Genomic DNA, 288,358 nt, shown 5'->3' with positions numbered 1-288,358 from the left:
ACGACAAGTAACCAAACCAATCATGGAAGGTCTTCATGGCAATTACATGTTTTAGCACCTTTCGTTTTACAGGCACACAGAGAAACAGATGTTCAATCAATACAATTTTTCTCATTAATAACTAAACGGCTTTCCAGAAAATTAGTGACCCTTCTTATTAAAGACGGACAATTTACAATGGAAGACCGAGACATGGAGGTAGGACGCTGGGCGCTGACCACAGACTCAACACTTTACAGCTAAGAAATAAGTCTGAAAATGCCCCATATTTTCTGGAGGGTATTTCACCCTTCCCCAATTTACATACATGCTGAGCTTCAGTTGGAAACCCATTCTTGAAACTCAGGGGGGTTTTGAGCCCTCTCATTTTGCAAAACAGAAACTTTAGGAAACAGAATGGCTCTGAGCTAAAGAATTACATCTCAACCTGCTTTACATGTAGCTTATGTCCAAAGATCAAAGCTGAAAGCCAGCTCTCTGGTGGACACTGCCCTAACACAAACCTACCCCAGCAATTTTGAGGACTGCCTCTAGACAATCTCCAAGCTGGGGATGAATGCCACTTTGTAACAAGAGTCTTTTAAATAACTTGAATAATAGATCATTAAAAACAGTAATATTTATTCTTTATTGATATGTGGATTTGAAAAACTAAAGATTTGGAGTACAAAGCTATGAATGGGCTCCACTTAGCACCTTGCTGAAAACCCTTCTTAGTGCTTTGCTATCTCTCAGACATGTATGCCATACTCTATTTATTTACAATTTTGTGGGTGCTGTATAGTTCTGCATGTATCAGTTTCATCTCCAGCACCCCCTTTAACTGGACAAATACTTCCCTGCTATTATATTCTGTCTCATTCCATCTCATTTCAGCAGGTTAAGTCTTCTAAGGGCCTAACGACTGTGGTATTTAAAACAATACAAGAGGTCTAAACAAAGACATAAGCCTATTCTTTCCAAGTATAAGGTCTTATCTCTATATTTTTCTTAAACTTTGTAACAAGAGAAAAAAATAAAATTTTTTCCCATGCATTTATCTTTTTTCCATGCAAATTCTTATTGCTGTTCAGCTTTTCGTCTTTCTATATAGCTTATCTCACTTCTTAGCTTTGCACGGCCATGGAGTGGATTATGTCAGAATGCCCAGTGTTTCTGTATCACAATTTCTTTTCGAAGCAAAACTCATAGAAATGCATACTGATGCTGAAAACTACTTTTAAGTATCGATGAAAAAGCATATGCAAATTCTTAAAAACAAGTATCAAAAGTTTCTTACCCAAGATAAAATATCATATAATGCTTACAATGGACAAAAAGGGTTCATGCATTCTTATCTTATAACAATGCTTTTTTTTCTGGAAGTAATTTAAAAACAATCAAGAAACCAGTCTAAATAATCCAGGTAACATATTACTTATATAAATAATAGGCATTATTTAATCAAAGATTATACTCTATTTATTTATAATTTGGGGGTCTTGTATAGTTCTCCATGTGTCAGCTTTATCCCCAGCATCCCCTTTTCACTGGACCAATGCATCCCTGCTACGTATCTTTTGTTTCATTCACGTGGAAGGCCAGGCATTGACAGGGCAAGCCAGATGATGTTTGCAACTACAAATAACATTCAAATTCAATTCAAATTGGCTCCTTATTTCTGGCATGCTTAGTGACTCTTGGGAGGCATGAGGAGACCGATTTCTTCTTGGATTACTCAGCCATTGCTGAAAGCTCACGGAGTCAATGAGATACAGGATTGTGATGATTTCCATTGGATGGTCAGGGAGTGGGTTGAACTGAAGGCCACAGGACTCACATAGAATCAAAGCTATGTAACATAGCACAGACAGAATGGATGCTAGACTAGCAAACACAGTTCTACTGAAGCTCCATTGCAGCCAATCTGGTATTTAAATTGACTAAGGAGACAGAATACTTTCAAACAACCTGCCATAACCACAGTTCTGCTGATGTTCACAGATGAGGGATTAAATGAGTCACCCAACTTCTTGCTCTACTGTCCTGTTAAAGAAAAAAAAAATAATAAAGAGCTATGAGGTAAGGAGTCTTAAAATTCCATTAACTGAAAATTGAGCCATGTTTTTTTCACCATTTCATGGTACTTGACAAAGAATTCTCATTTCATAATGAATGACTCCAATAAACCGCAATAAATTTTGTAATGGCTTTTTTTTTTTTTTTTTGGATAAGAAATCTTGGGCTAATTTGAAAGGTAACTGCTGCCACCATAACATCATCTCCACCAGCATTTCCAAAGTTTATTTCAGATAAACATAAATAAGTTCAACCAATGCACTTTGTAGGCAAACATAGATCCAAGCTAACCCTTTTAAGTCCTTGCCTTCAAAGAGAACACAAGTGCAAGTTCATCAGTTCAAGCTCTGCACTCAAGAGCACGAAGCAGGAAAACCGTGAGTTTCAGGGGAGCTTGGGCTACATTACTAGATCATATCTCAAAACAACAGTTAAAATGTAATCACTGCACTTACCTCTTTTATATCAAGTCTGGAATTACGAAAGGTTGTGGGTCAGATATTATCATGGAAACAAATCTTTTTTTTTTTTTTTTTTTTTTTTAAGTGAAAAGCTGGACCAGACCAAGGGCCTATCACATTCAAGAGAACACTAAGGATGGGCATATCTGAACATTATATATATTTACATTGTGCGTGGGGGGGGGCAAAACAGCTTGACCACACAGCTGCCATAACAGGCTTCTAGGCCCAGCAACAGCTTCTGGCAGACTCTACCCAGTGGGGCCTGTGTCTAAGGGGAAATACCTGAGACCAGGACACAGTTCCTAGCAGGCAACACCTGGACCCAGGAAGAGCCATAAGCTGTCCCCACCCAGTGGGGCCTGCATCTAAGAGGAAATACTTGACATTCCAAACATTCCCTTTACCCCTAGACAAATGTCAGCCAATCCGGGTCCTGAACCCTGGAGATCCCCTCACCCTAACCTCTGCTATGATAAAAACCCCATCCTGCCTGGGCTCTGGGCTCTCTGCTCTCACCACTACATCTGACAGACAGAGAGACCAAGCCCCAGAGTTTGAAAATAAGGACTCTTTGCTTTTATATATGGGGTTCGGTCTCCAAGGTGGTTTTTTGGGGATTGCCATAATCTGGACCTAACATACATATCTGAAATATTTTTGTGGAAAGATTAAGAATTACTCCCTATTAGTCAGGAATGTAATCATTTCCCCATCATAAGGGGAAAATGAAAAACTGGAGGCCCCCTGAGTCTAGGCTTGTCATAGCTTTCTTTCCTTAATGAGAATATTTTACTTACCTTAGCTCTTCTTGTGTAAGCCCACCAAATGTCAACTAGCTCTTACTGTAAGAGACTGTTTACTAACAAGTATCTGCATATAAATGGAGAATAACACCAATATTTAAAATGGTATTTTCTGTAATTTCCTCATCCTGTCCTTGTTGCGCCCAGATTTGATGAGGATAATTTCATGTCTTCCTTCCCAAGTTAGGTGGCACACAACTGTCTATAACCCCAGATCCAGGGCATCTGACACCCTCTTATAACCTCCATGGGCATCTATACTCTTGGCACATACACACACACACACACACACACACACACACACACACACACACACACAAATAAAGTAAATCTAGTAAAAAGAAAATTTTAAATCTCTATAAAAGAGGTAGAAAATATAAAAAATAACCATCCTAATGTGTTAGATTAAACTTTGACACCTGAATTTGCATATCATTTCCACTACCGCCCTCTATCTGACCCACAGAAAGTTTCTTAGGCTTCTTTGAGCTTGTTTTGGGAGTAACCAGTTTCCCTCGGATTGGATTTGAGGCTCTCTCTACAGGAGATGGGAGGGCGGCGATGAACATATTTGGTAGTGAAAGCCTAGCTAACAGACCAGGACCGGGGAGGTGGTCGACTCAGGCAGGGAACATATTACTAATGTGTAACTAAATCAGTAAAGCAACACTCTTCTAGTGGGATCTCCCAAGACAGATCCCAGTCATAAATCAGAGCAACCTCTCCCTGGAAAGAATGATGGCATACGCAGAGAACTCATGACTGTCCAAGATGCAGAGAATCCATATTTATTAGGCTCAGCTGTAAATAAAATCCTGTCCAAGGTTCAGGGATTATTTCAGAACAGGTGGTGAGAATTATTTAAAAGATATTCGTTGAGGTATAGGGCTTATGAAATGTACTTCTCTACACTCTACACAACTGAAGCAGTGATTAGCTCAGAACAGCTATTATTTACCTGTTTAGGCCCACACAAAACCAGTCCTGTCCATAGTAAGTCAAGGAAGGACTGGTGACGAGGCCCCCTCCTCTGCTACTGAGCTCCAGGCTAGTGATAGAGTTACAGAGAGGGGGATTCACTGTCTTCAGTTGTCTCTCCAGTGCTGAGTACACCAGGCTCCAGCAGATAGCTCCAAGCCCGTGGTCACACAGTCAGCCCCAGATAGTATTAGTAGGCCACAAAACAAAACAAATAATCATGAGTGTGAAAGAGAGATTTGCGGGGACAAGAGAGGTTGACTGGTGTAATTTCGAGGAGAGGGTGGTCCTTATGTATTGTGCAGGTATAAAGTTGCCTAAAAACAAATGTAATCAATAAACAAATATGCACAGGATGAACTGACTTTTTGGAGGCCATTACCTAGGGTGGGACACCTTGCACAGCCTTGATGCAGTGCGGAGGGGCTTTGACCTGCCTCAACTGAATGTACCAGGCTCTGCTGACTCCCATGGGGAGGCCTTACCTTTTCAGAAAAGGGGATGGGAGGCGTAGCTTGGGTGGGGAGAAGGCTGGGGTGGGGAAACAGGAGGAGGGATGCGAGGGGGATCTGTGGTTGGTATGTAAAATGAATAAAGATAATAATTAATAAAAATAAATATGCACAGATTGATGAGATGGGTCGGCAGGTAAGAACACTTGTTGCTCTTACAGATGACCCAAACTTGGTTCCCAGCACTCATATGGGGGCACACAAATGTCTGCAGTACTAGTTTAAGATGCTGCAAAGTCCAAATTCTTCTGGCCTCTGTGGACACGGGGCATACAAGTTCTGCACATATATGCATGCAGACAAATGGATACACAAAATAAATCTTTTAAAACAAATAAAAAAAATGCACTCATGTTCCATTTTGTCTGATCATTCATGGATAATGTTTTAAAAGCAACAAACTCCTATGATCCCCATAAGGCATAAACTCTAGCTTTCTGGATTGTCATTGACAGGGTTAAGGAGAGTACAGGTATTCAGTGTCTGAGGAAGCCACCCTGTGAGCTTGTTAAATTCCCCAGTAGGGCCCATCATCCTCTGTGGCATAAGGTAATCTGAATCTGGCAACTGTAAAAAAGACACAGGAAAGGGCCAAGCCAAATCACGACAGGGTCTCTCCTGATGGATCACATTAAAAATCCCTAGGAGTCCATTTGGGTGGGCTTCAAATGCTTGCCTGTGCCATTGACTGATTAAAAGAAAATATTTACTTTTGATTTTTCTCAATAGAAAAATATGCTAGTCAAAACTCCGTTTAGGTAACAACATGATTTATTTAATATTGCATTAAATAACACTAATTTAATTGGCAAAGAAGTTGTAAAATACACACATATAAAAACTGCCAATTTGAGTACCAAGCTCTCTACAAGAGCTCAAGTTTTATCTGATTCAGATGTGGATGCTAACAATACACACTGGAATGCCCCATTCAAAATCAGTTTTCCATGGCAGCTGTTTTATTGAAGGCTTTATTTGTGATGATAATGTAATTTAGTTTTGGAATACATGGTGAACACCACAGTACAAGAGGTCAAACTAAGTTTCAATTTTTGTTTTGAAAAGAATCAAGAGAGGATCTGGAAGGATATTTTAATAAAGGTCCTAGTTTTCAGGGTTTATTTAAATTTATTTTCAAAAACCGATAGAAACTCTTTTTGAAAAACACTATAGTCGGCAAGTTCAAGTTATCTTAAAAGCAAGAAATTACTAGATGTCTTATTTTTAAAAATATCTATGCAAGCCATATATATTACATCTATACAAAATCATATATACTATGTACATATGTACTATATATATCTTGAGTTATCATATATAGCAATATGGTGCTATTTGCAGTATAAATTGTATTGGTGCTAAATGAATATGTATTTGTATACTTGAGAGTTCAGACAAACTGATAAAATCTTTTTGTCATCCTGACTAAAGTTGAATCGATTATAAACTGACAAATATAATGACATTCTTCAAAGATCACCAAGGAATAGGCAAATTTGAGGTTTTATAAACCATCCCCACTGAATAAGAGTTAATTTTCCTTAGGCAAAATGTACTTCTCCTCCACATCTGTAATACTTCAATAGCAATTAAAGATGTTGAGTCGAGATGGGTGAGAAGTTAAGAACACATACTGCTCTTGTAGAGGACTGGTGTTCAGTTCCCAGTCTGGTGAGTAATAACTGCCTGTAACTCTGATTCTAGGGGCATCTGATGCTCTCTTCTAAACTCTGAGGGCAAAGACACTCATGTACACACACACACACACACACACACACACGTAAAGAATAAAAATAAATCGCTAAAAAAGATGTTAAGGTATAACCCACAGGGCAGCAGAAACGGCTCACCTGGTAATCTGTGCACAAACACAAACACAAACATGAAAACCTGAGATTTGGATCCTCAGGATCTATGCAAAGAGCCAGGCACAGAGACACTCATCTCTAATCCTACTGCTGAGGAGGCAGAGATAGGAGGATTCCTGGAGCTCTTGGCCAGCGATCTTGTCAACAGTGAGTTCCACATTCAGTGAGAGAATTGTTCAAATAAATAAAAGTAACTAGAGAGAGATGAAGACACCTGCCATCACCCCTTGACTCCCCAAACACACACATACACGTGCATACATATGTACACACACACACACACACACACACACACACACACACACACACACACACTACATCCAATAATATAGTCCACCTTTTTCTTCTTTTAACCTATTCTGGGGTTGGAACCTGAGAGTATGAAAAAAAACACAGAACTTGTTTATCTTACCTCAGGCTTTCTGTACCTGCCCTAGAATTTCTTGGCTTTGATTATATTTCCCTTTCACACATACACTGAACTTGTTTGCCTAATTAACTAGTATCCTGCCTCACAAATCCACAGATTTCAGAGTCCACCACTGCCATATTTTTATTTCCACTGTGGACAGTTACTATATTTACCTATGGCCCACAACTTGGGGGAAATTGTTTGAGTGTAGAAATTAGAGACAGGGAATGAGAATGTCCTGAAGTGCCTCCTGCCCTTTTTCAATCTTTGTTCAAAGCATTTACTAAAGAAAACACAAGCTCAGGATCCAGTTATATGGCCTAGAGGTTAGGAGTCATTGCCTCCAAGCTTCAGTGTAGCTGAAGTTTTCCTGGTCCTGCTTGGCCAACGATCAGGGCAAATCTCTCTCACCTGCCAGTCCCGCAGTCAAGTAAACACAGAGAGACTTATATTACTTATAAACTGTATGGCCATGGCAGACTACTTGCTATCTTATATCTTATATCTTAAATTATAAGATATAATAATATTCTTATATTTTAAATTAACCCATTTCTGTAAAATCTATACCTTGCCATGTGCCCAAGCATATTGCTAAAAAAAAAAAAAGGATGAGTATTGGTGAAATTATTAAGGCCACTCCACGTTGTTCAAAGGGAGGTTTATTTTGTGGGGTAACTTACAAGTGAAGGGATAGGCTACAGGGTCTGGAAAAGTTGTAGCACAGTCCAGCAATGTTCTCTGGAGAACTCTGCTTGGTCTACCTCCAGTGTCCAGGGTCCAGGAACCAAGAGAGCCAGCACATCCTGATCTCGGGTCTTCAGGGTCCTCTCTCAGCCCTGGCTTGCAGGTGTGACAGTTACTGAAGCCTCAATGGGGGTTGGTATATACTATATATACTAAGTTGTAACTATAACTGCTAGTCTTCAATCCCATCAAAGACCTGAGAAGGAATATAATGGTACCTGAGAAATGGAAGATGGATACAAGCAACTTTCAGGAATCTTGCAAGAGTAGACAGAGACAGCTCGCAGCCTGGACAGTCACCTAATGTTTCTCAGCATTGTTGGTGCATTCAAATTGGCTACAGGCCTAGAGCATCTGACAGATCATTTTCAGAAGCAGGAATTCTGAAAGACTATCTTACCCTGTCTTGGCAGAGTTCAGAAGTCACTTTTCCTTGTGTCCCGCTTGTCCAGAAGGACAGCACTCGTATTGTCAGCAGTTGAGGCAAGGGTAGTTCTTTGCCCAATAGGCCATTTTGTGCCAAGAAGACAAACTTCCAAATAGAAATGTCTTAGAAGCCCAACATTCTCTCAGGATCATATTGGTGCAGCCAGAGCAATTGTGTCTCACGTCAACAGAATTCTAAGTTATTTAAATGCCATATTCTCTATGTCTATGAAGTGTTTGAAGATTACCTGTCCATCCGACCTATGTATCTCTAAATCTGGATAATCTAACTAACATAACTATAGAGATGACAAGCATAGGTGACAATAAATCTATAAGTCTTATCTACCTAAATAGCCTAAGGACTAAGGCTTCATGTAAACAAGGTAAACAGTCTATAAGCAAATGTATGGTAAACGACGATGACTTCAAAATTGTGACAATACACAGGATATTTATAACAGAGGTAGGAATGTATAGGGCAATGTGCAATATGACAATAATCTTAAATATATATCAATATACATAATATCCTAAACAGAAGTAGAACATACAGTATGACAGATATAAATTTACATTTGTATCAATATACAAATATTTCAAATAAGAGTAGAAATATATGTACATTATAACAAATATAGTTCTGTATTTGTATCAATACACAAATTATCTTAAACAGAAATATAAAAATAGTTTACATTTGTATCAACATATAAGAATCCATAACAGTAAAAATTACAGTGCAAATTATCTAAGGCTGCTATTTTAATAAATTTGCTTACTAGTATATACAATAATCTACCATAATATGTTATACCTATCCATTCCATTTCTTCTTTTCCCTTTTTTTTGAGACACTTTTTCTTTTCTTAAGGAGAATACTGAGTTTAATATTTTCTTCCACCCCCAACCCTATAACCATCATCCATAACTCTGAGAAATATGAAACCTTAGGGAGAAGGGGCATCGTTTTCTTAGAATTGCTTCCTGCTGTTTAGGGGGTGATGGTATCTCTGTTGGGTACTGTAAGAAAGCTCAGATAGTTAAATCTCAGTTAGACTAACTGTAGATTCAGCAGCAAGTCTCAGAGTAATGGGTAAGATTGTCTGAAATTCTGGCAAGAAGTGTAGTATGATGATGATTACCATGGCATCATTCTGGATTGGGTAGAGTTGTTGTTGTTGGGGCCCCATCTTCCTTCTGGAGACTTCAGAGATTGCTATTGGAAAAACTTATTTTTTATCAAAATGGAAAGTTTGGATATAAAGATGACATGACATGCAAGAAAGGATTCCAAGAAATCAAGAGTAAGCATGGAGAGAATTAGAATCTTGAAGACAATGGTCCCTTTTCATTGGTTTCCTTCTGTCCCACACCAGAGGACTCTTCTGATATGGGACTGAAGAATCTCTCAACCTTTTCTTTTAGCAGTATACTTGGATTTAGAGAAGGAGTGAGCCAATTCCATCTCCAAAGCCAGCTTGGTTTATAATTAAATTGGAACCACAACTTTTCTAGATTGATAGAAATATAGATGTTAGATAGTGAGATTTTACCCTGTGTAGATTGGTACCAATAGATTCTTTCTTTCTGCTAGAGACATTTGGATATACAAGGCCTTATGATTTCTGGAAGATGGATATTTCCATTATCCTGGAAAGACAAAGACAGAATCCTACTCCAACCTTTGATTGTTAAATTTTTCTTGCAACTTGTAGAGATGTCACATTGGTGGATGAGCTTTTACTTCTCCTCATCAAGGGATTTCTCCTGTTTGAATCAAATTTTTATTAATTTTGTTGGTATCCATAGCTTTTCTTCTCCTCTAAGAAACAAAAGCAAAACCCTTACCCAACATAGGACATATCCAGGTTTCCATTCTGAGGTCAGCACATCCTTGAAATAAACCGGTTGGTTTAGCTCAGGAGTTTTGTCTGTTGTCCAGTGTCTCTCCGCAGCTGTTGTTCCTTTCTCATCAGCATTGAGAAAATTCAAGGTTAATAAGGCACTATGCAATCTATTTCTAGGAGTCATTGTTACCTGTTGCTGTTTATTTAGCATATCCTTTAAAGTTCGATTGGATCTTTCTATGACTGCTTGGCCTGTGGGATTGTGTGGTATACTTGTAACATGCTTTATATTGTAATAAGCAAAGAACTGTCTCATTTTACTGGAGACATATGCTGGGGCATTGTCTGTCTTAATTTGTACAGGTATTCCCATGATGGCCATAACTTCTAATAGGTGTATAATCACAGAATCAGCCTTTTCAGAACTCGTAGGAGTTGCCACTGAAATCCTGAATAGGTGTCAATGGTATGGTGTACATACTTTAATCTTCCAAATTCTGCAAAATGAAACACATCCATCTGCCAAATTTCATTTCTTTGTATACCTTTGATTGTTCCCTGCAGGTAATGGAGTTTGATTGTAGAAGGAACAAGTAGGATATTTTTTCACAATATCCTTAGCTTGTTGCCAAGTGATGGAGAAATCCTTCTTCAAACCTTTGCTATTTACATGGTGTTTCTTATGAAATTCTGAGGCTTCTAGCACATTACCTATTAGTAACTGATCAATCTCATCATTACCTTGTGCTAGAGGTTCTGGCAGACCTGTATGGGATCTGATATGTGATATATATATATATATATATATGATATTCCCTTTTTCTGATGATTTCCTGCAACTGTATGAATAATGAAGTTAACTCTGTATTATCAGGAATAAATTCAGCAGTTTCAATATGTAAAACAACTCTCTCTGCATATTGAGAGTCAGTGACTATATTGAGGGGTTCTGTGAAGTCCATTAGTACCATAAGAATGGCATACCGTTCTGCCTTTTGTACAGAGCTGTATGGACTTTGTACCACTTTACTTAAGTCTCCTGATTTGTATCCTGCTTTCTCTGATTTATTTGCATCAGTATAGAATGTGAGGACATCAGAAATTGGCTTTTGTTGTACAATGTGAGGAAGGACCCATTCAGTCTTCTTTAAGAATTCTATTCTCTTGCTTTTGGGATAATGGTTATTAATCTCTCCCAAAAAGTTACTGCAGGCTCTCTGCCAGTATTCATTATCTTTCCATAGTGATGAAATTTCCTCACTAGTTAAAGGTACTACAATTTCTGCTGGGTCCATTCCTGTCAACTGGTGAAGTCTTAATTTACCTTTTTGAATCAAATCAGAGATCTTTTCTATATAAGTCTTTAATTTCTTATTTGATTTATGTGGTAGGAATGTCCATTCCAATATAATATCTTCCCTCTGCATCAAAATACCTATGGGGGAATTTCTGAAGGGAAATATAACAAGAATGCATTTAAGTTCTGGATCCATACGATCCACATGTGCTTCTCAAATTGTCTTTTTTACTAGAGCCAATTCTTTCTCAGCTTTTGCTGATAATTCTCTTGGACTATTTAATTCTTTGTCCCCTTCTAGAGTATTAGAGAAATTTTGTAGTCCATCTTTGGGTATTCCCATGATACCCAGCAAGTTGGAAATGCTTCCTAACAACTTTTGAAAATCATTAAGAGTCTTCAATCAATCTCTCCTTAGTTGTACCTTTTGGGGTCTAAGTTTTTGTAGCTCTATCTTCTATCCTAAGTAATTAATAGAATCTCCTCTTTGTATTTTTTCAGGAGCAATTTGTAGCCCCCAGTGAGGCAAAACTTTTTTTTTACTTCTTCAAACATGCTTTCTAATGTGTCTAACTTTTGATCAGCTAATAGCATATCATCCATATAGTGATAAATTATGGATTGTGGAAACTTTACACGAATTATCTCCAATGGTTTTTGCACAAAGTATTGACACAAGGTAGGGCTGTTTAACATTCCCTGTAAGAGGACCTTCCATTGATATCTCTTGACTGGCTGGGAATTGTTTTAATTATGTACTGCGAAGGCAAATTTTTCTCTATCATTTTCTTGTAAGGGTATGATAAAGAAACAGTCTTTTAACTCAATAACTATTATAGGCTATTCTTTGGGTAGCAGAGAGGGCAAGGGCATCCCAGTCTTTAGAGAGCCCATTGGCTGAATTACTTTATTAATAGCTCTTAGATCTGTCAGCATTCTCCAATTACCAGACTTTTTTTTTAAAATAACAAATACAGGAGAATTCCAAGGGCTGGTAGATCCTTCAATGTGTTGAGCATTTAACTGTTCTTGAACCAACTGTTCTAAAGCTTGTAGCTTCTCTTTTGTCAAAGGCTATTGTTCAACCCAGACAGGTTTATTAGTTAGCCATTTTAAAGGTAAGGCAGTTGGTACTTCTGAGAGTTCAATAGCAGTTGTGCTCTGTTTGTGTACAGCCTGAATGGTTGGTGACTGCTTTTTTATAGCATGTTATGATATTATTCCTAGAAACATGCATTGGCCTGTATTCCTTTTCTGAGAGTGTAGGAATTTTAATCTGGGTATTCCACTGTTGTAACAGATCTCAGACCCAAAGATTTACTGCTACATTTGCTACATATGGCTTCAGCCTCCCTCTCTGTCCTTCTGGCCCTATGCATTCAACCCATGTCGAACTCTTATCTGAGATAGGGTTCCAATTCCTAGAAGTTGGACATCTACCCCTTGAAGAGGCCAATTCGGATGCCATGATTTTGGTGTAATTATAGTTACATGCGCACCTGTGTCTACCAGGTCCTCCAGAACCAGGCCATTAATTTGAATTCTAAGCTTTGGTCTTTGTTCATTTATGGAAGTCTGCCAAAATATTTGTTTCTTTGTGTTCTTTGGAAATTGTGATTCATCTATCAGAGCTGTTTTATCATCCATTGCAGTATCGGTTTTTACATTAGGCATTGGTTTATTCAGTTGTCCTGGAGAGGAATTTCTTCCACAGTGGCTGGAAATGTTTGTACCATGTTTGATTTGGGGGCCTGCAAGAGGCCCCCTGAAGCGTTTCCCGCCAGTAAAGGGTTGCCTCGTATATCTATTTTTGATCTGCCCTCACTGGTCCAATGTTGGCCTTTGCCACATCTTCTACATAATCAAGAAGGTTGGGGTCTCCTGTTTGGGCTATTTCTAGAAGCAGTATTACCTCTAGGAGCATCCCATGTACAGTTTTTACTTATATGACCTGGTGTACCACATTTAAAATATTTGGTACCATGGGGCCTTCTTTCACCTCTGGGATTTGTCTCTCCTATCCAAGCCTCATTACTATAGTTAAGAGACTCAACACCATTAGTATACTGAATCCATTCTTCCAAAGGAGCTGATCTGACCTTTAATGGTGTAAGCATTCTTTTGTATTCTGCATTAGCATTGTCAAATGCCAAGGACTCAGTTAATACTTTTCTTAATTCTTTATCTGACACAGCTTTTGTTATAGCTGTGTTCAGCCTTTGTAAAAAATCAGTGAAAGTTCGTGTGGTCCCTGAAATATCTTTGTGTATACCTCAGTTGGTTTTCCAGGTTCTGGAATTTTTTTCCCAAGCATTTAGAGCTGCTGTATGGCATAGGGATATTGTTTGTTCATCATAAATGGCTTGTACATTCCTGTCAGCAAATCATCCCTCACCAAGTATTTGATCTTGGGAGATCTGAAAACCTCTGAGTTAACCTTGTTGTTCTAAATTTCTTGCCTCTTCTCTCAACCAACATTTTCACTGTAACTGCTGGCTGTTATTCTATATTCTAGAACAGCTGAAATTAACTGATGCCAGTCATCTGGGATGATTCTATGTGAGGTAGACCACGAATTTAACATCTGTTTTACATATGTGGAGTGTATCCCATACGTAACTACTGCTTCCTTTATATTTTTAAAGTCCCTTGTTCAAATTGGTTGCAATGTATAAGTCATATACGACTCAGAGTATGTATCATCTGCTGGCTTTTCATGGATGATGACAGGATAAGCCATTGTATGAGAGCCATTTGGAGATGTTACAACCTGTATGGTCTTGCCCTTCTGCTTATTAGGTCCCTTGTCATGTTTACTGAGAGTTTCTTCCAGGGCTTGCAGACGAGCACCTAGGGTCTGTTCTAGGGAGTGAACCTCCTCTCTTGCAAGGGGTTCCAGATTTCTCATGGAATCATGGAAGTTTTTATGTTCTTCAGAAACACATGATTCCGTGGACCTTATCTTATCAATTAATGATAATCTTTCTTCCTTATATAGTGTCTGAGTAGCCACAACTTCACGCTGGAGAGTTAGTGTTCTATCCATTAAATATTCATATTTATTATCAATAAAATCAATTTTGGGTACAAGCCTATTTTGTAAATCCTGGTTAGCAGAGAAAGAATCTTTTTCTGTAAGTTTTCATTGCTATCTTTTAAAGCCTGTAAATCCTGATTAGCAGATTTCAGAGAAAGAATCTTTTTCTGTAAGCTTTCATTGCTATTTTTTAAAGCCTGTAAATCCTGGTTAGCAGATTCCAGAGAGAGAATCTTTTTCTGTAATCCTTCATTGCTATCTTTTAAATCCTGTATCAGTCTCAATAATGACTCATCTTTGTTCTTATTATTAAACCAGTATTTGAACACTGTGTGAATTATTATGATAAATGCCAAAATGGTACAGGTCAGATACACCTTAGGAAGGGCGTACATTTCCAGGAAAATGTCATTCATCACACAGGCCAAAGGTTTTTAAATTCTTGTAAGGTAATGTTGTTGGCCATATTACAAAAATTACTCAAAACTTGTTAGTCAGTTTTAAGGTGTAAAATTATCAAGTACTTTTACTTGAAATAAGACGGTGGTTTCCTATCTTACCTTTCCATAGTTTTGGGGGGTGTAGTAGCACTTTTCAGCCAGCAAGAGGCATTGGTATAGCTCCAAAGCAGGTCCTGTTGAATGCCTTGCTGGGGGCAGAGTGAGCACAGGCAGTAGGCAGTTCTTCTGATGACTCCCTGGAGCTTCAGGACATGGAGAGTTCCAGGCTTCTCTAAGCCCCTCTCTGCCTCTACAGACAGGAGGTCTGCCAGCAGATACATCTCCAAGCCCTCTCTGTGCCTAAGTAGGGTGTCTGTTTTAACTAGGTAAAACTGTGGAAGCCTCGGGCTAGGGTGGGAAGCTGGCACTCAAGGAGGAGGGGGAACTGGTCTGGGGGTTAAACTTGCCATGGAGCTGAGACTGGATTAGCTCTTTTTCAGGAATGAAACCATGTAGGTTTTTCCTGGTTTTATGGAGCTCTGCAGGCGGTACCCTGCAGCTTCAAGTACCTGCCAGCCGGGGAGGAAGCTGAGGGTGGGAGCTACCCAGGCCTTTGGAATTTGCCCCACATGAGAGCCAGATATTGGTGAAATTATTAAGGCAACTGGACCTACCTGGACTGAGTCTACCAGGTTGATCTCAGTCCGTGGGGGAGGCTTTGCCCTGGAGGAAGTGGGAATGGGGGGTGGGCTGGGGGGAAGGTGAGGGGGGCGGGAGGGGGGAGAACAAGGGAATCCGTGGCTGATATGTAGAACTGAATTGTATTGCAAAATAAAAATAAAAAATTTTTTTTTTAAAAAAAGGAGGTTTATTTTGTGGGGTAACTCACAAGTGAAGGGATAGGCTACAGGGTCTGGGAAAGGTATAGCATAGTCCAGCAGTGTTCTCTGGAGAACTCTGCTTGGTCAACCTCCAGTGTCCAGGGTCCAGGAACCAAGAGAGCCGGCGCATCCTGATCTCAGGTCTTCAGGGTTGTCTCTCGGCCCTGCCTTACAGGCGTGACAGTTACTGAAGCCTCAACGGGAGTTAGAACTTCCAGATCAAAGCTGGAATGGCTACCCACTACAGTTGAGAGATTTTTCTGTCCCATATCAGACCTCAGGACCTGAGCACTTGAGGTGGATCCCCAGAGGCCTAAAGGGGGAGGGAATTAACTGACACTTCTAATCTACCTCTGACCTCCACACATGCATCATGGAGTATACATATACACACACACGCATGCACACACACACACACACACACATACATCATCCACTATAATATATAAATAAATAAATTATATATACATATATATAATTGAAAAAGGGGAAAGTACATTCAACTAAGAACTATCTTAGCAAATATGACTAATTTATTTTGGCTAATTCTATATTACTGTATTACTAAATGTAAAGCTCTAGACCCATTCACATTTAGCGTCTTTACTCTGATGTCCTTAGAAGCCTAAAAATTTTGGAGGTCAAATGATATAGGAACAAAACATATTCACAGAAGCTTTCTATTTAATAAGAAAATGAAAGTCTTGTTTCTAATAGTTAAACCATAGCTTATAATCAATATCAAATATTTACCATATGTGCTAAATTGTATTTAACATATATGTAGGACACAGTTAAGTTGCCATTAAAATTATATTTGCATAAAGTATTCACTTAGTAACTGAAAAAAAAATAAGATTTAATTTATGTTGTAATTAAAGCAACCGGGGAATAAACAAAATAATAATAACTTTTTTAGGATGGCCAGTGAATTTTCTTTCACTTAAAAATATTCTTTGTTTTATTATAGCCAGAAAAAAGAGATAAACAGATTAACGTATAGCTGATTTTTATGTGTGTATCAGATATAATTAAATATCACATAGTATTCTGAATGGATCATAAATTATAATAGGTTTTATTAGTATATGTGTTTGGTTGCTTCAGATAAAAAATCAGAGGTCAAACTTAGCACTAAAATTCTTGTATTTTTACATTGCCTGAGTCACATAATTCCATCCTCTAATTCCAGGCTATCACAACCAATGAGATTTCTAAAACCTAGACAGAGTTTCTTGATGTTCCAACTTGAGAGGAACTTTGTTGAATTTTAGAGTTGAGAAACTAGAACACGTTGGAGAGAAGGATGGCTCGACCCTGTCTTACTCTCTTTCTGCTTCTAAGCTTCCTTTCTACAGTGGGGCTAATAGCCAAAGATAAACTGTTCAGTCACAGAATGTCCCAGATAGCAACCCATCTTAAATAGTGATCTAGCCCCTTATTTCTGTCTATGTCCCTAATGAACCTGTAATATCCATATTTTTAGAGTTGTTAGGAATTTAAGATACTCACTAATGCAATCTTCTCTATCTAATATTGCAAAAAAACATTGTGACGTGCATGCTGACTTGTGCCACACTAATCACAAGCTGGTGAGTATGGAAACTATTTAAAGAGAACAAGATTTACCTCAAAAAGTGACCTTTTGTAAGCGATGGTTCCATGACATAAAAATTTTTGTGTCGCTGGATTCCAACTTTTTTTCTGTTTTGTTTTGGTTTGGTTTTATTTTTCAAGACAGGGATTCTCTGTGTAGCATTGTGCCTTTCCTGGAACTCACTCTGTAGACCAGGCTGGCCTCGAACTCACAGAGATCCGCCTGGCTCTGCCTCCCGAGTGCTGGGATTAAAGGCATGTGCCATCACCACCCAACAATTCCAATGTTTTCTAACTGTGAACTTGTGAAGTAACAGCTCTAATAGTCTTTTTAAAAATGAAAAGAATGTGGAAAATGACTTGAAGTGGCTTAGATGCCGGAAAGATGTTTAATAACTTTACTGATCATGCCATGCTTTTATTACTGGCATGGATTTAAATATATTGACAACCAAATTGAATAATCACCAACACAAATTTTAGTTCTGTATCCTTGTTCTTTTGCCATCTCCAAATCAACAGTGAAACAAAACAAAACTCCCCAGAAACTGTGATTCATAAATCCTCCTTAGTGTAGAAGGCAAACTAAAATGTAAATCTAAACGTGTACCAGCATTTGTTCATTTTCCAAGCTGTTTATATTTATGTGCATATTGTATTTTTCTGTTATAAAACATTTTATCCTGTACTATTTCCTATTCTTGCTTAAAGAACTGTCCTGTTCTTGTTTAAAGAATTGCTTTTAACACTGTTCCTCCTCATATATTTGTAGAGGTACTTAAAGCCCATTCTTGCATGTGAGTAGGTGATAAGCGCTTTCTGGACGGCAATCCCCCAGGAGTACTCCTTTTCATATGCTCTATTTCCTGTTACTCCCTTAATGGATAGTGACTTCTGTCACCTGTCAAAGCAAAACATGACCTTACCCAGTCCCAGGAAAGCTTGGTGGTGCTCTGTGACTTAAAATCCCATCCCAGATTACCAAGCATTATCTAATTCAATAACTTTGATCTAGTTCTTCAATGTCCCGACACACTATGCATTGATGCTAGAATACTTGGAGCAGACATAGCTTAGTAACAAAACACAAGCTGTCCATCAGGCTAGTGCTGATCCAAATTCATCTTTCCCATCTGCTCTTTGTTGTGCCCTGGGTGCTAGACCCCCAAAGAGACCACCAGAGACACAAACTCACTGAAATGCAAAAGCAAGGTTTATTGAAGCAATTCAAGCCACTGCAGGGTTTTCATCAAGCCATCCAACACAGTAGAGGCTGAAGGAGGTGCCCGCCCCTCTGCAAGCTCAGTTTTTAAAGGCAAAAACCACAATGTTACATCATTTAGGGGTGCGAGTACAGGTACAATTCTGACTGGCTCAAGTTTTAGGGGCTTTTCAGAATTTCTGGGTTATCTTACTTTGTAGTTTTAACTGGTTGTTTGTTAAACTTTATAGACTACCTCTGGCATTGGGGCATTCTATGGTTAATCAGTTGCTACAAAGTACATCCTGACTTTGTCCTTGGACCTATGTCAGCAGCTCTGAGAATTTTGAAACTCAGGCCTGTTTCAAGCTGTGGGTGAGGGGCTTGCTTGAAATGGGGGGGTTTGGTTCTTCCCTCTTCAATAAATTCTTATGGCATCTTGGGCAATGACCTAGGCCATGTGAAAAAGTAAAGCTGGATCTAGAAAATTCAATACTGAGTGAATAAAATATCACGATGTTTTAAATTATTGTTTTCCATTATAAGAATCACTTAGAATTCTGGGACTGTAGAATTTATTTCAATCATTTCCTCTATTTTGTATTTTCCCCTGAAACTCATGTTTGTGTTGATTTCCCCACCAACAATTGCTCAGACTTTACTAATTTCTTTTAGTTTGTATAGAGCATTCAGTTTGTTTTCTCAATGTTAAAAATTGTTCTACCATATTTTGATCATCTCTAACAGTTAAATCTAAATCCACATCTAAATCCTAGAATCCTGAACATCAATAAATGTCAATTAACCCCCTGGCCTTTTGAGAGCTAAACAGTATACTTTTCGATTTGTGCATACATGTTATGATTTTTTTTTTATAGATGTCTTAGGGTCCAGTTGAAAAGAGAAGATAATAGTAATGCATAAACCTGTTAATGGTGAGTAAAATTCTTTTAAGTCTGTCACACAAGGATAAGAGAGAATTTGAAGGTATGATGGGAAATAGTAGCAAACCACAAAGAGAAGTGGAAGCTATGAAAACTTAGGGGCACTGACAATGAGTCCCAGGACTTTGAAACATAATTAATACTAACATGTGCTTGCTACTCAGCTGGTGACATTATGTGTAAGTTTACAAGAGGTTCCTTGGCCTGGCTCTCTTCTTTTGCCTGATGTGTAGAGCCAACATCTGTGAGAAGATGTCATATATCAGTCTTTTAAAGTATGGAGAAAACCACAGAATGGATTCACCTGGTGCTATGAGGAGGAATTGATGTCCCCAGAGTAGAAATAGTCACAAGGGCGACACAGGACAGAGAAAAGTTGGCTATACATGGAATTATAGAGTGGCTGATAGCAGGGACAGAACTGTACTTAGAAATCAGGGTGAAGTTGGCCGTGCACTGTTGTTGAGGGCCATGTCACTGTGGCCCAGACAGACCAGACCAGCTACCACCCAGACTCACATCCTGGGCCTTGGGTTGGCCCACCTACTATCTACCCCATCTATGATCTGCTGGAATGTGTGAAGGGAATGATATGGAATGATAACTACAGGATCCCATGACTTAGGGCAACAGCAGGATATCCTAGAGGAGGTCTAGTGAGCGTCCAGTGATGATGGTGTGCCAGAGGCCTTGACCCAGACCAATGACTCATTGTGATGAACATTTCATGGGTAAGGCTGATTGGACAAAGAGTGTATTTAGTGACACTCCTCAGCACCCAATGCCACTAGGATGAAAGAAGAAGTGTTGGAAGATGGAGGAGAGAGGTGGTGATGTAGTTTTCATTTGTTTGTTGGTCTTGTTTTTGAGAGGATGCCAGGGTTACAGCCATCTTAGAGAAGGGTCAGACAGGCCCTTGGACAAATTGTTCGAAAAAAACCCACCAGAGGATACGTTGCCCCTTTGCCCCTAGACCGAGACAGTTGGGAGCTGCACACCAGACATTTCCTGCCATAACCTAAGGGCTATGATATAACGTAACTGGTATAATAAACAAAGCACCAGATATGTCCTGTGGGATGTTTTTTGCTGTTATAGATTGTTTATCATAGCTGTCAGAGGGAATGAGTTCCCTGCAGATAAAAATGAGATGTCTATCAGAGGAAATGGGTCTGCTGGTGATATAGATACAATAACATAAATTGTTAGAGGATATGGCAATTTCCTTGCAGCTGCAACTCTCCAATCAGTTCAAACCAAGCATCTCTAACCTGAGGTAAGCATCAATCCTGAGCTTGTAACTATATAGAGTTGGAATTCTCCCAGATCCCCTACCATAACAATTATAAAAACCCTGCTTTGCTACTCAGGGTCTCTTCTGCTCTGCTGCTATGTCAGACGGGCAGAGAGGCCTGAGTTAACTCAAAACAATAAAAAGACTCTTTGATTTTTGCGTTGGATTTGGTCTCTTGGTGGTCTTTGGGGAACTCTGGGTACAACAGTTTTTAATTGTTTTGGGGGGGTTGAGGAGATGCTACAGGGTTGAGGGGAGGATATAGAGGGACTGGAGGTGAGTGAGATTTTGTGCATGATGTAAAATTTCCGAAGAATCAATAATTATGCAATATATATACTATATTACATACATGCATACACACATTATTATTATTATTATTATTATTATTATTATTATTATTATCATTATCAGTTTAGTTGCTTCCTGTTCACAAAATAAATGACAAGAAGGCCACAGGTTCCACAAAAAAGTAAATCATTGTCTGATATATGATGCTGACAATATTTTAAAATTTTGTTTGTTTATTCATTTAGTGTGTGTGTGTGTGCGTGCATGCACATGCCTTGTAAAAGGCATGTGGACTCTGAAGATCAAACTCAGTTCAGCAGGCTCAGCAGCAAGTGCCTTTACCTTGTGAGCCAGCTTACTGGCACAGTGTCGATGATTTTTGCTGTTAATTATTTATAGTGTTTGTCATGTCCAAAGGAAACTCCCATTCACCCAAACTCCAAAAGGCAGTCCAAATATCCAGAAATGGGTTCTCTAGGAGGATTTCTGGTGGTTGGATAAAAGCCAGCACTCTTCTGGAACTTTCGAAGCAGGTTTCCCTGTACCAAAGGAGTCATTCCCCTAACCTCTGGCCCAAGGGATAGCATTAACATATCAAAGCACATGGTGGCCTCCAGGTGTCATTAGTATCATAAGTACCTCTTACACATTTCAAAGTCCTTGGTAGCATCCTAGTTCTTATGTCCTCCCCCATCCTAAACTCCAGCTCACTGGCTTCCCTCCCCTGCTGCTGCTTATTCTCATAACCCTGCCATTCTTGCTATGTTCCTCTCTCTCTCTCTCTCTCTCTCTCTCTCTCTCTCTCTCTCTCTCTCTCTCTCTCTCTCTCTCTCTCTCCCTCTGCTCCTGCTTCTCTCACTATGCTTTCTTTACCCTCTCTCCCCTGCCCCCCTCCCCTCTCTCACAGATAGCTCTGGTCATGTTCAGTTTGCTTCTTCCTCTCTCTCTGCCCTGGACTCTTCCAGGCACCTTCGGCTATTCTCTCTCAAATCAGCAACAAAAACCTTCCCCATAACAATGCCATGGAGCAGTCATGTCGTCAGTTTACACAGGGTTGGTCTTGAATATTTGATGGGGTCCAGACTCACTGAGGAGATGAGACTCTACACATGTCCCCGGAGGATTCCCTAGATTAGTTTAGTCTCAGAGTGTGCTGTAGCTAGAGTTTTCCTGCCTGGCCCACAGTCAGGACAAATATCTCTCACCTGCCAGTCCCACAGCCGCTCAAACCTGACCAAGTAAACACAGAGACTTATATTGGTTACAAACTGTATGGCCGTGGCAGGCTTCTTGCTAACTGTTCTTGCAGCTTAAATTAATCCATTTCCATTAATCTATACCTTGCCACATGGCTCGTGACTTACCGGCATCTTCACATGCTGTTTGTCATCGTGGTGACTGGCAGTGTCTCTGACTCAGCCTTCCACTTCCCAGCTTTATTCTCCTCCTTGTCCCGCCTACACTTCCTGCCTAGCCAATGGCCAATCAGTGTTTTATTTATTGACTAATCAGCAACACATTTGCCATACAGAACATCCCACAGCAGTGTGCTGATGAGGGATTATATAGGTTTGGATTATATAGGGTTGTTTGTTATATGAGGGACTATATAGATTATTATTTATCTCAAGTAACCTTTGAAATGGGAAGACCTGACTACTGCGGGCTCCACCATTCCATGGACTATTGCTCTATATTGAATGAAAAGGAAAAAGTAAGCTGGGCTCCAACATTTCCCTCTTTGCACTTCTTGACTGAGGACACATGAGCAGCCGCCTCACCTTCTGTCTGGTGTGCCTCCATTCCGTGACGGGGTGTGCTCTCAAGGGGTGAGCCACAAGTTCATCTCAGTTACAAGTAGAATAGATAATATGCATGGTTTGGGCCAGTTTCCCGACTTGGAAAATACAAAGTTTGAATACTGAGAAAGACGTGATGAAATATATCTTTGTTATGGTGTCACTTTTTGGGTTTGAGGTACTGTCACTCCGTGGAGAAATGCTGAGCAGGGCATTGAACTAAAAGTGGAATACATTGCAGATACACATTTGTTTTCATTAGCAGGTACAAATTATTCGCTGAAGGTAGAAATTAGAATATACATAAATAGTTAAGTGGTTTTTCTGAATTCTGCTGGTTTTGACCTACACACGAACTATACAACATATATTTTATACTTTTCAACTTTAACCTTGTAATCGTTAAATTTTCTAAAATAAACACGCCCTACTTTTGGAATTAGATGTATTTTAAGATTTTTTTTTATTTTATTTTTTATATGCATTGGTGTTTTGCCTGCATGCATGTCTGTGTGAGGGTGTCAGATCCTCTGGAACTAGAGTTATGAGCTGCCATGTGGGTGCTGAGAATTGAAACCTGGTATTTTGGAAGAACAGCCAGTGCTCTTAACTGCTGAGTCATCTCTCCAGCCCTCTATTTTAAAAATTATTAAAATTCACTATTGAGTTGACATGATTATACTGTCCAACAATGCCTATTTTGATCACATTAATAATTACAGCTGACAAAGAGGCCTTGACTTAATAACTTTGTTTTTTTCACAAAGGAAAAGCCATGAGAATTCATCTAAGTATAGTAACATTAGTAGAAAGGGTGATCGCCAATATTTAAAAAAATGAAGAAAAATATAGTCCATATGAAACTGATACACCATTGCTGTTTTCGTGTTAGTGTCAGAGATAATGCATATCAAGTATTTTTTAATAAACTTCATATCTCTTTAAAGTGGTAAGATTTCAAATAAATTATAATTAGTGTGCATACAGGTTTTAAAAATAGACATCTAATATCCATTTGTTGTCTTCCTCTCAGCAGGGCCTCTGCAGTACAGGATAAAGAATTCCAACCAAACATATGGTCTGAAAACAAGTCCCAGCATTTATGTACAATTGCTAATGGGTGAAAAACAAAAGTCCCATGGGTCCATAATTAGTTGTTTCCTCAAACATGTGCTGTGAAAGCCATAAAATTCAGACTAGAACTTGGGTGAGTTTTTGAGAAAGTTTTTCGATATTCCCATGTCTCACCTCAGTGTCAAAGATAAAGCCCCACAGTAGCAGAAGTGATAAGAGCAAGTTTTAGCCAGCAGTAACTATGGCAACGGACAAAAGTCCAGAGCGAAGTGATTTCCAACTAGTATGGAGATGAACTAGTATTTTTAAAGTGACAGTGAGTCAAAAAGAAGTAGTAAGGAAAGGTGTATGGGGGCAGGCTGATAGCGTCAAGTTAAAAAGAAAACCAGCATTAGTTAGTTATAGTTGAAGACTAGTTAGGATAGAAAGTGAATTAGGTACATTTTGGACTTACCAAAATAGGACAGATAATGGAATTATTTTCTCTGAATTTGTCAAATACAAATGGACTAGACATTGTTTAGGTATTTATTACTTGTATATAGTTAATGTACTTTTGTATATAGTTTTTCTTATGTTAGTTATAACCTTTTTCCTTTTTTCTTTTTATTAAAATAGAAAAGGGGAAATATGGTGATATTTTATTTGTACTGAAATGTGATTTTATTTGTATGTTAATAAATAAAGTTGCCTGGGGGTCAGAGCTAATAGCAAGCCATAGCAGAGCTGGGCATTCATGGCGCACGCCTTTAATCCCAGCACTTGGTAGGCAGAGCTAGGTAGATCTCTGTGTGGTCAAGGATACAGCCAGCATTGGAGACACATGCCTTTAATCTCAATACCAACCATAGAAGACCTGGAGGTCTGTACAAACAGGCAGTGACGAAGCGGTCATGTGGTTGGGTTTACAACCAATGAGAAGGCAGAACAGAAAGTTTATATAAAGACAAACACATAGGAAGTAGGTCTCTCTTGACTAAAGTGGCTAGCTGCAGCAGACGGGTAAGGCTCTTAGCTCTGATCTCTTGGCTTTCTTCTTTGCAAAAAAAAAAAAAAAAAAAAAAAAAAAAAGAAAAAAGAAAAAAGAAAGAAAAAAGAGAAAAAAAAGAAAGAAAAAGAAAACCACAGTCTGTTGTTAATGTGACTTAGGGCAGCCCTGTCCACAAACAGATGGTCGTAAAATTGTCTTCCCATAGCAACAGGCTAACTAGATTGCCAAATTGTCTGGAATACATTGTAAACCTTTTTAATAGATAATGGGTCACTATGTAAATACCTATAACACAGTACCTGAGGTAAGCTAATTTTATAAAGAAAGGAAATATCACAGTTTCGGAAGTTCCAGGGCATGCCACTGGTATTGGCTTAGTTTTGGTGCTGGCTTTCTTGCTTGCAGAGTCCTGACAGCACTGGACAATACAAAGCAAGAGACAGGATTCACACCTGTCTGTATCTGGTTTGTGCCCCTCTCCTTACAAAGCCACCAGACTTAACTATGGGATATTTCACTATAGTGACCTTATTTAAATCTAGTAACTGTCTAAAAGGCCCCACCTCTCAAAACCATCACAGTTGAACTGAGTTTCTACCATTGATATCATTATTGTGTGACTTGAATGGCCCAGTTGTCTACATTCAGGGATAAGTCACATTTAAACCACAATGGCAGCCTGGAGATTTCTCAGGCAGCTCCTTTAAAAGGAGAACTATGGCTTTTGTGGGATATGGCCTGGAGCTAACAGACACTACTCTAGTGTAGTTTTCAAGCTTTTACAGATCAAGGTTGCTGCCTATTCAAGAAGGGGGCTTATACCAGACTGATGAGTTTCACCATGCTAAACCAAAGGAATTAAAAGAATGACCTCCTGAATTTAGATCATGCTGATTCTTGGACCTGATTCTTGCTTTTAAAAAAATCTACAGGGAAAAGATTCACTAGAAGAACCTGTAGCAAAGAGCAAAAAGGAAATACTTTGCCCATGGCCTGCCCAGCTATGGCTGTTTAGTCATGTTTCCCATCGTCCAGACTTTGCACATGTGCTGTCTTGGGAGGGTGTTAGTTGCTCAAGATCACTAGAAGTGAATGAACCAAGAGAATCCTTGTGGAAGGCTGCCAGAAGCCAAGAGCAGTCGTAAGAGGGTCAGCTGAGATCTAGTTCATTCACTCAAGGAGCTAAGAAACAACTCGAGAAGACTGTCTCAGAAATAATCAGCACTTGGTATCTGCTACCCCAGAGGGTTCCACCTGGTCATGCTAACTATCTCTTTGAGTGTGAAGTATTGTATCTCAGCATTCCTTATCCCAGTTCTGACTTCTATTCCCGACTCTTAAAGGGTCAGAGGCTGCAAAGTGAGGGCCAGGCAGTAGAAGCTAGAGATGCCGAAGAACAGAAGTACCATGCCAAAACAACAATAACAACAACAACAACAACAACAACAACAAAAACGAGCAGTATCCTCCCTCAGCCAGGCTTTTCTGCAACATAATTGAAGTAGGCCAAAAAAGATTTAAATCTGTTGTGAGTTTGACAGTTTTATATGAAGGAGCAATTCCTCTAAAAACTGCCACCATTCATTAATTCATGAGAATGGCTGGAAAAGCTGCAGCATCTTCGTTGAGGAGAGACGAGAACAACTTAATGGAACGCATTTACGAAAGCATTTAGGGGGAAAAAGCAAAGGTGCTTCGTGGCTACTCCCATTCCCACTTCACTTGTGCAATAAATTGGTCACATGAGTACCATAAAGAGCAATAAAAAGCATTTGAAATCAAGGAAATGACAACAAGGAAAAGAAGTTTATCCAGTAAACAATTAGGCTGAAATTATTCCAAAGATTTTTGTTTTTGTCAAATGAAGTGGAAAATTTCACATGAAAAACACACTGTTTGAGAAAATGCACTGCTATTTGTGGATGATATCAGTTTTAGTGAATTTATACCTATGTAGTTTTGATGGAAGATGAAGCTCAGCCATTAAAAATAAATGCTGTATTTCACAAGAAAAACTACACCCTTCCATGCAAATTAGCCATGTCCATATCTGATTTAAAAACTCCAGAGGAACTTTATAATGGATGAATAAAATAAACATATCAGTACTTATTATTTTCACCTGTAGTTTAAAGGGTGAATTAAGAGCAGTACAATTCATAAAATCTGGAGTGTAATGCTAAATTTGAAAGAACATTTCCCCAGCTGTCAAGACTGAGATCACATGCTTCCTGAGGCTAGGGAAAGATGGAGCTTGTGTCTCGGGGAATCTCCCATGAAAAGGACAGCAAGTCCAAACTCAAGAGCAGTGAGACAAGAAAACTTGTGTCTTGTATAATATTAGAGGGACCAGCCTTAATATTAATACTTCCCAGGGGCTCAGGAGAGAGAACTACTAATGGCAAGGACTATTTTTGGGAAATAGAATCTCAGCACACTGAGCTCTATAGTCCACTTGCTTTAATTCCTCTGACATAACATCCTATATACACAGCTTCAGTTCTGTTCTTGTGCCTAGCTCCTTTCTTGCCTGATTTCTCTCTATATTTATCTACTGCTCCCTCTAAGTTCTATCTTAATTCTCTCGTCTTAATTCTGCCCCATCTAGGTCCTTTTCACCTTGTTCTTACCCAGCTAGTACTTCCCCATTTGGCTCTTCCTCATCTTCCATTTTGTCCACATGTACTCTCTGGTCAAAATCCTCCTTATCCCTCTCCGTTCTCTGTCTCTCTATTCTCCACATTCCACCTAAGTCTCCCAGGAATCTAGCTATAAACCCAAGCAATAGCAAGCCCCTGGTCAAGCAAGGTCACCAGGCTTGAATTCCACAGGGTCATAAAGGCAGGTAAGAATTTTCCTCAGGCAGTGACTACCAGGCTTTCTTTTACAATCCAAAAGGGGAGTGGTAAAAGAGAAGGTCAATTGAATGCTAATGACTGGTTAGTATATCAAAAAGGGGATCTATGTGCTCAGTCTTCATTGCTAGAAGTGGTTAGGTAAGAAGTTAGGGTCTATTAATAAGGTTGTATAAGAAAGGTGGGTCTCACCCTAAATTGCAAAAGAAATAAAGTTATCCGCCTGACCTAGGAGGCAGGTGTTGTTTCGTATAGCCTTGGATGCTTGATAGGTATTTTAGATAAATACACTGTTAGGAGTTCTTGGAAGCACACAAGAAAATCATTTTAGGAACCAGCTAATGTATATACAAACGCTAAAACCAAGACTCCTTAAGCCATGGCTTGACCTTTGGAGAAGTCCTTGACTTTTCCAAGTAGCAGCTTTTGTGATAGTAGCTGAATTCCATTACATTTTCCTGGGGTTTGCAGCACTTGTGTCTCTGAAGAACAGTCTTGTGTCCTTTCTGAAAGTCAAGATGGGAGTCTCTGAGCACTTCAAAGAGAAAAATGGGTCTCCATTTGAATATGAGATGTGAATAGACTTTCGGGATCCAGTTGAGGTGCGGGCAGCAGCATTGGAAGTAACAAGCATTGAAGACTTTCTTATCCACATTCTCTTCTCTCAACAGTCTTAATGAAGAACCAAAGCACCGCCATTACAAGGAAGCCCCTCGCCCACAGCTTGAAACAGGCTGGAGTTTCAAAATTCTCAGAGCTGCTGACATAGATCCCAGGAAAAAGTCAGGATGTTTGAAGAGCCATCTGGTAGCAACTGATTAACCAAAGAATGCCCCAATGCCAGAGACAGTCAAAGTACAAAGTCAGAATGTTTGAAGGACTATCTGGTAGCAATTGATTAACCACAGAATGCCCTAATGCTGGAGGTAGTCTATAAAGTTTAACAAACAACCAGTTAAAACTACAAAGTAAGATAACCCAGAAATTCTGAAAAGCCCCTAAAACTTGAGCCAGTCAGAATTGTACCTGTACTCACACCCCTAAATGATGTAACCTTGTGGTTTTTGCCTTTAAAAACTGAGCTTGCAGAGGGGCGGGTACCTCTTCCAGCCTCCGCTGTGTCGGGGTGCTCGACCAAGGTCCCTGCCATGGCTTGAATTGAAATAAACCTTGCTTTTGCATTTCAGTGAGTTCCTGTCTCTGGTGGTCTCTTTGGGGGTCTCGTGCCCAGGGCACAACACTAAGAGAGATGAGCAGTGTCTCCACTAGATAGATTAGGAACCGGAGACTATGGGAGGATCGCTGAGTCAAAACTTCAAGTGTCACAGGATTATGAAGCGAGAAAACGTGGATTAATGTCTCTCCTTCCTTCCTCCCTCCCTCCCTCCCTCCCTCCCTCCCTCCCTCCCTCCCTCTCTCCCTCCCTTCTTTCCTTCCTTCCTTTGTCTGTCTTTCTGTCTTTCTTTTCAGTGCTAAAGAATTGCACTTACAATCTCACACATGCTAGGCAATCTCTCTAGTACTGAACTATTATTCCCAGCCCATGTTCCTTCTTGGACCACACCACAATATTCGTGTGTGTGTGTGTGTGTGTGTGTGTGTGTGTGTGTGTGTGTGTCACACACACATGCATCCATGCATGTACATACTTGCTTGTGATCATACAAATGCATTCATGTTCATGTGAAGGCCAGAGGTTAATTCTTCAGGGACTATCCACCTTTATTTATTTATTTATTTATTTATTTATTTATTTATTTATTTATTTATTTATTTGTCAAACAGGATTTCTCTATGGCCAAGAACTCTCCAAGTAGACTAAACCAACTGAATGGCAGGACCCATGATCCTCCTGGCTCTTCTTCTCAGGGCATGGGTTATGAGTGTGTGCTATAATGCACAGATTTCTCATATTGGTTCTAGGGACTAGGCTCAGGTAGATCCTCATTATCAGAAGGCAAGTGTTTTCCTAACAAAAGCCCACCAAACTCATCCTCTTTATACATTGTGTTAATTACTGCTTCATTCACTCATTTTATTTATTTAACAAATAAATGTAATGTTGTTTATCTGTACTATGATGTTTTTAGTTCTCCAAATCTTTTAAAAACAGAAACAGAGTAAACCAAAAACCAGAATTCTAAGGCAGCATATAGAGGCAGAGTGGGGATAGTCTAGTGGGTAGTTCTAAGTGTTCACAAACATGAACCATAAAGTTGATGACATAACAAACAGGAAACATGACTTTTATGACATTGAGAATCAGACTTAGACTTTGTGAATGCTGGGCCACCACTCTACTTACTGAGCTATATTCCTAGCTTCAAACAAAATTTTCATTGATTCATATTATGCAAAAAAAACCCAAATTGAAATAGAGCAAGAAGATTTTCCAGAATGAATTTTCCCATGAAGACAACATCCAAGTCAAGGAATTTCCATCAAAACTCCAGCTCTGCCTCCTACTTACGTTCTTCTTCATTCACTGCTTCTAACATGGCAGATGAATTATCTGTCTTTAAATGTCTTATTTTGTGTCTGGCTTTTCCCACTGAACATTAATTTTCAGAGTATTATTAATTCATTGAATCTAACAATAGTATACTCTCTTCCTGATACTTGCTATTCCATTCTATAATTATACCAGAATCTACTTAAGTCATTACATTATAAAGGGTCACCTGGGTCTTTTGGTTTTGTCTTTGACAGTGTGAATACAAAGGGTACTGCAGTGTTTATTCTCCTGTGTTTTTTGGGGGGACATTCCTTAAAGAAGGATTGCTGAGTTCTAAGATTTACCACCTTTAGCTTTCATGAGTCTTTACAAGTAGTTCCCCAAGTGGGCTTTTAGCAAATGCCACTCCGTCAAGCTGTGGTTAAGAATTTCAGTTGTCCCACATTGCTACCAATGCTTGATAGTGTTAACAATTTCAACTTTTCTGGTTAGTGTTTCCCGATAAAATGCAGTGTATCTGTTTACATTTGAAGTACTAGAGATATACTTATGCTCAAATATTGACAGCTCATCTGACGTTCAAAACTAGTACATGTGACATACTGCAAATGTGTCACACTGGTGACTATTCTATAGGTAGAGGTATTTCACTCTGATTTTAGTCTACATGAACATGATGATTTGGACATTTTTTTAAATAAATATTTTAGTCAGTCAGGTATAAAATTCTGTGATGTCCTTGGCATTTTTTTTTCTACTTTTCTATGAGGAACCCAGGTTTTCCTTGCTGATTTCCAGAAGCTCTACAAATATTCTTTATTTACAGTCTTTGTAAGGTAAGTCATAATTGCTTTTCCACAGTCTATATTCAATATTATATTCAATAATTATGATGAAATCTTTTGATGAATAAAGATTGTGGTATTAGCATTTCTCTTATAGATAATTGCTTTAATTCTTGTTAAACAGGAGCCTCCCTCTCCTAGGAACAGAACTTTCTGACCTGAGATGGATAGGATGTTACAGAAGGGTAGTTACACAGAGGAGGAGATGTTAACTAAGACACAGCTTGATTTATTTGACCTTCTTGCAAATTCATTGGCAAGTGTTTGTCAAATTAGTTAGAAGACTTATGAAATTAGCTAGTGGCATGTTCACAACTAGTCAGCACGGGAAGTGAGCAGACAAATCCCACGGCGTATACAGCGCATGAGAGTTGGGAGTTAACATTAAGAATTGTGTAGGTAGTCTAAATCACTAATAGAATCTTTTCTCTCTCTGTTTCTGCCTCTATATATGATATACATACAGTAATAGTAAGTAATAATAGTAGTATGATACATATGAATATAAAAGAGAAAATACTTCAAAATGTCTAAAATATTTGACAATGTGTTCCTCTGGGGAATAGACATGGGTGCAGAGAATACCATGTGGGGAGGCCCTGCGTATGTGCCACTTTGGATCAATCAGATTGTCATTTAAAAGTGAGACCATAGTCTCCACCAAGCACTTCATATTTAAGAAACTAAAAGATGAATATAATCTTCCCTTTTGTTCTTTCCTTAAATTATATCTTATTAATTAAAGCTTGCTCAGTTTGATTACAAACATTTTTTTTCTAGATAAAGGACCTGCTTTAGCTTTTCATTACATTAAAAAAAAAATGCCTGAAACATTCATTTGATAGAGAAGAGGCTTATTTGTACAACTTGTGGAATTAGAGATTCTATTCAATGATGAAGGCAACTCAGAACTTTTTTTTTTGTTTTTTGTTTTGGTTTTATTGAGACAGGGTTTCTCTGTGTAGTTTTGGTGCCTGTCCTGGATCTTGCTCTGTGGACCAGGCTGACCTCAAACTCACAGAGATCCACCTGGCTCAGCCTCCTGAGTGCTGGGATTAAAGGCGTGCACCACCACCACCCAGCAACTCAGAACTTTTACACCACTAGATGGGATGTCAGATGATAATAGCAGGGAGAATATTCAAAGACAAAAATCTTCTCATCTTATGGCTGCAGAATTAGAGGAAAATATGGGGACAGGGTCCCACAACTCCCTTCAAGGGTAAACTCCCACTCATCTGGAGACCTCCCAATAGACCCTACCTCTTAACGGTCTCATGACTTCCCAACAGCACCATTCTGAGGACCAAGCCTCTGGGTGTCTTTTGAGTGACATTCAACCTTTAAACTATACAAAGACTCTTACTAGCTCCATGATCTTGGACTTCCTAGCTCCCAGAACTGTGAGTCACCAAATCTTTGTTCTTCATAAATTATCTAGTCTTCGGTATTCTCCTTTAGTGGCTCAGACTAAGACAAATGCACAGCATTATGCAAAAATCAAAATTTAAGAGGAATACATTGAAAAACTGGAGGGGTGGTTGAAGACTTCATTTATTATGACAGCTGAGTACTTTTAATTTGAATGTTAAGAGGGAAAAACAAATGGCCTATTGAGATCAAAGGATAAAGCTGAGTTGGAGGCAAAAAAAGGTCTTTAACCACTGCTTTCAGTGATTTGGCACAACTGCTTATTCCAGCATTTTGCAAATCATTTTAAAGATATTGTTCATTGTTCTTCAAAATACATTTGAAAATAAGCTCATATAAAACATGTTTTGATGTTATAAAAACATAAGTGCAATATAAATCAAATTGTCTTTATTCAATGCCAAGTAGTGCTTTGTGGCCTAAGGAGCTATTTTCACTTATCATTGGCTCACACACATATCAGTTGACTTGGCTTGGTTTCTAGAATTCTTTGGGTTTTATGTGAGGCGCCACAAATCTATTTCCATTAATTGAGCCATACACCCTTGATCTCCGTGAAGCAAAATGTCGTCAGTGGTCAATTCGGTTAGCTAGAATTCAAAGAAACTACTGCTAGTTAAATACCTAACCAGAAGAGAAAACATTAAGATATGATCAAATTCATAACAGACATCCAAAAGTATTATAAATGTCCTAGTTCCATCCAACAGCAGAAATTCTGTAAACAGAGGTGGGGACACGTAGTTCGCGGAAGCTTATTGGAACAATCCCTGTCTGACCTGAGCTTCTTTGGCCCCAAATGCCCCTTGTATTTTCATTCATAGCACTGTTGTGTGTGTGGCTTACTTTATCCCAGGTATTCGATCCTGAGTTTACTTGGCTTACACTTCCACATCCCAGTTCATCACTGGGGGAAGTCGGGGAAGGAACTAAAGCAGAGACCATGAAGGCAGACTCCTTACTGGATTGCATTCCATGGCTTGCTCAGCTAACTGTCTTAGTCGGGGTTTCTTTCACTGTGAAGAGACACCATGACCACAACAACTCTTATAAAGGAAAACGTTTAATTGGGGCTGGCTTACAGTTCAGAAGTTTAGTCCATTATCATCATGGTGGGAAGCATGGTGTCATGCAGGCAGACATGGTACTGGAGTGGTGGCTGAGAGTTCTACATCTGGTTCCCCAGGCAGCAGGAAGGGACTGAGCCACTAGGCCTGGCCTGAGCTTCTGAGACCTCAGAGCCCACCACTTAGTGACAGACTTTCTCCAACAAAGCCACACCTACTCCAACAAGGCCATACCTCCTAATAGTGCCACTCTCTATGAGCCTTTGGGGGGCATTTTCTTTCAAACCACCACAGCTACCTTCTTTGTACAGCCCAGGACTACCTGCCCAGGGGTAGCACCTCCAGCAGAGGACTATGCCCTCCCACATCAATCACTGATCAAGAAAATGTATTCCCTAAGATGTGCCTGTAGATGTGCCTAAGATGAACCTCAATTGAGGTTCCTTCTTCCCAGGTGACTCTAGTTTGTGTCAAGTTGACAAAAGCTAGTCAGTAACAACTCCTTCAAGATGTTCTTTCCCTTCCACATACGAGCAATGGCATGCCATCCCCTCCACATACACATACACAGGCTCACAAAATAAATAAAAACATAATAAAAATGATTTTTAAAGGCTGTCTAGGAGGTTCAAGAATATAAACAAAGTATTTGCAAGGAGATTTGGTATTGGGCCCGTAAATTCTCACTGCTTTATTCAAAAGTGAATTTACACATCAGTATATATTTAAGTAACTCAATAAATAGATGGGTTTTAAGAACAGAAATATCATTTCATTTTCTCTAAACAATACTGATTTGTTCGGGAAGAAACGTGTTTATTTCAAGGTTATGGAAGAACCTGCTTAGCCAAGAAAAGCAGATTTCTGAGTTGAAGAGAAAGTTAATGAACAGCCAAACTGTAAAGAAAAAGGAAATTTTCTAAGGAAGAAGTGGTTATTAGAAAGAAAGGTGTTTCTAGAAACTGTACAAATGAACTTTAAATCATACAAAGGAGGGAAGAAATACAACTAAGAATTGAGAGAACTTAGGCTTGTCTGTTCCGAAGCCTTGACTCCATTGTTAACTGACTTGCTGGCTGCCTTAATCATCCTCAGTGTCTTCATAAATAGACTTCTGTGAATCATGGGTAGTTAAAAAAATGTGTGCTGCTGCATAATAATTTTTTCAGGAGAAACAGAAATTTACAACTACTGAAATGCCCACTTTTCCACAGTCTCTTAGATTTGTGGTAAAGGGACGTAAGCAAATTAAATAATAGAATGTGTAGACTTTTAGAACAGAAGGTCTAAGGGAAAAAAAGCGAGGGGGGGGGGCTCGATTTAGTTCTATGAAGAAGGTTACTGATGAGATAATATAACAGAAGTTCATCCTAAGTGTTTAAGGAATATGATATTATTAAAAAGTTAATATGTAATGTGGCACTGTTGGACTAATTTCAACTATTGAATGTACAAAGGAAGTTATAAGTGAGCATTAAAACTGTAACAGTAAGAAAAGAAAACACAATGAAATATGTCATGTAATGTTAAATGAATAGATGGATATCTATTCAAGAACTAAAATCATAGACAATATGGACAGTATTAGAATTACATGTTGGGGTGAAACTTGTTCCCCAGAGACAGCATAGAAGATGGATCTCATAACACTAAATGACATATGTTTAAACCAACCAATCCTACTCACACAGCTATACAAAGTGTATACAAATCTGGAAACTCCACCCTAGTTCACAAAGGCTAATGCACAAATAGGTTTAAATTATTTAAAGAAATCGTTCAATTTTCAATGATATTTTAAACTCACATTATTTCTTCAGACATTTCAGGGACACAGTGTTCATAGGATACGCCAGTTGCCTTCAAGAGTCCAAGGACCAGTTGTAGAATGAAAGGCCCCACCACTGGGAAAAAAATAAAATAATCATGCCAAGATGGCATATTTTGGAGTACCATATTGTGATCCTTTTGGTGGCAGCAATAACATAAAAATGCAAATTAAAAGCAGAATGATATATTAGTACATACCTGTTAGAATGGCTAACATAAATAAGTTAATATATAAAAATGCAATTGGCTTTCTCAAATGTTGGACATGGTACCATGTACTAGTAGGAATTTAAAAAGATGCCACCACTCCAGAAAATATTTTTCTCATTTACTGAAAAGTTAAATGTATTGACTACCATATAAACCAGCAACTTCTCTCCTATATGTTTGCCCCAGAGGAAGAAAAGTATAAATCTACCCAAATACTGATTTTCCTGTGTACCTAATGACATTGCTTGTGATAGTTCAAATGTAGTCTAACAAAAATACCTGTTAGTAGACCAATGAATTACAAATCTGATACATACAAAGAAACACATGCTACTTGGTAATGAAAGAAGTCCCAGTTCTGTGCGTGATAGCATGAACATATCTCAAAATAACCATGGTAAATAAAGAGGTAAACATTAAGGGATGCACACTGAATAAATTCCATGTATATATCATTCTAAAACTGAAACTAATCCATAGTGACAGCCAGCAGGTCAGTGTGTGTCTGTCGAGGAAAGCAGAAGCAACACCTAGGGAATAATGGAAAGCGCTCTCTTCATGCGTGAAGAACAAGTTTGCTGTCCTGGTGATCATTTCACAGGTTTATACACATGTCAAAAGTTCATACAGCAGCTTTAAACAGTGCAGTGGATCTGTGATACAAGTTGACTAAACCTCAATTGCCAGAAAAAATAGGTTAGGATTTCAGGAAAGCGCTCCAGATTATTCTAAAAGGTTAGAGGGAGAGGAAATGAATCATTGTGAAATAGGTTTTTCTTCTTCTCTATTCCAGTGTGTGGACTAAAGCAAATACAAATTGAAAACAAGAGATTTGTGTGAGAAATGTCAGTGCATGCCTGGAACCCCAGCACTGGACTCAAGGCTAATCCACAGCAGTCTCAAGTTTAAGGCCAACCTAGACCACACAGTGAATCAGAAACCCACCAAGGTTATATAGCAAATTCCACCTAAAACACACACACACACACACACACACACACACACACACACACACACACACAAATACAAGGAGGAAAGACATTCCGCCCCCACCTACTCCATACATCAATCTTTATAATGACCAAACAAGCCTCTGCTAGTCTCACAACTCAGAAATACTTCCTGGAGGATCTATGAGCTATCGAATTTCAAATGAACTCCAGCGGGCAATTTGTTCCAATTTGCAATGAGAAGTTTAATGTCTCCTGAGGAAAGTCAACTCAGGGAGTCCTTCCAACTCTTGTGATGAAATCAGGGGGAGCTACATGTGACAGAGGCTGTGCTGAGGTCCTCTTTAAGAACCGAGAACACGAATGTCATTGGTTTCATGTCTTGGAGAAATAAGGGGAATGAAGCTCCTTTCTGTGTCTTTGGTGTGAAGAGCATCACACTCTGGATTAATGCTTATTCAGTAACAAAATCTGCCTTCTGTCTCTATTGCCTAGGAAGAGGAATTCCATGTTCAAAGATGTTTGCTTTTAATTATGTGTTACTAGTATTAGACTTATTTACTCATTTCAGTTTGAATTTTTAATTTTAACTTTTCATTAGAATAAAAGCAAATGTAGTCATTCATCTAGGATTTTGTCTTCCTAAATGTTATAAAGCAAATTACTATTGCAGGGTTTCCCTGTAGTCCATAACTCCCAAAGAGTACATCTGTAAAAGAGTAGTAGGGATGAAAAGTTGTTGCAGCTATTGATGGATATGGATCATGGGTATACACACACACACACACACACACACACACACACACACACACACACACACACACATATATCTTCTCCACTTAGTGCTGCTATGTATATGTATATGCATATGTATATATATGTATATATATGTATGTATATGTATATTTATTTAAAGCTGATCACTTGGGATTGGATAACCTATCAGGAGGCTTATCTCTGGAAAAGACTGATCTACCTCCCTCAGCAACCATTAATTGCCTATAGTTTTTTATCTAGAAGAAATATCTCGGGGTTCCACCTCTTGATGTTTCCAGTACATTTGATAATTTCTACACTAAGTGATAGGCCATGGTTTTTATAAACCTCTGACCACACTCAAAAGATGCTGGAAATGTTCAGAAGAGACCTATGTCTCTTTTCAAACTGTTTTGAACAGTTTCTTGAGTTGTTTTTTTATTCAACAGTGATGTCATTCATCAGACCATGACATGTCATGGAGGAACACCAAAACCATATTACTGCTGATCTACCAAAGCTATGACAGACTGCATGACTCCAGCTCTGACATTTCCCAGAAGCCAAACTGTAGAGGCTGTAGGGAGAGGGGAAAACAGGAGAATCACTCCAGATGTACATCCACATATCTGAATATGCATGTAAGCCAACAGTAGTTTCCACACTACGCTTCTCAGGAGTGAATGATGTCTGAGTGCTGGTACATAAATTGTAACAATGTGTCACAGTGGTGTAGACCATTGGCAGTAGCCTAGGGTGTGGATGGGAGAAGACACAGGGAATTCTCTATACTCTTGGCCCAGGTTTGCTATGAAACCAGTCTAAAGGAATGTTACTCTACAAACATCAGAGTTAGGAATGAAAGGACATACCAATAATGTCATCCTACCCTGCATAATTTCCTTCTACCCATTCCAAGGACACTTGTTTGTCCCTTCTACACTTACTGTCTAGGACATCTTTAGTAAACTGCAGAAGGATTATATAAATAAATACCCTGCAAGGATTTTGACCAGTGCCCAGGAAGTAGTGGCTGCTGTCGACCTTGTAATCATCATCTATTCAAAGATTCAGTTTGGCAATGCATCAGCAGTGATGTTCACAGCTGGTAATCCTGGCTAGTAAGTAAGTTAATCGTGGCTTCTTCCTTTCTACTCCTAAGGTAGACAACTGCAAACTTTTATGAGAAATAAAAGGGTTATAAAAACCCTAACGTTTATTTTTAGACAAAACCTATATTTGCACAAAGGTGTGTGGAGGGAAAGTCTAACAGAGAGAGACTAGAGGTACTATGAGAAAGAGCAGAAGTATTGAGGAGAAAAGCCAAAAGTCACAGGTCCGATTTTGGGGCATTGAAAATAAGAAAAAGGTTGTCTTCTGCATAAGCGAATGTGGCCCTACAACACAGAAGAATAAATAAGGAAGCTGTCAGTAATTAATTCAGCTCACCCACAAGCATTTTAAAGCCTATTTAGTTTGACTGAATCTGAAAGCTGAGTAAGACCTAGACTATACAGAAAGAATACAGATATAAAATACCAATAAATTAAATTGAAAGGAAGGATATAGTATCCACATTGGAATTATAAATAACAATTATTTCCAAGTCCAAAGGAGGATTACAGTAATGTTGAAACATAACCCAATATATGAACTCCTCACTTCAGAACTTGAACAACTTCTCACCTCAGTGCAAAAACATGACCTTTGCCTCTTGCAATCTTTACAGTGATAATATTGTCATGGAACCCAAATGGACTACAGTGTCGTGGAAGCAGAACTTTGAAGAATCCTTCACTCCTCTCTAAGTCACAGTTAGGAAGCTGATGCCAACCTTAAGAAAATACTGTTCTGTTCATATACAGTCTATACCTTCCTCAAGTTTCCTTTTTTGGTCTTGTTTACATTTCCACATTCCAAGTGTAGCTACACTATCACTATTTGATGTTCTCATACTTAGAATCAGCTTCATAGGCTACTTAAAATGTCTTCAGTAATGTTCAGTGTGTGTGGATTTCCCCCTTACGTGCTGTATTAAGATTCTTTAGAGCTGGGCGGTGGCGGCGGCAGCGCACGCCTTTAATCCCAGCACTCGGGAGGCAGAGACAGGCGGATCCCTGTGAGTTCGAGGCCAGCCTGGGCTACCAAGTGAGTTCCAGGAGAGGCGCAAAGCTACACAGAGAAACCCTGTCTTGAAAAAACCAAAAAAAAAAAAAAAAAAAAAAAGATTCTTTGGAGGATAAGAACTACTAGAATGAATCTGGACACATTAAAGGGGAATTTACTAGAATGGCTTACAGGCTGTGGTGCAACTCATCTAACAATGGCGGTCTCCTCACAGCAAGGCTAAGGATCCAGTAAATGTTCAGCCCATGAGGTTGGGTGTTTCAGTGGTTCTTCAGTCTATATTGGAATCCTAAAGAAGCTTCTAATTTGGCTGAAGTAATGTAATGGCCTTGGTAGCAGGAAAGATGAATTTGCCAGCGAGAGTGAGAACAGGCAAGCAGAGAGAAAGCTTCTTCCACACCCCTTTACATAGACTGTCACCATAAGGTGTAGGCTAGATTTAGGGTGGGTATTCCCATCTCAAGTTATTGAATCAAGATAACCCTGCAGTGATATGCCCAGATACTTGGGTTTCAGTTGATTACAGATGTAGTCGAGGTGACAATCAAGATTAGCCATTACATATGCTAGAAGCAGATCACAACGTCTACTTAAAATGATTGATGTTTCCTAATAGAGAAGAAATAAGGGATTCCTACTGTGGTCTGAACTCAGTGACTATAACTTAGTGATGTTAAACATGACTCAAGATCCACTGTGAGAAGGTTATCTAAGGAAATTCCCACCCCAGCCTTGGAAACTACAGTTTAGCTCTATGATATTTGCGTCAATCAGGCTCTGAGCTGATTAATTAATAGCAGTAATTAAAACTCTCACTATTACTTGCACTGTCATTGTTGATAACAGTAAGTTAACTTTGCTAAGTGGAGATCTACTAACATAGCAACTGCCCTGATGACTTAGGTCTAGCTTCCATGTATTCTGACAGCAAGAGAACTCAACAATGTATAGTCAGCTCTAGGGGCCTAGGAGTAACTGACTGACTCAAGTACCTCTCACTGAGACCAAAATCTGAGGATAATTAAGTCGCTTATATAAAACAGCATTTTTGTTTTATCTACTCACATCCTCCTAAGTATTTTAGTCATATTAGGTTATTTAAAACTAATTCAATATAAACATTAGGGCTGGAGAGATGGCTCAGTGGTTAAGAGTACTACTGGCTGCTCTTCCAAAGGTTCTGAGTTCAATTCCCACCAACCACATGGTGGCTCACAACCATCTATAATGAGATCTGGTGCCCTCTTCTGGCCTGCCGGCAAGACATGCAGGCAGAACCCTGCACGCGTAATAAATAAATGGAATTAAAAAAAAAATATAAACATTAGTTCATATTTGCTACTGAGTATTGTTTGAGTATTGTTTGGGGGTTAACAACATGAAGGAGTATACTTTACTCAGGAAAAGCACAATCATCATTGTTATAATTGAATTTTCTTTTTAACTTTTTTGTTTTTATATAATGTTTTCATACAATATTTCAGTCATATTCTTTTCCCTGCTACAACACCACCTCAGATCCTCTATCCCTCCATACCCACCCAACATCATGTTTTCTCTCTCTCTCTCTAAAAATTAAAAATCTAAAATCAAAACAAACAAAACACAAAAAAATACCACAACAAAACAAACAAAACATAAATCCCACAAAAGACAAAAACCAAACAAACACAAAACTATGGAGTCCATTTTGTGGCAGCCAACTACTATTGAACATGGGGCCTGCTTGGTATGTGGTTGATATAATCAGTGTTATTTCATTGGAGAAAACTAATTTTTCCTTATCCAGTAGGCATCAACTGCATACAGCTTGTTGGTTAGGGATCTGGCATTGTCTCCCCTTCTCAGTGCTGAATTTAGTCTGGTTTGAATTTGTGCAGGTCCTGTGTGTTAATGTGTATATTGATCCTGTTGAATATGGAAGAACTGTTTTCTTGGAGTAATCTACCACCTCTGAGACTCTTCCACATATAGACGTCTTTAGCTTTTAGGAGGTTGGTTTGATATTGGTATCTCATTTAGGACAGAGGGCTCCAAAGTCTGTCACTCTCTCCACATTGTTCAGTTGAGGGTCTCTGTGTAACTATCATCCACTGAAAGAAGGAACTTCTCTAATAACGGCTGAGCAATGTATTGATCTATGGGTATAGCAGTATGCCATTCTGGCTCATTGTATTGCTGTGTTCATTTACAATTATAATAATAGTAAGTTTTTCCATAATCTCAGATTCTTGACCCTTTTGCAGCATCGTGTATAGATTCTAGCTCATGGAGTGGGCCTTAAATCAATCAAAAAGAGGTTGGTCACTCCCATAAACTTTACATCACATAATGTTCATTTGTATGTGGGCCATGGTTGTAGGTCCCAGAATTTGTAGCCAGGTGATGTTGATGATTACTCTTTTTCTCTGGCAGTGCACAGAGTACTTTGCAGCACTGTGAATGCAGGTCAGTAGGGGAGAAGCTTCTAATGGGGCACCAGCTCAATTTCTCAATATTTGATGACATAAGTCAATGGTGTCTTTAGCAATAAGGCATTACTGTCAGACTGTGGAAGGCAGCCAATTGCGTTGGCAATGGTCTGTGATTTGTAGCCAGGGAGGCAGAGGGGGTGGGACCTATGGGACCTCTTTGGCCAATGACTCAACAATTTGTACCCCATTTCTGGCACTGGAGATTTTACTTGGTGACCTAAAATATCTAGTTGGAGCACCGTCTCTGCCATTATATGGTGACTCAGTTTCAATTTCTCTCACCTATACCTTTAATTTAGGAAAATTCAGCAGTAGTACATTTGCATTTAGCTTTTCAAAAGACCTTTATTGCTCGTTTCCCTCCCCATATTTTCCTTTTTTACTCTCCGTTCTCACCCCTCTCCTCACTTAATTCTTCTATTCTACCTTTCCCTTTATCTTTTTACAACAATGGACTCTGTTGGTAATTTCTTTGAATATACCTTCCTCCAACTTGATCTGTCACAAGCTAGCTAACCTTATCTTACCTCAGTCAAAATGGCCAAGATCAATAAAAAATAAATAAATAAAAATAAATAAATAAATAATGATAGCACATGCCGACGAAGTTGCAGGGATAGAGGATCACTTATTCATTATTGACAAGAGTGCAAACTGGTTCAGACAGTATAAAATTCAGCATGAAAGTTCCACAAAAACTGAAAATTGACCTACCTCAAGATCCTGCTGCATCATTCTTGGGCATACACCTAAAGGACTCAAGGTCTTATCACAGAGATACTTGCTCAAGCAATCTCTTTGCTGCTCTACTCACAACACCAGAAGGTGAAACTAGCCTTGATGTCTATAAGCTGATGGAAAGATAATTAAAATATGGTATATTTACACAGTGAAACATCATTCATCTGTTAAGAAAAAGGAAATTATGGAATTTGCAGGTAAGTGGGTGGAGCTAGAGCAATCATCCTGAATGAAGTAACCTGGAAACAAAAGATCAAATATTGCATTTTTCTCTTATATATGGATTTTAGTTTTCAAGTTTTAGAGGTGTATGCTTCAATCCTTTCAATTAATCTTCCAGTCTTGGGTTGGTTTTATTCAAAGCCATGGAACTCATAGATATTCCCTTTCTTTTATAGCATCTTAGGAAATATAAAAAGAATGTACTTGTGAAAAATAAAAAGCAAGTACAAGGAAGAAAGAAAATAGCCCAATAAAAATTAAAACAGTAGGAACAATAATTCAAAGGTTCCACAAGAATTATTATGAAGACATGAATGGCAACATGGCTGATTGGGTATTGGTGCTTGCTACCAAATCTGACAACCCAAATACCCAGGACTCACCTGAGAAGTAGTGAGCTGACTCCCACAAGTTATCTTCTGACCCCATGTCCCACATGGCACACTCACTTCTGTACACACACACACACACACACACACACACACACACACACACTGTAAAGAGTTATGAAGAGAAATTCTTTCGACACTACCATAACTTAGAATAAAATCAGCCCTTTGAGTGGTTAGCCTTCCTATCTGAAAGCTGTGGAGGACTCTGAAATGGAACTAGAAGAAGTCTTCATGGTGCTGAAAGAGGACTGAGGGTGGGTGGTTAGGAACAATGATTACGTGCTAACAAGAAGAGAGAGAAAAGAGCCATAACTTGTCCCAAGAAATCTCTGGCAGAAACAGGGTTAAGGGCAATGGAATGCAAATGTGAGGCTAGAAGAGAAAAATCAATAACTCTATTGACAGAGGCAAAGGCGGGCAAGTTAACAGCAAGGATGAGTGGCCTGCCAGGACAAGTGAGAAAAATAAGACTGGTTGTTGGAGAAGGATAGAAAGTCCCTTCCCATAAGTGCTTTTATACAGTCATACTTTCTCTCCCTTGAAGTTTTAAAATTGTAATTCTGCCTACAAGAACACAGAAGCTTCCGGAGGCATGAGTGTGTGATGACATTTGTTACATAAGTTAACATAGTTAATAGGCTTCCAAGGTATGCTTGAGATGAACACAAAGAAAACTAAGCCTGTCCAACCTTCATTCAACGTTTATTTCCTTTTAACTAAGCTTTTATCATGTTTGGCATAAAACAACTTCCTTTACCTTTCAATGTTCTAAGATTTTGAACCACTTCAAACCGTGGCTCTTCTGGAAGCAGTGTCCAAGATTCGACATAAAAAGAATGGCAGTAATTAATGTATTTCATTTCAAAACAAAACTTATATGACTCACAACAAGAAGGGTGCAGACCATGCAAAACAAACCTAAAGGTCACGTGTCAAGTGCAAGAAGCTCTGAGACGCGACAAGTGTATTGTTGCACAGAGGAAACACGATGTTTCCTTCACAATTACACTGAATGTTGTCATTTCTCTCTGTGATCAAGGTCCTCTACATTTACAGACACGATGCTTTAAAGGACAATGACACGATATTCTTTTTTTGAAGTAATTATGTTGGGTTAGCAAAATTATTGTGAAGGACGTATGTCACGAATTAACATAAAAACATTTGACCTAAAAAAAAAAATGTATATATTGGGCTGGAGAGTTGGCTCAGCATCTAAGATCACTTGTGTCCTCTTGCAGAGGATATGGGCTAGCACTAATATGATGGCACACAGCAGCAGCTTTTAACTCCCATTGCATGGTATACATACATACATGTCGGCAAAACACTCAGACATATAAAATAATAAAAAAATAAATCTGAAATAATTATAATAATTATTACTAAGAATTCCCTCCACAATTTGAATGTTTCCTAATGTAACTCCAACCTCAATAATGCAGTAACTCCAGCCAGTATTCATACTGGCTTACTACCATAACATTTTAGACTCAGACAAATCCCAATGTTACATATAACTATTCAATGAAAACATGGAATCAAATTATATTAATTTCTGCTATAATGTAAACATTGAGTTGCTATCAGCTATAATAATACAAAATACTTTCTAAATGGCCTTGATACTACTACTCAAGCATTGAGGCATTAGATAACCATATTGTTAAATCATACTATATTTTTTCGAAAACTTTATAAATATATACAATGTGTCTTCGATCATACCTCCAACTGGCTGCAAGACTCTCCAATGATCTCTTCTAACTTTATCTTCTCTTTTTGTATTATTGATTCGTTTACTTTAAATTTGTAACTTATCCAGTCTAATTAGTGCCACTATCTACAAAGACCTGGCATCCTCCATGGGAGTATAGGTACCTACCAGTGGCCATACTCCTAAATGAAAGTGGTTCTCCTTTTTCCAGCAGCCATCAACTGGCAATATCCTCTCAGCTACCCCTCCCCAGTACCCATGAGAATTTTTAACTGGTTGGCTCTCTTGCAGATAGTGTGCAGATAACCACAGCTGCTGAGTTCATGTGTTCAACAGCCATGGCGTGCTTAGAAGACGGTTTCACAGCACCCATTCCCATCTTCCAGCTTCATTATCTTTCCAATTCCTGCATCACTGAGTCTTGGGAAGGGAGTGTTGATAGAGATGCCCCATCTATGGCAGAGCATTCAGTCACTTCTACTCTCTTGGTTGGCTTTGGGGCCTGTTCCATAGGAGGGGAATCATGCCTAGTGCTTTAAGCATGGTCAAAAGCCATCACTAGGGAAGTCAGGGACCCTCAGGAAGAATCCAACAGCATAGTTATTGTGACTAATTTTGGAGAAGGCTTCATGAGATGCTGAGAAGAAAGTACATTCTTTAGTGTTTTTGGGTAGAATATTCTCTAGGTACGCTAATTTAATTTGTAACGTTTTATCTCCAATGTTTCTCTTTTTAGTTTTTGTCTACAAGACCTGTCTATTAGTGATAGTGGGGTATTGAAGTCATCCACTATCACTGTATTAGGGTCAATGTGTGATTTTAGCTGTAGTAGTATTTCCTATATGAGCTTAGGTGCCCTGTGTTTTATATATAAATATTTAGAATCCCTATATCCTCTTGGTGTATTTTCCTTTGATGGGTATGTACTGTCCTTCTCTATCTCTTCTAATTAGTTTTGGTTTGAAGTCTATTTTGTCATGCATTAAGCTTGTTTCACCTGCTTGCTTCTTGCATCCATCTGTTTGGAATACCTATTTCTATCCTTCTATTCTAATATGGTATCTGTCCTTGATGATGAGGTGTGTTTCTTGGATACAGCAGAAAGATGAATCCTGTTTTCTGATGCAATCTATTAGTCTTTTTTTTATGGAGAATCGAGAACTTTAATACTGAGAATTATTAATGAACAGTTAACATTGGTTGATATTATTTTCTTGTTGTTCTGTGGAGTTTTTACACCTCTTTTGAGTTATTGTTCTGGGATTATTTATTCTAGTGTCTTTTTTGGTGTAGCTAACATCTTCATACTCATGTTTTCTTTTTAGTGCTTTTGGTAGACATTGTTTGGTGGGGAAATCTGCTTAAATTAGTGTTAGTGTGGAATTTTTTTTTAAATCTGTGCATTGTGATTAAGCATTTTTCTGGACATAGTAATTTGAGATGGAATTTGTGGTGTCTCAGAGCTGTTGAACATGCTTCAGGCTTTCAGAGCCTTCGTTGAAAAAAATCAGCTATAATTTTAATGGGTCTTCCTTGATATATGACTTAGTCTTTTTCTCTTGTAGCTTTTAATAGCATTTCTGAATTTATTATATGTTTAGTGTTTCATTATTTGTCATAGGGAATTTCTCTTCTTGTCCTGTCTGTTTTGTGTTCTGCATGCTCCCTGTACCTAATAGTCATCTCTTTTTTAGATTGGACATATTTTCATCTTTAATTTAAAAAAAGTATCTTCTGTTCTCTGGCCCAGATTTCTTCTTCTTCCTCTCCACCTATTATTTGTGTTTTTGTTCTTTTCAAGTGTTCTACATTTCTTAGATGTTTTGTCCCTGGATTTTTTTTTCCAAAGATTTAACATTTGCTTTGACTCAGCTTTCCATTTCTTCTACCTTGTCTTCAAGACCTGAAATCTCTCTTTCATGTCTTTTAATTGGTTGGTGAGGCTTACCTCTGAGATTTTTTTTTGTTTGTTTGACATCCCTTTCCAGTTATTTAAGTTTGGTTTTTCTTTAGTGGCTCTATTTCTTTGTTAAATTCTACTTTCGTGTCTTGAATTGTTTTCATTATTCCATTCAACTGTTTGTGTTTTATGGTCTTTACTAACACATTTATTTATAACCTCCTTAATGGTCTTGAACACATTTACGACAGCCATTTTGAAGTCCTTGTCGTGTGCTTCAGCCAAATTGCTTTGCTCACAGCCTATTGCAAGAGGGTTGCTAGAATCTAGGCATCTGTATTTATGGCATTTGGAGTGCTTCCTGGCATAGATATCTGGTCTCATGTTTGTGGAATGGGTGTTCTGGTTTTCAGTTGCTGTTGCTCACTCTGGGTCATTGCCTAGTCTGGTCACAGGTGGTCCTTTGTAAAGATTGATTCTCCAGGTTGGCAGGTGTCACAAATGAATGCATATAACTAGAAGGAAAGGCTTAAGGGGGAGGCAAGAAAAAACTAGGCAGCTGTCCGAGCAGCTTTTTGCTATAGTGGGTGGTAGTCAATGTAGGGACACATTATTGATTAAAGCATCGCAGTTGGGGAAGCTTATTATTGAATAATTTTAGAACCGGTGTGCTTTCCATTTCTTGTCTTTGAATCAATCTCTCATTAGGCTGAGTCCAAACTCCTAATGCATCCAATGATGACCCTGAACTTCTGATCCTCCTGCTTCCACTTCCCAAGTGCTGATGTGTACCGCCACACTGAGTTTTGTGCTGTGGGGGGCTGAACTCAGAGCTTTGAATATGGTAGGAAGGCACTCCAACAGCTAAGCCACAACATAAACCTATAGACATAATTCTCTAAGGCCCAAATCGCATCTTCTGATTTGGAACCCTCTTTTACCACAGTGACTAGAGTTATTTGTATGTTAGCTACTGTATAATAGATGTGCATTGAAAGTAACTGCTAGGGATTTTGTATAGTGATCCAACACTTGACTCCTTATATGCTTATTATCAAAGGAATCTATTATCAGTGAATGTAGAGATTTTTCAATAAAGTAGAAAGCAATATCATCAATTAACACTTACTTTGCAACTTCTAATTGAGGGTTTCTTTTTATTTTCTTCTTATACACAGTTATAGCAGGAATTATGATACTAATTCTTGATTTGATTATTATTAAATTATTTTTATTTTAATATTATGAATGTTCTAAGAGGAACCAAAAGAAATCCTGTTAAAATGATCTTTTACATAGTTTTTCATGGTGACATTTTCAATACTTCCACACTTACTATTTGCCTTGTGAGTTAACTGCTACAAAGTTAAAATCCAAATCTAAATTGAAACTTGTCACTCCAAAAATTCCATGCTCTGAAATAACAAATAATTTCAATATTCTATGCTAAGAATAATTTTCCAGGTATAATAAAGCCTAGTGCCAAGTTGGAAAGTCTGAGGAATACTTTCCTGAACTGTCTTTTTTTTCTTTTGGGTATAATAGGGTAATATAAAATGTGAAAATACAGTGCCTTACTGTGCCATCTATTACATCATTGCTGTTAGCTGAATACACTCCTCTATCCTTGTGTAAAGAAAGGAGATGAGTGGGACGTGCTTCATGAGGAAGTACATGCTTTAAATAGATAATGTATAGAGTCTAGACTATAGGTCCTGAGACATATCTTGCACAAAATGCTTATTTTTTTGTTATGTTAAATACTACTCGTTATAAGATTTTCTCCAACAGAGTGACACTGAGAATGTCAACCACTCCAGGACAAGCCCCATGTTCAGGCCTACTTGACTAATATAGGATGAACTCCACAGTTTGTGTGTGTGTGTGTGTGTGTGTGTGTGTGTGTGTGTGTGTGTGTGTGCACGTGTGCTTTCATTTGGTTACAGTTTGGTGGATTTTTTGGGGGGGATGTTTTGCTTTCTTTGTTGTATTTGGTTTTTGTTTGTTTTTTGATGAAGAACATAAAGTTGACTGGGTAGGGAGGGGGAGAAGATCTGAATGGATTTGGGGGAGGGAAAGAATATGATAAAAAAATATTTAAATTAAAAAATTATTTCACATAATTAAAATATGAATTATGCATTCTAGACCTTATTATAATATGAACTACGTGTATCACACTTTAGTAATGTATGCTAAAATTACATGCAATACTATATGTACATGTAATACACATCTGTATTGTGTATGAAATATTTTCATATTTCATATTAATATTTATTGTAAGTTCTACTCTTAATGGTATTTTAATTATCACTACTTCTCTTTTTTTGTAGTACTATATCCCTGTGACATTTATATTTTAGAAATAACTATATCTACAATAATGTAAAGCGTTTTACAGGTTAGCCAGTTATTGGAGTTCTATGTTGATTTCCAGTTTACATAACAAGATACTGTCCAAAAGGGATGAAAAAGAAAATTTCTGATACTGCAAATATTCTTATAGTGTGTTTTAAAGAATCCGTCTCCTTCAGCTGTGAGGCGAGAAAACTCTTTAGGAGAAAGAATGTGAATTGAAATGGGAAATAAAGCTGCCAGACTGAGCAAATTGATCCAGTGGTTTATCGTCTCTCCCCTGGAATCCTACACATGTCGGCTATGATCTCAGTACCACGTGTGTTAGTTGTACCGTTCAGCTTCCACGGATGGACTGGATTTGATCATGGAGACTTGTGAAATCCTGCCCTTTACAGTGCAAGTGGGAAAGAAATTAAGAATGGTTATTATCGTTTACCTTCACTGCCAGTGTTGTCAGTTACAGGACCACGTTCATACTGTCATCAGCTGAGATTAAAGGTGGAGTTAAAGGTCTCCATACATCAGAAAGCTAAAGGAGGAATAATAAGGGAGGGAATCCTGTGTAAGAACATTTATGTAGCTCCAAACAAATGGACTTCTCTTCCATCTTTTTAATTAAATAAGCAGCTGACTAGGAAAGCCACAGTCCTTAGGGATTTCGAATATAGCACTTTCTCTCCATGGAGCTCTGGAGGCAACAGGATATGAAAACAAATGGAAGCCAGGATTCACTTCTGGCAGGAAAGCCATGCATCCGGATTCTGAACTGTATGAGGGACAGAGATTGAACAAACATCGTTTCAGAGTAGCATTTTTTACCAAGGACAATGCGTTATTTTACATCTTGACTGGTTTATACAGAAAGAGCTAGAAACTCCAAGTAAATGCATTTGGCTTAAAGAAGATGGAGTATACTTTAATTGGTGTATTTCTGGCAGCTAAGTAACATTTACCCCTCAGAGCTATCATCACATCAAAAATAGGTAAGTTGGTTAATGAATTTTTCTGAGTCCTTTTTTTTCTGAGTAATATCATTGACAATACAACATTTATGTATATTTTCCCTATTATGTTGGAGGAATTACACATATCTGGGTATTATTGTGCTGTTTATATTAAATTTATCCTCTAGTCAGTCACAATCGCACAGGACAAATGAAACTTAATTGTGAACTTATCATTTCAAAAACAGCACTTTTCTAAAATTCAGGTTGCAATTGAACTGTCATCCTATCAGTATCAGGTAGTGAAGACTCCTGGTGGTGATTTGGTCATAAATATTCTATCTTTTTCAATGGCTGAATGTCTTGACTCAAGTATTGAGTCCTCACCACAGCAATGGATTCCTGATAAAATCAAGGCATTTGGCATAACTCCCTGTTTTGTCTTGAATACGTCACTTTGTTCATATTATATCAGGACTCATCAAGTGTGCTTTCAGATACCAGCAGCATTCCTTTGGACTTCCCATCTTCCAGAACTGTGAGCCCAATAAATCTATTTTTGATAAGTTTCAGAGTCTCATGTAGTCTGCTATTGAAACACCAAATGAATTCCCGTCAAATCCAAGGAGGGAAGTATCTCACAGGACTGGTAAAGGCAGGTAAGGTTTCAGAGGAAGACTCTGAGAGTCAGAAGTAGTCTTGGGTTGTTATGCTGTAGTAAGGGGTAGAGTTTAAGGAGTAAGGAATAAAATTCAAAAACTAAGTAAAAAAATAAACTCCCCAAATATTTCAACACAGAAAATGAAGCAAGATAACAAAGTCTCTAGAAAAGACAGAGCCTTTAGTCAGCTGTAATGATAGAATCAGTTCACCCCACTCATTACTCCACAACACACATATCGGAATTTTGTGTTCAGATCTGACACATTATTTATAGCAAAATATATCCAGAAGGAAAAAAAAATGATAAAGATAGTAAAGAGATGTGAAACCTTATGATGAAGATTATGTGAATATCTGGGCTGAAAAATGTGGCTATTTGGGAAAACACTTCTAAGTATTGAAGAAAAACATGAGGAAAGGGAACTGGAGTTTTTCTGTGTCATCCCAGGGGATAGGATTAGAAGAATAGGTATTTGTTTTCGACCTAGGAAGTATTTTGTTGTTTAATACCAAATTAGCATTATATTTGCCTCATGTAACTAGGGAGAGATAAGTCAATGGAGGTGTCAAATGAATCCTAGCTTACAGTTAGAAAGAATGCTGAGGGACCCAAACACAGGTGACTATAAAATGCCAGCCTTAGGATCATGATTATTATACCAAGACTCTACCACTCTACAAACTTAACTGTAGCTGAATTTCACTCAGTTTAATCATACAAAAGAGTAAACTAGGAAAGGGTTGACATTTCAGCTAACATTGCATACTGAACTAGCAAACCCATGAGGGTCTTCATAATTTCCCATCCCTAAGTTCTCATGGAGAAATTTATTTAAAAATATGATCAGGACATTTTAATCATCTCAAAAAGATTCTATTATTTATATTCAGATTTTAAAACAACTTAGCTTGGAATTGTCAAGGTTCAACTTTGGTTTTTGTGTCTTTTTTTAATGACAGACGCAAGCTGGCATGACTTCATTCTGGTTCACACATCTAAGAAGTCATTACTCAGTGCCTGGTTCCCAGGGAACAGAACAATGGAATCTGAGTTGACTTACAGAATTTGAACAGGAAGATCAGATCTGTGGTTAATGTTGTAGAATAAGTCACAGTAATAAGGCCTTTTGTGTTCTCCATAATTTTTAGGAGAATCCAATAGTCTTAATGCCCAAACAATTAAGACTTACTACTTTATAATGCACTTAAAAAATAATTAGACAATTGTTTCATTGTATGGTTATGTGCCAATGTATTAAACCAGTAATTTATAATTATTTGCTTCTCTATTTTGTTAACCTTAATGAAAATGATCTGCCAATTGACATTTTCTTAGCACCTTGGAACTTACTTAGAATGTAACCTAACTGACAGTTCGCTCTTCTCTCCCTCCCTCCAGCTGCCCTCAACCTCTGTCACCTCTCTGCTTCGCCAATAGGACTTTGTTATGTACTTTATACCTAGAAATCGGGTACAGATTTAGAAATGTCAACACTCTTTTAGAAATATCAACACTCTGCCTCCAACGCCATCATGGTCCTAGCCCTCTGCCCACCACTTCTCTACAGATAACTTTAAAATATAATTCATTCAATCACCAAACCTAGTCTCCATTTTTCTTTTCTTTCTTCTGCTTTTTCTTCTTGAAACATTGTTTCATTCTTTTGGAATAGACTTACCTGGAAGTGGTGGTGATCCTCCAGCCTCAAGGAAACCCCTACTCAAAACTCTTATTTGTCTACTTTATCTCATCCTTGAAGACGCAGACTTCAGCTCTTTTCTTCCTGTGTGAGAGCCAGCAGAAAACGGAGACACATAGGAACTTTCCTTGCATTTTCTTCTTTATAAATTGTGATGGTTTTTCTCTCCTGGCTTTTTCCTCTTCTTCCCTCCCAGTCTATAAACTCCTTGAGAGGAGGGCTATGTTCTATCTTGATCTGCTTCATATCCTTAGCATAGAATAGTAATTGACAGGCAATGATTTGGTGGATGTTTGTTAAACTAATGATGGAGGAAAAATAAGGTATTCTACAAAATGACCTGTGTATAATATGTCATCTAGAGTAGTAAGCAGATGGCTTAGGGTGTAGGTCTTAGATGTTTTATACTATGCTCTTTTAGGAATCCCTTCCCTTTAAGAGTGTCTTATTGAAGTAATAAGTCTCATTATAGGAAAAGTATAAAATATTCAAACAATTAGAAATTAAATTGTTAGACTATCTTACTGAACTAATGGAACTTATTAAAAAAAACATTAGAACAATTAGAAAGTAAAAATCACTTCAAGCTAAGAAGAACACCACTGATTCCACTATATTTTGTACCCGTTTGTCTTACAGGAAGCATTACTGTGTATTAATTGTAAGTAGTGATTTTTCATCTAGATAAGGAGAGGATGCCTCTCTCTCCCCTAGACTCAGATTGGCTGAATGGAGATCAGTGGTGGAAATATAATGCTACTTTTCAGAATAACTCTAGAAAACCAAATTATTATGCATGTAATGTATGATTGACATAAATGATGAGATGCTATGTGTTAGATTGTGTCCTCCCCTCCGCACACCAATATGTTGAGGAGTTTATTTAGAAATAAGAGTTCACTGAGACTGTCAGTTATGCTTAGATCCGTTCACACTAGAATCAGGTAGGCTCTTAACTCACCAGGACAATTGTTTTTGTAGGAAGAGAGCAGTATCAAGATAAAACAAGGAAAATGCCATGTGGCCCGGACAATGCAGACAAAGACACAACAATTGTAAGGTCAGAAATGAAAAAGCTGCCAGCAAACCACCAGAATCAGATGGAGGCAAGGAAGCGATCCACTCAGAATGAATGTGGCCCTGCTAACATCTTTATTTTAGACTCCTACCTGCCAGAAACAAGAAGCAACAAATCTGGGGTATGGTATGTCAGGCAGTTTATAGAACATAGTGTAGCTTTAGCAAATACAAAAAACTGTTAAATGTTCTTTCTTAGATCTTGGGAAAAAAGCCAGGATTTTTATCAGGCTAAATGTGCCATATAAAGGATGGAATCAAATAAAACCCTGTACTTTCACTTTCTCCTTTATTTCTGTGGTTGATTCAACTCTAGAAATGCTGACTCTGAACTTCATAAAGTTATGAGTGAGACAACACTTTCATTTATTAAAATTTCAACTAAGATAGCACTTTAATGGGAACGAGAAAGAAATTGACCAAGGGATTTTGCATATTTGTTTATTTATTGTATATTTATAGATACAATACTCTGAATATTTATGCTTACCCATACTACTTCTACTTGAAATATAAAATTAAGTATCTGAAGAATATGATACCTTAGCCTGGCATTTTGTGCTTATGTTGGAGAGGGATGATCTGGAAAGCTTTGGTGGAACATCCTAAAAAGGAAGCACTTTAAACAAGTTCCATGTTCTCTATTCTATAACAATACTTGTTCTGAACATTTATGACAGTATTGGCAAATGTGTCCTATAATGAGCTGAAAATAGACAGATTATCTAGATAAAGGGGATTTTGCATTCATTATTACATATAAGCATCACAGCCATAAACAAAGTATGAGACTTCCAACAAGGGCCAGGTGGTTGAAGTTTCAAAAGCATATGGAGCTATGCAAAGAAACAGGGGCTTGAGCCTCATAGAGAAATCTGGCAATAAGTTATGAATGGGGGAGGATGAGAAGTCTACTAAGAACAAAAGTTGCCTAGTTTGTCGTTCAGCTTTCCAGGAAACCTTTAATATTTACTTGCCGAAGAACAAATAAAAGTTAGCCTGACATTGGTAATGTCCTCCAGTGTTTTCTTCAGTGGCTGTTAATCCTTCCAGGTTATTTAATGAGTTGCTGAGACACTGTGGTAGTTTGAATGTAATTGGTCCCCCATAACGTCATAGGAATTGGTACAATTAGGGGGTGTGGCCTTGTTGAAGTAGGTATGGCCTTGTTGGAGGAAGTATGTTACTGTGGGGGCAGGCTTTGAGGTATATTTTGCTCAAATTTCACTCAGGGTAATAGACAGTCCACTTTCTGTTGCCTTCTGAACAAGATGTAGCCAGCACCATGTCTGCCTGCATGCCTGCATGATGATAATGGGCTGAACCTCTGAACTGTAAGCGAGCCACCCCAATTGAATGTTTTCCTTATAAGAGTAGTTGTGGTCATGTTGCCTTTTCACATCAATAGAAACCATAACTAAGACAAGTTGGTACCAGGGACTGGGGTATTGTTGTGATAGGCCTCACCATGTTTCTGTTTGGAAGAATATGGACTTCGGTACTTTGGGTTAGGAAAGCAGTGGGATGCTTTAAGCACTGCTTAAAGGGCCATACTAGTAGGAGCATGGAAGACAGTGGTGCTAAGAGTTATTTGAACTGTAGGGGGTCTCACTCAAGAGGTTTCAGAAGAGGAAAGTATTAATATGTGATGACCTAGAGACCAGTCTTGTGATATTTTGGTGAAGAATGTGGCTGATTTTTGCCCTTGTCTGAAGAGTCTTCCAGAGACTAAAGTGAAGAGATTTGGATTAATTCCATTGGCAAAGGAAATCTCAAAACATCCCAGTAAAGACTCTGTCATGTGGTTATTAGTGTTAACGCTGATAGAGATTTATAATGAAAAGCAGCAAGCTGAGTAAATAAAAAATACAAAATGTCTAGATTAAGAAAAGTAGTACTAGGAAGTGGAGTAAAGCTAAATCCTGTGTTCAGGGAGATAAATGGATTAAGAAATGGAATAAAGTGAGTGATGACTTCCAGGCAAGATTATACCCAGCTAAGTTTTCAACTTGTGAAAAGGAACTAAAGGAAAGCTTAGAGCTGTGTGTGGTGATGCACATCTTTAATCCCAGCACTGGGAAGGCAGAGGCTGGTGGGTCCCTGAGTTTGAGGCCAGCCTGGTCTAGAGATCCAGTTTCAGGGCAGCCAAGTTTAGGCAGTGAATAACAGAAAGCTGGTCAAGAGATAATTGAATGAGGTGGGCCATTTCCAGCCCCAGTAAGCAGGAGAATTTGACAGCTTTGGCCATGTGGTTCTAGCTTTAGAGTTAAGGATAGAAGAACAGGCTATGGAATTGCCTCCATGCCTACAGAAAGCCATTGAGGCTAGGTATGTGTTAGGGGTGTCCCCAAGTGGAGGCCTAGAGAGGCCATTTCATGAAACTGTGAAGTTGAAACTGAATTGCCTTGGAGCCCCCAAGATGTTAGAGATTTCAGAGTTATGTGAAACATGTTGAGAAAAGCTGCTAACAGGGAGTGGAACCAGCTCAAGAGAAAGAAGTGTTTTGCAGTCAACAAAACTGAACAGAGTTGGAGATCTGAAGAGCATTTTGACATCAGACATGGAGATGCAGAGTTTGGAGTTTGCCTACTTGATTTTTGGTCTTGCTTTGGTACAGTATTTCCTCACTATTCTCCCTTATTTACCTTTTGAAATGGTAATGTATATCCTGTGCCACTATATGTTGGAAGTTTGTGATCTGTTCTTTGATTTTGATTTTATAGGGGATTACACTTAAGAGATCGCATGAATCTCAGAAGAGACTTTGAACTTTGGACTTTTAAACATTGCTGAGACTGTGATAGACTATGGGGACTTTTGAAGTTGGACTAAATGCATTTTGCATGACAATATTGTTACAAGCTTATGGGGGCCAGGGAGTGGAATGTGGTAGTTTGAATGTAATCGGCTCCCATAACCTCATAGGGAGTGGCAGTATTAGGAGGTGTGCCCTTGTTGAAGGAAATGTGTCACTGAAGGGGTGGGCTTTGAGTTCTCCTATGCTCAACAGTGTCACAGTCTACTTCCTGTTGCCTTCTGATCTAGATGTAGTTAGCACCATGTCTGCCTGCATACCACTATGGACATCTGTCCTTAGTTTCATATTTCTGTACCCATAGATTAATGCAACTTTCAGAGCTCATCAGAGAAATTTGTTTGTGCAGTGGATGGCAGTAAATGAACACATTCATAATTGTTCAAAGTACAGAGAACTAGAACTCCACTGAGTGCTCAGCCTCAGCCACATCTGTATCACATCTCTCCACACAATGATTAGGAATTATTGGGGAAGATAAGGCAGAGAGACTGTAAGAGCTAGAAGTCAGGGATGACTGGAGTGAGACAGTGTTTTCTGGAAATGAGTGGAGTACTACATCATGGATTCACAGCAGCTGTGGTTGCCTTACAAGATCCATCTAGTCACCAGTCTAGCATGGGGCCTGGGAGACTCTTGCTCCAACTCGACAGCTGATGCTTCTGGAGAAATGGTCAGCAATGGCTCCTGAAAGCTCAACCACACCGCAGCAGGTAACCCCTGCTCCCCAACACTCACAAGTTGCTGTGTGCAACAGAAATAGGACTCCATGGGTTATAAAGATAAACAAACAAAGAAAAAAATAATCCAAACAAAAAGAGGAGTTAGGAGGAGCAGTTGAGGGTAAATACAAATATATTGTATGTATGCATGAAATTCTCAAATTTATGAAAAAAGTTTTTGTATAAGACAGAAAATGAAACCCATCAGTTAGTGTAATTATCATATTTGTGAAGGATACTATGACACTACAATGCAGCTTCCTTCCACAAAGAATTTGTTCTCTTGAACTGTTTGCCTGAATCAATTATGATTTTGGTGTTTCAATGGTCATTTTCAATTTTCCTGATTTTCCCCTTCCTGGATTCACTGAAAAATGCAAATTAGTGAAACATTTGTTTAAAAATGGAGGAAAATTGTGACATGAGTTATAAGTATAGGACTCAAACTCTGCCCTCTAGCTCCATGAAGCACTTAATTTGTGACCTTCCATTTAGGTGTCTGAGCTTAAGTGACTTCGTATCTTTAGAGACCCACTTCAAACTAAGCTGAATGTAATTTAAGATCTATGCACAGGATACCACACACACACAGTCACACACATGCATACACACTCACACCCACACACCCACACCCAGATACCACCTCACTGACTTTCTACAGAAACTATTATTATTTTTGAATTTGTAAGTATTTTTAATATAAAGAGCTAATTATTTTCTTGATTTTATGTTGATGCTCTAACGTTAGGTGATATTATTTTGAAAGCACATAGCTGATTAACCTTACACTACTTGTCTGTCAAAGGCATAAAGAAACATAAGCTTTTACACAATTAATTGTTTTCCATGCATTCAAAGTATAAGACACTGCATAAAACCTATTTCCCCCCAAAAATGATGATTTCCATGTCTTCCTGAGGGTAAGATAAAAAGTGTACAAATTCCGGAACTCACAAAACAGAACTAAATGAAATTGCAGAATACATTGAATTATATGGCAAGGTACATCATTTTTTCTGTTTTCTCCTTCTTAGCCATGGATCGTGTCCATTGATTGCATAAGATGTCCCGTGTGTGTGTGTGTGTGTGTGTGTGTGTGTGTGTGTGTGTGTGTGTGTGTAATCTATTTGAAAAAGCCACAGGACTAAAATTAGTGGCTGGCTTACAAAATAATAAAATCCTCATTTACAAAACATTTGAAAAACAAATGGCGTAGTCATTAGAAAAGACAGTAAAAGCAACCCCACACAATGTGTGACCTTTATCCCCAATATAATGGATTACAGTTGTAACGACAAGGTCCTGCATTCATTCTTACAGATCACAATCCCTGTGAAAGGTAGCTTTGTATAGCCATTTGTTCCTTTCTTTTAAAGTTTAACTATATGTACTTAGGATCCAACTTTGTTACCGTGCAGGGTAAATTGAAATTGGTTTCTTTAAGACGTGATCATTAATTGTTTACTAGGAGACTTAATCAGGGAAGAGGGAACAGAGAGGCTCCAGATGAATAAAAAATAGGTTGGGGGTTGGGGATTTAGCTCAGTGGTAGAGCACTTGCCTAGCAAGCACAAGGCCCTGAGTTCGGTCCTCAGTTCTGACAAAAAAAAAAAAAAATAGGTTGATAAAAATGATACTTGAACTAAGTTTTCTGTGCAGCTGGCCCTACCGTGAAACGGAAACTCCGTGAATATTCATTACATAAATTTTAATTATTTTCTTGTGGAAAATGTGCAGAGAGAGAGAGAGAGAGAGAGAGAGAGAGAGAGAGAGAGAGAGAGAGAATCACCACTACTGGCTACAGTGGAGAGTTCTCATTAGATGAGAGAATCCCATATAGTCAAGCTTTTAATTCAGAACAGCATCTATTGCTGCCTGAATGTTGACACCTAATGTCTCAGAACTGTCTTTACGGCCATTTTCATCCGTACGGTTTACAAAGACATTGGTCTGAAGATGTATTTTTTAAAAGCTCCACAACTGTCAAGATACTGTTTTCACACCAGGAATCCTAGAAAAATACCCAACTTCTACATGCAGGAAGTCCCTTACCAATAGGCTTCCTATTGGTGAATTAATGGCACTCTTTTTGCATATTTAAGCCTGAGACCAAGGGAAGTGTACCCCCTGGCTACATCTAATGATTTTTGTAAGAGTGACTAATGAAGAAAATATGCAAAATACCTGCCTAGTACTTCTTAAAACTCTCAAGGACCTTGGGAAAGAAATGCCAACAGGCTGTCACAGCCATGAGATGTCTAATGAGACATGGCAGCAGAAAGTTCTGTAGTAACTTTGATGGGATCTCGAACAGAAAAAGAACATTATGTTAAAACTAAAATATCTGAATAATGTATTGGCTTTTTTAAAAACAATGTGTCAATACTGGGATATTAATTCTAATGTATTATCCTAGCATTAGCTATCAACAGCAGGGGAAAGTGGGTATAGGAAATATGGAAACTCTCTCTACTGTGGCAATCTTTCTGTACTTCTAAAATAAGCTTAAAAATTAATTTTTTATTTTATTGAAAGTAGATTTTTTTCTCACATAATATAACCTAGTTACAGTTTCTCCTCTTTCTATTCCTTCCATTTCTTCCTCACCTCTCATCCCATCTAGATCCACTCCCTTTCTATTAGAAAGCAAACAGGCTTTTAAGGGATAATAATGAAAAAAACCCTAAAATATGATATAACAAGATAAACTCCAAACTAATACACTGTAATTGTACAAAACAAAACAAAAAAACAGAAGGAAAAGAGCCTAAGAGAAGGCACAAGAAAGAGTCCCACTCATTCTCACACTCAGTGTGAGAGCCTGTTTTCAGGTTCCTTGTGGCTTTACCCAGCAGGTCTACATAGAGAAGATGATTAGGACCACGGGCCTGAGTACAGGTGTCTGAGATGGTCTGCACTTGGCTGTGCTACGGGGAGGTCTTTTGCTCCACCCCTTGGCATCTCTATAAATATCCTGGGGCAGAGACAGTCAGGGCCCATTGGAATAGGTTCCAGGCCCTCTCGAGGCTATCCTTTATTTTCTATCTGTTTATCTCCACAATCTAAATCCTTCTAGCTAATATTTCCTGCTGCTTGCACTCAAGAAAACTCTGGGGAGCTGTGGGGTTGGTGGATAAACACCCCACAACAGAAACTTCATAAAAACTGGAAGCCATACACACACACACACACACACACACACACACACACACACACACACACACACACACACCAGACCTGTAGGATAAAAAAGAAAGAAGAAAAACATATATAAATCTAATAAGAATAATATAATGAAATTAAAAAGGAAAAAAGAAACAAAGGAAAACCATGACATGACATTATGAGACAAGGAACCTCCAAAGATGCCATTGAGTTAATTTTCTGTTGGTCATCTACTATTGGACATGTAGTCAACTCTTAAGAGTAGTTTGTTTCTCAAGTGAGTCTCCCTTGGGAGGAACTAAATTTTCATTTACAAGTGGTTATCAATTGGAGATAATGTCTGGGTTAGGAAAGGGGGCACGTGTCCACTTCTCCTTCCGTTCAGGGGCCTCATCTGGTGAAGACATGTGCAGGCCCTGTGGAAGCTTCCTTAGTCTCTGTGAGTTCATATGTGTGCTGATCATATTGATTTTAAAAGGCCTTATTTTTTTGGTGTTCTCCATTCCCTAAACTCTCCTCTTTCCTCTCTTCTTCCTCAAAGTTCTCTGAGTCTTGAGGGGAGGGATTTGATGGAGAAATCCTGTTTAGGGCTGAGTGTTCCAAGGTCTCTAACTCTGCGTGTCTGGATGTGGATCTCTGTATTTGTTTCATCTGCTGCAGGATGAAGCTTCTCTGATGATGGCTGAACAAGGCACTGATCTATGAGTACAGCAGAAGATCATTAGGAGTCATCTTATTGCAACATGTATTTCTATTTTAGAATAGTAGTGTATGGTACTATGTTTCTGGGCTACCTAGTCTCCATTTCTTCATTACCCAAGCAGTGTCACGTATGGTTTCCATCTTGTGGAGTAAGCCTTAAGTCAAATCAGATGGATAATGGTTTAGTTAATCCACAATCCACTAGGATAGCTTGTAGGCAGGATACCATTGTAGATCGAAGGGTTTGTGTCTGGATTGCTGTTTGTGGTTCTTCTTGGGTAGCATCCACAGTACCTTCCTTTACCAAAGACATAGTAGGGATAAAGGCTCTGTGTTGGCACCAGCTGGACTTCTGCATGTTCAATGAGTTCTGTTGATGTTATCTTTAATAATGAGACAAACCTACAGTCTTGGCAACAGTCCAGATAATTATTTAGGGATCCCCATGGGACCCCTTTCACCAACAACTCAATTAAATGTAAAGCAGTACTGCTGCAGCAAGCTTCATTTGATGACAAGAGATTTCTAGTCGGGGTTCTACATCCCCCATTATTGAGCAATCTCAATTAGATTGCCTTCATATAGGCATATATTTTAGGAAGCTTCTACTGTATTAGGTTTCCATGTGGCCCCTCAAATGACATTTAATTTTAGCTGTCTCTCCCCATATTCCCTCCCTCCTTATCCCCCTCCTCTCTAACCTGCTCCTCTTGATCTTCATATTGCACCAACCCCCATCTGTCCATAACTATCTTTCCCCCTTTCTTATGGAGATGTATCTGTCCTCTCCTAGTTTCTAACTCTACACTTAACCTCTGTGGTTCTATAGATTATAGCTTGGTTATCCCTGACTTAACAGCTAACATTCACATATAAGCAAATATAAGCCATGCTTGTGTTTCTGAGTTTGGGTTACCTCATTTAGGATTTTTCCTAGCTCCATCCATTTCCCTGAGAATTTCATATGACCAAGAGTGGTATAGCTGGATCTATCTTCCTAAGAAACTGCCACACCGACTTCCACAGTGATTGTACAAGTTTGCACTCCCACCAGCAACAGATGTGGGTTTCCCTTGCATCCTCGCTAGCCTGAGCGATCCCTTATTTCATTGATCTTCATCATTCTGACAGGTATAAGATAAAAATCTCCAAATAGTTTTGATTTTCATTTCCCTGATGGCTAAGGATGTTGAACATTTCGTTAAGTGTTGCTCAGCTATTTGAGTCTCCTCTTAGGAGAGTTCTGTTTAAATCTGTACCCCATTTTAATTGGATTACTTTTTTTCCTCATATTAATTTTTAGAGTTCTTTACATATTTTGGAAATTAGCCCTCTATCTAATGTCGAGTTTATAAAAATTATTTCACATCCTGTAGGCTACCACTTTGTCCAGATGATGATGTCTTTTGCCAGATAGAAGTTTTTTATTTTCATAATGTCCCAGTTATTAGTTGTTGATCTTAGTGTTTGTACTAATGGTGTCATGTTGAAAAATCTTTTCCTATGCCAGTGAGTTCAAAGCTATTCCCCACTTTCTCTTCTATCAGTGTATCTGGTTTTATGTTGAGGTTTTTGATTCATTTGGAGTTGAGTTTTGTGCAGGGTGATAAGTATTGATCTATTTGGATTTTTTTTTTTTACCTAAAGCTATCCAGTTTGAACCAGCTCAAAGTGTTGAAGATGCCTTTTTTTTCCAATGTGTTTTTCTGCTTTCTTTATCAATAATCTGGTGTCCTTTAGGTATACAGATATATGCCTGGGTCTTTAGTTTGACTCCATTGATCAGTGTGTCTGTTTTTGTGCCCAAACTATGTTGTTTTAGTCACTAAGAGTATGTAGTATAATTTGAGGTTCCTTTGCAACACAAATTTCCAAAGGTCTTATTAAATAAAAAACCTGGAGCCAGATATTGGGGTTAAAATCTGAAAGATCAGAAAAGCAGAAAGAAGCCAGCTCTGTTCTCACCACTTGGAGATCCTCAGCCAAAGAGAACTACTTCCTGTCTACCCACACCTGTATGCCTTTCTGTTCTGCCATCTCATTTCTTCTCCACCCAGCTACATCACTTCCTCTTCCTGCTCAGCTCTGTCACTTCCTGTCTGTCTGTACAGACTTCCAGACTTTTATGATGAACTAGTGTTGGAATTTAAGGCATGTGCCACCATGCCTGGCTCTGTTCCCAGTGTGGCCTTGAACTTACAGAGATCCATATGGATCCTTGCCTCCCAAGTGATAAGATAAAAGGTGTATGCTACCATTGCCTGATTCCATGTTTACTATAGTGGCTGGCTTTTTCATCCGATCCTCAGATAAACTTTATTGGGGGGGTACAAATAAAATATCACCATATATATCTCTAGAATTATGGAAGTTGTTTATAATGTACTTCCTGATTACTTCAGTAATATTATATCCATCTGAGGTCTTTGATATTGTTGAAGACTAAATAATTATAATTTTCCTTGGTTATGATAAAAGACAAATTAGATATGAAACTTTAGAAACACAAGTATAGGATAGATGATAGAATATTTTCTTTAATTTTGCAAAATATAAATAGACTATTTATATTACTTGTAACTGTAATTCTAGCTTGATAACTGTTCTATTATATGTAATTTTACTATTTTGAAATTAAAACCTTCCTTTTTGATTAGAAAGAAAAGGGGAAGTGCTGTTGGATGTCTTTCTATATGCTGTGAATATGTGTTGCTCTAATTGGTTGATAAATAAAGCTGTTTGGCTTATGGCAAGGCAGCTTAGAGGCTGGCAGAAAATCCCGGAGAGAGACGGGAAGAAGAAAGGCAGAGGCAGAGGAGATGCCACCCCGCCATCCAGGGAGCAGCATGTAATGGCACACAGGTAAAGTCACGGAATATGTGGTGACATATAGATTAATAGAAATGGGCTGAGTTTAGTTATAAGAGCTAGCTAGCAAGAAAATTGAGCCATAGGCCATGGCCATGCAATGAGTAACTGATAATAAGCCTCTGTATGTTTAATTGGGTATAAGAGGCTGCAGGACCAGGCAGGACACAGGAAATCTTCCAGCTACAGTCTGAAATAGTGATACCTCTATCAGTTCTTTTACTATTCAGAATTGTTTTTTTTTTTGGTTTTTCGAGACAGGGTTTCTCTGTGTAGCTTTGCGCCTTTTCTTGGAACTCGCTTTGGAGACCAGGCTGGCCTCGAACTCACAGAGATCCGCCTGGCTCTGCCTCCCGAGTGCTGGGATTAAAGGCATGCGCCAGTTTTAGTTATCCTGTTTTTTTTTTTTTTTTGCTTGTTTGTTTGTTGTTTATTTTCCATGTGTGTGTCTGTGTATTTGTGTATGTGTTTCCATATTATGCTGAAGTTTGTCCTTTCAAGATCTCTGAGGCATTGTGTTGGAACTCTAATGAGGATGGGTTGAGTCTGTAGATTGCCTTTGGTAGGATGGCCATTTTTATTACACTAATCCTACCAATCCATGATCATGGAAGATCTTTTCATGTGTTGATATCTTCTTCAATTTCAGCCTTTCAAAGTTTTTCTCATACATATTTTCCACTTGTTTGGTTAGATTTACCTTGAGACATTATATATTTCTGAGGCTATTGTGAAAGGTGTTATTTCCCTGATTTTTTTTTCTTAGTCTGCTTGTCATTTATATATAGGAGGGCTACTGGTTTTTGTGAGTTAATATTATATCCAAAAGAAATACATACCAGTGGTATGCACATTGTAGAATATACACATTGTAGAATACTTTCTGTTCATCAGAAAAAAGAAAGATTTATACACACTTACATATACACATTATACATAGGTTATAGAATTTTTGTAGAATATATGGGGTGGGGCTTCATGTAGCCCAGTTTGGCCTCAAACTGACTATGTAACTGAGGATGACCTTGAATTTCTTATCTTCCTGTCTCTACGTCTTGAGTTCTGTGAATACAATCAGGTTCATCTACACAGAATTTTTTTAGTTCTGAGTCTTAAACCTAGGGTTTTGTGTACATTAGGCAACAACTCTGCCAACTTAGCTCATTTTTCACCCCCTTCCCTTCCTGTCTCCCACACCCAATACTGCCTAGCCTGGCTTTGAACTTGCAGCAATCTTCTGTGTCAGCTTCCCCAGTACCAAAATTATCGACATGAATAAGTGTGAACTACCACTCCAAGTTAAGAATATATATATGTTTTGTGGAGTAAATGTTGGTATAAGGATGCTACCAATTGGGACTGGTGGGATCACTTAGTGGGTAAGGAGCTGGTCACCAACCCTAACAACCTGAGTTTGATCTTCTGAATTCATATGGTAGAAAGAGAGGACTGATGCCTGCTAGTATCCTCTTGAGTGTGACACACACTCATGCGTGTGCTCACATGTACAATAAATACAAACATACATACATACATACATATATACATATTAAATTGTTATCACTTGGCGAGTGTTTATCATTCTTAATTACTACTTTTTTGGTACAATCTTTGTAATAATTATTTTAGATTTGGTGGGCAGTGTTTTGCTCCTCCTGGGGTTCTTGGATATCTTTTTTCACTTTCTCTGAGAGCTGAAAGCTCCTTATTGTTACAAGCTTTAGATACAACCTAGGAGGCTCGTGTTATGAGACTTGCCCAGGCCCACTGAAGCTAGTGTGTCCGCGGAGCAATAAAAGATCTCCCCAGAAGGTCTCTACCGCCTGACCTTCTAGCAAACTGCTCCTGAGAGACTGTTGGCCATAAAAGGCTAATGTTCACAATGCCTCTGAGGTGTACCTTTCAGCTCTTTGGCTGCATCAAGCAGAAGCCTGCCTATGGTGAACTCATGCTTGTGACCACGTGTGCCCTCGCCTTCCTCCTGTCTTTCTGACTTGCTTTCTCCATTTCCTGACCTACCCCTTCCAAGATTTCTGCTTGGATGAATCAATTGCTGTCATTTCCACCTTAGTGGCTGCCTCTGGGGAGCCAGACCTTACACACTCATCTTGCTGTGCTATTATTACTCATGTGTTCTTTCTTGTTACATTGCTTCTCTTAAAATACATCATACAAGAAATAAAATCAGTCAGCTTATGGGAGTCAGTACACATGGATCTTTAAAGCAATGCATAAACATTATTACCTGGTAAAACAAGTTACAAACTTAGACTGGCTTTTTCCAAAGTAATGCCAAATTCTCATAAATAATGATATGATAGGACTATTCCAACTAGGATATTGGCTTCTTTCCCTCCAATCACTCAGGCAGTGTGCCTAAGGCTAAATCCATGAGACTTTTCGTGGGCTCTCTTGCAGTTCCTTGCCAAATATGGTTTGTTTTATATGCCAATTGTTCATTAGAACAAGTTTAAAGCATTTACTAGCAAACAAGTACCAACCAAACCCAACAGATAATGGTGTTCTAGGCTGCGTCCCAGAAACTCCCATTTTCCTGTCTATGAGAGATTTTTAAGTAACAGGAATCAATTTTGTGAATGACTTTTGGACTGCTTCTGATTAGTTAGTTCCAGTAATCATAACTTGAAAGCATGAGATGAGGCTAGTTCTCAGAGATGACACTGTCTACTATTGAAAGTTTGGTGAACTCTGTGGACTTTGCTTTAACTATTGCAACAAGCTTGGTCATAATCACTTGATAGAATGTGTGCCAGCACAGGAATGTTCTGCTCATAAAACAGGTTTGACACCAGGCCAAATGCATAGTTAATGTATTTCTAGTTTACGGGAAATTCATCTTCCTTAGAATTTTATTTTGGGTGTTTTGTAGTCATGGTAAAAATTGACACATGCACAAATCACACACTGCACTATTTATTGACAGCTCCTTCCTGTTTATTCAAAAGAAATATTGGCAATCTGTAAAACCATTGAGGGTTAATGAGTTTTAATAACGTACATATACCTTATCAGGAATTGATCATAACCATCACTCAGAAGAACCCCTCGACCACAACACTCTTCCCAGCCGGAGCTGTGAATATTATGACTTTAGCCACAGATTTTCCTGTTGTAGACCTGTGCGTCAATGGATTCATTTGCTATATCACTGTTTTAAGTCTAGCTTTTCCTTAGCCACAATTCTTGGGATATTTTTCTATGTTATTGAGTGTGACAGAAAATCATTTCTTTTCACTGTTAATAGGTTGTCCAGTGAATTAATATACCAAAATTTATTTATGGAATGCCAATGTTCATGATCATTTGGGTTGTCTATGGGTTTTGGTTTTTGTAAATAAAGCTGTTACAAACATTCATGGGCCAGGGATCATAGATGTATGTTTTCATTTCTCTTGTGCAAATAGATAGGGGTAAAATTGCTAGGTCATAATGTAAGGGTATGTTTAACTTCATAAGAACTGCCAAATCTTTTAACAAGTGGTTTGTACCAATTTACATTCCACCCAGCAGCATGGGAGGCTTTTGATTGCTCTCCAGCCTAAGATTCTGTCTGACATTTGATTTTAGCAACTTTCATCCTTGCATTCACAGTGGTTTTCATTTGCATTTCATTGATAAGTAATGAAGCCAAATAAAATGCTTTTTAGCCATGCATATTTGACTTTTGAAATGTAAGTTGTGCTTCCCTAATCCGAGAGCTCATAATCTAATTTACATAGCAGTGTCCTTAGGACAGGAAAGCCTGAAGGAACTGCTAAAGCATGGCACATTTATGTGTATCTGACAGCCACCAGAATAAAGTAGAAGAGAAAGGACAAATGAATGACCGGGCTACAGCTTTTGTAGGAATGCTGTTGAGAGCTATACTGTGAGGGAAGAGAATAGACACTACTGGACAATCAGTGTCTGCTGTGGATATCACTCTGTATAAATAAAATGCTGATTGGCCAGTAGCCAGGCAGGAAGTATAGGCAGGACAAAGAGAGAGGAGAATTCTGGGAAGTGGAAGGCTGAGGCAGAGAGACGCTGCCAGCCATGATGAGTGCCTACATGTAAGATACTGGTAAGCCACGAGCCATGTGGCAAGGTATAGATTTATAGAAATGGGTTAATTTAAGATAGAAAAACTAGATAACAAGAAGCCTGCTATGGCCACATAGTTTGTAAGCAATATAAGTCTCTGTGTGTTTACTCGGTTGGGTCTGAGTGGCTGCGGGACTGGCAGGTGAGAGAGTTTTGTTCTGACCATGGGCCAGGCAGGACTGGAGAAAACTTCAGTTACAAATGTCACTTTAGTGATTTTGCTAATTGGAGTTCACTGCAGCTCTGGTTACCAGTCTGTGATCAAAGCTGCTTTACAGTTTTGGTGTGAAAAGGACATCTCTTTCCTAAGAAAATCTTTATGCCATGATACATGTAGGAAAATACAGGTCAAATGGTGCTTTCTGAAATTCTAGTTCCTTAAGCATCTTCAGATTTAAGTAACCATTACCCCAGTTTGGAATATTTTAAGATGGTCTGTCCTTAGCACCTTCAAATCCAAACACCCAACGCAGCCTGCCATGCTGCTTCTGCAGACCCCTCTTTTCTCTGGCTATAAACAAAACCTGCCCACGTGTTGAGGAGGCATTCAAAACCGTCTTTTGTCTGAAACCCCATCTTGGTCCAAAGCTTGTCTTTCTCTAGATTTTGATACATTTGTTTCATTTCAGATTTTTCTTTAACCTATCCGGAAGTGCCAGTTAGTGGATACAAAATGTCTCATGGTATTCACTTGGACCAACCCATGGTCTCCTTCTTTTTTACTCTCTTGAGTCTACTCCAGCCTTCCTCCACTCACCTTCCCTACCCATCTTCCCTTACAGTGCTCAGCCCACTGCACACTTCGGAGCTGGGCTCACCTGGCACTGGGCTCTTTCCCGGTCACAGTTGCTGCAATCATTAAGTCACACTTTCACTAACTTTAGCTAGTGCCAAGCTCTGCTTATTTTTAACAACTGTTATGTAAGTTGTGAGGAACAATTTGCTTTATTCATATTTAATGGTACCTATGAGATCAATTTTAAAGATCTTTGCAAATCTAAAGTATCCATAGTTAACATAGTTTTAAATGTGGCCTTTTGTTTAGGCAATACTAGTACAACTAAATTTTTAGTTGCGTGGAATTCTGAAATAATATCTATAAAGATGCTTTCTGTCCTAGTTAGTAATAACCAGGACCACCATCAGATTTATTTCATGCTAGGTTTTCAGTGTAACTTTAAGGTTTATAAATACTTCTCATTTTTTTTTAAGGTCAATTGCTTTGGAATTCACACTATCCAGTACATTTGTTATAGTTACAGAGCAGCTAGGACAACTGTTTCATCTAGGGAAACTAAGAAGGAAGTACTTCTAAGGGTAATAAACTTGTCACCGTTTCGATAACCCAGGCACATTCGCTTCTCAGTTTGTTTATTTGTTCATTTATGTTTTGAGAGTTTTGTGTTTGAGTTGTGTGTTTACATCATTTCTCCAGTTTGCCTCTCCAACTTCTTCAGAATGCCAACTATCTCTGCAAATTACTTCAGTTTCAGAATAATGCGTCCTAAGGACACAGATACAAGTACAGACAAAAATGAAGGTACTGGGCTGGAGAGATGGCTCAGCGGTTAAGAGCACTGACTGCTCTTCCAGAGATCTTGAGTTCAATTCCCAGCAACCACATGGTGGCTCACAACCGTCTGTAATGAGATCTGACGCCCTCTTCTGACCTGCAGGCAAACATGCTGTATACATAATAAATAAATCTTTTAAAAAAAAAAAATGAAGGTACTAATTTTAACCCAAAATGATGAAGGAAAAGAGCTTATATTCAACCTAAGATTTAAAGGGTGGGTAACCAACATTCCATTAAGTCCCAAGTTCAGGAAGAGGGAAAATAAAAAGATGAAATATCTTTTTGTACATTTTGACAGGACACCGTGGGTCCTTCCCTCACTTGCTTTTACAGTGTGTAGAAACATAACAGACCAGAGCGTCATTGGGTTATAGTTTATGGAGAACCCCAACCAAGACTTGTTCATAAGTAAAATGCTATTATATTGTATGCAGTGAGTCCACAGATATCCAGAGGAGAATGAGATTAGTTCTTGCTTCTCAGATTACATTTGTAGAGGAGACAAACTTCTACCCCCATTTTCTCACGATTTCCATGTAGGTCTGAAAATTAAGTGAGTATGAAACAGATTAATAGAAGAGAGACGTATGGGTTGTTACGTGCTTGTGGGAGCTCTACAGGAAGAGAAGATCCAAAGAAATAATTAGAGTTGAATAATCATATTCTAAGGTGAACAGAAAGATGCAATTGTGAACAAGTAACTACAATGTTCAGGGAGTCTAAATTAAAGTGAGAATTGGTTTCAACTTTATTACAAATATTTTCAGCCTTGATTCCTTCCATTCCCTACATCTGGTTTAGGAAGTGTTTTTTTATTTCCTGGTATAGGAAGGTTGGCACATGAAAGCTTAAAGAATTTAATCACCCTCTGTTAGTGAAAAAAGGAGGAGGCTCAGTTGCCCTTGTTCTGACTGTTATTTAATTGCCTTTTGTTCAAAATAATTCTCAGGACAAGCATATTTTATGGTGGCCTATTCTTCTACACAGTAATGTTTTCACATGACTTACAGTCACTTTTTTTATTTTATTATTTTTTCACATTTTTTAATTTCTAGTAAAAGACTCGGTTTAATAGTGGGTTGTAACACACATAAAACTGTTCTTACAATTTTTATTATAGAATGGTACGTAGACTCCAATTTCTTTTGGCTTTCAAGTGTAATGCTAAATCAGAGTAAGATTTTGATACTTGAATTGTATTCTTAAAATCTGTATGAGAAAATCCGTAAGAAAGAATATTGGTTAAAAATTTTCAAAGACAAAACATATTTAACTACTGTCAATAAATAAAAATATAAATTATTCTATGAAGAACAAGTTGATATAAGACTTTATCTGAAGGGCTTTTGCACCAGAAAGCTGCTAAAATATTAAGAAAATTTTCTTAAAAAACAAATCTAATTAGACTTCCACAGTTTTTAAAAAATTCTCTCTCTGTGTGTACGTGTGTTGTGGTGTGTGTGTGTGTGTGTGTGTGTGTGTGTGTGTGTGTGTGTTGTGATGTGTGTGTGTGTGTGTGTGTGTGTGGTGTGTGTGTGTGTGTGTGTGTGTGCGTGTGTGTGTGTGTGTGTGTGTGTGTGTGTGTGTGTGTGTGTGTAACTGTCTATGGGTGTCTTTATCTCTGGGTTTCATCAGACCCTGACATTGTTTTCTAACTTCTGTTTTAGGGGAAGCAGCAAGTGTGGTAAAGATTAAAAACTGTTCTAATTTAGTATTTAAGTTCCACAACAGAAAGATTAAAACAGTTCATTTAGAAACATTTAACCAACTATAAAGGGAAATGAAGAGAGACAGGACATTCTAGGTATTCCAGTATGATCCTCAGTTTATTCTATCCACAACAGAAAGAATTAACCTATGAAATTATAAGAAAGAGAAGTCACATGAAGAGAAAGAAGGCTAAGCTCTCGTGAAACTGCCCTTCCAATCCATGTGATGTTTCTTCAGTACAACCACATCGGGGAGGGCTAAGGCAGCAAGATGGGTTTTCTACGGTGGGAATGAATGAAGCTTAAAAGGTTTTGCATGGAGATGAAATTAGAACCTGTTAGGAAGTAAAACAGATACCTGGAATTACAATAAGCTCCTCTCTAAGTTACTGTTATTGTGAAGACACTAACTGTCTTAGAGTTACCATTGCTGTGATGAAATGCCATGACCAAAACAACTCAGGGGAGAAAAGGTTTGTTTGATTGACACTTCCATATCACTGTTCATCATCAAAGGAAGTCAGGACAGGAAGTCAAACAGGGCAGGAACCTGGGGGCAGGAGCTGATGCAGAGGCCACAGCTGTAAATGTGTAAATATAGGTATGAAATTTATGTAACTATAAATACAAATTTGATATTCATAAATTTTTAAAAGTTATAACACTTGATAAAAAACTAAAACTTTTAAGACATATTTTCCTCCTTTAAAGAAAGTTCACCCAATTTTCCATGTGGCTTGCTTGTCCACTTAAATGTCTTCTATTTCCTTTTTCAAGAATGTTTTATTATTACTTGTATGCTAGACACTGTTTCAAATGCTATTCATGCTATTCATATAAAGGGTGGTGGTATGTAGAAAATTCTAATAAACACATAATCAGTGTTAGAGCAGACTGGGGAGATGGCTCGCTTGGGAAGAATGCTTGTTGTACAACCATAAGAGTATGTATTCGAGTCCCCAGTACTCATAAAATAAACCAGGTGTAGATCCATGTGCACATGTAATCTTTGTAGTCTGTGTGTTAGCAGAGGAATGTGAGAACAGGGGCAATTCCTGAAGCTTGCTGGCATCTAGCTCCAGATTAGTGAGGGACCCTGAGTCAAACTAAGACAGAGAATGATAGAGCAGGTCACCTGACCTCCTCTTCTGGCCTCCACATGCTCCTACATGGGCATACATATTTTCACACACACACACACACATACACACACACACACACACACACACAGGTATACCATGCAAATACATCACACACAATTTAAATTTTATTAAAGGTAAAACAAAACAAAGAACTATAGTAAATGCTAGTAGTATAGAGAAATGATTAAATTCTTGTCTTTAGGGAGATCATCCAGTACAAACAGGCAACAAGACCTACAAATTGTAATGCCCTGCCATAAACATGAGGGTAGAATAGTAACAACAGCTGCGGGGATTTGGGAAACTTAGAAAAGAAAAATTTAATCTCTAGGAAGAGGCTGCTATGATTCAACTACGTTGCATCTGGCATTTGGAAAAAGGTGCCTCTATTTAAACTGATTGGAAGAATTAGAACACACTGGCCAACTGAGAGAGGGAGTAAGTTCTCATGAAAGCATATAAATATGAGGTGACTTGACAATGTCAAAGTCAAACACTCTAAGCATGACTCGATCCAGGCTGCTCATGGCAGATTGTCACAGTGCAGTTCCGGGAGTCTGAAGGCAATGCAGCGAAGGAACTGTTATTCTGCTGAAACACAGTCCAGTGACTTCTCATCACACTCAGTGTTTCCATTTCTAGGTGTGGTATTTACACCTCACAAACTGTTTTGTGGCCATTCCCTGCCTGCTACTGAGATGCCCCTTACTCCCTAAAGCTACCTCATGCTGTCCACCTTCCTGCTTGCCTCCTAAATAGTCTGGATGCCTTAAATACTTTGTTGACGTCAAAGGCTCCATGGGATAACTTCCTTTTCATGACCTCTTTTTGTTTCTTCATGCCATAGTTTCAGTTTTACTTGTCTGTGAAGCCTTGTGCACATGTGTGGTCAGGGTACTCAGCAGACAACAGTACCACTGACAATTTTCCATGGGGAGTGGGACACAAAACCGGGTTTCCAGCTTCCCATGTAACCTGCACACTCTGAATGAGAATGCACCCTAAGCAGAGGCGTGCATTTCTCACTAGTCCATTCTTACCTCATTTCTTCCTGAAACTTCCACAGTTCCCCAGGAGAGAGAAGAACAGGTTTTCTCTTGTTCCTTATAGCAAAGATTTTCTTTCAGTAAGATGTTGTAGGAGGGTAGAAACTTTAACTTTACTCTCTGAGGGTAGCAAATGGTCTTGAGAATTATATTGACATAGGACAAGTAGAAGAAAAACATACAAATTTTGTTGAAGTTTTGTGTGACACAGCAACCCTTTTTCATAAGAAAGGAAAGACCCAAAGATATGGCGAAGCCCTCAAGGCTTTGTTTTCCAGTGAACACAGAAGAGCAGGTGTGGAGAAATAGGCTGTGGAGAGACTAAGGGAGTTGGGATTATTTTAACAAGCTCTGTGGAGAAGTTTCTTCCTGTGACATCGCTGAGAATTCTTTCTCTTCCCCTGGTACCGGGAAAACATATTTCACAGGGGAAGCTTTATCTGCCACTTGCAGGAAGAACAAGGGAGATTAAAACGCCTCTCTTAAATCTGCTACTTTATATGTTCCTTTAGCTCAAAATAATCCTCAGATTTGAGAGGCATAATTTGGGCTGCAGGAAGAACATTCTGCCACCTTTTGTGGGTTTTTTTTTTAATAGCTCTGGATTAGGTGAATCTTAACAGTAGACTTGACCAGATTTGGCCTTCTTATATTTGGAGGAAGCTTCAAGTATTCTGAAAATCCTTCTCTTGGTAAAGCCTTCTGATCTAAGTCTCTAATCTGATTGTAGTATAAAAACATTATCCTATACTTTAATAGGTGGATATTGAGTCTTTCTTTACTTTCTGTTCTTCCTCTTCAGTCCTGATACAACTTGAGGTCAAAGACCGCATTTAATAGAAAAGGAACAGGTTTAGAGAAATGATACCCAATGGAGAACGCGATGTTCCTGCTGTCCTCTCCGTGTTACCCCGCCGTGCCGGCAAGGCTGCAAAGATGCAAGGAATAAAGCAAAGCTTCTGGTCCTGATCACGTGATAGCAGAGTCGGAAGTTAGCGGCGAAGGCTGGCCCGGCGCTTTAGCAGGGGCTCTGTCAAGACTGGCCAAGGTTTCTGTATTGCCACTGCAAAAATGGAACAAAAAAAAAGTCATCCTCAAAGGAAACACTAAAGAAAACAAACAAAGCAGTGTGAGGTTACAATATAGATGTTAGCGAGTGCCACGGACCGACCTGAAGACAGCATTTACAGTATGCTGACGCTGCACTTCCCACTTACTCCTCTTTGTTGGCTCTAAGAAGTAAGGTGCAGGAGAGAATGATTAGATGGAAGGGCATTCCTGAACTAAATATAGTCATGTGAAAGTATGCTTTTGTAAATTGGGGTGGTATTTGGGTGTTTTATGTTATATGAAGAATACATATTTACAAGTTTCCGATTAGATTTAGACCAGACCCCCCCAAAAAAAAAAAAAATCACATAGAATGAGAACAAATCATATAAATTTGGGGCTTTTGAGACTAAAATCCCTTGCATCAGTTTTTTTTTTTTTTATCAAAGTAAAAAAAAGTTAAAAATTCATGTAGAGAAGGTCCAAGGATGAACACTAGGTAATGAAAGACTGAATTGGACTGTAAGCAGAGCCCTAGGAGGGATTTGGTTCACACGTGTAGATTTGCACGTATGTAATTCTGAATCAGTAGCTGCCCAGGTTACTTTTAATAGCTTGTCTATATAGTCTGTTTTTAATGTAGACAGTTACTTCTTAGTCATGGCCGTGGTTCTCCCTGCTTTTACGAATCTTGACGTCCCTTATTTCTTTTCCTTCTTTCATTTCTTGTCAAGGGACCCTGGTGCATTGTTGACTTTGGCTCTTAGTTGTGCTGGACATAGTTTGCTGTTTTCTCTTAACGTTATGTGGTAGTTAGTTCCACCAGCTTCGGCAATAATTGTGTTTCTTGAGGAATGTTCACACATCATCTTCTCCGCCAGATAGCTCAGCTTGCTCACATTCTACATAGAACTGTTGGGAGTATATTGGTCAGCTCCCGGGAGAACGAAGCATCTCAGATTTACACAGAGAAGTTCATGGTATGTCAGAGCCCAGGAAAGGGCAAAGGCTGTAAGCAAAGAGGCAAATATTATCAAACTCCTAGACTCATGCCAAGAAGTCCAGGACAAACAAAACAGCAAGAAAAAAGTGGATAAAGCTGCCCCAGTCTGTTCCTTGGAACAGGTTTTGTGGTTTGATACTTCCTTTTGTGCGTAAGCCACAGTGGGTGTAAGTGGGCACTGACATAACCTTAGGTGAGACCGTCATCCATCTCAGTAGGAACCAGGAAGAATGAGTCAGGCTGAAGCAGGCAGAAAGCTATCTCAATGGTAAATGTCTCCACAGAGCATTCTGCGAGTCTTGCAATTTCTTCCCACTTGCTTCTGTCTTCTTGGATGCTTTCATTCTTTCTGTACCAGGAGTGTTTGCTGGATGAGCCGGGGACCACTTGGATTTCACATTTTCTTCTGGCCTCTTGTCCATTTGTACCGATGTCTTTGTTTCTCTGGACTTTATTCGCAGCTTCTTCTCTGTCCACATGTTTTTTCTGCTGGTCCTCAGGTACCAGTTTCAAGTTGTAAAGTTTGTCCAAGTGCCACTTCATTTCCTGGCTTGTGGAACAGGAACAGGTACATCATTTTCACATCTTGTAGTTTGATCCCAAGAAGTGAGTGGTCCTCTCTTCATGGGTGTGGTTTCCACCATTTTAATTACCCACACTGGACCACCAGGAAGAGAGAATTTAAAAGTTTTAAATATTGTCCCCCCATTTTTTCTACATAGCATGATTCACTCTAGGCACAGCATGATTAGATCTTATGTTCTATTTCAAATTACATGAGATCAGAATCACTCTGTGAACACCATATCCACAGTGTATATGCTACTTACCAGTTAGTTACTTTTAGTCATTTTTGTGGGATTGACTATTGTGTGCAGTATCACAGTATTCTCTTCGAGAAATCCCTGATTTTAGTGATACCATCACTAAAGCAACCTGGTTGTGACACTTAATTTGGGCTGCCAAGGGGTGCAGTAAAGGACTCCCTTTAAGTGAAAAGGTGGAAGTTCTTCACTTAGTAAAGGAAAAAAGATTAGAATCTGTTCAAGTTTTTGTGTTGTCTGTGATTGGACTTCCACTAGAGGTCTTGGAACATATCCCTCATTTATAAGGGAAACTACTATATATATTAATATATTCGTAACCCTAGTCATCATTTGAAGTATTGCAATTTTTATGAAAGAAAAACATCTCATCTCTAAACCCAAAACATCCAAAGATCAATGTTACAGTACTTGAACAAGAATTTTATAGTACAGAACATGAAACTTTAATTTTGTTTAATTTTAACTTTAATATACATATATGAGCCGGGCGGTGGTGGCGCACGCCTTTAATCCCAGCACTCGGGAGGCAGAGCCAGGCGGATCTCTGTGAGTTCGAGGCCAGCCTGGGCTACCAAGTGAGTTCCAGGAAAGGCGCAAAGCTACACAGAGAAACCCTGTCTCGAAAAAACCAAAAAAAAAAAAAAATATATACATATATGTATATATGAACTATTGTTTGCATAAGACTTTCTCATGCTGTACAAAATATAACAATTTAGATTTCAATCGAAATCACAATTAATTATACAATAATTTGTCAGCATGTATAAGATAGTTAACCTTGGAAGCTTACAGTCCATGGGCCTCATCTTAGAAACAGAATACCTCATGAAAATAAAATAAATATCGTCACCAGCGTTGAGTGTTGTGGACATACCATGACCCTGGGTGATTTCCTAATTTGGTATGCTAGAACTGACTTCAAATTTGGTCTTCGTTCTGTTAGGAAATTAAACAAAGGTATTTTTTACATTTCTAGCCTCTCTAATCCTTTCTCATATTGAATCAAGTTGACGATGGAAGCGTATTGGCAGCAGCATGGACATTTCATTCTCGTCTTTATAACTGCAGAATGGATTTCTGTAATAGTGACAATAAGATTGAAGTTGACATTTTGTCTTAAGCTTTTGCCATTTCTCAGGGTTTGCAGTGCTTCTCTCTAACAGGTTCACCATTTCAACTATTAAAATGTTCATTGAATCTTTATTCGCTTCCATATGTTATTCATACAGATGTAAAAATTCCAAAATGCAGTGTTAGTGATTTCAAAAGTTCTGAGGTAAAGTTGGGGAGTCATGAGAATAAATGACAGCACCACAGCTACTATAGTAACTGCTTACAAGGGGCATTTTGGAAATCAGAAACAGACCATAGGGCAAAACTTTGTCATAATTGGTATGTTTCTATAATGCATTTTATAGTATTTTCTGAAGGGAATAGAATACTATAAGGTGGCAATATTGTGTTAACCACACATATTAGGCAAAGTAAATCCTGTGTATGAAGGATAATGTTTAGAACATTGTAAGTAATTTAACGTGTCTGGATTAAAAGGAATGTGTGTGCATTCACTGTGAGGCATGTGACTGGTGCTAGTTTGCAGATGATGAAAGGCTTCCTGAGTATTTTTTAAGCAAGGACATTTAACTGGAGTGCTTCAGTGACCCATTTTCTAGAGCCAGGCCCTAGGCCTGCAGTTAAAACCTGAGATAGGGAAAACAGTTTAGAATCCATATGTGAAAAGATTATGAACTGAGTAGCAGAAACATCAAGAGGAACAGACACCCACCAATGGAATTCAGAGGTTGATGGGAAAAGTGAGAAGTTTCAAATAACCGAAAAATACACCATTTTCTGATGTTTTGTTTGATAGATAAGAAATATGGAAAATTATGGTTTTAGTTATGGTAACTGGTTTTAGGAATGATATTTTTGTATTTATAAGGGAGCCATGAAAAATTTGAAACATATGTGAATTGGGTTCTTAATACCGAATGGAGATTTGTTATAGCATGGGTAATTGTTGAAGCTTTTAAGAGGGTGAAATTTACTGAGAATAACACATAATGTGATATGAGAAGAAAGCTAAAATTGAATATGACATAGACATACATACACAGAGTGATGAAATTTAAAACATAGCAATGCCTGCTAGGTTTGGTTGTTTAGCAATTCCTTTGGGAGGTAAGCATGGTATGTTTAAGGACAAATATGGTGTGTATAATAATATTGTATTGTTTTATGAACACCATACAAAGTCTTTGAGTCTTTTTTTTTGAGCCAGGTTGTGTTTATTTAAATGTAATATTTTTATTGCTTGAGAATTCCATAGATACAAACAATGCATTTTGATCATATTCACCTCCTAACTCCATCCAGATCCAGACCCCCATTTTATATCCTCTTCTTTTTTATTATTAAGAAATTTTTTTATTCATTTTATATACCAACCACAGATCAATCCCCTCCCCTCCCTCCTCCCCCATCCCACCCCCATTCCCACCTCCTCCAAGGCAAGGCCTCCTGTGGGGAGTCAGCAGAGCCTGATACACTTAGTTGAGGCAGGTCCAAGCTCCTCCCCCTGCACCAAGCCTGTGTAAGGTGTCCCACCATAGGCAGTGGGCTCCAAAAAGCCTGTTCATGCCCTAGGGATAGGTCCTGATCCCACTGCCAGGGGCTCCTTTAGAAGATCAAGCTACATAACTATCTCGCTATGCAGAGGGCCTAGTCCAGTCCCATGGAGGCTCCACAGCTATTAGTCCACAGTTCATGAGTTCCCACTAGTTTGGTTTGGTTGTCTCTGTACATTTCCCCATCATGGTCTTGATGCCCCTTGCTCATAGAATCCCTCTTCTCTCTCTTCAAGTGGATTCCTGGAGCTTGGCCTGCTACTTGGCTGTGGATCTCTGCATCTGCTTCCATCAGTTACTGGATAGAGGCTCTATGATGACATTTAAGGTATTCACTAATCTGATTACCTGGGTAGGCTAGTTCAGGCACCCTCTCTGCTATTGCTAGTGGTCTAAGGTGGGGTCATCCTTGTTGATTCCTGGGAACTTCCCTAGCACCCTGTTTCTCCCTATCCCCATGATGTCTCCCTCGATAATGGTATCTCTATCATTGCTCTTCCACTCTGTCCCTGTTCTAGCTCAACCATCCCCTGCCTTTATGTTCTCTTTGATTCTTAAATTTTAACCCAAACCTACTTTAAGAAATGAGCAAATTGCATGGGATTAACTTGCAAACAGTACTGTTTTATGATAGTTTTCCATAGTTTTATTTTTGTAGTTGGCTTTCTTAAATTTGATGTGAATTCATATGAATTAAGTACTTAAATTTGGTACCTATAGATTTCCATGTTTACAACTACTATAAAGAGTTAAGTTCAGGCCAGGTGGTGGTGGCACACGCCTTTAATCCCAGCACTCGAGAGGCAGAGCCAGGCAGATCTCTGTGAGTTTGAGGCCAGCCTGGTCTACAGAGCGAGGTCCAGAGGTCCAGAACAGGCACCAAAGAAAGCTACACAGCAAAACCCTGTCTCTAAACCCCCCCCCCCAAAAAAAAGAGTTACATTCAGATTGCCTTGTATTTAAATCTTACCTTTTCAAATATTGTCAGTTTCTTACTGTATTATATATTTGAAGAGAAAAGTAAAGTACAAATTTTGACAGTTTTCTAAGATTTTTATGTTAACACTAAATTTTAAAATCTTAAAGAACAAAACTACCCATTCTCCAGTCATACACTTTGATTGAATTTTAAACATTTTGTATTTGTAATGCTTACATACTAAAAATGAGGTAATTTTAATACATGATGATTATAATCTTGTTTATTTATTTACTTATTTGTGGATTTTCACGTGTGCATGTTCATATGTGTGAAAATGTTTATGAAAATTCCTGTTTATGTGTTTGGAGGCCAGAGCATAACTTTGGGTATTGCAGCTTGGGAGCTAGCTAGCTACCTCGTTTCTTGAGAATTGGAACTGAAGTCTAGGGACAGTATCTGGGAAAGCAAGGTCAAGAAAGCAAAGACACTGTCACTAATCTTAGCAGCAGCCAATTACATGCAGACTGCATATGAGTACCTTAGTAATGAAACCGTGTATAGAGCCATGAGAATGTGATCACATAGTCAGTTATTGCCGGTGTTTGCTGTAAGTCTTGATTGACGTCACAATTTCTAGAAATACCAGCTTTGCAATGAATACTCTATTCACTACTCATTCCACAACTGCTTCTCAAGGGACTGTTGGTCAAGTGCATATTTTAAGAAGAGGGTAAGCTAATGAATCATGGATGTATCACTTTCTTGAAGTTTATATTCCCATAACTACGATCATTCATAATTTTGTCCATATTTTCATAGCAAACATCACCTTAACTAATCCAAGTGTGCCTTTGATCCTGGTAGTCTGAGTGTGGCATAAAATGATCTTTTTTATTTCATTTTAATAAGTATCATTCTATGATATTTTTCAGATACCGATGCAGTAAATTTTTTACAATATTTGTAAAACCATCTTTTTATTGTTTATTTTTGAGAAGTGAAAGCAAGAGGTAAGATTTTATGAACAATGTCTGTGCCATCTATTATTATTAGATGTCTTCCACCTGTTTCTCTTTCTCCCAACCTAGCTATTTGATTGAGGTGGTGAGGTGTCAATACTGCTGGTCTCAACAGCATTTCTGTTCTGCTCTTCGAAACAAACATGACAGAATCCACTTTCTGTTCTCAGTGGTCACGTTTAGAAGCACAGGATTCTATAATCTACTACCTGCCTTTTATCTCCTAATTAGGTCTCCAATTTCCAGCCTCACAGCTGCATACAGTAAAAGAACTGAAATCTTGTTACACATTAGTGTTAAGCTCCTGGTTGCCTGGGATGCTGGCGACCTCAGAGTATAATGATTGGTAGAAGAATTATTCCACAACAATGAGATGTTTGTAAAATTGCATAATGTAGCATATGCTAATATCATAGCGAGTCATGGTGACTTTCAGAGGAATATACACATTAACTAGTCTTTTGTTTATGTCATAAGTTGTGAGTCATAGGGCTGAATTGCTGTAACACACATAGCTTTGGGCATGAAGAGCAATTCTAAAAGATTACTTACATTGTTATGTAATACTGTTGAGAAACTTTTTTGTATTACTTTGTTTTTGCCCCACAGAAAATAACATTTTTCTATTTTCAATTGATTGTTTTATGATGTGAAGATTTATTATGTGGTTGAAACTATATACATGTTTTAAGTGCACACATAACATCAATCTGACCTCCATCTCCCCGCTTCATTGTGCTATTTTAGTATATGCAAAGTATCAATTTCCACTAAATTGCTGACATATTTTCAGCATGATCCATCTTCTCATTGTTTTTAATATATTGGATTGTGATACAATTTACTGTGACCTCAGAATCAACCACAGGTATATGCAATATTTATCCAAGTAGCCACATTCACGCATTGTTTGTTCAAATTTTAAGTTACATGTGTTCCAGTAAAATGCACTATTACAAAAGGATCCTAATGGTCAAGATACTCCAGGTGGCTTCCAAGTTTATCCCGTTGCCAAAGGAACACAATGCAAATGTTGGTAAAGCTCTTACTTGTTTTCTTCACGTCTCACCAATTAAATAAACTCCAGGGCGATAGAATTAGAAGGAATTGGGGTAACAGAAAAGATTAAAACAGCTTCAGCCTTATCATGGCAACAGTATGTGAAAATTTAAGTTTTGGCAACAATATGAGCAACATTTAGAAGTCAGTTAAAGTCTGCCTTACAATATTTTTTTTGTGATAAATTAAAGTTCATATTTTAGCAATCTTTTAAACCACATTAAATGTTTACTCTTTTATTTTGATTTATAGTTTCTTTTACTCTAAATTTCCCTTCTTAAAGGTATGTGTGAGGCAGGCCATAACTCCTGAATGTTGAGAAGTGTTTGATGTACACTAGTGATCGACTTGATTTATTAAAAATAATAGTGCAACTTTCTCTAATATGGAAGGACTTGGGGACCAGGAAAATTCACATGCTGTAAACTAGTTTGGTGTTATATCCAGGCAAAAATATTTACAGTTAGCTTAAAACAATGACTAAGGAAGCTAAGCTAATGCCCTGACACTGTCTCTGTTTTCATAATAACCAGCAATTATTAGATGGGCAGATTCCATTGATTTATTTATAAAATGACCATAATTCTTGCTGTTCAGGTTTAAAGAATAAAATAATGATTGGTTCTACTAAATAATAAATATCCCTTCAATGAGAAATGCAATTTTAATGGTTGTACAGTGTAAACAAAGAAAATATGTATTGTGTAATACTAAAGTTATAGTTCGGAGTGAACATGTGAATTTTTGGTTGGTCCTGATTCTTATCCCTAAACTTTTTTTTAAAATTCCTCCATTGATGGAGATTGTGGAAACCATTAGTCTTTAGCACCTAAGGAACACACATGTTCTTTCTCGATTTTTAAATTGTTTTCCCATTAGAGAAGACTGGAGAGAAGCAACCTTGTTTAGAGTTAACAAGAGACACTCCTCCCTGAGTTTAGATTGCTTTCTGCAGACTCACTGTCTCATTCAGTGTGAGATTTTTCTTTGCTTAGCATTTTTTTCATTCCACTAAATGTCTCCTGAGCAGGGTCCTTGGATCTAATTAGTGTCATGTAAACTTTAAAACCCTGAGATGACAAGGGCAGGGTAAATGTGGAAGGGGCGAAGGAGCAGAGCATATTTGGCTGACTTTTAATTGAACTCTTGTCTTGCTGAATTTATAATAGTTCCTAACTTGTCAGTAGTCATGTGAAAACACTTTCTGTTGTAAAACCTATGTGGCTTATTTTAACCATCACTGTCTTTTCGATTTTGTGTTTACTTTTCAGGTTTTGAAAAATGACTGCAACAACATTTTAGGAATATTTTATTAATAAATATACTGAAACTGAAAGTAAAATGGCTGCAACTTTCATACCAAATATCAAATAATAAATAAAGTAATTTCAGCCTCTTAAAGAATAAACATATACTTAAGTAAATACATAAATGTTTAAGGTGAACAACTCTAAAATGCTCAAATTAATTTATAAACACCATTTTATTTCAAGTGATTTCCTGACCTCTCTTTCTCCGGGAGATGCATCTTCTCAAACTCAACATGGGTTTTCATGGCTGATGTCAATTGCTATGTTTTTCTGTTGTGATGAAGTTTGCAGGTTATTTACTTTTTAAAACCATATTTTATGGGACTGGATAGATGACTAAGTGGTTAAGAGCACTTGCTAATCTTTCAAAGGACCTGAAATCAATTCCTGGCACCTATGTCTGGTGACTCACAGCCACTAATGCTTATAACTCAGGGGATCTGACACTATCTTTTGACTTCTGTGGCAAACTGCACACAAGTACACCCCCCCACCCCCGACACACACACGCACACACGCAGATGCATATATACACATGATTTGAACTCTATATGTAAACCATGTTGGCCTTGAATTCATAGAGATCCTCCTGTCTCTGCCTCCTGAATGTTGGGATTAATGGTGTATGCTACTACACCCGACACATTTTTTAAAAAAGGTATTTATGACTTAGAGATGAAAATTATGTGTGTGGTGTATGTGTGTACATGTTCATGTATGTGAACATGTACGTGGAGGCCAGATGTTGATATCAGATGTCTTTCTCGATCGTTCTTCACATTAGTTCTTAAGACAAAGTTCTCCATTGAACCTGGATGTCATCAATTCAGCTAGACTGACTGGCAACCAGGTCACAGAGATTCTCCTTCCTCTGTTTCCCCAGTGTGAGGATTATAGGCACTCACTGCTATACCTGAGTTTTTAAGTGAGTGTTGAGGACTCAAATTCAGTTTTTCATGCTTGTGTGGAAATCCCTTACTAAATGAGCAATCTTTCCAGCCTCTGGCAGTAGAGATTTTAAACCCCATAACAAAATAAAACAAATAGTATTACATAGTTGGAACTAAAACTGATTATTTTGATAACATATCTTAGTATTATATATGTATAAATATGATTATTTATCATACATATATTACAAACCTGGATTGCATTTTCTGTAGTATTAGTGGTGATTTAACTTGTTCAAAGAAATTTGACCAATTAAGTCAATATTTTAAGATGAAAATTTCTCATGCTGGAATGTTGGAGAAACTACATATGAATTATCTTTGTTTATTCTACTTCTCTTTTAAAATGAAGTTAACTTCATCTAGCGTTTCCAACTTTTGGCATCGGTCAACTTTAGAAAACCATGAATAAATCCCAGAGAAGTGGAACATGGTCTAATGTTAGGTTACACAAGGTGACCAGATCTTTGCACATTTTCTTGACCATAGTTTATTACACACACACACACACACACACACACACACACACACACACACACACCCCAGAACTGAAAAGCAATTGGAAGAGAAATTAATGGCTTGGCAGATTTTCCACTGTGCCATTGGGATTCCTTTTCTTTTACAATTTACACTTCTCTGAATTTTAAATTTTTCACTGTACATTTTTCTTATACTTCATGGTAAATTGGTACTATAGGAAATGTTCAAGTTTTTTATTATTTTATATTCTCTAATCCTTCTTACTACAATGTTAAGATCAAGAATATATATTGACATTAATAGTTAGTTGACTGCGAATATTGATCAAAATTGTTTCATTTCTTTAGGTTCCATTTTATTACTTGTAAAACAAGACCTTTAAGTTGGTTACTACCCAAAACTCTTACTTAGTAACATTAGTTAACATTGTTAACATTGTTATTTAGTAATATTGTTAACACTGTAGAATTATCTGACTCATTGCATATGTTTTTTTTTTTACTTTAATATAGTCCTTTATGGCACACCACTGCCATCAGTCATCAGTGAAATTAGACTTGTTGTATTTTTTGAATGTTATTAATCATTTCCATACCACTGAGTCATCTTGTGGTTTAGGTTCTTTGTAAATTTGCAAGATATTAAAACAGTATTTGCAAATCTAGTAACTTTAGGCATATTGTGCATGTGATCTAAAATTTCATATTACAAATATGCAAATCTACTATCCTAAATGTGCAAATTGCTCTTCATACACTTCAGATGACTTGCTTGCTTGAAGCTAAAGTTGTGCAGGTATAGAAAAAAAACTTATCACTACCTGTAATATTTACTGATGTGGTGAAAACCTTTCAATAGGAACCAAGTTGGTGGCTGTAATGCTTAGCTAAAATGTTACAGGAGTTTCAGCCACTTCACTAAGTAACATAGAGAGTAGAAAATAACATTATTAATAAACAACAAAATACCAGCTCTTATTCTCCTTATAGTACTGAATCATGAGAATCAAATATTTTGATAACATAGGAACTTAAACATGCAATGATAGTATGTATGTGAGATCATAATATTTTACTTTTTAAGAACATAAAATTGGCTGGTGAAAAGGCTCAGCAAGTAAAGGTACTTTCTCCACAAGTTTGAGGTCATGATGGAAAGAGAGATGGAAACAATGATGGAAAGAGATACCTAATCTTAAAAGTAGTCCTCTGAACACTCATACACTACCATATTTCCCCATGCTCTTGACTGTGTACACGCACATATACATACACAAGTAATAAATTTAATTCAATTAAGAAAAGAACATAGAATATAGTGCATTGAAAGGCAGATGTGGTTGGTAATAACAGAGCAATTAGTGGAACTATATTAACAACATTAAATACTACCACATCATTAATTCATCTTTATATTTGATTTTATAATATATTGAAATGTCTGTTAGTTATTCGAAGATGATGTTCTTCTGCACATTTCTTTATCACTTAAAATAACAGCGTCTTCATGAGTCATTCCAATCTTTCACTGTTTAACTTTCACAGTGTAAACAAGCTATTGCAAACAACTAATCTATCATCAGTAAATGAAGAAAGATGTGATTTAAAGTCAATTACATGGACGTTTCTACCACCACTTACTTCTTGCAGTTTTTCTTGGCCCTTGAAAGAAAAACAAAACAAAACAAAACAAAACACAAATCTAATACTGGATTGGCTTTAGACAAAGTATCAGTTCAAATCCCATCATTTTATAAAACAATTATGTCTTGGTCAGGGATTATTGATTGTGAAAGCCCTAGCAGTAAAAGCAAATCAAATGTCTTTGGATTTTTGTTTTATTTTGTTTTGTTTTCCTGTGTCTCGCAGTTCCTTGAGATGTTATTTCCTTCTCTGCCTTGCTTCTGAAAGTAGAAGGAGCCTGACTTCCTTTGCATGGACTAATACTAAAACACTAAGAAGACAAAAGAGGCACCAAGAGATGAAAACAGTTATGCTTCTTACGTTGATTCTGCTATTTATGAAATAAAATATAATGGAATACAGTTACATTTTTCAAGGGATTTCATCTATTTTAAGGAGCTTTTTGACATGTAGAACTTAAGCTTTGAGCTCTTTTTTTTTTCTGTGTCAGAAAGTTTGACAATATAAAAACTCTGTTTGCTATTTTTATCCCATGTTCTTCGATTCTTAATACATGTTTCCATTTTAAGCAACAACCCCCACAGGATATAGGTTTCAAGTGAGGTCCATTTGAAAATGAGGAAATGATCTTGCTCTCTCTGATTCTCTAGTTTGCCTCCCTCTCCTTCTCTGTGTTACCTAAGTATGTAGACATACGTGCTATGGGATGTCTTTCTGTGTGCTGTGAATATGTGTTGCTCTGATTGGTTGATAAATAAAGCTGCCTTGGCCTATGGCAAGGCAGCTTAGAGACAGGCAGGAAATCCAAGCAACTATATGGAGAGAAGAAAGGAGAGGAAGGAGAGACGCTAGTGGCTGCCGAGGGAGCAACAAGATGTCAGCAGACTGGTAATGCCAGGTCACATGGCAACTTACAGATTAATAAAAATGGGTTAAGTTACAAGAGGTACCTAGCCAGAAGCCTACCATGGGCCATACAATTGGTAATTAATATTAAGCCTCTGAGTGATTATTTTATAAGTGGCTGAGGGACTGCAGGACTGGGTGGGACGGGAGGAATGTGCGACTGAAGGGTCAAGCGGGACCTGAGAAACCTTCCAGCTACACATATGTGCATGCATTTGCAATATGTGTTTGATTCTTGGAAATAAGAATGAGATCAAGCCACACAAATAAATGACTATTTAGGCATGGGTGAGTAAATTTGTGTCAATAATACCCTACCCATGGAACTTTTGTAGTATTTTATTTGGAAGAATTTTATGTTTCTTTCCTTCCCCAAAGAAAAGCAGCATGCCATTGGCATGGAAAAAAATGAATCTATTATGAATGGTTTGAGAACAGGTTTTGTTTACAAGATCAGGAAGTAGAACGCTGCTCAGTGGTGAGTATATGGCATTTAACTTTTAGTTATTCATTATGTGGATAACATATTTTCAGAAAAAAAAACAAACCCTTGTACCATATAAGCAGATCACTGAGGGACATAAAACTCTTTCCTTGACCAAAGTTTGGTCCTTTTTTTCTCTGAACCCTTTGTGAGTACTCTCTAACTTGATAATCTGTTCTTGGACTATGTAATTCATGTTTAGTAAGGACTCTGGCAAGTTATTTAGGTTTTAAATCCAACTACCCTTGATATCCGGTAAAACTTCATTTCCTCACCCATCATATCTTTCCCGTCACCCTGCCTTCATCAAGAATGTGGCTGAGTCAGTTTGGTTAGACTATCTCTGATACTGATGTTTCCTCAGTGGTTTTTCTACCTATTGACCTCTGCCTATGCACCAGTCCCCAATTGTCCTTGTCGTACTCAGAATGGAACCCAGTTTTATGCCGAGAAATGTTTATTCCTGTTGTAAATATTCTTGGATGAAGTTTACCTTCAGTACTTTAGATTACACACGGGGCTGGTTTTCTAGACAGCATGCTAGCTTGGTTTACTCGAGTGAATTTTCAGAGGCTAGTAGAGTAGTTGACAAGAACCAGCTGTGGTTTCAAACAGGAGACACTATAAATAGGTAAGTATTTCTAGCATACCACAGTTCTACACCTATACATTCATTCTGGTTTAAGATGCCATGAATGAGTAATTGGCCACACTGATTTATAGAGCGTAATGAAGAGGAAACAAAATTCAAAAGTCATTTGATTAAAGGAAGGAAGCAATTGTTGGCAAAAGTCAACTGAGAATATCAAATAATATCAAACTAAATGTTTGGTGTTAATGAAAATGGTAAATATAGTCAGGATAATGATGGCAGTTTTAAATACTAGTAATAAAGCTGACTTGAAAAATCCTAATCCACAAGTAAATTTCTCTATATTGTTAGTATAATCACAATTCATTTGCATTTTTTGCTTACATATTTTATTGATAGATACCTCTAGCCCTTATTTCTTGAGATGATTTTGCCCAATGCCCTGGCTGTTTCACTCAAGAGATTTTACTGATATTAAAATGAGAGCCATTATAACAGTTAACGAAGACCAACTTATTGAGGAAAGATGTATCAGTTTAGTAAGGAATTTCCAATCTGCAAATTTTACTGAATCTTGTGCAGCAAATCTATAAGGTTATGTAAAAGGATGTTAAAAATAAATTTTAGGTTCTGCACCAATAAGAGATGTGTTGTAATCCTATACCCCACAATAATAGTTTTAAATTATCTTATACGTGAAAGTTTCTATCATTGGATATTGTACTATCAGTATTGTACTATAAGCATTGTACTATCAGTACACTCAAATTTCATTGTGTGAAGAACAAGTGAAAGATAAATTTGAAGATTAAAAATATAAAAGATTACCAAAAACTACATCTTGAAATAATGTCTGTGAATAAAACAACTGAAAATGATTTAGCCAATAAACAAATTTCAGGGAAAGGGCTCTCAAGCTAGACATTTATGCAAGGTCTTTTATTCTTTGTTAGTAAAAAAAAGAAGCACCCTGACAGATATCAATCTTTCTTGAGTGATATATCCTAGGCTTTAAAACACCAGATGTGATAGTTTCTAATAAGAGAAGTATAGTATGATTTTTAAACATAAGATAATGTAATTCTTTGATAGAATTTCTCTATAGATAATTAGACAAAAAGAATCACAGTCTTGAAAAAACATTAATTTTTATTATAATTTTTATTAAATTATCTGCAGTTACATGAGAAAGACCATATATTGTTCATAGGTTAATGATTGATTAGAGAGTTTGTTAGCTGCAAAATGAAACTAAATGTAATATAACAAAAAGCAACTTGATAAAACCGTGCATCACATTTTAATATATTTAAAGCTCAATGTCTTGAAAAATGTGACATCAATCTACACAGAACAACAGACTCAAATATCCCACTCAGGAAGATACACTTTAGATGTACAGAAAAATAATTAGCATAACAAAATAGCAATACTTTTCTGTGGAATAGTCTTTTAGAATATTTTTCTCACTAATATTATGAAGTCACTACACATCATGTAAAGAGATTTCATCAAAAAATATATGACATGACTTCTTTTTATTTTGTTTCCCACAGTACATTCCATAATGACCCTAAAATGTCAAGAAGCTTCACCACTCTTTTTCAAAGTATCATCACTCATCATACATTTAAATATAAGCTTAAGGAAAAGCCTTTGCATAATTCATAAAGATGAAACAGTAGAGAAATGCAAAATTATTCAAACAAGTTCAAGTACAGTTTTGCATCTGAATCCACTTTTTTGGCATTTAATTCAGAGTCCCTTACCCCTCCAGTACATTAACAAGCTTGGACAGACACTGTGTGTGGAACCAGTATTCTCTGAAGATATCTTTGTTTAAAATAAAAACATAATTGGTCATTATATTTTAATTACGCTTTTATTCTAAATAAGAATCATTATGTTTATTTCATAGTTTTTTAAAAAATTTGTATTTCTTTCCAGGATTTTACATATCTTTATATCTGAAATATATTTCGTACATTATTAATTTAAAATAATTGCTAAGTTAGAGGTAGAAACTAAAAGTTACTGCAAATAATTTACATAGAACTTTTGCCAATTTTTTTTACTAAATAAACAATTTAATAATTCACTATTTTGCAAGACTGAATACATCCTACTATTTGACAAAGTGCTGCAGTGAATTTCTTAAATAAATTAATAGTAATTAGGATATTGAATGGTCAAAAACAGTGGCAGTGGTTATTAGGAACTGTACAGTGAACTCTAATTGCAATGAAGTGGAATTTCCCTCTAAGGAAGGAAACATCATTTTGGGATTACAGCTAATCTTTGCTTTCACAGATTATGCTACAATGAAACAGGCTGCTGCCCTCTCTCTCTATATGAGAGCTAGGAGACAGTCTAAATGGTGTATTATTATGATCAGTAGTGTTGGATTGAACCCTGGGTCTTATATGTGCCAGGCAAGCACTCTTCTATTGAGGCACATTCCTGTGGGAAGTTATGTAGTGTTATGGATAGAATTGTAAGACCCCAAAGAAAATGCAGTAATGAATTCTGAAGGCATCGATGAGAATATGACTCAGTTGTTATATTCAATATGTAAGTCTTTTATAGAATTCTAATTTTTGTGTCAATACTTTCCACTACCCATTCATTATTCACATACATTCAGCTAAGATGGTCTTGTTAAAATTATTTGAAAAACACTGCACTTGGGAACTTGTATGGATTTATTGGTGCAGGCTAGACAATCTTGGGTCCAGTTTTATAGGACTTTAAATTTGACATTTAAAATATTGTGCAGTTTTGATAACTAAATTCTTTCCCCAAATGCACAAAAGCTAGCAATTTACTGCAAGTTTACAGTCTCCTTGAAGCCATAGAACAAAAAGGATTGATACCTCTAAAACAGCTCATTGCTCAGCCTTAAAGTCAATAGGCAATACAATCAGAATCATCTTGTTAAAAATGAATACAAATTAACAGGTCAGGAATATGTGTTATAACTGTGCTCGATTGGTAGGTATTAATTAAAAGAGCCTTGCAGTTTCAAAGATGAGATAAAAGTTCTTTCAATCACTACTATAACAATCTCCTCACTGTGGTAAAATACTTCTTATGTTTATAGGTTGTATATTCACTGATTATAATTGCCTTGGGTTGATTGTAAAATTAAATTGCCACATGGTTAGAAATCATACTAATGTGTTCCTAATATGCTAATCAAAATGTCTACTGTCTTATTGTCTTTGTCTTTTTAGTATCAATGAATACTGACCAATTTGTCTGAGAAAGACAGAGCATATACTACTAATTTTAAAGAGTTTATGATGTTGTCTATGCTGTAAAATGTGTGAAATCTATTTTGGAGTGGATTGCATTGGAGTGCTTCCATTGTCAAAATTTTGATATTAAACATATTTCTTGTTTTACTTTTCTTACCTCTCATATTCTCATAGGTCAATTTCATGGAGTGTACATTTTATAAATAAAAGGAAATTTAGTGGCTATATTCTATTCTTCCAATTAACTAGCAGGTTAAGGTATATCACAATGAGAATAGAAGACGATGTTTTCATAAAATGAGATGAATGTAGTTTTAAAACTACATGAAAGATACTCCTAATTATATCCAAATAATCTGTTTAGTTATAAAATTATTAGAGAAGCTAAGAACTCACCACCTTCTGTCAAGAATATTGTTTACTTTTTATAATTTTCATTATAACTTCCAATATCTTATATAGATACTGGACATTCATAAAATCAATGCATGTGATCATGTAATAGGTATGTATGGATTCTCATGCATTTATAATTCAAAGTTTAAAATTAAGTTTATTAGACTATATCCACACAATAAGAATTTATTATGGAATAAGGTAAATATTTAAGCCATTCATGATACTCTGTGTGTGTAGCAGAGCTGAGAGCTGGATAAGCTTTTTCGGTATGTGTTATGGAAAAACTTCTGGAGAGAATTGAAATGGTGTTAAACATCTCTTTCCCATTTCTGCAGTGGTTCTGATAGCTACCATGAGTCATAAAGAAAGATCTAGATCTTGTAGTGATTGGGAAAGTGTCAGAAGCCATGCAGCCTAGTCTTGATCGGCATATGCATGCCTGTCCAGTGGATCTCCATGAGGCAAGACCTGTGGAGATCATGTCTCACTTGGTAGGAACCTGTGGATCACACAGGTCTTTGCTGAATTTGCGCAGCTTGTAGGCTCTTTTTTCTCTTACCATGTTGTTGATTCCATTGGTGATTTTTTAGTTTTACTTTGTTAATCATGCACACAGTAGCTGTCATTTCCACTGGACATTCTGGGTTTTTTGTTTGTTTGTTTGTTTGTTTTAGTTGTTTTTTTTTTTTTTTTTTTTTAGAATTTTTTTCTTAGTATCAACAAGAGGCTGATTTTAAAATTTTTTTTTTAATCTGGAATTACTAATTACAACTCCTAATCCTGGGAACTCCTTTGACTCAATAGAGGCAGTTAAAATTAATGGATCTTGCTTTTAATAATTCTTCTAAGGAAAAGGTAGATAGGACTGACCACCTTGTGGAGAAGAAGACTCATAGAACTGTAGTGGCAGGAAGTAATAGGTACATATGAAAAAACAACACCTGGAATATTAACCATGTCTTACAGTTCTGGAAAGGAGAGTAAGACATGCATACACAAAGTAGGAAAAATGCCTCAGGAATATTCATAGTGTCAACTGTTGAGAGTAATTTCCCTGAACACCAAGCATAGAATCATTGGTAGGATCTGGTATGCTCCAAGAGGAAAAAATACACTGCAAAATGGAGGATGAATGGATCCTTCTTTACCATACATAGGAGTTTATATTGGTGGAAGAAGTAAGCATGGTGGGATGGGAAAAGAGTGCCTTCTCAAAGTCTGCCTTTTGTAGAGAGATTGAGATAGGGGACCCTCCTGTAGATAAGGAAGCTGTATAAAAGCATATCTTTCAGACATAAAAGAATTGTTTGGGTTTGAGTATTGCTGTCTTTAAAGCATTGTACCCATGTCCATCACTTTTTAGCTTTGTAACCGCAAGTAGTTGCCAGCTGACCAAAGTGCTGTGAGAGCAGCATGTGTCTGGCTCGATATTTAGTTAAGCCTGCAAAAATGCTGCACTCTATGTCTAGAAAAAGGTTATGTAGGGTTTGGGGAAGTGTATTTGGGGAAGCATAAAGGGGAACAATGACAGGTTTTATAATGATTAGGATGTATTTCGTAAAACACGGTGTATTTCTTAAAAGTCAAAAATAGGAGGCAATTATAAAGCTGTTCATGTAAGCCTGGCAGAAAAACACTCTGTCAAAGTATAATTAAAGATGGCTCGAGCTTTTCGGAGTCACTTGAGGGCAATTTACCTGGAGGTCAGAATTTTTCCTTGCACCAACACACCTTCTCAGGACCTGACCCTGAGCCAAGGCTAGACCCCGGAAGAAAAAAAAAAAAAGAAAAGTAAAAGTTGTGTATATCTACACTAAAAAGAAAACAGATTACCTAAAAACGTGTGTACTGTGGAACCAAATATTTCAAGTTAAAATGCATAAATTTTAATATTAAATAAAATAAACATCATGTACAACCTCCTCATAGCTTCTAATATGGCTAATTCAGAGTTTTTTAGAGAGTTTGTACTGGAGTTCCATCTCAAGTGAATGGCAGTGTATATGGTATCTAAATTATTTCTTACCATTGATATTTTTCTGATTTTCATTTAAAAGATTCTGGCTTTGGACTCTGGTTGGGGCTTAGTAATTTTTCCCTCAACATTTGACAGACTCTGCCTCCAATCCTTAGTACTAAGGGGAAAAAAAAATCTCATTTGACAGAGGCCTTTTGAGGCAAATACTTCAGGATGTTGTTATTATTCCAGTTGTAAAGGTTCTCTAATATCTCATTGGTTCATTACAGGGTATACATTCCTTTAAGCCCCTTCAATTCATCCCTGTTTGCCTTGTAAGGATTACCTCATAAGAGAAGGCTATTTACAGTGTTTGTGTTGGAAGACAGGGTAAGTGTAATGAAAGAATTATTTATAAGGAAAGATAAAGAAAATGTACTTTTGAGATAGCAATATTTGTATAGAATTAATGTCATTTTTGACAAATTTTCTCATGGTTCATATATTACCTTCCAACTTCAGAGATAAAAAGAAACCCCAGACATTTAATGACCTCAAATATGATGGCTAGTCACACCTGTGGTTTTCTTTGGGGCATATGTGTGTTTGTGATCATTATTTTTTTTTTTTTCTGTTTGCTTCTGGCAGGATTTACTCAATTTAAGTAATGTCAGAAAACTTTTTAAATAAGATATATAAAGCACAGAAAAATGAATGCAAGCATTTTGCCAACACTGAAGGCGTGTAGTTCATCATTACTTCAAACCCTCTGGCTAACTCTCAGCATAAACAACATATCTTGTTCTAATATTTAATACATGGTTTTGGGTCATAGATGGCAAAGGATGACATGTAGGTTTAACTTTTAGGTGTGTATTTTTTTAAGCAAAGGAAGTACACAATAAATTATTTTACTTGTTGGCTGCATATAATCACAAACATAATGTTCTTACCGTGTGTAAATTACTTACAAAAGTGATATTTTGCCTTTTATTAGCAAACACTGCTTAGCATGAATCATTTTTTAAAAAGTTAATTTTAAAATCTATGGTTGGGTTCATCAAACTACAGAGACATTGACAAGTTTTCAGCTTTAGATGGCAGTTTCTGCTTTGAGTTTTCTGAGTGGTTGAACGTCAGAAAATAGTACCATTTGGTTAAAAAACAGTTGATTTTTCTACAACACATCCGAGATCTTTTAAAATTTTTGACGGTTTCACTTTATATAATTTTATAGACTAATCAATAATTAAAATATCTAAAATCACTCTGAAAGTTTTTCAAATATGATATGAATGGCAATCATAATTAAGAAAATGAGTCATCAGAACTTGGATTAATTTTGCCGAGAATTCTGTTACACACTTTCTCCTAGTAACTGCTGTGTGACTGAAAGAGTAGGGCACAGCAGCTGAGATCATGCCATGGGCCAAGGATAAATTCCAAGCAAAGTTGTTTTTAAATTCCTCACAACTTGTGAATGACTACATTTTGAATTCATTAACTCATAACGATTAAAGCAATCTCCCTGGATACAGTTGATACGTTTCACTCATTTAGGATTAAAACCCATGGTATTTGCGGCGCATGTAACTTTCATGAGAAAATGGTTCTTATTAAAATTCTTTCATGAATCTATTTTTACTTTTCCTTGAGTTTGTTTATATCAAAATGTAAGTACTTTAGTATAATTAATATTTAAAGTCTCATTCTAATCTAAATAGAAAAATCTTATTGAATTTTGTTTAATTACATGAAATCACCAAACATCCAGACAAGCTACTATTAAATTTAACAACAACAACAAACCGTGTTGGCTTAAAAATTTCAGTGTTTGGCACTAATTAAAAATGAATGTAACACTTATTTACAAACAAAGCCTGTCTTCAGTATCTTTATCTTCATTCTTAGAGATGCAAAGATACATAGAATTTTTATATAACATGATTGCTTAGGCTGTTTATTTTAAATTTCCACGGAGACATATTTAATATCCTAAACAGTGGCTTTTATTTTGATCATCCAATTTAATATTTTGTTACTGTATGTTGTTTATACAATATTCCTATGGCTAATGTTCTAACTGAAGTGAACTTGCCACTGAGTGATTTTGTTACTTTCACTTTTAAATATACTATATACCTCAAACTATTACTTTTTATTATCCTCATCACTTGTTTCATGAATTTTACTGTGAAAATCTTGATTCCACATTATTTGCTATGATTGGATTAAAAATCAAGAAATGCCAAAGTAGTTATCATATTTACTGTATGTGCTAGTATAACATACACAACATACATTGACACTGTGGAGAAAACAGATCATCTTGCAGAAATATGAAACAGGACCCCACAATGTATATTTTGTATCCCTTAAAAGAACCAATCTTTCTCATTATGTTACATAGAAAGTCAAAATAAACTCTTTCCCCATGTGCTGTTTGGATGCGTTGGCTATCACTTGCATATCACACGCACACCCACCCACTCTGATGGCAGGGAAACTCCCTTCCTGACTACAGTGTTTTTGTAATGCCTTCAGAGACTTAATCCTGCTGCTGATGAATGTCTTCATGCCTAAGAATTTTATAGATAACCCAGTAGAAAATGTTAAAAATCAGAAACGCCAGTGGAAAGCAGGCTCGGGAGATGGTGTCAATCTTCTTGGCTCGGTCGATGAAGACCTTCCTCATTTCATCAGGGCTCTTTGGCATTACCTGGGCCGCGTGGTTGGGTCCTTTGGGAAGCACACCATCTTTTGCTTGCAGACATGGCCCCATTCCATAAGCTGTGAAGCTGAACCGGCTCTCCCTCACCTCATCTTCCTGTTTATAGAAAATAGCAGGAGATGTTTTAGTAAGGAAGCAGGGCATGCAGTGCAGGACTTCAGAATCACGGCTTAGCCTTTATCATGACATATGTTTGCTTTAATATGAAGGACAGATAGCTGAAGCACATGATGATGAGTTGATTTGAGGTTGTCCTTATCTTGTTACCTCATGGAGGAATGCTCATTAAATGACACTCCCAAATGAAGTTTTAATAGAGAGATGAAAATTCTGTGGTATTTACATGTCTCAAGTATCTAAATGAGAGTAAGAAAAAAGCTATTGAGAGATTTTATTATAAATATGTGTATCTTAGAATTTTCTAATTATGAGTTTAAATGTACAAATACCCAACAAAAGGGAAATACACACCAGAATCATTGACTGAGTTTTTCTCTCTCCTGGAGACAACCTTTTAATATTTATTTCTTACAACTTTAGCTACTTCCTTGGAAAATACAGCCTATCAGAAAATGCTGCTTGCTTTGTGTTATCTTTTATGCTGTGTCTCTATTTTATACTATCCTGTTTGCAAGAGCTGCAAGATAAGAACATGCTCTAATAGGTGGACAGCTACTTCACAGATACTGTGGTTTGGTGAATTATGAATAGAATTTGAAAGAGGTTTACTCCATGTTCAAACAGTAAACTTATTATCACTTTTTGCCTCTTTGGCTAAGATCATTTGTAAATAATAAACATGTTATAAAGTTAAAATTCATAAATAATGTTTGAAATTATGCTATTATTTCTAAATATGGTAAATGAAAGAGAAATTCCCATATATTTACATAAAAAAACTAAATTTGGGGCTGGCCAAATGGCTTGGCGGTTAAGTGTACTTGTTGCTCTGACAGATGTGAGTTTGGATCCCAGCACCCACATAGTGGCTCATAACTGCATGTAACTCTGGCCTCAGGGGATTCACTGCCCCCTTCTGGCATCCATAGGTATTGCAAGCACACGATACAAATAAACTCACAAACACACATACATACATATAAAACGTTTAATTAAAGACTATAAAATTCAATGTAAAATTAACAATTATAACATCTTTATGATAGAGAAATATGTTTTAACTAATTATATATTATTATATATTAACTAATATATAATAAAATCAATGAATACTTTAGAATATGAGAATAAATGGTTACTGATAACAAGGGTCATTTTTTTTCTAGTAAAACTGCAAGTTTAAAGGTACTGATTAACATATTTTATAGATATAAATCTTCTATGACAGTTTTTTTGTATTAGTTTAAGAGATAAAATAATCATTTGGCTCAGCTTGAAAACTGCATTAGGTCTACAAACGTAGCTGCTCAATAAAGTGTATATTATAAAATATGAAAGTGAGAAATAGAAATAATTATGGACTGAAAAAGTGAGAAAATGAGAAAGGTTGACTCAGTAATGTATGAAGCAGCTTTCTAGAATTATGAAGGTGAAGCAATTCCACCTGAAAGACAAAAGCATATAATTACTGGAAACATTTCAATTCTAAGTTTCATTAAGCAATTGGATTTGGGTGGAAGCAATTAAAATATGACAATTAAAATCACCTTAAAATAAAGCTTCCTTCCTGTGACTACTGTTGTAATTTGGCAAGAAAAAAGAAAATGGAAGTCATTTTTTTCAGGACTCTAGGAAATATGTTCATTTATGTGACTATATTTTGACTCCCCCAAAACAATTTTATGGCAAATTTATTGCATGCTTTGAAATTGTCTGTCTTTAAAAAGATATATATATATATATATACACATATATATATACACATATATATGTATATATATATTTCAGTTGTTAGTATGTAAATTGTATATTATCATCTTCAGGATTTAATAAATTATGCAGGAGTTTGCATCCCTGAATGGAAACATGCTATCTCAGTAACTTAAATTATGTGTGCAGGTCATTTAATGTTGAAATATAATGTAGTATTTAAATTATGTCAACCCCCATGTTTAAAATACATCATTAAAATGAACAAAATAACCTTCTCCATGAGTATTCGCTTATATTGGCATGTTAAATCGTAAAGTTCATTATCAAAATACTAAGATTTCACGATTTTACAATATATGTTTAACAAAACAATTCACTGACTACATTTCTTACCATTCATTCTGGACTATTTATTTTAAAGTCTTTGAGACTCAAACTGCTCTTCTCAACTAAAGGTTTTTTTTCATTGAAAATTAAACATAATGAATGAACAACCATTTTTTTTCTATTGTGTCTTTTTATACAGCTGTCTGTGTGTAGTGGATTGACAGCAGTCCTGAGCTGTTAGGACATTCTGAGAACAACCCTGGTTTCTAAGGCATAATATTCTTGAAAACATAAACTTAAGCTAAATGGCAAACAGAGTGAGTCTCAGTCACTGTGAGTATCTGAACCAGCAGGCAAGGGTCCAGAGGGCTGGGTATAGGTCTGTACAACTTCAGCCAGTGTGATGGATGGCATAAAAATTTGGTTCGAAACAAACTCTATGACTTCGGTGTGTAAAGGCAATCACGTACCCCTTGGCTTTTGTGCTCTCATCTATGTGAGTGAGGGGTGGGGGGAGAGAAGCTGTGCTCTGGAGAAACAGCTCAGACTCCTGTAAGACGATGGTGGTGCTGAACTTAGTTGAGCGATTGCTGTTGTTTAGAGAGTGCAAGTGGCAATTCAGTCCACACTTCAGCAGTGGACACAGAAGACATGTTTTAGAACAGTTTTTACTCAATATGCCTAGAAATTTTTCTTCTGATATGCTCTAAGGGGAATCGGATGCTGATCTGCTCTGGGTTTTAAGGAAGCAAAAAGATGTGCAGAAAACTATCGGGCCTGAGTCTTATTACAGGAATATGGATGGCACAGATTTATGCCCCGGGGAAGTATTATGTGGAAGAGCAATGAGATAAAAACTGAAGAGGATGTGCCTCAAGATCCAACGACTTCTTTCTTAATTAACCATCCTCATGAAATTGGAACCCACTGGTAGTAGTAGCAAGTGAAGAAAGCAGTTGGTTTTCTGACCTGGCTCAAGGTGAAAGCTTGAAAGAATATTTTGTTTAGCCTTGATTACAGCTATACCCACTGGCAGGCATCATTTGAAACTAGGATTTATAGTATATTGTGCCCAATAAAAAATATATGAGCCTCATGTTAGCAAGTTACAGGAGGTAAGCAGTTACTTTTAATTATAAAGTTGGAATTCAGTATGTCCAAAGTAATATTTCTTCATTTGTACAACATATAAATTGAAAATTTTCACCTTCTTAATACTAATTCTTTGGGAATCTGGTGTGTACTTTGTATTTATTGCATCTGTAAATTCAGACTACATTTCTAGTGTTTGGTAGCCATACATTGCCAGGATCTACAAATTGGGCAAAATAGTTGCGGTATAATCTTTTGGGTCATTTTGTAGAGTTAGCAAAGTTCTGTGTGATCCATGCTTTCATGAATCTTCAGGTTAATTAATGTAGGAGCTAATGATAGACTTCCAGATGATGCAGTGTTCTTATTAATGAATTACTGGCCTTAGTGATCATTGGCCAGTTTTTGAGTAACGGATGTGTGTGGTGCTGTTAATCAATCCTGAGAAGAGAACTTGTTTCTTACTTCTGTGAAGTGGAACACTCCTGTAGAAGTGTAGATTTATTAAATTCAGTAGGCAGTGTAGGCCAGCCACATTATCATCAGAATGTTTGGTAGAAATGATGAATTCCACCTTGCAGTGTTCTTATTCGTGAATTACTGGCCTTGATGATCAAATCGCATTCTCTAATCTAAATTCTCTAGAATGACCATGGGTAGGGGAGGTCTGCCTTTACAGAAAGTGGGAGGACATGTAGATTCGTGGGCACATTTATTCCTGTAAAGATCATGCTGGGTAAACTAGTGGGAGGAAAATATCTCTTGACTATTTAAATGAAAGACCATTAGCACGTAACATATGGCTGTTAAGAAACTAAAAGACAACAGTGAAAATGGGTAGGATTCCTGTGAATGATTTTCTGGCACATCTGAGAATCTGGAAATGGGCTTAGTTTTAGAAGCTACCACACTTAAGCAAGTCTACTAGATTTATTAATATCAGACATTAGAAGCAATGATAATAGTGGAAAATGAGGATAAAGACACTGAAATAATTTCTTTAATTCATCCCATCCCTTCAAATAGATCTAATTGGACAAATGAAGTTAAGGCTGTTGACACATAAAGATTGTCTTGAAGGTCAGGATTATGTTGCCCAACTCCGAGTAGGAATTCAAGATAAAACAATATTTAAAATGGAAAGGTCAAGGAAAGTGAACACAGATTTTTGAGATACTGGAAACTAGTGGAAAATGTATACTATTAGAAAGGAGCAAGAAGGCAATAAGAGAAGATGAAGAGAAGCTGGTGGAGCAGCAGAGGGGGAGGCAAAGTGGCTGGCTGTGGTGGGAGGTTTCAGTGGTCAAGAAGAGTCTAGGTAGGAAGAAAGAGTACAGAGGGGACTTTGACTCCATGTGCAGTTGAAAGAATAGAACTTTGCTGTTTCTGGTCTGAGACTAATGTTGATGGGCCATTTTTTTTTAGTATATATTTAATTGGATGTATTAGAATGGGACCGTTACAATTATCCAAATCTTCATCTGAAGTAAATATCAAACACTATTGGCTGAGAGATGATACTTGGAATCCTCATCTCTGATTAAGTGATTGGAGGCAGGGTAGTAGTCCTAATAAGCTTTGCTAGAACAGTCTGTCTGGCCTTTGAATGAACTAGACAGATCTTGGCAGGCTGGCTATTATTTGTGTTCAGTAAAGAATTCCTACACTCATCTTCACACTCTGGATGTGGTGAAACTTCTTGAGAGTTCTGTCAGGACAAAGGAAGTAGTTATGATTTGACTGATGTTTCTAATATTTTCTTTTTAATCTCAATCTAATAATAAAGCCAAACACAGTATACATTTATGTGGGAGAGATACAGTTAATATCTCTTTTCCTCCCAGAGAACCTTCATTCTCCAGCTTATTGCAGAAAGCTGATGAACATTTTGTAGGGAATTACAGTTAAAGTTAATCAGTTAATGATGAGTGATAATTTTTCTCTTCAAGGACAAAAGTCAGACAGTTTTGGAAGCTTTGGTAGCACATGTGATTCAGTAGTAGAAACCAATTAATCCAGACTCCGGGTTCAGCATCATTGGCTTACATCTAGGATTAACTGAGTCTAAAGCCATTAGATGCAATCCACAAGAATTGAAGGAAAAATTGCTATCTTGTCTGGACTCAACTATGAGAAAACCAACTACTGAACTCTGTTGGGTCTATTTTGAACTTTTATTGGCCCCTCTGTATAATGTAACTAGAAGATAAATTATATTTGAAATGGAAGCAAGGACAAACTAAGAGACTCGAGGCTCACAGCCTTAAAATTCACCAGCTGTGGTGGTATCTATTATTAAAATGCATGTAGACTACAGTTTCTGGGAAAACACAAATAATGGAATTTTAAAGGGACTGAGAAGGTACAGAGAATTAAAACTCCTGGTGCTGTGAGCAAGATGGTGCATTTCAATGATAGCTATGGGAATTCTCATAAACTCTGATAAAAACAGCCCCAAAACTGAAGCAACCAGAACGGCATCGGTCCACAGATTCTTCTGAGATATTTGTATAAGGGGATCATGTGAAAAGAGAATTCCAATCAATAGTCCCTTATAAAACGAGTAGCCTATATTTAGGGAAATTGTTTTTTCAGGAATTTTCAGAGAGGTGACTTGGGTGGTTTATATCAAATTCACATAAAGGTAGTTTATCTGGCAATGAGCCCCAAATGGAATCTCCTACTGAGCTGCCAAATGTCCTCTGAACTTCATAATTTTGTCCTGCTAAGACAGGACAAATCACTTGCTTAACTAGTGGGAAGTCATAGTTTAGAAAATATCTTCCAAAGGTGTTTTTCTACTACCACAAAAGAGTCAAATGAATTTCTGAAGTGATTTCTTGCAGTTTTCCTGAAAGGCTGATCCTAAATAATAAAACAATGGTGAATCTGCCTTAGAAGGTTATTATTATTAGGTTATATAATATTCTAATATGAATTAGAATATGATGTGATACAGTAATTTATTATAAAATTAATTTTGGTTTTGAATAACTGAGACATAAAATTACCTAGTGTTGGTAAATGTTTCTGTTGATCTTGACAGTTCTATTTTAATTACCTCTCAAATATTTTGAATATACTTCATATTTTGAAATAGCTTCAATGTATAATCTAATGAGCTGCATGTCACAAAAGCAAGTAATTAAAGATTATATATTGGACTGAAAGGCTTTGTGCATATTAGCTATTATCTAGTGATCATAAAATTACTGCGTGTTTAAAACACAGATTATATAGAATAAAGATTGAATAGAATGGGCTAAAAATAAGCTATAAAACATGACTGTTTAAAAAAGGGAAATGAAGAAATTAGTTTAATTTACCTGGAGACAAACTCCCTTATTACTCCTTAAGCCGTTTCAAAGTAAGACAATGAAAAATTTTAAATGCCACTTAGTTATTGTATAATTTCTTTTCATAAGAAGACTTTAAAAAACGTTTTAAATTGGGAACAGAGAAAAATATTTTAGTAATTATACACCAGAGCTACACTGTGAAAATTCTAAGTGCCTTTTCACTGTATGTGAGGCGACTCATGTGACTGCATGCTGCTGATTGAAATGGGAGAGGTAGACTCAAAGTGGTAGCCCTGATGTAGTCCTTTGGCAAAATCTCCTTGTCTCTGTCATCACAATGGTATATTCCCATACCTGTGAGGTCAGAACAGTCAGAATGAACTTTTATCTCATTCTGGGTCTTTAAAATGATAAATCAAAACTATAAACTTGGAATATGAAAGTGATGAAGGCAGGAAAATTGCCACTGAGCAATCACAAAACATTTAGCACCTAAGACACTAGGAAATATGGATTATGCGAATTATAGTAAGATATAGTGAAATGTAGTAAGATTATAGTTAGATTACATATATAATTTCCACCTTAATGTTTTTCTAGTAGATATGTTTCAAACATTCTTTACACACTTAAGATAATGAATAGATAACTGTAAATGTCTACTTGTTTAACTAATTTTTACAAATTTATTGTCAAATGCATAAGTAGCAGAGAATGGCAACTAAGTTAACTTCCACTTAGTTGGTTTTTAAATGTGTGGATTTAAAAAAATTGTTAGTAAATACAATAATTGCTTATTTTGCTGAGGAAACATTCGTTTAGAGAAGTCTGGGATCAGATAAAAGATGGTAATATTTTTTAAATTAGTATAAGATATTATTCAATGTACCTATACATGTTTCTGTGCTGTTTCAAAAAATAAATCTTAAGAAAATAGAAGTATAGTCAATCAAACTATTTCATAGTTGAAAGTCAAATGTCAATATGAAATTCTTTGAACACTAATTGAAGGAGAGCTTGGCATTTATTAGAAATGACTTAGCCTCAGAGCTGAGTGCATGCTTGATGTATTGAAGCATTGTAAGTTTTCAAAGATGAAAGTTCAGGATCTAGATGAATTATGAAAATAGAATATAGATATTTTAAGGGAACGATGAGAAGTCCATAAAATGTTTTTAAAAATATATCCTTACTTCTGGTGTAATATTTTAAATCATTATGGTGAATAGTAGTTACTTATTGGGAGTTATGAGATTAGAATTGGTGATATGTGGAAAAGCAGCATGCTTATTTTAATTAACTTTGAGATAGAGGCAATTTTGATGCACTTTAATTTCAAGTAAGAAGGGATTACATTACTTGGTTCTTTCCTTTTAATTTTTTATGTGTTGACCTATTAATTCTGTGTGTGCTTGTGTGTGTGGATGTGTGTGTGTGTGGATGTGCCAGGTGTGGAGAGTGGAGGCAATTGGGGGAGTCAGTTCTCTTCTCCCCACCTTGGTTCTGAGAACAGAACTCAGGTCAGCCTTCATCCATTTTCATATCAAGTGCCCTTACCTGCAGAGCTGTTTTGCCAGCCCTACATTACTTTATCAAATATTATTTTCATGAATAGTATTCAAACTGCATACACCTCAAAGGAGCAGTTTGCTTAACATAAATTCTAAATAACTGTTTTGAGAAAATAGTCAAAATCTTGTAATCTTTATTCTACTTGAGGAGGTAAAATTTCAGTGCCTCATAAGAGTCAGTCTTTAGAAAAGAATTTTTTCTGGGTTTGAATTATCGAGAAACCACTTTTTAAAGGTATACATAAAAATTGTAAGTCATACTTATTTAAAGAATATATTAAGTCTAGAATATAGCATCAATAAATCTGGAATGGAACATACCAAACGACTTCATGTATGTGGGTACCATAAAGTTTCAGCCACGAGGTTTCATCTTTTCAACCAACACATTAAACATATAGTTTATATTTGTTTTAAGACGGTAGAAATGACAAAACACAAGACAAAAAAAATAGTTTACCCATTCGTCTTAAAAGTTATATTGAGCTACTTTAAAGTAAGACAACAAATGAATTTGCAGAAAAAGTAATTTTAAGGTATTACACCAATTTTTAGTATAATGCAGTTAATTATATCTGTATTTTATAAAGACAATGGTTGGCCTAGCTTAACACAAACTTTGCTCATCATTTCTTGAGTATAATACTAGTTCATTTCTATTTTATTTGCATATGCAGATAATTCTTAGGAAGACAGAAGTTCTAGAATATTGTGCAGATGAATTTTCTCTTAGCAAAGCATTGAATCATCGCTGGAATGTGGAGTAAGCTACATGAAATGCGTTGAAGCAGTCCAATGTCACTCAAAGCGCTCAACAGCTAATGCATGTTCAGAAATACTACAGTGTCTGTGTATCTCTCCATACATGGCAAGAGTAACCTCTAACCATGAAATTTTCACATCATGCATACACCCACACACATTCAGCACTGGAGATAGCATCTATGACATGGCGTAGTGGGAGTCAGCACACAGCAGGCTATGACAGTGTGGGGTGGGGAAATTTGGATGCAAGAGCCAACTTTTACTCTTCCAAATAGGCAAAGGGTTCTTTTGTTCCTCTAAGAGAAAAGACGTGTCATTCCAAAGATTACACATTAAGTTCTAGCGAAAACTATAGTAAGTTATAAAAACAACATTTCTGGGAATTCCATCTGCACTAATGTAAGATCTCTTGTAACAAACTTTCTATAAAACAGGCAATTTTGTTTACTTTGGCTAGTGTTCCAAGTTAGCATATGGAGGGACACTCATGCAAATTATTGCTTGAGAAAATAGACACACTGTATTCATTTGGTCTTACTGTGATTATGTGGATTTTAAGACTTGGATTGCTCAGAGCCTGTCAAAGCAGAATATGTAGTTTAAGATGATAAAGAATTTGGGCCGGGCGGTGGTGGCGCACGCCTTTAATCCCAGCACTCAGGAGGCAGAGCCAGGCGGATCTCTGTGAGTTCGAGGCCAGCCTGGACTACCAAGTGAGTTCCAGGAAAGGCGCAAAGCTACACAGAGAAACCCTGTCTCGAAAAACCAAAAAAAAAAAAAAAAAAAAAAAAAAAAAAAGAATTTGGTCAGCCCAGATCGTCATTAGTTTGAGAAAGATACTTTACAAAAGTCAAAGTTTCCATGTTTGTTCAGTGCTTATCCTACTTGCTAAAAATAGGAAGTTCATACTTTTCTAAAGAATGTGTTTACATTACTATATTGTTTTCCTATTGAAAACTGATTGTGACATAAGGGTATATTTTCATTAGAAATCTTTATAAAGTCATAATTAATAGAATGTGCAGTTTTCCTTAAATAGTTTCTGAAATCTTTTTAGTTACTAATGATATATAATTATGCAGGCTTTCAGAGACAGATTTTACATGGGTATATATTATTTATTGTATATTATAATATGTATGCTTTCATATGAATTTATATTGAAATCACTACATCTGATTATTCAGATTTCATGAATTTAAAATATTGCTAATAGGATAACTATAGTCAACAAATCATATGACATTTTCAAAGATAAAACCAAGAAATATTGGGGTTGGGATACAAATTTGGTTAACAAAGTAAACTAGTTAAGTGATTATAGATTCTAGGAGAACTTCGTAAGTACTTGCCTTAGTTAGAGTTTGTATTGCTGTGATAAAACAGCATGACCAAAAGAAAGTTGGGGAGGAAAGAGTTTATTTGGATTACACTTCCATGTCATAGTCTAGCTTTGAAGGAAGTCAGGACAGAAACTTAAACAGGGCAGGAACCTGGAAACAGGAGCTGAGCAGAGGCCATAGAGGAGTGCTGCTTACTGGCTTGTTCCTCATAGCCTGCTCAGTCAGATTTCTTATAGAACCTTGGACCACCAGCTCCATGATAGCATCATCCATAATGGGCTGGGCCCTCCCCCATTGATCACTAATTAAGAAAATGCCTTAGAGCTGGATCTTACGGAGGCATTTTCTCAGTTGAGATTATCTACTTTCGGATGACTCTAGTTTGCATCAAGTTGACATGAAACTAGCCAATGCAGTACTTTAAAGTAGTACTGGGTCAATATAGTCTGTTAGAAAGTAGAGACGCTAAAATTGTTCATTTAAAGTTGTTTCATTTGCTAGATTCTCAACTGGGGATGTTAAGAATGCACAGCGGAATCCATCTTGGGAGCTACTTTAAAAACACAGTTTATCCAAAATTTTCAGCTTAGCAAACTAGTCTATTTGTAATGTAATTTCATGAGCCACATTCTTGGCTTTGGTACATTTATAAATCACCCATGGATCAATAATCTAGATATCCTTCCTAGATATTTACACATCATGTATGGATGTGTGTTTTGTGATATCTTTATGTATTTTTATTTACAAATTTGAAAATATGTGCTCATTAAAACAAAATTGTTAATTTCTGTATATAATTTTTTAATGAACAGATTCTAAAGATACAGAGACTGCACAAAAGCATTTTGGACCTCATTTTCAGGTTGCTTGTACAGCTGCTCTTAGAATTGTGTGTCTAAATGCATTTTATATTTATTTCCTTACTATTTATTGTGATTTATTTATTTATTGACTCTAATCTCACTTTATAGCTCTGCCTGGTCTGGAACTTGCTGTGTAGGTTAGGCTGGCTCAAACTCACAGACATCTGCCTGTCTGTGACTGCCTCTGCCTTCCTAGCACTGGGCTTAAAGGTGTGTTCCACCATACCCAGCTCCAATTTATTTTTAAGTTAATTTTCTCCAGTTCTATGATTTCCCCCTGTAAAGATTACTACCAGATATATATGATATTTTTAAAATATATATGCTAAAATCACTTTGACCAGTTATGTTGAGCTATGAACAAAATGAATCATAACTTAGCCTCTTATTGATTGAGGAAAGATAAGAGTGTAGCTCTTAGGAAAGATGATTGTCCCTAGCTGAAGAGAAATGCTGTTTGCTTAGCTTTAAGTCAGAAAGGGGCTGTGTTTCCCCACCAAACACTGCCTCGGAGCAGAATATGCTGTCTGCTTTTTATAGATGATCACATTCCTCTACTTAGAGTTAAGAAAGTCCATTTACCGTGTCTGAGAAACGGTAAAACTTCTCCAGTGCAAAAGCTTCTGTCTGCGGGAAGGTAAAGTGGACCAAGAGGAGTTGAGAAACCAGAGAAGCAAGTCACGTATAATTACACAATTGATTTCAATCACATACACCATTTTAGCATACATATGTATCAATTCATTGATGTTCACAGATACAAAGTATCTATCCAAAAGTATTGAATCAAAAACAAGTGGCTTTGTTCTGCATTAAATTTTAATTACCTTTAGTCACATATGCTGCTTGGATATTTCAAGTAGTGATGAGAGAATGATAAACCATTATAATTCTTGTATTTCTTTCTAACTTTTCCTGGCACACTAGTCTCTGAACATATTAATCTTGCATCTTTGAGTGAGCTAAATAAATAATAACAGACAATCAAGTACATCAAATATTTTTATCTCACTCCGACTTATGGTAAAATTGAATAAAGAGGCACTTCAGTCAAAAGATTTTTCTTGAAAAGAGGAACCAGAATTGAATATCTAAATTTGTGGTCTGGTTCATTATCCAGTGATTTTAGTGTGGAGTGAGTATAAGATAACAGTCATTTCCTGTTAGACAGCATATGCATGATGCTTCTCATTTCTAGTCTAGGTGGCCTGTGGTTGAAGCATGCTACAGTAGATAGGAAAGAAAAGGGAAGTAAAGGAATGGAAAAGAAAAGTGCAAAATCGAATACTAATGATAAGGAAACCGAGTATTGCCCCAGTTATAACAAACAATGATCAGGAAAATTCTGAGTCACTAACAGAAAGGCATGTGCTTTGGCCAGGAAAGCTGTGGTTCTGTTACAGTGTTTCCGTCAGTCTAAGAGTCAGGAGAGAAAGGGCAGCAGAAGTCTGTGTGACGGAAGTGATGAGGAGAAAGAGAGGGAAGGGGCCAGGGTGGGGATAAAAGTGGAAAGATAGAAGGAGAAAGAGCTGGTAAAGAAAGAAGAGAGGAAGGAGACAGAGGTGGTGGAGAAAGAAGAGCAGGAGGAGGAGCTGGAACAGGACAGGGAGGAGGAATAGAAGAGGGAGGAGGAATTCAAGGGGGAGGAGGGGGAGGAGGAGGAAGGGGAGAAATAAGAGGGGGAGGAGGGGGAGGAGGAGGGAGAAGAGGAATAAGAGGAGGACAAAAACATAATTGACCAAAGACAAGAGGAGGGTGGAAGGGCAATATGAAAATTAATCTCCTCATCACAATACGTTTCAACATATGAATGGTATGGTTTTGTTTTCATGGAAACTTAACAAATGAAAAATCGAGCATTGTTTTATGTCAATATAATACTTTCTTGGGGCTAATGCTCCTTTCCTGCAGCCATTTGTGGATGTTTACTGGGCCTTGATAAGTTTTGGAAGTCAGTTGCCTTAGAATATATTTAGTACGAAGTGTACTTAAGCTGACAGTTTAACGGCTTTTGCTTTAAAAATAGTTACTAAATGTATAAGTAGTAAGTAATTAATAAATTATTGAGCCCTTAAAAATCATTAAAACTTCATATTGTATAAGGCAGACCATTGTCCTTCAGAGTTACGTTTTGTTTAACTGTCTCAGTATGTAGAACTGTGGCAATACTTTTCTATGACTCTGACAGTGTTGTGCTGAAGGAAGGTTTTCCTTTAAGTTGTCATTTGGCACATTTGGACTGTAATAAGTAACCAACAGATCTACCGTTGAGAGAGATTTTCTGTTATTATAAAGGAAGATACCATAACATAATTTAACAGAGGAACAAACACATTATACACAACCAAATTCAGCTAGCATGTTACTTCCACAACTTTCTATGACTTCCTAATGGCGCTCCGAATGCATTTACTTATGGGTCTATCTTGGATCAGATATTAGCAAGGCAACAATAGCATTTGTTTTGTTTACCACAGGGCTTCAGAACAAAAATGCTTAAATATGAAAATGTGCATAAGAAGGAGATTATACTGCATGAACTCATCATGATATTAATACTTCCATGCAATTTACAGAAACAACCTATTAGCTCAGAAAAAAGAACAATTTTCATAATTAAATCTGATGTCTGTATTAAGTGATGCTATTGGGAATACTCCAGCATTGCAAGTAGGAGATGGAATATTTATCAGATGAAGTATAAACAATGTTGCTCCTGGAAATACATTAATGACCTTCATAAAGTGTATCACATCATCAGGCATGCTACATAAGTATAACTCAATACTGCAGTTTCTCCCTGAACTGATCTTTACACAGTTTTTAAAAGTACAAAAGTGAGAGAATATCATTTCATTTAGTCTCCAATCCAAATTTTTCTCCTAGACATTTGCATTAAACATAACAAATCACTATGCACTGCAAACTGATATCCCATTAAACCCAATAAAAGTAATCACTTACCTTATTCTTTCTCTTTCGTCGAAATCTCAAAAGTTCTTTGTGTTGTCTTGATACAAAATTCACTGCTGCATACTCCAGAAGTGCTGAAAACACAAAAAGAAGGCACACTGCCATCCAAATATCAATAGCTTTGACATAGGAAACCTGGGCAGGAAAGAAGAGCAAGAGAAAAACTAGTAAGAAAGTTAACTTTGACTGCTATTGCCCTGAAAAACGAAATTGATTGTTAGTTTTCTGATTCTAAATATGAATTATAAATCAGTTAGAAAAAGTAAATGAAAAGGATATATTCACTAAGAATTTCCAAGATATTATTTTTTACAAATTTTATGGATTAATCATAAATTTGTAGGACTTGAATATATTTTGTTATTATTTCCAAGTTAGGAATTAACTCAAATACAAGAAAAAAGAAAGAGGAAATATTCCATATTTGAAACATTATCAAGAGGATACAATTAGGAAAGAAAGAAGTCAAATTGTCTTTATTTGCAGATGATGCAAGTTTATACATAAAAGACCTTAAAAACTCCACCAGAAAAACTTCTAAAGCTGATACATACTTTCAGTAAACTATCAGGATACAAAATTAACATGCAAAAATTAATAGCCTTCCTATATACAAATGTCAAAGAGAAAGAAAAAGATATCAGGGAAATAATGCCTATCATAAAAGCTAGAAAAAGTATCTTGTGATGACTCTAAGCAAGTAAGTGAAAGACTTGTATAATAAAAAGCTTTAGAAACTGAAGAAAGAAATTATAGAATTTAAATTAAAGAAATTTAAAAAAGAAGATATCAGAAGATGGAAAGAATTCCTATGTTCATGGATCAGTAGGACTGATATTGTGAAAATGCCCATTCAACCAAAAGCAATCTACAGATTCAACACTATCCCTGTCTAAATTCCAACAAAATTCTTCCAGAAATTAAAAAAAAAACTTTCAATTTCATATGGAAACAAACAAACAAAAAACAAAAACAGGAAAACTTAAATAAGCCTGTACAGTAAAAGTCAAAGGAATCATCATCTCTGATGTCAAGCTCTATTACAGAGCTATAGTAATAAAAACAAGATGGTTTTTATTGGCATAAGAGCAGATATGTTGCTCAATGGAATCAAATTGAAGGTCCTGATCTAACTCCACATACCTAAGGATACCTGATTCTTTCAAAGAAGCTAAAAATACATACTGGAGTCAAGACACCATCTTCACCAAGTGGTGCTGGTCAAACTGGATGTCCGTATGTAAAAGAATGAAAATAGATCCTATCTATCACCCTTTACAAAACACAACCCCAAATGAATCAAATACCTCAACATAACACCAGGTATCTCAAATCTGAAACATTATAATTCTTGCAGTTACATTGCACTTAAGTAAGTAAATAACTAACTAAATAAATGTGTATATGAGTGTGTGTATATACATGTATATATGTATGTATAAAACAATGTTAACTTTTAAATATTATATTTTCACTATTTCTTTTTTACTTAGCAATGATTTTATTTTACAAATAATTAATTCACCTAAAATAATTTGTTCTCTACTTCAAAATTTTTCTTAGGCAACCCCTAAGATTAGTAAGTAAAAAGAATCCCTTGCTTCCTCACCTGCTAATCTGACTACAATTATTATGATGTGCATGTATGAATGTGTATATATATATATATATAATATTTACATATAAATAGACATACTTTGCACCATATATACATATATATGTATATATATGTATGTATGTTTCTCCACTATTGAGCTATCTGCATGTAATTTGAAGACAGTGCTAAACACTCAACACTATTAGCAATTATCTACTCAGGGCAGCTACTGTCTAATCTTAATACTCAAATAGCATTCTATCAAATAGCCTGACTTGTTGCATTTTAATTTCAGGTATCATTAGTGTTCATTCACATTTGCTCAATCTTTCCTTGTTTTTGGTGTTATCAGTAGTTTTAATGAGTCAAGGCTAGCTATTTTACAGAGTGCTCTTCATAAATTTTCCTTGTTTTTGCTTGTTTGTTAGTAATGTCCTATCAAAGTTTCACATCCATTCTTTACTGTGCATTATAGCAGGGAGGAAAAAGTGTTAGTCATTTGGATATGGTGAGGCCTTCCAGTTTTTTGTATTTTAAAGGTTACTGAGTTCCTCCTGAGTGTAATGTTCTGAAATTATGTTGACACAGCTTTATTGTAGAGCATGCATTCGGCATACATGAAACATCTTGTTTGATCTCTAGCACCAACCTCCCAAAATTTATTCTGAATTTTCACAAGGTATAGCTAGTATTCATTGATGATTCTAAGGAAGTTGTGACATAGAAAATGGCAAAGGCTAGAACAAAAACCTCAGCAGCTTTTGACTTGTCTGGACTGTCCCTTTTGAATGACTCCTGTTTGTCCCTCAGATGTCAGCATAAACTACTTTCTCAAGAAATCTTTTCCTAAAAGTTTGTAACAGAATAGCGCTCTTCACTATCTTCCTCTTCCTCTTTCACAGTTAGAGGCAAAGTTCCTCATTGTAGAGGTGGTATTGAGACCTAGTGAAATGCCTGCAAAAAATCACAGAGCTACCAAATGGCAAAGGTTAAGATTGGCATTTAATTAACCTGCTATAGTAGACCTATAATTGGTCTGCTTCTGGAGACCATGAACACGACTACTACTCTATTACCTCCCCTTTTGACTGATTAAAATCATCACTACAAATTAAGAACAACACTGAACTTTGGAATTTGATTTGTGTTAAAACGTTCATCTTTAATTTTTCTCTAATAATTAAAAGTCAAAGTTCCTCCATGTGTGTTTGCTTTGATCTTAAACCCAGACTATTCCCTCTTTACCAGATAGTGTGAGAAAGGAGATAGGGTCTAGGTATTTACTAGAGAGAAATAAAGTGTCTTTTGACCAGGAAAATGAAAACTGTTAAAATCAGAGAAACATTGTATCCTTCAAAATGCAGTGAAGAGTGCCCATGATTATATAAAAGGAAGCAAGGCTTTTGATCTAACTGGGAACTAGGAGATAATTTTCTATTGAATTTATATTAATATAGGGAGGCATAGTCAGCTTGATAACTTAATTTTAGTATCAGTGGAGTGTTTAACCATAAATGGGACATCTATATTACCAGTCCCCAAGGCTGGTGGACGATTGTGGAAGAGGGTCCCAAGAGATTGGAAGAGCTGAAAGTCTGGGAGGATCAGAATGGAATAGTGTTTTCTGAACACGACAGAAGCACTGCACTTATGAACCCTTAACAACTGTGGTTGCCTGCGTAAAATCAAGCCAGTCAACATTCTAGTGAGAAGCAGGAATGATTCATGAACCTCTACCCTAATTGTGGCACTAAGTATAGTTGAGGACTTTGGGGTAGAGAGAGTCAGTTTTCATTAAATTGATAGTTACTGGTAGGTTGACCACACTCCAGTGAATTATCCCACACTCGGGAGTATGTGGCCAGCACAAACTGGTCTCAGTGGATTGGTAAAAAAAAAATGTCATGCAAACTGTTTCTTCTACTTTCAGCATTCTTTAGCTATTAGTAGCCTTTTGTGTAGGGTTTAAGATCTTGAAAGAGAGCAAGGAAGAATATATGGGGGTGGTTAGAGAGAGGAAAGGGAACAGGGGCATGTGAAGAAAAGGGACATGGAGAAATGATGTGATTATATTATAATCTCGAAAAAGAGAAAAAAATCAGGCATGAAGTTGGATGGGGTCGGAGATAGGGATGGATGTGAGAGGAGTTAAGGGAATGAATGAGGAGTGAATTTGGTCAAAGTACATTGTTGGAAATTCTCAAAGAATTAGTAAGCATTTTAAAAGTTTATAATATATATTCTGTAGACTTCTGTGCATATTTCAGAAATACTGTGCATTTCTTATATTGTTTAATGTCATAATTAGGAAATAGAGAGAATTTACATTACAAATAACATAAAAATATATGACTGAATTGTATCATTATTGATGAGTTCCATGGATATCACAGACAGAGCCAAGTCACCTTGGTTTTGGAAAGAAGTCATATTTGGGGAGCTTACCTAAGTACGAATTTCTCTATGTTTCACACTTAAAACATAATATAATGGAAGTTGGCTTGATGAGAATCTGCCTATGATGCACTATGTTAATAGAGAGCATTGAAGTCTCAGTGGCTGGAACTAATGTATGCCAGGTCCACTTTTGTTGAAATGTGGTCCTGGATCCGTGCTGTCACTGTGACTCTTTCTTGTGGCACAGTGGTGGAGGAAATACAGGGCACTTGTGGTTGTCAGCTTGGGTGATTAATGGTACAGGCTTGAGGGGGCACGGGTCATTTTGGTTAAAGTTCAGCCACCAGAACTGCTCAGAATCAGTCTCAGCTTAAAACAAAACAAAAAAACCTGCCAAGCTTTCCAGGTACCTGGCGGGGAAAACCCAGCGGGAGCGGCACAGCATTGCCCTGAGACAGAGGGAGTCAGAGAAGGACTTTTCTAGTTTTCGCTCTGAAACAAATGCAAGCAGCCCCACCAGTTCAGGAGTTAGGATATTTGAATACTTTAAGATGATAATATAAGCGAAGATTCACTGAAGAGCCAAGGACACTGCCTTCCAGGAAAAAAGCTATCAATTGTGGTGGCAGACGGGATAACTCAGCTAGGTCTGAAACATAGCTGAGTATTCTAAATCCATGCTGTCAGAGAAAGCACAGGAAATCAGTCATAAAGAGGTACAAAATCTGCCTAGAGATGGAGAGTAAAGGCGAAGAGCTCCATGCTGCTTCACCCATGAGACGACTTTGTTTGAGCCACACAGTTTCAGAGAGGATGGAGAGGGAATAGAAGAGAAGAAGAAGGTGAGAGAGGACAGGAGCAAAGGAGAGAAAGAGAAAGAGATAAAGGGAGGAAAGGAGAGACAGAGTGAGAGAAAGAGGGACATACTTAGAATAGATGACTTTACTATCATGCTCATTCCTCTCCCAGGTGATCACTTGTTTGTGGATTTAATCCTAAAATAATTTCATTTGTTCCCTCTGATCGTGAGCGATAGGTTATGTCTGTCGTTGGACACCAGTTCACAGGTGCGGTATCCCTGTGCAAGATTTTGATATTATCAATCAAGAGCAATGTTTTGGGTTTTGTTGCCTGACAAGCACATTGGAGGAACTGTATTGCAGAAATGGAACCATATGCTAAGGCTGAGAGGCCTGCCTAGGTACACGCCTTTACAGTAATCTACCAAGTTGGTCAAAACCATTACCATGAGACCAGTAATTTCCTATGCTGAAGCTCATAGATACAATGTACTAATGGATGAAGATACATTGGATGTGGCTTGCTAATTATTACTCAGACTTGTGCACATCTGTCATTTCCACATATTAAAATTTAGATGCATTTAAAAAGCTTCAACTTAAGAAGAGGAAATTAATTAAAGCAGAACCCGGCCTAAGCCTGCATGTAGACATCTGTCTATAAGGCAAATTTCCATGGGTCATTTAAGAATGATTGCTTTGTCAATTTTTTCTTCAATCTAAATTTGCTTTACTTAATATATATATATATATATATATATATATATATATATATATTACAGAACATTTTAGTGTATGCCTTTGGGTAAGGTAATCTGTTCTTCCTTTAGTGGCAATCCATCTTTGTAGATTTCCCCAGTTCCAGAAATGTCAAGTGAAACATGATGAATAAGTTTGACTGTGGAATAAGACAAGTGGCTCAGGCATACAGAAAAATATGTTTCTCAAAACATGCTGGGAATTTATCTACTTATGTGTTGTTTTCTTTTCTGAGTTTTTAAATTGCTGGTCTCTATGAATTTTACTTAATTGTTTAGTTTATTCACTATGATGGGAGAGCCTGCATGCAAAAACTTTACATTTGTAAAGTTTATAGGAGAAATATTAACCTGAAATGCATTTGGATGTTATCTAATGCCAGAGATGAAATAATTACAAAAAAGAGAAAGAGCAAACAGTGTGTTAAAGTCATAGGCTAAAGCAAATGGAGTTGGTATTGAAAACATTGAAGGAGAGCACCAGGCACTAGCCAGTGATGACAGTGAGAGACATTCAGAGCTTTGACATTCTGGGGTGACCCTCAGTGATGCTGCATTCACTCTGATTATATGCAGACCCATAGTAAATGCACGATGTTTCTCATGCAACATTTATCACACTCGTGAAGGTTTTTTTTCTTTAAGGGTTAAAACGCAGTGGAGAAGCTTTTTGTCCTGAGCTGCATTATTTCTAGTGACTAGAGGTCATCCTTCCAGTCTCCTCAGGAAAGTGCAACCAGGGAAAGACGAAAGGATTGTGAAGGTCACAGCTACCTCAGCTTCCAGATTCAGTTCCCAGAGCTTTACTTCCATATCTTCTATCGAGTGTGACTAACGTTTTCTAACATTTACAAGAAAACGCAAAATCAATCTAGACGTCACTAGAGAGGTTTCCTGAGAGGATGTACTTAGACTTCCTGGCATGCATAATCTATTAACGTTTGACCTATTCATTTGAAGTTAAATTTAGCATGTAACTCCTTGCTCCTGTTTTACGTGTTGGAGATTTTGCACTCTACTTATTATGACCATTTTCATTCTCATTCCTTTTGCTCAGATGTCTAAGAGTGTAATTTATGACTTCAAACTAGAATATTGGAGACAGATGATGACTATAAGGGCCCTTTAAGGACCTATTTTTGAGGAAGTTCATAAATATGGTCTGGGGTATTTCTCTATATCTATCTATCTATCTATCTATCTATCTATCTGTCTGTCTGTCTGTCTGTCTATCTATGTGTGTGTCTCTGTGTGTATACATATGTATTTATACATATATATGTGTGTGCAGTACAGTATGTAGTAAAGGAGATTTTTAGTTTAAAAATTGCATATGCAGTTTTTGCTTTTTTAAATTTAGCTTTATCATGAATCCTTGTATGGTGCTGCTATGAAAATGTAAACTTTGGAATTTCTCTTAAACTTAGAAAATTTATACTTATGTGTATACACATAGATTCATATAATAGCAATCAGTAAAAAAAAAAAAAGGCCATGAATTTGAAAGATAGTAGGGAACATAGGTATATGGGGGGAAAGGGTAGGGGGGAATTCTGTAATTATAATTTCAAAATAAAAATAAATAAATTGAAAAAATATACAGCAGATCTGTCTATATGTCAAGTAGAGAGAAAATGTTTATTAAATGCTAAGTTTTATACTTAAAACTCAGTAAACCTAGTAATTGTAGCAAGTTGAAAGGACAACTGGAAATACCCATCAGTTCATCTTTTTATAGGTTCCATCCATGCTTAGAAATTATATTCGTTGTAAAACAAAGGATGACTAGACTGCTACTCACAACTCCAGGGATGCTACCTAGAAAACAGGACCCCAAAAAGACACAGGGATTGCCCAATGACAGAGAAATGGATGAGATCTACATGAGCAAACTGGACGTGAAGGGGGGTAATGAAGGGCAAGGGTCGAGGGAAAGAGAGCTTAAGGGAGCGGGAGATGCCAGCTGTATCAAGAACCGAGAGGGAGAACAAGGAATAGGAGACCATGGTAAATGAAGACCACATGAGAATAGGAAGAAGCAAAGTGCTAGAGAGGTCCCCAGAAATCCACAAAGATACCTCCACAATAGACTACTGGCAATGGTCGAGAGAAAGTCCAAACTGACCTACTCTGGTGATAGGATGGCCAAACACCCTAACTGTCATGCTAGAAATCTCATCCAATGACTGATGGAAGCGGATGCAGAGGTCCATGGCCAGGCCCCAGGTGGAGCTCCAGGAATCCAAATGGCGAGAAAGAGGAGGGATTTTATGAGCTAGAATTGTTGAGACCAAGATTGCAAAAAGCACAGGGACAGATAGCCAAACTAGTGGAAACACATGAACTATGAACCAATAGCTGAGGAGCCCCCAACTGGATCAGGCCCTCTGGATAAGAGAGACAGTTGATTAGCTTGAACTGCTTGGGAGGCCCCCAGGCAGTGGGATCAGGACCTATTATGGTACAATAATAAAGCAAAAATGAACCCAGACGTGTTGTATTTTTTCCAGACTTGATTGAAGTACTATCAGTTAACTATATTTTGTATTTAAATAGTAAGGACAAAAGCCTGCTGGCTGGAGTAGCTTTCCACTGCTATAATAATAATAAGGTCTGATTACTATATGCTCCCCTCAGTCCATTTATATTGCCACAAACATATAACTTACTGTTTAAATCCTCTGAGTATTTTCCAGACCATTAAGAGTGTTTGTTAATTAATTTTAAGAAACCAACAGTAAATATACCTCCTTCCATTTTTTTAATCTTTTATTCTTTCAGCTTAAATAACCCACAAATAATCTGTGTGACAATATAATTAAGTATTAAGAAAACATAATGATGCACTTTCAGTTTATATTAGCTATAGTTTCTTCTATAGTTGGTAGTAAAACTGTTTCATATTTTCCAAGAGCTACTGTTTTCCTTATACAGTAAGGAAGATAACTGCAAGCTTTAAATTCTTTTTCATTAATTTTGTGGTACTCTAGAGTGAAACAGAGAGAAGCAGGTGAAGTTTAATGCAACTGAATTTTCATGCTACACCAGAAAGATAAAAATGGTATAGCTTCTTGCTTTTTAAAGCCAAGTATTGAGTAAATAATTGAAAAGCTCATGTTGTTTAAATGTGCACATGGTACTCAGTAAACGCACACAGACGTTAGGTTCTGAGGATGGAAATGTGTAAAAGATGCTTTGTCCCCTCATAAAGCTACTTCTTATGGTTTTCACAAGCAAATTAAACCAAAGGGGAAAAAAAGAAGAAAAGAAAAAAGAGGAAAGTAATTGAAATATCATGTTCAAGGTACTGGCCCTCAACCCTTAAAAACCCTTTAGTCTACAATTTGCAGTATATTTGACCAGAGGCTTCTGGGCCTCTGTGATAAATTTAATTAATTAGCTGTCATTAGATTTTCAAGTGTTCTTTGTCCTTTTATGTGTAGCAACTTTTTGTAAGTAGGATAGCTGGAGGGATAGGGATAGAGTGGAGAGATCTACATAGAATCTCCCTGTGAATTTCCCACCTCTTTATCTGCATTCCTTCTCACCTTTTGTATACTTTCCTAAAACCTATATGAACGAACTAGAGTGTCATCTAAGAAAAGACACAGGGTTTTAGCAGACACCATTCTTTGCTTGTAACCACTTCTCTCCTTTTGTCTTCCCCAAAGCTTCCTTGGGCATGGAATACATTCCCCATCCTATCGACTTTGGGTTTGGCCATGGAACTTGTATAATTTTGTGGGATGAGAAGAGAACTTGATTCTATGCCAACTTTGTCCCAAAAGGTTTTCTTGTACCTGCTTCATTTCTAGTATTCGTGCACTCCCCAATTGGGAGGGTGGAGCATATGGCTGGTAACCATAGTTACTCATGATGAGACATAAGGAGCAAACCAAACCACCCCACAGTCTAAACTGAAGGCCACTTTCATTCAGCCAGTCTCAAGCTAGCCTTGAAGAGACCAAGATAATTCATCACTTTATGTGCAAGAAAAAAGTCACTAAGCCACTATGATTTTGTTGTCATTTGTTATGCAGAATAATTTCAAAGAAGTAAGACCTAGATGACACATAGGGCCAAGAATCTTAGATTAGTTAGTGTTGAGAGATAGAGTTTGGATGAACTTTCTTTCAATCCAGGTATTTTCAGACCCTTGCTGAGGTTGTACTGTGATGGAAACAAGTGTATGGCAGAAAAGTACCTAAAGTTAATCATTAGTCTTTAGAAAATAGATGTTTTTTGATGTTGCTATCTGAACTAGATATTAAGTTAAAATCATGTGTGACTAACTCTTCTTCCACTCATGATTTTCATCACTTCCTCTTAAGGATGATTGCTTTTCCATATTTGAAAACGGATAACACAATGTTGAGATTTGAATTTGAACATCTTTGGGTAAATAAGTTCCACCTTTAAGCAAATGGACCTATTTTGTACATGACTGGAGATGGACCCAGCGAAAATAAGAAGGAAGAATGAAGTCTTTGAGTAACTTGGACCAGTCTTTAGCTGGAGGAAGATCAGTCACAGTCTCATTTTGTTTTTTTCTCATTTCTGTAGTTTACTCTTAAAAGTCAGAGGCCCGGATTTCCTGCTCAGAATCTCCGGAGCTCTCTGGCTTTGGCAGTTCCATGTATCAGCCTTATGAATGTATCAAAGGGAAAAAGGAACCTCAAACCACACTCTCTTCCATCATCCTGTGTTGCAAACAACTTGCCTCTTGTATGTCCCTATTCCACCCTTGACTTCTGCCTTTCTTTGACCCTGCAATGTGCCATTCATAAGCCCACCTTATTTCACCTCTAGAATTCTCAAACATGTCTACTTTCCAAATCTATTTACTGTCCTTACCTCTGCTGCTGGCCGGCCACCATCTACAATGGACTATCCCAAGTGGCTTTCGGTTCTTTCCACTTGAGTTTGGCTCCTCCTTTCTCATACTCACACAGAGTGAGAATGATCACTCATCTTTCTTCAGGCTGCCCTAACTGTTGTTGATAAATCTAATTATTACAAAGAACTATAATGCTGTGTAGCTAGAGTTTTCCTGCCTGGCCCACAGTCAGGACAAATCTCTCTCACCCGCCAGTCCCACAGCCGCTCAGACCTGATCAAGTAAACACAGAGACTTATATTGTTTACAAACTGTATGGCCGTGGCAGGCTTCTTGCTAACTGTTCTTACAGCTTAAATTAATCCATTTCTATTAATCTATACCTTGCCACATGGCTTGTGGCTTACCGGCATCTTCACATGCTGTTTCTCATCATGGCGGCTGGCAGTGTCTCTCCGACTCAGCCTTCCACTTCCCAGCTTTTTTCTCCTCCTTGTCCCGCCTATACTTCCTGCCTAGCCAATGGCCAATCAGTGTTTTATTTATTGACCAATCAGCAACACATTTGCCATACAGACCATCCCACAGCAATGCTGTCCATGACTTGACCCCATAATAATTACCACTTTTTTTTTGCTCATTTACAATAATCCCACAGTGCAAGGAAGCACTTATAAATGTAAAGTATCTTGAAGCTTTGCTGTCAGGAGAGTTCACATGACACCTTTTCTGACCAATTGATGTATGCACTGCCAAAGAGCAAAATAGTTCCATATTCTGATGAAAGGACCACATGTGCCTTCTTGCTTTGGCGTATGATGTGCTTGACCTAGCATGGCATTACAAAGTCCAATCCCATTGATCATACTAGGGAGGCATCTCAAGGAACTGCCTAAATATATTCTAAGATTCTTTTGTCTGAGTCTTGACTAATTTCCAAGCTTCTTCTATCCTACTGGAGATGTACTAGCATAGAGTCTATGTTAAACACTAAGCAATTATCATTAAGTTAATGATGTTTTGTTTCTTCCTGTTATTTAATAATCTATTGTTATTATAAGTCCTAAATTGAATTTGTTTTCTACTTCCTAGGATGTAGCAGTAGGAAAATGGTGGATATCACAGTGCCAAGATTGACTTTTGTGAGCTCTTGGAGATTTTAAACAGCAGATGGGAATCTGTTCCTTTAGGTGACTGTTTTTAAATGTACAGGTGAATTCTCAGTATCTATCTACTTTACTACCCCTCAAACAAATATACAAATAACTCTCTCCCCAAATCAGAATGCTAATTTCAAGAGATCTTCTGTTCTTTTGAGTAGACTAATCCAGTATGTTAGTGATTGTTGTTTACACAGATGTTCAGAGTTGGCCCTTCTGAATTTTAGTATGTCTAACTAAATATGCTAAATCTCTTGTTCTTTATTTATAACATGTCAAAGATAATTTGTCAACCTTGTCTTATGACATAACTACCCTTGCATTCTTTCTGTAGGTAGAAATTAAATTTCTTGTGGGACAGTGTCTCTATTATCAGAATGAGTGGTCTATGTAAATGAATATGTAAAATTGAACTCCTGACTGAAAATTTCTTCTTTCTCTGAAATCCTGATGAAATCAATGCCTTTCAACAATCCCTATTTTATTTGTATATAGAGTATGAAGCTGTCTCAGACTGGCCTTTCTAATTTGCTTAAACTTGTATCCCTATTTTACCATCTTAATTTTTTGATTTCTTTATTTCTGATTTTTCTACTCACACCTTTCAACTCTCTCAGTCCTGTCCCATTCTGTGTCCTGAATACTTCTCTTCCTCACCCCACAAAACCTGTAAACTCCTAAAATGGTGCATATTCTGTCTTTTTTTCTAACTAACTTATGGATCAAATAAGATTTCATTTCTAGTTAGCTCAGGTATGAGACAAATATGAATAAATTTCCATTACAATTTGACCATGGAATTTCTACTATCACCCAGACTCCTTAGAATATTCATACACAAACTCATAAGCATTGAAAATCAGGTTAAACAAATAAGCAAGTTTGTAATTTTCACACGGAGTGTATATTATAAAAATGCAAATTGATTTGGACTATTTAAAAGTTATAATAAAGTGTTACTAAAGGAAGATATTTTGAAAGACAATCACCAATTCTTCCTGAGAAAGGTGAACTTCGTTCAACACCAAATTCTTTCTATCTTTTTTTTTTTTTTTATTTTGCAATACAATTCAGTTCTTCATATCAGCCATGGATTCCCTTGTTTTCCCCCCTCCTGCCCCCCTCACCTTCCTCCCAGCCCACCCCCCATTCCCACCTCCTCCAGGGCAAAGCCTCCCCTGAGGACTGAGATCAACCTGGTAGACTCAGTCCAGGCAGGTCCAGTCCCCTCCTCCCAGGCCGAGCCAAGCGACCCTGCATAGGCCCCAGGTTTCAAACAGCCATCTAATGCAATGAGCACAGGACCCGGACCCACTGCCTGGATGCCTCCCAAACAGATCAAGCCAATCAACTGTCTCACCCATTCGGAGGGCCTGATCCAGTTGGGGACCCCTCAGCCATTGGTTCATAGTTCATGTGTTTCCATTCATTTGGCTATTTGTCCCTGTGCTTTATCCAACCTTGGTTTCAACAATTCTCGCTCCATAAACCCTCCTCTTTCTCGCTAATTGGACTCCCAGAGCTCCACCCGGGGTCTAGCCATGAATCTCTTTGCAATAATTATCTTGTGACCAAAGTCACATATTTTAACTTAATTAATTGAACCAGAATTCATTCATATAAAACACTAAGGGGACTGTGCATACATTTATAATTTACCTCAGGTAGCAGGTACAACATCAAATGTTCATGATAAACTAATATTACTTTATTATGGTAAAGTTCATCATTTTAAGAAAAATAATAGGTTATGGTGTTGGAAACTTTAGAGGCTTTCTTTAGATCTGTGGTTCCCCACCTGTGGGGCATGACTCCTTTGGGAGTTTCATATCAATATTCTGCATATCATATATATGTATGTATATATAATGATCTGTAACTAGATCGTATTTTCTATAACTAGCAAAATTATAGTTATGAAGTAGCAATAAAATAACTATGGCTGTGGGTCAACACAACATGAAGGACTGTATTAAAGGGTCATAACATTAGGAAGGTTGAGAACAACAGCTTTAGATAATAGACACTTTGTAGAAATCATCTTATAAGAAGAAAATAATATTCTATTTCTATCTAGCTACATAGATAAGCAGAAGCTCATACTTATCTTTCAGTGTATCTTACTGAGAGAGGTATTGAAACTTTTACAAATTTTATAGAGCAAATGGTTTAATTCTGGGTGATTAGAATGCACTCAAATTATAGACTTGGGTAAGCACTCTTTCCTATTGACCTACAGCTGCCAGGAGCCAGGAGGTAGGGTCACAAGGTAATGGAAACCAGGCTGTAACACTATGGAATTGGCTACAGTTCTTGATGGGGAGTAATTACTATAATGTTTTCCTGGAAGCAATTTTGTAATACATTATCAACGCATACAGCTCTCAATGTCTCAGTTTATGTTCTAAATATATATTAAATAAATAGTATGAAAAAGTTCTCCACGTATGTATATCTATGCATTATGCCAGCATTTAAAATTACCATGTACACAAATTTAAATATTTTTTCAATATATTTTAAGTATTTAAATATACAGATACAGAAAAATTCCATGGTGCATATGATGACTATTGACATTTAAGTAACAGGAAACTATTACACATTATGTAGCAGATATCACTGATTTACTGAATATTTTCCTTCAATAGCTTCATTTTGCAAGAATTAGTGCTTTAAAATCAATAATTAATATGCTGAATGAATTTTTGAACAATCTAACAACAACGTTTTTATGCACGCATTACATGCATGTCCCCTCAGAACACTTACCTTTGGTAAGGAAGCCCGGGATCCAGAACTCTGTGTGGTCATAGTAAGCACAGTGGTGATGCCCAAAGCTACCCTAGCTGGGGCTGCATCCATGTTAATCCAGAATGAGACCCAAGATAGAATAACAATCAGAAGGCTGGGAATGTACATCTGGATCAAGTAGTAGCCCATTTGCCGCTCAAGATGGAACCGCACTTCTATGCATGTAAACTTCCCTAGTTGTTCATAAAAAAAAAAAAGCCACAACAATTAAAAGTCAAGTTTTGTTCTGCCATCGAATATGACTTAATTTTCATAATAATTTTACTGTAAGAATTTCTACTAAAATGAAGAGACACATTCAAATTGGGTTTTGTCTTTTAGATATTTTTTTTTCAGGCTTGCATCTGGAAACAGTGTGACAAGGGAGTGAACTTTTCCAGGAAATAGTACGTAATTCTATTTTCATGTTCAAATAGCTTTTCATACTTGCCAAAGTCCTCACAGATTTATTTTTTCGGTTTCTAACACTTGTCTGGAGGTGTATAGAACAATGCGTGTTTAGTATGCAAAGGTTATCTATACTTTCTGTTTCTGGAGCTTCCGTATACTTATTTAGTCAGCTGCTATTTGGTTCAGAGATCTTTACATTTCCTTTAAGTGTTAAGAGATAAATGCAAATGGAGATGAGTGGTTTCATAAACAATACTACAAAAAACTAAATATATATTATTTTCCATCAATAACTTTTGAGATAATCTTAGAACACATTGAAAAATAAATGAGTTATATTCATTGTATAAATGTATGCCTTTGCAACTCTGTTATATACCTCTGTTTCTGCAAATACAGGTTATGAATGTTTGACTCAACATTACATTAATATTTCTATCTATCCATTGGTTTTACTTCTGTTCATTTATTTTGACTGCTTTGTTATCAATTCTCCAAATAAATGGTCATCTAAGTGATTTGATTCTTGGTTTTATTGTCTGTTATTTTGAGTATGGTGATGTCAGAAAGTTCATATGCTCCTTAAGTATCATTCTCTGATATGACCACAGGAAAAAGATATTAAAGACCATGACTGGGAAAACTGCTGATGTGTGGTGAGGGGAGTGTCCCACGCAGAGCTCCTGTTAATGTAATGAGCTCATAAGTGATGGTAGAAATGCACAAAGGGTACAGCTTCTGGAGGAGAAGAGAAGTGATGTCAGAACTTTAACATTTCAATAACAGCTTGCAAGCTCTGGGACAGAGGAGTCCACTTTTTAATATGTAGCAGTCAGAACTTGTGCAACCCATACATGATCCTTTAGTCAACTTATCGATGGAATGATTAAAGATTCCTGCTGTATCTGAAAATATTTTGATTTTTAAAGCATTATTAAGTATAAAATTTAAAATACTTGCTATAAAGAAAATGAAATAGAGCAAGATTAATTGAGGTATTTCTATACCAATATTAATCCAATAAGTAATCTTACGACAAAAGTGAAAGTCACTTGCTTAGCATTTGTTCTCCAGGTTTCATATAATTCTCAAGGAAAACACAAGCTTTCACTGGGTATTTATTTTAAAAGCACTTTATAAATATATCTAGGCTGGAAAATGAAGTCATACACATGCAAGTATTACGATTGTACTTAAAGGCACATATAAATATATATGTAGGTATGTGTACTATTTCTGCGTTTGTGTACATGTGCGTTTTTATGTGGTTGTGAAAGAAAAAATGTAATGTTGGGCCACAGTGAAGAGAGGAAACTCACTCACGCAGAACAAAATGGACACGTTTAGCAATAGCAGGAAAAGAGGAAGAGGAAGATTTTAGAGGAATTCACATGAAACTGATCACAGGATCCTGAAGTAGGTAAACGTTTAGATTTGTGCAATTTAGGTTTTGTTGTTGCTGTAGTTTTTGCTTTTTTGGTTTGATTATTTTGATATAGTCTCACTATGTAGACCTGATTGCTGATTGGCTTGGGACTTGCTATTTAGACCAGGCTGGCCTGGAAGTCATGGGGATCACCTTGCCTTTGCCTACCAAGTGTTGAGATTCAAGGCATGTGCCATCACCTCCAGCTATGCAATTCATCTATATCGAAAGAATGAATAACTTCAATAATTTTATTTCCTTGGAAAACTGGACATTTATAACTGAGGATTTTTGCATATCCTTTTTTTCTTTTACTTGCAGAGGGAATGTGCGATACATGAGCTTACATTGGAAAACAATTAAAATAGAAGTCTTGTATGTTGGGGGCATAATATAAAAGGGAGTTTAAAGTTTGATACAAATTAGTCACATCTGTCAATGAAGACATTACCAGATGTTTTTTTTATCATTTTGAGCAGTGATACTTTGGGCATATTTTCATCTTTTATATTATACAAATATTAGACAACTAAGTCTTCTAGAAAACTCCTACCCAGTTAATTGTTTGACGTAAGCACTCATAAATGTGAGCTGAAATATAAAAGTATGTGAATGTACTTTCTGCTAAGATGAGTCTCCTGACCCTGTATCATCAAAATTCTCCCCCAGATGATGTCTACAGAGTCATCTATGTTCTATGTTGAATGTGTCCTTCTAAAAATCACATCCTTGGAGAATCTGTGAGTTTAACTTTATTTACAAAAATTGACTTGAAGATATAATCAAGTTAAAATGAATTCTTTATCTGTATTAATGGGACCCTATTCTAATATCACCAATGTCCTTGTAGGATGAGAGATATTTGGCTGCAGAGACAGGGATGCATGCAGAGTTCAGCATGTGATTATGGAGAAAGAGACTAAAGTGATGTATTTGTAAGTCAACTAATGCCAAGAGCTGTCAAAAATAGGAAACTAAGAAAATGTCAGGGAAGGAACATTCCTTGGAGCCTCCAGAGTAAACATATCTTTTCTGATACCTGTTTTTTTTTTATATTTAGCTTCTAGAGCTTTGCAAGAATAAAATTCTGTTGCTTTAATCTATGAAATTTATGGTAGTCTGTGATTACAGTCTGAGAAAACTAATGTACTGCCATATACTACCTCTAGAAATCTTTTCAATATATCCTAAAAGAAGTTATCAGTTTCTCTGTCCTTAGAGAAATGGGCAAGGGCACCGCCATTGGCTTGCCAGTTCTTTAATTTTATGCTTAGATGTTCACCTTGAACTTGCTCATAAGTTAGATGACATCTTCATCTGTGAGTTGAAAATGGTAATTAAAAACTTAGATATTCTGAGTTAGTAAAGAAGATAAGGGAGACTGGGGACTATGTGGAAGGAAAACAGAGCTCCCAATTCTGGGAAATGCCGAGGTCACAATGAATCCTACTTTACCATAATAACATAGAAAGAGTAACAGCTGATATTAGCATGCTGGCATCAGGCCATATACACCTCTCTCTAGGGGGAAGCTTGGCTTGTGGGGTAGATTCATGGCATTTATAGTTGGAATATGTTTATAGGAATAGCCTGCAACAGTTAGAAGTGAATAGACTTCATAAGGGTACAAACACCACATTGAGTTTGTTAACCCTCAGTGCTAGTTGTTAAATATGGTATCTACTCAAGACACAAGGTTCCTCTATCAGTCCAAGAAGTAACTGAAAATGGAAATTAATAAAAATATTAGAATAAATAGAAAATAGAAAAAACATTTTGGAATGCCTGAAAATATGGCAAATGATATCATTATTTAAAGCAAGTCCTTTTGTTAACATATACGGTATTTACTTCCAAAAACAGTTTAATTTATTTTCCTATAGAAGTAAAGAAACATGTTTAGAAACATGAAATTACCCATATACATGTGGCTCCATAAAGAATTTTCAAGTGAGCATCAAGCATTTCTTTGGACTCATACAAATCAAATACGACAAGAATCAGTGAGTGAAAGCATACATAAATTTTGAAATTGTCAATTTGTACTCCATGAGCTAAAGAAGTTAAAATTAACACAATATCATAATTTTAACAATCTGTATATTGTAAGATCAGAAATCATAATCATAGAGAAAAATACTCAGTCCCTACCTGTATTGTAGTGTTTAGTGCAGTATCGCAAATCTTTTTCTTCTTTCAACAGAAATTGAGGCAAAGTGAGTCCTTCGGCCACTTGTACTGGTGCCTCATCTTGCCATTCAAAAATGAGATCATTCATTGTGTACCCAACTAGACAAAATGTTATAGAAATGTTTGTAGCCAAAGGAAGACATTCAAATAGAGACAATAAGAACTTTCCTGCATAGTCACATGGAATGAAAGGCTCATTAAAACCTAGTCTATCAACTGAATAGTGTATTTCAGATTCCACTTCCCAAAGTCTATCAACAGTGATGTAAGAAAATGAAGTCCACTTGGAAGAACACAACATGGATGCTAGAATTTGTTCTCTCATGAGTATGGAAAGCTCTTGGATTAATTCAGCAATTTTTTACATTAGTCCACAACCTTTAATTTCCAGGACTACTCAATAAAACCAAATAGTCCCTGTTTAGAAAGTGAATTAAAGTATAAATATCTCTGGGGGAAACTATTAATGCCTGATGCCTTTCTTGCTTTAATCATCTCAGCTTATATAATCTGCTTCTGGGTCCCAAGTCCCAACATGGACAAAATAATTTGAAAATACAAGCTTGTTCTATTCGATAAAACATACACTTCGAGTAGTTTGACACATGGTTATGAGCTCAGTATAGACTTACAAATGAGTTTTTCAATAAGTCACAAGTGTTTATTAAGTTAAAGTATCAGATTTTGCTTTGGAGGGGCTTAATATAAGCAGAATTTTATCTTTTCCCAGCTGAATGAAAATTATGGAAATGTATGCTTCAGTGTTATTTGTCGTGGCAGAATCTAAGTGGATGTGAAGAGGACTATTTCTGTTCTCATCAGTCAATTCCATAGATTTAGAAGGAGAAAGGAAACATGATGTGACTCCTGAATTAAGTCAACTGGTTAAACCCGTAAGTTATTCCTATCTCTGAAGCTGTGTACAGGGGTGTTTCTAGAAAATATTCATGCAGTGATTTGGCACAGCTTTTGTGTAAGTTAGACAATGGGTAAGAGGTGAGCTCATCACTCTCTACTCTCTTTTAGAATCTTCCAGAGATAGTGGAATCTGGTCTAATTGCAGAGGCCATCGGGCGTGTGCTCTATGGGTAGAGGTGACCATGGTGACAAGTGTCAGTGATCAAATCTGCTTAGATGCCCTAGGATTTGGCTAACAAGTTTTCACAGGCACCATCAGTGTCTCGAGTCTCGGTTCATTATGGAGCAAGAAATATTTGGTAGCATCTGTATGGTCTTACAGATTGAAAGATGTCATGTCTGAATTTTGGTTCAAAAATAGATATTTAACTACAAGTGGTTCTCAACTTTCATAATACTAGAACCCTTTATTACAGTTCCTCATGTTTTTGACTTCAATCATAAAATTATTTTCATTGCTACTTCATAACTGTAATTTTACTATTATTATGAATCACAATGCATATCTGACACACAGGATATCTGATATACAACCTCAAAAGTGTCACTACCAACCAGTTGAGAACCACTGCTCCAGACCTAATGGTTGGTTTATTTATCCTAGAATATCTTTCAGTGAAACATGAAATTAATAATGATTGGATTGGTAATAAAATAATGATTCACTCTTTTTGTTGCTGTTTTGTTTTGTTTTGTTTTCGAGACAGGGTTTCTCTAGGTAGTTCTGGCTGTCCTGGAACTCACTTTGTAGACCAGGATGGCCTCGAATTCACAGAGATCAGCCTGCCTCTGCCTCCCTGAGTGCTGGGATTAAAGGCATGTGTCACCACAGCCAAGCAAGAATGATGCACTCTTATTCATAAATCCCTTAATATGTGCATTATAGATCACACTCTGCTTAAAGACAACACAGATGCACATTTCTCAGTGATCTAAAGACAGTAAGAGAAGCTCCAATTTTACCTGCTGTCAGATGAGACATGTATCTTACAATTCATACAAAGAATCACATAAGACAAAGTGCCCCAATTTAGATAGATGAATGAAAAGATAAGCTAAACCTTTTCTGTTTTGACATAATAAAGGCTTCATAAAATCTTCTGGAAACGGAAACTAGCTGTCTGAAGTTCCATTGAAGCCAAGCTCTAATTTTTCTCTCATCCAGTTTATAGGAGCACATATAGCTTGTTATGTGGTGAAGAACTATTCACATCAAGTGATGATGAATGGACATTTTACAGCCATATTACTGTATTTATTTACAACTCACAGCAGGTTTAAGCTTGAAAGTGGATGATGGTAAATAATAAGATGATCCTGTTTAAAGAACATTTCCTTTATTCTGAGTAACATGTCTTTGAAGGAAACTTAATGGCATTATTGCCTCAGTAAACCTTCAAACAAACTTTAATAGATTCTCTTCCACAGGGTTCAAATTGTTTTTATATTCTTTTCTTTTGGCTAACAAATTTTTATAGAAGCTTAAGAATATTAAGGAAAACAGATTGGGTAATGAGAGCAAGGTGATAAACTTATTTGCCTTATATTGCATAATAATATCACAACGAAAAAATAATTTACACAATGAACAAAGATTTTAACCTGAACATGTCCAACAACTTCATTTGAAGACTATGGTGAAACCTGTAAACGGATGTCTCAATTCTTGCTTTTCAACAAGTATTTATTGAGTACCAACTGTCAGTCAGTCATTGTGCTCCATTTGAGTTGGACCTTGATAGCAAAGAATGGCCCCCAAATGAAGAACACAAAAGAAAGAGAACTTAAGGGAAATGGAAAAGCAAGTTTGTTTGAAATAAATTAAAACACCCTTGGCTTGTAATAGATATTAGTAATAGCTCTTTTCATTCAAATCTAGTTTGCATAAAGAAGTATGTGAAATGGACAGACAAATCAATACATGTTTATGTCAGGTTAGATTCTGAGTTGAAAAACTGACTTTTTAAAAATACCTATAAGTAACATTAGGTAATTGGTATCTTTTGAGAAATGAAGTGAATTTACAAAATAGTGCTTTATACACATGATATCATGATTTGTATGAAAGGATCTGGCGGGTGTTGTGGTGATGTATTGTGTCCCCAATACATTGTCCACCCTAATAAAGTTTATCAGAAAAGCAGAACGAAGCCAACCATGTTCTCATCACTTGGAGATCCTAAGCCAAAGAGACCTACTTCTTTTATACCCACACCTATATGCCTTCCTGTTTTGCCATCTCATTTCCTCTCTCCTCCCTGCTACATCACTTCCTCTTCCTGCCCAGCTCTGTCACTTCCTGTCTGTCTGTACAGACCTCCAGACCTTTATGGTTAGTGCTGGGATTAAAGGTATGTACCACCATGCCTGGCTCTGTTCCCAGTGTGGCCTTGAACTCACAGAGATCCAGACAACTATCTGCCTCCTACATGATAGGATTAATGGCGTGTGCTACCATTGCCTGACCTCTATGTTTACTATAGTGGCTAGCTTTTTCCCATGATCCTCAGATAAACTTTATTAGGGTGCACAATATATTGGGGACATAATACATCACCACAACACCAGCCAGATCCTTTCATACAAATCACAAGGCTCAAATAACTTTCATGGTCATAATGACATATTATTTGTATTTTTCATTGTTCTAACATTTCCCCTGATGCTGAAACAGTGGTAGGTAATGTTTTAACACAATACAAGCAGTGGCACCAGGCTGTGCTGGAAGTTACTGTGTACCTAAGTGCCGTATCCCTTGGGAAAGAACGCCATGTTCATTTAACTATGCCCATGGCTGATGAAGTAGTAAATAATTTGTGGTCAAAGCAATGCTTCAAAGGTGTCCTTGATCCTCAGATTAGTAACAAGTACTAATCTACTAAAGTTTGATCTTTATGTAAATATCTTTGAACTCTGTGTGGCCAAGTTGGAATCCTGTACAGAGCACTCATCTGCATACTGTAAATATAAGGTTTCAAGGAACAGTGTTAGTGGATTAAGGGACAAACTGGACTAACTTTTTTTTCTTGATTTAGGTGGGTGCATATCATTTTTACTTGAAAAGTGAAATGATCTACTAATAGTGTTTCCTAGATACTTGACAGTCCACTTTTAAAAATATGAATGATATGGGTATATACCATGGGATGGAAACTGACAATAGCAGTTGTGAATAACAGATTCTGAAATTTCAAGCCAAAATTAGATGTTTGGAGAAATTATTTTCTGCAAAGCTACTTGAACAACCAAGAACCTGAGACTAGATAGCTCAGGGACTAGGTAAAATCAAATACTACTATTCTACTAAAAGAACATAGGAAAAAAAACTCCAATAAAACATTCTATTATACACATTATACTCATAGACCAGTGTCTTGCTCAGACATCATCAGAGAAGCTTCCTTATGTAACAGATGGGAACAAATGCAGAAACCCACAACCAGACATGATGCAGAAAGTAGAAGACAGTCAGGCCTAAACAGGATGTCTCTATCAAATCCCTCCCCTCAGGGCTCAGAGAACCCTGCGGAAGAGGAAGTGGAAAGAGTGTAAGAGCCAGAGGATACTGAGGACACCAAGAAAATAAGACCTTCTAAATCAGCATGATCGATGCACATACGAACTCACAGGGACTGAGGAAGCATGCACAAGATCTGCAGGGTGTGCACCAGATGGGGTCTTGGAGTTGAAGGGAGAAGTGGACACGTGTCCCACCCCTAACCCAGAAACTATCTCCAATTGATAATCACTTGCAAATAAAAAAAAAGTTTTCATCAAGTGATTCTCACTGGAGAAACAAACTACTCTTTCCTTTATTTTATTTATTTATTTATTGAGGCAGGTTCTCACAGTGTAGACTAGGCTGGCCTTGAACTCACAGAGTTCCTGGGATCAAAAGCACATGCCACCATGCTGGCCAAGCTCTGGATCTTTAACACATGGATTGACAAACCACTCTTAAGGGTGGGCTGCATGCCCAGCAGTAGATGACCAACAGACAATGAACTCAACGGGGCATCATTGGAGGTTCCTTGTTTCATAATGTATCATGGCTGTTTTTGGCTTTTTTTTTTTTTTGTTGGTTTGTTGGTTTTTGTGTTTTCTCTCTCACTCTCTTTTTACCCTACAGGAGAATATATATGTGTGTGTGTGTGTGTGTGTGTGTGTGTGTGTGTGTGTGTGTGTGTGTGTATACATACATACATACATATATATATAATGGCTCCAGTTTAGTGTCTCAGTGTGTGAATGAGTGAGTCTCTGTATTTATATCTGTTACATGTGCCTTCTTTTGGGCTTTTTTTATTTTGTTTGTTTTGTCTTTTTATTTTGTTTTATTATTGTCTCTTAGGATCTTGTTTGTTTTTAATGAGAAACAAAAAGAGTTGGGTTCCGATGGGAGAGGAGGAAGGGAGGAACTGGGAGTAGAGGAGGGGAAACCCTAATCAGAATATCTTATGTGAGAAAAGAAAGCTATTTTCAATAAAAGGGAAAAGAATTCTAAAGTGTTAAAGGAAGCCTTTTCAATCTTTTAGGATTTCTTTGGTTTTTCCTTTTCCTAATCAACAAGATGTTATTTTTCTCAATGGAAAAAAAATAATAGTTCATCCAGCAGGATCAATAGACAGTGAGAAATTTAAATTTAGTAACAAATATTGCAACTTTGAATCCAAATGATTGTGATTTAATTTTAACTTTGGAAATGATTTAAAATAGGATTAGAGCTACTTTATTTATCCACCAATATAAAAGCTTTTTAGTTAGCAATATTATATGAGAACAACAGCGTAAATGTTTTCTTTGTCCTTCTTTTGCTTTTAAAAGTAATCCACATACAGATGACAAGGTCTTCTCCTAAGAGCAAAAGGATTCGGTCCCTTAGCAGATGTAGAGAGCGAGAGCTTCTTGGATACATATGTGTGGTAATGGCTGTTTTTTTCTAACCTTGCTACAGGATACACGATCATTTTTCTAAGGCTGGGCCCTAGCATCCAATAACACCTGAGATGGGTACAATTCATGGTCATTGATTTCTATCGGCACTGTTGTGCTTTGAATGTTCTCAAAGCACAACAGTGCCAATCAACAGGGAGACAATTTCAGCCACAACCTCTAAGGAATCCTTATTGCCAGTGAATTAGCTTTCAGTCATTGTTCTAAGATAATTTTTATCCTTTCCAAACAACAGGATATGGAAGCTCTTTATTTTAAATCCCTTGGTAGATGAGCTAAGAATTGAAATTACTAGCTCAGAGTTTATGGTACTCTATGGAACCATCTAGAGTCTAGACTATTTCCAGGGAACACAACAGTAATAAATCAAACCAAATTTTTTAAAGAACTGTTGGTTAGTCTCTTTGTTTATTTGTTTCCCAGCCACTCAGTGAAGATCCCACCTATATATTTTCATCTATTCACTTCATCTAACTCAACATGCCACATTGACGTAGGTCATTTAGATGACTGCCTGTGTTGACACAGGCCACCTGGCAGGGAGATCTCAGAATGACTCTTACAAAATCTGAAGAGAAACCTTACACACTTTCATTTCCAATTCCCTCTAACTTTCTGAAGCTTTTGCCATCTTATCAAGAGTCCCTCTGACTCTCCTGACGACCATACTACTTCAGGGGAAGTCCTTGACCATCCCAACAGATATCTTTCCATATTATTTCACTTCTGAACACTTCTCATTAGACACTAGAAAATTTTCTATTTTCCAATATTATTTCTGGGAATTCACCTTTCATCCCATTTATGGTCTTTTCTCCCATTACTTTATCTAGTATAGGTTATTCACCTCTTCTTATTCCTAAAGAAATAAGACAAAAAATATTTTCAGTGTAGTATCTTGAGTAAATGAAGACTTTAAATATCACCACATCATTTAAAGTTGACATGAACATGTGCTTATGAAGAAAAGTAAAATTTAGATAATGATGGAAAGACAGAAAGGTACGAACAGTGAAATGTTATGGCCTTGTGCAGAGGTTCACACTGTTGTGAAACCTCCCTACCAAAATTGATCCATAACTTCAACACAACTTAAATGAAAATTTTACTGTGCTCTTCAACTGGTAGTTAGTCTGAAGTATAAAAACACAAACCACAGTGACAGTAGAGAGAACAGCGTAGACCTGCCAGAAAATGAAAATCTAGACAAATAAGGCTATGGTCTTTAAAAATTGATCAAGTAGAGGACTGCTCCAGAAAATAGAACTCAGAATCAGACCAATGAAGGAAGACGTAAGGTAAAAGTTACACTTTAAATCAGCATGGAAAATTTCTAATAAATGATAACAGAAATTTTCTATATGCCTAGAAAATCAGAATACAATCTAGGTCCAGATGCACAGTGAATAGAGGTAATTCTCTTCTCTGAGGATTTGATTTTTATCCCTGGAACCCAAGGTAAAGGCCAAGCACTAACTTCCAAAGGTCGTCTTCTGACCTCAAGACCTGCACCATGGCATGTTTGTACCTGCATAGATACACATGTATGCACATACACAGAGGCAATAATAATACTTATAGTAGTAATAATAATAATATAGTAAATATTTGTTAAAATAAAACAAAATTTACTTGTATTTAAAATAGAGGTATAATCTATGCTATTAAACTTCTGGGTTAAAACAATAACTTTTGGGATCTAGAAAAAATTATCCTGAGTGAGGTAACCCAGACTCAGAAAGACAAACATGGTATATACTCACTCATAGAAGCATACTAGATGTAAAACAAAGGATAACCAGACTGCAACTCACAACTCCAGGGAGGCTACCTAGAAAACAGGACCCTAAGAAAGATACAGGGATCGCCCAATGACAGAGAAATGGAATGAGATCTACATGAACAGCCTGGATGTGAGTGGGGGTAATGAAGGACGAGGGTCGAGGGAAAGAGAGCTTAGGGAAGCGGGAGATCCCAGCTGGATCAAGAACAGAGAGGGAGAACAAGGAAAAAGAGACCATGATAAATGAAGACCACATGAGAATAGGAAGAAGCAAAGTGCTAGAGAGGTCCACAGAAATCCACAGATACCCCCACAATTGACTACTGGCAATGGTCGAGAGACAGCCCGAACTGACCTACTCTGGTGATAGGATGGCCAAACACCCTAACTGTCGTGCTAGATATCTCATCCAATGACTGATGGAAGCGGATGCAGAGATCCACGGCCAGGCCACAGGTGGGGCTCCAAGAATCCAATCGGCGAGAAAGAGGAGGGATTGTATGAGTTAGAATTGTTGAGACCATGATTGGAAAAAGCACAGGGACAAATAGCCAAACTAGTGGAAACTATGTTTCCACTATGAACTATGAACCAATAGCTGAGGAGCCCCCAGCTGGATCAGGCCCTCTGGATAAGTGAGACAGTTGATTAGCTTGAACTGTTTGGGAGGCACCCAGGCAGTGGGAGCAGGACCCATGAGTGCATGAGCTGGCTGTTTGGAACCTGGGGCTTATGCAGGGACACTTTGCTCAACCTGGGAGGAGGGGACTGGACCTGCATGGACTGAATCCACCAGGTTGAGCTGAATCCCCGGGGGAGTCCTTGCCCTGGAGGAGATGGGAATGGGGGGTGGGCTGGGGGGGAGGGAGAAGGGAGAATAGGGGAATCGTGGCTGATATGTAAAATTAAATCAAATTATAAAATTAAAAAAACAATAACTTTTTTGTATAATTACTCTGCACATAATGATTTATTTACAACATTATAGGTTTAATTACACGTGCATTTGAAACACTGTGCTATGAAAATGAAATAAAGTTTTATGATATTACTAACATATCTAAAATAGAAATATGCTTATTCAAATGGACACTCTGGGCTAAGAATATATTTAAATTTAATTGGAGCTTAGAGATTTATTGATGAATTATAAAATCACATTTAATTTTAAAAGTAATTCAGAAAAGCATTTGGCCTCGCTGTCTCAAATGTTTTTAGGAGAAAGACAGAAAAGTATTTCTAGTTTGACCTAGTTTGCAAATTCTTGTGTTCTTAATCAGCATCTGGATTTTAAAAAACAAAGGGGAGAAAATACCCACTCCTGGCTCGGCTGATTTTTGCTGGGAGAAATATTACTCAAGTCACTTTTATGGACTTGACAAGGAACAATTGCTGTGTCAAAACGCATTTAACTAAGTTTTATTTTTTTATGATTTGTGCATTTGATTTGAAATCCTTTTCCATAACTCACAGTGTCACATGTGGTTTCATTTAAATTGGTAAGTCTGCTAAATTAAGTATCTCTTACTTTCTCTGAAGCCTTCTGGTATCACTGACTTCTAACTTATCTTAACAAATACTTTGAAGACTAGAGTTACTTTAGCTTTTTCCTTGCTGTTTGGCATCAAGGTGGAAATGTAGAGAGTTGGAGTCTTCTTAAATGCCAATCAGACAAATCATTTTGTTCACATTTCTCAAGGTTTCATAAGATTGATACACATTTGAACATACAGTGTTCAAAGTTCTTCCAGGAGATCTCCATTAAAATCGGAAAAGGACCTGACCTTGAGCTAGACCATGTTAATGAGAAAAAGGTGTGGTGGTTAGCTGGATTTTTGCAGGAGGGCCGGTTGCAGAAGGACACTGCCTGCCTACTTCTTTGGAGTAAACCTCACGTGGTGGGAAAGCAATTCGGTGTGACTGTAGAAGGTCAAAGCTTCAAGACCATTCAAATTCATGAAAAACCTTGTCTCGGAGGCCTCGTTCCACACCAAAGAGATCCACTGTGAGCCTAATCAGTGTGCCAGTACCTGGCGGTTCAAAGTGTTTGGAGCAGCGACTAGAAATGAACTGCATTTATCTTTTTGAGATTTCTTATGTTTGATGTTTCACGATATCGCTATTCACTTCTCAAAGACATAATCTAAGATAGTTCAAGAGGAGATTTTCTTTTGATGCTAAAAAGGAGACGAATTTCAGAAAGTATTTAAAGAGTGTCCTGAAATAGTATTCATAGTGCTATACAATTCAATTTTAAAATGATTGAATAGATTAAGAAATAGAAAATACAATTATAAAAATGTAACATAATTACTCTACAAACTGGAGTATTATAAAATGCCTAACATTATAATGCATTTAGAGAGGTCTAAGGAGAAGTAAGCAGCATGGTATTGGTCAGATTCCAGACACTGAAACTCACATTTAATTCATAGTGCAATAAAATCTAGATTTTAGTGGAAATTATTTAGTGTTCCGTAATTTGCCACATTAAAGCAAAACCCTTCAGATGTAATAGCACTTACAATTAATACTTTCCCATTCTTATTAAAACTCTAACAAAAAAAAGAGTATTGCCAAAGACAAAACATAGATGATGACTTCCACCCAAAGCATATAATGTGAGGTGTAATTATAGTAAAAATAACTATTGTGTCACAAAATATTCAAGTAATTAGAAGTAAAATTCTGTTTCACTCAAAATAATTAAGTTACACACCAAAATAGGTAATGACTGAAAAAAATACAGGTTTATAACACATCACTGTGAGAATTACTGGGGTAATAAAACACCCCTAGGCTAGTCTATTTTCACATCACTGAAAATGTCACACCAGGAAGACTTAGCTGTTGAAATGAGTCTTAATTAACCATTAAAAACGCAACTGAACCAGAAGTTCAAAACAGTACTTGGTTTAAATTGTGCCAGCATTATTTTCGAGAATTAACACATGACAAATCATTAACACACCTATTTACTTATCCAATTTTGTTATAATGTACATCTACATGATATTTGTGTATGTGTGTGTGTGTGTGAGAGAGAGAGAGAGAAAAGAGAGAGAGAGAGAGAGAGAGAGAGAGAGAGAGAGAGAGAGAGAGAGAGAGGAGGGAGAAGAAGAGGAGAGTTCTTGTCCACTGATTCCTAATTATATGATGATTTATAACAGGTAAATACTAAAACTTAATCTTGGGTGTAAAGATTTTATATCCAGGGGATACATTATGCTTACATTTCATGAAAAAGATAGAAATAGAAATTGTATTTACATTAAAGATGGAAGTTTGTGGTGATATTTTATTTGTGCTCTAATGAATAAAGCTTGCCTGGAGATCAGAGGAAAAAGCCAGCCACTATATGAAACATAGAAGTCAGGCAATGGTAGTACATGCCTTTAATCCTATCATTTGAGAGGCAGGAATCTGTCTGGATCTCTGTGAGTTCAAGGTCACACGGGAAACAGAGCCAGGCATGGTGGCACATGCATTAAATTTCAACACTAGTTAACCATGGGGGTCTGGAGGTCTGTACAGACAGACAGGAAGTGACAGAGCTGGGCAGGAAGAGGAAGTGATGTAGCTGGACAGAGAGAGCAAATCAGATGGCAGAACAGCAAGGCATATAGGCGTATGTATACAGGAAGTAGGTATCCTTGGAAGCTGCCGAGTTGGTGAGGCAAGGTTAGCTGTGGCTTTCCTATTCCTCTGATCTCTCAGGTTTTCACCCCAATATCTGGTTCTGGGTTTTTATTTAATAAGACCATTTAGCAATTTGTCTACAGAAGAGAAGTTTAAATATAAATGAGCATCTTAACTACAATGAAAGAGAATATTTTATTTTCTTATGTCCTGAATATTCTCACATAAAATTCTTGAGTTCAAAATGACTATGTGAGAAAGATGAGACTCTGACTTAAGGAAAACAATCTCTGTCCCTATAAAATATTGTATCACCTATAGATAGTTTAATTTCATAGTATTTATATATAAAGACATATTATAGAAAGTATTTGCGGACTTGCACATTATAATTCTTATGTTAAATCGACAGTTCTTTCAGAGTTCTGTCAATTCTAAAATGGCATGGAACTCCTTTATACTTTTCAAGGTCTAACAATTTGCCGAGTGTTTATCTTATTATATTTTTCTCATTTCTGCCCTGGATTTTCATCTCAGGATTTTCATCTTACCCAGCCTGAGAGAAACAAACAAATTACTAAGAACTAGATGTTCCATGTTGGATATATTTTGAAGACTAGGACATGTGGGACTATTAAGAGTGCATAAAATTGAGCAGGCATTTCTTAAATACTTCGGAGACTCTGAAATTCTCTGGAATGTGAAGACAACTCCTGTCAAATGACCAGAAAGAGCCTAGTGATGGGGGTGTTAGGACATGGTTGCCCAATGGGACAGCTAGACAGCAAGTAGCCAAAGACATTGATATCAGTTTTCACAGTTCCTGAATGGGGACCTCAGTGGATACTCAAATGCTTCTTAAGTTCACCTCATTAACTTATTAAAATGTCACTCTTCAGTCACACTTTTGTGTGCCTGTAAAAAATAGACTATTGTCTCCAAAATTTCAACATTCTTTACTTACTTTCATTTACTTTTGCTTTTCTCGTTTCCTCTTAATTATAATTACAGACATCTCATAGGGTGTTTGTTTACTGGTTGGTTTTTATATTCTTCTTGATCCATAATGTGAGTATTCTACCACCTCTAGATGCACCTCTTAAGTTGTAGCTATCAGATTCATAATCTTGTATATGTATCTAAAGATTTTATGGACTCTGAGATTGGAGATGACCTTTGTAGCATCTAGTGTAGCTCATTTGTCTTACAAAAGAGACACACAGCCTCTGAAAAATAAATGAATTTAGAAAAGTCATGTAATTCTTAACAAAAGACTTGCAGGCATCTGTGTGGGTTTTTTTCCCCTCTGAATTCCTCTGGCAGATGCCAGTGGAGTCCTTGGCTTAAGGGGTATTTGTGATTGTTCTGTAGAGTCATGTCGAAGGAGAATGTTACCCAAACTTTGAAAGAGGCTGCTTGCATGAGGTCATTTGTTTGAGTAGAAAAAAATAGAGTTAGGGGGACTGAAGTTACCTGGAGAATTAACTAAAAATGGAAATAAATGGTGACAACTTTGAGCAGAGAAGAACAGCAAACTCAAGAATCACAGGGGAAAAAAAGACAGTAATGATTTAAAATGGAGGTGATCTTTGCTGTTCTAGGGCAATTTTGTGGAATTAGCTTTCTTTTTCTACCTTTGCATGGATTGCTGATACTGACCTTAGGTCCTCAGGCAAGCACTTTACCCTCTGGATTATCTCCTTGGCCCTGCTTCTGTACGATTCCTGACTGGAAAATCCTAAGCTCTAAAACGCAATGCATGAAGCCACTTGTCTTTGCAATGATATTGAGAGATAAATATTTCAAAAATAATCAGACTATGAGATCTCTATCCCATAGGTAGTATGACTACTGCTCTAAGGAAGACATTCAGCATGCCTTTGTCTCTTGACCCTTTTGGTTTTGAGCCACGGAAAGACACAGCAAGCAGATCCTGCTGGATATTGGTATCTTGATCTTGGACTTGGAGACAATACATTTCTGTCTATTTGAAATTACCCACTATGCAGTATTGTGTTTTAGCAGTACAAAATGAATCAAAGCATGTACTTTACTACAATCAAAACCATTTTTTTTTATTTGCACAAGCCACCTCTCCTGGGTAAGTATAGCTACCAGCCCTCATCAAAGCCTCTTTTTACAGCAAATGGAGACCATCACAAAAAATCACAACCAGACACAATACAGAAATCAATCGATCATGGGGAACCTAACCCCAGTGGATACATCTATTTCATAGCTCCTTTGTGTGTGTCTTGAGGGAACATTGGTGAGGAGTGAGAGGAAGGATTGTAAAAAACAAAGTACCCATATGTATTCAGTGAAACAGTCCGTCCTAGAAATGGCTGTATAAACAAGACCAGAACAATGGCAATAGCAATGGGCACATTAACATGGAAGAGAGAAATATTTGTGAGGCCCTACCCTTAGACAAGGCATTAAAGGCAACTATTGACTTCTGGAAAAAGGAAAACTAGCCTCTCTTAGGGATGAGCTCCCTTATCGGTTGTCCAGTGCAGAGCGATCAATGCCATGTGCCTCACACACATCATGACAAACACACGTAATAATAATAAATAAAATTCTTAGGAGCTGGACAGATGGCTCAATGCTTCAGAATACTTGCTGCTCTTCTTGAGGACCTAAGTTTGGTTCCCAGCACCTATACTGGATGCCTGTAATGCCAGCTCTTACGGATTTGATTCCCTTTTCTGGCCTCTAAGGACATCTGCATTCGTACACACACACACACACACACACACACACACACACACACACACACTAAAAATACAACCTTATAAAGTCAAATAGACATTAAAAATTCTCAAGCCGGGCGGTGGTGGCGCACGCCTTTAATCCCAGCACTTGGGAGGCAGAGCCAGGCGGATCTCTGTGAGTTCGAGGCCAGTCTGGGCTACCAAGTGAGTTCCAGGAGAGGCGCAAAGCTACACAGAGAAACCCTGTCTCGAAAAACCAAAAAAAAAAAAAAAAAAATTCTCAAAAGGAAAAGGGAAATTTCCTGAGGGTGGAGAACTGAAAACCACATTGTGGAGAAGGCCTTGGTGCAGCATTAGGGGAATTGGAAGGAACACCAGAAAAATGATGTGAGTTCACATTTGCAGAGTTTCCTAGGTAACAGGGATAAGGAAAGAAGTGGAACAGGCAGTGACTTGGTGTTCTTATTTGTAAGAATCCTGCAGTTCAACATGAACTCAATTGGACTCCACTCTGCTGCCCTGTGCAAGACGTTTCCATATTAACCACTATAAAGACGGAGTATTATCTTAACTTCACTGGGATTACAGAGACAAACACTGGTGAGCAAGAAAGATAGTCTCCTAACTCCATAAAAAGGATTTAGTAAAAAACGTAAACATTTCAGATAAGACATTGTGAAGGAATACAATGTAGCAAGTGATTGGGGAGCAGAGAAGTAAACATGGAAAAAGAGTGGGCGGAAGTGACCTTGTAAAAGTATACAGATAGTCAAGCATTTTCATCTCTATCTCTGAGGAAATATAATATTCTGAGAAAGGGGGATGGCCTACAGGTCAGATAGAAGATGTGATGTTGCATCTGAGAAAGGTGAAAATTAACTGCATAGGGTTCAGTATATTTTATTTATTAAGTTTATTAAGTGGCAGGTGCTGAGTTAGTGATAGCAGAGCTAAGTACTGAATCCCAACAACATTAAAAGAAATTGCAGATGCGAAGGCAGAAAGAAGTGGTAACAGTAGGAACCTAGTTTGGGATCAGAAGGGTAAAGCCATGTTATACTAATATGACACCATAGTCTTGTTATCAGCTCTCCTGGATTGCTAACTGACTATAGAGACACTTAATTTTTACATAGATATTTGGCATGTCATAATATTTTAGGATTTCAAGATGATTTGATCACCAGTCATTGATGATGGTTTAAGTGGCCTTCAGCTGGTGAAATGGCATTTTCTCTCAAGGGTAACAAAAGAGAAATATCTGTAGCATATTGTTGCCAAGTTTTCTAAGGTTTTTCCTTTGGGAAATGTGTAATGGTGTGCGGTTCATGTCTCTGGATGATTAGCCATATCTGGATGACCGGCTAGCCCAACAAGATGATTTTTTAACTAAGGAAAGGGTAGAGACTTAGTGTTTATAGTTCCCGTCAAACGTGGTTTGCTGCAGGCTGATGCCACCAGGAGGGGGCACCCGACTTGGGGATTGAGGCCAATTTTAACACTTGGGAAAATAGTCAGGAAGAGAGGAAAAATACAAACCAACCCTTTCTTTTCTTTTCTTTCTTTCTTTTTTTTTTCGAGACAGGGTTTCTCTGTGTAGCTTTGCACCTTTCCTGGATCTCGCTCTGTAGACCAGGCTGGTCTCGAACTCACAAAGATCCGCCTGGCTCTGCCTCCCAAGTACTGGGATCAAAGGTGGGTGCCACCACTGCCCGGCTCAAACCAACCCTTTCTTACAGTATTGGGTATCGATAGCTTGTGGATGTTGGCAGCAGTAAGTTTGCTGCCTTAATTTTAAATGCCCTTTTTTGTCCTGTCCCAGTTAAGTTGTTTGTGTGAAAAATGTGCAGTTGGGTTCCGGAGGGTGCTGGGGATCAGTTCCCCGGTGGTTTTTCCTGTTTGGAAAACAGTGTCCGGCTTGCCTCCGGATACAGAGTAACCATTCCTTGACCCCTGCTGTTAGAGGGGCATATAAGCCCATGTTGGTACGAATAAAGGGAGCTGCTTCCCTGACGAACTGAAACTGAGTGTCTAGAGTGCTGTTTAACCTCGGTGTCCCTCGCCAGATTTCGTGCTCCAGCTGTGCGGGCCGCAGCATGTGGAGAAGACTATCATTGTGACAATTTACAAATGGAACTCACCAGATAGATGTAAACATGACTGATGTTTGCATCATGTCTTTGAGAGTTTCTAAGTCATCGTTTGTTCTGTTTATTTCATTGTTTTATGCCATTGGGAAAGACAAGATCTTTAAGCATTGTTGGCTTATCTTTAAGATAAAAATAAACCTATAGTGCGAAACCTAATTGGTTTTAATAATAAAAACCCAGAATCAGATATAGGGGTAAATGCTGAAAGATCAGCGAGACAAAGGAGCTAGCCAAACTTACCTCTTACCTCACCAACTCCTCAGCCTGGAAAAGGGGGGCTGAACTCCTGTCTCCTTCTGTCTTATATTCCTTCCTCTGCCCAGCCATATCTCTTCCTGTCTCCACCTCCCTAGTGCTGAGGTTAAAGCTGTGTGCTTCCCAAGTACTAGGATCAAAGGCAGGAGATCCCAAGTGCTGGGATTAAAGGCATGTGCCACCACTACCTGTCCTCTATGGTTAACTAGTGGCTAGCTCCACACTCTGATCTCCAGGCAAACTTTATTTATTAGAGCACAAGCAAAATACTACTATATAACCTTATTTCATTAAGTTGTGGTTATGATTAAAGCAGGTAATATATTTGAAAGATTTAACATCATAATACTATTGGTGACATCATCACTTTATAAGCCAGTGGCTGCATTCTGTTTTTACTGTATTGCCTTATGTTTGGAAAATCTGGTCACTGGAAAATCCAATTTACAAATATATGAAGTAAAGAGGTCACAAAAGTCACTGCTTTTGTGAGGGGTGGGATCATTACAGTTCAAATCGGAATTTATTTTACAAGTAACACATTCACCCATTAATACTTTTGTCTTGAGAGAACTTTTTTCTCCTGACTCACATCATAACTACAGAGATTAAGTAACAAATACTCCGGAAACAAGAACCATCTGTGTCTGAGTAAGCAAACGAAAAGCACAATCTTATCCTGAACCTAATCCAAACTCCTAAATTATGAGTTTGGATAGCAGTAGAAATTATTAGGACATAATTGTAAAAAAACAATCACAAGCTCTATTATTTTTATAACGAAACAGCATAGGATCCCAAATAAGCAATCTGTATATCAGACCCAGCTATAAAATCTACTTGACAATGTCAATAATAAAACCCTTCCACATTTAGAAGCTCTATCCCAAAGCTGCACAAAAGCATAGTCTATTTTCAGACATGTCTATTCCCAAATCCTATTAAAGTATATTTCAAAGGTTTTTTTTTATTTTTTTAGTGTTTTCTCTAAATTGATCCTCAAGCCCCTTCAACCTTTTCAAAAATATTTTTTTTTAGTGATTTAGGGCAATGGTTGAGAAAAAATTATATTTCTTTACTACTCTGTGTAATTTTTTTTTGAGATTGTAATTTACTTTCAATATTTTTCTCTTCCTTTTCCTCCTTCCAAGCACTCTCATATACCCCTCAAATTCCTGGCCTCTTTTTTCATTAATTGTTGTCACATGTATATGTGTATAATTTCGTGCATGCGTGCGTGCGTGCGTGCGTGCGTGCGTGCGTGTGTGTGTGTGTGTGTGTGTGTGTGTATTCCTAAATATAACATGTTGAATCCGTATAATGTTACTTGTACCTTATATGTATGCTTTCAGGGCTGATTTTTTGGCAGTGGCTTTCTTTTGTTTCTTCATTTTACTTTTCTGTCACCAATTGGTATTTATGTAAATACCCCACATTCATAATGTCTTTTCCCTATGTTGTCTGTGCTAGTCTTTGGATATGAAGCACAGGATTAAAGTTTTGCTGCTGTGATGATAATTAAGGAGGCTGTCGTCTTTGACAGACAACTGTTATTGCCAGCAGGAGAGGCAAATTTACAAATGTCTTATGCTGTAAATAAAAAGCTAGAAATCAAATACAGGAAGCGGCAAGAAGCTCTGTTTCCCTGTATTCTGTTTCCCTGTATTCGGCTTTCGATGTCTCTGGAAATGTTCTGAAGAAGGCAAATACATGAAAGACCCTGGGTCCCACAAAATAGTATGATTAGCTTTCCTTATTTATTTTAATAATATTTTATTTCCTGTTTGAACATTTCATGTATGTATATAATGTGTCTTGTTTCACCCCCTTCTTCCTCTCCAGTTTCCCTTAGAATGCTAAACACATTTCTCTCTCAACTTCAATATTTGAAAAAAGTACTACTATTGACCCACTGAGTCTAATTATTGCTGCCCACGTGTGTCTGAGTATATGCCATCCACTGAGGAAAGTGCAACCCACTCGTGACTACTTTTTCAAAGAAGTATTGACTATTGTTCTCTCAGAAACCCTCAAGGACTAGTAACTCTTCAGTTAGGCATGAGACCTTGATGGCCCTTCCCCACCCTAGCTGGAATTTTTAACTTTCTTGCTTTCATGCAGGTCTTGTGCACAACAACCACAGTGGCTCCGAGCTCTACAACTCAGCTATCCCTCAAATGCTGTGGTTTTGCTCATCTCTTTATCAACTAACATTCATAGACTACCAGACCTCACTCTTCGCCCCTGCTCGCTCATCACTGCATCTCCTTCAGGTTTGTAGAATTTAGCTTTGACCTTTGTTATTCTCATCACGGTGGTTGTTCAACAATAACACTGGTTCTGTTTCCCATTCTTTAAATTCCATTCACTGTAGTTGTCCAATGTACCTCCTAAGACTGAGCTATATTGAGTTTAACTTGTCATCTGTGGCAACATTTTTCTAGAATTTCTTCCCAATAATATATAAATGAAAGGTTTTCTTGAGGGTGCAGTTCTTGTAGTGATTTTGCTTTCTTTCAGTAAATTCATCTGAAATCTTGAGCCAACATTCACATGTTTTCTTAATAATTTATCTTCAGTCCTAACTCCCTTTGACTGTAGACTTAAATATCCCAAACCACAAACATGTTAATATTGCATTTATTAACAACCCTATGAATATTTCATTTTCATATATTCCAATTATTTCTTAATGTGTTTGACATTATCCTACTTATATGATTGTTTTAGCTCTGACTCACAGGTACCCAGAACCTTTACATCCGCACTATATCCATCATCTCTATTGACTCCTGTTCCTTCCACATTCATTCCCCTTTGTTCCCCCTTTTCATATTTTCTTGTTTTATTCATGGGGGAGATAATTGGAATTTTCCTCTAGGACCTCCTTGAACATGCTAAGCAAGTGCTCTGTCTCCCCCTGAGTGATGTCATAAGTTCTCTCTTACGTTCTTACTTTTAAAAGGGACTCTCTAAGGAGCTCAAGATTGCCTTGAACTCATAATCCTCAGACCTCAGCCTCCCAAATACCTAAAATTACTGAACCACACTGTCCTGTTTTTTCCCCATTTTCTATTCCTATTCTTGGAATAGTATGAAAACTTATTGCATAATCTTGGTTCGTTGGTAAAACAATCTTTGAGGCAAAGCATCTGGTGTTAGCACGTGGCTCCATTGTCAAAGTGCTTGTGATCCAAACACGGGGACCTGATTTCAATCCTCACACACCCATAAGAATTTGAGTGTGCCTTCAAGCACAGTGCTGGGAGGTAGAGACAGGAAGATCCCTAGCGTTTTTTTTGGATTCCCAATAGCCAAGTCAGTGAGCTCCTAGCTAAAAATACGTAAGCAATAAAGTCGAGAAGCAATTGAAGAAGACACCTGATGTCTCTAGCCTCCACATGTACACATTCACCTGCACACATGTGCTCGCACAGGCACAGGCACGCACACACATGCAATAAATAAACAAGTAAATAAATAAATAATTACCAAATAGTTTCTTTGCTCCTTAAAGTTTGGGCAGTTCCCCTCTGACCTCTGAATAGCTTTCAGTAACCATGGTGCTGATGAACTGTTTTGTCCTGTGATCTGTTTTGCCAATTTGTGTGTGTGTGTGTGTGTGTGTGTGTGTGTGTGTGTGTGTGTGTATGTGTGTGTGTGAGTGTTGTTTCTCTATGTCCTAACATTGACCAAAATACACAGTCAACTGTCCTCAGGTTGCTTTACTTTGTTGCACAGAGTCCAGTGAACGTGCTGCTAGTCATTTTTCATTACTCAGCCTCCACTTACATTACTAAATATCTGAACACCCCAATTTTAGATTGCTTTGTTTTCAACTGCTTTGACATTTTATTCATACCTGTGTTTAATATTTAAGAGGCACTTACAGAATAAACTATTTCAAATTTAAAGTCAAGAGTTATTAGCAGAGAAATAGATATTTATAGATCCTGAAGAAAAACAGCTTTGTGGGGATGCAGGGGTTGGGCCATGTTCCCCCATGAGTTTTGTACGCCATCTAGTGACAACTCCACCTCACTACAAGACTCTCCTGTAAATCTATGAAGTCTGCAGATAAATTTTTCGATTTTCTTCAGGAGAGATTTCAAAGTAGAGCTTTCTTTAATATATATTACATAGAAATAAATTCTATATTTACTACTAGTTCCTTTTGATTAAATACTGTAAACCATTTTACTATTTATACAGTAATTACTACATACATATTTATTATTCATATACTATTATATCATTTATATTATTATAAAAATGTTTCATGAAACATGCACCTGGCACCTTGTTGTATGTTAGCATTAATCAATGATGTGCATGGGTCCATTTACCAAGATGACATTTGGAGGAAATCTGAAAGCTCTAGCGAGTATCTGATGCATTCAAAAGTCCTTTCTCCTGATGTGACACACACAGCAAATTCAGCAAAAATATCAAACACTGATTAATGGAAAATATAAAGTGTGGATCCAGGTGACTAGTTTCCATCAACTCTGGCTGTATACACATTACCCAGACACTCTACAGGATCATTTTCACAACTGAAAACATGGGGAGAAGTAAGTTTTTGTTGCAACTATGAGGTGACATGCAGAAAATAGACCTTTGAAGGCTTTCAGCAAATATAGATGGCATTTTGTTTCTATTGATGTGCCCATTTTACTTTTATTTACTCAATAAACATGTGTCCAGAGAATTACAAAATAAATGATCTGTCTAGCCACTAAAATGTTCATCCCCTCCATTTAAAAAAATGCTCAGGAAGAAGTCAGTTGCTCATACTTACAGCTTTCTAGTTGCATTATGCATGTTTGTACGTCCATTGGGAAATTCTTGAGATCCATTGGACAGGACAGTGTTAATGTTAACCTGAAAGGATGAAAGGAATTCTTTTAAAGGCAACTCTTTTACACCAACAAATGAATATTCTATTGCCTAGAGAAAACATTTTTTATGTTGACAGTGACGAAAACTGTACTGCTGATTTTTTTCCAACTTAAGAATGTTATTTATTCTGAAATATCTATGTATTTACAAATTAATCTGGTTTTTTTTGGCAAGAAAGACAGTGAAGTATCATTACAAGTATAACATTCTGTACATTTACTTTTTCATCTGTTTATTATTTTTTTCTCTTAGAATATAGTAGAAATGCCTAGAAGAGGCCTTTCCTTCAAAAAATGGTTTCCAGAAGATAAATCTGAGTGTGGATTCTATAGAATTACCAAATGGCAAAAGGCACATTTCATTTAAAATCCTATTACTACAATTTAAGAGGTCAGTATATTCTGGAAAAGTGAAATTCTAAATTTGGAAAAACGAGGTGTAGAGGAATAATCCTATATGACAAATCTGGTCATTTTTGCAGCTCTCTCTGGCAAGTTGTCAGTGGATAGAGAGGCGTTGAGCACAGCAAATTTGATGAACTTGAATGTTTGTTAGTAGAGTGAGCAGTGGTTCCTGCCTCTGGCTTGAACATTCTATCAGGTTCCACAGGAGCCAGGAAATAGTTCTATAGAATTGTGACATAATTTCATGCTCATGAAACCAGTTTCTGATTTTTTATTCACTTGAAGGAAATGCAGAAGTCCTACACCAGCATCCTGCCCTTGTAACGAGAACTCTTGCACCCCCAGAGACTTAACAAGTATGTCCCATATGATCCATTACAAATATATATATATACACATATACATATGCATGTGTATACACATATGCATGTGTGCATACACATGCATTTTATATTGTACATATATTAACACACACATGTATATATACATATATATATGTATATATTAAAATATATTACTGGTATATCTTCCATTTTTACCAAGAATTTGTGGCTTATGAAACTGGGAGAGAGGAAGAGAGGGAGGTCCAGATGCATGGTCAATATTCTTCCAAGTTTTTTTCAGAGAAATCCCACTCAGCCACTTTGATTAATTTCTTCACTGACATCCATTGTACTAGTGAGCATGCCACATGGTTAGTTTGCTTAAGCTTTGTGACCAGAGGCATATTACTCCAAACTCCCTAAACAATACCTTTTTCATCTCTAAAATGAAGATGGCAATGGTGTCTATTGGAGAATTGAGATGTGTAATCATGAGTTGTGTGTGGAATATTCTTTGATAAGTGTTTGACACATAGGAAATACTGAATGCTTATTAAATTTAAATGATTAACTGTTGACTCCCCCATATTCTCTGCCTCAAAATTCTAATGTATGGACATAAAGATGAATTAATTAAATAATACATGGGAATTATTTATACTTTGACAAAAAAATAACTAGCAATCTAACAAATACAGCTATATTCTCTGAAATGGCGTTTTTATGTAGACCGTAGACATAAAGTTACAATGATATATAGTCTCTAGTGAATATCTGGCTGACATAGGTCCAATTAGAAGTGCTGGGGAGACATAAATGGACAGACAAACGGGATTGCTGGATTTTTAAGAGTCCCAGAAGGATCATTGGGTAATTCGTTCAAGTTAGAGTCCTTAGCAAACTAAAATAATCAGAGATCTCGATATTCAAAAGCAGTACTTTTTTTCTGGTCTTCCTAGCTAGGTTAAGTAATACTAAGTAATAGAGTGTATTTACAACATACTCTCTTCAAAAGACAATTTTAAAACTAGGCAGACAAGATGTTCCCTGCCTTATGAAAGGGTTTATCAGGAGAGAAGGCATGTGCTCATTCTGAAATGCACACATACTCATTTTCCAAATATCCAAGGCTCTTGCCAGCCAGTTTCCAGCACTGACTTGCAGAATGCTCTGACCTTTGGTGAGGAAGTAAAAAGTATTTTCAAATTCTTCTCCACACTCTCACCATGAATGTGTTGTCAAATTTATATCCTGGCTATTTCTCTGGCATAAGACAGGAGCTGTTACATAATTCCAACAGCAAAAAAAAAAAAAAAAAAAAAAAAGTTCAAAGGAATTATTTGACTAAGCAAAAACCATTTGCGAAAAACCTGTTGCAAATCATAGTCTATAAAATCCTATTTTTGACTTTGTTTTCTTTTATTTAATGTAAAATATTGATTAAACAAAACACTGATTGAAAGCAAGTATCTGCTGGTTGCAATATTGAATTTGTTTATCAAAATAAGACATGCAAATTTAAGATGTGTTCTGACCTGTGTTCTGACCACATCAAAGTTAACTAAGTAAAGAAGCAATGACTCATGTTCTGTTTGGGACTTGAATTACTACTTGTTTAAGGAGGACACTGAGTCCTCTTTCTGAGACAAGATAAGTAAACAGGATATGCGCTTCTTACTGCTCCCTAAGAAGTCTTGAATTACTGAAATAGTGACTTTCAAAAGGCTGACTCATCTTTGAAAATCACTGGCCTCATTAAAATTTAATTATTATCCATTTTTAAAGTAACATTGCTTATAGAGTTGTGTCTGTCCCAATGTCTGAAATTAAATATGTTTTTGACCCCACCATAGCTTTTTAACTCAAAATAAGTATGTTTATGTTTTATTGATATATAATTAATTGCAATAATAACATTTTTTGCTCAAATACATATTACAATATTTCCTAAAATTTTGTAATTTGCTTACATAAAGACAGTGTCTCTTGCTCAATAATGTAAGGAGCTTTTTAAGAGTTTCTGTAATACTATACTAACACATTCATGGCACTTATTTATTTTGTAGTAGGAAGGAGTCCAAATATTTTGTAGATAATAACTCATTGCTCTGTAAAACAAATTCACAAGACAGGTAAAAAATATTCACCCTCTTTAAGTGAGAAAACTTAAGAGTTAACATAACTAACCTGATATTATGTAACAGAAATGGGCAAGGCAGAATTTACAACTTGATGAGGGTATGTCTAACCTATATTCCAAGGTCTTAACCTTTAAGAAAACTGTCACTCAAATGCATTGGGTCATTTCAGTTTTATATATTATAATAACACAAGAATTGATAAAAATGCATACACTTAGTTCTTAAATGTGAAGTAAGACAGATAAATAATCTTTTTACAATAGTTAGAAAGATGTGATTAGGCTGCAGGAAGCATAAGAAATTTCCCCAGTGATTTTACATAATTGTGTGGTTTGTATGTGATAATGAATGATTTCATGGGGAATAAATAACTGAGAATAGATCCAAGTATAGGAACACCAGGACAGAGATCAAAAACTGTTACGATGAATTAAATCTGGGAGGAATTTTTTGTCAACTTATCATTGAAAACACACAAATCTAACCAACCTATCACAAAAGCAATAGTATCATTGATGATCCCTGTGGGAAGTTTACGTGAACAAATTATGAATCTTAAAAAAAAATGCTTGTTTATAGACATGCTATATTCCCAAACATGTATTTTTCAGCATTATAAATAGACTCTCCAATGAATGAACAACATTTTAGGAAGCATGAGTTGACATAAGTCCCTTTTTTTGTTTACATCCATTAGTATCTTGTCAGTGATCAAAAATAAATATATATTCTGCAGGTATACTTTAATGGCTTACACAATTAAATTTCATAGAAATAGAAATTTTATCTGGCTCAAATTTCAGTTGAAATTGTGATCACCGAGGTGCATGCAACACCTCTGGAAAAAAATGTTCTTGTGGTTTGATTTTAAAAGAATGAGGCATGTGTGGTATTAGTAGCCAAATTGCAAGTGTGCTGATGGAGTAGCCAGTATTTAATATTGAACTGACTCTGATGTGCTTCAATGCCTTCTGATGAGGATCACCCTTTGGTTGGCTTTGTTTGCTTTCTCTTTTGGAAAGATTCAAGTGAAAGCTGTAGTGCCTATTGTATGCCTGACACCATGCTAAATGGTTCCCCTTCATTATTTGGGGCTTGATTTAGTTGCTATTATTGTTTTCATAGATAAAAGGAAAATGACGATTTCTTTTTTTTAAGGAAAGAGCCTTGTCTCAAATCACAGCTAGTAACCAGCAAAGTCCAGATCAGGGCTGGAAGATTGTCGTCAGTCTTCCTAGGGTCTCAAGTCTTCCCCACATCTCCTGCTGTGCATACCAAAACTGAGAGGCATGCCAGAATTTTACTTGTACCATGTCTAAGGATTAAAGACTCAGCTAACATTCTGACATGGGAACACACTGTTCACTTGGAAAAAGAGAAGGCTTGTTTGCAAGTTTGCTTTAAAAATAGTGTGTTTTCCAACTCTTTCTTCCAGAGTCGTCACGTAACTGGCTGTACACATATATTCATCCAAATCCATTGCGCTGGTCCAGGGAGACTTGTGGAGATGGGAGAAGTATTCTTGCTGTTTGCTTTCCCCTAATCATAAATTCTGTTATTTCTGACTCAGGAATTTTGTGTTTTCAGGAACCATAAAACAGATAGAGGTTAACTTTATAAGCAGGATAAAATACAATTTGAAACTTAATCTTGAAGCAAATGTCTGACTCCAAACCCCTCATCCAAACGGCAATTTATTTAACTGTTTTTAGCATAATCTGTAGATATGATTTAAAATTTTAAATAGTTCTATAAATCATAAAAACCAGTCACACCAAAGCTGGAGCGTTGGCTCAGTGATTAAGAGCACCTGGTGCTTTTTCAAGGACCTGTGTTTGGTTTCCAGAATCTACATGGAACCTTGTAGCCATCCATAATTCCAGGGGATCTGATGCACCCTTTTGACTTCTGTAGGTCCCTGGCACACGTGTGATGCTTATATGTATATACAGGCAAAATCCTTATACACTTAAAATAAATCAATCTAAGAATATATTTCTTTAAGTTCACAGCTTTATTTCACCCCCTTGTACCTCAGTTCTACTTCCTCAGTGTTACTTTCTTCAGCTATTTTTTGATTATTTATGTTAATATAGCTATGCTATTATAAAATGATTGCATGTGTTATTTAGTACTTGAAATTGTCTGTGTAATAGCCTATAGGGGAAATATAAGATTTTTTTTAAACAGTCTCATAACCTATTCTATGCATACTTAACTTCCCACCAAGCCCAAAACATACTTGTAGTTAAACAAATATCACACAATTACATGTTAGGAGTCTGTGATTAATGTTTGTGTAATGGTTGGTAATTCGCATAATTACTGCTCTTGCATCGTGGTTTTTTTTTCCCTTTATATTAATAAGTGTCTCATGTTAACCATCTTTACATTTTTGTATTCTTATGGCTGCTTCAGATTCTACTCGTTCTCACTGCCACTTAATCCTTCTTAGTGGCTGAACACAGCAGGGCGTCTGTATGTGCTGTTTCAATGGAAATTCCTCCTTTTTGTCTGCTCCGCCTTTCAACTTATGCTTGGGCTTCTTTACTGATGCTCAGATTTTTACATTCTTCTGCCATCTGACTCTGTGTGTGTGTGTGTGTGTGTGTGTGTGTGTGTGTGTGTGTGTGTGTGCTTTGATTCTACTTTCTTGGAAGTTTCCTCTATCTTACCTAATTTTTCCCACTGCTTGCTCTTATAGTGTATTAATGTCTCTATTTTCTTTTTCATTTCTAGAAGTATCATTTTATACATGCAATTATATTTGTCCAGAGAATGTATAAATACTCTTTTTTGCCCTTTCTTCAGTCATGTCTTTGTTAATGTTTCTTTTACTTTTGTTTTCTCTTTCTCTTTGCTTGTTTCACTGGTCTCTACCATTTAAAAAAAAAAAAGAAGAAGACAAGATATTTTCAAATGGCTGTTTCGGAGATTGAGACACTAAAAGTTATTTGGAATACAACTGAAGTGAGATTGTTTATTGCATAATGCTCATAGCTATAGGATGATATGGCAATACAACTGCCAGCATCTATGGCTCTTTTCGCTAGGGCAGCTAAGTTCCACCTTGAAGTATATTTATCTGTGTACTGCACAACAGATGTTTCATTATGACTTTCAGAATGTTAGTGTTCATCAAGGCATGTAACTATTTCCTTTACAACCTCATTACATTCTCGTGTTCTTGATTTGATGTTTTTTGAGAATTGCAGATGATGTCTATATCTTAGCTCCTGGAACCCTTGGAAACACCCCTTGATGTTTTCTATCCTGCTTCTGTCCAAGTCTAAAAGCAAGAAAAGAAATCCTTGATTGAAGAGCACAGGTGATGAAATCACAGGAGGTTCACTGATGTCCCTGAGAGTTTAAATCCACTCTCCTTTTCTTTCTTCTTCTTCTTCTTTTTTTTTTCATTTTAGTTCTTTGCTATCTTGCAGTTTTTTTTTTTTTTTGAGGTCCTTCTTGCCTAAAATTCCCAAAACTTTGAAGATCTTAATGGCTTTCTGTCTTCTGTTATTTTTCCACTTTGTCTTGTGTTCTACCATCTCTGTCTAAGTCAGTTCTCACATTCATTTCTGAGCTTCCTAGATGACGTTCTCCCCATGTGGCTGTTGCTGATTTATTGTCTGATGGTTTCAACTTCCTGTGCACCAGAGCCGTCTTTCTCTGTCCCTCAGTTCAACTAATTATCTTAGTGAGATTTAAAGAGAAAATGCAGGTGACTGCCCAAGTTCACTGGCTTGCACTTGCCAGGACCTTCTGCCTTCTTCAAACAGGCAAGGAAGCCAGATCTCACAGGAAACAGCATGGATGCTCCATTTGCAAACTGAACAAGATTTGTTTTCCAGTTCAGTTGTTTTTCTAACAAAGAAACTGAAGATTTGGAGCATTTGAAGATTTCAAAGTCCTGTGATATATCCAAAATCAACTCACAAAAAAATATTTTTTGTTTGATCATTTGATCCAGGATACAGGGATGACTATGAACCAAAAGACCATCTGTTTCATCTGAATTCATACTGAAAGATAAAAGACACATTCTGAATCTTTCCATAGCCCTTTCTCCAAATATTAGAAGAAATACAAGCTATCTATAATGGATGACACCATTTACAAAACAGAAAAAAAGCATCATCATTCCTCTATTTTCAAACAAAATACTTCAGCATTTACAAGGGACACAGTAATAAGGTCTTGATAATTATATATAAATTCTCTTTTAAATAAACGTTAGTATTTTTAGCATAATGTATTTTAACTGGAGGAGTTGTTTTGGTCTTAAAAGTATACAATAAATCTGTTTTATCAGATGAATCCCAAATGGACAGACTTCATTGTTACACGATTTCAAGATATCATCTTGTTATCAAAAGTTCCTCCCCACAAAGAGGACTCTTTTATTTTAATAATGTGGGAATGTGTGAGAGCTTAGCTCTTACTTATTAATTACCATTTTAACTTTCAACAGATTTGTGGGGGGAGGGTTCCCTGCACATTGTGACACACATGTGGAGGTCAGATGACAACTTTCAGGAGTTGGTCCTTTTCTCTCAGCATATGGGTCCTAGGAATCAGACTCATGTCATTAGTTGCTGTGGAATGTGCCTCAACCCACTGAGACATCTTGATAGCCCCATTTTCTGACTCCAATAAATAAATGCCCATCATCTTATTGGATACATTTCACACACACACACACACACACACACACACACACACACACACACAAAATTTCAATTCTGTCAAATGAAATAATCAGCACACTCTAATTTTGCCAAAAAAAAAAAAAGATTGTCCCATGATCCCTGGTGCTATATATTATAAAGAAACTTTACTTAAAATTTGTATTATAATTAATTAACTCATTAATTAATTGGTGCATGTACATGGATGCATGTGTAAATGGGCATCCCATAGCACATGAATGAAGGGAAACTCACAGGAGTCAATTATCTCTTTCCACCTTGGGAATTGAATTCAGGCTGCTAGGCTTGGCAGCAGGCGTCCTTCCCTGCTGAGCCATCTTGCCAGCTCTGGTGACACGTTATTGTTATTTTTTTTTTAATAACCTGTGCCACAAGAAAGCTATCTGAGAAACCCCATCCAACTACTGAGGGATCTGGATGCAGAGATCCATGGCTAGGCCCCGGGTCGAGCTCTGGGAGTCCAATTAGCGAGAATGAGGAGGGTTTATATGAGCGAGAATTGTTGAGACCAAGGTTGGATAAAGCACAGGGACAAATAGCCAAACGAATGGAAACACATGAACTATGAACCAATGGCTGAGGGGCCCCCAACTTGATCAGACCCTCTGAATGGGTGAGACAGTTGATTGGCTTGGTCTGTTTGGGAGGCATCCAGGCAGTGGGACCGGGTCCTGTGCTCATTGCATGAGTTGGCTGCTTGAAACCTGGGGCCTATGCAGGATCGCTTGGCTCGGCCTGGGAGGAGGGGACTGGACTTACCTGGACTGAGTCTACCAGGTTGATCTCAGTCCTCGGGGGAGGCTTTGCCCTGGAGGAGGTGGGAATGGGGGGTGGGCTGGGGGGAAGGTGAGGGGGGCGGGAGGGGGGAGAACAAGGGAATCCGTGGCTGATATGTAGAACTGAATTGTATTGCAAAATAAAAAAAAAAAAAAAAAAAAGAAAAAGAAAAGAAAGCTATCTGGACAGGTTAACAGTTTTAGCAGAAAACAGAATGCTACAATTGATAAAGGTATGCATGTAAGTTTCTTGACATTGCACTCAGGAGTTTTTACATACCGAGCTAGCACTCAGCCACGGCAGGACACCAGCAGAAGCACAAATACAACCTTTGATTAGCAGGGAAGAATTACACTTGTTCCATGTGTACCTTATCATGAATTTCTTGGTAATCACCATGAGTCCGCAACACGGAAGGGTCAGGATGTTGATAACGAGCTAATGGAATCTGTCACATACTGTATGCATTTATTTTCTAAGTAATACATAACTCATTTTAAAAAATCCGAACAACATAAATTTACTTAGGGTAAAATTGATAGTTTTTTATTGCGGCATAAATCCTACCTCTCATTTCTGTAATTGATCATTTTTAATAAATTTATGAGTTTCCTTCTAAAGTTCTTTCATAGATCCGTGCACATAGGCATGTGCTGATTAAAATTGTGATAGATTTTTAAGAAAGGTATCACCGATTGATTTTGTCATTCTGTATACATCACAGGACATACTTGAGTAAGCCTATTAATAGATGGTGCAGCTTATTGCACATCTAGTGTGCATGATCCATGCACTGTACGTGTACACAACTGCCAGTGCTGTAGACCCTTGACCCCATCCTTATCACAAACAAGTGAGTAGTGCATTGTGTGGCAATCCTGCAATGGTCACAATGCCACTTGATAAAAGGAAATTTCGGACTCGTTACTTTAATTTGCTTTTAATTATTTAATTTAATTCGTGTGTTTGTACATGTGCATGTGCCTGTTTGTGACTGAATGTGTACTTGTATGTATAGTTGTGTGGAGGCCAAAGGATACTCTTAGTGAGTTGCTCTTCCTGAAACCTCAGCCACCATTCCCCCTTGCTCTTTCCTTTGTTCTCCTCCTTCTTCTTTTGGCCTACAAATCACTATGGAGACTTTGCCAACTAACTAGCAAGGCCCCAGACCTGCCTGTTTCCACCCTCCTAGCAATATATATATATATATATATATATATATATATATATATATATATATATATATATCATGTATATGTGTAATACTTTAAATACATTTCTCTATAATTATAAAATTTACCCTCTTTTCTTCCACCCAGACTCTCCCATGTATATCCTTAGCTTGCACTCTTTCAAATTTATGGCCATTAAAATATATGCATATATATATCATATATATATATATATATATATATAAACAATCTGTTCCTTACACAAGCAGAATTATCAGCATAAAGCATTTCTCTTAACATAAATGTATGTTGTAGGCTGATGTTATTCAATATATTCATGTGTACCTTATACAGAATATTTAATATCATGAACCTATCATTGGGTTCAGTCATATTCTTTCTTAAAATTCATTTCATGATTCTATAGGTATGAATGTTGGCCTACATGTACATTTGGGAATCACATGTGTGTCTGGTGCCCATGGAGGCTAGACGAGGTTGTTGGATCCATAGGAAATGTAGTTATAGATTATTGTGAGTCACCATGTTAGTGCTGAGAATTGAACCTGGGACATCTAGAAGTGCAGTCAGAGATCCTAACTGCTTATTAATGAACATGTAAGATACCTTGTGTTATTGCCACAAGGGGTACCTTTGTATGTAGATTTTATATACACACATTATGTATGTAATTTAGGTCCCTAGAAATAAAATTACCGAATTGTGGAACACATAAATCTTGTCATGTTTTAATAAATCACATTGCCAATTAATAATAGCACCAATATATGCCTACTGAGTCCGTAGTTGCCAACACTAAATAGTATCAGCATCATTAATTATATTTGTTATAAAAACAACAGCCTGATTGATGTTAAGAACCACCATTGACTTGTTAAAGCGTATTTTCTGTATATGTCTTATTTGTTAGTTTCATTTTCTTTCTGCATCAGTTATCACTTGAGCTCAACTGTCGAAGGTAATTTAGTAAGCTCAAGATAAGAAGGAAAAAAAATACCCTATTGTATCTACCCAGTTTCTGCTGCTCTTTTTTTCTTGTTGAAATTTTATCGTCCCTTCCTTCACTATGTCTTCCGGTGAGGAAACTTCCTCAGCTATACTCTCAGAATAGATTTACTTCTGATAAATTCACCCAGTTTGTTTCATCCACGAAGGCTTTCATTTCATCTTCATTTTTGAAAGATGTTGTGTTTCTAATGCTAAAGTTCTACTTCTTTGTGATACTTTGTATCTTTTATCTAGGCCAAGCCTATTTGTAACTGCTCATTGAGAAGTTTTTACCATGACAAAGGCCCATCCACTATTTAATGTCCCTGCCATTTTGATATTTGGCATTCATTTCCCCTCTTCTGTGATTTTTCTGGTCCTTTACGTGATGAATGAATTTTGACTAAACTATAGACATATTTATATTATTTTGTTGGACTTTGGATCTTATTTTAACTTTCTGTTTTAACCAGATGTCTTTGAAAGTATAAGGTTGCTACTTGGTTACTTCCATGTATAAGTAGAAGTCAAAGTCTTCTAACCAATCTCATATTGATCTGTGAGGGAATAGTTTCTACTTACCCCCACCTACACCACGGATGGACTGGCCTTATTAGTGAAAGATGATTTGAAAGTCTTGAGTGTCCATGAAACTCATGGGACACTACCAACACACAGAGGAGGGACTTATTTCTGATGGAAGAGAGATGTTCTGTATGAGAATCTTTCCTGATGCTTTAGCCTAGGAGGGTGATCACAGGCTGTGGCACTGAAAGGTGAGCTGACTGTTCTTCCCTTACTGTGACTCAGGTGATGGGATATATCATTGTGGTCTCTCTGGATTGAAAGCCTAGGCTCGCATCCTGAGCATGTTGACTTTGAAGCTGGACTGAGGTTGTGTGATCTTTCTGTCATTGTTCAGTATTTGGCTGGACTCTTGAAATTGGTTAATGATTTTCTCTTGTTAGGATGCTGCTTTCCTAAGCAGACTAGAAGGAAAAGCTAAGCTTTAGCTGGACATATTTTGTCAGCACCTGTTGCAACTTCTGGGTCAACAGCTTCTTCACTTCCAATTCTGCGATGCATAAGGCTAGAAGAAAATGTCAGGAATCATCCACACAGCCTGGTCCTCAGGTTTCAGAGCCCATAGTGAGCTTGTCTACTTCATCCATCTCTGAGTATTTCTTACATCTTCTTATACATATTGTGTGTCCAGTGTTTTTAGTTGTGTTTAGGTAGAGTAAGGAAATATTTGTCTGACACAATTTCCCAGAAGTTAAACTCTTACTTTTCTGATTATTTATTTTGATAGTTTCCTGAAAGATTTCAGAACTCTCTTGTCCAGAACTGAGGTCACCATGAAGCTATTCTTCTATATAGGAGTTGTCTTAATTAGGGACAAGCTCTAGCACTTTCTTTATATCATGAATTTCACTGATTTGCTGGTGTTCAGAAATCTGAACAAATTAACAGCTAATGGAAAACACTTTCAGGATGCAAAAGAAATCTATTAAAGGGAAATATAGGCACATGAAAGAGGAAAATGTAAAAAGGCATCAGAGTACAACAGGATGAAGAGATGAGAAGCTACGCAGAACAACGTAACTTGCAAAATCCCTTGGCAGGAAAGTTTTTAAAATCATCATGCCACTAAGATTAAAAATTCATTTTTTTGTGCTTATTCTACTACTTGGCAAAAGTAGAGACACCTTTGATACTGGAAAGATAAGATGGAAATGAAATACCTCTGTTCCTTGCAAAAAGAACAATGAATAAGAAGAACAAAACTAAGACAGAAAGGGAGTTAATTTTAGGTTTAAAGCCTAAATATGAAGTCTAATTTCATTTACAGTGAAGAACATGATACTGTTGATACAAATATTTCAACACAGCATGTCAGTTTAAGCAGGGTATATTTCTCATGTGTGAAAGATGGCATGAATTCTGTCTTTAACCTGTTGTTTATCAGAGCTAAGAAAATAACTGTAGGATACTTTTTTCAACAGTAATTCATATATTTTGGAAGAGTCTTAAAACATGAAGCTGATTAAGTATATCCCTGTAAATAGCTGTTTTCTCTATCTACTGAACCTGTACCTATTTGATATTTAATGACCTACCAAAGTCTAATGAGTTCTAGAGCCTTGATATGTGACCCAGGTGCCTATCAATTGTGAATCCTGCCAACTTGTTTATTTTAATAATCATCACTGACTTGTTAAGATAGATTTTTGGAATTCATATTTTCCCTGGATTAGGTACTTATGATTGTTGTTATTGATTAGACATATTTGCTATATCATACATTAGAACAATTCAAGTGGAACAATAAATTTCTGCCAAATTCAAAACTATCTCAATAGAGATAAACAAAACAAACAAAAACCAAATCTAATTTTACCAAAACTGCCTTTTTAAGTCTCTGCTTACCTTATTGAGTAAAGGACATTTCCATTTTTGAAAATTCTTAGCAGTTTGTTATCTGTGGTGACTTCGTGGAAGTTAGCCCCCTTCTCATTAGCAAAGAACAAGTCCGGTTTCCAAATGGAATCCAACATGGACGGGTCCAGGTCCAGTGAATCATCAGGATATTCACTGTATGCAAGACGAGGATCATTCCATTTCTGACGAAGAAAAATATTCACTCTGTAATCCTGAGAGAGAGAGAGAGAGAGAGAGAGAGAGAGAGAGAGAGAGAGAGAGAGAGAGAAGAGAAGTAGAGAGAGACTTTAAAAACTACAGTGTACCAATGTCTGTCACTTCACTGTACCTTCCCCAATTGCAACATGGGGCACTATGCAGAATATGTAGATGGTGGAGAAAATGGTGAAGCTACAGCCATGATTTACTATTTTGACTGTGTTCTCGGTGACTCTCAAGTCTTCCGATAAAAGGCCATGGAGGATGACCGCTCATCACACTTTGTTTTTCCCTTCAAATTTTACTTTCCTGGTTTGTCATATTAAAATGTTAGAAAGTGGGTAGACATTTGAAGCCGAACACTTTCTTCATTTATTTTTAGAAACATTTCTTCTAAGTATCTAACAAGGTTGAAAGTTATGTTCTTTTCTGAAAGCTTTCTGTCATACAAAAATAATAATGTATACTTTTAGAGTTATAAATCATGTTTTTATTTTTGTTCTTTTGAGGCAAGGTCTCACTATACAGCCTTAGTAGGTAGGCTTGGAACTTACCATGTAGACCATGTTGGCCCAGAACTAATAGAGATGAACCTGTCTTTGCCTCCTGAGTGCTGGGATTAAATGTTTGTGTCACAGTACCTGGCATGAAACAGTTGTTTAATATTTAACTTTGTTTAATGTGACAAGTTCTATAAAATAAGTCATTTAAAAATAATAGAAGATGATTTGTGAGTATTAAAAGAATAATAATGGCTAATCCCAGCAATGTTTTAAGATAATATTTCTAGTGACGTTTTCCAATAATATTTCTTGGCCTCCCACTCACTATGCAGCCAAGGATGATCCTGAGCTTTTAATCCTTATGCCTCCATATCTCATGTGAAAAAACTACAGGTATACCTGACCATGCCACATGGTGTGGAGGTTTTTTTTTTCTTTTTTTTTTTTTCAATACATATCAGCCACGGATTCCCTTGTTCTCCCCCCTCCCGCCCGCCTCACCTTCCCCCCAGCCCACCCCCCATTCCCACCTCCTCCAGGGCAAAGCCTTCCCCGAGGACTGAGATCAACCTGGTAGACTCAGTCCAGGCAGGTCCAGTCCCCTCTTCCCAGGCCGAGCCAAGCGATCCTGCATAGGCCCCAGGTTTCAAACAGCCAACTCATGCAATGAGCACAGGACCCGGTCCCACTCTTGGATGCCTCTCAAACAGATCAAGCCAATCAACTGTCTCACCCATTCAGAGGGTCTGATCCAGTTGGGGGCCCCTCAGCCATTGGTTCATAGTTCATGTGTTTCCATTCGTTTGGCTATTTGTCCCTGTGCTTTATCCAACCTTGGTCTCAACAATTCTCGCTCATATAAACCCTCCTCATTCTCGCTGATTGGACTCCCAGAGCTCTACCCGGGGCCTTGCCATGGATCTCTGCATCCAGATCCCTCAGTCGTTGGATGGGGTTTCTAGCACGACAGTTAGGGTGTTTGGCCATCCCATCACCAGAGTAGGTCAGTTCGGGCTGTCTCTAGACCATTGCCAGCAGTGAGTTTTATTATTAGTTTTCTCCTTACAGTTTTGAAGTGGATAAATCTATAGATTTCATTATACATGATTTAAGCATATGACTGCAGAAAGTTTCAGTTATCTGGGAAATACTGGAGCTGTACAGAGAAACTAACAATCCAACCATTTTCTTTATTTCTTTAATAGCAAATATGGTAAGCAAGCCATAGAAAGAGGCTTCCGAACTCTTGGACTTTGTCATTTAGACAAGTGAAATGCATGCTTTGCCCTGAATACTGAAGACACAATCTGGTCAGTATTTGGGCACCAACACTACTTCCCTCCAACTGCAACTAAGCTTACATACCAGACTTTCCCCCCTCTGCCTGCTAGATGGTCCATGCATCTTCCTCTGTTTCTTCTTGTGGCTGTACTTGATCATCTCAAAAAAGAATATAAGCACCACTAAATGTTTGGCATTTAGCAATAGGAATATATAAATTCTTTAAAAATTTGGTGAAATTTCTTTTGAATATATTAACCCCCTCTTCCAATTCCCCCAGATTTATCTTCCCTCCGTACACACCAAACTTTGTGTCCTATTTTTATTCTTAAACCCATGAATTCCAGTTCATGTTGCCCATGTGTTCTTATGTGTATGGCCTTCCACTGGAGTGTCTCCACATACCGTGAGCTACTTATAGTCTTAAAGAAAACTCTCTCTCCAAGTATCTATGAACTGCCAGTAGCTTCTCATCTAGGGATGGGACTTTGTGTCCATATTCCTTCTCCATGCTAATATTTAGTCTGCCTTGGGATTGATTACACAGATTTTGTCATAGTGACAAAGTAATTTTTAATATGCATGTATGTATAGGCTTGTATTATTTTTAAGATTTTTTTCTGATATAAATATCGATAGATTTCTGATTTTAATTAGAAAGGATATGTGATTTGACTAAAAATTTAAAATTCATAGACAAATTAAAAATAATCCAGAATTCTTCTTTTCTTAAGGAGTCTTATCCAAGGCTGCTGGCTAAGTTAAAAAGTGACCAGAAAATTAATTTGTCAAAAAATGAAGAATAAATACTACTCTCCCAAATACTCAGCTACTATGTTTTCTAGACTTTTCCAGTTCCCAAGCACTGTGCAGAATAAGTTCTGTGTATCACAAAGCACAGAGCACTAATACTCAATGGTGGTGTAATTGCTTCTAGCCCTGTCTCTGTAATATCCCCCATGTTGTCTGCAACATCTGCTCCAGGAGCATCCACAGGGAGGGTAGTCGCCTGGGACCACTGATTCTGAAATAATGGCCTATTGGAAAAGCCTCATTCATTCCTCAGTTACTAAACCAATAGGGAATAAAGTCATTTTATACCAACTATTTGGAGTCTTTGAAAGGTTATTTCAAAACTCCTCCTGAGTCCCTCTTCATTATCCATATGTTTATTCTCTTTGAAAAAGTCAGAATCGTTTTTAAATTACCAAAAACTATAAAGGAATATAATTTTGTACCAATTCTGAAAACAAAAGAAGAAATATTGGTTAGAACATAAAATGTGTTAAACTGACAGAAATATATTCTTTGTATCATTCTGCAACCTCTTTGTGTATTTAAGATTGGAAACCACAGACTAAGAACATGCCTCAATCCTTACACATTCTTTTCAAATTTGAATGTTTGTTTCAATAAATTGAGTTCATTTAATTTGGGCAATCTTAGTTTTGTAGAGAAACACTGGCACACAGCCAGTATTTTTAGTAGCTGCTGGATATCAGTGAAAAATAATAATCACTGTTGCTCCTTGGTTTTGATGGGAAAGGCACTCTCTTAATGTGTGCATAGTAGCAACCCACAAGTCCCCACTATTCCCGCTATTCTCTTCTACCACAGATGCCTATTTACATTCTTACTCAATTTCTTTTTTATTTGCACACTTTCCTTCTTTATGTTGGCCAGGATAAACAGGCAGACTACTTTCTCATAGCCAATTGTGTCAACAGATGGGTGGTTAGGAATTAAAACAGTTCAACTTCTTGTACTATGCTTCTACCCACCACTTCATTTTATGTTAAACCAAATAGGAAAAAAAGAGCAAAAGCCCTCCTGGTTTAAGAATTGTAGACAATGGAAATCTGCCACTATTGCTACTTCCCTTCAAAAATCCAAATCTGTATCTGGAATTTTACTCACTCCAACTTAGAATGAGTTATTTTGCTTAACTGTATTGTTACTTGTTCGGAATCACAAATACATATTAAAATGAAGACAACCATCCATGCATGACATTCATTTGCAATATGTGCTTTACTTATGTGAGCATGATCTGCTTGTTATTTTTGGGCTTCTGTTAAACAAACATCTTTCCCAACTAGAATATATAACTCAAATCATAAAAGTCATTAAAGATTTGGGAGGCAATAAGATCTTTAGAGCATGTCTTGTTTTCTAGCAGCACTAAAAAAATGTCCTTCACCATTCTATGAATTCTGAAAATTCCTTCCAACTAATAGAGAGCAACTTTTTGAAGAGGCCAAAAGGCACTTGGTACTTTACACATGAATAATGTCCTCATTGAACATCATTTTGAAGACCTTCCAACCTTTGAATTTTTGGAATATCTTTTGTAAACTGTGATATATACATACACTAAGTGTTAAAAACATATTGTCAGATGCAATAGGATTAGCCATTGGTGACATTTCATACTTTAATAATATTGTATAGCCATAACAACTATTCAGTTGCATATTATTTTTGTCACCCCAGAAGGAAAATCTGTACCCACTGTGCGGCCTCTTATCTCTGCTTCCAACCACTGAGAACCAGTACTCTGCTTTCAAACTTTAAGTCTCAGTAGTACTGGCACTTCAGTTCATCAATGTGATACTATCTGTGACCCGTTGTGTCTCGGTTCTTTCACTTAGTATAATGTTTACAGGATCTGTAAAGTATATTTAAGAATGTAGAGATCATGTTTAATTTATTAAACACTTACTGGGAGAATTCTACCTAAAGTTGACGTACTTTCCGAAGATACACATTTTTTTAATAATTAGATTACATATAATTATAATCGCTTCAATTATATATATTATATATATTCAATTTTATTTATTCAATTGCCTATATATAGTACATGCTATCACAATATACATAAACATTTATAAGTATGTATATATGTACATAGATTTGTATAAATTCCATCATTAACCAGAATCACCATAAAAGATGAAAACAGTATTATGAACTGATAGAATGTACTTATTTCAAACGTGAATCTTCCTGCTTCATAACATAATCTCGCATAGAAGATTTGGGGTTCTATTTAAGCATGGAAGCAACTACCAGCTTGATCTATCTTGTATCACCAACACATTTAATGGTGGCAACGTGTAATAGTCACAGTGTCACTATTGATTTTGAGCAATTAGGTTGAATTAATATCATGTTAATCATATTAAATCAAGTGATTTATTAAATCAATTGATTAATCACTTGAGATTAATATTTCACCAATAACTAACCATGGAGGATTTCTTTTGAATCTATGTAAAATAAAAATTTAACAAAGATAATTATGCAAACCAAGCTTCTTCACGTCAAAATACTCTACTTTAAAGGGATTTATCTAGGCCTAGGGAGATAGATTCAGGCACTTGTAGGCATAAGCATGAGAACCTGAGCTCTGTCCTCCAAACCCACATTATTTTAGAGGTAGCTTGGTGTTACAAACTTGTAATTCCAGAGCCTCAGGGGAGAATTTTATAATTAATGGGAGCTTGTTTGGTATACACTGTTTACTATGCACTATCATGAGGTGAAGACTCATCAGTAGATGTTCCATTTTGCAAAAGTTTTAGAGGGTTGAACATTGTTCGAGACAAAATTAAGTTGTTTTGCGTTTTTTTCCTTCTGAGCAATTTGGATAATTTTTTGGAAGCTCTTTATTGATTTGGACATTGGCCAAGAACCTGTGAGGACGCTGCTCACTGTACCATACAGATGCTGAGGAATTCGATCTTTTTAGAAACTGTTATTGAATGCTGCAGTCTTACTTACATAGTTCTGGAGAATAACAGATAAAGTACTTGCAGCTTCTGAGGCAAATTAGCTGAAAGTTGATTTTTTTTCTTACAATTTACTGCTGCCTAAACAGTATATAAACAATTTACAAAAATTCAGAACTAAAAGGGAAATGTAATGAATCATTATATATTATATCTTCTATGTGGAGAACACCATTATCATTAATAGTTCTATATTTTCTTTATTTGAGAACATGTAGACATTTTTTATATTTTTTGAATTTAAAATATCACTGTATTTCCCCTTTCCTGATTCTCCCTCAACCTTCTTCCATGTACCCCACCTTGCTAACTCTCAAATTCATGGATATTTTCTTTTCTTTATATATATATATATATATATATATATATATATATACATACACACACACACACATATATATACATATACACACACACACACACACACACACATATATATATATATATATATATATATATATATATATGACATGTTTTAGAGTTGAATATAAGGTATCAGTTGAATGAATGTAAAGACATATTGCCAACCTTTGGTATGTTTCTATTTTTCATACTTGTATCTGGTAATCTGTGTCATCTTTTAGTTGAATACAATGTGGGAATGTTAGTATAATTGAATGTAAAGCTGAGAATGGGTTTAGCGTGACACTGATGTTAAAACTCTGAGAAACATGGAAGTGCCATTATTCCATTTCCAAATCACGGTTTTGTCCTGGCCTATTTTCAAATGTATGGTTATATTCATTTCCCTCTAAAATTAGGTTGGTGTTTGCACTTGGCTCCTTTCATAAGAGGAAAGTTATTTTAACTGATTGAATTCCCGCAGACTGCAAGCATTAAGTTGCTTTACTAATGCCACATGACAGGCAAGCATTAAACCTGAGACCTTGTCATTTCCCTTCAGGCTAAAGACGAACTCAGCATGCTACACAATGTACTGTCTTTTGCAAGCGATGGTGTCTCAAAAGCAAGGTGTCCTGTGTGAAAGCAGATTATTTCCTGTCAGGTATTGTGTCCATCCTACTCACAGAATACTACTGTGTGACCTTTATTGACATCATGTGGAAAAGGCCCTGCAGCATCTTCTTCTTGCCTACAGAGGATCACTTATTTTTTTCTTACTTGGGAGCAATATTCTGTCGAGAAATTCTTCCTTTAGTAGTGATGACAATGTGTTCCAGCACTCTTTGCTGAGGATTCTAGAATGATATCTCCTTACAGTGTTTTTGAGACTTCCAAGAAGAAATGATTTTAAGCCATATTGAGTAAACTCATACCTCAGGATGTTTCTTCAGCTTTCAATGAAAGCATTTATTTTTCTCAGGTACACAGAATGATTGGTAAGATGAATACAGTCTCTAGCACTCTTATGTAAGTGGTGATTTAAAAAATAATAACAGAACAATGGTGAAAATCCAAGTGTGACAAAATACAAAATATCTTAACCGTTTTATTTAAATGCAGAAATGGGATGGTAACAATACTATTCTTTGTTAGGAAGCCGATAAACTGAAATTGGATCTGTGGGTTCAATGTCTATGTGCATGTTGACAAAGGACTCACTTAATTCATTTGGAGGTAGAAGAATGCATTGTTAAGTGCGTTAATAAGCTATTTTGAGAAATGAGATTTGAAGAGTAAAGGCAATAAAACTACCTTCCAGGGCTGAATTCTTCAGAATGAATTAAGCTTTAGAACATATTCCTCCATGATCAAGGTACTAAAAATTGTCAAGGGCAAATAATTCAGCCCTGCTAAGTAATGAGAAATAGAAGGCCCATAAAGGAGAGAAGATTGAGAAAGTAGAGAGCCTACATTCAGAATCAAACAGCTACTCGGCTTTTATAGTGTGTAATACTTCTAAACCCATGGCAAAATTTAAGAAGAAAAAAATGTCTCCCTTGTTTCATATGTTTTCTTTTGCTTCTTTGTTTGGAGATGAAATGAATGTAGGCAGAAATTCAGACATAATACGAATTAAATAATTCGAATCTTTTTTCTTATATTAAAGCACTGAACAATGCATTCTTCTAACAGCAAATGAATTAAGCGAGCCCCTTGTCAATATGCACATAAACACTGAGCCCACTGATCCAATTTTAGCTTATCAGCTTCCTAACGCAGAATATTGTTATCTTCCCATTAGTTTGCTGTAAAATTTCATTTTTACAGCACATAGATGATGCCTTGTAAAACCTGTCTTATAACATTTTATTACTCTTTTTTCAAGAAGACAGAAATTAATGCTTCTGGAATGTGATCCCATCAAAATGAGCTCCCAAATCTCAAAGGTGGTAGCACCCATATTGGAGAGATAGAAGCAGTGCACTCTCCGAGCTTGCCACACCGCCTTGGTTCGATCCCAGATGTCACAAAGGCAAACCAAGTCATTAACCAGCTAGTGATGATTGTGCTTGCTAATGCCATAGATAACGTTCTGTCATATGTAGTCCCAGGTCAAATAAACATGGTGACCCCAGGGGAACTGCCTCTGAAAGGTATTCATAACACACAAACTTGTAGCATTCGATGGGAGATATTCAGTAATAGGGTCAGTAGACTTGAAATATATGAATAGTTCATTAGAAAAAAATTCTACTTGTTCTGAACAGTTGAATTAATATGAGGGTCTACAAACAGTAGGTCCAGATCATTATTAAACTAAAAATTTTACTGATAGGTGAGTTTATTTTCCATTTATTCAAAGAGCTTCTAAATAAAACTTTAAGGCATCCCAGGCCAGACATACATGTCCCAGATCAATCTATAGTAGTTTCTTGGCAAAATTTACAACTTAAAGAAAAAGAGGTAGGTTTTTTTTTTCTTTTTTTCTTTTTTTTTTTCTTTTTTTCTTTTTTTTTTTCTTTTTCTTTTTTTTTTTAGAAAAAACAGCACTATAAAAAAGAGAGTGGTAAATAAAATGTTACAGTGGTCCCAAGTTTGGAAGTCCCACCTGCAGCTGATTACCCGTGACAGCAAGGCAGCAACAGAAACCAAGTGACCCACTGGCCATGGCTGGGGCTTAGAGGGTTCCATATCTGCAGTGATTCTAAACTTTGGGTTTCAGTCCTTATCGCTAACCAAAATGCCCTGTGTTTATCAGCTCCCTGCTGCCTAAATCGACCAGTGGGTGTGCATTCAACCTTCTCCCTCTCCTCTACTGTCTCTGAAACTCAGTAAATATAGTAGATGAGCTTCATGTTTCTGTGTCATAGCTTGTTTTCAGCTTCTTGGAGCAACATGGTCTGAAGCAATAGGCCCCCCTCTCAAGACAGAAACTAGGTTAGAGTTCTCTGAGAGATAGAGAGAAACAACAGGTTTGTTTTCTCCAATTCTCATCTGATATGTATGAGTCACCATCACATCAAATCATTCCACGGCATTCAGGGTTTATGAGAACTGGAGAGTCATCTTGTAGCTGGGAACGCTAGACAGTTGTCACCAGGACTACCTGGATTCCTTGTGTTTGTGGCATCAGCTTCCCCTCCCTACAGGGGAGAAGTTAGGAGCTGCTGTCTTGTTGCCTTTTTTTTATGATTCTTTGTGCAATTCCTTTCTTTATCTCTTTAGATTACCATCTCTCCTTTGTTACGCATACTCTTCTCATTTCTGGAGCCACTCAGGGGATGATTTTAATCCAACTTCTTACACTGTGGACAGCAGTCAGTGGAGAGATATGCAACTGATAACAGTGCAATGAATAAGAGACTTCATGCTCATCCATGAACACAGAATCTTTACTAATCCCACCCACCACTGATTCCAAGGCTCAGGGAGTATTCCAGAAGAGGAGATCAAGAAAAATGTAAGAGCTGGATGATGGGGCAAGGTGTTGTGAAATGCTGTCTTCTGGGCATGGAGTGACCATCATAGCAACTGTGGTTACCTGTGTAAGATCAAGACAGACAAAATCCTGGCATAGATGGTATAGATCATCTCCAGGATCTACCCCGTCCTGAAGAACTATTGGCAGTGAATTGTTGTTGGGGGTATGAGAGTAATTCTTTATTGATGATATGGCAACTGATAATTTTTCATACTCTAGTGCATGGCTCCACACTGATTCACATAGAGGCATCACAAACTAGATTTAGTGAGTTGTCAAAAGAAGAAGAAAAAAGCCATGAAGTTGAGAGGGGGTGTGAGAGGGTGGCGGAGAGGGAAAAAAGGAATAGGTATGATTATATTTCATTGCATACATGAATGAAATTCTCAAAAATAAAAAGAATAGAAAGTTACTCATACCAGTTTTGTTGCCATTGGTAGAAAAAACAAAGAATGATCTTTGCAGGGAATATTTTGAGAGTAATTTTTACCAAATATTTAAAAATACGATTTAATAATGCTTACATGGGTGAAATAAAAGGATAAACTATCACAGATTGTAAGTGAAATAAAACTTTTTCTTGCATCAATATGGGAATAAGCCTGAAAGGAGTTAGAATGTATCTACAGCTAATACAAATGTCAATTTGCACACATGCACACTTACAAAGTTTAAAAAATACCATCTGGAAAAAATTCATCACTATAATAACAAAAGAGAGAATGTAATTTGGCTTTCAGCCTACGTGCATTAATATTTTGCAAATATATGAAGAAATAACGTATTATTTCCTTCTCACAATATCTGTGTGCTCATCCCATGTACCACTGACCATAGATAGATGAGTTGGTGTTAACTGTACTCCTGAACACAGTACAAATATGCTGTCTGGGAGCTGAAAATGTAGGTAGGTGATAGAACATTTTCCTAGTGTGTATGATGCCATGAATTTTGTGTGATGAACATAAAAATAAATAACTACAATGATCAAATCTGGACTTTCACATATTCAATCTCAAGAAGTACAATGTTATTCTCGGGGGCCACAAATATCATTCTTGGTGGTTGAGGAAAATCTTTCTCTTAAGAAATAGTCATAGTAGATAAGTAAACACATGTTGTAAATGAAGTGTTAAAATCTCATGGGGAAATAACTTAAGGGAAAAGCTACATAAAGGCCTCTCTCTGTAGGGAAGCATGATGGAAAAAGAGTGCTTGACTGTCAGTCACCATCTTAGGGAAACTGAAGCAAAGCAGAGATGCAAAAATATATTTCTTTTTCATGTCTACTGTCAAGTATTGATTAATAATTTTAATCTTATGCTGCATTGGATGAAGGATAGCAATTACCTTTATATCTAGTTACAATGGGATAAAGAGTCAAATATATTTAGAATTGGAGTTTTTAGCCCTTTGAAGCTGTTTCTTGAAGCTGTTTCATGAAATGTTAATTGGAAACATTTGGTATATTGTGATTCAGTGAATGATCATGAAAAAATTCAGTGTGTAAAGAGCACAAGAGGAGCTTGTGTGCACTGGAAATAAGGAAAAATCAGGGGGAAAGTGAAAGCACAACCTAAGGCAAAAAGGAGAGTTCTACCGGAGAACTGGGTTAAATCTCTTTTTGGCTCAGATGGAGTCTGGTTGCTTTTGCGGATAGCTCTGGTAGAGAGTCCAAAAGCAAAGCTTCTTTGGAAGAACAAAAGTGAGTAAAGAGAGAGATAAGAAGGGGGGAAGAGAGGGAGGGAGACAGAGACACAGAGAGGGAGAGAGAGCCAGGGGAGAACATGTCATGGTTCAAAGGTCTGGGGAAAATTTTCAGGCGCATTTCCTGTCTCACGGATAAAAATAATGTTCCATTCAACTCAACTGATAAAGTAAATGAGGTCACGAGTGAAGGTTGCCAAGGATTTGCTTGTGAATACTTGATGTATCTCTTTAATATTGATAGACATATGTTAATACGCTCATTTTTGTTGATTGAGTCCTTTAATATTACTTTGTGACAGAATTATTTGTCTTATGATTTAGCTACTCTCTGGAGTGTTGGCAATGTTCCACAACAACTAAAGAATAACTTTAAAAGGATTGTCCTGATTACAGTACTACTATGTTACTGAACCTAATTTTTTTTCATGTTCTCCATAGGGCAAAGGGTTTATAATATCAAGTCTCCTTGAAGAATTTGAAAGCAATTTTTTTATTTCATTATAAACCTAATTTCCATGTATTAAGTTCCTGTTCAGAGAGATAAAAAGAAGGAGAGCGAGAGGGAGATCATGTCCAGTAGGAAACTCCCATTTTCCATTGGTGTTTTAAGTAATAGGTATTACTTACCTCTTAACCTATATGTGCTGTACTTGAGAGGGCATAGTGAGCATAGATCCAGGTTTTTGTCACCTTGGCTTATGTTGAGCCCTTCTGATACAAAGTTAGCTGGACTTTCGTTCTGTAGACAGACTATCAGGTTACAACTGAAAAAAGTGCCGTCAACTGGTGCAACAGCGCTTCAGTGTTAACTTTACCTTCTACATCTGCCAGACCCAGTGAGCAGCTGAGGAACAATTGAAATTGTCTGCCAAATACAACTAATTGATATGCAAAGTGGCAAATTTTGACTATTATCAGTCATTTTAAAGAACATAGTCTCCAATCTTATTTCCTACTTTATCTTTGGGAGTTGAAATGATTTTTGCAGTATATTATTTCAGTATCTCACCATCTCTAAGAAAGCATTTTAAGATGGATGTCAGGAACTGTTCATGAGATCTTGTCATTTTTGCTGCATTTGGTCATCATGCAGAAGGTGTTTAATTGATGTAGTAGATAATAGTTACGTGCCAAGCCCACCTCTAAAGAGATCTACATATAGATAATACCTTCATTGCAAATTCAGATTAGAGACAGATGAATTAAATTAGGTGACATGTATCTGTCCTTTTACATTTAACACTAAAGAATTCAGCACAAATCTTTCAAATCTATAAACACTGTGTAATTAACTTTCTAATCTACAGATCATAAAGAAATTCTAGAAAGACAAATGGTCTAAAAGACAGATGTCACAGAGATGAGGATCTGAAATTGCCCTACTCTTTACACTTTCTCTCAGTAATCAACATCTTTTGTCTTTGGCACATTTTTTCTCCTATAATTAAAAAAATGCTTTTAAAGAATCTGTTTGTTTAACAACACTATACATTATCTCTAAACAGTTGTGGGTTTTGTAATATTCTTTACAGGAAATTTCACATCAGAGAAAGATCTTCAGAGAATCTCTTTTTGAGAGATGATGGTTTAAAGAATGTCTTGTGGGTGAATATATCAAGCTAAGATATATTCATAAATTTGATGGGGGTCACTAAGGTGTGTAACAATCTCATACACCTATTTTTTGCAACTATCCCCATAAATGAGCCTATTTCTTCTTGATGTTTCAAAACAACAGTTCAGAACACATTCATACTGCTTATCACTGGTTACTCATGCATGGATTTAAAAGTATTTCAGACCAAAGATATTACTATATTTGGGTTGGCTTTACTACTATAAAAGTAATACAGTGAGGTCAAGATGTTAACAGATCCAATGTTAATATTAAAAGGCTCTCCATTTGCTTCCAGGCAATTCCCCAAAGAAGTGAAATGAGTTATTTAATCTGTAAATGTAACACAGGATTGCTCTCTGAATGCTGTAATGGCACTCATAAAAAGTGAGAATGCCTTTATGGGAACTTAACTCATTGGCAATGGATGTGAAGGACCAAGAAGTCATTTCTGGCAAAAGTTACAAAAGAACAAAAAAAGACTTCTTTTAAATTGGACACCTTTCTTTCTTTTCCATTGTCATGAAAAATATGTTACAGTGAATTTATTAGGTAATTTCTTTTTAATGTCTTAGATTTAAAAAGCATTCTTGTATCACCATAAAACCTGCAGAGTCTTTAATTTCTGAGCATATTTATTTCTTCATCAAAAATTAAGTAATGATCATTGCATCAAGATAGCTTAAAAACCAAATTCTTTTTGAGGAAATATCAAAGTATATGGGAAGATAGATGGAGAAAGACAAGTGCATTTAGACATTATTAGTGCACATTCATTTTATTGGGAAATGAAACATTTGACTCATATTTCATGAGCTACAGCATTGATTTAAGATGGTGACTGAGAATAAGAACTGCAGAAATACATGAAATGACAAAAGTATATTCATCCTTTATTCACCCATGTCAAGCATATTATAGCAAACTATCTTTGGGGCAAAATATGTTTTGTCAGCCAGAATACAAAAATTACCTGTCCCCATGCAACAGCATGAGTTTAGGAGATACTTCATAATGAGCATTATATTAGCTTATAGTAATATAGCAAAGAATGTCTGCAGAGAGAACCATTGCCTTACAGATCCTGTGGTCACAAAAGTTTAAGTAAAAATTTGTACACAATATTATAAAGAAAAATAAAAACATTGAAATGTAAATTGAGTAGAACAATATGATTTCATTGACGTTTATTTGACAACTCTGGATCCGGATCATGCACCATCAATAAATCTTAGAAAGCAGCATTCAACGGGTCCTCAATGACTATGAGTGAATGGCCTTAATGAAAGCTGCTGTGGGATAATGCTTTTGTACACTGGTTTATACAGCGTTTAATAAAACGCTGATTGGCCAATAGCCAGGCCGGAAGTATAGGCAGAATAAGCAGACAAGGAGAATTTTGGGAAAGGTAGGCTGAATCAGGAGACGCCATCTTGCCGTCCAGGGACCAGCATGTTTAAGTAAGAGCTAGTCAGTAGTAAGCCTGAGCTAATGGCTGAGCAGTTTTAATTAATATAAGCCTGTGTGTGTTTATTTGGGTCCGAGTAGATGTGGGACTGGCGGGTGAGAGAGATTTGTCCTAACCTCAAGCCGTGTGAGACCAGGAAAAATTTTAGTTACAGAACGCCATTGAATAAATTTCAAGGAAGGAATATAAAATGATTTAACAGGAAATGTAGGTTAGATAAAAACAATTAGGAATTTTCTGCAATTTTTTTTGACAATGCTAATTCTTAAATGCAGAAATTAAAGGGATGAAAGCAACAGAAAATAAAGAAATTAAAAACCATGGGAAATTTCAAGTAGGGAGAACACAGTACAGCAAGCTTTTTGACACAACAAATATGCAAAAATTAGCATGATTGTTCTTCAAAGATAAACACTGGGGGCTGGAGCAATGGCTCAGCGGTTAAGAACACTGGCTGCTCTAGCAGAGGACCTGGGTTTGATTCCCAGCAGCACCCACATAGTGGTTCACAGCCATTTATAACTCCTATTCCAGGATATCTAATGCCCTCTCTGAGCTCCACAGAGACCTGGCAGACATACTGTGAACAGAATACAAAATATTCATACACTAAAATAAAGATAAAAAATTTTTTAAAAGATAAATATTAACCATAAATTCAGACAGCAGAAAAAATATCCAGCATAACAATTACAAACATACCCTTATTTCAACTAATTAAGAAAAAGACCCAAAACACCAAGCCATCCATAAGAAAAATACAGAGAAGTCATTACAAAGGTCCTGGGAATGGAAGTATTCCTTGACAGAGAAAGCTATGGTTAAGCTGATGCAATGGAAAAGTCTAAGCAGGGCTGGAGAGATGGCTCTGCCACTCAAAGCTAGGATCACAACCAAAAGTATAAGGGAAAGTCTAAATAGGCCTACATGGGGTCAAGAAACGGAGGTTGTTAAATGCCTTTGGACAGGTAAAACTGCTGGAACAGACCATGTACTTATGAAAGAAATAAGCTTTACTGTTGGGAGTCGTGTGACCTAGTTTGGGAGCAGTATATGAGTCCCATGGGTCTCCAGATGAGGCAAAAGCCCATGGAGACAGTCTCACTTGGAGAGGACCAGTGGACTTTGGGGACAGCACAGAATACTAATATTACTGCACAGCCTGCATGCTCTTGTCTCTCTCTCCTAATATTGATGATTCTCTTGGTGGTTTTAGTGTCATTTTGTCCATCATGTATAGGACAGATATGATCATTCCCGGAAACCACATCTTTTTCTCAAATATTTTCCCCTAAAATTTTTTGGGAGCTGATGCTTCTCAGGTTTCTTGTTTGGGGATGCCAGCTGTCACTTCAGACCCCGGGAGCTGTTCTAACTCAGTGCTGACAGGATTGGAGGTGGGTCACCCCTATTTCTGTAAATATGTTTTGAATGAGATTGTTATTCTTGAAAATGTGTGCCTATGTCAATCACCTTTTAGTTTTGTAGAGACAGGATGTACCAGGCTCAATATTTGGCCAAGCTGACAAAATGGTAAGTGTTGGTTTTGGTCTAAAGACATTTTGATGTAAAAGCTGGGGGAAAAACCACATTTAACAGATTTGTTTTTGCTGGCAATTAATGTTGGAGGATGAGAAAAACTTGTTTGTCTTTATGGAAAAACATGCTTGTTTTTGATGTATAAATAAAAATGGTTGGAGTGCTCGGGGTAGGCCTCTTATATGTAACTCATCTGGTGATCGGACAATTCATTTCTTCACACTGATGCCCCTTTGCCATCTCAGGACATGAACCTGAGCTAAGGTGGGACTCCAACACTTTATAGTAAGTGTCTCAGCCAATAGAGGAAGAACAAACACATCTAGCTAGTTTGGAAATAAGCATCATACTGACAACAAATAACTTTTTCTAAGTATGTGAGATAATAAAATTATAATTCAGAATTCCAAGTTAAAACTGATAAAAATCCTAAAATTAACTCTAGAAAGTTAAATACAGCAATTACAAAAATATAGTAAATTATGGTAAAGTAAAGGTTACGCAAAGAATTCAATTATGCTTTGCCATTTGGAACCCAATCAATGCATTCTATGATATTAACAAAGTAAAGGGGAACTCACACAATCACTTCATTCAATCCTGGGATATCACTGAAGAAAACACAGTGTCAAAACAAAACAAAGTGGCTGGGCATGTAAAGATACTTGTTGCCAAACATGAAAAACTGACTTTGATCCCCAGTTGCATAGGGTGAAAAGAGAAAACCTGCTCCAGTTAGTGGTTCTTGACCTCCACATAAGTGCCATGGCAGACATTCTCTCTCTCTCTCTCTCTCTCTCTCTCTCTCTCTCTCTCTCACACACACACACACACACACACACACACACACACACACACACATACACACACACACACACTCAATCACATACACACAGGTCTGTGCAAACACACACACAATAAAATTTTAAAAGGACACTTAACAAGCAATTAAAAAAAATCCTAGTCTGATAAAGGTCACTAATGGAAAGACACAATTGATATTCCTTTAAGGGGAAGTTAAAGATATGTTTACACAGTATTTAATTTCATAGATGTACTTTACATAGTCATGGTTTTTATAGAAATCTTCATACAGAAATATCATAGACTTCAACATTAATCCCTTCACATTTTCTCCATCTTCCCCCTGCTGATGGGCCGTCTAATTCCCTTGGATAATTTCTCATATATGTGTGTATATGCATGTGGAATATGTGATATTTATATAAAATAATAATCTTCAAATAACAGAAAATATGCCTTATTTGTCTTTCTCAGTATGGTTTATTGCACTTGATACAATAATTTCAAGTTGTGTCCATTTTTCAGAAAAGGACACAATTTCAGTTTTTTTTCTTTATAGGTAAATTAATCTCCCCACATAATACACACACACACGTGTGTGTGTGTGTGTGTGTGTGTGTGTGTGTGTGTGTGTGTGTGTATCACATTTCTACTATCCATCTATAGATGGATCCCTAAGGTCAGTCCATAGCTTGTTATTTGTGTACAGTGCTGCAGTGAGTACTGTGACATGTTGACCTGGAGTCCTTCTGTTATAAACACAGAAGTCGTATAGCTCACTCACAGGGGAGTTCTTGTTTTAGTTTTTTGAGTAACCACCTACTAATTTCTACAGTGCCGGAACTAATTTACATTCCCCACAGCTATGTATAAGAGGTCCTATTCCCTTCACTATCCTCACTAGGATTTGCTGTTTTATATTTTCTTAATGATAGCAATTCTAATTGGAGGGAGATGAGATCTTAATGTAGTTTTAATACACACACACAAACACATAGCTTTACAAATGTTCATTAGATATTAACTATCTGAAAATAAAAAAAGGTTTATAAAAGATTTTAATCTTTAGTAAATATATATAAATATTTAGGAATAAACTTAAAATACATGATGTCTTAGGGTTTTTATTGCTGTGAAGAGACACCGTGACTATGACAACTCTTATAAAGAAAACACTTCATTAGCATGGCTCTCTTTCAGTTTCAGAAGCTCAGTCCGTTAATTCAGAGGTTTAGAGCATGGTAGCATGTAGGCAGACAAGGTACTGGAGAGGTAGCTCAGTCCCACATCTTGCAGGCAGCAGGAAGTTGACTGACACACAGGGCAGAATCCTGAGCATAGGAAACCTCAAATCCCACCTCCACAGTGACACGCTTCCTCTAACAAGGCCATAGCCACTCCAACAAAACCATACCTCCTAATAGTGCCACTCCCTATGAGATTATGGGGGCCAACTACATTCAAACTACCACACATGGATGAAAACAATGCAAGACCCCAAGGAACAGAAAATTGTTGTGAAATCGCATCTCCTAAAAATGTCAGAGAAGATATATCCATGCAGTCTCAACAACTTAAGTCCCTAAATGATACCTGAACAAGGATGGAAACAATAGATATACTAACATGGAAAGGGAAATCTCATGAGGCCTCAATGGTAAATAAAGAACTAAGGCAACTAAGGAATAGTTCCCAGAGAACAGGTCCCAATTGGTTATCCAATACATATACCTATAAGGAAAATTATACAGACTGAGACGGTTGTATTTATATATTTAGGGAAAAACAGATAGAACAGCAATTAAATAAAGAAGTCATGAATTTGAAAGAAAGCAAGGCTGGAAGGGTAAATGAGAAGGAGGTAAAGATATAATTATATTTTGATTTCAAAAAATAGAAAAGTAGTTATTAATAAAATAATAAAGTCAAAAACAAGGGAAAAATTAAAAACAAAGTGGAAGCAATTAGATATAAAATATGTGTAAAAATTTATCAGATGTTATATATATGCTATTTTGAATGAGCCTGGAGAAATGGCTCAGTAGTTAACAGCAACTATGACTCTTTAAGAGGTCCCTGATTCAATCCCCAGCACCACATGTTAGCTCCCAACCATCCAAAACTCCAGCTCCACGTGATTTGATGCATTCTTCTGACCTCCATGGGCACCAGGCACACACATGGTACACATATATACATGAGGGCAAAACAGTTATGTACACACAATAGAATAAAAATTATACTTTAATTTCAGAAAAGGGAGGTATACAATATAATTATGAATAGAAATACTTAACATTTTAAAATGCAGTTCTCATCAGTATTTACACACTAATGTTTATTTTTGGAATTTGAAAACATGTTTCTAATCTTTGTGATAAAGTAATTTGAACAGGAACAGTTTAGAACAGCACAAAAAATGGATAAAAAATAATATGTTAGGAAAGTTGCCCTACTAAATATCATGTATTTTTGCTTTTGTTTTTTTGTTTTTTTTTCGAGACAGGGTTTCTCTGTGTAGTTTGGTGCCTGTCCTGGATCTCGCTCTGTATACCAGGCTGGCCTCAAACTCACAGAGATCGCCTGGCTCTGCCTCCTGGGTACTGCTGCCCAGCTAAATATCATGTTTAATCTAAGAGTATATGAATTAGCTACAGACAAATAGAACATTGACATGGACTTGTAGCCATGAAATGGGGAAATATGTATGACAAAGTCATTATCAAAAATTAATATGGATAACCATTTGGTTGTGAAATGAAAGCAAATTATCACATTTCATACCATAGACACGTTTATATTTAGGACTGTATATGCAAATAAGCATGCAATAACAATTTGTGAAAAAAAGAGGCCATAAATTTGAAGGAGAGTAGTAAGGGATATATGGGAGGGTTTTGCAGGAGGAAAGGGAAGAGGAAATGTTGTAATTATATTACACTGAAAAATAGAATAAAACATTGTATGTTAACTAAAATCTATGTAACAATGGTGTTTTAGCATAAAGGATAAGAAAATACATGTATCAGCTTGGGTAGATGTAAGGTTTCCATAAACACAATCTTCTAAGTAAAGTTAAAAAAATTTAAGATAAAACTAAAATCATTTATGCATTAAGAAAACAAACACATTGAAGAAAAAATACTACATAAAAATATATTTGCCAAATAATGCATCTTCACATCATTTTATGAATAACTGTGTGGGGAGTGTATGTGTGGGTGTGTACCACATACATAATAAACACAGTCATAAACAGGGAGAAGATATAAATGAATTCTCCACAAAAAGACATTTCATCCTGACCATTCATCTATTCTTTCTATTCAAGGAAATACATGATAAGCACCAATTATTGCTAATTTGATGTCAATTGTAACTTAAAAAATAAATCTGAATAAATACTAAATGTGATAGAACTTGAGAAACTGTTCAAATAGCTATTGGGCATTTAAACAGAATGAACACTTTGGAAAAAAATTAATAATATCTTAGCCAAGTAATTCCACTTCTGCTTAGTATACTATATAGAATATATACATTATTAGATAATGAACAATGGTTGATTTTAAATACAATGTTCTTTTGTAGTAGTGATAGTACTAGAAACAAATATTTGGTTGTTTCACAAAACATAGAATTAGTAAATATAATGTGGAACACTTAATAAAACAAAGACTGAACAATATTAATTTGTATATAAGTTTGGGTCATCTCCCAAGACATAAACTTGAGCAAACAAAATAAAACTTGTTACATGTGGATAGTTCAGTATAATTGTTTGGTTTATATTTTCATACATACACCATGAAGCTTATGTCTTGATATCAAAGGTTTCCTTTCAGTTTGCAGGGAAGTCACTCTTTAGACTGAAATAGCTATAATCTATCTATCATGTTTAATTTTATAATATGGTGGTAAGCATATTAGTTCTTATCTTATTATCAGTGCATCTTTGTATGTCTACAACTATTTGATTAAAATATTCTTGAAAAGATTGAGTAGTTCAAAGATTATGTTAACATATGTGTGCAGACTATAAATTTTTATGCCATATTGCTTTAAAATCTCCAATATAATTACTAGATAATCTAAAATAGTACCTGAAAGTACATGTTCATCAAAGCAACAAAAAATTGAACCTAGCTTTTGTGTAAAATATTTAAACACTTAACAGTTTGACTGTTCTCTGAAAATACAATGAACCCATGCTTTTCTTCAAATCCTTGTTACACATCTATGCATAGAAAGGCAACTGAAGCTATCAAAACAGAATCTGAGTTTTTATTTTTACTTTGTGAAGTATATTTATTCTATGAATATTGACAGAATACAATATTTCAAGAGTAAGTGCTGATTTTCAGCACATAGCAGAGAAATTTCTAGTTCTCTAACATGTGTTAAAAGATGGATGGAAACTGCTTTCTTGGATATGTCTTTAAGCCATTATAACCATTTGAGATACTGATATAGATACATATCCAAATGACTACTTCCATACCTATTAGTTAAATACAAAGCTCACGATAGAAGTATTTCATCTTAGCGTGTAAGCCTTGTTTACAACTCAAACACTGATTGCATGAATACACATCATTTGACTCAGTGGTCTTAAGTTTTGCTTTATGGAAATAATCATGAGATGTTTTCAGCTCTAGACCAAAGCACAGGACAGATGTGACAGATGTGTATGCCACACCTATATCAAGCACTCCCCAACACATGAATATTGTACGACACTATACGTTGATCCAAAAAGAAATTGTGAAATGTATTTTAAAAGGCTTAAAAAACAGAATGTCTTCTACAGGAAGAATAAAGCTATCTTCAGTTGAGAATAATACTGTCTATTGAAATGGGTAGATGCAATAGTTGATAAGCTCCCTCCAGCAAAGGGAGCTCAAGTATTTGGGTAATAAGAACAATGAAGACAGTTAATAAGGTTGTTAATTAGATGTATATAGGATAATTATTAAGTCACATTAATCTATGAATTTTCAGACACAAAGATATTAATGAATTAATTTTAAGCAATCCACAATTACATCCTTTTAATTTGAAAGGGTAATCTTAATTGAATTAGGTTATATATAAAAACAGAACTGGAATAATGTGAATATATTTAAAAATATAGGGCTGGAAAGATGGCTTGGTGCATAACTCAGACAACCAAAGCTCAATCCTCACAGGTCACATGGTGAAGGGAAAAAAATAACACCCACACATGGTCCTCTTGCCTCTACATGTGCACTGTGGTGTGTGTGAACATGTACAGGCAAATACACACACACACACACACACACACACACACACACACACACACACACACAGAATACAAAATCAATAAATACAATGTAATAAAAAATACTACCACATTCTTAGCATAGAGTTAATTTAAAAACATATTAACATATATAAGCATAAAATTTGTTTAAAAAAATACTAAACAGCAGAATGCAATTTATTTGGAGAGTAATGAAGGTGGTCATTATGAGTAAAATATAACAAATTAATCAATTGGAAGCATTATAACTTATGATGCTTCAGAACAAAATATACTAGCAAGTTCTACTTTCCTTTATTCCTTTGACAGATGGAAACCATATTTCAGCTGTAGAAGCTGAAAGTATGAAACTTTTAAAGTATCTAATCTGAACAATTGGATGAGAAAAATGACATCACATATTTAGTAATATGGAAGAATTAAAAAGACAGACACCAATGTGAAGTATTTAATGAGCACATAATTGAGGGGTGATGTCACTCTGTGTGCTACGAATGTGTTGCTCTGATTGGTTGATAAATAAAATGTTGATTGGCCAACCAAGACCCCTTGAAAGGTCTCCAATGACACCATGGCCTAGATCATCCAACATCCAAAGTCAGCTTCAAGGCAACTGACTCAAAGAATACAGCCTCACAGACTTGACCATAATCCTAAAATTTTCTTTGTGTCCCCATAAGGTTACTAGTACCCTCTATCAGCAAGAAGTAGCCTAGAAAACTACTCCCACATTCCCAAAAAGTGGATTATAGATGTCTGTCTTTGTTTAGGTTGTTGGTTACAAATTATTATTGGTCATAGTCAATATCTTTCTAAAAGAAGAAAGAGGGATATGATATGGAAATATAGGATATAGATATGATAGGATAAAAGGGTGGATTATTGAACCTACTTTTAAAGAGCAACTTGCTTTAAATGTTTTACATTGGTAAAGATTGTGGTTTATTGATACAAATTTAGAGTTGATTTTATTATTATATATATTTCTGTCCTCATTTAGGGTGTTATGTTTATGTAACTCATTTGAATTGTAACAGATAATTAAGAAATACAGATTAATAGTCTTCTATAATAGTCAAACTTATAGTCATGTTAAGTTTTCTAGGTATACATAGATATATTTCAATTAGACAGGTAATCTTCAAACACTTCAAAGACCTACAGAATATGGCATTCAAAATGTTTTAAAAACTTTGACTTTCTAGACATTGAGACATGTCTGCTCCTGACAACACCAATCTACTTCAGAGTTGATAACGGGCATTGAAGAAACTCATCATGGAGTTTGATTTCTTTGTGGCAAAAGTTAGTTACTGGGCAAAAAAGTGCCCTTGTGTTGACTGCTTGATAATATGTTTTCTAAACTGGACATGCAGGACCCATAGGAAGGTGACCACTGAACTTTGCAAGGCGAGATGGTGCTTCAGGTTCCTACTTTGCAGAAGAAACTGCCAGACATTCTACAGGACACAGGAAGAAGTGACTGAGAGACTCTAGGCTTGTGGGCTGAAGATGGATGCCCCACCATTGCAGAGGAACTTCAGATAACTGTCCAGGCAGACAGCTGTCTCTGCCATTTTAGTTTTTGGAAGTTTAATAAAATACTGATTGGCCAGTAGTCAAGCAGGAAGTACAGGTGGTATAAGCAGACAAGGAGAATTCTGGGAAGAGGAAGGTTGAGTCAGAAGTTGCCAGCCAGGCACAGAGGAAGCAAGATGTGAAGGCACAACTGAGAAAAGGTACCAAGCCACATGACTAAATATAAATAAGAATTTAAGTGTAAGAGCTAGTCAGTAATAAACTTGAGCTAATGGCCATTCAGTTAGTAATAATATAAGCTTCTGTGTGTTTACTTGGGTCCAAGCAGCTGCCAGACTGGTGGGTAAGAGAGATTTGTCCTGACTGCAGGTCAGGCAGGACACAGGAAAACTTCAGCTACACATAATCTCTGGGGTCTTTATTAATCTTTACTCATACTTGCTCAGAACTGTAAAAAAGCAAGGGACATTTGCTAAAATTGCCTATAGAGCTAACATTTACTAAGCAATATGTAGAAATGCAAATTTTTGCTATGCTGTAAGAAGGACATAAATCTGAGTCATGTTTGTTATGTCTAATGTGTACAATACTTTGAAATGCAAAATATTAAAAAAATTAGTCAGCACAGTCATATTGTAGGTATGATGGACAGTTTAGTGACAGGCTGGAGAATCATCACAAAGAATAGAATCCTCTAGGTACCTGAAAATCAGAGTTCCTCTATGTTATTCAAGCTCTGTTGCCTTAATTTACTAAGATGGCAAATTTTTCTAACTATTGCTATGGGAGGTGTTTTCTGGAAGCAATCTTGCACAAGAGAAATAAAAGGAAATGTATTTTCAGGATTTTAGGACTGCTGTCTGTATATATAGAAGACACTAAAATGAGAGAGTTGCCAGGGGAACTTAAATATAACTTCAGGAATGACATAGGAAAAGGCCAGTTGTAGTTTTCTTTGATGATTTAGATGCAGCATAAATATATACAGGAGATGAATCAGAAATCAGAGCTAGACATCCAATAAGACTGTAGAATATTCTAGTCTCAAACAATTAAAGTTACTTTAGACATAAACTCTTTTTTTTCTTTTTTTTTTTTCTTTTTTGAGACAGGGTTTCTCTGTGTAGCTTTGCGCCCTTCCTGGAACTCACTCTGTAGTCCAGGCTGGCCTCGAACTCACAGAGATCCGCCTGCTTCTGCCTCCTGAGTGTAGACATAAACTCTTGACAGAATCACACTGTGATTATATAAGAAATTGTATCATTTTCCATGTTTAGATTAATACACAGTCATATGTATTTATATGCTTTGTTAAAGATGAGTCTACAAGTCTTTATAATACATTGAAGTCTGAACCCCATTATTCTTTGCCAATGCTTTTCCTATCACTATACTGAATTAGAAGGGAACCATTAAAATGTTGTTTAATGATAAGTATAGCAGCAAGTTGAAGAAAATGATGCCTGAATGGTTCTTTCTGTTGAGATGAATTCCTTTCCTTTCTGCATAAAACCTAAACAACTCTCAGTGAAAATAATTTCCACATTAAATTAGCAATTTTTGTCATTATATTTCATAAGAAACTTCATTATTGCATGAGTCTGAAATATGTAAATGATTGTAATTCTTTATAACAGTATTGGGAATCTTAGTCTTTTAAGTATTTTATATGATAGTTTAGTTAATTCTACTTGGGATATTAATGCAAATTATTCTTGCTAAGTTTAGGAATACAGTATAACTAGATAATTTAAGAACCATCACACTTTTGTTTTAAATGTTGATTATTTTAGTTATTCAATGGTTCAATGACATATTTTTGCCTATTTATATCAGCTAAATTTCTCAACTAGTACAATAGATCAAATAAGAATATGCAACATAATATTTAATTAATGTTAAATAATTCAAAACAAAGTTGGTACATAATGATTAACTCTCTCTCTCTCTCTTTTTTTTGTTTTTTTGAGACAGAGCTACTCACTCAGTAGCTCAGGCTGGCCTTGAACTCACAGAGATCTGCCTGTCTCTGCCTCCCAAGTGCTAGGATTAAAGGCATGTGCCGCCACCACCCAGCTTCAGCTCTCTTTTCTGGGCCCTTATTAACTTCATTTTATGTACTTCCCTTAGTAAGACAGCAAAGGTAAATGAAAACACAGTAATTATAGTTTGCATAGATTATCTTAGCTTTGGGTTTGTTTTGATTTTGACACTGAGGTCTGAACCAACATCTTCAGTGCTAGGGGATGCACCTGGCATGAAGCCACATCTCACCAGCTCTCTGTTTCTCCTTCCCTTTTTCATTTGAAATTATCTAAGTAAATTTCCTAGGCTAGTCTGTAGCTCACTCTGTAGCCCATACAGCACTTGAACCTATGATTTTCTTGGCTCAGACTCCTGAGTAGCTGGGATTAGAGGCCTGTACATCTAGGATTAGCGCTTTTTAAAGATCTTTATTATGTTTGGGAAAGTGCTTCATTCATTTGAAAAGGGGATTTAGTAGGCTACATAAAAGTATGGTATAAGTAGACTGTAAGCATGAAGAATAATTAAATATCAAGATGTTTACTAGTATGCATTGGTGACTATTGTCGAGTACTGGAAATAAATAATCTGGTAGCATTTTAATTTTACATGGAAATCTAACATATCGTGTTGAATTAGAAAAATCCAACCTTGTTTTTAATACTTTTTTATGTTTTCCAATATACAATTTCTAGATAGACATTATCATCTACAGTTGACAGTAATTTAGTCATTCCACTAATTTCATTTATTAAAATCTCATTATACCCAATTAAGTTGTAAATTTCACTAAGGTAATTACAAATCAGTTCAGTGTGAAACTTGTTACTGAGTGGACAGGCTTACCATAGTCGTTTCTGCAATGGAGCCAAAGCTGTTTATGAATATGTTGCATGTGACATTCACTGGAGGACCTGCAAAAAGAGAAGAATATTATAAAGGCTGATAGACACACACCTAAAATATTTTCAAGTAACTCTGTGCTTTTCGTTATTTACAAAAAGAACAGAGGTTTTTTTTGTTTTTTTTTTTTTTTTTTTTTTTTTTTTTTTTGTATGTTTATAGACGTGTAGCCCTGCAGGCAGTTACTCTGGGAGTGTGGGTGCAAAATCTCAGGGTTGGTGATGTCCTTTGAGCAGCAACACTGTCTAGTATATAAAAATGTATTCTAGTGAATATAGAGATCGAATGTATGTGAAAGTCTATTTTCATGCCCCACAAAGACCAAATGGAGCCAATTCTGGTTGATCTCTCATACAGAGATTGAATGTACATGAAGGTCTATTTTCATGACCAACAAAGACCAAATGGAGCCAATTCTGGCTGATCTCTCATACAGAGATTGAATGTACATGAAGGTCTATTTTCATGACCCACAAAGACCAAATGGAGCCAATTCTGGCTGATCTCTCATACAGAGATTGAATGTACATGAAGGTCTATTTTCATGACCCACAAAGACCAAATGGAGCCAATTCTGGCTGATCTCTCATACAGAGATTGAATGTACATGAAGGTCTATTTTCATGACCCACAAAGACCAAATGGAGCCAATTCTGGCTGATCTCTCATACAGAGATTGAATGTACATGAAGGTCTATTTTTATGACCCACAAAGACCAAATGGAGCCAATTCTGGCTGATCTCAGGCTTTGTACAGGCAAGGAAAGGAGAAGGCAGAGTCAATTTTCTTAATCTCGAATTTTTAACTGTTTTGTGACTGTATGAGGAGCATAGTCTATGAGTCACTTTAAAGACATTTTTTGGTCATTTTCTTAGGATGATACTTTCTGTCTCGGCATGTCTCCTAAAATTTTGTTAAAAATTAGAAGTATTAAGTAAGCTATTGTAGTATATAGCTAGATAATGTATGATGGTACACCTCCAGCTCCGTACACACATTTACCTCCAATCCACACTTTTTATTGCCTTTAGGTTTTATTCTTTGTTGCTCAGTGACTTACAGTGATTTAACTGTAATCTAGTTACTGAATTTTTTTTTTCTGTGAGCTTTAGGGCCAGAATGATTGGACAGCGGTTTCTTGAGTTTCTTGAGTCTATAATTATCTACTCAGTTAGAGAGTTTCATTTTCTTTGGAGTCATACCCTCTATGCTCGGGACGATATGATGCTTTACTTTACCTTTCTCTTCTTAGCACAGGGCCCAAGCTCAGCCAGAATGGCCTCCTTTTGAGCATCCGTTGGGTTTGCAGATAGCAATCTGCCCCTATATAACCTCCACCGTTGTCAGAACACAGGAGAGCATTTCAAAGTTTCCTAAGCGTCTCACCCCCCAGATCTCTTTAGTATCTTGAACAGACACTTACTTGCAGTTTGGAATGATAGAGAGTTAAACGCGTTTCTGATTGTTTTTAGTAACTGTCCAGAGAGTCAGGACTTTCCCCAAATGTGTTCTGAGACAAGTCAATTATCAAGTAACTTGTGTTGTGAAGCTCCAGACAGGCCACACAGTGGCAATTCTCTCGGGGTGCACTGTCTCAAGTGCTCCAGCGTTGTCCTTCTCGTGGAAACGGCTAGAGTGGTGATGCATTTCAGGCTACTATAAACCTGGGCGTGAAACCAAATTTAAATGCCTTTTGATGTTAAAGAATTCCATCGGTTTTTCTTGAATAAACACTTCCCAGACTGTTACAAGCTTGTGCTTTATTTTTAGGATTCTGAAAGCTAGTTTTGATGATTCCGCCAATGTTTTATTGAAAGAGGAGATTCCTCACTCAACCATTATACAGTCCCATCTAAATGCCTGATTGCAGTCACTATAAATGCAAGGAATTTTATTTTTATTAGGTCCATTGACACACTTTTCCACAAAATGTCTGAAACCAGTGTATAGCAAATGGAAGATTCAGAGAGACACTAATATAACAGAGCTAGAAGATCTGGCATCAGTTAACGCTTGATTATTTCTTCCTGCTCAGTACAGGATATTACTTATTCCAAACAGTCCAAGAGTAGGCAATATTCTACCATTTGTACATTAAGATATCCAAGATATCAAATGCCATAGGGGAAATTTTAGGTGCATTAAGTAGCATGGTCAAGTCCAATTTTAAAAATCATGGGTTTTTTTCCTTCTTTCTTTCTTTCTTTTTTAACTGTAAGATCTTTTTCCTAATAATCTTTACATGATATTCCAAACATTCAATTATCTGGTCCCAAGTGCTGTAATAAGGCCAGTAGTTTTATAAATTAAATATTTTGTTATATAGGTTAAATTTTTTTGCTTTAAAATTTATCTAAATCATATAAGAAAAAAATATACAAACTAACATAAGAGAATAATTTATTTTATTTCCTCAGCTAATACTTAAGTGTAAATTTATTTTCAAGGTTTAGTATAAGAAAATAGCCTCTAGGCCTATCTTTACCTTTCTCTTCATAGAAAAAATCATTAACTCTTTAAACAGATTTTTTGGAAGCTTGGGGAATGGCTCTGTAGGTAAAAGCATGTGCTGTGCAAAGGTGAGGACCTGAGTTCCAATCCTAAGTACCCAAATAAAAACACCTAGACATGCATGTGTGTGCCTGTAGTCCCAGCATTGATGGGTGGAGACTAGTGAGTTTTAGGAGCTTTCTGGTCATCCTAGCCTAAACAGCAAACACAGTTCAGTGAGAGACTTTCTCTCAAGGCAATAAAGTACAGAGTTATATAGGGAAGACATTTAATACCCACTTCTGATTCCTACTTTTGAGCATAAGACATGCACACCTGCACACACACACACACACACACACACACACACACACACACACACACACACACAAATAATAACAACAAAAAGAGAAAGATTCTTTGTGTATTCACTCAAAGTTATCTAAATAAGATATTAAATGGTGTAAATGTACATTCTGATGTTCACACAGAAGTTAAGGACAGATTCTTTTCTTCATATGTCTGTCTATACCCCAAACACAAAATATTTTTATAACCTATAACCTGTAGAAAGTTAAATTTTCATTTTATGACATATAAATTTTTTAACTATTGTAGCAATGCAAATATTCTTCAAGCGTATTATTAACTTATACACAAGTTCTGAATATGGTATTACTATCCCTAGTTGATCAGGAGTTTGAACATAAAAGTTTGTGTACGGCATAAAGAAACACATTTGTACTTACAGAAGAGCAATGTTCAAAGGAAAAGTGGGTCATTTAGACTTTTAGAAACAGTTGGAAAATCAAACTAAGCTAGAAAATACCTATAATTTCATTTCATTTCTTACAGATCCTTTTTCTGAGACTGATAATTGTGTTACGTATTCCACATAGCTTCCTCCACGTGTGTCATTAATTGACCACAAGGTCTGAAATACCTAAATTACCTATTTATGTATTCAACCCTTCAGATACTGCAGTAGTTCCATTTTTCTTGGACATATAATCCAGAATATTTTTCTATAACAAAGCAGTCAGCCTGTTTAAAAATGTGCAAGTTGCCAAAGGTGCATTCAGAAATGTTCCCACTGCCTTGTTTTGTGGGATGCTCTTTCACGGTGCCATTTTTTTCTTTGTAGGTTCATTTCTTCATTTTAATTGAAGATGTTCTGTTAATTTTTGGAAAAGCGCACGAGACTATAATGCTTTAAAGCTTCCTTATCTGCAGATACATTGTTGTATTACTCTCACATTTAATATGCAGTTAGGTTTTGTTACAAAAATTTAAGCTGGAAATAATGTTTTGCTTATAAGTTTTGATATCATTCCTCCATTTTCCAGCATTGCCATGGAAAAATTACAAAATGATGATCTTTATAAATGACTTATTTTTCTTTCTAAAATTGTGTCTGCTAGGGATGATAATGCCATATTCAGAACTTGTGGATATATTAAAGATTAACTTGGGGAATTTTTACATTGCTATAATAATTTTAGAAAGCAATGAGACATAAATATAAAATTCTAACTATGTATGGGTAATATGATTTTGTGTTTGGGGTATGGGTGGATGTATACAAAAAGACTCAATCTTTATCTTCTGTGTGAATATAAAAAACATATACCTACAACATTAAATTTCCTATTTATAAAACCCAAACGGATTGAATGCTGAGCTTTGGAGCCCAGTCATATTGGATACATCTCCAAAGCACTCTCATACCTATAGCTCAGGGAACTTGCAGAACAGGAGACTGAAAGATGGCAAGAGCCAGCAGACCAGGGAGTTTGCTGTGAGACTGTCTGCTAGTCATGTCAGAAGCAACATCCCATAAAATCTTGCCAACAGGACTCTCCACATGTGAGCTGAATAAGGAAGCACTAATGCAATCCCCAAGGTGGACAGGGAACATCCCATGAGACCTCAACACTACACAACAAAACTGTAAGCATGCATGTAAAGCTGTGAGTGGGAGAGGTAGTTTTCTCCAGAGGAGGGAACAATAAATGGTTGTCCAGTGCTAAAATGTCAACCTGGAAAACATACATATAAGTAACATTATATGATTGAACAGGTTATATTTAGGATTATATATGTATATTCATATAAATAAATGAATATAATCCAATTAGTCAATAAAGACACAAATGTAAGGAGCATTGAGGGGTATATGAAAGGGTTTGGGGGAGGAAAGGGAAGGGAGAAATACTTTAATTACATTATAATCTCAAACATAAAATTGAAAAAAGAAAAATCAAACAAATGAATGAAAAAATATCATTTTGAGATAACTTGAGGTAAATGCCCAAAGACTGTGGTGGCAAGAGAAAACTGAATCTGCTCTATCATTTCTTTCTACTGCATCAAAAGGAAGTGTGAAGTCACAAATCAGGGTTAGAGGTAAGTGTTTCCTTCACTTCATGTAAGTCTACAGTGATACGCATAGGGTGGATGGTGTCCTTACGAATTGAAAGGAGCATCTCACACTTGCAGACTGTTTCCTGTGATTCCACTTAGCAGTCAAGCACTGCTGTTCTTCTTCTGCTGCTTACAACAATGCAAGTCTCAGGATCATTCTTTAGTTTCAGATTAGTTAAGTTATGCTTTCTTGATTTTCATTTAGAAAAGACAACCACAAATTCACTAGTGTTAGTTTAATTCATTTTAAAAATAAAATGCAGATGGAGATGCAAAATAAGATGCAGATACGTGTACTCTGGGCAAGACAGCCACTGGAGCTCTAACAGGACCAACAGCCTATTCATCTGTTGAAACCGAGATAAACTAAACAGAAGGAGGTGACTTGCCTTCCTTGTTTTATCAAGAAGGGCCTTTGCTGTAAAAGCTTGATTTTCACTAGGCATTGAGTAAAAGGTGAAGTATTCTCTATTTTTAGTACCTTCTTTTAAACGTGATTTTTATCCACGAAGGTATGAACAGTAGCAGAGAAAATAAAATGGGGGCAAAATAATCGAGTAACTACTACTCCAGCATTTTTTGAGAACAAATGCTTCAGGTCCTATCTTCAGTATCCCAAGAAGGTTCAAAAAGGGCTTTGTTAATACCAATTAGAAGGAGAAGCACGGAACTTGTTTATTTCCATAAAATATGGTAATGCTATCCTATGTTGAACAGAGGTTTGAATAGAAAGGTCAAAAAATGTTACAAGGAAACTAACATGTTTCTACAGAAGAGCAAAGACAAAAAGAAAAATAACCAGTTATAGTTCTGCAAATGGCAGCCTGTGCCACTCCAACATGTCTCCAACAAGACGCAGAAAGCTGTTTCCAAAAGTAAACACTCATTTTCACATTTAACGTGAGGATAAAGGAATTCCCAGTGGTCTCAGCTCTAAACCTTGTACTCTGTCATGTCAGATGTATTTTTTTTTGCCTATGTGTAATGCACACAAGGGCTATTTGATGTTTAGTCAACTACTTATTAGTTTGTGCATTCTTCCCCACAGAAGAAAAGACACGTGAATTCAGGCATCAAATCCTAATTACATTTTTCAAAAGTACAGCATATTCAAAAGACATGTTCATATGTAAATAATTTTTAAATACTAAATTAAACATCAATTTGGTTATAAAGGGCAGTGTTTTAGATCCAGGACTCTTATGACATCCAAGTGTTTGATATGTACTTCATAATCACCTTGGGGCATTTACAGACTCTTGATAATGTGACTATATGAGTGTGTTGATTAAATTTTATCACCTTGACACAAGCTAGAGGCACCTTGGAAAAGGAAACCTCAATTGAGGAATTGCCTCGATCAGATTGGCCTATGGTAAGCCTTTAATTAATTAATTAATTAATTAATTAATTAATTAATTAATTTTCTTGATTAATGATTGATATGGGAGGACCAATTTAGATGATGTCATCCCTGGACAGGTGTCCTAGGTTATATGAAAAAACAAGCTGAGTGAGCGAGTAAGCATATTCCTGCACACGCTTTGCTTTGGTTCCTGTCTGCAAGTTCCTGCCCTGGCTTCCCTTTATCTTGGAATGTGGCCTGTATGCCAATGAATACTTTAATTCCCAAGTTGTTTTAGTTCTTGACATTTTATCAACGCAACTAAAAATAACTAGAACAAGGAGGTATCCTTGCACTGTTATGGACTCCCTCATTTTAATGATAAACAAAAGCTTTGGAGAATAGGATATAGAAGATTTTTGTAATGGTATGAGAATAACATAGAATGAAACCAGCTGAGTACAGTGAGCATAGAGACAGAATTAAAGAATGAGATGGATACAGCACTGTCATGCTTTAAAGAAACTGTGTTCTACCCATAAGGCTGGCACAGGTCCTATAAGCCAGCAATTTTGGAGCATCTTTTTTTTTATCTTAAGTATTATTATATCTATTGAAAACTTTCATGGAGTATGAAACTCTGAGAAGATTGTAAATCTACTTGCTATCACAGACAGCACCTGTTTAACAGTCCTTGGCCAATCTGTTACTTCTTCGTGCCAATGCAAAAGCTGTTATATCCATCCAATACACCACTATGTTTAGCAACAGAGCAAATAACTGCTACAGCATCCATATGGCAAACTGTGCTTCTAAATTGTTCATTACAGTCGACATCCTTGGCCTGAAAAGCAAATGACAGTACTTTGCAGATGTTTTCAGCGGCAATTTTTCTTTTAAATGTCCCTTAAAGACATAGAACATGGCTTTTAAGTTTAGAGATGAAGGAAAGGCAGAATATCAAAGTGCAATTCAGACACTTGGTGATGATGTTATTTTTAATCACACTGGAGAAAGTGTTCATTAGGCCAATGTAGAGCAAACAATCAAACAACCCAAATGTTCGTAAGAATGACTCTAAAGAATTTTTAGCAGAATTCTGTACCAAAGCTTTACTCTTCTTAAAGACAGTATAATTGAACATGAAAAATAACCAAGCTTAAACATTTGTTTTTATTTTAGTTAAGTGCATATACATGTCACTTGAGAGAACGGTCCTCGTTTTTAATGAGCAAAATATTCTTGATGACTATAAATAAAGATTTATAATTCACATTTTAAGAATAAAAATAGAATTCTGTTCATTCTATTGCTTCACAGAAATGCAGTTCTATTTTTTTTTTCAGGTGGGCATTATAAGATAGGTTTCTGTGCCGGGGTATCTGAGAGTTTTGGTAACCTACTGCAGGAGAGAAGCACTAACTGTAGAGAAAGTCTGAAAGAGATGACATGTTAGGTAGAGATCAGGTAAGAAGTGTGTTAATGCAGTGAGAAACTGGTGAGGCATGTAAGACCCAAGAAAGGATAGGGAGTGTGTCCTGTGTGTTTCTAGCATGTAGAGGGGGAATTTGAATGACAGTCTTCTCAGGATGATACAACCAAGCAGGATTTTAGAGGGCAACCAAGGTGGGGCACAAAGGAAATGATGTAGCACCAGAATTCATTACATTTTGATCAAATAAATAATTATATGGAAGGTAATGGGAGTCAGGTTTGTGCTCTCAGATGAGAAAGTTAAAATACGGAAACTGAGAAACTGGAATAAACTTTATAGTATTGTAAGTATCATGTAAAGTCATGGTCTTCAGTGATCACACACAAGGAAGTAAAAACAGAAACTTGCAAACATGTCTGTATGCAGTGCTTGTACATGTATGTTTGATATAGCTCCTATATGTAGATATGTTTTAATGAGTAACAATGTAAGTACTCCATGTGAAAATTATCAGTAATGATAAATATCAACATGACCTACGTATGATAGGATGCAACCTGTAAAACTTCAGCCAAAATGTACTATTTAAAAAAAAAACAGTTGAGGAAATACTTGACAAGTACAAGGTAATTAATTTATATTCTTCCAAGTAACTGAAGAAATATTTTAATGCCAAGATATTTTAGATGTCTGTTTGTTTTCTAATGAGAGAGAAAGAAGGAGTATGGATTTGGATAAGTAGGAAGATTGGAAGGATATGGGAGCAATTGAGAGAGAAGAAACTAACGAGAATATAGTGTACATAAAATATCTATTTTTAATTTTAAAAAATGAAACACTGTTTCAGACTAAAGGAGACAGTGATTGTAAAGTGGATAAAATTGTTAGGGAACCATCATTATTTAAATAGCTGATGAAGTATGATTGGGAATTTGGAAATTAGATGGAGATGGTATCTTCTTGTTATGTTGCTAGTTTTAGTGGTTGTCAAAGCTAATGATCTCGCTTCTAATGAAGAATTAAGTGTCATAACTTCAGATCACCAACTCACATTGAAATATTTTAATGAAAAAAGGTGGGTTTTTTTGTATTGAACTTGTTATTTTGCTAGTTAGAGAATGTTTTGAAATTAAAATGACATAATTACTATATAAATAGTAATTTAAAGGTACATCAACAGACTGCGAGGAGCCAACTCGAATAAATATATCTAAATCACAGCTCCTCCATCTAGGGATCAGGAAATATTATGGAAGAAAAGATAAAAAGATTGTCAGAGGACCAACACATCATCTGTAAAACAGTTTTTTCCTAGACTATCAATGGATATGATAACAAGAAAGGAGAATTTCTTGTGACCTCACCCCTACACAAAGGACTAGCGGGAACTAATGACTGCTGGGAGGAGAATCAGAATTTCCCTGGAGTGAGCTTGCTTTGTGTTTGTCAAATGTAGAGTGGTAGGCCTTGGAGCCATATATACACAATCAACAATAACAGACTCACCAGAATGTATTTATATATTTGTGCATTTGTGTCTATCTACATGCAACAACAGTAATGTAAATGTTAGTGTATTTGTACAAATCTATATGCAACACAACAATGAAAGAAAGAGTCTATCATGTTGAAACTGGGGGGGGACTCAGGAGTGATAAGAGAGAGGGTATCTGTGAGGGGCTGGAAGGATGAAAGGTAATGGGAAAGTGATGTAATTCTATTTCAGTTAAAACATATGTTTTAAAAGTAAAAAGAGAACAAAAGTAAAATATACTTTGAACATGTAGACATTTATGATTTTAGAAAAGTTCTTACTCAACAGACTCTGTCACAATGACGTTACAATATGTAGACATGCAAAAAAAAAATTTCCCAAAGTAGCAAGAAAAATAGTGTCTTGGTGCATAGGAATAGTTAAAATAAGAAAATAAAATCTTTAAAATATTGATTTTATATTAAAAATATATAGGGACAATACATTAAATGTTATCATGCAGATAATATACATATAATATTATCTATGTATATTTATATGTCTAAATATAGTCAGATAGACACTAGCAGTGTTAATTGATTTGTAATATGTTCAGAAAGGTATTAATATAGAGAAAAAAAGCAAGTAGAGAGAAAACACAAGGATACTGTGAAAACAAATAATGTTATTTCTATTTATATAAAGAATGAACATTAGAGATAGACTAAGAGAGCAACAAGTATAAAATAAATATTTGTGAGGATTTCAGAATTGAGTGATTGACATAGTACTCTCTGCTGAAGTTCAATTTATATTAAAGATCATGAAAGGCCAATGGAAGGGACCAAAATTAGTAACAATGAAAAGAAGCAAATTCCAAGGGTGGCTGCTAGAATATTTTAGTTGAATATAGTGTTATTATAATATGATTAATCTTTTATTTGCTATTCAATTGTGCTATTAAGATCTTTAAGTTTCAAATGGTACCAGAAAAATTTCATTTCAATAAAGACTTGAAAACAGTTTTCATTCTGTCTAGTGAGGATGGTAGTGCCAAATAAAAGTGAGAATTAAATAATGTGCCAAAGAAAATGGGAGGAAGTTCATAATTAGTTTAATGGCATAAGAAGTAAAAGGCTGTTAAGGATGATTGACAGATAAAGTATGAATACAATCGAAGACTGAATGGAGCAGGAATGAGGAAAAGGACCTCAGAAGCATCCTTCTTCCTCATTTCCTGTGATACAAGTCTCCTGCTATCAGTTTGGAGAACTTTGAAACATTGTAAAGAACTTTGTTGACAATTGGGACAAACACAATACTTTTCAGTGCCTCAAGACTAAAAGCCTTCTTCCTGGCATTGGTGATCATGGTATATTAGGAACTTTCATTGTTACAGAAACCATGAAGGAAGGGAAGGAGGCTTTATTTGGCTCACAGTTTTGGGATATACAGTTCATCCTGGCAAGGAAAGCATAATGGCTGGGACCAGCTTGGTCGGTGGCAGTCACTAAAAGCATGGCTTCCTCACAAGTCTGCAGTGAAGCAGAGAGCTCAGACCAGGCTAAATTTTTCAATTCCAGCAAGCCTTCCTCCAGCTAGATATTACCAACTGGAAGTTATATCACACCCCAAGAGCTGGAGCCCAAGTACTCAAACACCTGTGTCTGTAAGGGATATTTCAGAGCCAAGCCATTGTACATGACAAAAGTCAACACTCAACACCAAGCAAAGGTCTGGCTTGGAAAGCCTTTCCTTTCCAATTTTATTTTCAAGAGAGAAAATATACTTAAATAAAAGACAGAATGAAAAGAAAGAGAAAAGGATCGGGGGAGAAGTACAAATGGTGCCATGATGCCTGTGCAAATCAACTCGACTGTTCTGAACTAAATTGCATCCTACCACTCATAGAAAATTGGGTGGTTTGATACAAATAAAAAATATTAATTAATATGATTTTTCCTATCATTTTAAAATTTAGAATTTTAGTACAGTGAAACCATACTTACGATGTAGAAATGGTAGAAACATAACATGCTTTTATGGCGTTGTATAGCCCACGAAAACAGTTCAACAAAAGAAAGAGCTCTAGAGCAAAGGAGGGGCTCTAGTCCATCAATTATGATAAATTAACTCTATCGATAGAAGATGCCAATAGTGGACAAGCCATCAGGATGCAAGTATATGCATTTTATAATGAGTGTTTTCTGAAACATAAACTGCTATAACAAGGGCCTATTAATTTTACAACAAAGGTTTCCAGGCAAACCAGAGCTCAAAAACTATGTCCATGTAATTCCCATCCTTAATATAAAAAAGGAATTTATTTTTTTTCTAGTTGCTTCAGGTTTACAGAGACTTAGATAGAAATAAATAAAACCTAAACTCTAGATGTTAAGCTTTTGTTCCAGATGGTGAGATAACAGATAGGCATTAATACACACACACACACACACACACACACACACACACACACACACACACACACACATACACACACTCCTGTAATAAAAGGTTGATATAAGAAATACAGCTGTTTAGAACCCAGGCATAGTGGTGTACACCTATAATACTACATTGTTGAGACTGAGGGAAAAGAATGGCCATGAGATTAATACTGGCTTGGGCTACATGGAATACATAACAAGGCCTTGTCTCAGAAAAATCAAAACCAAACAAATAACAAATAACTATTAAGGAGAGAATAGTACTGTTTGTCCACAGCGGGCACATTATGCTATCTCCGAACATGAAAACAGGCTTTTCTTTTGCAGGCACAACTCTTATTAATACAGCACGTCAAAGACTATTTGAAGTAAGCGTTCCAGTTTCTGGTAGAATCGATTTGAAAACCTAACTTCTTTAAGCACCCTGCACCCGAGGAAGTCAACAGAGCAGCTACCTTTGAAGTTAGGCCGGATCCTCGCATCATACCCCGATGTCCTCCCCATCAGCTTGTCCAGAAAATCGGAAGGTGACATTGGAGCACTTCGTGATCTCGCACTGTTTGTTTCCTTCGTGGCAACCAAACTGCAAACGAGAACCAAGTGAGAGACTTTACTAACAGAAATCGGACATCGCCTCCTGTAAAAACGCAACGTGAAAGAAATGTAAATATCACACGGTGAATAATACAAGACAAATGTTTGTGGATTTATGATCGATGCTTGTTTGTAAAATCTCACATGTATTTCTTCACTGTTGGAGGTGGCGTTATGTTGTACTAAACCTGGGAACAAAAATCTATTTCCAAGTTTTTAAGCTTTTCAAATCTGTTTACTCAGACTTGATGTCAGATTGCCATTTTGCTAAAAGTATCCTTAGTGCTTGAGGAATAAAAATATGAAAGTGTAGCTTTGGTATGTAATTTTCTTTACTTTTATTGAGACCAAAACTCCCACTTTTTAGTTTTTGTGCATTTTGCTCAGCGGTAACAAAATGACTATAAAATGTATAAATAATAATGTTCTTTATTCAGTTAGAATGTTTCCTCTATTAATAACAATGCCATTACATTCACTTATTTGCACTTGTATGCTGCTTATCAGTTGTATACATTTTGTTAAGATCCCCCACCCGCCCCCCCCCACCCATCAATGCCTGAAGCAGGAGGGAGAGCTGGCTCTGTGGTCCTAAGAGCAGAAGAGCTGTCCGGATCCCCACCAGCTGCAACACTCAGGAGAGCAGGCCATGCACCTCACCTGGGCAACGCAGGAGTGCCAACCCTATTGGCGGAGGTGTGGATGAGCCAACCCCGAAGATGTAAGCATGGGGTAGCTGTCTCCACTACTCATTTGTCACCTGGTGGTGTGGGTGGGAGAGAGATGTCCTCCCTAACCCTCCCCCCACTACTACCTGCAACAGACAAGTGAGAGGACCTCCCTCTTTGCCAGCTGCAGCACTCAGAGAAGCAGGCTCTACTCCTCGCCTAGGTAGCACAGCAGAGCTGACCTTGTCGGGGGTATGATTGACTGAGCCCCAATGTTTCGAGCAAGGGAGAGCTGTCACCATTACTCATCTGACATGTAGTGGCATGGGTAGAGGAGAGATGCCTCCCCTCGATCAATGCCTGAGAAGGGTGGAGGACCTGGTCTTGGGATCAGAAGAGCTGGAGGGCTTTCCATAACCCCTCACCAGCTGCAGCACTCAGGAGCGGCACCTGTACCTCACCTGGGCAACATAGTAGAGATGGCCCTGATGGTGAAGGTGGGGGAGAGCTGACCCTGAGAGTGTGTGAGCAGGAAAACTAGCCCAGTCTCTATCTCATTGCTGCAAGGGTGAACTAGCCAGGGCAATGCTGTAGAGCGCACCCTGGTGGTGAGGACAGGGGAGTACTGGCTGGCAGACCAACCCTGCAGCTGCCTAGGCCCAGAACCAGGATTATGAGTTTGCCCACTCCAACATCCATACCATCTATGATCTGCTAGACCATGTGAAGAGGCCTGACCTGCAGAACCAAAGCTGCAGGATCTCCACAACAGAGGGCAACAACTGGATATCCAAGAAGAGTCTCAGTGAGGGCCCAACATAGACAGTGTAGTAGAAACCAGAGGCCGTGAACCAGACCAATGACTCTTTGCCACGAACACTTGTAAGTAAAGATATATGGACAAAGGGGTTTACTGTGTGAGTCATCATGTCACACAGCAGCTTCCATGATGAGAGTTTTAATTTTTTTTCCTTTTTTTCTCTTAAAATTTGGGGAGGGGATTGCAGGGTCAGAGGGCAGATGCAAAGGGTTGAGGAAATGAATGGGATCAAGATGCATGATGTATTTGTATTTTTAACTTCATTTTGAAACAGGACTTCACTATCCTACCCTGGGTGACAATAAACTTAGAATTTTTCTACTTCAGCATCCTGAGTACTGGAACTATAGGCATGGATACCATGTCTTATTCAAACTTTTTCCCTTTCAGGTAATTGTCCTTTTCTAGAGCCTCATAGTGTGACTGAGCTGTTGCCTTTTCATTTACCTCACTTGGGTTGGCTAGCTGAGTGTAAAAGATTCCTTAATCCTCAAAACTTCAAGAAAATAAAGCTTACCTGTGAATATACACAGAGTCTAGACATCATGGACTCAAATTGATGCTACTTCCCGGGAGCTACCATTTTTATACTCTCTCGACTCTGCCAAGCAATTCAGAATATTGCCAAACTTTGAACCATTTTGGCTATCACCAGGTATTATCACAGTGAACTTGTTAAATATCTTATATTTCTCCTGGCAGAACTTTAATGCAAAGTAACAAACAGCCTTGGAGCACCACCATCAAGGGTGTACAACATAGATGCAAGTGGTGATTCTGACTAGCTGTAAAATGCAATTTCAGTGACAATGAGAGCAATGTCTATGGGAACACTATATCACTGCAGTGTCTATAATCACCTGTATAGTGTTTCCACCTTGTTCTGTGTTCTCTGGTCTCTTTCTTACTCGGTGGCTTTCATTCTGCCGTTCTTGCTTTTTCTGCAAATGGAAGTCTTCCCTTTCCTTTTATATCCACTCTAATCCTTATCTCTAGTTACCATTTCTCAACTTTATTCCCTGTTTCTGTGACCATGTAGAATGTTTCTAATATAAAAAAAAAATAATAATAAATGAAGAGAGAAAAGCTGCTAACTCATCAATGTTTCTAGAATTTTACCCTCCAATTTTGACTCTTCTTATGTTGCAATAATAACATTTGTTCATATTGTAAGCATAAGAACACAGAGCAGAAATGCAGTGTTGGAACTCCCATAACTGCACACTGCTATATCACAGCCATTCCCTTTACGTCCTTTGACCTTTGACAAATCCCTCCATTTAGGTATAAGAATATAAATGCTGCAGGATGTCATTCTGTATGTTGTGCGGGACCCAAGAAACCTCCCGACTACACATAAACTCCTACATTCTCCTATCAGCTAGATTACCTGCAAAAGTCAATAATGCTGCTTTATTCTAATTAATAGAGTAGAAAAGAATCTATTTTTAACAAAAGGGATAAAAACTTCAGAAAACTACATGACTGAACTGAAATCCCTCATATCATGCTATGGACGGAGGAGATAACGTAGGTCAGGTCTTGGTGCAACAAGTTTCTTCATAAAAGGGAGGGTGAGGTTAGACAGCATCTGAGACAGAAAAGCAAAGGTAATGTGAAATAGAGAAAGGCACTGAAGTACCATTATCAAGGCCCCTGGACAACAGTCAAAAGCTACAAGAGCTGATGAAGCTGATGCAGGAAACTTCTTGATCTTTGGGAAAGAGTGAGGACCAAAAAGCATCTTGTGTTTGAGTCTACTGCACTAATGTCACAACTGTCTTTCAGAAGGGTGAGGTGGTTCTTAGGTGTGCCTTGTAGTCCTTTGCCATGACATCCAGAGAAGGTAGATGCCAGTGTTCTAGTGAACTCTTCAATTGTTCTACTTTTTCTATCCCAGAATTGTTCTTCCTTGGTTCTTTTCTTTTATAATTACTATTTCTCTGGTAATATTTTTGATTTGATTGTATTTTTATTTTGTGATTTTTCTTTTTAGTTCTTGGAACAGAGTTTCCTCAATTTCTGTTGTAGAATAGTATTTAAAGGTGTGTTACTTTTGTTTATGCTGCATTTAACTCTGTGAAACTGTGTTACTTTGCCTGTCTAAAACACCTGATGGTCCAATAGAGAACAGAACGGCCAATAGCAAGGCAGGAGAAAAGAGAGGTGGGGCTGGGCTGGCAGGCGGAGAAGATATATAGAATGAGAAACCAGGATGGGGAAGAAGTAGCCAGAGAAGGAGGAGGACTCCAAGGGCCAGCCACCCAGCTACACAGCCAGACATGGTATAGGAAGAAAAGAAAAGGTTTACAGGAATAGAGAAAGATAAAAGCCCCAAGGCCAAAGACAGAAAGACTAATTTTAAGTTAAGAAAAGCTGGCAAGAAGCAAGTCAAGCTAAGGCCAGGCATTTATAAGTAAGAATAAGGCTCCGTGTGCAATTTATTTGGGAGCTGTGCTGCCCCCCCCCAAAACAGCAAAGAGTAAAACAAACAACAACATATTTCTTGTAATGTGTTTTAAGTAACTGATTTAAAGGCTTTACCTACTTTGCTTCCTTACCAAGTTTCAGTTGGTTACTTTTTGTCTTTGTCTGAGCTATGTTTTTTTTGTTTGTTTCTTTACAAATTTTATAATTTGCAATGAAAACTAGACAAGTAAAGTGGTTTAATGTGAGAGTTTTGGAAATATTCACTCTTCACCACCATACTTTTTTACTGTATTTTGTAAGGCTGACTGATGGACTAAATCCACAATATCTGCATTAATCCTCATTTGACATCATGGGGATATCTCCTTATTCAGAAAAGAAGTGGTATCTATAAATTCTTAGACTAACTCTCCAATGTGTTTGTGAGCCAGATAGAGTTCAGGAGGCTTTCGTAGGTCTTTTCTGAGCACACATACATGGTATACTCACAATCTCATACACACATGTGACCATAGATGTCTAGGAGCATACAAAAGTTTTCCTAGACCCTATGAACAGGTATATCTACCAGTTTTCCTTTTACGAATTAATACGAGTCTGTTATTTGTTCTCACAGTTATACATTGCCTCAGGTACTTGTCAAGCTAAAAAAAAAAGATATATAAATACTTTTGATAAACATCTCCAGGAAAAAGGCATTTTGCAGTGGGTGAGTTACAAGTTACATTAAATAAAAAGGTCTGTGCCAATGCATTTTTCCCAGAGAACCTTGAAATGTGAAAAATAGCAACAACTCTCTGAGATTGAGGCATTGAAGGTTGAAACTCCATTCTGCTCCTTGGGATTGACTGCTTTTGCTTTAGAGCGCTCCCACAGAGCTTCAGAATTTGGGCTAGGAACCCAGAAAGCTATAATGCCACAAGTTTTATTCTTCTTACAGAGTTAGATGTTTGTAGTAATTAAGTAACTTCCTAGATTGCTGCAAGCTTCCGATTAACTGCCAGAGTTTTAAAAAGGTTAGATTATAGTTTTCTTCCAGTGTTTCTAGAGATGAGAGTTGATAGAGGTCCACATGACCCTATGTTCTCCCCCCATTCCCATACCCTATCTCCTAGACCTCTTGTCATATTGGTCTTATTTTTTTCTCTCTCTCTAAAGATCCAACCCACATATGTCTCCACCTTACTGTTCCTTTCTGTTCTGAATAATTTTATTTTTTATTTATGACCTCAGATAATTCCTTAATACCATTTTTAAGACTTTAGAAGCTCATAACTAACATCAAAATTTGATATTAAAAGAAAGGGCATTGGTAATGCTTTTGAGTTTTCAAATTGAGAAGTCAAAAGCTATTAACCACATCTTAGTAAGTAGTTGATTTATAATCTAGTGACAGAATTAAAAGCAATATGTATTATCTATCTAGCTATCATCTATCATCTAGTTCCCCAGCTATCATCTATACCTCCACAAGCAATGTTTATCTCTACCAGAAAATGAGAAGAGGTTATTTATATAAAAATAACTGCTGTTCTACCAGGTTGACCTCAGTCTGTGGGGAAGGCTTTGCCCTGGAGGAGATGGGAATGGGGGGGGGGCGTTGGGGGGAAGGTGAGGGGGACGGGAGGGGGGAGAACAAGGGAATCCGTGACTGATATGTAGAACTGAATTGTATTGCAAAATAAATTAAAATAAATTAAAAAAAAATAACTGCTGTTGATATTTGGGTGTTTGAAAATTTCACTGCATGTCCTTTCCAGATACATCAAAGAGTATTACATAGCAGCATGGAAAGTGATATTACTAAGATGTGAAATTAAAATTTATACTGTCTTCTTCATTTTTGACAAAAGTAATTATATTTCTTTAGTGGATAAAAAATAAAATTTTAGTACTATTCCATTGTATTCACATCGTACTTATCTTTCAAAAAATCCATCTGTTTTCCTAATATTTTTGTTGACTTATTTCTAAAATAACTTTTGAAAATACTACAATGCAATGTCAGTCTTAAAATATATTATTAGATCCAAAGATACATCTTTCATCTCATAACAAACAATTATTTATTCTTTGTAACAAATTATCATGGAACTTTGACATTTGAATTAATCTGAAGACTCACATACTGAAATGTTCTAATAGTGGCTATGAAGATCTCATCCGTGTAAATTTTTCCTTTAAAAATCTCTTCAAACTCAAGTACAGGTTAGTACTAGAATACTAGTGACATTTGATACCTTGATTGTCTAGAGTATGTGATCACATTACTTAAAACCAGACATCTATAGTAAGAAAATGCATTGAAGAATAAATATGATGAAACGGATTTTATTTGGTTAATGTGGTATATTTCTACCTGTGAATATTTTGTTCTATTATGTAGACATCAATAAGATATAGAAGCTACAGTTCAGAGTGGTGAACTGTGTTCTATCTGCAGGCTTTTTGTGTGTACGCTGATGATCTGAACAGAAGCAAGACAGCTTCCTGCTATCTCAATAGTTCGTCTATGAATCTACTACAAAGTATACAGATGCACTATATTACTATCACTCCCAAATTCCTGGTTGAATATTTCAAATTCTGTTAGCAAACACTACCTGCTTTCAATATCAAAATACTCTTTTGGGAGCATTAAAAAGAGAAAGTATAATTATTATTATTTCAATGTTAAGATGAGCCTTGATCATTTTGTCTGTTAATAATTCACTATTTAAAATATTTTAATATTTTGTTTCTTTTGATATTTTGTTTTATTAGTCTATATAGTAAAAACAATGGATTTCACACATGTAAATAAGGCACCTTGGTTAAGTTTATGTCCGATTTCAAAAAGTCAAATATTGCAATAATTGTGTTTTTATGAAATTTAATTTGAGTTACCCCCTAAAATTAAACTTGAAATATGCTCTTGTCTCCAGAATTTTGTGTTTTCAGCTTTATTCCATAAAATATTATAACATGAGATCACCAGGAATGCTAACATATAAGAATCTATTTTTGTTGAGGACAAGTATTTTGTGAGAAGAACTTCAATTAATTATTTATTAAGCAACAATTACTGAAGCCTGGCAAAGACTCTGCATTATGCCTGAGAGAATTTAAAAGAAGAACAGATATAAATAGAGAAATACATTAAGTTAAATATATATGCTCATACTTATACATACCACTTAAATTACTAGCATTTTGTTATCCCAAATAAAGGCATTCATTGTCTATAAAATTAATATTCAAAACAATTTGAAGAGAAAATATTGCATTAGTCTCCTGTAGTCTAGTATAAAATATGAAGGATGTATTTCTGCAAAATAATCTTAGATGTTTCTGTATGCTTTTTTCTGTGCAAATCAGAAAATCCATCAAAACTATTTTCTCTAAAAAGCAAAAATGGATTTTATTGTCAAATATTATCTTATTATTATGTAGGGTGAACATTAATTTTATCCTAAATAAAACTAAACAAAAATCATGGTTCCATTGATATAGCACATAATATTTAATACAATTATTTATGTAAGTTAATTACTAATTTATGATGAATACATAAAATGCACACAGGGTTGGGATGGAGACAGGATAAAAGAGATGATGAATTATTTTTAAAAATGTAAGATTTCATAAATCTTTTACATAGGAAAATATTCATTAAAAATAAAATGGCCAAACATTTAATATGTAAACACTTATAAAATGTAATATATGTCACAATACACTTAAATAGTTGCATATGCATATATATATACAACTAATTTTGATTTTGAGCATAATTTACTAGATATGATTCACTACATTAAGAATAGTAAGTAGTGACTCCTAAAATACATGTGCATTATATATAATATATGTGTACATGTATATATTTTTTTTTTTTTTTTTGGTTTTTCGAGACAGGGTTTCTCTGTAGTTTTGCGCCTTTCCTGGAACTCACTTCGTAGACCAGGCTGGCCTCGAACTCACAGAGATCCGCCTGGCTCTGCCTCCCGAGTGCTGGGATTAAAGGCGTGCGCCACCACCGCCCGGCCCTAAGATATTTTAGAAACATTATTGCTGTGGGATGTTCTGTATGGCAAATGTGTTGCTGATTAGTCAATAAATAAAACACTGATTGGCCATTGGCTAGGCAGGAAGTGTAGGCGGGACAAGGAGGAGAATAAAGCTGGGAAGTGGAAGGCTGAGTCAGAGAGACACTGCCAGCTGCCACGATGAGAAACAGCATGTGAAGATGCTGGTAAGCCACGAGCCATGTGGCAAGGTATAGATTAATGGAAATGGATTAATTTAAGCTGTAAGAACAGTTAGCAAGAAGTCTACCACGGCCATACAGTTTGTAAGCAATATAAGTCTCTGTGTTTACTTGGTCAGGTTTGAGCGGCTGTGGGACTGGCAGGTGAGAGAGATTTGTCCTGACTGTGGGCCAGGCAGGAAAACTCAAGCTACACATTATAGAGTATAAGGATTCAATATGGATTTTCAAAAAGTCCTTAGATATTTATTGTCCCTCCCAATATTCACATAATGGGGGAGATAATGTCCCAAATAGACATTTTATGGCACCTAAACACCAGTGCCAGAAATGGGTTATGTCATTGATCCAGGGGGTGCCAGAGACCCCTCACAAAGCTCTCAGTCCATTGCCAAAGCTACTGATTACTGTCTGTAATGGCGGAGCCCCAGTGCTGAAGACACAACCTGTTAGTTTCATTGAATGTGAGGAAATCAATCTGGACCCCAACTAGCAGTTTCACCCATGCTAAATAGCATTCATCGCATTCAAAAGTGCTTTGTGTACTACCATTGAAGAAAATTAATCATCAATTTTAGCCAGCTACAGACCCTGTGACCTACATCAGAGACCTGCCTACAAAAATATGTTGATAAAACAGTGGTATGAATGTTATCAGTGTAACCAACCACTTTTTTTTTTTATTGGATTTAAGGCCTAGTCTGTAAGAGGGAACCCATGCCAACACTGTTGAAATGGCTAAGCACCTAAAAATAGATAGGTTTTGGGACTAGGGGGAAAACCTACTACTACTGTTCTACTAAAGAAATACAACAACAAAATTATTCCTTATGACATATAACTATAGATTAGTGCCTTGCTCAGTCCTCATGAAATAAACTTCTTCTTGGAGTAGATGGCAATTGACACAGACCCATAACTGGACAACATTCAGTTGAGTTAGAATCTTTGGACCATTCAGTCCAATTTTTTTTTTAATAAAGTCCCTCTCCTCAAGGCTCAGGAATCTGAGGGAAACAGGAGGTGGAAAGATTGTAACAGCCAGAGGTGACAAATGGCTTTAAGGCAACAGTGTCTGATACACATATGAACACCCAGAGAGTATGGCAGTATGCACAAGACATGCATATTTTCAAACCAGAAAGTCACAGCATTATGAATGGAAGCTGACACAAATTCCCACACCTAGTCAAGAAGCTCTTTATAACTGATATCTTCTGGAACAGGGAAAATCAGTTTTCTCTAATGGAGTGCCTCCTGATGTTTCAACCGCACTTCTGGGCAGGCCCCATGCATCAGGCCAATATAAAATGGGCTTCATTTTTCTGTTTTTTTTTTTTGTTTGTTTGCTTGTTTTGCTATTTTATGACTTATTGGTTTTCTTTCTCTTTAGTTTGTATGTTTTGACTTTAAATTTTTGTTCTTTGTTTTCATTTTCTTTTTATGAGAGAGAGAACATGAAGTTGGGTGAGTAGGAAGGCAGAGAGGATCTGGAAAGACTTGGAAGAGGGAAAATAATACATCAAAATATACTGTATGAAAAATTTAAATGAAAAAATTTAAAGAACAGTAGAGTGTATATAACTCTTCTCTGAGTCTTTGAAATGTTCAAAGTGCCATGTACTGCTATCTTTGGATTCCGTGGGAAGTAAGTAGGCACTGGGAAATGAGAAGGGGGTGAAGGAAATGACCTGCAGATCATTTGTACTAAAAGAAAAAATTCACCTGCTTAGTTGAGTCACACCATGATATACTATTTGAAGTTATTGTAAAGTGTGTTGATTCTTTGAATCCTTTCTCAGCCCATTTATCATTTGTATATGAAGCACTACTGATTTTTTTTAGTTAAACTTATATCCAGCCACTTGACTAAAGGTGTTTATGACCTGTAGGAGTTCCCTGGTAGAATATTTGGGGTCACTTATATATACAGTCATATCATCTGCAACTAGTGATACTTTGACTCTTTCTTTCCAGTTTGTATCCCTTTGGTTTCCTTCAATTGTCTTATTGCTATAGCTAGAACTTCAAATAATACATTGAATAGGTACATAGAGAATGGACAACTTTGTATCATTCCTGATTTTTAGTGGGATTGCTTTGAATTTCTCTCCATTTAATCTGATGTTGGCAATCAGTTTGCTATATATTGCTTTTACTATGTTTAGGTATGTCCCTTGTATCTCTGATATCTCCAAGGCTTTTAATATGAAATAGTGTTTGATTTTTTTGTCAAGGACTTTTTCAGCATCTAATGAGATGTTTGCATGTTTTTTTTCTTTCATTTTGTTTATATGATGGAATAAATTGACAGATTTTCGTATGTTGAACCATCCATGAATCTCTGGGATGAAGCCTTCTTGATCATGGTGGATGTCGTTTTTTGATGTGTTCTTGGATTTGGTTTGCTTACATACATATAAAATTGGTTTTTTGAGACAGGGCTTCTCTGTGTAGCTTTGCGCCTTTCCTGGAACTTGCTTTGGAGACCAGGCTGGCCTAGAACTCATAGAGATCTGCCTGGCAGCAATGGCTGAGTGGTTTGCTAATATTTTGTTGATCATTTTTTCATCAATGTTTATGAGTAAAACTGGTCTGTAATTTTTTTTCTTTGTTGAGTCTTTATGTGGTTTGGGTATCAGGGTAACTATGGCCTCATAAAAAGAGTTTGGTAATATTCCTTCTCTTTCTATTTTGTGAAATAATTTGAGGAGTATTGGTATTAGCTCTTCTTTAAAAGTCTGGTGTAATTATGTGTTAAAACTGTCTGGCCCTGGCCTGGTTTTGATTGGGAGACTTTTTAATGAATGTTTCTATTTTCTAAGGGGCTGTAGGTCTATTTAAATTGTTTATCTGATCTTGATTTAACTTTGGTAAGTGGTGTCTATCAAAAATTTGTCAAATACTTTTAGATTTTCCAGTTTTGTGGGGTACAGGTTTTTGAAGTATGACCTAATGCTTTTCTGGGAGGATGCTTGCTCAACTATGTTCATGGCAGCTTTATTTGTAATAGCCAGAACCTGGAACCAATCAAGATGCCCCTCAACTGAAGAATGAATAAAGAAACTACTGGTATACTTACTCAATGGAGTATACTCAGCTGTTAAAAAGTGATACCATGAAATTTGAAGGCAAATGGATGGAATTAAAAAAAATCATCCTGAGTGAGATAACCCAGACCCAGAAAGATAAGCATGGTATGTGCTCACTCATAAGTGGATTATTAGCTGTAAAATAAAGGATGACTATGCTGCGATCCACACACCCAGAGAGGCTAGGTAACAAAGAGGGCTCAAGGGGAGGGATGTCCAGATCTCCTTGGGAAGGAGAAATGGGAAACATTTTGTGTGTAGACTTCGGGCAGGTGGGGATGCAAACATGAATGATCAGGTTGAGGGGTAAGGGGGAAAGTATTGTAAGAGATTACTGGAAAGAGGGGCATTTCAGGGTCAGGTAAAAACCTGGAGCAAGAGAATCTCCCAGGAATCTGCAAGGATGACCCCAGATAGGACTCCTAGCAATAGCAGATATGTAGCCTAAATTGGCCATCTCCTGTGACCAGGTAAGATTTCAAGTGGAAGAAGTGGGAACCAACCCCGTCACATAACCTTGGACCTACAGTCTGTCCTGCCTATGGGATGTGTTGGGGTCAGGGTAGCCTAGAGATTGAGGGAGTGGCCAACCAATGACTAGTCTAGCCTAAAACCCATGTCAGGAGAGTAAGCCAATCCCTGACACTGCCTGGAGCACCAAGACTCCCTACAGGCTGGATGACCTCGAGACCTAGGATAGAACCAAGCATGACTGGAGGGAAAACATAGCAATGAAATGATGCCTAAATATATTCTGCTATATTCATAGATTGGTTCCTAGCCCAATTGTCATCAGAGAGGCTTCATCCAGCAACTGATGGAAACAGATGCAGACCCACAGCTAAACATTAGGAGGAGCTGGGAGAATCCTGCAGAAGAGGGGGGAAAAGATTGTAGGAGTCAGAGGGGTCAAAGACACCACAGGCAAACCCATAGAATCAACTAACTTGGGTTCCTAGGAGCTGACAGAGACTGAACTGACAACTAGGGAGTGCTGTGGATGTTGTCCTGTATAAATAAAACACTAATTGTCCAGTGGCCAGGCAGGAAGTATAGGCCGGACAAGGAGAGAGGAGAATTCTGGGAAGTGGAAGGCAGAGGAAGGAGACACTGCCAGCCACCGCCATGACAAGCAGCATATGAAGATACCAGTAAGCCATGAGCCACGTGGCAAGGTATAGATTTACAGAAATTGATTAATTTAAGATATAAGAACAGTTAGCAAGAAGCCTGGCATGGCCATACAGTTTGTAAGCAATATAAGTCTCTGTGTTTACTTGGTTGGGTATGAGCGGCTGTGGGACTGGCCTGTGACAGAGATTTGTCCTGACTGTGGGCCAGGCAGGAAAACTCTAGCTACAAATGGCGCCCAAAGGGTTGTCAAGAGTTTCCACCTAAAACCTGAGTAAAAAGATACTAAAACAGAGCTAAAAACAGTTCCTATTTGTCTCTTTCCAGTTAGTGGCAGCCTGCGTGTTTGACCTACTATCTACTATGGTGGGTTTCTGGCGTGCATGCTCGAAATGCAGTATGCTGGGAATGAGGCCTTTGCAACTGGTGATATTTTATTTGTACTGAAATGTGATTTTATTTGTATGCTAATAAATAAAGTTGCCCAGGGGTCAGAGCTATTAGCAAGCCATAGTGAAAACTGGGCGGTGGTGGTGCACGCCTTTAATCCCAGCACTTGGTAGGCAGAGCTAGGTAGATCTCTGTGTGTTCAAGGATACAGACAGCATTGGAGACACACACCTTTAATCTCAATACCAACCATAGAAGACCTGGAGGTCTGTACAGACAGGCAGTGACGAGGCGGTCATGTGGTTGGGTTTACAACCAATGAGAAGGCAGAACAGAAAGTCTTTATAAAGACAAACACACAGGAAGTAGCTCTCTTTCGAAGAGGTAGGACCACTGCGAGAGGAAGGGTAAGGTTTTTAGCTCTTAACTCTGACCTCTTGGCTTTCTTCTTTGCATTGGTTCTGTGTTTCTTATTGAATAAGATGGTTACTTCTACAAGGGAGCCTTCATGGAACTGACCTAGGCACTCTGCATGTATGTTATAGTTGTGTAGCTTGGTCCTCTTGTGGGACTCCTATCAGTGGAAGCAGGGGCTGTCTTTGACTCTTTTACTGGATTTTGGGACCCTACTCATCATGCTGGGACATCTTACCCAGCTTTAATATATGGGGAGGTGCTTAGTCTTACTGGAACTTGGTATGCCATGTTTTGTTAATATCCACAGAAGACCTACCCTTTCCTGAAGAGAAATGGAGGAGGATTGGGTGGGTGGGAGCAGAGTGGTGGGTTCAGAGGAGGGACTGATAGGAGAGGAGGGAGAGGAAAGTGTGGTTGGGGTATAAAATGAACTAATAAACAAGTAAAATAAAAATTTCTTTACATTTCATAATAAAAATCGCAAAGCAAGGTTTTCAGATTGATGACTATAAAATGTACAAAAATCCTGGGCAGAGAAATACCCCAGGTTTTACTTCCATTTAATATGACTTGAGTATGTGTCTACCTTCAGTTTCTATGTTAGAATTTTAATTCTAAGCTGATGGTGATAGAACATGGAACTTTGGGCAGCTGACTAGAATCAGGTAGGAAAGACATGGTTAGAGAGGTCCCAGAGGTTGCTTTAGCACCTCCAAATATGAGGTCCCAGTGAGAAGACAGTGGTTATTGATCCAGCAGAACTTCACCAGACACATATATTTGTGGCTTAATCTTGGACTTTTCAGATGGTAGCACTATAAGAACTAAGCTTCTGTTGTTTATATGACATCATTTACCAACAGTTGATTACCATTTCCTTAATGGGCTAATGCAGAGACACACAATTGGACAGAAGTGTTTGGTTTTATTTTGATAAGTTTAATTTTGAGTGAAAAGGAATTTTTCTCAAAAAAAAGCCATTGAATCATTGCCTATGAAATATCTCTTTTCTTTTTCTAAAAATTGTAGAGACTTCACATACAATGAGATTTTTGTGTCAACTCTAATTCTTGCTCTTACATGTTCTCCTTAAAACTTTCTTCTTACACAGTTGTATGTGAGCTTGGTACCATATTAATATTAGCTGTCAGAGAACTACAGTCATTTTAAAGATCTCATAATAAAACACACATAAGGCTCTACATAATTAATCCTAAATGTTCTCTCTTTTAAAGTGTCAACATCATCTGTGCATATATATATATATATATATATATATATTTTTTTTTTTTTAAAACCTCAAGATAGAGCTAGGCAATGAGAAAATTTACAGGATTGATTTAAGATAGCTCTTCTGAAAATAAACTTGATCATCAAGGCCATTTTTTTGTTCAAACCTCTCAGTACACAAAGCTAAGATATTTACAGCAAGTTACTATGGCTGTGGGCAAATTAACATGATCAGTACTTTTAAGAGAAACAAACTTGACTGTCTTATTTATGAATCTTCTCAAAAATCTGTGTTAATTAGCTTCCCTCCCACGCTTGACTGCTGCTCATTTCTATGATGTACTGAGAATCTCACTTACTATTAACTTCATTTGGAAATTATGTGTGGCCTCAAACACATTGCCTTCAAAGTTTTTTTAAACATAAATTTTTTACATACTACTTGTACAAAGGCACAGTAGTAGAAAGTTCAGAAGCTCTTTAAATATAAGTCTTTGAGAATTTCAATATAATATATTTTGTTTATATTCACCCCCAATCGTCCCCCAATGCCTCTCAGATTTACAATCAACCTTCGAATCTCATCTCAACTCTGTGTCTTCTTTCTATGTAAATAATCCACCAAGTCCTGTCAGTGCTGCCGATACACTCGTGGGAGTAGAACCATCATCTGAGCATAGTCAGCATACCAGGGACCACACCCTTAGAGAAAACTGACTCTGCCACCCCCAGAAACCATTAATTATCTATAGCTCCTCCGTTATGTATGGGGTTCTTGAGTCTCTGCCCCCTTCATGCTAGAACATTGACTGGCTTGAATTTGTGTAGGTCTTATGCAGGCAACCATAGTTTCTGTGCCGTCATGGATGCAGCAATACTGCTGTGTTCAGGAGTCATCATTTCATTCTGGCCCTCTATAACCTCTAGCTCTTACGATCTTTCTATCCTCTCTTCTGAGATAGCCCATGAGCCTTGTGAAGGAGATGTGATACACATGTCCCACTTGTGAATGAGCATTCCACTGACACATCCTCTGTACTTTTATTATTTGTGAGCTTCTGCGTTAACTATCACCTTGTGCACAAAGAAACTTCTTGGATAAGGATTGAAAGCTACATTATTTTTTGGATATAGAGATACGAATTTACAAGACTGACTGATAGTATGTCCCTTTGGCAGAATGATACTAGTGGGTTTCTTTTAAAGGTTGGAAGAATCTATTCGCTTAATTAATTTAACTAAACATCAAAATTGTCAAGAACTTTGAATAATATAAACAGAGTTTTTCTGGTGGACAAAAGCAATAACATAATATAAATGCTTTTAAATGAATTTTCATTATACTCTCTTTTATCTGTCCTTGCTAAATGGATATTCACAACCTAAGAGGAAATCTGAAATTTATAGTGGGGGAAAAGTAATGTAGATGTAACAGAATTCTTTGCATGTGTGGCCACAAGCTTCAGTGCATATATTTTTATGAGCTGACTTGCACAAGGTGACCTGGGAGGAACAAATGGGTGTTCGGGTTCTAAGCAGAAATGTGGAGTGTGAAACAGAAAGAGGTCACTGTGTCTTCTACATCTCCATTAGCCAGTCTTGTCAGGTTATCACTCCTTGAGAACAGAAAGTCCAGTTGTTACTGCATGGCACTGTCTGAATGAGACTAAAACACAACCCAGTTTGAAAAACAAGATCCAGATGGAAGACATCAGCATATTATCCATTTCTTTATGCATCGGTGTAGGAAGAACTAAAGAGAACCTAGTCCATTTTAAAATAAGTGACATTTTGATCATTCCAAACCAAAAATAATATTGTAATTAAGACATTATTAGTAAATATTATATTTTTCATTTTTTATATTAACCATTAACAAGAAGACCAAAGTGAAAAAAATAAAAACAAGACTAATTTGGAACACCTGTGCAGGATCACAAATAAATAAAAATAAATGGACTACAGGGATCTTGATTCTTCTTACTGGGCAATGTATCAATAAAATATGAGTATTATTTTTAAATGATCTCAGTCCTGTCTGCCAATCTTATGAGTGTGGGGAATTCTACACTGCCAAAAGAAATGACAACAGCCTGCAGGTGTCTTAGGCACAGAATTTCTGTAATGGTATCGCAGAAACCTTGGTAGGTATCATTAACTATACATTACAGATGAAAAGATCACATCTACAGAAGAGTTTGCAATGATCCTAAGATTATTCACACACAAAAACCACCAGCTCATATTTTAAATCAAAGTAAACTTCTTTTCCAAAGTAATATAAATGAGTATAAAGATGTGTCTTTTGTTCTTAGCTAATAAGAAAATCTTGTCTCTTCTACCAGCTACACCTCTTTATAGCATCATTTCTTTCAGTGTTGAAACCATGCTGTTATTTCTCTTTTTAACAAAAAGAGAACAAAAATCTTTTCTTGGGGAACAAAAAAATACACAGTGAAAAATGTCATGGCTAAAACCTGAAGAGTAAAAATACTTATGGAAGCGAATGTGGCATCTAGGTTTGTATTTCCATTATGTAAAGCATTAAATTTTAGGAGCAATAACTGAGAACTTAACAGAGTTCAGATTTTGAATGTTTTATAAGTTTAATGTGACAATTACATCCTAGACTCATCAAAAGTATAGATTAATAAAAACTAAAGATCTCAGAAAATTATAACTGTTGGAAAAATAAACAGAAATACAGAGATCCTAGAAGTATTTAAAGTTTCCTTGGAATCATCTATTTCTGAGATTATATTGGAATATGGTGATCCTAGATACTGACAAACTACCATTGTAAGTAAAAGCATGTAACAATGCAACAACCATGTAGGGAGAAAGAATGAACCAACACCCTAGGTCTCCAATTATCTATCTGTCTGTCTGTCTATTATCTATCTATCTATCTATCTATCTATCTATCTATCTATCTATCTATCTATCTATCTATCTATCTTTTTTCTCTCTTTCTCTCCCTCCTTCCCTCCCTCCATCTATCTATCTATCTATCTAAAAAGATGCATATGTATGATGAGAGAAAGGACTAATAATAAAAATCAGGATAATAATATCACCATTGTGAATACTGTAAAATTCCAGCAAGGGGTTTACTTTTATTTACCAACCAAATTAAAAAGATACAATTTTAAAACAAATTAAGTTTAAGAGCTCAAATGTCTTAACAACAGATTAGGCACAACTTATAAGAGGATCAGTCATTTGGAAAGCAGAATAAAAAAAATGTATAAAAGGCAACATGGAAGGATAATAAAATGACAACAAGAGAACAGAGTAAGAATTATTGCCAGGAAACTGAACAGCTATGAAATAGAAAAATAAGGAGGATGATTGGAGAACTCAGACAGAAGCAGTAACTAAAAGATTCATTGCTGAAGTTACCCTGAAACTAAACATATTGAGCTGCAGACACACTACATACTAAGATTTCTAAGAACTATTTACAAATGATCTTGATGTATGTGCAGTGTGTCATAAAAACAGGCATGAGAAAGAAAATTATAATTTTATTACTATTAATATTATTTATGTTGAAGATAAAGTCCAAGGTCTCAAGCATGCTAGAAAAGCACTGTACCACTGAGCTATAGTATAACAAGTCCAAATGAACAATATTCATTTCTATACAAAACTTATCTTTATCATACAATCACTTATTTTTACTAAGCACTTTAATAGTTCTATACTTCACATTCTTCTTGACGCCTGTAGCTTCATGAAGGCTGATTATCTCATGGGTAATGAATAGGATACTTGGTAGTTTGGGCATGGGCTGATTTCAGCTGAAAGAATCAAAAGGCCATAACATAGCTAATTAACTCACTAATTTGTAGTTTCCTAATGACTTATTTATTTTAAAGAAAACTAATTAAATGTTTCAGAGTACATAGAAATTGCTCAGAATTGGCTTAACAGTTCTCATTATGTATTGAGTGCCAGGAATAATTGAACAGAAGGCCTCATGGAACAGTGATTAAAGGCTCCAGATGCACAGCCAGGAGCCTTCTATGTGTTCCTTTCCTGTCACTAACTAGTTGTTGGGCCTTGGGCAAGCCAGACATGCTTTTACCAGTATGAAAACAGTAACTTAAAAGCAATACACATTTTTCTCCACAGAAAAGTTTAATGAAACAAGAGGCAAAACATATTAAAACATCAAGAAATTATGATAGTTTTCTGTTTGTGTTTAGCACCATGACTCTTTGGTTGAAGTCAAGAGAAATCACCTAAAGTTAATTCATGTAAAATGTCCTGGGTGCCTAGAGTGGTATCTGGGAAGCTGAGTAGAGAAAAAGCAGAGAAATCTCAGTAATGAATGAGTAACATAAGCAGAAAGATAATCAGATTGACTCATCCCTGGCCATGAATGTAATTACTAGTTGAAACTGCTTCAGCAAGGGAGATTCAAAGTCACATTAAAAAGAGGTCTGCCGAAATGGGCATTAACTAACATTCTTTTCTACTCACCTTTTTATAAATTCTCATTCATGACATTGAATCTGCTATAACTCAATGACTAAATCTTCACATAAAAACATTTTTGAGTTTAGATTGAATTTTTTTCAATAGATGGATTTAAATGGGTTTTGCTTCTGTAGTATATCTTAAATAATTCAAAGTGAATCTATCTGTATAAAGCTCTGAAAATATGTAAGGAGGGTGGCTGTAGTTCAGAATTTTTAGACAGAAAAATGCTTTAAAGGACAGATGACAAGAAAAAAATGTACCAGTCCATCTAGATGTAAAGACACATAAGAAATGCCAGAGGATCAAAAAGGTTAGTGAAGTTGGAGTAGAGCAAAGGTGTCAGCACAATGCCAAGAGAGGCTGGAGAGTGTGATGAGTACTAAATTACTCAGGGATAAGGAAGAGAAGAATTTAGGAGATCCATAAAGAGCTTTCACAGAAATTAAAATTTATTTCTACCTTATGTGAAGTAGAGGAATTTTGCAATAATTATAGTAATTTTAAAAATATGTAACTTTTGACATGTCGTTCTTTTTAATGGCTGTCCTAATTTACTCCATCTTAATGTTGACTGGATTAGTGACTGAAAGATGGCATACAGTATTTTGGTTAAGTCATGAAATGTATTGTTACTTCTACCCTACAGAGTGATGGATTACTCTCTCTGGGAAAGCAGGGGATCCTGCTGTAGAGATACTGAATAAGTTAGATGGAAGAAATTAAGAGTTGCTCCCATAGACCTTAGCAACTCCCCAGATGGAGTCTCACCCAGAGCCAAGATACCATGTGGCTATAGTTGTGGCTGATGATTTGATGTAATTTCAAGAGAAATTAAGCTAAGATACCTGATTAAACAGTTTAACAACCTTGACCCACAGAAACTATGAGGCTAATGAAATGTGTTGCTATTTTAAGCCACTTACATTAAGGGTAATGAACAATTACCAAGACATTTCTTTGCAAGCACAATAGGTTGAGGTGGAGATTGAAAATAAATCTTTACTATATCATATGATTTGGTGTTATATATTGTTTTTTTTCTTTTAATCAAACAACTAGTCTATAGGAGAACTGCTCAAATAAAGATATAGTTCTTTGTAAGACAAATTGCTAAATGGTCTTATTAATAAAAAACCCAGACCTCGATATTGGGGTGAAAACTGAGAGATCAGAGGAATAGGACAGCCAACCTCACCTTACCAACTCCTCAGCCTCCAGAGAGGACTACTTCCTGTGTACTCACACCTATAAACCTTTCTGTGTCCTGCCATCTTACTTCCTCTCTCCCCCGCCAGCTACATCACTTCCTCTTTCCATCCAGCTCTATCACTTCCTGCCCGTACAGACTTCCAAACCTCTGTGGTTAACTAATGCCAGCTGCCATGCCTGGCTTTGTTCCCAGTGTGGACTTGAACTCTCAGAATCCGAATAAATCTCTGCCTCTCGAATGCTAGTATTAAAGGCATGTGCTATCACTGCCTGACCTCTAGGTTTAATATAGTGGCTGGATGTTTCTTCTGATCCCCAGATAAGTTTTATTGGGGTGCACAAATAAAATATCACCACAGTTCTTGCAAATATGCTTCTGAAAATATGATTACTCAACTGCTAAAATTAGTACTGTCTCAGAGACCAATAAAAACATCTGCTATTTGAGTTAGAACATCACTGAATATTTGCAAGGATAGGACAGCAAGTCTGAATGCTATGTTATCTTCCCTCTTGAGATTTCTACTCAAGTTTATGGCCCATGTTCTTATTTCATATAAACATTTTTTGAAGTTATATTTTTCTTTGTCTAAGAATATTGATTTTAATTGGATTTTTACAATAATTAAATTAAAGTTTATAAATACAGGCTGGAGATATCAGTGGAAGAGCATATTTATAAAATCTAAAAATACTTTGTTTCAATCCTCACAATGAAAAGCATAAGCCAAAATCAAATTATAAACTTAAATCTATAGCTCTGCAAAAATATATGATTAAACTAAATGTTTTATGTGTGAGACTTTCAAATTATATTTAATACCCCCCTACAGAATAAAACAAATTTTCAAAACTCTTAAACTAAACTAAACAGAAAAAAATACTATGAACGCTTAGAATGTGAGGACTTGGGAAATGACTTAGTCTGTATTTACTGTGCAAGCATTAGGACTTGAGTTTGAATACCACCACACACCCAAGCCTATAATCTCAATGCCGACGAAATAGAACTTGATAGCCCTTGGGCCTACACACCAGCTTGCACTGCAGAATCATTTCAATCCTTGTTTAATCAAAGACCCTGTCTCCACAGTGGTGGAAGCCTCAGGAGAGGGCTCAGTTGGTAATAGTTTTAACCATGCAGATGTTAAGATATGAGTTTGAATCCCCAGAATCTTAGTCAAAGCTAGAGGCCATAAAATGAGTACGAATAATCCCAGTGCTTCTATGGGGATATGGGAAGCATGAAAGAGCATCCTAGAAGTTTTTGGGCAAACAACAAAGAAACCCTGCCTCAAACAAGGTGAAAAGCAAGAACCAACACGCACAGTTATTTCCTGAGATCTATGTAAGTGTGGTAGAAGTGTTGTGGTGTGAACACGCCCACATTCACAGATGTGGCTACATACATACATACATACAGAGGAAGGAGGGATAGAAAAAGAGAATGAAGGAGGGAGGGAGGGAGAGGGAGAGGGAGGAAGAGAGAGAGAGAGAGAGAGAGAGAGAGAGAGAGAGAGAGAGAGAGAGAGAACATAAAGGATAGAGTTTTAGAGTCATACATATGTATTATATCTTCCCTCAGGCCTCCACACCCACAGGCACACAAACACACACACACAAATACAAAAAATTCAAAGATTACAAAGGTAAGACAACAAAAGCGCTTGTGTTTCCACATCATGTAAATAACATAAATGTATATGGCTGAAATAACATATATGTATATGGCTTCTTATGTATAATTCATTTATGTATATTCAAAAATATGCCTATATTCACATTATTGTAACTATGTGGTATCAACACTTTTACTGTAAACTCTGCATGCAGTAGAAAGTAAAGTCTTCATGGCCTATAACTGTACATTATAATGGATGAAGCAGACAGATAAATGAAGAGGAAAATTGGAGAGTATTCTAAGACTCAAAGAAAAGCTATCAATGTGATAAAATGGAAACTTTATGAGAGTTTATATTTGATGAGATGTTCAAGGAATATTTTATAAGAAACTGAATTGTGAGCCAAATATGGGGTAGAGAGAAGGATATTCTACATATAGGGAATGGCTACTCGAAGTTAATGATGCTGTGAAAATTCAGCCCTCTATAAGAAAGGGTGGTATAACATGATCTCTTACTTCACACCACAGATATAAGCAAATTTCAAGTAATTTAACAGCTCTAAAAGCAACTAAATAGTAAATAAAATATTTGAACTACATTGAGAATACGCATGAACAATCATTTGTCTTGAAATGCATGTTAAAATAATACTAAGTCAGCACTCGGGAGGCAGAGCCAGGAGGATCTCTGTGAGTTTGAGGCCAGCCTGGGCTACCAAGTGAGTTCCAGGAAAGGTGCAAAGCTACATAGAGAAACCCTGTCTCAAAAAACCAAATAATAATAATAATAATAATAATAATAATAATAATAATAATGTGACGGGAGGTATAAGTTTATCTAAGAAAACAACAGAAAAGACACACAAAGAACAATCACCTTCAAGTTCCTGAAGACAAAAAGCAGAAAATAATCTATCCCTGAATGTGTACATCTTATCATATAGATAATATAATGAAATTGATAAAATATTTATTTTTTCAGAATAAAAGTAATTCATTTAAGTTCAGAGTAGGTTGAACTAATGGAGAACGATGTTCACTTACTTTTAGTAAAACTGTCAAAAATTAAAAATAAAGAGATCCTCCCAAAAGATCTTGCAAATGACAAATTAGTTTTCTCAAAACAGAAGCTCACTAAGGACATAAACCACTCTTAAAGGAAAGATCCATGATTAGCAGTAGATAGGCAACATAAAACAAACTCCGCTGCATCTTTGGAGGTTCTTTTCCTCACGATGTTTTTGTTGTTGTTTGTTGGTTGGTTTTTAATCCTGCAGGCCCTTTGTGTATGTATCATCGCTTCGAGTTTAGTGGTTTTCTGGGATTCCTACATATACTACAATGTGTGTCTCTGCTTCTACATGTCTTTCTTGTGTTTTATTGTGTGTTTCTTCTGTTTGTTTATATGTTTTGTCTTATTTATAATAGTGGTTTTGTTTGTTTTATCTTTTTCTTTATTTCATTTTGTTTTATTATTATTATTCATATTCCTGTTTTTTTCCTAAGGGAAGACAAAAAGGGTGTGGATTAGATGGGAAGGGAGGGGGGATCTGGAAGAAGTCGGGGGAAGGAAAACTACAATCAGAATATATCGTATGAAAAAAATCTATTTTTAATAAAAGAAAAGTAAATAAAAAATGTATATGTAAATGAAATAAAAATCCATGTAGAAAGAACAATCATATAAGCAAAAATAAAATCTTCTAAAGAAAAATCCAGAAGACTGAAACAAGAATGGCTTTTATCTTTTTAACTATCATTTGTGGATGCTACAAGATAATAAGTTAAATTTTATATGATTGAAAATTATTTTTGCTCAGTACTTTTACACAAGAATTCAGTATAATCTTTAAATCAGGTGGAGAAACAATTAAGCAGCCATAACATAAGTCATTTACCAGCTCCCTGTGAAAACTCCCTCTGGAAAAGCCTTTGGACTGTGGTTAGAGTAAACTGAGAAAGCAGACCAAGGAAAAGAATCAACAAAGGAGCTTATCTAACTTAGAAAACCAGATTGTGATTTCCATAGACAGTATCAACTCAAAAAGCCTTACGGAAACCATTTGCTAAGGAGTATACTGACATACATATTTCAGAGGGGAAAAAAACTATATTTCAAAGAAAAATGATAGGTTGAGAGTCTAAGAGAAATGCACTACCTGCTGAAAGAGTGGTGTCTTAAGTAGAATTTCTATTGCTGTTCTGAAGCACTGTGACCAAAGTAAACAGGGAAGGAGGAGATTCATTTCATTTTACAGCTTGTAATCTGTCCAGCCTCCGGGGAAGTCAAGGCATATATATGCTCGAGGCAGAAACCTAGAGTCAGGGCTGCCGATGCAGAGGTGGTGAAAGGATGCTTCTACTGACTTGCTCCTAGTGGCTTGTGCAGCCTGCCTTCCTAGACCATATAGGATTATCCACACAGCGATAACATCACTCCTGTGAAATAAAGCCGCACACTGCTGCAAGCCGCAGGAAAACGTAACGGAATTGAACTACGATCACAAAAGCTACTACTTGGAAAGGTCAAGGACTTTTCCAAAGGTCAAGCCATGGCTTAAGAAGTCTTGGTCATATTTAGCTTTTGTATATATATTAACCAATTTCTACAACGATTTTCTCGTATGCTATGTATGCTTCCAAGAACTTGTAACAGTGTATTTTATCTGAAATACCTATCAAGCATCCAAAGCCAAACGATCTCCTGAATTAAGGTAAATTAAGCTCAGATCCTCCTTTCTTATACAGCCTTAGTGGTATTTATACTAACATTACAGACTCCTAACATTTACCTAACCACCTCTAGGAATGTAGTTTGAGCACATCAATTCCCCTTTTCTGATATATTAACCAATTTTAGCTCTCAGTTGACCTCCTCCTTTACCACTCCCCTTTTGGGTTGTTAAAGGAAAGCCTGATGGTCACTGCCTGACGAAAACTCTTGTCTACCTTTATGACCCTGTAAGAATTCAAGCCTGGTTGGAGGAGGTGGGAATGGGGGTGGATTGAAGGGGAAGGTGGGGGGTGGGAGGAGGGAGGACAAATCAGTGGCTGATATGTAAAACGACTAGAAAAATCTCATATATATATATAAAAATTCAAGCCTGGTGACCTTGCTTTAGTTAGAGCACTGCTATTGAATGGGTATATAACTGTAAACCTCAGAGACTGAGAGAGGATTTTGACTGGAGAACTAGATGGAGAACTAGAAGAATGAGTTGGAAGATGAGGAAGAACGAGATGAGAAAGACCAAGATGGGGCAGAACTAAGATGAGAGAATTAAGATAGAAGTTAGAGGGGGCAGCAGATAAAGGTAGAAGGAAATCAGGCAAGAAAGAAGCTAGGCATGAGAACAGAACCGAAGCTGTGTAAATAGAATTTTAATCCAGAGGAATAAAGTAGATGGACAAAAGAACTCGGTGTACTTAGATTCTTTTCCCAAAAATAATTCATGCCGTTTGTAGCTTCTCTTCTGGACCCCTGGGAAGAAGATTATTAAGGCTGTACCACAATAATTTTCTAAAACACACACCATAAATCAAGAAAATATACCACAGGCTTGCTCACTGGCCATTCTGGTGGAGGCATTTTCACAAATGAGGTTGCTTCTTCTGAAAGGATTCTGTGTAATCTGTGTCAAATTGACATAAAAACCTACCCAGCACAATTATTCAATAAAGACAGAAAATAATTATAAAATTAAAGTCAAGCAAAACGTGAACCAATAATGAACAATACAAAGTTATTTAAATGCATGAAAACAATCATCAGAGTTAAAGCAAGCATTTGAAAATACTTCTCTTTAGGAACACAAACATGTGGTATTTTACTTGTACTGAAATGTGATTTTAATTGTATGTTAATAAATAAAGTTGTCTGGGGGTCAGAGCTATTAGAGTCATAGCAAGTGCATGGCGGTGGTGGTGCACGCCTTTAAGGACCTGGAGGGCGGGACATTCAGGCAGTGACGAGGCAGTCACATGTTTGGGTTTACAACCAATGAGAAGGCAGAACAGGAAGACTTTAAAGACAGACACACAGGAAGTAGGTCCTTTTCGGAGAGCTCTCTTGGCTGGAGAGGATCCCTGAATCAGGAAGGGTGAGGCTCTTAGCTCTGACCTCTTGGCTTTCTTCTCTGAATTGGCTCTGTGTTTCTTATTTTATAAGACCGTTGGTTACATCTACAGTTATTTAAATGCATGAAAACAATCATCAGAGTTAAAGCAAGCATTTGAAAATACTTCTCTTTAGGAACACAAACATATGGGATGCAGGACAAAGGAATGCTTTGAAAGTGTTTTTTTTTTAATTTTTTGATATTTTAATCCATATACAAATTGTTCTTTGGAAGAATTTCAAAATAAAGGATTATAAATAGAGCAGAGTTTGCTTAAGATTTGTAGAGTAGACTTTTACAAACAAGAAAAAGTGAAAAGTCTTAAGTGAAAAGGGTTTTTAATACCTGCACTTATTTATTTTCACCTTAAAATATTCCTAGAAAATGTTCAATATGCTAAGTACTGTTTGAAGGACTCTGGATTCTACAATAAATAAATTGAGCACAAATCATCTACCTCATAGAATTCATATTGTAGTCAACCAGAGCATTATAAGCCAGAAATAAACTTCATTTTGAAGATGATATTTGTCAAGGCACTTGCTGGATTCATGAACTTTACCACATTGATATTTGTTATATTATGTTATATCATATTATGTTATAAATGTATTTAAAGCCTTGAGACTGAATAATGTCATGAAAAGATTAAACAAAACAGAAAACAGAAGAAATGGAAGGCTAGAGTCAAAAACAGCCCAGCAAGCCAAGGTGAACACGTGAGGTAGAAGGTCAACCAGTGTAGTAAGGTATCCTGGAAGCCAGTGAAAGCAAAGACATTAAAGAGGAGGAAGCAATGAGTCAGATCACGAAGAGCTGTTATCAGTCCAAGTAGATGAAGACTGAAAATTAACCATTCTATTTTTCAGTATAGAGGTCAGTGTCAGCTGAATGGTGCACTGTTAGGAAATCGGTGGAAGTCAAACTGAATGGACTTGAGAAAACATTGGAGAGCATGTGACACAAAGGGCTTAGCTGAAATGTAACATCATTACAATAGCTCATAATATTGAAAATGTGTGTCTTTTTAAGAAATCACGTTTCATCAAAAGGAAATTTATTAGGTCACTTGTAAAGTAGATATCTAACAGCACATTAATATTTGAGCTATACGAAGGAATTAAAATCATTTAGAGAACAGTTTCCATGGAAGAGTGGATAGAGTGTATAAATGAGCAGTTTATACAAGATAAACACATTTAGCATTCAATAGTTTTCTCAAATTTGGTGGTAACCAGACAGTGTCCATTTCAACAGAGAGTAGATGTCATTATAAAATTGGTAAAAAATTTTGACATCAAAAATTGATGAGTAAGTGGGTAAAAGATAATTTTATTTGAAATGTATGCACTAAAACACAGGATGGATGTAATTGCTCTGGCTGTTTTAAGGGGATATTCTGTGGTTTATCTGAGGCATGCACATCCCACTTTACTCAGAAGCTCGTGGAAAATAAGGGAGGAGAAGAGCTGAGCTCTGTGTGCTTGGATTTTTGTCCTAAACTGCTCAAACAGAAGTCTCTCTTATCTTTACTGTGGTAGATGTGGGTTATAAGAGGGAGAATGACCAGATTTTCCATAGAACTCTCCTCCCCCCCACCCCCCCCTCTCTTAGAGAAAATGAACACAACAGGCAAGTAAGGCAGTGTCTATGCCACCACTAATAAATAATTTCCTTGTCTTTAAAAATATAAAAATCCCCAACTTATTTATATTGAGACGCACTTTTGTAAGTGTGGAATGTGACCTGGAAAGAAGCTTCAGGTTCTTTAGTTACGCTAGGGAGAGAACCAAGGCAATACTGGGGAATAGTTTAGATTTATTCAAAGTATTTGGATTTCTGTACTGACAATCAACAAACCAGGCATTTCCTAAATGATAATTGAAAAAGCAAAATTAAATTCAAATAAACAGTTTGGGATGGTTTTGAATTAAATGCCTATGGTGATGGCACCAAAAGTTATGAATACATATTCAGGATAGTGACAATTATTGCATTAGCTGCTACAACTTCAAACCTACAAAACGGCAGATTTATTTTGTATCCTCCCAAAAGGTCAGAGAAATGTGTGTCAACATTAACTTTTATTTTAAAAACAGTGTGAAGTACTGCTGACTTCTTAAGATGACTTGCATATTGTAGAACATTGTTAATAATTACCATGGCTTTTCTCTTCCTTTGGGGAGAAAATATTTTAGTTTTCTTTTCTTTTTGTCATACACACACAAAAACTTCTTCCTTTAGCCTTGGATCTCTCATCTTTTCAGGTTAGTTTTGAAAGCTGTTTATTCTATTTGCATTCATTTATCACACACAGCTAAGACACATGTGCACACATACCTAATCTCACACTATCCACAAAGTTTTCACCACCTCCATGAATGTTGCATCTTAAAAAGGAGCAGAGGATAGGATCTGCATCTGGAATATGGAATATGGACAAGGTCCACTGAAGCTATAATAGCAACTACTCACAGTTCAGAGTATGGCCTGATCACTGGGAACTAGGTTATGAATTTTGCTTACTAGAATCTTTTTAATTATTTTACTTAAATGGCATACTACTTCAAATTTCCTTCGCTTAGTTGAGCCAGAAGGATTCCTTCTTGACCTGTCACTTACAGAACGCAGCTTATGCCGTATAACTCTGTCAGTCACCACTGTTCATTATTGATATGTAATATAGTATATCATTATATTCTCCAGAAGACTGGAAATTTCTTGTAACTTTCTTCATGGGGAATGAGATGAACAAAGAGCACTAATACACTATTCACTGTAGTTTCTAAAAAACCTTCTAAGATTCTGTTTGATAAAGGGTAGGTTGCTCAAAGTGTAACTCAAGAGAATTTTGTTCTTTAGTACATGTTAAATAGGGTTTTGTTGTTTTTTTTACAAAACAAGATCTTAGAAGATGGTTTCAATAACGTTTTGAATGACTAATGTCAAAACTGCTACATAAAATCATCAGTGAGCAATTGTCTAAGAGCGATGTCTTTGTTCTGAATTTTATCTAAAAGCATACCCCTGAGACTTAAAACATACACAATTCGTTTAAAATGTAAATTTCTTCTTAGTATGACCCAAGTTGATCATATACAAAACACCAAAAACTATGGCAAAAGAAAAATGTTCTTAACCTCACCGATCAGGAGTGACCTGGACTATCCGGGATGACTTTTTGCTTATATTTTAACAGTTAGTGAAATTCACTGAGGAAATACACACAGCAGAAATAATACTAATTTATTTTAAACTTACTGATTGCTGTTTCAACTAAATTTACACCAATGTATACTCTTAAAGCACATCTTAAAAATAAATTCTCAGTGCAGTAAAATTCAAGATATAAAAGCAGGATATTTTAAAGCAAAACACTCGTCTCTCAAATCCCTAATGTAGGAAAGAGATGTGCAGAGAATTTAAAATGGAATCATACTCAAAATGTGTCTTGTAAATGGCACTGAGTCAAGAGAACACTGACACTCAGATTTTCATAGATATTCCCATTTGTGTGACTATGAATGTTTATGTGAATGATACATTGCAGTGAAAGGTGCTGTATTTAAAATGTGTTTAAGACTGACTGAAGATATTTCTTCCTGTGGTTCAGGCAGTCTCACATCTACCTCATTATGATATTCTTTGAAGAAGGAAAAACGAAATAGACAAACTATTAATCAAATTATACCACAAAAGAATTTATGATTAAAAATGCCAAAGACATATATGTATCAATTGATATGGTATTACTAAGTTTCTCAACAATTAAAATTATACTAGAATTCAAGGTTTTTATTGTACTACATTCCTTTTAAGAAGTAAAAGTGAAATAAAAAAGTCACAATCAAGGATGCTCACATTATACTACAAGCTAATAATCACATTATACTTAAACTAGCATACAGTGTTAGTAATGAACTCCCACATCTTCCCACCTCCTCTTTTTTCCAGGACCTCACCTACACCCCTGCCTCTACTCCCTCATCTGATTTTTAAACTTTGATCTACATACATAATTTCTGGGGTGATATGAGATAACTGTTTAGCCCTGTATTATAGAAGTTACCTACTTTAGCATTAAGAGATTTTGTTTTTATTTAATAAAGCATGTCATCTACCCACCACATACAGACTGCTTTACAATAATAGGTTGTTCATGTCAAAATGCAAACAAAACAAAAACTAAACAAAAATAACTCAAGATTATGAGTGAAAATATAGCCCCACATGTATTTCATGCTTTCATGCACAGATGTGCAATAGTATAAAGAAAGTAAAAAAGTTTGAAACAGGGTATCATATTTTCCAGTAGAAAGAGTAACCAAAACTCTTGATTCTAATTAACCCTTCAGATTTTAAGCCCCTCCTTTTTACTTTGTTTTGTTTTGATGTTGATCTTGCTTTTCTTTGTGAAATAGTCTTATTCTACAGTCCAGACTGACCATCTTTCTGCCAGCCTCCCAAATTCTGATACGAGAGGTGTGCCACATGCCTGGACTGCCTATCATCTTTGACAGAGCGAAGGGTTGTCCTTTGTTGTTATTGTTGTCCTTTGTTAGGATAGCCTCGTGTGACATTCATTAGGAAAAACAAGCAGTTGGCGTTAATCAGATGGCATGAGCTCTACTCATGGCTTTGCCACCCAAATTCATAGGGCCTAATGCGGACCTTCCCCTCTGACCCTCAGCCTCCTCCTTTGTAGTGGCCGTGAAGGGAGGCCATGAAGCAGCTGCAGCAGTGCTGGCCTGGGCAAGCAGCTCCTCACCGCAGGGCTGCAGAGGGAGCAGAGCTGCATCTGTAGTTGGTTGAGCAGCTGTCACTCACCTGCTTTACTATTCATCTTTCTCTCTGCTGAAAACCTGACCTCCTCCTTCCCAAGAACAACTGGCCATTCAACTGTCTTAGTTATAAAATTAGAACCTCTCGCGTCTCTATGGCCCATGATGTACCTAGACTAACATCTGTTTTAGTTCCAAAGACTTTGACCTCTTGTGCTTCAAAAATCGACCCTTTCAGCTCTGGCTCTCACAGCCCATCTTCACCTTTGTCAGACTCTTTACCCACCTCTTCTTCTTACCTTCTACTGCAAAGCATTTCCTAATTCGTGGACTTCTTTTCCACAGACAACAGACTCAAACCTTCCATTTCTAATCTAGTAAGTTTTCACTTACAGCAATTGAATGTATACTGTTAAGTATAAAAGTGCTGTAAGCTCTGCCTCAGAACACTAGCTATCCAATCATGAATACTTTCAGATCTATAATCACTTCTGAGGTTTTCTAGTAACTGGGAAAGTCGTGGATATCAATTCTCTTTCTCAGTCCCCTTCTATGTGTGTGTGTGTGCATGAGTACGTGCGTGTGCGTATGTATGTATGTGTGTGTGTGTGTGTGTGTGTGTGTGTGTGTGTGTGTGTGTGTAACTTAATTTACAAGCCTTCTCTACACAACTGTTACTTTTATTTGTATACTACTTTTGTCAGGGTGCTATCATTTACTGTTGCTAGTGTGTGTGTGTGTGTGTGTGTGTGTGTGTGTGTGTGTGTGTGTGTATTAGCCTATGTTACTCTCTGCTTCCCATATGCAATTAGCTATAAAGTTTTTCCTCCTACTTTGTATATGTGGTCCCCTCTTTAATTTTAGAATATTTATTGCATTGATCATACTTCAATTCCTCTAAGACTCAGTTTGCCCCTTTCTAATGGTGAAACCATGTTCTTCTCAATTTTCTTTAGTTATATTTTTTTTTCTGAGAGAGATACCTGAACCTCAACCTGATCATGCTTCTTATGGATCCATAAATCCTTCTTTCTCTAGTTAAAGCCTGAGTTCCACAAGGCAGAATCTCTAGACCTAGTAGTACTCTAGTACATTAAGGTACTTCCAAAAAAAGTGAATATGCAATTTCTGTATTTAGTGTACTGGCTAGAACTTGATGCTTGACTGGAAAATGGGAACATTTGAACTTTGGGATTGTTTCTAAAATTGGGCCTCCTCTTCTCTTCTGGTTTATCCTACATCTCAAGGAAGCAACGCCATGTCAAGGACAGTAAAAGGAAAGGCTAGAAGGGTTTGAAAACGGCCCCATGCTAGTCTTGGTGTCCATGCATCCTTGGATTTTCTTTTTATTTATTTTTAATTAAAATTTTTCATAAACTATGTTTTGACCATATTCCTTACCCTCCACATACTCTCTTTTGTTTTCCACTAAAAATATTTGATAGAAAATTGGTTGTGGTGGTGTACACCTTTAATTCCAGTACTTGAGAGGCAGAGACAGGTGGGTCTCTATAAGTCTTAGGATATCCTGGTCAGCATAGAGAATTCCAGACTATGGGTACCTCAAAAGATATTGTCTTTAAAAGTGACAGAAATATAACTTCCCTAAATTGATATTATTCAGCACCTTGAATTCCTTAAAATTAATCCCATCTGAACTAAAATAATGATTTTTTGCTATAATTAAATAGCTCTATGACTACAGTGGATGTTAGTTACAAAATAGATTTTAGAAGGCAGGCTATTTATGTCAAAAATATGGAGTCATTGCTACAATGCTCAGTAAATTTCTGCTAAAGAAAGATTTTCACATTTTGATCATGTCAATGTAAAAAACATATTCTATAGATGCACACAGCTGTTTACATTATATTTTAAAGGTAGCATTGAAACAATCACTCAGTCCATAGAAAGGTCACTGAGCCTTTCAAAACAAGAAAGGAAGTTTGACCTAGAGTATTGTCTCCATGTGTCTTGTTTGGATGTGTACTCACAAATGAATTCAGAGAGCAGACAAAATGTAAGACTTGCTATTTTTGAAAAAAAAAAAGTCTAAAATGAGCTAGCTGTTTCTAAGGAAAGCTTACTATTTTACGCTGCATTCAGAGCTTAGATATTAATTTTCTCCAGGTCTTTGATATATTTTTATATCCGTTAAACTTTTCCAAAATAGGCTCAGCTGTGTGTGTTGACATATATGAAATCATGAAACATGCACAGAAAACGATAAGAACTTCGAGTTTTTTTAAGTCAAGTAAAAATTTGAGTTTTATATTATGTGAGTTAAGGGGAAATATTTGGGCTAGAAATAAGATTCAAGTCTACTATAATCTTGAAGAGACCAGCCGAAATCTGCAGTAGAATCTCTGTCTTTGATGATGCTCACGGTGTAAGATTTTCAGGAAGAAAGAGATACCCTAAATCCCAAGGGCTTAAGGGAGAAAAGAAGGATTCAAAAGTCTTTTCAAGTATCTTAAGATCCTTACAAAGCAACGACTTGAAGAAGAGTAAGATGTACAAGAGTCTAATCTATATAATCCTTACTGCTTCTATTTTTTCCCACTACATGAAATAAGAGGCAAAAAAGGACACAAAGAAGTTCATGTATTTGTATTAGACAGCAGGACGTGCTGCACAAGGAAGGGTTCTCTAGTATGTCAGCAGACAAAAGAGAAATCTCTCATTAAAGGGTCATTGAATAAGTAGTAGATATACCATTCAATGCATCTTAGAGTTATTATTAGCAAGTAAGTAGTTTATAAAGTAACACAACATAAAAGTTCTCAGAATTAGGATTACCTGACATATTTCTGATTTTTAACTCTGGTCAAGAAAATCATTTTTTTAACATTATGAAAATCCATAAACCTATGTGTAATTGTGTATGTGTGTGTGTGTGTGTGTGTGTGTGCGCGCACGCGCGTGCGCGCGCGCATGCGTGTGCGCTTCCTCGTGTGCACACATGTGTATGCGTCTGTGTGTGTGATGTGTATCGTAAGTCTATTTGCATGCAGGTTTCTATGGGTGTGGATGTGTGTACATGTGTATACTTACCTGCAAATTCCACAAGAAAGTGTTGGATGTTACCCCATCAGATGCCATAGTGTGTTTTTGAAAGAGGGTCTATCACTGGGTAGTGGATCTCATCAATTTAGTTAGATTATCTGGATAATAAGTTCTTGAGGTCATACGTCTCTTCCTTCCTAGTGCTGGGATTATGATCAGACAACAGCACATGGTTTTACAATGGCACTATAGGTAGAACTAAGGTCCTCTTCACTGCTCAGGAAGCACTAGACTGGCTCAGCCATAACCCAGCTCCCTTTTCCTTGATTTTTTTTTTAAAATTACCAATAATTAAAGTTCACTCCTTAAACTTCATATGCACAAAGTAAACAGATTTTAAGGGGTAGGACTCAACAAATACATATAGCAAACAAATGCAGATGAATTAGCTTTTCAGAAGATAATCTTCCCTTACAATCAAGGAAGGCAAATAAAACATTTTGTAATAGAGAAAACATTATTTTAAAAAGCACTTGCTGATATCCTACAGATATTGCCAGAGAAGGTAGTCCAAAAATAGCACAATGCATGCATTTATTTAAAAGAAAATGGGGGCCCCTGTGGTTAAAATGTGACACTAACTGTATTTTCCATTTTTTTTTCCTGAAATGTCCACGCTAATGAAGCAGCTTCCACTTGAAATGCTCCTCCCTCTTTTCTTCCTTCTCAGGCCCATCTGGAGCTCTGTGTCCACTTAAATTTCCTTTTTCTTTAGAAAGACTTTCTGTTTGTTTCTACGCTCAAAAAGAATGTTTCTTGCTTTTTTCAACATTTGTAACTATGACTACTTTTGGTAGTTATCCATGGTTAAATTTTCAGTGATTATTGATAGTAAATAAATAGTCTCTTGGAACTAAATTTTTATACGTATATAAATAAATAGATTAAAAGAAGAAACAAATATCCTATGCTGTCAGCATTTATCACTTTATCTAGGGACTTGGATACAGGCCAGTGACTGATCTGAGAGCTGTAACGGAGACGACAGAAATTTAAGTGTGACCTTCAATATGTTAATTAACAATTGATTAGTACCTGGCTTGTGTTCAGGGTGGTCTCTGGGTTGTGTTTCTTCTTTCCAGCGCAGATGCATTAACAAAAGTAAATGAGGGGTTAGGGCAACAACGCAGTCAGTAAATCTTGTGACATCCAAGTACAAGGGTCTGAGTCTGAATCCCTACAAACCTTCCATATAAAAAGGCCAGGTGTGAGCCTGGCGGTGGTGGCGCACGCCTTTAATCCCAGCACTTGGGAGGCAGAGCCAGGCGGATCTCTATGAGTTCGAGGCCAGCCTGGACTACCAAGTGAGTTCCAGGAAAGGCGCAAAGCTACACAGAGAAACCCTGTCTTGAAAAACCAAAAAAAATAAAATAAAATAAAAAATAAAAAAAAGGCCAGGTGTGGTGGCACATCTGCAATCCTAACAGTGCAGAAACAGAGACAAGACCTCAAGGTTCACTGACCGGCCAACCCAGCTCATCTTTGAACTCTGGTTCAATTACAAAACAACTCTCCCTCGATACATAAGGTAGATGATGGCTAACACGACACCCATTGTCCTCTGCTCTTCAATCCATGCATACATTCACTCACAAACACAAAGACCAATGACACTAAATGACAAAAAGTCAAAATTGATCTAAAGATCTATCCCATGAATGAGATTGTGGTTTATGCTTTACTGGCACTTGAAAGGGGAAACTGTCCCAAGAGGCTTCATGCAGTAGAGAAGGGCAGGCAGAGACGGCCCTCAGCAGGAACAAGGTAGGCACAGGTAAGGGAACGGTGGGGAAGAGAAAACGTTCAGACACATTTTCAGGAAATTCTTTTCGGTGAAAGAATGGAGAGCGACACACCCAGTAGTAGTAAATAGTATCACGTAAGAATATGAATGAAGGAAATTATTACTCTAAATCCCTCAACAAATTTTCTCTTGAATGGTGGAAGAAAAAGATAACATTGTCTATGGCTATACTTGAAGAGAGTGGTCTTTTTGAAACTGTTAATTTACTTTTAGGAAAAGTAAACAAAACACAGGAAGGGCTTCTTACCAGAAGTCACGGAGACCTGTTTGTGCGCAAGACATCCATGTAAGCCATGGAGAGAGACGAGGAATATGGCACTGTCATTGTTCTGAAAGAATTTACACTTTGAGTACGGGTCACACTCAAACATCCACCATGCCATGAGACACATGGCATTGGCACATGGAAGAGATGTCCTCACTGAGACTAGGGATGAGATCAGAGGCGGTGTCATAGAGAAGGTGACATAAAATGAGGAGAATTTAGCCAGGCAAAGAGATGAAACTCACATTTTCTCCCACTCATTTCATGGAGGAAACGGGATGTCATTTCACTGTGTGAATCCCCCCCCCCCATTCCCATCTCCCCCAGGGCAAGGACTCCCCTGGGGATTCAGCTCAGCCTGGTAGATTCAGTTAAGATGGGTCCAGTTCCCTCCTCCCTTCACCCAGGCTGAGCAAAGTGTACCAGTATAGGCCCCAGGCTCCAAAAAGCCAGCTCATGCACTAAGGACAGGTCCAGGTCCCACTGACTGGGGGCCTCCCAAACAGTTCAAGCAAACGACTGTCTCACTTATCCAGAGGACCTGAACCAGTTCCATTGGGGCTCCTCAGCTATTGGTTCATTGTTCATATGTTTCCACTAGTTTGGCTATTTGTCCCTGTGCTTTTTCCAATCACGGTCTCAACAATTCTCGATCATACAGTCCCTCCTCTTTCTCGCCGATTGGACTGCCGGAGCTCCACCTGGGGCCTGGCCATGGATCTCTGCATCTGCTTCCATCAGTCATTGGATGAGAGTTCTACCACGACAGTTAGGATGTTTTTAGAACTACTTTATGTTAAACAAAGTTGGTAGTTAAATTACACAATTTGTTTATTGTCAAGGCTGCCAAGATGTAGTAATCCAAAATAAGTGAATATATGCTTTATTTCTCAGTTATGACTCCAGGTGATATAACTGTACAACTTTAGCATAAGAACTATCACAACAGGGTGGCAATTATTATACTATGGCGTATCAGTAGCCCAAAGAAGCTAGGCAGAATTTTTTTACTTGTACTGGGATTTAAACTGTTAGTATTAATACATGAGTATAAGCATGTAGAGTACATGAGCAAGAGATATACAATGTGTCTATAGCATCATAGTTTCATGGAGTATGGTTAGAATAATATATAGAAAATGATACTTAAAAAGCAATAATAAAAATATCTGAGAAAGAATTAATAATAAGAATAATTGAACACCTGTAAAATAATTTGTATTGCATTACATAACAAAATTTCAAGTCCCCATGGAATAAAAACAAACAAATCCATTACTAGTCTCTAGATGTTTCCAATGTCTATATGTATTTTTTTTACCTCATCTCACAGTAGGTAATATTTTCTAATGGTAATTTGTTTGATTATATGTCTTATATGAGATACTGAATACAAAACTTGCTTTTTATGTCATATGGTAGATAAGCAGATATCATCTCAGGATCTTTTATTGTTTGCTGAGTTTCTACTCCATGTATAATATTGAATTAAATGTTACGGAGGTAAAGCATTATTCAGAAATGAGCCCATCCTTGAGCGACCTATAATTTTTAAGGTGAAAGAAAATTTGATGAAACTAAAACACAAATATGAAAGTGATACTTTGTGTGTAAAGCGACTGACTGTCAAAACGTAGGTTTTGATCAAATGCTTTACACCCTAGAAAGAAAACATGGACATTATTCCACACATTTTAATTCAAATCATAGAAGGATCCAGGGAGAATTTCCAAAGCAATGTTAACCTGAAGTGCTTAGAACAACAGATTGGAAACTGGTCCTGATTCAAATCGTGACTCAGATACAGCAGGAACTTCATCTAAAATGTAAAATATCTAAAAAACAAAAATAAGTAAATAAAACCTAAGCTCAGAGTCCAATATTTACGTGTGTGTTTATAGTGAAAGCCAGCTTACTTTGGATAGCAGATATAAAATAACCTTTTAATTTTTATTATTAAATTATTTGACACATATATTTTACTATTTCCTAGTAAAGAAGTCTAAATGTGGAGAATTTTTTAATCTTCAGGAACGGCCCTCCATTGTAAACCTTTGTCAGATCTTCTCAGCGTTAGGTAGGAGTTTGAATGGCCCAGTTACCGCCATGGCAAGCCTAACATACTACTCCAGCCATAAGTTTGCAATGCTATCAGAACTACCTCAAGGTTTGCTATATTTGATGTGGGAAATACACGTGGTTGCATGCCCTCACCAATTGCCTTTGAAATTCTTCCATCCGTTAACACTGTAATAGAACTAATAAACTTAGCTTTTATGTCATTTTTAACTGCACCCCCAAGGCTACTACTGTGGATTAAATTGACTGTGAGTTACCAGTTCTCTTACTTTCGCCAAAGGAATGTCTAGCATGGAGATTTTGCATTTCAGAAATGTTCCTTGTTGGGACCACATCTACTGATCAGTTTCTTCTTCTGATGACATCTGAGTATTAAAACCCTAATTTTGGAAAACTCATCTTGCTGGCATGCAGTTTCAGCATAGGTTCACCTCTGCGTCTGAACCGCTCAAAAGATACACATACGTGGTTGGTTCTTTCATAGAATTCCTGCATCCAATCCAAAACCAGATGGGGCAGCTCATTATTCCCCTTTCCTGGCTACTTCTCCAAGCAAAACAAGGCTACAAGCTGTACCATTCTTGAATGAGAGGCAACAAAGCAAAGGCAACCAATGAATAATCACATCACAGTTCTATGCAGACATGTGCCTGTATCAGTTGTTTTCAGTGAGCATTGGTAGTCTAAATAGAAAGCAAATCACATGGAGAAGAATTAGAGAGAAGCTTGGTGGGAGAAGCAGTGGGGATCCATTATGTATTTCACATGATGTAAGAGATCAAAGCTAAATGCTTCTTAATTGCACCACGCTCTGTGTTCCACCCTCATTGAACATACCTGTATTTTTCATCGTTTCTTGTTTTTGTCTCTTTAAAAATTTTTTTTTCTCTCATATGTTACATACTGACCATAGTTTTCGTCCCTAGCCTCCCAGTTCTCCCTGGGCACCTCTCCTCTACACCAGATCCACTTCTTTATTTCCCTTCAGAAAAGAGCTGGGCTCCCAGGGATATCAACTGAACAGTGTATAACAAGTTACAACGAGACTAGGCACAAACCACCATATCAAGGCTGGATGAGGCAACTCAGTATGAGGAAAAGCTGTATGTGTGTATATGTGTGTGTACACACATGCACACGCGCACGCGTACACACACACACACACACACACACACACACACACACACACACACACGAGTGCAGTGCAGGTGCATGGACCTGAGTCTGGAGCTCTTGTCCTTTTAACTGCTGAGCCATCTTTCTGCTCTGTACTTGTATTGTTACAGTTTTATGCATGTTCTTTTATATTCTTTTTATATACATTGCTAAAATATACATCAGTAGCAGTTAAATTACTGCACATCTCTACATACGTGAGGGGTGGCAGGACACAAAAGATTGAATCTCAACTTTAAACATTCTAGACCACTTCAGTGACCACTGTCTAAAAATGACCCAAACGTTTCATGGGATTCTGATATTTAAGTCAAATTTTTGAGGGAAAAAAACAAATGTAGTTTCTAAATTTTAAAGCAAGCCCATATGCGCAGACTTTTCTTGAAAATTCACTAATATCAGTATTTACATCCTTTTCTTTTTTTAAATTTCTGTACTGAAGATTGAACATAGGGTCTATGCTTACTATGAAAGTGTTCTACTATTGAGCTATGTCCCAGATTTATTTATTTATTTATTTATTTTACGTTTGTTTGTTTGTTTGTTTATTTAGTTTTGAGACAGAGTCATGCTCTGTGGCCCAGGAAGACCTTGAATTTTTAGTCTTTCTTTCTTAGGCCTCCTGAGTAGCTCAAATTACTGGATTTTGCCACCATGATATATTAGATTCTATTATCAACTTTAAGATTGCATGCATGTGTTTTTTTTTGTTGTTTTTTTTTTTGGTTTTTCGAGACTGGGTTTCTCTGTGTAGCTTCGCGCCTCTCCTGGAACTCACTTGGTAGCCCAGACTGGCCTCAAACTCACAGAGATCCGCCTGGCTCTGCCTCCCGAGTGCTGGGATTAAAGGCGTGCACCACCACTGCTGGCCTGCATGCATGTTTTTACACTGGGTCTTCTTATGTTAATTTGGCTGACCATGAATGAACTCTCTTGGTTCAAGTAACTCTCCTACCTACTGCAGCTTCTTGAGTAGCTGAGGCCACATGAATGACACTGCACCCAGTCATTGCCTATAATTTTGAAGGAAACTCTGTCTCTTGAGGAGAGAGATACATAGCTATTTTGATCCAAATTCCAGTCTAACACTATCCCTACAATAGTAACTACTGAGTTATAATTGAGTCAATTGCTTCCAATTTTATCCATATTCCATTCCATTGAATTACTTTCCTACTAGTGAGGGCTTAAATTATTATTTATGTTTATTGACTTGTGTGTGTGTCTATGTTTCTGTAAGTATTTGTGTACTGGAGCATGTACATTCCACAGCACATTTGTGGAAGTCAGAATACTTTTAGGAGTCTGTTCTCCCATCTTATCATGTTGTTTCTGTGATTATAACTTGGGTCCTATGGCCTAGCAACAAGCACCTTGCCCTGAGCTATCTCTCCATCCTTAAGTTGTATTATGTATCAGTAAGCTTAATTGTTATGTGTTGTTAATAATTAAGCAAAAAGAATATGATCATAGAACATAACTATGATTTCTTCTAGTGACTTGTCAATCACTATTCCTTAAATATGCACTGTATAACTGTACAACTACCTATTGTTCAAAATACTCTTTGCTGATCACTGAGCGAGTATTTGACACGACTGACCCAGAACGACTACCAGACTATCACTAGCTTCCCTGACTCAAGTTCCAGAAAACTGAGTGTGCACATTTCTTGACACTTGGTCCCACTCCCTCTTCTGTGCTTTAAGTTATGCTTGGGGAGGTAATAGTTACCCAGTCAAGCATAACTAGCCATGCTTGGCACACAAACACGTGCACACAATTTGGTGAATGAATCCTACTGAAATTCTTAACGTTATATATAGGAACACAAATGTTGATTGGCATACCTTGGTACAGAGTTGTGTGAGTAAAAAGGAATTAATTTTATAGAAGAAAGGGATGTTTTATAATCTGCTCTGTAATCTGCAACATAGATAGACTGGAATTCTGAGCTATGATTCATCTCTCTCTATTTTTTTTCATTCAAAAGCAGAAGACTCATGTATGTGAGGTGTAATTCCCTAAAACTATAAAAATTATTGAGACTATGTAACCTCATGTAACAAGCCATAAGTTTATTCTTTGAAATATAATACTTTTCAGTGTGTTACATAAGAAAACAGATTTCCCCAGAAAAGCCACTTAAAATATTGTTCTCATCTTCTAGAGCATAATAAAAAAAAACCCAAAACCAAAAATTTTAAATGCCAAAATATTTTGGTAGACTTCAAAGTGATACAATAAGACATGTTTACTTCTCATTACCATTGATCGCTGAAGTTTACGCAGTCAGGTTTATTCAAGTAGCAAGCCTCTGTTGGTCCTCCGTAAAGAAAAAAATGCTAAATGGTGTAGTCTGTGGTCCACCATGTTAAAGAAAATTTTGTCTCTGGTTTTATGCTTTGGGCATTTATTCTGCAAGTCCTTCTTGATCATCACCTATCTGCATTTCAAAGAGAGCTGAACAGTGATGTTTTGTTCCTGGTGTTAGTAAGCTAAAAACTAAAACTCATGAAAAAGTGCTTAACAAAACAGCAATATTTTAGCAAAGTGAAAAAGACACCTTCGATACTTAAAAATTAATAGTCTATGCCTATACAATTTTGAAACGTAAACTTATTTAAAGATCCATCTTCTTTAAAAAATATCCCAAACCTGACATGTCTTCCTCATAGATAGTTCTAATTGCATTGTGGTAATAAATATTTTGTTTTGATAATTTTGACTGATTTTATTAAACTTATTTACTAAATGCAGAAATCATCTGAATATAAAAAACAACTGTAGTCTTACAATAGTCAATAAGGAAAACAGTAGACATTCTTATAATATCTTATCATTAATCTAGTTATATATTAGTAAACAAGAGGAACTCAGATGTCACTTCTAGGAATAGAATTAGGTACAATTGCTTTGGGAACATGACAGCATCTACCAAAGTATAATGTACTTGTCTAACCATACTCATGCATGCCCTATGACCCAGCAATTCTTCTAGAGATAAATCTTAGGACTGGCATACACAGTACACACACACACACACGCACGCACACACACACACACACACACACACACACACACACAATCACATCACATCACATCACAAGATGTTCAAGGATATTCATTGTAAAATTATATTAGCCCAAAGTAGTCCATGAATATGGTTTGTGAGTTCATTAAGAGAGCCATGGATAAGTTGATTGTCATGTGGTCATACAAGGTACAACCATACTTTAATGAGAGTAAGTTCCTGCTATGTACAGCACCATGGATAATCATACAAGCATAGTGTTATGGAAAAATGAATTGGATGAAAATTATTCTTTATTTATAATGTGCAAAAGCAAGAAAAACATATTTGTGGCATAAATTAGGATAGCAATTACTTTTGGAAAAGGTGATGTCTTTGAAGGGGGAGATGGAGGTGGTGGCTGGTGTGTGCACCTATGTGGTATTGACTGATGCTTCTAATTATTGGTCTGTGATTTATTCACCTGGGTATGTTCCCTTTACGAAAACTTTATCTAAATTTTATGTATATGTTTATTTTAGAAATATGTATACTATTTAAACAAAACTCTTAAAATCTTAAAAACCTGTAAAATTATTTGAATCAGAACATTATAAACTATTTTACTGTTTGATTGGTGCTCTTGCTTCTATATTGCCCTAGAAAAAGTTTGCTAATATATAATTATGTTATCATAATGATTGCTGCTGCTTAATAGGACTGTGAACTGACTATAGCTAACAGTAACAAAGTACATATCTCAAATCAATATCTTCACTTTTCCTTTTCTAGTAATAGGATACAAGTAGATTTAGTTAAAAGAATAATTTCCATGAAGACATTATACATCATTTTCAATAAGGTAATCTTTCATTCCTATGGAAATCTTTTAAGGCCAACCACTAAGAGTGAAAATACCTATTTTTTTGTATGTTATTAAAGTTTTCACAGAACAATGACCTAATCTCATCTAATTCCTATTTAGGGTAAACTTTTCCCAGACTTTTGAAAGAAAGAAAACTGATGAACAATGGAAGTATGAAATTAGCTCTTTATTGGTAGGAAGTCTTTTTCTAAGAATTTATGATTAGATTATTCTTTTAAATATTTAAATATTTTAATTATTTAATGTTATTGAAGATAAATTATAATTATCAAATTAGCTTTTTGTAAATTTCAATAAAAAATCACAAATCTGAGCACCCAATGATGAAGAATTTATATATCTAGTTACAATAAAAAAATATTGTGATGAATTATCATTACACAAATTTTAGTTCATTGACTAATATGTCTTAATTACTGACCTACAATTTACATCAAATAAATTCTCTTGCTTTTTAAAAAATGCATAGTATCACCTTTAATACAAAAATTACAAATGATTATAGTAGAAAATATCATGGAAAAATGATCAGTTTATTGTAATCTGAACTTTGTGCTACTTTCCATGACATTTTCATATATATGAAAGCTCTTCATACTCTTGATATGTTCCCTACACAGAAAACCTCTGTCAATTGAAAATTACAGAAATTTATAAAATCATATTAAAACTCTTTTCACTGAAAATACTTTGATCTGAAATTTTTCAAGCCCTCAATATAGAAGGCAGTCAACATTTGGACAAAGTGTAATTTTCTTCTCAATCATTTCAACTATTACATACAGGCATGCCAGAACAATATGACTTCCTGTAAGGCAGCTCATGAGAGTCATAACTTTTAAGGTGGCCAAAAGAATAAAACTAGATTTACTAGCACAAGAAAGAATTCTTTCACCAGATGGAAATCAGTATATGCTTAACTAACACAGTTGTTCTAGTTATTTAAGTATGGAATGCTTGAAAAGGTTGTCAGCCATTAAGTGAAAATGCCACAGTAATTTTGTGACAATAGTAGCCTAAAATTAATGTTGCTAGTTTTAAAAATCTATATGAACAATCTTGCTTTCATACAATGTTGGACTAACAACGGGATCTCAATTATCTGAACTCTTACATAGCTTCTCCTAGTCTCTTCTAAGTAATTGTAAAGTAGAAAGCCTAGCTAACATGATTGGGACATAGTAAAAAAAAAATGTCATATCACAACAATTTTACAAGTTGATAGGCCTTTTATGCTGCTTGCTTCCAAAAGACAACTGTAGGCATAGAACATATCTGATGTTTTATTAATGATTTTGCCTTCATGTATTGAATTAGGTCATTGCAAAGTAGTACCTTAAAGTCCCCTTTTAACTCCGTCTCTGCACATATTAAAAATGACATTTCTCTGCTCCATAAGTGCCTATGTTTTATATTTTTCTTTCTAATTTAATGATGCCTCATTTTTGAATTTTTAATGTTTTGTAACTTTTTAAAAGAAATTAACATTCAAAACACATAATTTACCATTCCAAAGAGTACTCTAAGAGAAATATATGAGAAGGAAAAATATGTATATTTTTGAAAACATTAGGTTTTAAACAGTAATGTAGGAAGGGTTCAATTACTTAAATACACACAGTCAGTGAAAATAACAGGAAATTACATGTTTCTAGAGGTCTCAATAGAGGCTCTTTTAAACAGAAAAACGTGATTTAAGCTACAGTTTCAGTAAGTAGGTACATAATCACACATTTCTCAGCTTCCTCATTAAACAAGTGGTTGCAGCTAAATGCACTGGCTTATTGAGCACTTAATGAGACTGACTGTTAATGTAAGTGGACTTACCTCAGTAGCAGTGCGGCTTCCCAGAAGTAAAATCCAGAAACTAGTGTCCGAAAGTGTCTCACGTGGGCCATGATACGGAGCGATATTCACGATCCTGGAAAGAGTCTTATCCAAGGCATGAGGGACCAGAAAGGCAGAAATGAAAACGTGCCATCTAACCCCTTCTGGGGCTGGTGGAGTCAAACGCTTGGAAGGTTTCAGCACCTCAGACAGCTCCCGCAGTACTCTGAAGCCCTCTCTTTCCAACACTTGATGTTTTCCTGGACCCCTCCTCTGAGCACAGAGCAGAGGAATTCACAGGGCTACAAACGTGCCTGGGATTTCACAGCGAAGCCATAGAAAGGAGTGAGACTGAGAAGATGCGTCAGGAGTGCCTAGGTCCTGAGCAACAGTTCCCCAAAGCTCTTTCAGCAGGAAAGGACTAGCCTTCTTTTGGCTCTGACTCACTGGTGGAGGACGAATAACAGCAGTCAAAATTGGGAATGCTGCTCCATCAGGTCCAAGCGCCAGAATCTCGCTCTCCACCTTTTCAAAAAAAAAAAAAAAAAAAAAAAACCACCAAGCGCGGCAAACACAGGCGGGGGCGGGGCCAGAGGACTTGTCCTTCCCGCCAATCACAGCTGCACAGCGGGACAGAGTGACAGACCACTTACCATGCAAGGGAGTGCTCAGCCTTTCGCCCCTTAAAAAAGGAAGAGGCAGTGTAGAATTGGTGCAGAGCCTACTAGGCTCCTGGAGGGAGTGGAGAAGGAAGCCTCTGGGCTGAAAAGGGGGGATTCAGCCAGCGGTTCCCAGGATTAGGGGGCAGAACTCCCTGGGGATGTTCCCTCCCTCACGGAAAAAAGCACAGTTTAGTGAAGACAGCTTACACCGTAATGCTAGAGTGAACCCACATCCTTGGAAAGAGCTTGGGAAGCTGGGTATGCGGTGCTCATGCGGAGCAGAATCAGTTTCTTCTAGAAGCATCTCATGCGCCTGGCCAGCTTGCAGCCAGTTAATTGACTTCAGTGCTGATGAGACTTCTGAAAAGAGAAAGGAATGAAGTCTCCTAGAGAGACATCACGGAGGCACCCCACCCCCACCTCCCGTGGGCGCCCCAGATTTCCAAGCTTCATGATGATTTTAAAAAGGGCGGGGAGAGCTAGCATATAGTACTAATTGATTTATCTCCTCTTTCATCAATTCAGAGCTCGGTCTCTCTGTTTCCTCCATGCTCCATTCTTTCTCCCTCTTTCTTCTTCCCATTCAACTAGCACTAGTTTGTGTGTGTGTGTGTGTGTGTGTGTGTGTGTGTGTGTGTGTGTGTGTGTGTATACGCGAGCGTGCACGCATGTGCGTGTGTGTATTTCTGTGTGAAATAGAGAATCTTTGTTTGCTGTTGGCCAGTATCAAAATGTTCATCATTTCCTCGGGCTTTTTCAGAAGGGAATTTATTGTGAAAGCTCTGCTTTCAACTCTTAACTTTTTCAACAGCCAAGCTGCATATTAAGAATGTATTCTTAACCTGTCTCACAATATTTTTCATAGTTGAATTCGAAGTGTAGCTCACAACTGAGATGCCTCTGCCACACTCCATGTAACTGGACAAAGACAAGTCACCATGTGCCAACGTGCTAAAAGAAGTTGCGGTAATATTTTTATTTCAGCTCTTCTATTTAATAGATCATATTATTTTCATCCAGTCAAGATAAGAGTTTCTTGAATTTATATCTTTACTTTAGAAGACATTTTTCATGTGACTTTTTAAATTTAAATCATAAACTAGCAGAAGACTCATATGTTCATACCACTCTTTTTTTATACCATTTGTATTACATTTGTATGTATGTATACATGCATATATGTATGTATGTATGTATGTATGTATGGGCATGCTTATGCTTTGTTTGGAGGTCATAAGATAATTTGTAGAGAGTTAATCCTGTCATTTCACCTTGTGAGTTTGAGATCACACTTGGTCATCTAGCTTGGCAACAAATGCCTTTACCTGCTGAGCCGTCTCACTGTCTCTGAGAAGATACCATTCTCAATTAACTAGAGGCTTTAACGAATCTGTTGAAAGATTACATGACACGCATGCCTTTCAGTTAGTTATTCTTTGGTTAACAATTACAGCTTTAGGAAACACATAATAAAAAATATCTACATTATAATTTTTCTTATTTTAGTTATGGTTAAAGAGAACAATTCTTTAAGTCCTACCACACTCCATCACTGAGATTAAAGCAGAGTCAGGGACCATGAAGGAAATATGTTTATGGGCTTTCTTTATTATACTACCCAGACCACATGCCCAGAGGTGGTGGTGCCACCCAGTGGTCTCAGGCCAACCACATCAATCATTACTAAAGAAAATGCCTCACGATTTTGCCCATCAACCAATCTCCTGGAAGTAACTCTTAATATGAGATTCCGTTTCCCTGATGTGTTTAAGTTTGTGTCCAGCTGACAAAAAAACAACCAGAACAATATTGATAGAATTAATGAGAGTTAATTCTATTTGTAATTAAGGGTTAAAACTCAAACCATGGAGTACAAGATTAGAGTTATCTGCCTGGTTTCTAGGTCTGAGTTCTACAGTGCCTCTGTTGCATCTCTGAAAACTTCCTTGAAAAATCAGATCTACTACTGGGAAAAGCCAATCTTTGTAGAGTCATGAAGCACATATTCTCCAAACATGGAGAATGAAGAAGAAAATGATTCCAGCAGCTATTTAAACAAATGAAATGAACTTTCTGCATTCCAGAAAATGTTCAAGATGACTATCCTAGCAGTTTTGAATAATTTTTTAGAATGTCTTTTTATCAGCTAATAGTCGTTCCCTTCTCATTATGTCTCAAATTCATCGCATCATTATTAGTATTAATATTGTTAGTATTAGTATATTCTATTATAAGATTCGTGTGTGTGTGTGTATACACACAAAAAATATGTAGATAAAAGCTACTGTATCCATTTAGTTTGTCTAAGAGTTTTCTCTTTTTTTTAGATTATGATATAATTACATTGTTTCCCTCTTCCCTTTCCTCCTTCTAAACTCTCCCATATAACCCTCATTGTTCTGTAGTCAATCGTGGATGCTGAGAGTGGGAGAAATTGTCTTCCCCCAGGGAAGAGCACACAACCTGGCTATCAAATAACAAATGGTCAGCCCTGAAAACACATACCCAATCAACGTTATGTAGACAGAGCAGGTTGTATTTACAAATTTACTTATGTTTGTATGTAACAACTGTTTATGCTAAAAGAGTTCGCATAAATTCTTAAACCCTGAGAAGGATATTTTTCATAAGTGACTAAGGAGGAAATGGACTAAGTCCTAGATCACTAAGGTGTAGAATATGACTTGAGATCTGCAACAAAGGGGCTTTATCCCGACACCCAGCAGGGGCGGGCAGCCCATTTGCTCCTGCACCATAAACACCATTTTGCAGAAACTAGACTTCCTTTGCTTGTTTACTCCTGCAGTCAAATTTAATGCTAATAGAGAAATAACAAACATCCAGAGAGATCCCTCTGTACAAACAGACCTCATGCTAGCAAAATACATTTGTTTTTTGAGACAGTATTTGAAAAAAATAACAAGAACTCAGTGAAAATTAACTTCATTGCAGTCCTACATGCTTTCTCAATTTAGTGATGCTGATTGGCCAAATAATTACTTCAGAAGGGAAATTAAAGGCCAGCTTAACAATAAACTCAAGCCAATTTAGTGGTAAAAAAGACACAATAGAAGAATCATTTCATAGCACAAAGATTCAACTTCCGAGAGAAAAAAAAACAAACAACCAGACACTTAAGTGTAGATGAAATAAAATCACAAAATTAGACTTGAATAAGAAAGAAATGATGGAAGTTTAAGAGGTAGGAAGTATACAATACATGATAAAATAACCCAGTAGGTTGAAGAATTAAGGATATTAATGTGATGAGTCTTACTAGATTATAGGCAGTTTTGAAGTAAAAATAAACATAGCCAAACCCTCATATAATTAATACACTTATAAGTAATACTAAGTTACCCTTAACTTTCATCCAGATGCTTTAATCCAATAATCTAAAAAATAAAAATTAGGCAAAAGAATTTAGCAACTTATCATAGGAAAAGGGAATTTTATTACAAAATAGATCTTATATTAAGGAGACAGATTTTTCTGAACATAAAGAAAGCTGCGAATTCTGGCATGGTGTATGCCTGGACTCTAAGAAATTGAAAGGCAGAAGCAAAGCGAAGACAACCCTGGTCTATGTAGAGTTCCTAGCCCACCTGATCTGTATATTGACATCTTGCATTTAAAAAAAAAAAGAAGAAACAAAAAAAAAGGAAAAAACAAATTCGCAGAATAAGTTATTAAATTTAAGCACAAAATTATTTATTCAGTTTGGTAAGCACATAAAAATTTAAAGTTCCAAGTAAACCAGAAAAATACAATTTTGAATGCAATAAATATTTTCAAATTGCTGAATAGACTATTATGCTTAAATTAAGGCTCTAAACTATTTCACTCAAATGTTTAAGTTAGTCCGTTATTAATATTACAGTGTCTTAGAGATTGTAGGAATGATGAAAGACAGGAAATAATGAAAAGTTCTTTAAAGTAGGTAAAATAGAATATCGTTTAGGAATGAGAATATTCTCAGTCTTTTGACTAGTTTCAAAGAAATACTTTTTTTTTTTTTTTTTTTTTTTTTTTTTTTTTTTTTGGTTTTTCGAGATAGGGTTTCTCTGTGTAGCTTTGCGCGTTTCTTGGAACTCACTCTGTAGCCCAGGCTGGCCTCGAACTCACAGAGATCCACCTGCCTCTGCCTCCCGAGTGCTGGGATTAAAGGCGTGCGCCACCACCACCCAGCAAAGAAATACCATTTTATAGCAAATAAAATAGAATAGTTTTATACTGGAGAGAGGGGATTAAAGACTATATTCAAGTAGAAAGGACAAAATGCATTAATGCCTTATTAGTATGTTTAATATTAAGATCACATTCTTGTACCTGTATAAGATAATTTATAAAATCCCCAATTCTTCAGTCTTCACAACCCATGTGGTGTCCGGGTTTGGTAGTACGTGCTGGCTCTGGCCACTATGCACTCCCCAAAGTGGATAGAGTGCTTAATGATAGGCTTCATGCATTTAAGAAAGTGGAGAAATTTAAATAAAGCTCTCTTTTGTTTGATGTTAAGTATATAACTAGTTGTGACAATAAAGTTTTGTGTACATGGAAAAGAAGAAGAAGGAGAAGGAGAAGGAGGAAGAGAAGACTCCAACATGCCAAGTACCCTTCTACCAACACAGGGAATTCTAGGAATGCAGTTTTCCTGAATTCTCACTCATGATGAGCTGGGCTTTCTCTTAATTCAGAGATATCTATGCTCCTGAAGGAAACTCCAATAAACTCACTGGTTCACTTAGCTAAACCTGGGTGGAATCATCTTCTTGTTCTATTAGTGTTCTGTGTGGGTAAATAGACATTGCTTCATATTTCTCCAGGGAAAGTCACATAATATGACTAAACCTCATGCTGTGTAAATACTTACGACAGTGGGAAAATGACAATAGTTTTAAAATCCTAATCATTCAAATGTAACATTTTTATTCTTGAAGGTAAAACATGTATTTTTTTTACTTTTTCCTACATTTGAATTATCCTTAAAATATTTTATAATTAGCCTTTTTAATACTAATTTAAAACAGATATTTTTATTTAAAAATGCTACGAAAATACCATTTAATTATGTTTTATTTTTCCTATGGAATAACATTTTAATTTTTAAAATATTTTTGTGAATTTCATTCAATAGTACTGCATTTAAACCATTTAAGCCCACCTGCTTACAGCTCTTCTTGTGTCCCCCCCCACTCATTTTCAAATTTATGATATTTTTTCTTTAATTATTGTTACATAAATATTATTATTACATGATACATAATATTATTATTGTTGTTATATAAATACAACCTGTTGTATTCATTTAACTAAATTTTTCTTGTTACTACATTATGTTTTGTTTTAACCATGTATATTTTAATGTATTTTCTTTTAAATGAAATATTTAATACCTTTCTTGAAAAGTATTTTTTCCAGTCAGATATTATAGTAACTTTAATTTTTTATGTTTTGCAATAGAATTTTCCTATGCGTTTCTTTTTCAGTGTTCTACTACTCACTGTGTGTGTGTGTGTGTGTGTGTGTGTGTGTGTGTGTGTGTGTGTTGCGCTTGCAAGTGTGCATATAGTGTGCATATGCTACAACATGCCTGTGGAGATTAAAGCACAATCTTTTCAGAGTTAGTTCTCTCCTTCTACCTTGCTTGAGACAGGGTCGTTCTTATTTCCGCCACTTTATTGAGTATTTGGCTGGCTGGACCATGAGTCTCTGAGTAATTCTCCTGTTTCTGCTTCCCATCTTTCTGTAGAAGGGTAGATGCACGTCACCACATCTGACTTAGAAAACAAACAAATGAGCAAAAACAAAAATAATAACAACAACAAAACTTTATTTACACTCAATTTGTCCTCCTCGTGAAACTTCAGGCAAGTACGTTTGGGATAGTTTGTTACACAGTGGAAACTGAAAGGTATACTAATGATTATTTTAAGTTTAGATTCTTTTTCTACCTCTCAGATCTTTATATCCACTTGTAACTGCTATATAGGGGTTCACAGAAACCTCATTTTAGAAGACTTGAAGATACAGGATTCAGAACTAAATCTGAATTTGAATACTGAACCTTCTCTTCATTTTGAAATTCGAAAAGTCATAGCCTCTATACTTTAGTTTCTTCATCTAAAAATATTTCTGACAAAACACAACAACTTCAATCAATTTTCTCGCTATATTATTTTGATGTTTAACTCATTAGGTACATTATTTTGATGTATAATTCCTTAAGTAATTATATCAGAGCTAGAGGTTATTTCCTTATGTTAGAGTGACACAGTGATGATCTTGATCTCATCTGACATTTTATTTGTGTATGGGACTGGAACTCAGGCTATTAGGCTTACATGCTGCTGCTTTTACTTGCTGGACCATCTCCACGGTTCCTGTTATTTATCACTTAAGAGGTATTTGTCAATGTGTTAATTAAAAACTACTATGGTATCAACCTTCAAGTGATTCTCCACCTCTATTTTATGCACCTGTAAACACACAGCACATTATGTCAAGGATAATGTAACTACTTAAACAAATGAAAAGTTTGTGATCAAACTTTGTAAAATGACACTGGTTTCATTTTAGCGTATATAATATACATGTGGTTTTGAATGGCAATTGCTTTCACTTAAAGGGTGAATGTTTAGCAGTGTAAACAATAACAATTTGTTACTGTAAATGAAAAACGGGAATTCTAAATTATTGTGAAACATCACATGTGTCTTCTTATTCAACAGGTTTAGAATGCCTTTGTCTAGACTCTGTAATTACATCACTTACAGAATTTATCATAGATACTAGAGATTTTAATTTATATCCTATTCTGCCAACAAGGCCAAAGATTCACTCTTAAACACAGTGTACTCTCTAAGTCTATATCACAGGCCTCTAACTTACTGGAGGACTTAATAGAGGATATAAGATAGCAAGTGTCTGGAGAGAGTAAATAGTTCTGTAAGTTCAGCCTACTCCAGTAATCAGATTAGTGAATACCCAACTGTCACCATAGAGCCTTCATCCAGTAACTGATGGAAGCAGATACAGAGATCCACAGCCGGGTGCCAGGCCAAGCTCCAGGAGTCCAGTCGATGAGAGAGAGGAGGGATTCTATGAGAAAGGGACGTCGAGATCATGATGGGAAAATGTACAGACAGGTAGCCAAACTAGTGGAAACCCATGAACTGTGGACCAATAGCTGTGGAGCCCTCATGGGAGTGGACTAGACCCTCTGAAAAGGTGAGATAATTACTTAGTTTGTAATGTTTTTTGGGGGGGGCAGGCACGCAGTGGGATCGGGACATGTCCCTGGTGCATGAGCCAGCTTTTTGGAGCCCAGTGCCTATCTATTGTGGGACACCTTGCACAGCCTTGGTGCAGGGAGGTGGAGCTTTGACCTGCCTCAACTGAATGTTCAATAACATTTAGCGGGTTACCTTTTGTTGTCAGCTGTAGCTTTTACCTGGGAAGATTGAGTTACCTGCATGTAGTAATGATAAAGGTGATAAATGACCTACATATTAATTCAGTCTGTTTTGATAACAAAGAGTATTTTTCATATTAAGCATAAACCACTGGCCCAGATGTTCCTGAACTGGGTGGCAAAGCACATCTCTCAGGATCCTGAAACCCCATGTGCTCAAACAGGTGACTCACAATGGCCGCTAGAAATTTATGGTCACAGTAGTTAGAATTTTAGTTGTTTCCTGGGTATTATTGTAAGTAGTTTTCTGAATGGCTTTGACCATTTATTTAGTCACTTGGAATATATAATATGCATTTTGTGCTTATTGTGGTAGCTGATGAAGAAAAATGTTAGAAGCATCAATATTTTAAGAAGATATTTTATTTTTTTTATTTGTGCCTAGAAGTAATACAATGAGAGTGATATTTATTTGCTGAGATAGCTGAGTTTTTAGGACTTTAAGAGCCATCATTTGATTTGTAATGCTGCCTCTCCTGGCTTGAGTTATCCTTCCAATACTAGTACCTACTTTCCCGTTACTTTATTCAAATTGTGTTATTAGTGAGCTTCAGTGTCATATCTATAAAATTATTCATCTATTTTATATTCATTGTATGTATTTCCTATGCTTCCAGTTCCACTAAAGTTCTGCACCTGTCGAATTATTTAAATTTTCATTATTATTTTTGATAGCTGTAGCTCTTATCTTTCTATTTATCCATGAAAAGGACTAACAATTTAGTGACCAAAGAAGATAATTTTGTTATTGAAGCAATTTTTAAAATAACAGCCTTACTAAAAAAAAGATAGGTTTTGTACTATTAGTTACTCTTTGAAATATACAATTTAGCAGTTCTTAAGTATTTCTATATAATTTTGCTAGTGAATTTCTAGCATTTAAACTCTTTATCAATGAGCCTCACACCCTTTGACAGTCATTTTAATTCCTTTCTGTCTCTGGCCTCTGACAAGAACTAACTAAGCTATTTTTGCTTCCATAAATTGGCCTATTCTGCATATTTCCTTTAAATGGAACCATGCAAAATGTGGCATAGAAATATCACTTTCTCGCCGGGCGGTGGTGGCGCACGCCTTTAATCCCAGCACTCGGGAGGCAGAGCCAGGCGGATCTCTGTGAGTTCGAGGCCAGCCTGGTCTCCAAAGCGAGTTCCAGGAAAGGCGCAAAGCTACACAGAGAAACCCTGTCTCGAAAAACCAAAAAAAAAAAAAAAAGAAATATCACTTTCTTTAATATACCGTAATATTTTTCAGATTGGCTGAAAACATTTTGATTTCTCAAATGTTATGCCTACCTAAAAGAGTGCTTATGGATTCTCTCTCTCTCTCTCTCTCTCTCTCTCTCTCTCTCTCTCTCTCTCTCTCTCTCTCTCTCTGTGTGTCTGTATGCAACTATGCGCGTGTGCCAATGCAAGTCTGTGAGCACATACTTGTGCATATACAGACCAGTTCTACCTTGCTCTTTGGGACAGGAACATGGGTTCACTGATTTAGGCTAGGTTGGCTGGTCAGTGATCACCTACAAGGATCTGCTTGTCTTTACCTTCCCAGCACTGGGATTACAAGGTTACACAGCTCCAGACATTTTTTTCTTGAGTGCTAGAGACTGAACTCAAGTCTTTATTCTTGTGTGGCAAGCACTGCTCCAAGTGAGCTATGTAAATGTAATAATCAACATTATTTTAGAGTAGATACAGATAGGCTCAAAGCAAAACTTAGTGGAATGCCTAGAGCTGTCCTAAGCATTACTAGTGCCACAAATGCATAATGTCCCCTATAACTGACATCCCATAATACAATGATGTATTTGCTTAAACTGATGAAAATGCATTAAAGCATCATTATCACACAAATACCATAGTTTACATTAGAGTGTTTTTTTTTTTACATTATCTATGTGGGGACAATTATACAGTGGCATGCACCCCTTTGTACAATGCCATAGTGTGGTTGGATAAGTCCGCAATCCCTCACGCTTTCTTAGTCATACCTTATTTCTTCTACTATCTAACAATCACTCTACTTCTCATGGTTTCTGTGTGCTGCCTCTCTGGAATCACATGCATGAGTCTCGCTCTTCACTTTAATTTGTGCATTTAGGACTCCTGTATGCCTTTCATGGTTCTATAGCTCCTTTACTTTTAAAACTAACTAATATCTCACTGTTTGGGCACAACACAACCATTTGCTTATTAGTGTATTGAACCTCATCCTGATTATTTCTATGCTTTACAAATTACCAATAGAGATATCTTTATATATTTGGTAGATATAAAAGCTTTCAATTCTCTTAGGTAAATATTGATTATGACTGTTGAATTTTGTGGATGAAATAGTTTGGTACTTTTTAATAAACTGTCAGTTTGACTTCTAAAATGAGATTAATTCTTTTTATTTCTACCGGCAAAGAATGGAGGTTCTTCTTATCCCATAATTTGCCAGCTTTGGTTCTATGAAAGATTTGGGGTATTCTTAGCATTGTATAATGATATCCATTGTTGTATTATATACATTTTCCTGGTGGCATAATGTAGAACATTTTTATGTGTAATTATTTATTTCCCACCCTTATTTTGGTGAAATTTCCATTGAGGCCTTTGGCTGATATTAAAATTGGGTAGTTATCTTCCTGCTGAGTTTTGAGATCTTTGTGTGTACTTTTTACACTAATATCTGGTGAGGTTTATATTGTGTAAATAATTTCTCTCACTATGTGATTTGACGTTATTCTCTTCACAGTGTCTTTCACAGAGCAGAATTTTACATTTTGAACGATATTTTGAGTTATATTTTGAATTAATTGATGCAAAGTTCGTAAGGTCTGTTCTGAGCTACATTTTTCTGCACGTGGATTCCAGCTCTTCCACCACTATATTGGTGAAGGTATTTCAGAGGGCTATCAATAGATAGGATTTAATAGGCAGATGGGTGAAAAGAAGATTGATTAAACTGGCTCATATAATTCTGGAGGTTATAAGATCACAACCTGCTCTGGGGACCCCAATACTCCAAATGTTTGTGTTAGTCCACGTGTGAAAGGAGGCAACTGATACCATTCTCAGTGTGAGGCCAGAGGCTGGGAATCTGAGGGTGTTTAAGACCTTAAGAGATGTTTTAAGTCCCCAGGACAAAGGCTAGAGAAACTGGAATTCTGATGCCTAAGGGAAGAAGGAAAATGTATTCCACCTTCAGAAAAGGGGAAGCAAATAGCATGCTTGGTCAATAAACCAAGTCAACTGATTGGTGCATGCACACTCAGAGCAGATCTTATTCACTCAGTCCACCAAACAACATGGCAGTTTTTAGGAAACACCCTCACCAAAATAACCTTTTACTAATGTTCTAGGAATTCCTTAATCTTGTCAACTTGACCCTTAAAGTAATCACCTCAAGATCTACTTGTTAAAAATACTGCACTTTCTTAACTGGGCTCTTTAAGCTTTTTAAAAGGTGTTCTTCATGCATTATTCTCAAACTCAGTATTTCGTTGACCCTTTGTCTATCATGTTGCCAATCCTACACTTTTGATAACTATGGCTTTAAGACATTGTTCTCCTTAACAATTTGCCCTTGTCTCCGCTACTTTGAAGCTTTTGACTCTTCATACATGTTACTGATTATTATCGTTGAGTGGAAAACTGATCCCATTATCATTAGATGGTGATTTCTATCATTCCTAATGAATTTATTCTCTGGAAAGTGTCTGCTTTATGAAATAGTGTTGTCATGATAGACTCTCTCTCTGTCTCTGTCTCTGTCTCTGTCTCTGTCTCTGTCTCTCTCTCTCTCTCACACACACACACACACACACACACACACACACACACACACCCTTGGGACTTCTGGTCAGCCAGTCTAGCCAATCAGATTCAGGAAGACAGCAAGATTGAGAAGGATAGAGGAAGACACATTGACCTCTAGTGTCAATACCTCATACAAACATGTGCAAGTGCACCTACACACACGTGCAAACACATAAGCACACATGCACACATTAATGTGGTTCAAAATGATCTTTAATGTAGATGACGTTCAATTAGTACCTCTGTCTGTTTTACTTCTTCTTCGTTCCTGTCCTTGTCTTCCATTGTATTTTAACTTTCTAAAGATTTTCAGAAACAGTGTATGTGATTCAATCTTTTTTCAATTTGAAGAATACTGGTTATATTTGTTTTATTTTTATGTTTATATTTTTTCCATGTTTGCTCTAGGGTTGGCACTGATATTTACAATGAATCAAATTCCACTTCAAATGGTAATATTCCTCTCTGTGGACCCTTTGAACATCTCAGAATAACAACGTGGTCCAATTCCTTCCTCCCATTCCTTACACAATTTGTTTTTAACTTTACTTTTATGTAAGCGTGTCTAACCCTATATTTATAATGTTTACATAATTAGGATGAATTAAGAACAGGAATACTAAACTCTCTCTTTTACCCTAATTTACTTTTTTCTCAAATGCTCTTCCAATTTTAATATCAAACTGTATTACTGCCCTTTTTACTTCCCTTTTGAAAACACTTCCTTCAAGGTAGCTCCTCACAGAAGGCTACAATCTTACTTTCTGTCTCTTGAGAAATCTGTTTTCCTCTACATGTTAAGTGCAGTTTCTTGAGATGTGAAGAATTTGGGTTATTGAACTTTCTCTCTCTCTCTCTCTCTCTCTCTCTCTCTCTCTCTCTCTCTCTCTCTCTCTCTCTCCCACAACACCTTAATGTTTATTTGCACTCTATCACATGAATCCTGAGCAGTAGATGTAATTTCTATTTTGCTCCTTTCTATTATGTTTTAACTATGGCTCCTTTCAGGATATTTTTTCTTTGTTTTTGATATTCTGCATTTGAATATTATGTGCCTGGGTATAATTGTTTTGGCATTTGTACTATTTGGTGTTCTCTGAGCTTCCTGGATCTGTTGTTTGGTGTCTGATATTGATTTTGGATAATCCAGGTCATTACTCTTTCAAATGTTTCTGCAATCTTTTAACTCCTTTAATCCCATTGCTCAGAAGGCAGAAACAGGCAGAGTATAATGAGTTTAAGGCTTGCTTGGTATACATACTGAGTTCCAGGTCAGCCAGAACAACATAGCTAGACTTTCTCTCAAAAAACAATAATCAACCAAAAATAACTAATTTTCCTTTCTGTTATACTTTTTATTATTAACATATTTTGATTCTTATAATTTCTATATCTCTACTTGTATTACCTATTTTTGCATGCAATCTAATTAATCTATTATAGCCCTCATCATACTAACTATTTTACATTGCCACTTTGATAATTCTTTTTTTCTTAAGAATTTTTTTATTCATTTTACATACCAACCACAGATCCCCCTCTCATCCCTCCTACCATTCCCCCAGTCTTCTCCCACAACCACCCCACATCCCCTCCTCCAAAAAGGTAAGGCCACCCGTGAGGAGTCAGCAAAGCCTGGTACATTCAGTTGAGACAGGTACAAGCCCCTCCCCACTGCATCAAGGCTGTGCAAGTTGTCCCACCATAGGTTCCAAAAAGTCAGCTTATGCACCAGGGATATATACTAATCCCACTCCAGGGACCCCTTAAACAGACCAAGCTACACAACTGTCTTGCTTATACAGAGGGCCTAGTTCAGTCCCATGGAGGCTTCACAGCTGTTGGTCTGAAGCTCATGAGTTCCCATTTGCTTGGTTCATTTGTCTCTGAAGATTTCCCCATTGTGATCTTGATGCCCCCTACTCATAGAATCCCTCTTTCCTCTCTTTGACTGAACTTCTGGAGTTTCTCCTGGTGCTTGGCTGTGGATCTCTGCATCTGCTTCCATTAGTTACTGGATGAAGGTTCTATGATGACAGTTAAGGTATTCACCAATCTGATTACCAGAGTAGGCAAGACCAAGCACCCTCTCCACTATTGCTAGTAGTCTAAGCTGGTGTCATCTTTGTGGATTCCTGGGAACTTCCCAAGCACCAGGTTTCTCCCTATTCCTATAATGTTTCCCTCTATCAAAATATCTCTTTCATTGCTCTTCCACACCACCCCTGTTCCAGCTCAATCATCCCGTTTTCTCATGTTCTCATCCTCCATCCCCTCCCCTCCATTGCCCCTGTCACCCCCAGTATACTCAGGAGATCTCATCTATTTCCCCTTCCCAGGGCAATCCATGATTCCCTCTAAGAGTCCTTCTTGTTAGCTAGCTTGTCTAGAACTGTGGGTTGTAGTCTGGTTATCCTTTGCTTTACATCTAGTATCCACTTATGAGTGAGTACATACCATGTTTGTCCTTCTGAGTCAGGGTTACCTCACTCAGGATGATATTTTCTAGTTCCATCCATTTGCCTGCTCATGATGTTATTGTTTTTTTATGTCTGAGTAGTACTCTGTTTTGTATATGTACCACATTTTCTTTATCCAATCTTCTATTGAGGAGTATCTAGATTTTTTTCCAGGTTCTGACTATTATGAATAATGCTGTTATGAACATAGTTGAGCAAGTATCCTTGTGGTATGATTGAGAATCCCTTGGGTATATGCCCAAGAGTGGTATCATTGGGTCTTGAGGTAGATTGATTCCCAATTTTCTGAGAAGTCACCATATTGATTTCCAAGCCACTTTAATAATTCTAATCTCTGTCATATATGAGTCTGATTTCTCTGGCTCTTGAACCTGTTTTATCATATTATGTTCAATGTGATTATTTCTATTAATTAGTAGGTTTGACATAAGAATAAAAGAAATTTCTATAAGCAGATTTCAGTGATAAAGTGGTAAAGTGTGGAACTGGGGAAGGATTTCTAGCCTATGATTAGACTTCAGTGTTTTATAAACTTGTGTCCTGAACTATGAATTTCACAAATACTTCTGATTATTGCTGTCCTAGAGACAAATCTTCCAATACATAAGGTTTGCAGGAACAATTCAGACCAAAATTATAGCATTTAGACCTTGATAAAATCCCATCATATTTGGACTTGGCTAAGTTTTCAGTATAGAAAACAGACTTTTTTCAGAAAGCATGTTCTATCCAGTAGAAAATGGTGTCTTTTCCCGTTGCCTGGTCACAAATATGAAGGGGCTTTGCTCCGGTGATCACTGTGGTGACTTGTAGAGCTCAAGGAGCTGAACACGTGAGAACCTGCAGGATTCCTGTTGTGTTGATTAAGTTCTCAGACTTGTGCACAAAAACTCTCAAGCAATTTCTCAATTTCTACTTAAATTTTCAAACAGGTGATAGTTCCCATTGCAGTTCCCACTGACAAGTCCTCCCTGTCATCTCCAAGCTTTCTCTCCCGTCTTGAGGTTTGACTGACTTACATGTCAGATTTGGGGTGCACTAATTAGTCTTGAGATATCCCCTGCTCTGTTGCTTTCTCGTTTGCTCACCATTTTAATTGCTATTAGAGCAAAATGGTGGTCTCCAAACCACATACATGCTTTATGCAAGCTATAACTACTTATAATTCTACTTAATGGGAACTCATTTATTATTTAAGGTATTTTAAAACAGTAAGGTGATTTAGGGGATTTTCTTTTTAAAATTTCAGCTTAAACTATATTACTTTTAAACTTTAAGCATGTTTTAAGGCATTTCTAGGAGAGAAAGTGGTCCATGTTTATGTATAAGTAAATATAAAAAATATTCCAGAGTTAATTTGTGAACATTAATGATAAGTTTGTTTCTTCTAAGTGCGTCAAAACACTTAGCTAACTTTCTTTAGACATTTGTAATTGTGCTTTTCTCGAACAATGATATTTAACAATCTGCAAAGACAATTCCTCCCCTTCCTACTCTTTGGGCTTAAACCATCCTGACAGCAGGTGTTCTTGGCTGTCCTCTACAAGTGCACACTTTGTTCTACTTTCTATCAGATCATTCACTTAACTCCTGAGGAATGACCACTGTTACCTTATTTTCTGTCCCACTTCTAAGCTTCATGAGCTAGATCCCCCCTTTATAAGCTGAATACCGCTTTGCATTTTCTGTTGCCTATTTTAATAGCAGAGTATATGTATTAAAATATTTGAATTCAAATAGAAAGAATATCAATTAGCTTATGATGAAGACATCAGTATTTATAATTAGGGCTGGGAGTCTGTGGATATAGCTCAGTGGCTCAGTTTGTTTGCCTAACATACATAGCCTTGGATCTGATCCCAAGTGCTTCAAATAGTGACAATAATATTTAAGACTGGGGATATAATTCAATTGGCAAAGTGTCTGCCTAGCATCTATCTATCTATCTATCTATCTATCTATCTATCTATCTATTGGTCGATCGATCAATTGATCTATCATTTATCATCTATCTATATCTATATCATATACATATGTATGGAGAGTGGAGGTAATTTATGATTGATATTAATTTTCTTTTACTCACAATTTCTGAATATGAGACAGAGACAGAGACAGAAAGAGAGAGAGAGAGGAGAGAGATTTTTCTATAATATACATTTGAGGGCATAGAGCAGAGATAACATTGTGCTGATTGATGGAGACAAGCCTGGTGATTTGGCAGCAGTCCTGGTATAGTCAATGGGGTCCTCAACATGGTAATAAATAATAAGTGGTGCAGACATTATCACCAAGGTCAGCCTCAGGGACAGACATGGAATCTGTAGCAGCGGTAGCTGCAGTTACGTCTCTAGTGAGTGTTGGTAGCATAGCTGACATTTCTGAGAAGCAATAAACCGAGATATTCAGTAAACAAAAGAAGACAGAAATGTCCTAAAAAACACGCTGTTACCATGGAGACAGCTAACTTTGGGGGCCATCAGGTAAGACACTTTCATAGACCTTTCAGCATCTTCTATTAAGAAACTGAAGATGGCTTGATTTCCTGAAAAATAAATAGGTATATATTGAGCTATTACAAATAAATGTTTTCTTACAAATCAGTCTTATTTATGTATCATTTAAGAAATAAACTATGAAGCACTGAAAAGACAGCTCAGTGACATGTACTGCATGTACTACTGTTTGTCAAGAGTATACAAGATCTGTTCCCAGCATCCCTATCAGACAGTTCTTAACTGCTGCATCTCAATTCTGGGCCATCTGAAGCCTCTAGCCTCCAAGAATACCAGCACTCATGTACACAGAAGCACATGCACGCACAGGCATGCATGCACACAAACAATTGAAAAGTAAATATTTTAGAAAGAAGAGAAACTATGAAATAAGTTCAAAATCAAAATGACCTCAAAAGATTTTTCTGTACACGTGAAAATACAAAAGTCTAAACCAAACGTTTACATCGTCCCCAGGTTGAGAATACAGAAAAGCCTCCTTGTTTAGCGTCGCTAAGTTCTTTCCTCAAGTTCTCTGAGTCGAAAGCCAAGTTGTCTGTGGCTTCATATAAGAAAATCATGGGAAATACTATCCCCCATATTTTAAAATATTCTCATGGACTACCTGATTTTTTTCCTCTTATAAAGCATATTCAAATACCTATTTGGCATCTTAAGTATTTTCCGTCATAATGTGAAATTTAATGCAATTCTAATCCACTTGTGGGGAACTGAAAGTAGGCAATGTCTCTCGTCATCCATGCCAAGGGCTGCCAGTGTTCACTCAATCTATTTTACCACGCTTGTAAGAGAATGGTTCCACCTCAAAAACAGACTGTCACAGGTACTGAGAAAATCAGTCTTGAACATTGTTCTATTTTATTTTTCCCTTGATGCTGTGTAGATGTCTTGGTGAATAACAGTGCAAAGGATTATTATATGTCTTTTTCTAATTTATAGCACGGGGAAGATACTTTATTAACAATCACTTTAATGTAGTTGGTATGACCTACCAGATAACTGCTGGTACAGTGTTCAATGTGCATATTCACTTTTAAGGCTTAGAATCTCAAACACAGACTCTTAATTTTTCATCTGCTCACATACCATGGATCTATATTGTATTCAAACTGGTATTTACCCCCAGAATACTTAGAGGCTGGAAAAACCTTAAAGTAGCTTTAAATAAAATTACAATTGCACATTTAAAATCCGATTTAACATTAAATAGTGACCTTTGAGAGGAAATTCAATCTATACAAAATTCAAGAGCGTTTGTGAAATTAAATATCAAATTTGATGGCTGATGTTTTTAGACATTTTCTTTTTACTGCTTTAAGAGTGTGTACACATCTGTGTCTGTGTGAGTCTTTGTGTGTGTTTAACTATACCATAGTTATTGTATTCTCTTCTACCTATGATGTTACACATTTAACATTTCATGAAACTGTATTTAGGAATACATTTTGTTTAACAAGGAAATGGCAATGATATGTATAAACCTATAAAGAATGATACATAAGCTACTGAAAGACCCCCGTCTGGAGTCTTCCCTCTGGAGAGACCCTCGCCCAGGGATCACACCGAGACCACAAGTCAGATGCAAACAGCAAGAGGCTTTATTCAGGAACACGGGTACCCGGGGCGGTACAGTCCCTCCAGAGGCTGAAGAGACTGGCGCGCCCACGGGCTGGAGTGGAGGGTTTTTATAGGGTTGGGCAGCGGAAGGGCGGGTACAGAAGCAGGAAGCATAGTTTACAGGGTTCTGATTGGACGATTCGTATGAGGCCAGGTTCAAACTCAGGACAGCTCGTGGTTTTTCCCCGAGCTCGACACGCCTGCTGACTTGGCTCTTATCCAGGGTACAAGTTGTTTTTCTGACCTTTAGCTACTTTTCAGGCCTTGCTCAAAAATGGCGTTAGGCTAAGCAAGTATGCTGGGGCCCTTCATTCCCCCATTTTCTTATCTCAGGGAATGGAATCCTCCATTCATGGGGAAGAATAGGGATGTGGCTCCATTTCCACCTGGTTGAGTCGTTGGTATTGTTGGGTCAATACCAAGGTCTGAATAGTAGAAACGCGTTCCCTGATAAATTGGACAAGTCTGTTTAGGATACAGGGCCCGAGCGTCAGAAGGAGCAATAAAATCAGAAGGGGTCCCAAAAGGGTGGAGATGAGGGTGGTGAGCCAGGGGGACCTTCTGAACCATCCTTTAAACCATCCCTGTTGTTCTTTAAAGAGTTTTTGTCTTTGTTTTAATCTTTTTTTTTTAATTTAGCCATGCTATCTCTCACCACCCCAGTATGATCCGCATAGAAGCAACATTTTTTTTTAAGGGCGGCATATAACCCCCCCTCCTGCAGGAAGAGGAGGTCTAATCCCCTCCGGTTCTGCAGAACTACTTCAGACAGGGAGGTGAGTGACTTTTCCAAGGCACTCACGGATTCCTCCAGTGCCTGGATATCGGTGTGCATGGCAACCTGGAGTTGTCTGAACTGATTGGTTTCCATGAGGGCAGTGGTACCTGTGCCTATTCCGGCAGCGACTCCTCCCATAGTTAATCCACCTAGTATCAGGGCCAGGGTTAGCGAGACTGGCTCTCTTTTTATACGGGGGACCCCTGTCTCATATCGGGCATAGATATCTTCAGGTGCATGGTAGACTATCTTGGGGTACAGTTCTATGAGCACACAATAATCGGCCGTGTTGGCTAGTATTGAGGAGGAGAGGCATGGTGTAAGTCCAGTGCTACAGGCCCAATAAGTCCCGTTGGGAGCCATGAGATAGTGGGGTCCTGGAACAAGTGCCTGGGTGCGATTACAGAGGTGTTGGTGGGTGTAGGGTACTATCCCCAGACATAGTCCTTGTCCTGACACCTCGGAGATTGTGAGCTTATGCTGAGGTGTCGAGGCACATCCTGACGGGGGTGAAGAAGAATTGGTGAAGCTTCCAACTATGGCCACCCCCTCATAATAGGGGGGTGTGGAGACTAGGCATAACCAGCATTCCTGAGTCTGATTTGGGTTGGTAACATTGAGGGCTGAGTAAGCGCCCTCTATAAGATTCAATAGCCGGTCTCCCGTACCGGGCCTGGGTGGCTGGAGGGTGACTGGGGTTATAGTGGCTTTCGGGGCCGTGCTTGGGCGAATGGCCGAATTGGGTCAGGGGGTAGCCCTCGGGGGTGCTGGAGCGGGTAAAGAGGGGCGCTTTTGGTCAGAGAGAACCTGGTTGGGACCTATAGAGGCGGAGGGCTCCGTGATTTTAAGCCTAATCGTAAACACGACTCCCTGGTCCCATCCCGTCATGTAAAGTCTAAGTCCCCATGTTCTACCTTTAATCCAGTCTTGTGTTATCTCCCTTCCCTTTTGAGTAAAAGATATATTCAGGGGGTTGCAGGTGAAATTTACACAGGGCCCCCCCCCCTTTCCAGTAAGTGTTATCTCTTCCTGACGTGACAGTTCCCCAACAACGTCCTTGAGTAAGAGGACGCCATGAGTGGCTTTCTCTTTGGGTAGCCCTTTTTACCCTAATGAGGTCCCAAGTGGATGAAGGCTCCCAATAGGTATTACCAGTTGTTTCACATCCCCATGCTTTACAGAAGTAACTTTCATAACCCCCACATTGTCTAATCATCTTTCTGTCCCTACCATCCCGGGGGCAGACGTAAAAGGATAGTTGTGACAGGGCTGCTCTGGTTTCAGGGTGACCACATCCATATCTCCCGTCATTATATTTGCAAGTTCCCTTACCATCCTGACAGACGTCTGGTGCTCTGGGGTTCATGGGGTCAGTGGTAGGGATGTCCCAGTCCCCTGACCCTGCTACTAGTTGGCAGAGATCTGGATGCAAGTTAGGCCACCATGTGAAGGGGGTGTGAAGGGCGGTCGTTTGCCAGACCGTCTCCCCAGTTTGTGAGATAACCTGCCAAGTGAGCCTCTTAACTAGGTGCGGGCTCTCTGCCGCCCTAGTCCCCTGGGGGTAGGCAGAGATTAAGAGGAGGGGGAGGAAGAGGAGCTGCGGGCCAACCTTATTTTTAGGGGGTTTCGTGTGCGGCACACTGTCCATGTTGACTTTCTGGATCCTGCTGGGTCGGGTTCCCTGGCAGCCTTCACATGCGAGGCGTGGATCCATGCAGCAATCCCGTCGACCTTGAGTGCAGTGGGGGTGGTCAGCAAGACAGTGTAGGGCCCCTTCCACCGTGGTTCCAGATTCTTGGTCTGGTGTCGTCGGACCCAAACGGAGTCCCCGATCTGGAAGGGGTGGGGCACCACCGGCTTGTCTAGCTGCTCCTGATAGGCCTTGGCCAGGGGCTTCCAGATCTCCCTCTGCACCAGTTGGAGGGCTTGAAGATGTGCCTCTAAAGTAGGGGTGGTAGCAAAGGAGGAAATATCAGGATGGAGAAAGTCTACAACAGGAGGTGGGGCCCCATACATGATCTCAAAAGGGGTTAGGCCGTGTGGGCCAGGAGTATTTTGGGCTCGGTAGAGAGCCAAGGGAAGTAGGAGCACCCAATCTCTAGTGCCAGTTGCAAGCGTTAATTTGGTTAAAGTCTCCTTGATTGTTTTATTAGCTCGTTCTACCTGTCCTGAGCTCTGGGGGCGGTATGCACAATGGAGTTTCCAATCAACCCCCAATAGTTTGGCCATTTTCTGACTTACCTGAGAGACGAAGGCAGGCCCGTTATCCGACCCCAATATTTGAGGCATCCCATACCTAGGGAAGATTTCTTCCAACAGTTTCTTTGTTGCCACGTTAGCCATCTCATTCTTGGTTGGAAATGCCTCGATCCATCTGGAAAAAGTGTCCACGAAGACCAGGAGGTACCGGTACCCGTAGAGTCCGGGTTTTACTTCTGTGAAGTCTATTTCCCAATGAACACCAGGACGATGGCCTCTTTGGCGGGCCCCCTTGTTTAGATGAACCTTTCCTGCGTTGACTTGAGCACAGGCTGGGCAGGTAGAAGTTACCTGCTGGAGTACCTGATCCTGGTTCAGCAGCACTGCCCAGGTGTTTTCTCTGTCCAATAGGGTCTTTATCTTGTTTTTGCTCAAATGGGTCAATGCATGGAGGAATCTCAGCATGTATCGGGTATGGGAGGTTGGCATGACCATCCGGTCCCCTAGTATATATGCTTGTCTTCCTTGTTCCCAGTCCGCCCCCATTTTCTTTGCTAGCTCATGGTCTTCTGGGCTATAGGGCATGGGGTCTCTCTCAGGCTGTGGTTCTTGTATGGCCATCAACTGGCTGCTCCCTGCTGGCTGGGAAGCCACTGTTCGGGCAGTAGCGGGAGGAACAAGGCCTTTAGGAGGTCTAGGATCTCTTTTTTGTTTTTGATTTCCTTACCCGCAGCAGGCCTCTCCGTCTGTAGATTTCCCCATGGACATGTGCAGTGGCGAAGGCATATCTGCTGTCAGTATAAACTGTGAGCTTCTTACCTTCTGCCATCCGGAGAGCTTGGGTGAGCGCAATCAGTTCTGCGCGCTGGGCCGATGTCCCGGGCGGGAGTGATGATGCCCATACCACTTCCGATTCGGTGGTTATAGCTGCCCCGGCTCTGCGTTTCCCCTCCTCCAGGAAACTGCTCCCATCTGTGTACCAGACAGCGTCTGGATTCTTAAGCGGCTGATCTGTCAGATCAGGGTGGGTGCCATGTGCTTCGGCTAGAATCTGGAGGCAGTCATGCTCCTCGGAGGGGCTAGGCAGTGGCAGCAAGGTAGCAGGGTTAAGGGAAACTGTCGGCCCAAAATTTACCCGGTCTGAGTCCAGTAGTAAGGCCTGATAATAAGTCATTCTGGCGTTAGAAAGCCATCTGTCCGGTGGTTGTCGGACCAAGGCCTCCACTGCATGGGAGGCCAGCACAGTCAACGGCTGTCCCAGAGTCAGCTTCCCGGCATCCTTGAGTAATACGGCAATGGCTGCCACCATGCGGAGGCATGATGGCCATCCTGTAGCCACCGGGTCCAATTTCTTGGACAAGTACGCTACAGGTCTCCTCCAAGGTCCCAGTCTTTGCACCAGTACCCCTTTGGCAAAACCTGAGTTCTCATCCATAAACAGCTCAAAGGGCTTGGTTAGATCTGGCAGACCCAGAGCCGGGGCCTCGAGTAAGGCCTTCTTGATCTGTTGGAACGCTTTCTGATGCTTTTCTTCCCATTGGAACATGGCCCCTGGTTTAGTGAGGGGGTACAATGGGGCTGCCAGTTCGGCAAAGCCAGGAATCCAAAGGCGGCAGTACCCAGCCGTACCCAGGAGCTCTCGAACTTGGCGGGGGTTCCGAGGAGGAGGGATGGAGATTATCGTCTCCTTCCTTGCTCTTGTTAACCATCTTTGCCCCCCGCTCAGGGTGTAGCCCAGGTAGGTAACCTTGTCTCGGCATACTTGAGCCTTTCTGGCTGAGGCTCTATAGCCCTTTTGTCCAAGTCTGGCCAATAAGGCTCGAGTGCCCTCCAGGCACTCGGTTCGACTCCTGGCCGCCAGGAGTAGATCATCCATGTACTGGAGCAGAGTCAGGGTTGGGTGTTCGACCCGGAATCCGGCCAGATCTGCATGTAGGGCCTCATCAAAGAGGGTTGGGCTATTTTTGAAGCCCTGAGGGAGCCGGGTCCAGGTTAACTGTCCCGAAAGCCCCTTTTCCGGGTCCCTCCATTCAAAAGCGAATAGCATTTGACTTTGAGGGTGCAATCTCAAACAAAAGAAGGCATCCTTCAGGTCTAGCACAGTGTACCAGACGTGGGTCGGTGGGAGGGTGCTCAGAAGGTTATAGGGGTTGGGCACCGTGGGGTGTATGTCCTCCACCCGCTTATTGACCTCTCTCAAGTCCTGGACCGGCCTGTAGTCCCCTGTCCCCGGTTTCTTAACAGGCAAGAGAGGGGTATTCCAAGGGGACTGGCAGGGCTTTAGCACCCCTTGGTCCAGGAGCCTTTGAATATGGGGCTTGATCCCCTCATGAGCTTCCCGTGACATTGGGTATTGTCTAATTGAAACGGGAGTCGCGGAGGCCTTTAGTGAGATCACCAGCGGTGGTTGGTCGTGTGCCAGCCCCAAGCCCCCAGTCTCTGCCCAGGCCTGAGGAAACTCTCTCAGCCAGTTCTGTAGTTCCTCAGGTGATTTCTCCGGGGGTTCTGGTTCAAACAAACGGTATTCTTCTTCTAAACTGAGGGCAAGGATTTGTAGAGAGTCTCCTTTAGGACCCGTGACCCTCGGTCCCTTCTCATCAAAATAGATTTGTGCCTTCAATTTGGTTAATAGGTCCCGTCCTAACAGCGGATGGGGGCATTCAGGTATGTGCAGAAAGGAGTGAGTTACTTGCCCTGATGCCAGTTGGACTTTTCTCTTGGCAGTCCAATAATACCTCTTGTTTCCAGTTGCCCCCTGCACCAGTGCAGAATGCCGGCTAAGAGGCACTCCGGCATGGGTTAGGACTGAATGTTCAGCACCAGTATCAACCAGGAAGGTCACGGGCTGCCCCCCGATCTTGAGGGTTATCCTAGGCTCGGGGGGGGCTCCTGGCCTCGACTTCCCTGGTCTTCCAGACTAAGGAGGTCTACAGTCTTGGGCTTGGGCCGGCGGGGTCCTTGTGGCTTCTTGGGGCACTCTCGGGCCCAGTGTCCCTTCTCCTTGCAGTAAGCACATTGGTCTTTATCAAGGGGTGGCTTCCTTCGCTCTCCCGACCTATCTCCCTCTCTCCGCTGTCCCTGAGACATAACGGCAGCCAAAACCTTTTTCATCTTCCTATGTTGTTTCTTGTCCCTTTCCTCTTGTTTCTGCCATCTCCTTTCCTCACGCTCCTCAGGAGTTTTTCTCTTATTGAACATTTTCTCTGCTTCCTTCAATAAGTCTGGCAAACCTAGCGTCTGTAAACCTTCCAGCCGCTGCAATTTAGTTCTGATATCTGAGCTAGACTGATAGATAAATGATAGGATGACACCTGGTGCTTGCCCTGGGTCTTCTGGATCATACGGAGTGTACATCCTATAAGCCTCCTTCAGCCTCTCTAAAAATGCAGCGGGTGTTTCTTCCTTTCCCTGTATCACATTCCTTACCTGAGCCAAATTGGTAGGCCTTCTGGCGGCCGCTCGGAGACCCGCTAAGAGCAACTGGCGATAGAGACGTAGATGCTCCCTACCTTCAGGTGTATTGAAGTCCCAGTCTGGACGGGTCAAGGGAAAAACTGCATCGATGATATTTGGGAGTTGGGTTGGCCTCCCATCATCGCCCAGAACCTGCTTCCGGGCCTCCAGGAAAACTCTCTGCTTCTCCTCTACTGTTAAGAGGGTCTGCAGGAGCTGCTGACAGTCGTCCCAAGTCGGCCTGTGAGTCACTAAGATGGACTCAATTAGGCCGGTTAAGGCAACAGGATCCCTGGAGAAAGGGGGATTATGTTGTTTCCAATTATAGAGGTCTGAGGCTGAAAAGGGCCAGTACTGCAACTGGCGATTCGGCCCCTCTCTGAGCGGGAAGACCCTGGACTCAATAGGGGGGCCATCCCGGCGGCCGCGGAGGCGGCCGGCAATGGGGGACGGGGCTGCGTCCTCTTCTTCAGCCCCGTGGGTCCTGCGAGTCGAGGTGACTTCCGGATCTGCCACGGGCACGGCCGGGGACGCCGCCACCGGGGCGGCGGCTGGGGCCGCTTCGGCCGGCTCTCCAGGTGGTCCGGCTCGATATGGTGGTGGGTCCTCCGTCAGGAGATCTATAAGGGGGGTATGGGGGTCTGGGGGGAGGACTGGAGGCTTAGGAGTCTCCTTGTGAGGGAGCACGGGGTAAAGGGAGGAGTCCGGGTTGGGGGGCGCAGAAGGCCCAGAGACTGGAGGGGGCTGCGGAAGGAAAGGCTTAACCCATGGAAATGGGTTCTCGACCAGTGATCTCCAGATGGCGATATATGGGACCTGGTCGGTATGCCCATAAGGGCTAGGGGCGAAAACCTTACCCTCCACCTGCGAAATAAGAGAGAGGTTAAAAGATCCCTCTCGCGGCCAGCCGACATTCATCATGACCCATTCGGCCTCGCAGAAGGTGATCCATTTCTTTTTCCTGACAATGACACCTTCATTGTTTCCTCGGGCCTTAACATCGGACCAGTGGTCCTTGGTTAGGCTCAATGGGGTGGCGACAGCCTGTCCCATGGTGGTCTCCAAATAAAGAAGGGTTAAACACACAACGAGAAACAAACAGACAAGACAGACCACAGAATTTTTCGCTGCGCGGCTCCGGCGTAAAACCAAAAGCAAAAACTCAGATGGGGACGCGGAGTGTTTGAATTCTCCGTCCCCTGCCAGTACCACGTATCCTTCTGATGCGTGGGTGGCCCCGAAAAACCGTGCCCCAGAGGGGACTTTCCGTGCCCCAGAGGGGACTTCCCGTGCCCCAGAGGGGACTTTCCGTGCCCCAGAGGGGACTTCCCGTGCCCCAGAGGGGACTTTCCGTGCCCCAGAGGGGACTTCAGATACCCGTGGAACGTCTTCCAGGGTTTCGGTGGGCGAAGTCCGAGCTCGTCAGCTCCTTCAGCCCCCACCGACTCAGACCTGACTTTGGACGCCCGACGAACACGAAAGACAAGCAAACAGACTGAGACAATACAGACAGACAATGGCCGGCCAGCTTACCTCCTGACAGTGGGTCGGTGGTCCCGAGGCGGGGGTCTCCGATCCTGGACGAGCCCCCAAATGAAAGACCCCCGTCTGGAGTCTTCCCTCTGGAGAGACCCTCGCCCAGGGATCACACCGAGACCACAAGTCAGATGCAAACAGCAAGAGGCTTTATTCAGGAACACGGGTACCCGGGGCGGTACAGTCCCTCCAGAGGCTGAAGAGACTGGCGTGCCCACGGGCTGGAGTGGAGGGTTTTTATAGGGTTGGGCAGCGGAAGGGCGGGTACAGAAGCAGGAAGCATAGTTTACAGGGTTCTGATTGGACGATTCGTATGAGGCCAGGTTCAAACTCAGGACAGCTCGTGGTTTTTCCCCGAGCTCGACACGCCTGCTGACTTGGCTCTTATCCAGGGTACAAGTTGTTTTTCTGACCTTTAGTTACTTTTCAGGCCTTGCTCAAAAATGGCGTTAGGCTAAGCAAGTATGCTGGGGCCCTTCACTACTATTTCTCATTTATAAGATTTCATAAATAATTAATTGCTTACTTTGTTGCTTTCAATTACCCTCATATTAAAATATAAATTTTTAACCTTGTTTTTTTCTCTAAGTCTTTGGTATAGGATATTAATATATAAATCTCCTTAAAATTTAGGACAAGTTAGTAACAGTATTGTAAGAACTATATCATATATGCATCAAAATAAAATGTGTGAATTAATATTTATGTGGATTGCCATATATTTCAGTATAATACACCATCAAAACATAAATTTAAACATAATTCCCTATAACACTGTGGAATTGTTAAGCATGGAGACTGTAATATGTTAACCATAGGAACAACCACTCCTTATCAATTTGAAGAAAGTGTTACACTTCCCTCTTCAACCAAGTGGTGAGTTAGAGAGATCCATGTAATGCAAACTGGCAGATACAGTCATTATGACTTGACCCTGGAAGTAAGAAGTTGGTAGAAACTATATTTTTATAAGATTACTGTCAGCTTGAGAGTACTTCCCTCACATGAATTTTCACTGCACCCAATCCTTGAATTAAAATGAATACTGAATGGAAGCAAGATCCCCTTCCCCTTAGTGGCCCCTTGCTTATTAAAGTCTATCATTCCCATGAACATTGAGATAAATTTAGTTCTGAAATATTTCATACAAACATTGGATTTTAGTTGTACTTGTCCCCTCAAAAGAGTTATGTTTTAAAGGGATGGTGGAGAGCTGATGCATTCTTATAAAGTGATGAATAATTAGGGCTCTGACATGTGCCATTCACTAAACACATTGATAGAATCACAATCTCTAGAATTCGTTGGAGTTGGCAAAAGCTAGGATGCAGTCCTAATAGGAAGGATCATGTCAGTGGATCATTCGTTACAGAGGTTGTGCCTTGTGTCCTGCAGGTTTTGTTTATCAGCCACTACAAAGTGAGCTTCCTTTTCTGCCACATCAGCATCATATTCTGAATTGTCACAGGGACATCATCCTGGAGCCAGCCAACCATGGACTGCAACTTCTGAGACCATGAGCAAAAAAGAACAGAAAAAAAAAAGAAGAAACCCTGAACAACAACAACAAATTTATCTAATGTTGTTTATGTCAGCTGTATATCACAGTGACATGACTGAACTAACACAATCAATTTGCAAATTCTTATACTATTAATCTGACAACAGATTGATCAACCTCTATACACCAGTGGTAGATGACTGCCCTAGCATGTGCCAGGCTCTGGGTTACAATTCTGAATACTCAGCATGCAAGTACAAAAAGATGATGAAATTCACATATCATATCTGAAATCCTGGCATGGGGCAGGGAAAGGCCAATATGTGACTTCGTTAATTTTTGTTAAATTAGCACAAAAAGTCCCCAAAGCTAGAGTATTCAATAACACAAAAGCCTTTTTTTTTTTTTTTTTTTTTTTTGTTTTTGTTTTGTTTTGTTTTTTTGAGACAGGGTTTCTCTGTGTAGCTTTGCGCCTTTCCTGGAACTCACTTGGTAGTCCAGGCTGGCCTCGAACTCACAGAGATCCACCTGGCTCTGCCTCCCGAGTGCTGGGATTAAAGGCGTGCGCCACCACTGCCCGGCACAAAAGCCTTTTGAATCATTTAATAGTGAGCCTCCCAGATCACTTTAACTAAACTATAGGAATTCTTGGGTTCTTCAGGCTATTGACACTCATCCCTCTCATCAGGAGACTGAGAGAGAAGAGGTTATTTTGAAAGCATCTGCTAACGTGGATTTTGTCAAATGGAATAAACTTCACTGAAACACGAGAAAGATCTACACAAGTTTGGATAAACTGCTAAAAATAGGGAAGAAAATACTGATAATTGGACTGAAAGTGACAGTCAATGTGCGAAGTGAAAGGAAGTTGTCAGATACCTAAAATTCTACAAGAAGAGGCAGGCTGATGAACTACTCAGCTGCAAAGAAATGTGTTACCTTCCCCCAGAAAAGAGAACAGTTGAGTGTGAAGCTGGCTGCCACTGGAAGTTATCCCCAGAGTGTGAAAAGTAATCAAGCAATGCCAAACATTTGACCATATGTGTTTCTAATCTGTCTACCCAATAACCACTCTGGGTCTCTTGTTTTACTTGGTGTTCAAATAACCCTGCTTATATTTATTAGTCTATGCTCATCTCACTGTTTTATATTGCTGGCCTGGGGTTTGATAACATGTCCTTTTAGTTTCGTATGTCTACAGATGGAGAATTATGTTCTATGAATTGTCACTGACCAATTATGAAAGAAGCCTCAATTGTAACTGGGCCTGATTTAGAAGAGGAGATGTGGAGCTTTGGAATTGATGCTGCAGTAAACAAGACCCTTTATAGCTTTGAGAGGTTGTGAGTGCATTGTTCATATAAGGGATATAAGTCTGAAAGCCAAAAGACAGACTATGGATAAAGACTGTAGGATGGTCTGCCTGAGGCCTTCCTAGTATATATCTTTATATCATTTGCTTTTACTGATTGTGAGTAGAACTCATAACTTGCCTGGAATGATGTAATTCAGCAAAAGTGATGAGATGTCAATTGTGTTGCAATCCTCAAAATTCCAGCATACTCAGGGTAGGGACTTCTTCTGGGGTGATACATTTGAAGCAAGATACGATATGGTGAAGAAGGGTCACTTCAAGAACTATGCATGGCCTCTAGCTCTTGAGTGAGTCTCTGGTGTGAAATTGAAGATCAGACCTTCAAACACAAAGAAATTACTTGTGGGGTGTGGTGGTGCACACATTTAATTCAAGCACTTGTGAGGCAGAGGCACATGGATCTCTGAGATTGAGGTTAGACTGGTCTACAGAGTGAGTTCCAGCACAGCCAGGGCTACACAGAGAAACCCTGTCTCGAAAAAACAAAACAACAACAACAATAATAATAACAACAACAACAACAACTTCCGGGACAGTGGGGGGGCATATTTTCTCCCAGAAAATGTTCTGATGAGATCCCCACCATATCTAACGCCTGGGCTGTAGCCTTGTTTATCCCCAAGCAGAAAACAGATTCAGCCATTCTGACTCCTGAAGTGTAGTTATGTAGGAACACATGAAAACTATTTCAAAGATGAAAATGTTTAGCCATCTGCTGTACAACAGAGAAGTCTTACACCAAGAGGTTGAAGGTAGATGGCCTCAGTAACACGGAAAGAGAAGACTGGAGTCTAAGATGTGTGGGGGAATAAAATTTACAAAACTGTAAAAGTAAAAGTAAAATTCTCATTAATGTTTAAATTTAGTTTACCATAGAAGAATCTTCTGATTCTGAGGATGCAAATACAACTACTGTCTTTACATGAAAGCATGAAAGATTAGATGATTTTTTTTTTACAGAATTAAAAAAAAATGTAAAGTTGTATTGGGATACAGCCATCCTTGCTTGATGATAATTTTTATTTATTGCATTTTTATTTATCCTTTGAGAATTTTTTCCAAGATGATAATGTAGCAAAAAGAAGTATACAGTTTCTTATATACAGTATTTTGTGATCATATTCCCCTCTGTTGTTACCTTCTCTTGTCCTTTTCCCACTCCAGATGATGTCCATCTTCTTCCAACTCCAATTTTCACATTTCTATTTTGGGGGCAAGATTTGCAGGTGTCCAAATTATTGTGTGTTTATGACTGCAACAGCCATATCATATGCAGGATAACAATTTATACTCTTCCCAAGTCCTCTAGCTCTTAACAGTCTTCCCCTATTATCTTCTACAATATACTCTCGGCCTCAGAGTGGGTGGTCTCGATATTCCAGTCCCTTTCTCTCAGCAGGAGCTACAAGTCTTTACTTTTACTGTTATCCATGGCTAAAAAGGCTTCTCTGACTAAGGCTGAACCTTTTACCAGTCTACAGGTATAAACATAAGTATTTAGAATCAGTTCAACTACTTTTAATGAGCTCCATTTATCACAATGCAGATAGTAGATCCCCATAGAGTCCATGATCTCCCTAGCCATATGCTTTGGACCAGGTTTGCAGTACCAGGAATGTATTTCTTCCTGTGAAACAAATCAGGAAGCAGTCTGTTGCTCCAATCACTCATTTCACCATTGCCTCTGTAAGCACATATTGACTGCTACTTATGGAGTCTATAGGTAGGCAAGTAAGAACTAGGGCTGCCCTTTGATCCTGGACTGTTAATTCCTTCAGGCAAACAAGCCTTTCACTTTGTTCACCGCTGTGAATAAACTGCTGGGAAACATATGAGCCTTATCTGAGCACAAGCTATATGGTGTTTGATGTGGTTAAGGAGACAGTTCAGTGTGTCGCACATGACATCATATATTTATTTCATCTCTATTTTAATCTCCATTCACAGGGAGAAATCTTGAACTGCCTATGCTGTTTGGATGTATAGACTCCAGGAACTGATTAAGATTGTGTAAGGTCACTGCATTGGAGTAACCTTGATTGATGAGTGGCTTTGCAAGGACAGACCTATACACAGATTTTTTTAAAATGTGTAAATTCACTGACTTTCATCATGTATTGCTATGTGAGTTGGGACTCTGCCATCCAGAAGGTCACCTACCAGTGAGTGTGCTCCCTTACCCATGGACTGGAACTGTGTTTGCAAGCAAATTTCTGTTCTGTATAACATGTCTGTGTTAGTTTGTAATTAGTAACAAAGCATAGACTAGTGTGTGCTGCTATAACAAAAACTTTAACCTGGATAGCTAAGCAAACAAACATCCTTATTTCTCATCATTCTGAAAGCTGAGTGTCTGAGAGGAAGGTCCTGGCATGGTGTTGGTAAAGATGCTCTTTCTGGTTCAAATAAGGATGGAGAGAAATACAAGAAGTCCTACTATTACATAATTCAACTTTTGTAATTCTCTCTTTATGCTTTCTTTTGAAATACTTATGACAATTAAAATACACATTTCGCCTTCTGGAGCACAGGTGAGTGCCCTAGCTCGGCCCGGACCCCATCCCTGGGCACCAGCCACTTCTGGGAAGACCTGCCCAACTTGGCCCCAGGTTCTAGCCACTGGGCAGGTTCCCTTCTAGCCCCACCGGGAAGGATCCCCTTCTCCAAGACCCCCGGCAGACCCTGCAATCTCCACGCTCTGCCCCCACGCCCATCTGCCTGAGACCCCAGCCTTTTCCTGAGACTTAGAGGCCAGCCCCCAGCTCCCATCTTTCCCCGGACTTCCCTTCTGGAGGAGAGAGAGAGAGAGAGAGAGAGAGAGAGAGAGAGAGAGAGAGAGAGCGAGAGCTCCCATCCTGCCCTGGACATCCCTTCTGGACAAGAGCGCCCATCCTGCCCTGGACTTCCCTTCTGGACAAGAGCGCCCATCCTGCCCTGGACTTCCCTTCTGGACAAGAGCTCCCATCCTGCCCTGGACTTTCCATTTGGACAAGAGAGCTCCCATCTGGACAAGAGAGAGAGACTTCCTGAATCTGTCAGCTCTGTCTGAACCAAGTGTGCTGATATGGCCAAGAGCGAACCACAGGGAGATGGGCAGACATCAAGGCAGAAATACATACAACAAAATGAATAGCAATACAGCATCACCAGAACCTAGCCCTCCTCCAACACCTAGACCTGAACATCAGAAATTGGAAGAAGCAGAAGAAAACAGCCTTATGAATGACATCATGAAGAAGCTAGAGGCTTGTGTAGAGGAAAAGACAAAAAAATGGGAAGAACGCTGTAAACAACTAGAAGAAAGGGCAAACAAATTAGAAGAAATCAATAAAGTCCTGGAAGAAAACAATAAAATACTGAGAGAAAATCAAGAAAAATCAATGAAACAAATGAAGGAAACAGTCCAAGACCTGAAAAGGGAAATAGAAAAACTGAAGAAGACACAAACAGAGGGAATGCTGGAAATAGAAAATCTGAGTAAACGATCAGGAACTTCAGATGCAAGTATAATCAACAGAATGCAAGAGGTGGAAGAGAGGATCTCTGGCGAAGATACAGTAGAAGAAATAGATTCATCAGTCAAAGAAAACACTAAAGCCAACAAAGTCATGAACCAAAATGTCCAAGAAATTTGGGACACCATGAAAAGACCAAACCTATGAATAATAGGGGTAGAAGAAGGAGAATACCAACTCAAGAGCACAGAAAATATATTCAACAAGATCATAGAAGAAAACTTTCCCAACTTAAAGAGGAAATGCCTATGCAGATACAAGAAGCCTATAGAACACCAAACAGACTAGACCCCCCCAAAAAAGTCCCCTCGCCACATAATAATTAAACAACTAAACGTACAGAATAAAGAAAATATTAAGAGCAGCAAAGGAAAAAGGCCAAGTGACTTATAAAGGCAAACCCATCAGAATAACACCGGCTTTCTCAATGGAGACTTTGAAAGCCAGAAGGACCTGGACAGATGTAATGTAGACACTAAGAGACCATGGATGTCAGCCTAGACTAATATACCCAGCAAAACTTTCAATCATCATAGATGGAGTGAACAAGACATTCCAAGACAAAGCCAGATTTAAACAATACTTATCCACAAACCCAGCCCTACAGCAAGTACTAGAAGGAAAATTCCAACCTAAGGAAGTCAAATACACCCTCGAAAACACAGGCAATAGATAAAGCCACAGCAGTAAACCCCAATGAAGAGAAGTACACACACATCACCACCAAAAAATAACAGGAATGAACAATCACTGGTCATTATTATCCCTCAATATCAATGGACTTAATTCACCTATAAAAAGACATAGGCTTACAGAATGGATATGAAAGCAGGACCCATCTTTCTGCTGCATGCAAGAAACACATCTCAAATTCAAAGATAGACACTACCTAAAAATAAAAGGCTGGGAAAAGACTTTCCAATCAAATGGTCTTAAGAAACAAGCGGGTGTAGCCATCCTGATATCCAGCAAAATAGACTTCAAACTAAAATCAATCAAAAGAGATCAAGAAGGGCATTACATACTCATCACAGGAAAGATCCACCAAGATGAACTCTCAATTCTGAACATTTATGCCCCAAACACAAGGGCACCCACATATGTAAAAGAAACATTACTAAAGCTTAAATCACATATAAAACCCCACACATTAATAGTGGGAGACCTCAACACCCCACTTTCACCACTGGACAGATCTCCCAAATCCAAACTTAACAGAGAAATAAAGGACTTAACTGATGTCATGACTCAAATGGACTTAATCGATAGCTACAGAACATTCCATCTTAACAAAAAAGAATATACCTTCTTCTCAGCACCCCATGGAACCTTCTCTAAAATTGACCACATACTTGGCCACAAAACAAATCTCAACAGATACAAAACAATTGGAATAACCTCCTGTGTTCTATCAGACCACCATGGTCTAAAGTTGGATTTCAACAACAACAAAAACTACAGAAAACCTACAATCTCATGGAAACTGAATAATACTCAACTGAATCACCAATGGGTTAAGGAAAAAATAAAGAAAGAAATTAAAGACTTCCTAGAGATCAACGAAAATGAAGATACCACATATCCAAACCTATGGAACACTATGAAAACAGTACTAAGAGGGAAATTCATAGCACTAAATGCCCACATAAATAAGTTGGAGAAATCTCACACTAGTGACTTAACAGCACACCTGAAAGCTCTAGAACAAGAAGAAGCAAAGTCTCCCAGGAAAAATAGACGCCAGGAAATTATCAAAGTGAGAGCTGAAATCAATAAAATAGAAACAAAGAGAACAATACAAAAAATTAATGAAACAAGGAGTTGGTTCTTTGAGAAAATCAATAAGATAGACAAGTCCTTATCCAAACTAACCAAAAGACAGAGAGAGAGCATCCAAATCAACAAAATCAGAAATGAAAAGGGGGACATAACAACAGACATTGAGGAAATCCAGAGAATCATCAGGTCATACTTCAAAAACCTCTACTCCACAAAACTGGAAAACCTAAAAGAAATGGGTAACTTTCTGGATAGGTACCACATACCTAAGTTAAATCAGGACCAGATAAACTATTTAAATAGTCCAATAACCCCTAATGAAATAGAAACAGTCATTAAAAGTCTCCCAACCAAAAAAAAGCCCAGGACCAGATGGTTTCAGCGCAGAATTCTACCACATCTTCAAAGAAGAGTTAATACCAATACTCTCTAAATTGTTCCACACAATAGAAACAGAAGGAACATTACCAAACTCCTTCTATGAGGCTACAATTACCCTGATTCCTAAACCAAACAAGGATACAACAAAGAAAGAGAACTACAGACCGATCTCCCTCATGAACATTGATGAAAAAATACTCAATAAAATACTGGCAAACAGACTCCAAGAACACATCAAAACAATTATCCACCATGATCAAGTAGGCTTCATTCCAGGGATGCAAGGGTGGTTCAACATATGAAAGTCAGTCAATGTAATACACCATATAAACAAACTCAAAGAAAAAACCACATGATCATCTCACTAGATGCAGAAAAGGCATTTGACAAAATCCAACACCCCTTCATGATAAAGGTCTTGGAGCGATCAGGAATACAGGAAACATACCTAAACATAATAAAGGCAATTTACAGCAAGCCAATAGCCAACATCAAATTAAATGGAGAGAAGCTCAAAGCAATTCCACTAAAATCAGGAATGAGGCAAGGCTGTCCGCTCTCCCCATACTTATTCAATATAGTACTTGAAGTTCTAGCCAGAGCAATGAGACAACATAAGGAGATTAAGGGGATACAAATTGGAAAGGAAGAAGTCAAGCTTTCCCTATTTGCAGATGACATGATAGTATACTTGAGCGACCCCAAAGATTCCACCAAGGAACTGATACAGCTTATAAACACCTTCAGCAACATAGTAGGATACAAGATTAACTCAATAAAACCAGTAGCCCTCCCATATACAATGGACAAAGAAGCAGAGAAGGAAATCGGAGATACATCACCCTTTACAATAGCCACAAATGACATAAAATACCTTGGGGTAACACTAACCAAGCAAGTGAAGGACCTATATGACAAGAACTTTAAGTCCCTGAAAAAAGAAATTGAAGAAGATGTCAGAAAATGGAAAGATCTCCCATGCTCATGGATAGGCAGGACTAACATAGTAAAAATGGCAATCTTACCAAAAGCAATCTACAGATTCAATGCAATCCCCATCAAAATACCAACACAATTCTTCACAGATCTGGAAAGAATAATACTCAACTTCATATGGAAAAACAAAAAACCCAGGATAGCCAAAAGAATTCTGTACAATAACACAACCTCTGGAGGCATCACGATCCCTGACTTCAAGCTCTACTATAGAGCTACCGTAATAAAAACAGCTTGGTACTGGCTTAAAAACCAACATGTGGACCAATGGAATCGAATTGAAGACCCTGACATTAATCCGCATACCTATGAACATATAATTTTTGACAAAGAAGCCAAAAGTGCACAATGGAAAAAAGAAAGCATCTTCAACAAATGGTTCTGGCATAACTGGATATCAACATGTAGAAGGCTGCAAATAGATCCATATCTATCACTGTGCACAAAACTTAAGTCCAAGTGGGTCATGGACCTCAACATAAATCCAGCTACTCTGAACCTGCTAGAAGAGAAAGTAGGAAGTCGTCTTGAACGCATTGGGTTAGGAGATCACTTCCTAAATATAACACCAGTAGCACAGACACTGAGAGAAACAATCTATCAATGGGATCTCTTGAAACTGAGAAGCTTTTGTAGAGCAAAGGGCACGGTCAACAAGGCAAAGCGACAGCCTACAGAATGGGAAAAGATCTTCACCAACCCCACATCTGACAGAGGACTGATATCCAGAATATATAAGGAACTCAAGAAATTAGACATCAAAATGCCCAACAGTCCAATTAAGAAATGGGCTATAGAACTAAACAGAGAATTCTCAACAGAGGAAACTCAAATGATTGAAAGACATTTAAGGAATTGCTCAACATCCCTAATTATCAGGGAAAGGCAAATCAAAACAACTCTGAGATACCACCTTACGCCTGTCAGAATGGCTAAGATCAAAAACACTGAAGACACCTTATGCTGGAGAGGATGTGGAGCTAGGGGAACTCTCCTCCACTGCTGGTGGGAATGCAAGCTTGTGCAACCACTTTGGAAATCAATATGGTGCTTTCTTAGAAAATTGGGAATCCATCACCCCCAAGATCCACCTATACCACTCTTGGGCATATGCCCAAGGAATGCTCAACCACACCACAAGAGCATTGTTCAGCTATGTGCATATCAGCATTGTTTGTAATAGGCAGAACATGGAAACAACCTAGATGCCCTTCAACTGAAGAATGGATAAACAAAATGTGGTACATATACACAATGGAATACTACTCAGCAGAGAAAAACAATGACATCATGAGGTTTACAGACAAATGGATGGATCTAGAAAAAATCATCCTGAGTGAGGTAACCCAGACTCAGAAAGACAAACATGGTATGTGCTCACTCATAGGAGGATACTAGATGTGGAACAAGGATGACTGGACTGCTACTCACATCACCAGGGAGACTACCTGGAAAACAGGACCCCAAGAAAGACACGGGGATCGCCCAATGACGGAAAAATGGAAGAGATCTACATGAACAGCCTGGACATGAGTGTCGACCCAGGCCGAGGGTCGAGGGAAAGAGAGCTTGGGGGAGAGGGAGATCCCAGCTGAATCAACAAGAGAGAGGGAGAACAAGGAATAGGAGACCATGGTAAATGAAGACCACATGAGAATAGGAAGAAGCAAAGTGCTAGAGAGGCCCACAGAAATCCACAAAGATACCCCCACAACAGACTGCTGGCAATGGTCGAGAGACAGCCCGAACTGACCTACTCTGGTGATGGGATGGCCAAACACCCTAATTGTCGTGCTAGAAACCCCATCCAACTACTGAGGTACCTGGATGCAGAGATCCATGGCTAGGCCCCGGGTGGAGCTCTGGGAGTCCAATTAACGAGAATGAGGAGGGTTTATATGAGCGAGAATTGTTGAGACCAACGTTGGATAAAGCACAGGGACAAATAGCCAAACGAATGGAAACACATGAACTATGAACCAATGGCTGAGGGGTCACCAACTGGATCAGGCCCTCTGAATGGGTGAGACAGTTGATTGGCTTGATCTGTTTGGGAAGCATCCAGGCAGTGGGACCAGGTCCTGTGCTCATTGCATGAGTTGGCTGTTTGAAACCTGGGGCCTATGCAGGATCGCTTGGCTCAGCCTGGGAGGAGGGGACTGGACCTACCTGGACGGAGTCTACTAGGTTGATCTCAGTCTGTGGGGGAGGCTTTGCCTGGAGGAGGTGGGAATGGGGGGTGGGCTGGGGGGAAGGTGAGGGAGGCTGGAGGGTGGAGAACAAGGGAATCCTTGTTGATATGTAGAACTGAATTGTATTGCAAAATAAAAATAAAAAATTTTAAAAAATAATATATATATATATATATATATATATATATATATATATATATTTCACTTAATCTGCATTTGCCTAATATCTCCTTCATTTATTACAGGACACTCCATATATTTCAAATTCTACCTAATTAGCATTCAGGTAGGGATATAAAAATAGCTATAAGGAAGGAATCAGTAACAGGTAAATGCCATGTTACAAATCAGCCTTTTCCTTTTATGACTAGTGTTAGTGAGTTTTGCATTACTGTGACACAATAAACATTGTAATAAGGAGAAAGGCTCATTGTGCTTCACAGATTCAGAATTTTCGTCATGGGAGCTTGGATAAATTACATTTGGACAAAAGGCAGTCCATCACAGTGTGTGGTACAAGAATACTACTCATCTCCTAGTGTCAGGAAGCAAAGAGAAAGACAGCTTGCTCTGAGAACAGCATCCCTTAAGGCCATTAATCTGCAATTCAGTTGATAAGTTAATACATTGGTAAGGTCAGAGACACCAGAGTCCAATTACCCCCCTAAAATGCCATCTCTATTGAGAGTTACTACTGTTCAGATGCCACTGCTGTATGCTGCTGCTATATTGTGAAAGAGCATCTGATGCATGAGACCTTGTAAGGGTAGGCATTTAATAACCAGACAATAGCTCTTCCTCTTCCACCTTCTAGAGCAGGGTTTCTAAATTTTCCTTTCCTCTTGTGACCTCTTTTCACCTGAGATATTTTATTGATCTTTTTATATAAGTACATAATGCATAAATATACACATATGCAAAAATCAAATATTTACTGGTAAAAAAATCTCTAAAAATCATTTTAAGCCAATACTTTATCAGACTTTTTATTTTATTTTACCTTTTATAAAGGATGAAAGCAAATTTTCCTACTAATGAGATTAATATACTTGTTTCTTTTTACATAGAAAATTAAATCTTGGCTTAACATTTAATACTACAAAATGTCTTCAACATTTTTCAAAGTTCATATATGCTTTGATTTTATAATCATCAATATTGAGAATGTCCAATCACATAAATACACAACATAAAATGTCAAAAGTATGTTCCAGGCTATTTCCAAAATTACTTTTTTTTTTTTATAAAACTCAAGTGAGAAACTGAAACAGTAATATTAAAATAAAATGTTCTGACACAATGCAACCTAAAGACATATTAATTTGATATTTATATGCTGGAGAATGAACATATTAAAAGTAATTGTTTTCTGTATTTAAACTTTTATGTTTCTGTAAGGGCGGAGAACATTGCACATATAACAGATACACAACAGTTCATAATATACAGCAGGCTTGACTCTTACAGAGGTGGTTAGGCAGTCTTATTTGAAGGCATGCTCAGAGCACAAGCTGTGTGTTTATAATAAAGGCTACTTTGAAACCAGGTAATATAGCCTCATGCTTTTGGAAACACCTCAGATTTATTACATTTTCGAGTTGGAATTAATTCCTTCTTGTTGTTTGTTCAGAAAATGTTTTCCGTTGCCAAGTTTTTCACAGTCCCCACATTTCAGTTATTCAACCCCATACGGGGTCAAGACCAATGTGTTTGGGTTTGCTCTTATGCTCAAAGCTTATACGAGGCACACAACATTCAAGATTCTCCAATAACAAAAGATTAAGGATGCAATGTTGTGCTCTGTACCTTGGAAAGGCAAGAAAACTCTTAGTGAATGTGTATTATTGCCAAGGACTGAAGCCTTAGCCCCACAGAAAACAGTATACACTTTCTTATAGGTCAGGTGTGAAACTGACAAAAATCTTCATTTGGTCCAAGTGAGAATGCTGACAGAGTATTTGTAATTGATTGATCAGCATGTGGAAAAACTAGCAACTGTAGCTTCCTTCTCTTAGATTTTTATAGCCTGGGACTGCTCATCTATAGACTTAGCCTACTAAGACTAGCTAACCCCTTCACTCTGTGCCGTACCTACCAAATACACTGTGGTTCCCCATTGTTGCTGTAGTTGATGTCATTCCTCTGTCAGAGTGCACACAACCCACCTGACCACAGCCTTTCTGTGTACCTGTGTCTGTGTGTCTGTCCTCTCTTTACTCCTTTGTCATGTCAGGTTTCCATGGCCAAGCCATGCTGGACACTGCATACTATGTTCTACTAGATTCCATATATTAGATTCTTAATTTCCTAAACTTCTACTCCAGAACTTTTCAAGCAATTGGCAGGTTACTATTTTCAGAAATCCATGATGATACTTACATTTAAATTTGCTACAAAAGCAAGCGAGAAGGTATATTGCTTAGCAGTTTCCAAAGGGAACGTTTTCCTTCGCCACTGTCTTGCATCTTGATCATCACTGAAGTGTGTCAGAAAATCTCTGAAACTGATTGCAGTTTCTCTTTCTCTGTCCTTTCCCTCCCACATTATTCACCTTTCTCCCCCATTTTCCTTCCCTTTTTTTCTTCTATAAAGTGGCCACAAGAATCTCATACAAGGCCAAACATTTTGAAGTAGATACAAAAATAAGGTAACAGGGAGGTCTGGTCATCTGTTTATATAATTGACTTATTCTGTCTAGATTTGCTTGGGCTGGTTCTCCCACATACCACCTTCAACTTCTGCTGGTTTATTGTTTATTGTTATGACACAACACGCCAGCCAATAATTAAGTTATGAATTATAGATTTATTTCATTCTACATGAGCAGTTTTTACCATGCCTTCAAATTTAGAGATCGTATTACAAGATATAGATATCTCATCCCAAAATCTCATTGGCCTATGCCTTAACTCTTTTGTATGAGTTTTTCAAAGATACATCATACAATGATATTTTTCTATATCGGGGGGGGGTGTAAAATGTGGCCCATGGCAATATGCGACTCTGGGCCATTTTTGTAAAGTTCTTTTGGGATACAGTTATATTTGCATGATAATTTTTATTTATTTAATTTTTATTTGTCCTTTGAGAATTCCATCTATTAGTATATTGTATTATTATTGTATCCAACTTCTATTTTCCCCATCTAACTCCTCCTGGA

The 288,358-nt window shown here is 37.4% G+C and overlaps 1 protein-coding gene across 2 annotated transcripts; it reads right to left on the bottom strand.

Annotated features, from left to right (window-relative positions):
• Positions 1–89,535: 89,535 nt before the first annotated feature.
• Positions 89,536–247,973, bottom strand: Glra3 (glycine receptor alpha 3). Of its 2 annotated transcripts, XM_052752308.1 has the most exons (10): positions 246,942–247,970; positions 202,040–202,167; positions 189,912–189,979; positions 163,468–163,691; positions 150,403–150,485; positions 129,148–129,285; positions 125,139–125,353; positions 110,809–110,952; positions 108,427–108,471; positions 89,536–96,844 (listed from the first exon to the last, which is right to left on the bottom strand). In XM_052752308.1, the coding sequence occupies exons 1-10, from the start codon at positions 247,010–247,012 to the stop codon at positions 96,566–96,568; spliced, it is 1,395 nt and encodes a 464-aa protein (XP_052608268.1). In that variant the 5' UTR covers positions 247,013–247,970; the 3' UTR covers positions 89,536–96,565. The 2 variants fall into 2 exon arrangements, with proteins under 2 accessions (XP_052608268.1, XP_052608269.1); XM_052752309.1 differs by lacking the exon at positions 108,427–108,471 and having other exon boundaries at positions 246,942–247,973.
• Between the last annotated feature and the right edge of the window lie 40,385 nt (positions 247,974–288,358).

Source organism: Peromyscus californicus, unplaced genomic scaffold (assembly GCF_007827085.1).
Source record: "Peromyscus californicus insignis strain IS unplaced genomic scaffold, ASM782708v3 Scaffold_23__1_contigs__length_62951481, whole genome shotgun sequence".
Classification (NCBI taxonomy): Eukaryota; Metazoa; Chordata; class Mammalia; order Rodentia; family Cricetidae; genus Peromyscus; species Peromyscus californicus.
Note: the sequence above shows the minus strand (reverse complement) of the source record. Positions and strands in the feature narration are given on the sequence as shown.

What these genes read in the sequence shown, in the direction of transcription:
- Glra3 (XM_052752308.1), bottom strand. Translation starts at nt 247,012, where the DNA reads ATGGCCCACGTGAGACACTTTCGGACACTAGTTTCTGGATTTTACTTC. An exon ending in CCCGGGCTTCCTTACCAAAG is followed by an intron (nt 110,953 to 125,138) that starts GTAAGTGTTCTG and finishes TTTCCTGCCCAG; the next exon opens with GTTTCCTATGTCAAAGCTAT. An exon ending in GACGAAAGAGAAAGAATAAG is followed by an intron (nt 108,472 to 110,808) that starts GTAAGTGATTAC and finishes ACCTTCCCGCAG; the next exon opens with ACAGAAGCTTTTGCACTGGA.